The following is a 270,127-nucleotide window of genomic DNA, read 5'->3' as shown; positions in this document are numbered from 1 at the left end:
AAGTTCATAAATTGTATATATAAATATATATTTAATGGGAACACCCCACAAGAGCTGCAGTTTTGAAGATGCTCTGACCCAGTCATCTAGCCATCACAATTTGGCCCTTGTCAAAGTCGCTCAGATCCTTACGCTTGCCCATTTTTCCTGAATCACTGAAAGCTATTAATCTCCAATCATCCAAAATGTCATACTGTATAACTGTCCACACCTAAAATGAAAATTCAAAAATGATAAAAAAAACATACATAAAAAACTATAAAACCTTAGATCTAACAGTTGGGCATAATTGTGTGAATGTTTACATTAATGTATACAAATATTGCAAAGATTCTTAATTTAATTTAATTTTTACACGAAAAAAACCTTTGTCCCTATATTGGGATTTCTTCCAATGTCATTCCAGACAACAGACATTCAGGAGCATTTTTACATCAGATTGCATTTTGCTAGCCATGTGACAGGACATTGCATCGTTCAGAAGGTCATGAAGGACCCCCAGGCTGTGCAGAAAGTTTAGTAAGTCTATCCTAAAATGTTGATAATTTGACCTTTTCGATCACTGGTGCACTTGGGTACATAATTCTGTGTCATACTGGACAACACTTAAAAAGCATTAAAATCATTTTAAAAACAAAATAGATTTCATGTGAAAGATGACATTGAATACCTGTAGGTCAAATTAATAAATTTACATAAGTAGTCAAGTAATTGCCTGATTCATAAATTAATACTTGTATTTTGTCATACTGGAAAACGATTTTGTCATACCAGAAAACGATTACTTTCTGTTTTCCAACAATGTGACTTGTTATCCGGAGTGACTTGCTAATCATTTTATTAGGAGTTTTTAGGAGTATTTATAATTAGGAGTATTTCGATTTCACTTCTGATTATTTACTGTTAATTCAAAACAATTGACACATTTAGTGTCTCTCACTCTCGGTTAAATACAGAATGAGTGTTTCTGTACATATTTGTTGCGGAGATAATCTTTAGATAACATTCCATACGAAACCTCACAGTATGTCATTCCGAGTAACAATATCATTCAAGTAGAATATCACATATTTTTCTTCTAAAAATACATGTCAGTGTCCTTGAGTTAAGGATACAATAATAATTATATATTTTTTTACTAGATAGCATTTTCAGACTTTTCCCAGCATATGTTTTGGGTAACTAACTTCAAAAAATGTGCCAATAGATGTGTCAATAGAAAAGCCCAAATTTGTGAGATTAATTGTGTTTTTTTTTTCCTGAGCTACTTATAACCCCCAACTTTATGCTGACAAAAAACTAAAGTCAAATAATTTGCAAATCTATCATTGTTATCCGGTATAACATTTTTGTCACAGTATTACAGTTTTGATACTAGAAATTGATACAAAAAAGTATAAATTATTATTTTCAGAAATAAAACTTTTTTAAATATATACATAACATTCTAATGAAGGTAGAGAGAGCTTTGATTTGTATTTTAAACCAATACTTTTTGTTTACCACATTAAAATCCTTATTCGTCACTGACCCATATACAGCTCTGGAACAAATTAAGAGACCACTGCAATCTTTTCTTAAATCAGCATCTCTACATGTATGGCAATCATTCCATTCCATTCATATTTTTATTTGGAATTTGGGAGAAATGTTGTCAGTAATTTATAAAATAAAAAAAAAGTTAATTTTACCCAAACACATACCTCTAAATAGTAAAACCAGAGAAACTGATCATTTTGCAGTGGTCTCTTATTTTTTCACGATGAATATAGAAATGTGTATTAGTATAAATTATATACACTCACCTAAAGGATTATTAGGAACACCATACTAATACTGTGTTTGACCCCCTTTCGCCTTCAGAACTGCCTTAATTCTACGTGGCATTGATTCAACAAGGTGCTGAAAGCATTCTTTAGAAATGTTGGCCCATATTGATAGGATAGCATCTTGCAGTTGATGGAGATTTGTGGGATGCACATCCAGGGCACGAAGCTCCCGTTCCACCACATCCCAAAGATGCTCTATTGGGTTGAGATCTGGTGGCTGTGGGGGCCAGTTTAGTACAGTGAACTCACTGTCATGTTCAAGAAACCAATTTGAAATGATTCGACCTTTGTGACATGGTGCATTATCCTGCTGGAAGTAGCCATCAGAGGATGGGTACATGGTGGTCATAAAGGGATGGACATGGTCAGAAACAATGCTCAGGTAGGCCGTGGCATTTAAACAATGCCCAATTGGCACTAAGGGGCCTAAAGTGTGCCAAGAAAACATCCCCCACACCATTACAACACCACGACCAGCCTGCACAGTAGTAACAAGGCATGATGGATCCATGTTCTCATTCTGTTTACGCCAAATTCTGACTCTACCATCTGAATGTCTCAACAGAAATCGAGACTCATCAGACCAGGCAACATTTTTCCAGTCTTCAACTGTCCAATTTTGGTGAGCTTGTGCAAATTGTAGCCTCTTTTTCCTATTTGTAGTGGAGATGAGTGGTACCCGGTGGGGTCTTCTGCTGTTGTAGCCCATCCGCCTCAAGGTTGTACGTGTTGTGGCTTCACAAATGCTTTGCTGCATACCTCGGTTGTAACGAGTGGTTATTTCAGTCAAAGTTGCTCTTCTATCAGCTTGAATCAGTCGGCCCATTCTCCTCTGACCTCTAGCATCAACAAGGCATTTTCGCCCACAGGACTGCCGCATACTGGATGTTTTTCCCTTTTCACACCATTCTTTGTAAACCCTAGAAATGGTTGTGCGTGAAAATCCCAGTAACTGAGCAGATTGTGAAATACTCAGACCGGCCCGTCTGGCACCAACAACCATGCCACGCTCAAAATTGCTTAAATCACCTTTCTTTCCCATTCAGACATTCAGTTTGGAGTTCAGGAGATTGTCTTGACCAGGACCACACCCCTAAATGCATTGAAGCAACTGCCATGCGATTGGTTGGTTAGATAATTGCATTAATGAGAAATTGAACAGGTGTTCCTAATAATCCTTTAGGTGAGTGTGTATATATATATAATACATAATACACACACAAAAATATATATGACCTCGTATCTATATATTATATATATACACACACACACACACACGTCTAAAATAATATATATGTAAACATTTGATTATGCATATTTGTAAGCATGTTATATATAAACACACTTAAATACAAATATAAATCAATCAATGTATATATGCAAAGATATATATTTTTGAATATATTACACTTGTTACTATACATGTATATACACATTTACAGATGCATATATACATACATATACATTGCATCTGGAAAGTATTCACAGCACTTCACTTTTTCCACATTTTGTTATGTTATTCCAAAATTGATTAAAATTAATTTTCTTCAGAATTCTACAAACAATACAATACCCCATAATGACAACGTGAAAGAAGTTTGTTTGAAATCTTTGCAAATTTATTAAAAATAAAAAACAAAAAAAGCACATGTACATAAGTATTCACAGCCTTTGCTCAATACTTTGTTGAAGCACCTTTGGCACCAATTACAGCCTCAAGTCTTTTTGAGTATGATGCTACAAGCTTGGCACACCTATTTTTGGGCAGTTTCTCCCATTCTTCTTTGCAGGACCTCTCAAGCTCCATCAGGTTGGATGGGGAGTGTCAGTGCACAGCCATTTTCAGATCTCTCCAGAGATGTTCAATCGGGTTCAAGTCTGGGCTCTGGCTGGGCCACTCAAGGACATTCACAGAGTTGTCTTGTAGCCACTACTTTGTCATCTTGGCTGTGTGCTTAGGGTCGTTGTCCTGTTGGAAGATGAACCTTGGCCCCAGTCTGAGGTCCAGAGCACTCTGGAGCAGGTTTTCATCAAGAAAACCTCATCACAGAGACATGCTGGAGCTCTGTCAGAGTGACCATCGGGTTCTTGGTCACCTCCCTGACTAAGGCCCTTCTCCCCGATCACTCAGTTTGGCCGGGCGGCCAGCTCTAGGAAGAGTCCTGGTGGTTCCAAACTTCTTCCATTTACGGATGATGGAGGCCACTGTGCTCATTGGCACCTTCAATGCTGCAGACATTTTTCTGTACCCTTCCCCAGATCTGTGCATCAATACAATCCTGTCTCAGAGGTCTACAGACAATTCTTTGGACTTCATGGCTTGGTTTGTGCTCTGACATGCACTGTTAACTGTGGGACCTTATATAGACAGGTGTGTGCCTTTCCAAATCATGTCCAATCAACTGAATTTACCACAGGTGGACTCCAATCAAGTTGTAGAAACATCTCAAGGATGATCAGTGGAAACAGGATGCACCTGAGCTCAATTTTGAGTGTCATGGCAAAGGCTGTGAATACTTATGTTTTTTTTTTTTTTTAATAAATTTGCAAAGATTTCAAACAAACTTCTTTCACGTTGTCATTATGGGGTATTGTTTGTAGAATTTTGAGGAAAATAATTAATTTAATCCATTTTGGATTAAGGCTGTAACATAACAAAATGTGGAAAAAGTGAAGCGCTGTGAATACTTTCCGGATGCACTGTATACACATTGAAATATTTACATATATTTATATTATTATTATTTATTTCTTAGCAGACACCCTTATCCAGAGCAACTTACAAAACATAAGAGCATTATAAAAGTGCAATACAGTCTGGAATTACAGATTCACATTTTATGTATTATTGTAAATATACATAAATAAAAGTGTTTATATGTGTGTGTATGTGTACACCTGGTTTATATTATTAATAATTTTTCATGTGTGTGTGTATAAAAACATCTGTGCATGTAATGGTTAAATGTGTGTCTACAGGTTGATAAAGGAACTGCAAGTCATTATTTCAGCCAACATGATGCAAGTCCATATTGTGCACCTTTCAATATATAGATTTAGCACATTTATTAAGGAAGAAGACAACAAAGTTTAAAGCATTTATTAAAAAGGATGCAATTGTTAAATTCTAAAACTACTATCCTTTACACTTAAATATGGACATGCTATATTGATACCCTGTATTTCAATAAATGGTATAATAACTTAAAGAGCAAAGATCTCAAATAATATACATAACATAGTTATCATGTTTATTTACCTGGATGCATCATATCTGATGAAGAAATTGAAGCATCTTGTTTATTGAAAAGCAAGTCTGTTCATCTTTAAGAAGATAGCAAGAACAGCCAGCAGATATTACTGCTACATGCATGTATATGGGCATTTTTGTTTTGTCTTCCAAGAATGGTTTAAATGAGAATTGGACTTCTGTCTCTCTGAGTATATGTTTCAACTGTGGAGTAGAAGATGGGACCAGTGCATGTTTTCCTATAGGACTGGTTTAGTGCTTTAGTGTCTGTCTCAGCACAATAATATGGGAAGCCCTGTTGAATCAGTGACAGTTATAATAACAATACGTAACAATAATGTGCTTAAATTTGGCATGCCTTTCAAGCACCTTGTGTTTGGAAGTTTTAAATGAATGTGACACAATACCCTCCCTCCCTTCCCATCCTCTGGGTGTGTCAGTTCTCTGTGTCAGAGGAGTCAGTGACATCCATAAGTCTTGTCTGCTTCTTGCGAATGTTCCAGTGCAGACACTCGGCTAGACTCTCGAACCAGTCATACACCAGGTCATGGCAACAAATGGAGGGGACGGGATAGCAGGATGTTGTGATTTTAATGCTAGAATGTTTGAGGGAAGAAAAACAGAAAAACAGAAGTTAATTAACCACCATTTTCTGCATGATCATGCTACTTGACTGCAGTTTACAAACTCACTGAGTATACCTGTCACCATGCTGAATCTCCTGTCTCTTTCTCCCATCGAATGACACCCAAGCTGTGTTTCTGGCCCCGGGAGACAACATTATCTGGAGGTAAAAACAGAACTTTCAATTACTACTAAAAAATAATAGTAATATGAGGTGTATGGAAACTTGACTCAAACTAGAAAATTATATTACAAATATGCATTGCATTGCATTCTAATTACATAGACAGCAGGGTTCAGTATTAATTCTGCAATACATCTTGAATTCATGTAAGTAATGTGGCTTGAAACAGGTTAAATGGAGTCAAAGGGTCTTCTGAATAACTCTCAATCTTTTTCAGTGCCTCTCTCGTTCTTTTTGTACCCTCCACTTTTCTGCATCTCCCTCCGTCCCCCTCTCCCTCTCGCTCGCTCTTTGTCAGTCGGTCAGTCATGTTCCCCTCACTTATGCCTCGGTTCCACTGGCTTAAGCGTCCGTGTCGTGCCATGCCATGGTCCCAGAGCTTTTTTTGTAAAACCAGGCCATTGTGAAGTCCATCCCCTCTTATGGGAGGAGCAGAGCGATTGTGAGTTTGGTTTGTGTTTAGTTTTAAAAACAAAGACAGAAACAACACTACGAGCTATACAGCCAGCCGTGGAGAGGACTTTTGTGTCTATTTTATTCTTTCTGCTTTACATGATTGTAAACAGCATAATAAATGCACGTTTCTGTTAAGAGAGATTAGGAAGAGCTAAACGTGTATAGACAACATTATACTCAGACAAGCACGTCCCCATAAGAATACGTTTCCATGTGCAACAATAACAATACATATTTGCTATTTAGTATTATTATCATCATCATCATCATTTGTGATAGTATATATGTATTTTAAATGGCACAACATGGCTCCCTTAACTTATTACTCTTTCTGCAGATTTATAACTGCAAACAATACTTTTTGCCATATTATTTATAATTTACTTAACAGACATCCTTAAGCAGGGCAAATTACATTTGAAACAAAATACACACGTTTCACGATTAATCATTCAGCTACAATATAGCAGGTTATAATTTAACTAAAGTGTGCACGTTCCAGTCATGGCGTTTATGGATGCATTTATTAAACCAGTCCTTAATGTTTTAGAGGGAAACCCAGATCTGCTGTATTTATTTATTCCTGCACACCATTCACAAAACACAGCCTGAAACACCATCCAGTTGTTCATAAAATATTTAAAAAATCGTCTGCTACCGTTTTGATTATTATCCTTCAATTTATTTTTAACTAGTCAGTGCACTGCACCGGTCCTGTGAAATCCAAGTTTTTACTACACTGATATTAACTGTAAGCAGTCATTGTTTCTGTACGTGGATTTCACTCCATGCTGCTAATAAAACTGTAATTTCTTCGTGATCTCATAGGGCACTTGAGATTATATCTTCCGTCACAATGTATCTGATCTCTTCCCTGTCTGTCTACAAGTCTAGCACACACCTCCGCTTCTGAAAGCGAAGTATTTCCTCAGTGGGTGTGATGGACGCTTACAGCCACGTCTGACACCAGATAGTTAACCGTCCACAAAACATGGACGCGTCAGTGGAAACACTCGTTTAAGCGTCAGGGGCCGGACGCGTCCGCCAGTGGAAACGGGACATTATTCAGTCAAATTCTCCCTCCCTTCCTCCTCTCTTTCTCTCTCTCACCATGAGCTCCACCCCAGCTGGCACCACAATGGGTCTGAAGGAGAGTGAGTGAGGGCAGATGGGGGTGACCATTATTGCCGGAACGTTGGGGTGGATCATGGAGGCTCCAGCTGCCGCCGCATATGCAGTACTGCCTGTGGGCGTGGACACGATCACCCCTGGACCAAGGAGACAGAATTCAGAAAGCTGAATTAGGTAGTTATTAAGCACTCAAGTGGCATGAAAATCTGAAGCATACAAATAGGTGAAACAATGGACCTTGTGAGCCTGAATCCAGTTGGTTTTCTGATTCACCCCTTAGTCATCAGTTTCTGAAGACTGGCCACTGGATGTTAGTTATCGATCCATTTAAATGTCACTAAAATCAAGGGATCTACAGTCCTTGAGGGCTGAATGGTAATCAGATGAATATCCAGGATGAAAACGATAGCCTAGACATCACATTAAATACAAGGTCTGCTCTCCCAGTAGGCACTCACCGTCTCCCTGCACAGACGTGATCAGCCTGCCATCTAGATACAAATCCACGTTGGACAGGTATGAAGAAGGGCCTCTGTCAACAACCACCTCATTGAGCACCTGAGGGAATTATTCAAGGCCTATTATCACTTAACTGTAGAAACTGAAGATGCATTATAAGAGAGAGAGTGGGTGTACAATTCCTTTTTCCTTTGATTGGATTTTCTAAAACTAAAACAGAAAGAATGTTTATATGATTATCTATAACAGTTCTCAAAATTAATGTTTGAATGCTATCCAAGTATCACAGACGGCATGGATGCAAAGTGTCAGAGAATACATTTCAGGACCTTGTGATACATTTCACCTTGCCTTACACACCTGTAAAGCCAAGACATTTCTTTGGACTTTATGGAGGGGGGGAAGGATACAACTAGTTTTTTTTTTTCCCACCCAAACACACAATATATACACAGGATGGGCCAATAAAATCTTAACTTAGAGTAGGTTGTGAGGTTTTCATTGTGAGAGAATTATTATTAATAATAATAATAATAATAATAATAATAATAATAATAATATTGAGTAGAAGAAGAAGAAACTGATGATGATAATAATAATAATAATAATAATAATATCATCATCAGTTTCTTCTTCTTCTACTCAATATTATTATTATTATTATTATTATTATTATTATTATTATTATTATTATGTGTTAAGGCCTCTTTCAGTGAAGAATCCAGAACTACCTGTAACTGTAAAGTGATCTTCCCAGCTTCACTGTCCATGTGGCTATGTGGCACCAGCCCATTCTCCTCTGCCTTGTAGTGCTGGGCAGCCTCCTGCACGTGCGATATATCCTTCACAACCTTGACTTTCAAACGGCTGCGCAGGATAATTGCTGCATTCCCTGCAAAATAACACAAACAAACAAAAAGACACTCAGCACAGTGCATGTATAGCCTTTTACATCAGGGGTAGGTAATTCCAGTCCTCGAGGGCTTAAATCCTGAAGGCTTTATAGTCACATAAAACCTGTGATTTGACCTGTTACACTAAAAACCCTCAAGATCTGCAGTTGTGCTGGTTTATATTCTTTTCCTCAGCAGGAGTGTTGTTCACAAACTGGGATATAAGCACCAAGATGCCTCCTCAAACCTAGAGGTAAATACACTGGATCAAACTTACTGCTACTGATAGTGGGTTAACTCTACTCGTTTGAATGTATTTAAAGTAATTGTTTGTAAATTGTACATGGCAGTTTATCCTCCATTAATTCAGCCTAAGGCTGTAGATCAGAGGTCCGGGTCCGGACCCAGAAGCTGTCCCATACGGACCCGGACCTACAGCCAAAACAGAAGGTTATGTTTTAATACCTGACGGGGCGCTTCTTGTTTTACCCAGCGCAGCTTTTGTAGTCTTTACGGTAGTGGTTTAGTGGATGAGGAAACGCATAGACCAATTGCATGTGAATTAAGCCATCCCACGTGATACCACTCAGCCAATCAAGTCTGTACCTTGCAGGCGGTAAACATTGAACTCTACAGTGCAGACAGATGAGAGAGTTAGAGGCAAGTTACACATGAAAAGATGGTAGAAAGAAAAATAGAGATAGCAATACATGTAGAGAAAACAAAGGGAGAGATACAGACGACTGCGCCGGAAAAAGTTGAGAAAAAGATGGGTGAGACGGAGAAAGGGAGAGAAAAATAAGGAACAAATGGCGCTCTCCAAAAAAAGAAAAGTGGACAGTGAAAACAGAGCATTTAATCCAGAATGGACAGACTTATTTCTGTTCATACTTCCCACAGGGAGCACTAAACCAGTGTGTCTCATATGTTCAGAAACCGTGGCACTTATTAAAAGTGCCAATGTGAAACACCATTATGAGACAAAACATTGTCAGAGCTCCCTGCCCCCCAGTCCCTAATTTAAAAGATTCTCAATTACTCTACACATACTCTCTCCCAATGCATTAGCCCCCCTTCTGTTTTGATGTAGACCATCCAGTTTGTACTGGTCCCAACTATCTCAGAAGAAAGACCAATGCTCCATAAACCTAAAACCCTCTTCCCTACACCAAGATTTCAACCACATGTTAAACTTTCTAATCTCTGCCTGTCTCCCTGGCCATGCACGTGGTACCGGAGGATTTAGAGGAGTATTTCAGAGGAAACTACAGTGGAGGTTCTGCTCTTTAGTTTCTTTCCTAACTCTTTACATTTGTCTTGCAGAACCTCTGCCCTTCCTTTTCCTATGTTATTGGTTCCAAATTGGACCAGTGGATTCCCCCTGGCTTTGGCCAGTAGTTCGTCTACACCAGCACCAGGCAGGCAAGATACCATGCGGGTCTCCTTATCACTAGAACACAATGTGTGATCTACACCTCTAAGAATCGAGTCTTCTACTATAACTACCTCCCTGTTCTGGGGGGGAGTGGACACTCTGGTGCTCAACTGCCCTCCCATCACCCATCGGAGCTGTCACTGTCCAACTCTGTGTCCACCATTTGGAACCTGTTGGGCATTTCTAGCTCTTGGGATGTCTCTTAAGGGTTGTGTGCACCCTTTTCTGCGGTTACAACCTACTGTAACCCAGCAGTTCTGTACTCTTTCCTGCTCTAAGGTCTCAGCTCTCCTAGGTTTTGGTGTGCATACCATCTCTCTAATGCTGATTGACTAATTCTTCCATATCACTAATAGAGCGCAGATAAACAAGCTGAGCCTCAACATGACAGGCCTTGATCTCTAGGATTTCAAAATGCTGACAACGTTCACAAATGAAATCTTGGATGAGTTCATCCAGGAAGGCAATCATTCGGTAAACATGACATGTAGTGGCCACATGCTTCTAAATTTTGCAAGTTTTTTTATTTGTTTATTTATTGGGCAATTGGTTTCTGTCCCCTGGTCATCTGCTTTACTTTTTTGTCACAGAGAAACAGTGCAGCTCTTTCTTAACAGCAGCTGTGTCTGTCTACGGCAACTTGTAAATCCTTCTGTATGGGTATTTTACACTGAAACATCGATTTTCAATGTAAAAATGACCACATCAGACTACAACAAGCAACCATTAACATTTAAGCACAGCAGGTAAGAAAATCGTGCAGTATAGCAGTTTTAAATTGATAGTTTTTTACACATAACATACATATAAAACACATACCTGCCAACGTTAGAAAACAATACATTTGTTTATAGCTGGTTTCAACTGTGCTAAGGGCTGACCAATTCCTTCAGATGCATTTTTGAAAGGTGTGGAGCAAAGAAAAACTTTATTTTTTGGTTTTGCCAAGATTGTAATTAAAAGAAAATATATCTGCACAAGAATTCTACCAAAACATAGGCTACTTTAAAAAATATGTGGACTTGTAAGTATGGTACCACTAAATGTATTGCTTATTGTAGACTATAATGCAGCATTTGTTTCCATTAAATTAACAATTGTTTATCTGTAAACATGTACTGTAACCTATTTTTATAAAGAAAAGAAAAAGGGTTAAGTGTAACTGCTGAGAACACTCCTTGTTAATTGTGAAGAAGATGCAATGTGATAAATAATCCACCCCAATAAGGATCTCACAGGAAGAAAAGAAAAACAGTATCAATACAATGCATCAAAACTAACAAATCAAAGTCTGCAACTGTCTTCCAAACCAGTATAGTCCTCATCCTTGTTCCACAGAACCATGCAGTCCACTGAGGCCAGAGAAGAAAGTGTAGAATTTGCCACCGGAATGCAATAATTGTTTTGGCTGCTTGAGGTCAGCCAATTATATCAATTATTGTTGAAGAAAAAACACATTATTCCATAATAATATCCTAGGAGAAGAAGGAATGTCTTTGTCAAGAATAGTAGATACTGTTGAGAAGACCTGATTCCAGAATACCACATCAGGGCATTCCCACAACATGTGCAACATGATCCCAGTGGTAGCCTGGGGACAGAGTTCAACATTGCAGTAGGGACAAGTTTCATTATAGGTTTTACTTTGTTAATCTTAAAAAACAGGTGAAACACATTCTCTATTCATTGTTTAAGTTCATTTAATTAATGCATTTTCTTCAGCAATCCTAAAACAGTCCATGTACTCAAGGTTTGGCTTTTGTACTCCCCCGCAATGTCCAGCAGGTGGGAGTACAGATCTCATCCCCCTTCAACTGGTAGTGAAACTGATTATTATTGCCAAAAACAGCATGACTTGCGTACATGACTGCTATCTAATCGTCACAAACGTGATCACAAAAGGTCACAAAAAGATAGCAAGAGTACTACTACTACTGTTGATTTTATTTATCTCAACAACCACAACTATAAAATATAATGAAGATTCAATTTGTAAATTGCAAGGTGCCGGAGCGCTATGGCAAGCCAAATTATAATTTAGAGATATCTCTAAATGCATTTCAAGATATCTTTAAATATTTTGAGATATCTCTAAGTCATTTAAAGATATCTTTAAATCATTTACAGATATCTGCAAACCATTTAGAGATATCTAAATCAGGTGCTTTGTAAAGATATCTAAATGATTTGCAGATATCTCTAAATGATTTGAAGATATCTTTAAATGACTTAGAGATACCTGCAAATCATTTAGAGATATCTGCAAATGACTTCCTGTTCATTTAGATATAGTGTCAAAAATAGACATGTTAATAGATTATATTTATCAATTAACTAAATGCAAAGTGAGTGAACAGAAGAATAATCTAAATCAAATCCATATTTGGTGTGACCACCCTTTGCCTTCAAAACAGCATCAATTCTTCTAGATACACTTGCAAAAAGTCAGGGAATTTGTAAGCATATAGTCATGTGTATGATTAAACTATTTTACCAAACAGGTGCTAATGATCATCAATTCAATATGTAGGTTTGTCACCCTCCACTTCTTTGCCGAGCTCTGGAAGGGCGGCAATAATTAAACTTGGCCCACAGATTCCACTCGGAACTTTGGTGAAAAAATAAATGGCTTTATTTCAAGGTGTGAAATTAAAAAAGCCTTGGCCTTAAAAGGGTAAACTTCAGGTATAAAACAAGCAAATAAACAAAGCAAAACAAAACAAAACACTCACTGGGTTTGTAACCCAATGTACATTTTTTCATGTTACAGGGGGGGGGTGCCAGAGCTGTGAGCTAAGAGGTCCTAGAGCGCAGACAGTCTCAAATTGAGAGGCATGATCTGGCACAAATTAAGCCCTGGATTTTCACTGTTCATGCAGTCTTTGCATGTGTAATGTTCACAACCTCCGTGAAGTTGATTGCATTCTTTATTTTTCACAAAATAAGTAATGGTTACTTATTACTTATTTCAGATTTTTCTCAAAATAAGTAATTATAATAATTGTTATATTTTTCACTGTTTCTCAATAAATGAATAATGGATACTTATTTCTTGTTACTGTTTTAGTTATTTTCTGCAAAATAAGTAATGTTTACTTATCTTTTTATTTCTGATTCATGGTTATCAAAAACTAAGTAATGGTTACTCATTCCTTATTTCCCTTTCTTTTGAAAAATAAGTAATGAGTACTTATTTTTATATTCTTCTTTATTTTTCAATTATTAATAATGGTTACTCATTCCTTAATGCTTACTTATTTCTGTTTACTGGTTTTCAAAATATAAGTAATGGTTACTTATTTTTAAGTTTCCCTGTTGGTTACTTTTTCTGTTTGCCTGTTTTTTATTAAAGTATTTTTTTCAGTTACATTTTTTCAATAAATAAGTAATGGTTACTCATTCCTTTTTTCTATAACCCTGTTTTACACTAAATAAGTAATGGTTACTTATTTCACAGAATTTCTGAATATAAGGATTTACAGGAGAACACCATTACATACACATCGATACAATAACATATGACAATAGTTCTCATTACTTATTCTTTATACGAGGATAAAAGGTAATTGACAAAATGAAGCAGGAGGGCTCAAAAATCTGCTATGGATTTGTGCAGGGAAGTCAGTCACTGAACGAAGATAGGCTATATGGCAGTTTTTCAAAACATTAGTGATGCTTACGTTATCTTTATTTTAATTTCACAGTTTAATGACACTTATGTTTACTTATGTTTATATATCAATAAAAAGTACATACAGAACATCTCATCATGCACTGTTTACTTCAGTAGGCTAGTTCAGGCAACCCCCCTATAGAAGTCAGTGGAAGACTTAGATTAAAGTAATAGAGGTATTTTGGCCTTAAGCCACTTGGCAGAGGGAAGGACATCCTGGCCATGGACCCCCCCCACCCCCAGCTCTCTCTCCAATTTTAGCAAGAGGGAGCGGGGCTGCAGCGATATAGAGCATTGCAGTGCAGGGGAAGGAACTTATTGAATCTAATGGTGTGCTTGTATGTTTTTAAAGGTTGTTCTATAATGTACTTTTTTAATTGTCATAGACACTTCGCACTTTTTGCAACTGTTACTCTGTATTGTTTTTATTTGTAATATTATTAATGCAATGCATATTAAAAATCTCTGATAGTGTTCATCCTGTTGGTTGTGCTTGTACTAGGAGTGAAGCGTGATTGGGTTGTATGTTAGTTTTAAACTCAGTACATCGATAATAGATAATAGGCAACAGTTCCCATTACTTGTTTTTCATATATCGATAAAATAGCAATTGGCAATACTATGAAAAGTAAAAGGTTGTTAAAAAAATAAGTAATGATTACATATTTCTGTTCCTGGCATTCTAAAAAAGTAAGTAATCATTAGCCTACTTACTTATGTTTCATAACATATGTTTGCAACAAATAAGTATGGATAAAATAGCAATTGCACTAACACTTCTCATAAAACAATATTTCAAGAGCATCACTAAAAATAAAACACCTTTACATTGCAGTGTTAAATTAAGGTATAAAATATACAGGTCTAATCTAAATGGATGTGTCAAAAGGCGATAGGACACGGTGTAGGTATAATAATGCTCTTGGGCAGTTCATTCCACAAATGTGGTGCAAGAGAGGAGAACTGGATGGATACCTGAGGGAATCAGGACTATTCGACATGTAGCATGGGATCTCACCATACCTTCAAAAACTTTGGCGACTTCTGTCTTGTAAGATTCAAATTTAAATGGCGTGAGAAACCCCAGAGAGCCCAGATGGAATGCCATGACGGGGGGGACACTGCCCTGCAGACAGACAATTGTTAGACAATTCTAATCTCTACTCAAAAAACATTAAAAAAGCTCTAGAGCTGTATTTCAAATGATTAAATACTGTAAACAAAAACAAAACAAACATTATTCACTTCTTAGTATTCAATATTTTTAACATAAAAAAGGTTTAGTGAAGTGGAAATGGTTCAGACAGACTTCTATTTATTTATTTATCTAACAACTAAAATTAGATAATATGATCAAGCATACAAAACAGTACATCATCTTAATGTTTATAATGAAACAATAATACATTGTTATGCATAACATAGTGATCTTTTCATTGCCTTTCATTGAAACTGGAAAGTGTAAGGCCTACAGTGCCTTGCAAAAGTATTCACCCCCCTTGGCATTTTTCCTATTTTGTTGCATTACAACCTGTAATTTAAATGGATTTTTATTTGGATTTCATGTAATGGACATACACAAAATAGTCCAAACTGGTGAAGTGAAATGAAAAAAATAAAAAACAGAAAAGTGGTGCGTGCATATGTATTCACCCCCTTTGCTATGAAGCCTCTAAATAAGATCTGGTGCAACCAATTACCTTCAGAAGTCACATAATTAGTTAAATAAAGTTAATCTGTGTGCAATCTAAGTGTCACATGATCTGTCAAATGATCTCAGCATATATACACCTATTCTGAAAGGCCCCAGAGTCTGCAACACCACTGAGCAAGAGGCACCACCAAGCAAGCGGCACCATGAAGACCAAGGAGCTCTCCAAACAGGTCAGGGACAAAGTTGTGGAGAAGTACAGATCAGGGTTGGGTTATAAAAAAATATCCAAAACTTTGAACATCCCACCATTAGTACCATTAAATCCATTATTCAAAAATGGAAAGAATATGTCACCACAAAAAACCTGGCAAGAGAGGGCCGCCCACCAAAACTCACAGACCAAGCAAGGAGGGCATTAATCAGAGGCAACAAAAAGGCCAACAATAACCCTCAAGGAGCTGCAAAGCTCCAAAGTGGAGATTGGAGTATCTGTCCATAGAACCACTTTAAGCTGTACACTCCACAGAGCTGGGCTTTACGGAAGAGTGGCCAGAAAAAAGCCATTGCTTGAAGAAAAAAATAAGCAAACACGTTTGCTGTTCGCCAAAAGGCATGTGGGAGACTCCCCAAACATATGGAAGAAGGTTCTCTGGTCAGATAAGACTAAAATTGAGCTTTTTGGCCAGAAAGAAAACGCTATGTCTGGTGCAAACCCAATACCTCTCATCACCCCGAGAACACCATGTTTTTCATCGGCAGGGACTGGGAAACTGGTCAGAATTGAAGGAATGATGGATGGCACTAAATACAGGGCAATTCTTGAGGGAAACCTGTTTCAGTCTTCCAGAGATTTGAGTTTTGAGGTTCACCTTCCAGCAGGACAATGACCCTAAGCATACTGCTAAAGCAATACTCGAGTGGTTTAAGGGGAAACATTTAAATGTCTTGGAATGGCCTAGTCAAAGCCCAGACCTCAATCCAATTGAGAATCTGTGGTATGACTATGCCGTACACCAGCAGAACCCGTCCAACTTGAAGGAGCTGGAGCAGTTTTGCCTTGAAGAATGGGCAAAAATCCCAGTGGCTAGATGTGCCAAGCTTATAGAGACGTACCACAAGAGACTTGCAGCTGTAATTGCTGCAAAAGGTGGCTCTACAAAGTATTGACTTTGGGGGGGTGAATAGTTATGCATGCTCAAGTTTTCTGTTTTATTGTCTTATTTCTTGTTTGTTTCACAATAAAATATTTTGCAACTTCAAAGTGGTAGGCATGTTATGTAAATCAAATGATACAAACCCCCCAAAAAAATCAATTTTAATTCCAGGTTGTAAGGCAACAAAATAGGAAAAATGCCAAGGGGGGTGAATACTTTCGCAAGGCACTGTAAATCAAACAGTAATGTTGACAGTACAAATAAAGCCTAAAACACTCCTCTTACCAGGAGAGGTTGAGGTTGATAACAAATTTTTTCAATGCCATTATCAGTGCCTACTTTATAAATGAACCACTGGCTAAATGAAATAGATGAGTCTAAATGGCAAGAGGACGTTTTATATATTGTTTTATTGTTCTTCCAAACCTCTGAAATATTGTAAGCAATGTTTGTTCTGAAAATATATATTTCTTGGTAGCTCCAAAATAAATGAAAGCTTACAACTGATCACAAGAATGTCAATTTACCAGGCATGGCTTAGACCAGTAAATGAGCATAGACAAATTACATTGGGAGATCTTAAAAAATGATCAATCCTTGAATTTATTAAAAGAGTTTGACAGTTAATCTACATTAAAGTCCTCTTTTGGGATCTTTAAGTTTTAGATAAGAAAGGCATATGTAACTACAGTTTTATTAAAGATCATTGTGCTACTCTCTTTTTACCTGGAATAAAGAGGAAGCATACAGCAGAGTCCCATCCCCTCCTAGACAGATAATCAGGTCTATACAATCCGAAATGTCATCATAACCTTTACAAAAAAAAAGAAAGAAAAAGAAAAAACAGTGTTAGTACAGAACCGAATATTTGGAAGAGGACGCACATCCAAAATTAGAAGCCAACAGAACTGAATCTCAATTGAAAAGGAAAAAGAAAGCCACACACACTTCAAACACTCAAATGAAAAACAATTAATTTTATTAGGCAAAACGAAACCAGGTAATGTTTTTAATTTTGGAGTGCTTGGAGGGCGTGCGGCTTTCTTTTTTCGTTTTCAAAGCTGAAGGGAAACAATGCGTTGCAAGCTATTTATTTAATTTAATTGTATTATTTTATTAAGGTCATAAATGGCACTTTATTCTGCTTGGTGGTTAACTGCCAGAATTCCCACTACCACTCCTCTTCTCTGATTGTCTCTTTTAGCTATCAGCCTTGTTAATTGGAAATACAAAACTAATGTCTATGAAATGAAACGTTAATATGCAAGGATCGCTTTAAGAACGGGGTGAGTGGGCCTGTTTAGGAAAACAAGTAAAACTCTGTTAAAAGATAAAATGCTTTAAACATGTATTTTTTTTTTTTTTTCGAGAATGAAATGAATTACTTCCTTGGTAGGCAAGGGTCTCCAACCTTGAGTCTTGTATGCCCGAGGTTTCTAGTTTTCTGTCCAACTAAGCTCTCAATTACATAACTGAATCATTTACCATCCTAATTATCCTTAAATTCTGATTAAAGACACATACAAAATATGAAAGACTGGGTATGTCCAGAATCAGGACTGAAGATAACTACTGTATAATGCCCAGCCAGTCACATGATCACTTATTTATTTTCCCACACAATCTATTTTTATTTTTACAGTTGATAACATAACTCTACTTCAGCTTGCCGATGATGATAGCAGCTTGGTCTATTGAAATTTTTGCCCTGGCTTGTGGCAAACATTTCATTAGATTATTTTAACATCCTCCTTGAACTTGTGAGGTTATTGCTGTTAAATATATTTCAGTTTTGGATTTGGAATGATCTGGAATTCTAAGTGAGACACACATTTGGGCTATGGCATTTGTGTTCTGACTTCAGAGCTGGGAATCTAAAAACACAACCACAGAAACTTACACAACATGGGGAGCCACAGCCCTCATTACTAATTGTCCCATTAGCCCAGATAAGCAAATCAACCAGTGCCATGCATGAATGAGATTGCTGCTAGGTTGAATGTAAATAGTGTGAAAGGCAAAACACGTCGACTGCCTTGGCTCACACTGGGCTGCACTACCTTCTCTGAAAGTGCACAGCTGGTTTCGGATGGAGCCAAATGCCTCGTCCTTAGAGAGGGTGGCATCCTCTTCCACTTTCTTCTCCACATAAACCACAAGCTGCTTTTCCTGCAAGGAGAGGGAGGGTGAGGGGTGTATTGGGGGAATGGAATGCTAGCTTTGAGAGAGAGGTGTGGGTCAGCTGCTCTATCTTTTAAACTCTGAAGGTAAATCCCATTACTTCTCTGGCAAGACTGTGAACTGATTGAATCAGTGGGTTAAGGCAGAACCTGCTTTACTAAGGAAGGAAATACCACAACCATCCGCTTAATAGTTAGCCATCTGATAAATTTGCCATTTGTGTCAAATCCAAAAGATAATGGTCTCCAAACAGTCCTACAAATGCTCATGCCAAACTAACTTGTAGTCTTCATCAAATTCTTCACTTTAGGGAATTCCCACCCACTTTGGTTTAGACCATTCAGCAACTGAATCAGTCTTTTTTTTTTCAAAATTATCATTGTAAACTAGCATTTATAAAAGGCCCCAAGATCAGTTCCTGATTAAAAGCACTATATAAAATAAATGTATAATGTGTTGTTCTGAATGATACTTTACAGAGTTATAGGTGCCACAGGCAGGGAGGGTTACCTCTATCAGGAACCTGCAGAGTTGTTTGAATGGCTCCAGCAGACTCTCATCGCGGATCTTCTTAATGACCAGCACATTGACGGGAGGCTTACTCCAAGTCAGTCGCTGACTGGCTGGATCCTGGATGTGCCTGCAGTCAGAATAGTAGCTCTATAGCATCTGCACACAGTGACAACCGCATTGTAGCCGTGGGACACCCCTATGCTTTTCTAAGTCTTTCTTTAAAACACACACATTTATCACACATTTATTTTTCTCTTCCGATTTACATCTATTCAAGTAAGGGTTGCAATCCCTACAAAACAATACATTAAGTGTGTGTCTTTAGGGGGTGTCAAACTCAGTTCCCAGAGGGCCATGTTGTCTTCTGATTTTGGGTCCAACTGGAGTAATCAAGCTACTAAATGAATGTCATTATTTTCTCAGCCAGGCTTATTTAAGATGCATGTTTCTTTATTATATTTAATTACTCAAAATATGCTGCAGGCTCCCATATATAGATATAGAACCCACAGAATATTTAGAGCCTGGAGAGAAGTATTAAATGTAGCTCATTAACTTTGTAATCAGACTAATTAAGTAAACTGGAACTGGAGTTTAAAACCTTTTCCTTACATAAAGTAAAGATTGACACTGCAAAGTATTGACACTACTCCTGTTTAACTGCTGCAATGTATGATTACAAAATCAATGTGATTATTTTCTTTACATATCAACTTAGTATTGCTCTAGATACACATTGACTCACTGTTTGTTTTACTTCTGCTTCTGACACCTATTTTATACTGTTATAACTGTCCATGTCCATGGAATACTGAGCTCTCAGTCTAAACAGAGTACATTAATCTTATTGAATTATTATTTTACTTATACTTATACTTATTTTCAACTTTTGCTTTATAATGATCTCATTACCCTTTGTACTATGTGTAACAGTGTTCAGCGAGTCTCTGGTAAAAGTCTGGTTTATACAAATATATTTGTATAACTTTCTCTTTCAGGGTCCAAATTCCAGCCAACCATTTTTTTCTCATTATTCCAGTAAAATGCATTTCAAAACATAGAAGAACATGATGAGAGATTGCATTTCTATGTCTGTTTTAAACATTTCACTGATTTGATAGACTGAGAGCCACAAAATACATTACCTCTCTTCTGTGTCCTGGTTTGGAGGATGGATACATGGCATTTTTAGTGCCAGGTCAGCTATGGTAAGTTGCTATCTCTGCAGGTGTATGGATTTGGTGCTGGGCAGGAAGGATTTCTGTGGACTGTGCACACACACAAGCACATCAGAACCTTTGGAATACCCAGCACCATTGTCCATAGTTCCTACACGAACCAATCACAGGTTTGTATTGTAACTTTGCCCTTACCTTATCTGTGAAACTGGTGTATGTAATCAAGGTTCTAGAATGTGTAATTAATGTGTGTTCTGGGATTTTTCAAATTCCTAATTGTATGTTTATTTTCTATTTTGTAATGCTTTACCCTCAATATATATATATATATATATATATATATATATATATACACAGTGCTCTGATAGTTTCCCTTTTGAAACTTACAAACCAAAAAGGTATAATCTATTTCGGGGCTTGTTCTCTTCAATTATTCACACACAAAAATGTAATGTTTGTATCTAGTGGTTGTTTCTTGGTTTGAGTTTTTGTTGTTGACCATGTTGTAACATAATGAACGGCTTCTACTGTAAAAGTGATTGCAATTACATATACATAGTTACTTTCTAAGCTTTGTTGCCCCTCTTTTTAATGTATCTGTCTGCAGTCTAGGAACTGTGGTACATTAAAGGTGCAAATGTAGCAAGAGGCAATAACAGAGGTCAGCAAATGTGGAAAAGATTTTGCAGTGCAGCAAAAAGTTTGGTCAGTTGCCCTAATAATGTGTTTCAAAACTGTTAGCAAATTCATGTATAAACATACTGTGTGCTATAGCAGGAACATTGCCACAATGAACGTACAATATTTTTTTCTGTATAACTGTATCTGGATGAACGTATCACGTCAGCTGGTAGAATTTGCATGGTTTATGAATTGCAAATTTAGCCAAGATGACAATCTTTTCATAACTGATCTTTTCTGCTTTCTTGAAGCTTATCTTAAAAGGTACATCATTGCTGTGTTGTTTTTTTTCTCCCCCAAGAGAAAAAATTACTTCAATCTTCAAACATGAATATATCAAAGAAACCGTGTTACCCATCTATTGAGCATTAGTGGTTTGTGGTAAAAGGTATTTCCACTTTCAATCCTAAAAATAAAAAAATTGCAACATAATCTGTGGTAATGCAACTGTTCTTGTAAAACAAGTAAATGGCTCAGGATCACACACAAAGGTTAAACACACACACACACACACATATACACATATATTACACTGTACTGTTTACTTTTGCAGAAACTATGGTTTGAATACAGCCTTTGATTCATTTTGTAAGTGCTATTTTCAGTATAAAATTTCTGTTCTGTTCATTTTTTATATGTTTTTGTATCAAAAAATAGAGTCTCTTACATAACTGAAGTCGGGTTAGGTAATATGCAGGCTTTGGGTCCAAAGTGTGTTGCTGGATATGGTCCATGTAGAAAATGAGGTCTTCTGCACAACAAAATAAAATAAATGACACAAAGAAAGAGAAAAAGAAAAGAAAACACCAATCAATTCAGTCATTGTATGGATTAAGAGTAAACCAAACTGCAATACACAGGATGCACCTCTTGTTAGAAAGAAAAATAATACATGTAGTCAATACACCTCCTGTATAAACCATGTAATATAATACTTTGGTCTTTGTCTCCTTAGTCAAATGGTTCTAAAGATGTATATTTAATTGCCCATCAATCCCAAAATGAAAATGTGTTTTCTACCACATACAAATATATATTTTTTTAAACTAATGTAATTTTTAATTTGTGATTTGCAGTTCTATCAAAGTTTTTATTTGGTCAAGACCCTCTTGACCTTCCAAACACACATTACTTGTTTCAGGCGTAAAAGATACAACAGAATATTTGCATGTATATTTGAAATTCAGTCCCTAACCTTGATCCTGGAAATACCTAGTCAATCAGATTATATCACTAAGGTTCACATTCATATTGATGTATTAAATCAACATGGTTTCGATTAATTAAATGTTATAGCAGCTGGAATGAAACCTAAAGACCTGTATCTCTTCAGGTACTGGAGACACTTGCTGTAGATAATGTGTGTATGTTTTTGTGTTTTACATAATAGCTGACAAAAATGTATTCATCTGGAAATACTTTTTTTTGTAGCATACATGACTCTTAAAATTGAGAGAGAGGGCTGATTTTGAAATGGTAAAATAGCAAAAGAAACTTAACAGACCCAGACACACCTGGGTGTATAGGCTAAACAGGGCAAAGTCCCAGTCAATTTAGTTCTGTATTTAATGTACCTGCACCCATCCCTTCTTTTCGCAGAAGAGTCTGAAGACTCCGAGTTGTGGGTTGAGGGCTCAGAGATCACTGGCTGCCTGGGTAACAATGGGCGTTCTCTTTCCTCCTTTTCCTCCTGCTGCCGCTGTGGCCTCTTCACATCTCGCCGCCTCCTAGGAGACTTGCCCTGCCGCTCCCTCCTCCGCTGGGGCCCACCAGAGCTATGCTGCTCCCTGTCGTTCTCCCCCACTCCCTCCATGCTGCACTACACTGTCCAAACAAACAAAGATCTCAAACAGATCTCCTTAGATCATGGTGAGGAAAAACTACAAAGAAGAGGCACACTCACAAAGTGACAAAAATAAGCATGTTCCACATTCCTACACAAACACACATTACATGTTTACATGTTTAGACTAATTTTGTTGGAGTGTTCTGTAGTATTTAGTCCTAACATGTAGGTATTATAAGATAAAATATACATAGATGGTAGTCTTAGAAAATAGAACATTATTGCCATTTGAATACACTGTTGCATTAAATCTTAAAACACAGGAGATAGCAAATATGGCCTAAGAAGAACAGGAATAAGTAGTACAATTGGTGGCTTTTATGGTCTGCTTTTTAAAAAATAACAGTAAAAGTGCTTCCTGATCAAGTGGGTTTCTTTTCTTGTAAACAAACATTTCTGAGAAAGGACGCTCTGGTTCAGCGAAGCTACAGACAATGCAATGTTGTAATTAATACTCCTGGGAGGACAATGATGATTGTAGGCTGCCTTCAATTCTGAAAGCAATAAGCACTTGAGAAACCAAAGCTGCTGTTTCTGTGCCTCAGTGCTATAACATTAGCAACATAATAAATATGCAATAGACATGACAGTTGGACCAGAACTTGTCTTTGTAATCTTGATTTTTTTTATATTTTCCATTTTAAAATATTATAACGTCTATTATAGATGTTATAGAGGAAAGGGATTAACAATATGGTTGGAAAGAAAAATGTATGACTAATCAATATTGATCACAACATATACATAGTCCATGCACCCAATTTAATCAAGAGTGCATGGTGAACACCTACGAACATACGCAAGCGTCCCGACATGAACCAAATCATACATTTTACAGTAAACAACAAAGGGACAATGTTAGGGCAGCTGGAAATCATTGTAGCTTCACAATTGCTACGGTTTGTGATACCGAGTATTATTTTTATTATTGTGGCCACTTCTTGCCATCATCAAATGTATAAAATAAATCATTAACTGGTAGTATCTTTACAATTTGTTACGGTAGCACTTACAGGTGAAATGTAGAGCGGTGTTGCAGGAAGTGTCAAGGGTATGTATATTAGCGTGGAAAATAAAACGGATGTCCAAACAAACACGTTTTACGGTCGAACGAAAGGGTTTCTGAACAAGAAACAAATCACGACAGAAAAACAAAAGCTTAATAATAGGTGCACTAGCTAGAACCGCTGGTATAGTTGCAGCTCCGTAAGACAGATACTAGCTTTGCCTTTTTCTAGCTACCAATATCTCAGATCTGACATTATTGTAAACCTTGACTTGAGATGTTTTCCGGTTTAGGCTTTCATATTAGGATAATACTATAGAAGTACCGATTTCATAATAAATGTGCTTTTAAATTAAAGTGCATCCAAAAATAGCAATAAACAAACAGTAACACAGTTATCATGTACCTTTAAAAATAACAGACGCAGCCGTTGCCTTTACGAGTAGGCTGTCATTGGGCCTTGAACAGGAACACTAGTCACGTTATTGTTGCGCAGATTTCCACTGCTCTGCGCAGATCTGATGAAGTTCGCAGATCCCATTGGTGAAGCTGCGCAGATCCGCGCAGGACTGCGGACATCTGCGCAGCACGAACACGACCAGTCATCTGCACCAATCGTAGCAGGTTCAAACAGTGACGGGCCATGGGTGGGCGTACTGTTACGTTTATGTTGTCTAAGGTTCCCCTGTCAGTTAATTTATAAACTTCAATTTATAAACATTTATTTATACAATACATACTAATAGTGTAGTTTGCTATATATGCTGGATGTTCATTCTCTAGTTCACCCTATGGTTATCGATTAAGCGCTACGTGCATGTATCACCTGGTTAATTTAAATAAAGATTAATCAATTTTACAGTATTGTAAGAACTTCTAGTATTGATCAGTAACTATATTGGACTATTCGAAATTAATTAATTTGGCTGTGTGTATCTGCCTTTCTGTCTGTGTCTTGAGAAGTCTGTAGCAGACAGAGACACTCAGTTCTCATAACATTTGATTTCCCTTGCCTTGACCCTTTGAGAGAATGAGGTAAACATGGATATATTGATAACAAAAATTCCTTTTGTTTCTGACAGCCGTCCACAAGGTTACAGAAGTGGTGCAGTGAAATGTACTAGAGGGTTTGACCTATCTACTAATTAGCTATATTGTTTATTATTCAGTAGCCAGTATAATCTGTTAGATTATTAATCAGTATTTAATGCATATTCAATGATTCTTCAATTATTCCCACATATTCCCATTCAATTCCTTACAACTTCCAATTGAAAAATATATATATTCTAGACATTTGTAGAAAATATATTAAAAATCAAAACTGCAATAGCTTGGTTGGATAAACTGGCCACCCCCTTGTAATAGCCTTCCTAACTTAGCTTTAAGCAATTGCCTTCAAGATCACAAACCAATTAAGTGGCCTCCACCTGTGTTAAATGTGAATTTCACTATAAAATCATCAGTTTCCGTAGATTGCCTCTGCTGGGTGATGCATTTCAAAGCAAAGACTCATGAGCACCAAGGAGCTTTCAAATTAACTCTGGTACAAAGTTGTTTAAAGGCACAGATCAGGGGGAGGGAATACACAAACAAAGGCCTTGAATATCCCTTGGAGCATGGTCAAGATTATTATTAAAAAGTGGAAGGTGAATGACACCACTAAGACCCTGACTAGATCAAACCATCCCTTCAAACTGGATGACCAAGCAAGAAGTGGCAAGAAGTTTCTTTGTCTAACTAAACAAAAATAGTATTTTGTTCTTCAATTTAAAGTATTATCTTTTGCGCAAACCCAACACAGCATCTAAACCAAAGCATCATCCCTGGTGTGAAGTATGGAGGTGCCAGCATCATGTTATGGGGATGTTTCTCAACAGCAAGGACTGGGACATTTGACAGGATAGAAAGGAAAATGAATGGAGCAAAGAATAGAAAAGTCCTCAGGGAAAACCTGTTGTCCTCTGCAAGAAACTGAAACTGAAACAAAAGTTTACCTTTCAGCATGACAACCCAAAACATACAGCCAAAACTATTAGGAAGTGGCTAAGTAAAAAAATAGGTAAATGTCCATGAGTGGCCCAGTCAGAGCCTCAACCTAAATCCATGTGAACATTTGTGGCATGACTTGAAGATTGCTGTCCATCAATGCTCCCCAAGGAACTTGACAGAGCTTGAACAGTTTGGTAAAGAAGAATGGACAAATATTGCCAGCTCTCTTTGCAAAGTTAGTAGAGACCTATCCCAGCTGTAATTGCTGCCAAATGGGCTTCCACCAAGTATGAACTCAAGCGGGTGGAGACCTAACCAATTATTGTTGTTTTGTATGTAACTTAAGTGCATGAAACTATGAAACAGACAAATGTGAAGGGTGTGTAAAGTTTCTATAGGCACTGTACAGGTCCACTTAAGTACTCTAAGGGACCATGGAAATCAGTACGTTAGAAACTACATAAGTTGAAATATTATAATAATGTAAATACTGCAGCCATAATAACTTTAAATATAATTAAAACTTAACTGCCAAACATTATTCAAGTCTACATGACGTCATTTTCGCGACATTCATATTAGGAACAGTACTTTAAACTCATCAACAGGGTACGGTTTCAATTGTTGTGTAATAAATCTGTATTATCATACTCGGTAAAGTGCATATGAAAGATGTTCGGATTGGTTTGGTGATTTAGACTTGTTCATACTTCCTGACAAAAATGTACCAGCAATACAACTGTAAGTTTTCAAAGGAACATATGCTACAAACGAGTCCGTTTTAACCAGAATAATTCAACCTTGAAACCCGGGTTATTATCGGGATCTGCCTATTCAGTATGTAAACAGGTTCGGGTTACTGGAACAATGCACCTGTGAATAGTACTGAGCCCACCCCAGGAATAAGAAGGCTGTGTGGCATTATCCATAACACTTCTGAATAAACCGATACAATAGGAAACTACTTAATATTGTCCTCTGAGCAAAGTCTCAGTGTCTTTTTTTGTGTTATGCTGCATTTCAGGTTTTACCGTTTTACCGATGAACAACCTCCTCCACCCGGAGGCTCCTCCTTATGAATACCTCTTCCTTTAAAAGTAGTCTCCAGTTGAAGCTGCTACCATCAGAGGGTTTGAGTTTCTGTATCAAAACATTCACAAGTCTATAATAATAATAATTATTATTATACCATACGGAGAACTAGTTGCGTTACAGGTTGAAGACTGCAAATCAGCCTGTGGTCGTACACATGCCTACGGTCGGATCCATGGTAAACCAGGTGATGTGTTTCATTATATACGTGTGGGAAATACACGGTCTTTGATATATTTGTATATATTTCAGTGTGCTTTTGTTGGTTGGTTGGTTTTAGTAGGGTGGGTGAAAGGGTTTGTGTTTTCTGTATGTTAACCTGTAAGGGTTAAGTGTTTTTATGCATATCCTTCCCCCTACCAACTTATATACATAAATTGGTATAAGTGCTAGAGGAGGGTGCTGTTCCCTTGAGTGCTTTACCTGCATTGCCTGTAAATAATAAGCACGGGTACAAATGGGTAATTGTGTGCATGGATAATGTGATATATTGTGACAACTGTAAGTCACCCTGGATAAGGGCGTCTGCTAAGAAAAATTAAAACAATAATTGATAACGAGAAAGGGCGTTTTATTTATTATGTAAACCTAACGACACCCACATTTCATTTCTCTCTTCCCAATTTACATTTTTGTGTTTATGTGGACATTCCAGTATGAACGCATTAAACTGGTCAATAGTTCAGTATACATGTAGCCGACCTATTGTATTTTCATACACCGTCTTATCTCTCCATCGTTCCACCTTTTTGTGGAAGTCAGCTAACCCATATGAAAGTTTAGCATGGTGTACTACTAATAATAAAAGCAGTATACCAGACTGAAAACTGAAAATCTTCATAAAATACCACAATATAGTGTAAATAAAATAATATAATTGTTACCATGGTACAATATAACCTACTGTTCAACCTACAATTTGACTTTCTATACAGAGTGGTTGACAAGGCTATATATAATTAATTAAATCCTGCTAAATATCTTATAACTTTTAAATATGTGTAGTTTGTAAAGTCTTGGACCACATTTGTTTTATAAATATGAAAACCTTACATTGATCAAAAATCTGTTTATTTTTCAAATACATTTGTTTCCAGAAATGGTTACTAGAAAGACCGTTTAGAAAGACGCGCATTAAATTGTTACAGATTGTTTTTATCCGAGGTCAAAAGACCACTTAAAAAATAAAATGTTAAAATAGTAATAAACGGTTTTTAAAGTGCTCGACTTTGTACTATATATTTTTTCTCGCCATTTTACGTTTTAAAATGGTTGTTGTTTGTTGATTTAAGGGTTTATCAAAGCAATTGAGACAAAACAAAACAAAAAATCTTAAATAAGGTTAAGTTGTAATTTTACATTTTTATATGAAATTAATAATTTTGAAAATGTTAAATATTTTATTCATTTTACCTTGTGTTGGAGCCTTTCATAATGTCTCTGAAATTGTTACAACCATGACATTTAAATTAACAAGCAATGAATGTTTTGGTAATATATACATGGTGGGAATAATGAAATAATGGTGATACAAGTTAAATCGAATAGCATAGTATCACAGTAGCTTACAGAAAGCATCTGCTCGATTTGTTTAGTATGCAATATTGTATAGTACTATAGACAGTTTCACTAACCTAGGATAATATTTACCATATGAGCCATCATACCATGGTATTTGTATAAACTATAGTACACAGTGTATTGTCAATAATATCATGGTACATGGTGCATCATGGGATTATTAACAATACATTGTGTAGCATAGGCAAACTTTCTTATGGGCTGGTCCACCTTTCCTGAAATACTAGCAAAAGCCAAAGCACCAGAAATAAACTATTGATTTGTATCTAAAGCTTTTATAATCATCTCAAAAGAAAATGCAGCAGCAGATGTTTTGCCTTCAGACCATTCTTACCATAATTCCCCATTAGAGAGCAATCATAGCAGCACTTACTCTTGGCATACTGCTCCAAAATATAAGCAGTATATTACAATATATTTTTGTTCATTGAGTCTGAATCCTCTCCTAGAACATTGATATGCTGACGTCCTCACTTTATGGACGCTTTATGAGTGTAGTACATGCATAACACAAAATAGTCGAATAATTGTTTTCCCTTTTAAAATGTAGCCTTAACCTTTGTGTCTGTTTCACTGGCAAAAGAACCACAATCTTACCATTATTTTCTATTATTTTACTGTATGCATTATATACAATGTTTCTGGCTTGCTTAACTTCAAACATACTGTTACTTCTTGGGGGACCTACTATTAGGGTCTTTCGTATTCACACTGGATGCATTGCGTGCAAGTCGGGTGTAAATAATTGATCTAACCAATCAAATTCCAGTCCTTAGTTGCTCCGCCTTGACAACGCTCATCAACAAGTTGGCTGCCTAACGTCTAATTGCAGAGGTGTCAGTGTATAATGATCATTACGACAAAAGGAGTAAAAGCTATAAGTTTACATTAAAACAAGACAGTAAACATTTGTTAAATCAAATTTATCCTTACTTCAGTAAAACCTCCCCCGATTAGCAGCTCCAGTAATATAAACCTCTTAAGAAAATAGCCTAAGAATAATTTTAATTATGACTTTCTTATCTATATTTGTCTTAAACAAATACAAATTGTGTATGCTTAGAAATATTCCAGCTTCCTTTGACAAGAAAAAAACAAAAAAGAGGGATTTTTGTTCACAATATTAGTAAACAATAGGGTATTTTGACCATTAAATTGTATTTTTGTTAGAGTTTATTTTACATCATAAAGGTCGCCATATATTATAAACATACTTTAAAAAGGCAACACATTTTCAGAATAATCCTTTAGTCTAGTAGAAAGAGTTACATTACAGTTAAAAAAAATGTTAAATATACAAGTCTTGAAGGCATTATAAATGATTAGGAAACAGGCAACTCCCACTTTCCCATCTAGGTTAATACACACACCAAATCCATACAATCCCCAAATTAAAAAATAGTGTATTTGATTATTTTTTAAAGTCCTAATCGCTTTTGCCTAATTTGTTTGTATTGCTGCTGTTTCATCCAACCCTTTCAGAGAGACACACCTGTGAGGATTATTACCTTTCACCAGTACTTAGCATTACTGTGCACCTTAGAGATTATAATTATTCTGAGGGTCCATAAGGAAGCCTCTGCAGGCATCTGACAATAGGCAGCATTTAAAATCATAGGAAATATTTAAAATCAAGAGGGAGCAAGTCTACTTATCTTGCAGGGCTTGTTTTTCCTGTCGAACTTTGATCTTTGAATCTTAGGCAAGTTGTTTCTTGAAGGATTCCAGGGAATAATTTTCACCACAATTGTATATATAAATTGAGAACAAACAAGGCCTGTGGCCAGTTGCTTAAAACCCTTAAGTATTGTAACTGCAGTTTTAATTGCAGCAGCTTGTCCTTAAATAAGCATATTCATGTAATTAATGCAGACTCAAGGAAAATTAAGTGGGAAATTTAGGGGATCCTTAAATGGCCCCTCATTGTTTTCTGTTTAGTTCACCTGGCCTTTAAGCAATATCCTTAAACTAAAACTTTTTATTGTTTCAGGTGACTGGACCAGTGAGCATGACTTAACTACACAGACTGAGACAAACTTTCACATTTGGGGAATTGATGGCGACTGTGGTCTAGACCAAAGCACAAGGTTTGACCTACCTGTTAATTCCAAATTACAAACTTGTATGCTATTGTTTTTATTTTTAAGTAGTAGAAATAAACTTCTTACAATAAATTAAATGGTAATCGAGTACAAATTATTTATATTTTGTGGGCAGGCTTAAGTTTTGATCTGGTCAAGGCCTATGACAAAGGTTTTGACAGACAAAATGAACAAAGCTTGAACCTAACACCTCATGTCTGTAGCTCTACTAAATACAAGCCCTACTACATTAAACCCGTTACCTAGAAAATGGCTCATTAACCATTAACAGACCCTTTTGTCTGTGTGTATTCTCTTTGGCTAACATAATAAGATTGTAGGAGGGTCTGGGGCCATTTGAAAGTGATTATGTTCTTATATTTCACTGAACCTTGAACCTTACCAGCACAAAGCAATACAAGAGGTGGGGTCACACTGTAAGAGACCTGGAGTCTTCTGGGATTTTTGCAGAGGTGTTAGAAGCATCTGAAACATCTACAGTTGAGCACTTTTACTGAGAGAAAAAGAAAACCAGCTAATCAAGATGTGGCTGCATTAGGTGACTTGTTTGCATTACATTATCTTATCATTAAAGGCGAGGAAGAAAAACACACAGGAAACCAGTGATAGGGGTTTTGTGCATGCTGAGTCCTGTTTGGCTATAGTACTCATAGAGCAGTTGATTTTGGACTCTTAAAAGTTGCTTATCGCCTTATTTCATTGCCTTCTAATTGAATGGTACACCATTTTGCCTTGGCAGGTGACACAAAGGGTACCTGCTGCAGTCTTACTCCTGTGATGCCTCAGATGGCTGTCTCTGCATGTCAGAACTGTTCTGAGGGGCTGCAGTCACAGCAGGAGACTGCTGACCCACTGGCCAACACCATTTCCTCCTTACTACTGGTCCTGGCTGGAAAAGGCCTGCTGAACTGGGCCCTCGTGCTCCTGAAGAGAGGCCAAGTGAACAAAAGCTTCCTTGGCTACTTCTGCATTTCCCTGACGCTGATCGATACCCTGCTAATTCTCATCTTCTCCCTCATTTACTTCCTGGAGGACTTCTGCCTTTTGGGTTTCCGTTTCACAAAATATCACATCTGCACCCTGGTACAGGTGGCCTGCTTCACTTATGAGATCCTGCACTGGCCCGTGTTCCTCCTCACGGGCCTTGATTACTACTGCACCCTGTCCTCTCGTCATCGGCCTTTGCACTGGGCCTGGAAGCTGACCTACATACTGTCTGTGGCCATAGTTTGGATCCTCGCCCTGCTCTATGTCTTCTTGGCTTCTAACTTCTATCCTGAAGTGTGGCCGAGTTTCCACCTCCTCTTATTTGAGTGCTTTATCTCCACTAGCTTCCAGAGTTTCTGTCTCTCCCTGGGCCTCCTCATGGTTCTGAGCTGTGCTCTCCTCTACTGTATCCCTGAAATTGTACTCTACTGCTTCATTGATCATGGAAAGTCCATCTCTGGGGAGCCCATGTGGACATTAACGCAATCCAAAGCAAATCCTGAGTCAAAGCAACAAGTGTTGTTTAGGGTAACAGTGTGTTTCCTCAGCACCTGGTTTCCCTTTGTGTGTCTACAGTTGGCGATCTTGCTGCTGAGAGCTGAGATCCCTGCCTACCTGGACATGAACGTTCCTTGGCTCTGCTTCTTGAACAGTTTTCTGATTGGAGCAGTTTACTGGCTCCAATACCAGGTGTTTAAAGTTGAAAAGGGCATCTTATTTCCAGATGGTTTCTGCAACTGGAATTGCAGCACAGATCCCAGAGACACTATGTTTGCTCCTGATTATAAAGCCCTTTCAAGCTCAGGAACTGAGGATCCTTGAAGTTCTCCTGCTATCTTGGTCCTCTAATTGGTAGCTTCCCTGGGGGAGACCCTGCACACAAAAGCACTCGACTGACAACTTTCGTATTGTTGTTGAGGTGTTACTTTGTTACTGTCTGTCTCAAATGTGAGCTTATTTTTCTATCATTCCAGGATACAGACAATTTTCAGGATCCTGAACATTCCTGAAAAAACCTGCAAAGAGTGTTGCAGAAATTGATTTTTAAAAGCAAATCATTGACTTTTGGTGTGTAGTGAAACCTCGCAAGAGCTTTACGAAATGGAGATGCAGGGAGAAAATCAGTTCTGCTTCTTCCACTTCAAACCAAACAGCAAAGAGACATCTTGGAGAAGATGGCTTAATACAGCTCCAAAGTGTTTGTTGGAATGAAGAGAACATCAAAAAACATTCCATTGCAATGAAAACTGTCCACTGTGAATGACTGACTGACAGGTTACATGACCTGAACCACCTGAGAGCTGCATAGTAACTCTCCACTGTTTTTTCTTGTTAAATGTATGTGCTTCTGTAATTACTAATACATAGCAAACACATTTTAATCCAGCCTGCAATATTTGTACTGAATTATATTAAAGATTACACTTTAGTCAAAGTGAGAGTGCTGGTTGTTATTCCTGCACTTTCTGTAAAAAACAATTCTTTATATATATATACACACACTCACCTAAAGGATTATTAGGAACACCTGTTCAATTTCTCATTAATGCAATTATCTAACCAACCAATCACATGGCAGTTGCTTCAATGCATTTAGGGGTGTGGTCCTGGTCAAGACAATCTCCTGAACTCCAAACTGAATGTCTGAATGGGAAAGAAAGGTGATTTAAGCAATTTTGAGCGTGGCATGGTTGTTGGTGCCAGACGGGCCGGTCTGAGTATTTCACAATCTGCTCAGTTACTGGGATTTTCACGCACAACCATTTCTAGGGTTTACAAAGAATGGTGTGAAAAGGGAAAAACATTCAGTATGCGGCAGTCCTGTGGGCGAAAATGCCTTGTTGATGCTAGAGGTCAGAGGAGAATGGGCCGACTGATTCAAGCTGATAGAAGAGCAACTTTGACTGAAATAACCACTCGTTACAACCGAGGTATGCAGCAAAGCATTTGTGAAGCCACAACACGTACAACCTTGAGGCGGATGGGCTACAACAGCAGAAGACCCCACCGGGTACCAATCATCTCCACTACAAATAGGAAAAAGAGGCTACAATTTGCACAAGCTCACCAAAATTGGACAGTTGAAGACTGGAAAAATGTTGCCTGGTCTGATGAGTCTCGATTTCTGTTGAGACATTCAGATGGTAGAGTCAGAATTTGGCGTAAACAGAATGAGAACATGGATCCATCATGCCTTGTTACCACTGTGCAGGCTGGTGGTGGTGGTGTAAAGGTGTTTGGGATGTTTTCTTGGCACACTTTAGGCCCCTTAGTGCCAATTGGGCATCGTTTAAATGCCACGGCCTACCTGAGCATTGTTTCTGACCATGTCCATCCCTTTATGACCACCATGTACCCATCCTCTGATGGCTACTTCCAGCAGGATAATGCACCATGTCACAAAGGTCGAATACTTTCAAATTGGTTTCTTGAACATGACAATGAGTTCACTGTACTAAACTGGCCCCCACAGTCACCAGATCTCAACCCAATAGAGCATCTTTGGGATGTGGTGGAACGGGAGCTTCGTGCCCTGGATGTGCATCCCACAAATCTCCATCAACTGCAAGATGCTATCCTATCAATATAGGCCAACATTTCTAAAGAATGCTTTCAGCACCTTGTTGAATCAATGCCACGTAGAATTAAGGCAGTTCTGAAGGCGAAAGGGGGTCAAACACAGTATTAGTATGGTGTTCCTAATAATCCTTTAGGTGAGTGTATATATATATATACGTACACACTACCAGTCAAAAGTTTTACAACACCTCAGTTTTTTGGGGGGGTGCGGTAATACTTGGTCTGAGTAGAGATACAAAATCTCAGAAAATATTCCGGAACTAGACAGTCTACTGATCAAAACAAGACCATCCACGTTTTGGTAGAAGCAACCCGTAGAGAGCTCAAAAGGTTAAGATGGAAATCTCTTTTACATAATTGGATCTTCTCTGTGTTTGATTGTTAGGTTGTTCTGAACAAAAAAAGCCTATTTGCAAAGAAATCAGATCAAAACTGAGTGATCTGTGACCGTCTGAATGCCCCCCCCCCCCCGGAGAAGACTTCTGTAACACGGAAACTAATTTGGATGTGTTTGAGAATTAAATGCGCTGGTAGCCAAGAGAATAAGCTTTCAAACGATGTACACATTGTAGGAATACAGTGTAACTTCTATGCACAGGAGCTGTGTGTAACACTGCCAGATAATGCTTAAGAGGGTGTAGTAACAGAGTATACACAGCTCTGGAAAAAATTAAGAGACCACTCCAAGTTCAGAAATCAATGTTAAGTGGTCTCATTTTCCAGAGCTGTATGTAGTAACTCTGAAATGTACATTTATTTTGAGTTTTTGGTTACCTAAACTTTGATTTAACCTCTGGCAGTTTACCGCTTACCTTTGTACCATTTCAGGTTATTATCTGGACTTGACCTGCTTAAATTAAAAACAAAACTGGAAAAACTGGGGTGTTCTAAAACATTTGACCGGTATATATATATATATATATATATATATATATGACGCTGGGCTGTTGAAACAGATGAGGCCTCAGGAATAGGACAGACAAACAGGGTGTTATGGTGCAATGGTGAATATGTATTTGAAGAGACAAAGGTGAATGAAAATTAGAAAACAAAACAAAAGCTTAGTTCCTTGTTGAGCCTAACCATACAGTCCAAACAGGTCCTTCTCTAAACAATTAATCAAAAGACAGCAAACAGTCCAAATCAAGATGCAAATTAGTAAAAAGTTTGTTGCCAGCATTCTTGCAGTTCTCTCTCCCTCCCCTACTCCCCACAACAAAGGTGTGCTGGCTTCATATTAGCTTCTAAATAAAGCAATATTACTAATGAGTAAATATTTTATTATGCCCATTGGTACAATTCCATCTCACCACTTCTGTGACCTCTTTACAATTCTCATCTGTTATCAATTTAACCATGTTTACTTCATCCCCTGAAAGTTTCAAGGCAAGGAACATGACATGCTATGGAAACCAAGCGTCTCTGTCTGCTACAGACTTCTCATGACACCGAGAAAAAGGCAGCTACACACAGGCCCCGTTTAAACCAAACTGAATTACACTGAACAAAAGTATCAATGCAACATGCTACGATTTCAAAGATTTTACCAAGTTACAGTTCATATAAGGAAATAAGTCATTTAAATAAATTCATTAGACCCTAATCTATGGATTTCTAGTCTCAAGTTTTGCATGAGCATGCGATTGCAGGAATATCCACCAGAGCTGCAGGCAGGTCATGACCTTGGTGAGGATGAAGAGCACACAGATGAGCTTCCCTGAGACGGTTTCTGACAGTTTGTTCAGAGATTCTTTGGTTGTGCAATCCCACAGTTTCATCAGCTATGCGGGTGACTGGTAGACGATCTCATAGGCTAGCATGGTTACACTTGGTCTCCAAATTCTCTAAAACGATGTTGGGGGTGGCTTATGGTAGAAACATGAACATTCAATTCTCTAGCAACAGCTCTGGTGGACATTCCTTCAGTCAGCATGCAAATTGCACGTGTTGCATCTGTGTTGATCATGCTGTTTAATCAGCTTTGATAACCACACCTGTCAGGTGGATGGATTATCTTGGCAAATGAGAAGTGCTCACTAATAAAAAAATGTGTGCACATGTTTTGTGAGAAATAAGCTTTTTGTGCATATAGGTAATTTCTGGCATCTTTCATTTCAGCTCATGAAATGGGACCAACACTTTAGATGTTGCATTTAAATTTTTGTTGAGTATATTTGGGTAAGTTTACTGAGCAATACAAGAAATTCTCACAATATAATTTTGAAAGGTAACACTGCAAACATGTGTTATTCCTTTTGTCTAACAGTGGAATGCATAAGGATTCACCCCCCAAGGACTTCAGGACAATTTGTAGTGTTACAAACTGGAACTAAAATGGATTTGAGATTTTCTGCCACTGATATAAACAAAATATTACATAATGTTGATCTAGTCTCTATTTTAATGAACTAAAAAAGTCTTGATTGCATAGGTATTCACCCCCCTTTGCTATGACACACGCTGTGGTGCAGTCAGTTTTCTTCAGAAGTTACATAATTAGTAGAGTAGAGACCACCTGTGTGCAATTAAAGTGTCATATAATCTCTGATTATATACACCTGTTTCTGGAAGGCACCAGAATATGTCAGAGAGCATATCCTTAAACAACCACACCATGAAGGCCAAGGTGCTTTCAGAACAAGTCAGAGAGAAAGTTCTGGAAAAGCACCAGTCAGGGTTGGGCTATGAAATCCCCCTGAGCACAGTTAAATCCATAATTTAAACGATGGAAAGAAATGTGACACAACCATGACTCTGCCTAAAGCTGGATATCCACCAAACCAAAGACTGAGACCTTGGAGTGGGGTGAAGGTTCACTTTTCACCAAGACAATGATCCTAAATACACAGCCAAGGTTACACTGGAGTGGTTTTAAAACAAGAAGCTGAGTGTCCCAAAATGGCCCAGTCAAAGCCCAGACGTCAATCCCATTGAGAATCTGTAGCAAGACTTGAACTTTGCTCTTAACCAAGGTGCCAATCCAACTTGAGAGAGCTTGAGCAATTTTGGCAAGAAGAATTTGCATAAAATACAGGAACCAGATGTCAGTGCAAAGCTGGTAGAAACTTACCCTATCTTTCCGATAGTCCTGGTATGCCTTTACTTGATCATACCCATTTCTCAGCAATTGACCCTGCATTATATTTGTAACTCTGATTAGCAATAAGTATAGGAGTACACAACTTATGTTGTAAGTCACCCTGGATAAGGGCATCTGCCAAGAAATAAAATAAAAAATAAAAAATAAAAATAATAATAATAATATATCAATAAACTCATGTTCAATTTTCAATGTTCCTAAAATAAGTAATCTCTACCTTTATTTTCATATGCTACGTTTCCAGTGGGAGGCAATAAAGTGATGCTAACATGTTAAGAAGACTAAAACAAGTAAACATGTTTTACAATACTAATGAAATGGGAGAGTTTGAAAGTAATTCTCAAAATATTAAAGAGTCAAAGTATGTGGGAAGTATGGGCCTGCTACACTTATAGAAACAACTTATCAACATTTCTGTTATCCAGCGGGAGAAGTTTAATCTGCTTAAATCACCTACAGAAGCTACCGATTAAGGTAAATCGAAAGAATGAAAAGATGACAGCAGCAACAGCAAGGCTTGACACTACAGAACTTTACTTGAATTTGATCCAAGTTCATTGTCTATACAGGGTATTTACAAGAGAGTTGAAGTTGAACAAAAAAACCAAACAAAAAGATAAACAAAAATACACAAAACACAACTGAGGTATTAGCTAAAAGCATATGTACTTCTAGTAAATATCCATTATGATAAACGCATAGAGATGCAGTGTCATTTGCTTAAAAAATCGTTTTATCACAACATGAGGTAGGAGGACAGTGTCTCTTTTCATGCAATGCAAGAACAATTGTTTCATCACACTGTATATTATTGGCAACATAGTAACATCGTATGCAATGGTCATATATAGACACTGTTTTTGCTTTGTGTTTTAACAGCAATTAAAAAAAAATATATTTCAAATGATTACAAAGCCATAATGAGTCATATAGCTATTTTATACTTTTTTTTTTTTTTTTTTTAATAACGCCAACCAGTCCATTAAAGTGTAAGCAGAATTTTATGTATCAAATTGAACCATTCTTTTAAAAAGCCAGATAAGGAAACCACCACCCCAGAATCTGTAGGTTTGTGACTAACCATGTCAGTCAGAACTAAAAGAATTGTACAGCTTAAAATCAATACAAAAATGTCTGAAACAGGCGAGTCATATTCCTACGAGGTCATTCAAAACAGGGAGACAGGTTTTTCTCGACAATCTGCAGATAATTTGCAAACATGTCAATATGCAATTAGAAAGAAAAACAAATAGCTAGTATTGGTGAGGAGACAGTTGTATTAGCATATTTTGTGGTAGTTCTTTTAAATAGTTTTACTTTCAGGATTTGACCTTGAAAAAAATCCATGCCTATAGTTAGAACTGTTTATATTTACAAAGGGTAAAAGTCTGCTTACCACGACAGGCCTATATTGGAGCAGTTAAACAACATAGACATGTACTGAACATCTTTAAAATATATACATCTGTATTTTCTTAACACTGCAGGTGCTACTGACCTGTGCTTTACTCGGTAGACAGGAGTTAATTCTAAAGTAAAAAGAGCTCCTTTCCAAATCTGGGCACACTGGAAAGATCCACTATAAAGCAGACCAAGGGCGCCCTCGGGTGGACAACAGGCAATTTACACACTCACCCAGAATATTTAACAGTAAAAGAAGGCTGCAGAGAGAAGAAATACAGAGTCCAGAGACTATACATTAAATTAAATTAAATGAAGTACAAAAATGGCATTATGTTAGATTCTGATGTTAGAGGTATTTATAACCAGGTTAAACATAATACTGATTATCATTTGTAGTTCACATTGTAAACTTAACAAATACAGTTTGTTATAATCCTATTCTCAAGACCTTTTCTTCACATCTGATTAGATTATAAATAAGCTTGCTACATTTGTACATTTTGTAAGAGCAGAAAATAATTAGTTAAAAGTTAATTGTTTCGTTAAAGCAGTTTTAATATAATGGAATACATGGAATAAATTATCTATTTTCTAATATATTCTATAGGGGCAATTATATATATAACACAATAGGGGAGAAGGACCTATCCCTTTTCTCTCATTACAAATGGTTACAAAGTAGCAAGCCCATTTATAAATGAAGTTTATGTAACCTATGGCAGTTTGATTTGTGGAGAAGGACAAAAATGAATTACTGAGATTACCTTTAAATAAAATTTGCTTCAGATAATGAAAAAACAATTATTTTGATAAATAGATGAAACAGGAACACCAAGTGATTTGAGAATATCTCCTGTGCACATTGCTTTGAAAACATAAGCCCAGTGCTTTATTACTGAAGCTGGGGGAACCTGGGGTGAGTTAAGTGAGTTACTTAGGCTTTGTGGTCCAATCATTGTTTGCATTTTCTTAACTCTCTGAATTAGATAATATTTTGAATTTTCTTCAATGGGATTAAAAAATACCCGGCTTTAGCCATATACCTATATGAAATGTACGAATCAGAATTTTAATTTGCCTCCCCTACAGCTGTCTACATAACGATTAATGGGTTACCGTTAAAATATGTACTGAGTGACACAGATTGGGATTGCACACTAACTGCCTGGACTTAACCGTTCAAAGTGCACACATTTGGATACTGAAATAACAGACGTCAGTAAGCGGCATTCTTGAGACTTGAGACAACGCTTTGCTTCAAGAGACTCTCTCAGGACAATTTGTGTCTTTTATTTAAAAACATTTTTGTTTTGTTTTTTTCTCTACAGCATTTAATTTCATTATTAATTCTGAATAATCACTTGTGTGCAACAGTGTTTAAGGATTGTGTAACACACTGGAGTAAAATGGTTACTTTTAAATAGATGTATAAATAAGGGTAAAATACAAAATAAAAACTTGAGAAATCTGACTTCACATGCTTCTTGCATCATCTCACACATTTAAACAACAGTCTTAATAACCACTGAGCAAAGGGACCCTCTTTACAATCTAGTAATGGGTTACAGGGAAGTAACAAAACACAACAATATTCTGTCAGCTTCAAACTATGGGCTTTAGCTTGTCCACACTCCCGAAACAAATGTTTACACCCGTTACAGGTTTGAAAAAACAAGTATACAAAAACCTTTTTATTTTTTGTTGTTTTGTTGCATTTCTTTATGAAAATTTGTAAATTTGGGGGGTCCATCCCCCCCCCTGCACCTACCCATCTTTGCTGGTTCTATCTATATAACCTTTTCAAGATTATTTGTACCAACATATCTCATATATACTACTATATATACAAAGAGAATATAAATCTTTATTAGTTAATACATTAAATATTTCTTAATATAATTTAGAAAAAAAGTATATATATATATATATATATATATATATATATATATATATAGCAACTATAGTGGAACATAGTAAATTATGCTAACTACTGAATCTATTGAAATATGTTCATTTTGTAATTTCTTTCACCCCCTCATAACAAGTTTCTAGTGTTTGTGATGGAAGATGAAATACATCATGGCCAAGAAAAGGAAGAAGGCTTCATACTGTGTATTTTTTCTTAAATCGAATTTACCAGTTGCGTATTAAGGAATGTACATATAATTTACCACTTATTGCAGATGCATACCCAAGGTCAGGTTGGGCTGAGGCATATATATATTTTTTAATAATTTATTTCTTGAAACAATTATTTACATAGGGTTCTTCTGCTTGGGAGATAAAAAAAAAGATCACTAGGTTGGCAACACAACACAAACAAGGAAGAAGGTTATGTGCCCCCTTATTCCATGAAAATATTCCCATCCCCAGGACCAGTTCATCATTTAAAAAACAAGATTACAAATTAATTCAATCAAATTGTTGGTGAAAGCAGCTGGGTGGGTAGAGACTAGCCTCTGAAACCTGTCTCTATAGCAGGCAGGCTGTGGGGGGGGAAAAATAAAAATAAAACAAAAATGGCAGCCCCTCCCTCTTTTCTGCTCCAACAAAGGGACTCAGTGCTGCTCCACACAGGCCACCCACTCAGTGAGGGGCGGCAGTGGGGTCAGTCAGCCTCCTCTCCCGGCTGCCGCGCTGTTTGTTTACTCATGTGGAATAACGGTGACCAGGGCCTGCACCGAGGACGCAGCAATTCGTTTCACCTGCACCCTACATTTTAATAACAAGATAAAGGCTTTCAAACTGAAAAAATACAAGATATGGAATAGCTTTGATCAGGCTTTAAAAAGAAAGTATTTATTTATACATTGTAGCCATCAGTCTGATACAATTTGAATAGTTCCAATTGATGTATCGATGTGTATAAATATATATATAAATATAAATATTTGTGTTTGTGCTTTGGTGTGTATGTAAATGTATACACATACACACATGTATATACTTGATTCAACAGGCTTCTTATAGTAAGTGGAATCATATTGGAATTTTACCAACCAATTAGTATCTTATCTTACTGTATTACCATTTACAGACAGCGTTCTGACTTCACAACTGCTAGTTACAATTAAAAACATAAACTTAAATATATACTGGACAATAATGCTGGTTTCTATGCTTGGGCTCTGCATTTAAGGAAATCAGAAACCCATGTCCATCGCCCTGTTTGCCTGACCAAACACCGCCCTCCTCCTTCACTTTTTCAGTCGCACACCTGTTCACCTGCACAGTATGAAAATAAGCAATTTCACACTTGAAACACTTGGGGAGCTTCAGTGTTGCCAAAAGAACCATACATCTGTCTCTCTGACACAAGAAGGAGGGATGGGAGGAGTGTAACATTATAGAATAGAGAATATATATTATTGGTTTTGTTGTTGTGTCTCTCAGGATTCTACAATCTGCGTCAGCACTGCAGTCCTGTTACAAGGACTTCAATGTTTGGCTTTTGATTGAAATGTGAGCTTTATTAAATGATAACTGATGCTGTCATGACCCCATTTTTTGAGGAACACAAATTCCACATGATAAACAAGGGGATAAAACTACTGAGATACCCCAGCCCTATAACCGGCTAATGTTATAATCCACACTGGCGGTAAAATTGTGCTAGCTGTGGAAGAAATGATACCAACTTTCTTGCGGTGGACTTAACGAAGTATCTTGGATAATGCGAGCATCAGGAATCATCTATCTGAAGAAGCCAAGGTTGTCTTCAATGGGATCACTGTTACAATATGAAAGATACTTTGAGGTGTGTGGGTGGATTTGATTCTTAAGGTTTACAATAACAAGGTTTCGATATACTTTCTCATCTATATATACAGTTGTTTTTTTTAAATATCTATAATAAAAAAATGTGTTCATGCTTCACAGTTTCTGATAAGTTTAAAAAAAAAAAAATAGCCTTGATGGTATATAGAGAGGATAACCCCCCCTCCCTGCACCACGGTTTAATATTGGGCTCAGTGTGCTAACATTGATAAAAATGCATCTTTGTATTTTTCTTCTCTGTCCTCATCTGCCCATTTTGGGTTAAGCATAAAGAAGATTAAGAAACAAACTAGTTTGAGTCAGTTGGTCTTTTTTTATGTGCCTTTATGCACATTCACAGTATAGATTGAACAGCCTCTCAGTAGTTTCAAAAACAGCAGGCTTTGCTGTCAAAGTGGGGAGAGGCAACCCTCAAACAAAAAAAAACTGCCATTCATCTGAAGAATGAATAACCAGTCTGTGCTGTTTTAAAGATCCCTAAGCAGCCTTTTGAGTAAAACTTTAAATTAAAAATATTCATATTAAAACAAACCAGCCAATAAACAACAACAACAAAATAAAAATAAAAAGTTTAAATACTGTTACTGGGGGAGGATAACAAATCCTGTCCAGTTGTGTCTTGGAAAACTGATGCTCCTTTCTTTAGATGAAAGAAAAAAAAGTGTTCTGAAGAAGAAAAAAAAACTAACACCATACATCTATTATTTTTTTCCCCCAAGTTTGTTCCTGTGTCCTTTTTTTCTGTCTCCTGGGGGAGGAGCTGTCTAGTACTCTGCGGGGGCTACCTCGCTGGGCTCTGGGTTTGTGTCAGTGTGGCTGGAGGCGGGGGATGGTGGGCTCCCTGTGGCACTGGACTCCGAAATCTGCTGCTTCAGCTCAGAGATCACGCGCTCCAGTTTCTCCCTGGCCTCCCTCTCCCGGAGCAGCTCCTCCTGCAGCTCCAGTCGGTCTGCTTCCGCCTGATCCAGCCTCTGCCGCAGCTCCGACAGCTACCCAGACACAACAACAAGGGAGGACAGGAGAGGGGAGGGGGTGGAGAGGGACGGGGGTTGGGAGGGTAGGAGGGTTTGGAGGAGGGAAGGAAGGAGGACGAGAGGGGTGGTTGGGGGAGGGAAGAGTTAGGTTAGTCACAGGCAGCACAGCACTCAGACAAAAATGCACTCCCAGACAGTCTGAGCCAGCTGTCAAAAAAAAAAAAAAAAAAAAAACTGAATCCGTCGACAGCAATTTCTTTTATGCTGCAGAATAGGGACTAGGTGTATCTCAAAGTAAAAAAAAAAAAAAAAAAAAAAAAAAAAAAGTGGTAGGCTGACAGGACTTGTTCCAGCCAAACTTTTCCTCCTGCTGTTCACAGCCAGACGGCAACAGCAGAGTGTTTTTACATTCAACACATTTGTTCAGCTTTCGGGGGTCATGTTGTCTATTGATGCGGTTCTGTGTTTAGGTCTACACAAGCATTTACTACGCATGCAAGGAAAGGCTGAGGTATTGCCATATTCTTATTTAGAGGAGAGTACAGTGCAATGGTCTACACAGGTGGACATCTGTACTCGTAAGGGAATGCTCTATTTTTAAATAGTGCAACACCAACTGCAGTCAACTGATATAACGTATAGATTTATATTCTTACTACCAGAGCCAAAATACAAAAATAATTCTCCAAGAATTTTCATTGATATCTCAATCGGTTGACTGAAACCTTAACTAAACTATTAACACGCTTAGTCCTCTTTGAATTGTTTAATCAAAACTGCAGATTTCAAGGTGCCTGTGAATCCACATTTTGGGGGGAGCAGAAACTAATAAAACAATTGAATTCGGCCAATGAATAGCTGAATTAATGTTGTGATTAATTAAAAAGGTTAAAAAAATCAATGCAACAGGGGTATTGGTCAGGACTGATCAAACTCAGCTTGGTTTTATCACTGTCATTTAATTTTGTTCACGGGTGTTTTTGATTGCATCTGAGCAGACCCCATGCATCCCCAGCTTTGGTTAGACTGCAGCTCCCTCTCACCTGTGCTGCATAGTGGGCCTCCTGGTCACGATCAGAGCTGGGTTCGCAGGCGCAGTTCTGCTGCCTCAGTTGCTCCAGCCTCCTCTCCAGTTCCTTCTGCTCCTGTCTCACCTCCCCCAGCCTCTGGGCATGCTCGGTGTGCACTGCCTCCAGCTCGCTCTGCAGCTCACTGTGCTCGGCCGACAGCTCCCTGAGCCGGGCCGCCTCGCCCCCCCGCAAGGCCTGCAGTTCCTGTCAAACACAGTGGGCCAAGATCAGCCTCCCTCTGATACACACTCTTGCTCTCCCAACAAACAGCCCCCTCACTGTGGGTATAGCACCTACCCCTCGCTGCACAGACTCCAACCCCTCAGCTATTCTGGCTTAATCAGAGACTATGAGGAATATGAACTACCTACACAGATAATTAGATCATTTTCTCATCTTCTTCAGAAATTTTGCAAAAGCAGTAGAGGCAAAGAGAAATATACATGAGAACATGTATACTTATTTAGTTAAATATCTATCTAGCTATATAAATACACATATACATTTATCTATTTATGTATATAACCTATCAGTGATTTCTACACTTTTTGTGAAACAACAATACTTAAAATAGTGAGATATACACAGTATTAGGTTAGATTTGGGTAAAAATTCCCTTAAAGCTTAAAGAAAAAAAAAATCTGGCCAAACTAGAGAGGGAAAGTTACCATTTGCAACTGCATTTGTTTGTGCAGAGTGGTGTTGAGCTTCTCCTGCTGCTTATTGTACATCTGCACAATTTCCACCACAATTCTGTCCTTGTCATCCTCCCTGCTCATGTCCTCAACGAAAGGCGTGTAGGCGTTCTCACTCTGGTCTGTTTCTATGGCAACAGCCAAGGGGCCATGCTCACTGACATGCCTGGATTTCACTTCATCTGCAGAACAGCTTGTAGTGTGAAGCTCTTTGTTGGGGGAAGAAGACAGGGGAAAGAGAGAGAGACAGAAAGAGAGTTAAAACGAGAAAAACACAAATCAGAAATAAAGAAATGATACATACAGGAATATGCCTATGTCTGTGACTAACAGTTATGACTCTGTGGGTGTCCTTCAAACTGGAAATGTTATTTGAACCGACACAAAAAACCTCACGCCTCCCTTAAAGGTACTCTACATCCCCAGTTTTGAGTTGTTACGAGAAATCACGCAGGAAAAAAAAAATAGAAGAATAACAGCATGGAAGTCAAAGTTCTTAAAAAAAAAAAAAAAATACACATGGGTATTTTTCAAGTAGTGTTTTCATCTTTGAACTTTCTGGTGAGCTTGCTATTTAAGGTAGGTCAAAAGAATGCAGTTGTACCATCTGCACTGTGATGGTGAATAATAGATATAAAAATAAAATGGAGATGATTAAATCCAGAAATAAAATAAAAAAGTATATCTGAGTTTCATAAAATACATTTCACAGTAAATCCTGAAAAAAAAAGAAATAAGATAAATGCATACCACTACTAAAACAATTGAATGTGTCTGTGTGCTACATTCTTATATATCAGAAATGAAATAATTCCACTTCAGTGAAATGGACACAGTCACTGTACTGCTGTGTATAAAAGACTCTGTAAAGAGAATAGGCATGTTTGGCCCGTTTGAAGACACTTAGAAGGATAAGGGGAATCTCATGAAATTATAAGGGTCTTGAGGATTTATTTTATCACAAAGGATAATAAGTTTAAGTACAAACAACATGCTGTAAACAGGCACTGTTTTAAGACTTTCAAATGTAAATTCTGTTAATATGCCTGTAATAATATTGGTTAGCAGTGACATATTTTTTCTCTTTGATATGGCTTCTATGGATGTTCAAAGCCAGTACAGTAGATAGTGTTAATATTTCTCATTTGATTAATCTAAGTTGATCTAATATTAAGATACCAGAACCAATCAAATGGTCAAAATCAGTTTAGATTTTTCTAATGTGATAAGAAATTAACCAAAACCCTAATTTCCCTCTGCATCATCCACTATTATATGCTTCAGAGATGCGTAAGAGACCAGCAAAATCCATAAAAGCATAAAAGGAGCAGTTCTGTTTCAGCAACCATTGAAACCCTATGTCTTCTCCCCACGGTCAAACATTTGTTTGGACCTGAGGTGTTCCGGTATTCTAGTCAGGCAAAAGGGCCTGTGTACGTGAAAGTGACAGTGAGTCACTTCCCCTTTCTATGAGAGAGAGAGAGAGAGAGAGAGAGAGAGAGAGAGAGAGAGAGAGAGGCAGAGGGGGGGGGGGAAGAGACCGTGACAAAGCTGCTCACGTAGGAGGAGCAGACATGCTGAGTGCTGCAGTCTGTCTGCGCTGAGCCACCCCCGCCGGAGAGAGAGAAAGAGAGAGAGAGAGAGACAGAGAGAGCGGACACGTACAGACAGATCCTGGAGAGCTCTCCACAGTCAAACCACACCACATAGAAAACATCCCACTCGCTCAGCCACCCACCCCTCTCCTCCGTCTCACACTCTCTTCATTTTTTTTTACTAGCTCAGAAACCAACCCCCATCGGATATCTAGCTTCTTTTGGGTAGAAATGTGCAAATGAGTCAGACAGCTTCCTGTGGCCAGTCGAGGCCCGCAATATATATTAGTTTAGTACATTTTCAAACAGATATCACACAGTATCATTGTAAGTACATGTATATATACTTACATGCATACATTTATACCATTATAATATTCATCACATATACAATATCTGTATACAGTGTCTGTTGGACTGACCTGTGCTGCTGGGTGATGGCCTGTCAGTCTGGCTGTGCGGGTCATCGTGATGTGGGAGTGCCCCCCTCCGCGTCTCTATGTAGTGCTGCTTCAACAGGGCCCCCAGCATCTCGGAGCTCACGTCCCCCTCCCTCCCACCCGCCTTGCCCAGCTCTCGGGCCTGGCTCAGGGAGTGAGGCAGGGACACATTGGGGGCCACCACTTTGTCATACATGTACAGGTAGTAGCTGGAAAGTGAATATGAAAATATGTCTATAATGAGGCAGTAAGATCAATGGTGTTGCGTTACACTACACAACAAATGATGTGAAGATATAGATAGATAGAATGGTAGTAAATTCAATGATGTCAGGCTAATGCTTGACAGAATTGACTTTGATCCTGATTCAGATTTCAAATATCTGTTGACACAGAATAGACTGCATCTTGATGTAACTCAGTAAAATATGCATGCACATAAATATCATATCAGATTAAACGGTAAGGTGATTGATTGATTTTATTCCTCAATGTTTATGCCTTACTTTATATTATTTCAATAAGCCTTAGCACTGAGAAGCACATAATGGCACATGACAATACAAAACAAGGTTGCATCTGCAGACATTTCCAAAAAGCACTGCAATTTGTAATGATTTGACCTAATTAGTACACTGAAATTCTTAGAACAGAAATAAACAAATAAAGGACAATGGGAGAATGGCAATACTGTCCAAAACGTCTGCAGCCTGCCGGTAAGTACATGTGTCATGGTCAAACAAGTATTACTTGATCCAGCCAAATCCAGCAGTCTAGCCATTGTTGTGTGTCAGTAAGCGATGAATGTCCTTACTTTTAAACTGCATTATCAATATAATCCAGCTAATTCCAGCCTAATCTGTATTTGCCAAGATTACCCTCCCATTCCAATATCAGACACACTGCGACATGTTTGCAGTTCAGGAAAGCAAAAGCAAAAGCAAAACATTAAACTGGTTAAAAAAGAAAGAAATGAAGAAATGCAGCTGGAATGACTAAAGGAAAAGGTGCACTAGGAAGCAAACCTACCTTGGGTGGATGAGATCTGCATGGTCAGGATCCTCTTTAATCTCTGGATACAACTGATTGAAAACAATGGATTGGGATTTAACCTGTAGAAACAGATATACAGTAATTTATTTATAACTTGTTAGCTCCTATTTTGCAAAGAGGCTACAATAATAGTAATAATAATACAATTATTTTTATGCTTATTCTTATTATTCATTAGTGTCACATCTTCCCTGTTACAATAGAGCAATTGTTTTTGAATGCTAACCTTGGATATAAGCATTGGCCATATGTTATTATTATTATTATTAATAATAATATTATTGTTATTATTATTATTATTATTATTATTATTATTCATAATAACAACAATAATAACAATTACTTTTTTTTATCATGTGCTTAGAACATAAATCTAGCTACAATATAAGTCCTTTCAGTACACAGAAATACAATGTCATGAATTAAATATGCTAAGAATTCCAGTGTGACTGCATTGCATTCTTTCATACTAAGATACTACACATGAATTGAGATGTGAGGGCAGGGGGAGTGTGTCCTATATTGGGAGGTGGGGGAGGTAAGAGGGGGTGGGGTGGGTTGACGACATGACAGAGCAGTGAGACAGGATGGTGACCTTTTTGTTAGGCTCGGTCTCGGCCAGCTTTCCGGGGGGAGCGCAGAGATCTGAGCCTGTCTTCTTCACTAGAGCCTCCTCGCTGGGGTCCTTCTGGGAGGAAGAATGAAAAAGAAAAAAAAAAAAAAACTGTGATCCACACATCCTGTTTTATGCCTTTGCACAGCATGAGTAAACAATATATTTAAGGCTCGTCTGTAGTGCGTCTTTAAATGAAGAAGGGTAGGGGATGGGGCAAACAAACATAACAGAAACATACAAACTCCAAAAGTAAACAACCACAGGAGTAGGAGAAAGATGTGACTGGCTAACCTTCAGAGGATTTGCAATGTGTGTGCGTGTGCGTGTGCGTGTGCGCGTGCACCAGCATCTCCTTCATTCCAGCTCAGCTGCCCAGTGGAGTGAGAGGTCTCAAGCTAATCTCTGCTGCACATTAATCACTGGAGCATGATCCCCCTCCATAGTGCCTCACAGCTGGGCTGCCTGTCCCAGGAGACACCCAGGACTGAAAGGCCGGCTGTTCATGTCAACACTGGGGTGCATTCGCAGGGCAGGGAGCAGAGCACAAATTGGCACTTCTGCTTCTATTTCATATCTATCAAAATACACGCATGTAAACAGCTAGAAATGTAAATGCTCACTCTAAATTGCACTGTCCATTGACTCTTCCATTGATTCGTGTTACTATAGAATACTTACAAAATTATATATATAATCTCAATGTCTGGACTTAGTTTACAGAGTTACAGATGTATTACATGAGTCAGATGACCCATCTTAACAGAGTATGTAAACAGCACATTCAGAGACTAATGGCCTTTTGTCAGCTGTTATGAAGAGAGTATAGTTCTGGCACAGTTGGGTGACCACTCTTTCGCCTAGCAGACTGGATAGTGGGCCTAGTTGTTCTCGGAGTCAGACTCAGTAATATCCTTGAACATACAGCCTCCATAGGTACATGTGGGTGCACAGATGCTAACTTCAGATAAGTCTTTGATCCTGCCCAAGACAGCAGCAGAAAAAAAGGGTCAACATTATTCCCTTGAAGCAGTTCTCTGGAGTTCTAATGACGCAGTGACTCTTATTTATATACATCCATGTATACGTCTAAATTGTTTGCAATTTTTCCCCCCATAAACAAAATTCTGGTTGCTGATTAGCATGCGAGTCACACTCAAGTCAGCCAGCAAACAAATCACTCTTGTCCCCTTTTATCCCCCCTGCCCTGCAAATATCTATGCTAATCCCAGGGTTCCTCTCAGAGAGGCCGGGAGCTGATGGTTATCTCTTGCAGACAGCCCTCCTGTCATTGTGAATGGCGGAACGTAATCCGTGCTCGGGGAAAAGGAGATTTGAATGCATACCTTCCTCTGAACTGTGCCTCAGTAATCACCTGCTACACATTCTGTAGCCCCTACACTATTTCACACAACCATTTAAACTTTAGGGGTTCCAAACTCTCCTGTTTGTTAAAGTGGCATTTTGGGGGAAACAAAGAAGGCCTTGCTTATCTCACACAATAAAAACAAGTGAAATGGGAACCACTGCAGTCTTCATATCTATTTCACAAAACAGCAGAAACAAGATTTTCCTGTTAATGCAGACTTTTATTTATTTATTTATTTATTTATTTATAAAAAAGTAGAGGGGTTTGCCCCCCTCTCACATAGAATACAAATTCCTGACAAAAAGCTTGTTTATGGTTAACTTTTTTAGGTTGTATTTTTATATATATATATAGTAACAGAGACCTGGAAACAATTGGCCTGTTTACATAACTTTAATTTAACCAAGACGTCCCACTGTGGTTAAAATATCTGTAACGAGGGTGTGTTGGGTGGGGGCAGGAAACAGACTTTAACCCAGTTAAGGAGGAGGTGTTGGGGGGTGTGGACAGGCCACATACTGTAACCTGTTTTTAGAATGTTGCCATGGCACTGGGGTTAACAACCTTGGCTGTGTGAAAAGTGTCATGGCATCTTTAAGGTTAACCTGTGATCTACTGTTGCCTATATTTCAAATCATGGTCCGATGTTTATTTTCTCCCTCTGTCACAGATGTTTGCCTTTCCCAGTAAGCTGCTGTTGCCTGTCCATAGCAGAACAGGAGTGCCAGACGAGACAGACAGGAAACATTTAATGTGTTTGACCCAGTCGATCCCGAACTTAAACTGCATTCTCCGTCAGCATTGAACACACACACCCCTCTTTCACACTACACAGGGAACAGTTCCTGATTGTATCTCACTGCAGACTGCCTTATATCAGCACAATACGTATCAGAACATTCTGTGGCATAAGTGATTAATATATTAAGCAAGAAATAATTGAACACATTAATAAACTAATTAATTAATTAATATCCATCTCAGATGTTAAGACTGCAATATTGATACAAATCGCTTTGACTAGAGGAAGAGGCAATAATATATAGGCTATATATTTGTTCATGCTTGCCTTGAAAACACAAACCAAAGGTACAACCATGCATGCTGAGTAGGATAACAGTAGGTTCATTTAACTCCAGAGACTAAGAATAATGGGAAAAGTGTAAGTGACACTTCTACTCGAAAATGCAGCACCCCCACCTCCTTGTAGCCAGCAGATCTCATTTAGCATGGAAGAGGTTGCTGTAGCAGATAACATACTTGCTTGTAATATGCATTTACATAGAAGAGGTGTACAGCTTTGTTTGTATTAAAAATGTTTGTATAGTCCCACCCTGACCCACAAAAGCCAGCTTATGATGAGTAATGGAATACTGTAAATTTTAGGTTAGGAAGTCTAAATGGCATATTCTAATTATCCAACTATCAAAGGAAACACGTTCTATTCAAGGTTGCTGGAATGGGGAAATTCATCCATACACCACAGTGGCAAAGGGAAAGAGACACAAACTAGGTAATTAATGGTGTGTTTGCTATTTAACTTGAGGGGGGAAAAAAACAAGTACTAACATACTGAATGGACCATGAACAAGATACAGACAGACTCTACCTGCTCCAAAGACAAATGTGTTCAATAACGGCAAGACAGGCAGAAAAACACACAAAAGGGATAACTGTTTTCATTTTGTTTTCTCATGTGTGAGAAGTACAACTGAGCAAAAAAAGAGTAGAAGTATGCAGAAGAGAAGGAGCTGTGGGGTGGGCTGTTGGGAGGTGTTTTTGGTTTGTGCCCCCCAAAAATAAACCACACCCCCCACCACCACCAAAGTCTGAATTTTTCAGTGTGTAGCCACAGCTGGGTGTCTCGCTCATTAACACATGAGCGAATTCTAGAGGGGCCTCCTGATAGTCAGAGGCTCATCTGATTCAAGCCCATTCACGGGGTTATTGAAAATGATTCATAATCTCGCTGCTGGATTTGCTGCGCCTGTGTCACGGGTAGGCTTCAGAGCAGAAAAAAAAAAAAGGCGGGGGTTGGGAAAAAAAAGGTTCTGTTCGTCAGGGTGAAACAGACATCTGCTGTCCCCACAAAAAGTCTCTCTCAAAGCTACATCTGCTCCAGTTTCAGTCACTTCAAAAATATATTATTATTATTATATTTTTTTACTTGTTTATTAATTTTCAGTGCAAATAAGTAGAAAGGATAGAACAATTTAATAATAAATTGTGATTTTAATTGTTCATTTTCTTAAGGGAAGATTATTATTATGTTAACGTGCTCTTATCATCAAGATTGGATATAATACCTGTCACAGAAAGCTCTGTCATAATTTCTGTGGAAAATATCTTTAGTTTTAATTTTTTTTTTTTTTTTTTTTCCCCATTGAAGCATTTTTCTTAATTATCAGACTATTCACGACGGGCACATTTCACTACACCTTTACACAACAATGTTACTGAAAGGTACCATCTAAAGGCAGGAACTAAAGTGCACGGTATGTAGGGCTTATCTCCTGCAGTGATCATCTGAGGGAAGACTGAGAAGCTTGTTTAACCACAATTAGAAAAGTGACCGCTCAGACGTGCGCGTAGTCAATACTCCGTCCAAACTGCCTAGGTTATCCAAACACTTTCATATTTTCTTCACCATGTGCCTTTGACAGCAGGGGTGGAATCTACAGCAGAACTTCCTTGGACTCTAGCTGTTTACACAGTTAGGCATTACAATGTGTACAACTCCACTCGTCGAGGTATAAAATGAACACACGACACACCAAGCCCCAGTCAAAGCCTAACCTTATGACAACGTGGATTAGCATTCCAGGCACTCAGTCAGCCTTGGCAGAATCTGAACTCTAGCCCCCCATACAGCACTGTTCTTAATCCATCAACAGTCTAGTCCATCTCCCATTTACTAGGACTGCATGAGGTCAATTGTATTCATGGCATGTACCCTCAGTGTTGTGATGGAAATGGTTACAGCTTGTAACTGCATTGCACTGGCTGGAGCAGGAGCAGGAGCAGGAAATTCATTAGACAGTTGTTTTTTTTTTTTTTTAATTAGTCAGAAGGGGTAGTTCCACCAGAATGCAAATCTGCAGCTGACATTAATTTTAATCTGCTGCTAAACTACACTCAGATGTATGTACATTATACAATTGACAACTGTAATGCTAAAGCCTTCGTGATAAAAGTCTCTGCAAATCTTCACAGGCAGCAACTACATATTTGTGGCCTTATATCAAAATACACTGGCTGATCAAGCCTAACTAAAACGAAGACTTATAAAAAGAGGAAGGCAAGCATTAACTACTATGTGCTTCTGACATTTATGCTTGGTTGAATGACAGTGTGATCTAGTGCTTAGTGTAATACCCCTGGTGGCCAGAGTCTGGCCCTTGCTATTCACTCTATGGAATCATGCCTTACAGTAAGCACAAACAGGCATGTTTAAAGTGTGGCTGATGGATAGAGCAATGCATGTATGACCTTTTAGGTGTGGGATGTCTAATTTAAAAAAGGGACAGAGAAACAACAACAAAAAAACATATTGCATGTGTTTCCAAAAAGAAAATCCAAATTGTCTGACATCCACAAGATCCATTTTATACCATCATTTGCCATCTGCCGTAGAGGCGCAGCAGCAACAGAAATAGCGCACAGCACTCCTTCATCCCCCTGCACAAGTCAGTGTCTGTGTGGCTGGAATGCCTGCTGCCATCAATGGGGAGGGCACACAAAGCTTGCATGTGCCCCTTGTGATCACATTGGCATTCAAGCAGTGTAACGGAGGGGTACCATCTTTGTGATGCAGATACAAAGAATGCTGCAGTAATGGAGGCAGGAAAGAAACTTGCAGTTAAAAAAAAAAAATTAGGTTAATTTAATCTCCCACTTAGCTATTCCTATTATGTCCTGTTTGAATGTCTTATACATTTGTTCCAGAATTAATTTTTTTCTCTACTACAGAACGCTGTGAATCTTTTAATTTGTATTTATTTTTTATAACCAAGATCTTATTTAAACCTGTATTCGCAGACATCTGCTACTCTAAAGTAAACATAACTAATGTGTTCAATTGTGTAGACTAACAAGCCTCCTAGGGATTCTGGAGATTTTTGTTTGTAACTGTGGGATGTTTTCTCTAACACAGACTTAGCTGTTAAGGGGAATTAAAACTAGATCCTGCTGTCAAAAAGCTCGGTGCAGATTTAGGTTTGTTCTAATTGCCAGGTCCAAAAGTCCCCTGAATGTGAAAATAGGAGGAAAAGTATTCACTTCCAATCCTCTGTTTCCTACAGGGACTGTAATGGTACAGTGTGGCCAAATTGCTGGTCCAAAACCACACTCAAAATATGTTTTTATGTCACGTTTCCCATTCTTTAATTTGATTTTAAGGGTAAAGCACAACTGGATGAGAAAACTGTCCTCTTTGTTGGTTTGTATACGCTAAAGATAATCTGTCTACAGTACTTTGTGTTCTATGTACTCTACGTGTCATTTTCATATTCAGCTTGACACTATGTTCTGAACAAACGGACATTTGAAGTGAATGTCATCTGCTTTCCTTGCTAGCCTCATAAGTCTTTCAGCTGTAAACTGTACAGCCCAGAGCAGACACAGAGTGCAGTGCACAGTAGGACTTGGAACTAGTTTAAACTGGGCCTCCTTGCCTGCAGGCACAATCAAACAAAGGATATACACTGTGTCTCCCTTATTAACAATTTGCTGTCAGAGTGGTTTTTCCGGTGATAGCCTGTCATACCTGTCAAGACAGGGCACTCGTATTTTCCATAGAGTGAGCTGTGTAGTACATTAGAGGTCAAATACTGGGCAACAGTCTTATTTGTCTGCCATGCCTGTATTTTATGTTATACAAAGAAAGTGTAATACACTAAAAATATGTGTATGCTTTATAACTAAATTTAAAATGTTTACTGGCACCTGCAGTAGTAACATTTTGAATAATCATAATAATTATCATCATAATAATAATCAGGCACTTTAATCCAAACCAACTTCCAGAGACTAGAATGATGATTAGTAAGTAGTAAGACAAGGAGCAGAATTAGCTGGCAACAGCTAGAACATTGTATGTAGGGCCTATATACGTATACATGTAGTAAACCTTCAGTAAACATTAAGAAAGAAAGAAAGAAAGAAAGAAAGAAAGAAAGAAAGAAAGAAAGAAAGAAAGAAAGAAAGAAGTACTTTCAGCTTGATAGCAAGTCTGCAGTATCATTGCGATCAACTGTTCAGGGGAAACCCGCTTGCAGTAGAAATGTCTGCTGTCTGTGACCAAACTTGGCTGGGGCCCAGCTTTTTTGGATTGTAAGGGTGTTCAGTCTAGACATGTGTCGTCAGCCTCACATGGACTGCAGCTTTCTGGCGCCATCTCCTCTGCAGAGCCAGACGTCTGACATCTGAAGTGCTGTCTTGTTTCTTCTCTTTCTCTCTCTCTTTTTTTTTTTTTTTTTTTTTTTTTAGACAAAATTAGACATCACAAGCCAGTTAGAAAGCAAATCCATCCCCATTTTGTGCTCGTTGCATGTAATGAATGACTCTGACAAGAATCCCTGCTTATAGATTTAAATACCGTATCTCTCAGGAAATGGGCAATCTGTTCGAATGAAAAAGTCTACCAGTATGAACATATAAAGGAACAGTCCTGGCTCACTTTAAAGCAATCTCCCTCTCATTTGTCTGGTGCCTCTTTCTCTCTCTCTCTCTGGGTTACCCTTGCACATCTGAAATGCTGATCCCCGTTTTATAACTTCCTGCACAGACTGTTGGGCAAAATAAAATTAATTAGCCAGCTGAGATAGATCAGCTGTCTGAGTCATAACTAGCAATGCATGTTCACATGATTGTGTGGGCCGTCTGGCTGACTGACGCATTTTACTGTAAAACAAACAGCACCACAGACTTCACCAAGATCTTGGTGTTAGGAGATAAGCGTTGCAGAGAGCATTCTAGTGAAACAATCTCCTGCAGCAGGGCACAAGTTACGTCTCAGAAAACCTTGCCACAGCTGTCATCAACACGGCAACACTATTCTGCAAGACACCTTCAAAACCAATATGCCAAGCACTACTATTATCATCCTCAGCAAGAAGTACAGTAAAGGTCCAGCAAAGGAACAGTATAATTCAAGACATATGCCAAAATAGGCACCTTACAATGATCCACAATAGATACACTACAAATATAATAAAAGAACAACTCAATGAGACATAAGTAAGTCAACCTGAAACAAAGTGTTCGGCTATTCAGCTGTATGGCTAAGCAAAGCCTCCGCAAAGAAGAATTCCACCCCCCACCGCCCCTCATTCTTTATAATTTGTACTATGCACAACTGCACAAGTCTGCCATCACAATACATGATTCTGTGATGAATCATGGAACTCGAGAAAAGATGTCAATGCCCACAAGCCATGTGGTATTCAGATTGACAACATCTGAGACCTAGAAACCCAAAAAGGGATATCTTGCACATATTCCATGTATGGTAAGAGCTTCTTTACTTTCAGTTCAAGCTTTCAATCTGATATGCAGAAACTATGAGCAAGATCATACATAGACATTTGTGTGTGTGTCAAAACCACTTGACCCTTAAACATCTTTTCTTTCGTGGTTGTTGCATGTATTCTTCAGCAGAACATGTATGAATGCACAAAACAAAATCTCTCAAAAACAAATAGCCTAACCTTCTACTAATGCAGAACTTCAGTAAAATATGCAAGGTTTGTCCTATAACCCCCTTGTTTACCTTTCTGGTGATTGTATCCTGAAAGAACCTGAATGTAGGACTCAGTCAACACAAACTTTGGTTATAATATTTTAATTGTTTTAAAATATGATTTACTACGCAGCCATTATGACAGCAAGTTCTCACAAAGATTGGCCATGCTCTATGGCCTCCAATGATAATGACTAATAATCACATAGTACTGTTCTATCGCACAGACAAATTGTATGTCAATTTATTATTTGGTTTTCATGTGGGCTACCACCGCCACAGTACCTGAAGTGATCTCTGTACTTTTTAACTAGCATTCTAATCGGCTGTCAGTTCCCCAAAACAATTTCATTCATTTATTTACTCATTGGCTATAAAAAAGACCCTCATTAAACACTGCACTGGTCGCATGAAATACCCCCCCTTATCCATCACAGAACCTTCCAGTGTATCAGATTTAAACAGCACATCACAGTACTTAAAAAGCACTTTTAATCCCTGGACTGCAGTTGAACTGTGCAGACCACAGAAAAAGATGCAGCCCTGCACTTTGTTTTTGTTTTTTGGGGGGGGGGGTCCAGACTGGACTGGTAAACAGATGCTGTAGCAGTTTGCAAGCATTCAAAATAAACACAAACATTTTTACAAATATCACACTGAGAGAGAGATAAAAAATGTTACTCTCCCTTTGAGCCTCATTTTGTTTTTAACAGTCTATAATTTTTAATGCATTAGCCCCCAGCAGGTCTTACTGTACAGATTGTACACAGGGGTGGCACAAAGGTCATTGCACAGAGAACAATCTAATGCAGTAATATGCTGTTGTCATAGCAGAGGGTTCCTTTAGTAGTCAGATCCCCTCTTCTCTCATATTAAACTCACAGGGTGATGCAATAGCAAGCAGAGGCCAAGAGCAAAACAGCTTAATAGTATATCATGGTTAGGACATGGCAGCTAGTACAACTCTCTTATTCCACACATAACCCACTGAATGTGGCTGTAAGCTGAAATGTCTTCAAAATACATTTTGAATAAGTTAACAGTGTTCATGCCTTAATTGCAGAGTTTTGTTTAGATAGAAAACATTCAATAGTTAATACCTGCTGCTGATTCTATCAGTATTACAGTAATCTTCTAAATCAACTGAAAATTACAAGGAATATCTAAAAACACACACAAACAGTGATGAGTAACTATAGCTGTGACTAAAACAATGGGATTGGGTGTCTAACACTAAGCTTGGCCGGCACATGGTAAATATGAAGAGAAACAGGCTACACTCTGACAAAGCCAGTGACAGGCAACAGGATTGATCTAGTACAGCATGCAGTGTGCCACAAGGCTGCTAACATTGATTAAGGAGAGTTAAGAATTAAGTGGTCTGGAAACATGACATCACTTTGATGTTTAACAGCGTTACTACAGTTCTGATCTCGGTGAAAGCGCAGCCTCCAAATATCTCAATTTATTTTTACATTAATCACACTGCCAACAGGGAATTGGAAGGTCTTTCAAATATCACCAGACTTTTTCCCCTTCAGAGCATTTTACGGTATCTTTTACAGTCACTAGGGACAATACACCTAATCTCCATGACACAAATAGTAAAACACTGTCAATTCATTATTATTGACATCAATTCCTTTAAAATATTTGTATCTCAACTGGGAAAAGGGTCTCATACGCTCTTTGGTAGAGCAGCATCCCAGTATCAAAAGAAACCAATGCAAAACCAATTTAAAATGTGGAAATGCATGCTGTTCTGTATCAATTGTAATTGTCAATGATGACGATTATTATTGATGTTAATATTATTATGATGATGACACAACATGCACATTCAACATGGTCAAACATTACTAATTCACTGTCTACAAGGCATGCACACATTTGTAGTCTAGTTACCCAGTGCATTAGATCTACAGGAAGCATAGCCTACATTATCAACATCCTGTTAAACAAAGCCTGTTGCTGATGTTTTACTTCAGTTTAGAACTGGGGACTTGTATCTGCTGAACAGCTTCTCTGGTTTATCAGTGCAATTTGTACAAGCCAGCTACCTGAGTTCAAACTGTGAGGAGAGAGGATTTCTGGAATTGACTATGGACAAAATCTGACTAAAGGTGATATTTTTTAATCTAGTTTAGTTTACAGTAACTAAACAAGATAAACAGAGGTTGTGCTTGTTACTTCGGAGCACCAAACACATAAGTGAGTAACAAGGCCTCAACAAGGTTGGAGGTCTCTGCTTAGGCCTTCAGTCAGGTACTTTGGAAAGGTCTTTGGCTTTTATTTGTATTCTGTGACAACAAGGAGTTCAGACTACCCTAAATGTCAGCCATTGTTTGTCTTTGTTGGTTTTATGGCTCTTATAAAAAGTCTGCAGTGACGCGGTGCTCTTTTATTGCCGTCTGACCTGTCCTGAACCTCCACTACAGCACAACTTCAGCCTGTCTCCCTCTCGCCACCCTTGTGATTCCAAATGTACAGCTGAAGAAAATATTGGGAATCTTTATATAACACGTTACAACACACTACACCAGTCAACCAATCTATTTCATAATGACCCCTGCAATTTAACACAAACCCCAATCAATACACATTTTTATTTTATTTTTCTTTCCTTTAAAAGATCTGTATTTTTGACCTTTGCTACTTTTTAATGATTGCTTATCTGGTCATTTGCTTACTACTTGTTACAAGCTGTTAATTGTAGCCCAGGGTATTGACCATTAACACACATTAAATGACATGTTTAGCAAACTGTGTGAATGCATTGGATCAAAGAATAATGTATTTGTGGTGTGACTTTGCTGTTAAATTACCCTTCAGCAGATTACAGAGGAGGTGGTGGAGGAGGAGGAGGAGGAGGAGGAGGAGGAGGAGGAGGAGAGGGAGAGGGAGAAAGAAGAGTAGGAGAAAGAGAAGGAAAAGGAGTAGGAGAAAGAGTAGGAGTAGGACCAATGAACAGTATGAAGATGAGACCTATTCCCCACTCCCTGGCAAACCACAAAAAAAGAAGATGTATCATCTTTTTATTTTTTCCATGTTATTCAGGTTTTCAAAGCAGAATGTGAAAGGACTAACTTATACCGGGAATTTGCCTTCCCCTCTGTAGCTAACGACTGTAGTGGAAATGCCAGTGATGTCATATGTGCAGCAGGGAGTGGGAGGTGGAGGAGAAGAGGGCCCGTGGTAATGAACTCACTTGTTTCCAAATAGGAACACAATTATGCGGCTGTCTCTGTCTGTACCGCAGCCTCTCAGACTAGGACTGTTTTTTTTGTGTGCGAGTGTGTTTTTTAAGCAAACCAAACCTGTTGCGACAGAGCCAGTAACCACAAGAACAAACTGCCCAGACGCATTTTTGTAATATCATTTGGCTCTAAAATACAAAACTTTCCTTTTTTCAGAAAACAAAGTCAGATTCTAAGAATTATGACGCACACAAACTAACACAAAAAAGGTGTAAGAACAGACCTCAAATGGAAGTCAATAATTCATATTTTTTATTACATTTTGCAACATCTGTCTAACTTGGATGTAGGTATCAAATATACAGTTCAGATATAGGATGGGGGAGTTATCTTCAGGCAACCACATTTGACAAGGATGTATGAGTGCCTGTCATTACTCTCTGCTCTAGAGAATGTGGAGAAGTGTCAAGAAAATGCTAGGATAGAGGGTATAAAGTGTAAAATGTTCAAATTATACAATTCAGTGGTAGAACAATTAGAATATGAATATTTTGGTCACTGTGTTACAAAAAATGACATGATGGCTGCCCAGAAGTCTCCAAGGAAAAGCAATTAGAATTAGTCTTGGCCTCCAAAGTATGAGCTACAGAGACAGTTGAAAAGAACTGCAGAAAAGACTCATTTTAGACTGGACATGAGTATTCAGTATTCAAAATTCTGAAAGGTATTAGCAAAGTAGACCCCGGAAACGAGGACCCAAGGACACATGGAAGATAAGGGAAAGCATCTGAGAGACATTAGAACACACTGCTTTAAATAAAGAGACATGGGTGTCTGAAGCCACCCAGCCACACTATTGAAGTTGATTCCTTGGAGTTCCCCAAACAAAATGGACAAGATCTTTAGTTCAATGAGCTACCAAGGCTGGGTATGTTCTGCATTATAACTTCCATTCGGTTTTTACATGCACATACTGCCACAGACTGCAAAACTGTCCCTGACAACTACAGGAGAACCTAAACAATCTTACGATAAATACAGAGCAAATTATTATTTCAATGTTAAACAATATCCGCTTAAACCAACTTAAAATAATAATACTGGAAACTGTGACTCACAGCTATTCACCATGAGTCAGGATGAAGTCAAAATGATAATTTCACATTAAGCAGTCAGTGAGCAGACAGTTCCCTTAGCCCTCTGTGGTCAAGTTCAGTGGCAGCCATTAGCCTTAATTTATCCTTGCTACTGAATTCCATAAAATGGGAAATGTGCACACTGCGCACAATTTTATCAAAATATAAGTAATACCTAGAAACTCAGTGTCAATGTGATTGAAATCAGACACCACCTCCATGGAGATCCACTATACAGAAGAGCATGTGTTTAATCAAGAGCCCTGTTGTCCATGCTATAATGTAGCTGATGGTTTGACAAAAAGAAAGGTAATTAACCTAAAGTACTGGAGAATCAGTGAGTGTGTAGGCATAGGTGGGAGTGGGAGGCGTAGGTGGAGGGGTGACAGGGACAAAATCACATCTGAATCTCACTTAAAAAAAAACAAAAAAAAAACGAAAGAAACATCTCAAAAGATAGAAAGATGCAGAAAGATCTTTCTGAAGGTGTGAGACACCGACAGACAGAAATGTGTCACTATGCAACAGTAAAGTTCTCATTATGCAGCGAGAGGGTAATTACTTCACAGACCAGTGTGGTTCACTTTTACACGATGCCACAAACTGAGGGTGATGGGGGGGTGGGGGGGATTGTTGAACACTCTTCCCTGGATGGGAACAGAAATAAGGTGACATTGCTTAGCGTATACTGTCTGTGGTGTACAGACTATTACACAAAAGTGCTCGCGTGTCTGAGCAGCGCCGAGAGAGTTTCAGCCGACCCAAGCAGAGCAGAAGGAATGTGGTTTCAGAGCTAGACGAGACACCCAGACAGTATTTCCGGTGCACATTTATAACCAGAAGTACAAAAGCTTTCCTGAACTGCCAGACTGCATAACAGGGGATCACAGTGCTGCTGCACCTGCACATCTAAATATAAACAGAGCACTCACAAGTCTTTTTGGCAAGCTTAAAAAAGAAAAATATGAACACACTTTTTTTAAATTTAAAAATAAATGTTTTAATATGAAAAGTTGTTGTTCTGAAACTCTTTCGAATTCTAGATAATCTGTTCCGTCATATCTCTCAGTTCCAGAAAATAAGTGCTTGTCACCGTAAGTGTAGCGTACATGCTATATCACTAGATTTAAACAATATATATCTATCAAAGAAATCATACAAGGGACTGTTTCACAAATCACACAGGGTGTAGGCTTCTCTCATTAGACATGTCAGTTATGAATGTGTACCCTTTCCCCTTGATTCTTTCAGTTCTGACATGCAAAACCTATATATATATTTTTGTCTTCATCATACTATCTGAAGACACAACACAGGTCAGCTAAACACAAGACAAACTACCCAAAATAATTCAGATCTCAAACTTTTTCCCCCAACACAGACAACATGAGGTTGAATGCTAGGCTTCAGTGCCTTTATATAACTCCTGTTTCCTGACCTTAAAAGGGTTTTCACCTCATAAACCCCAATTAGGGAAGTGAAGTAGGCTACACCCTAATTACTGTGGTAATAATGCTATACTGTACCTTTACCAAATGTGATCCACAGTTTAATGTTGTTAAATAAGTTACTTGAACAGCATTGAATCTGGCTATCTTTCAATGTAATATAGAGCTCTGGAAAAAATTAAGAGACCACTACAAGTTCAGAAATCAATGTTAAGTGGTCTCAATTTTTTTTCCAGAGCTGTATGTATGTATGTATATATATGTATGTTATATCTTAGGAGACATGATTCAACCCAACCTTACCTATAATCTACTGTACAAAGCAACCACCAACCTCTACGCCAAACAATGTACAGCTTCTTAAATAATCACTGTAGCCAACATCATCATCAATGTTAAACAAATAATGAGCTGGTGGAAGTTAACAAGGACCATGGTCTCCATACCCAGTGCAACATGCAGATTATCAGAAGTAATAATTTTACCCCAGAACCCCAGCTTGCAGGACTGACTAGGGCAGAGCCACTAAAGCAGATCACAACAGGGCGAGATATACCAGTGGGTCAGCAGAACAGACCAACAAATCCAAAAGAGCCAATACACCAACAGCAGGGTACAGGTGAGTGCTACTTACTTTTTCCAGTGGCCTTTTCTGCTGGAAGTGGAACTTCTCCTTCATCTCCTCTAGGAGCCTCTTGAGCCCGATCTCCTCAGGCTTCTCAAAGTACTTCCGACCCAGCTGCAGGTAGCAGGGCCACTTGGCAGAGTCAAAGCCCCAATGGCAGGTCCTCTTATCGGGGGACTTGTGGGAGTGCATGACGAATTTCTGGGGGGAGAACATAAGCTGGCACTCCCCACACTGGATGCAGGGGGCATCGGGTTGTGTGTAGAAGTGGGGTACAAAAAGACCCTGGCACTTCCCCAAGCACTCGTGTTCCACCTCAAAGACAGCTTCGCTCTCCTTGAGCTGGGCCTTTTCCGACAGCTTGCAGGGGGTGCCCTGGGGGAGAGTGCCCGGGCGCAACAGGGCATTGCATAGTCTTTGGGCGTCGGTGAGGGTAATCAGACCGCAGGAGGGGGCATTGAAGGGTAGGATGCCCAGCACTTTGAGGATGTGCAGCTGGTCGGCATTGCAGCGGGAGCAGTAGATGTAGAGCTCGTCACAGACTGTGTTGATCTGCTGCAGAGAGAAGTCACGCAGCACTGAATTGAGGACCTGGGGGAGACACAGCCGCTTCTCCCCACCGACCATGAAGCAAGAGATGGACTCCCCCTCCAAAAGAGAGTGGGTGAGCTCTGTGGAGCTGTCGCAGGGGATGAGCAGAGGACCCGGCAGCACAGGTGGGGAGGGAAGAGGTACAAAGACGTTTGGCGAGGAGGACTCCTGGGTGTTTCGGGCTGAAAACGCTGCGGGCCCACCCAGGGAGCTCTGGCTGCTGAGGTGGAACTGGGCCAGAGTGTGCTTGAGTCCTGGGCTGAGGTCTAAAGCCTTGGCCCCGGGGACAGGCAGCTGGTTCCCGATTCTCTCACCCTCGCTGGACTCCCCTTCCCCGCAGTCCTCTATGTATTCCTTCTTGACTTTGGGCGATTTGGGGACTCCCTCGAGCGATCTCCGCTTCAGGTTAATTTCAGCCACTACCCTTTTTTTAATAGGGGCGTCCTCCAGCCTCTCCCTACACAGCCTCTTCACGTTTCCTTTGAGTAAAGCCACCTCTTTAAAAGGGGGTTTCAGACCTGTCTGAGTGCTGGCCATCGTCGTTTCCGTGTCCCTTGTTTTATTTGCTGGTTTGTTGTTGGTTTGTTCGTTTTTTTCTGTTCCTGAAAAAGTTGGTGCTTTTCAATATGCAAAAGGATTCCAAATCATCAATGCTCCTTTTACATACATGTTTTTGATCAGGTGACTGTGTTGTCTATTGGTTTTCTATAAACAAAATATAGAATGAAAAAAAAAGTCAAAATTGGAAGTCTGTGGATTAGCTTACTACAATAAAATCTTTCCTTTATTTGTAAAAATAGTTAAATGTCAGACATCTTACAATAACTAATAATGCAAAGATCATGGTCAGTTCATCAGAATTCTGTCTTCCATCAGAATTATTCTGGAAACATTATCAAAATTAATCAAATAAATGATCCAATAGTTTTAACTGAAAAAAACAAACAAACAAAATAACACTTTTCTTAAACTAGATTATACTGTATGCTACCCAAATACACAAAGTTGTTCCAAGAAAGAACGATGTATATTCCACACGTAAAGCAGAGAGCCAGACAACTTACCTAGTCCGTACATCCTCGTCATTGCAGGCTGTAAACTCCAGTCGGCTATTTCCAGGCAGGTTGAACTAACCAACCCAACCAACGCTGTAGCCCACTGACACCCTCGGATCCGCACCAGACGGTTCCGCGCCACAATAAATGACAAAGCTGCAATCGAGATCCAATCCAGCACAACGCACCGAGAGCCACAGTCCTTCAGGTCCGCTCATCCGAATGAAGCAAGCTCAAGAGCAACCAGTATATAGTCTAGCACAGGCTGCGCAGAGCAGTGCGAGGATGCCTCCACGGTCTGGCCGATTAATGGCACCGGGCACTGCTTTACTTCAGATTTGTATGGTGTATCCCTGAATCGCACCCGTCCTCCTAGTGGATAGATGTTGTTCTGCTCGGTATCCCCGCTCTCTCTCTCTCTCTCTGATCTATTCTGCAGTGGGTTTTAAGCAGCCCTAGTACTACGCGTTGTTGTGGCTGCTGATGTATCTTGACATTTCGTCAGTCCGCTCAGAGTGGCCCCTCCAAGCAAGGACGCCGCGTACAAAACTGTGTCTCGCTTGCTCGCTTCTCCCCCCACCCTCCCTTTCTCTCTCTCTCTCTCTCTCTCACACACACACACTGTGCCGCTGGCTCGCCTATGTTGTGTTAATGACATTCACTACCATACCTTTCACGGGACTGTCTACTGCTGCTCCTCACCCCCCTTTACACTCTGTACACGGCTGTCCCCTAAACGCATGGATTCTCCAATCAGAAACGAGAATGAATCGACCTGCCCTTGCACTATCCGCGAAAAAGCGAGGCATTCATGATATACATATCCCCAGCTGTCTTCTAAATACAGTGCAATTGTAACTGAGCTGCACCCCTGAGGAGATTCCCCTAACAAAATAAGCTGTTTCGTTTACAACTCGATAACGTTTTTTTGTTTTTTGTTTTGTTTTCCACGCATGCACACGTACAACAATCGTATCGGCACCCCGTGAAAACTGACCAGTCCACTCGTTTATACACCCTCTGTGTTAAAAACCTCCCCTCAGAACAGCATGCTGTTTACTGTTCAAACCGGCGTAATTTGATTATTTTGCATAGAAGCCTTTGACACCGGGGACAGTGACTATGAGTCGTGTGTAAAGCCGCATCGTTTGTGGTTAAGCTTTTGCTGTAAAATAAATTAAAAATAACAAACACCTTGCCTTTCCTTTAAGAAACTGCTTCTCCTCCCTCTACCGATGTCCCTTCGCTCTGTGTCTGACCGTCAACAAGACGCAGCCAGACACGCCACTACACACAGAAGCGCTACGTCACTGCACAGCCGTGTAGGCTACGTCACCCGGCGCTGGGGTCGGGCATGGCGCGGAAGTGAGACGGGGGTGTCTGTCTAGCAGTCTGGGTCTGTGTTTATTTCTGTAGTCGGGGATCGGGCCGGCACAGTTTTGTCACCAGCTGTCTGTGACTATGTTGCTGCTGCCTTTACTGGAGCCGCGTCCGTGACGGTTATTGCGTGACCTCTCTCGCTCTCTCTCTCTTTTTTTTTTTGAAAGGAAAGATTCAAGTTACATTGAAATCAGGAAGGGAAGGAGTTTAAGAAAATAATTCCATCCGTTTTAAATGATATTGTATTAGGCTGATCTTGTATATTCTTCGTATGAATTAAAATATTCGCTGAATAAATTCATGCATGTTGTAAGAATGCTTTAATAGATGTGTATTAAATAATTAGTTTTTACTTGTATTTTTTTTTATTCAGTTGGTTTCAATAATTTGCCCTAAAAAGGATCGAGAGATAATTCCACTTGAAAGGTGACACGTTGCATTTTTGCGGGTGGAAAAAAAAGTTTATTGGAAGGAAAAACCTTATTGTAAAAGCATCAGCTCTACATTTTTTTTTACCTATGTCAAGTTTGTGTATGTGGACAGCCCACCTTTTTCCTACGGAATCTACTTAAAATACTTAAAATATAATGTTCAATGTAGTATCGGAATTGCGCGATTCACATAAGTCTGATTTTCAGATGTTTTTGGCAAAACAAACAAACCATTCTCCCGTTGAAATGTCTAGTGAGATACGATAAAATAAATATAATCATAAATAGTATGTGGAGACATCTGAAATTAATGCTATTAAATAGGAGGAAAAATAGTAGAGGTCTATGTAGATATTTATGGTATGGACTCTAGCCATGAGCCTGCATAGGGCATATTTACCACAATGTATTATTTATGGTCTGTGTCAATGCTCATCTGGTGCCTAGACAATTAAGGGATATTAAATTTCCCTCTGTCAAGGTCAGTGCTCAGATAGTGAATTGAGCCTGATCAGAAGAATTATTATTTACCTTGGTGGATGAAATGCCAATGAGCTGTGCAGTTCATTTTCATTAGTGAGCAGAGTACCAAGGAAAGGCCAAGATGGAGGCATTTTCCAACCTTACAGATTATTTACAAAATTAAGCAAAGAGTGTTTTTACAACTGACACCCATCAGCTTGTGGTTGTCATTATTGCTGCCTTGTGCCTTTCCTTACATTCAAGAGAAATCATAATGGCTGTTTGTTTCAAGGTCTTGCAGACATGTAAAATATATTAAATTGTCTGTTCCTCTGCCAGGGGACAAGTAACAGTTAATTGTTCAGTGTCATGGTCAATTTGGTTAAAACTATATAAGGATTGAATAGAAATGGGAAGATTCAGAGGGTTGTGTTCAAGAGAAAGTCAAAATATTGATTAGACAGAGAAAGAGATAGATTTATATATTTATGATATGGTCATATGACCAATCAAACAAAAGGTATAAAAAAAATGACAACTGAAACACAATCACAAGAATATTGTGAGACTTATTATGTTTTTACTTCTTGGGAAAAGGACCAAAGAATGCTATCTGCTTTTTCATTCAAAAATAGCTTATTAGGTAAACCCATAAACAAGTACCATCATATAAGACAAATGGTCTTTTGAATGGTAGGATTCAAAACACTGCTGAACCCACTGTAAATCGAGAGCAGCTGGTAATGGTTTCCTTCTAGTAATCAAATCTAGAGGTCAACTCTGGGATGCACTTTTATTGTTTATGGTAATCTAGCAAGCTTTTGGTCTCATCTATAGACCTCTTTTCAGATTCCCAGTTCCACAGGAAAACAAAACTGTAACAATAAAATAAATTCATAAATATGTACACATTCATTATTTTAATTGGAAAAGTGCAAGAGGTGAACGCTTTCAGGTTTTTGCTTTTACTTTTTTAAAGACTGGTACACATATGCAGGAAACACTTGCCAATTAGCTGCTGATTTATGACTATTTCTTTTGTCTTTGTGAAATATTTCAGATCTGAAAAAATGGGCAGGCCACTTTGCATAGACAGTGTGTCATTGTTTACAAGCAACCTCAAACCTCCCAGAGCAACACCAAGCACGACTGCTGGAGTAAAGCCATTAATTGCTTCTAAAAGCATAATCCAAAATAAATAAACATCTAGTGCTGTCTGCATCACTATCTCTTATATTCTGATCCGGGTGTACAAATTGCAATATCTAAACTGACTTGACTTAAATGTATGTGTGAGTCACAATCTAGCTATGAGGAATGTTCCTAAGTTCCGTGAGAAGGACAAAATTAAGGAATGCAGCTTTGCTTCCAGCCACAGTGATTCACGTGTAATGCCTCAGAATAGGACAACACAACACAGACAACACTCAGGGCTCTATTTTAACTGTCTTTAAAGTGCAGGGCACAATCTGGCCAAATGTTCTATTGAGGAATTCAAAAAAGAAAAGTACACACACGCATGTATATATATACATGTGTGTGTATATACACTCACCTAAAGGATTATTAGGAACACCATACTAATACTGTGTTTGACCCCCTTTCGCCTTCAGAACTGCCTTAATTCTACGTGGCATTGATTCAACAAGGTGCTGAAAGCATTCTTTAGAAATGTTGGCCCATATTGATAGGATAGCATCTTGCAGTTGATGGAGATTTGTGGGATGCACATCGAGGGCACGAAGCTCCCGTTCCACCACATCCCAAAGATGCTCTAATGCGTTGAGATCTGGTGACTGTGGGGGCCAGTTTAGTACAGTGAACTCATTGTCATGTTCAAGAAACCAATTTGAAATGATTCGACCTTTGTGACATGGTGCATTATCCTGCTGGAAGTAGCCATCAGAGGATGGGTACATGGTGGTCATAAAGGGATGGACATGGTCAGAAACAATGCTCAGGTAGGCCGTGGCATTTAAACGATGCCCAATTGGCACTAAGGGGCCTAAAGTGTGCCAAGAAAACATCCCCCACACCATTACACCACCACCACCAGCCTGCACAGTGGTAACAAGGCATGATGGATCCATGTTCTCATTCTGTTTACGCCAAATTCTGTCTCTACCATCTGAATGTCTCAACAGAAATCGAGACTCATCAGACCAGGCAACATTTTTCCAGTCTTCAACTGTCCAATTTTAGAGAGCTTGTGCAAATTGTAGCCTCTTTTTCCTATTTGTAGTGGAGATGAGTGGTACCCGGTGGGGTCTTCTGCTGTTGTAGCCCATCCGCCTCAAGGTTGTACGTGTTGTGGCTTCACAAATGCTTTGCTGCATACCTCGGTTGTAACGAGTGGGTATTTCAGTCAAAGTTGGTCTTCTATCAGCTTGAATCAGTCGGCCCATTCTCCTCTGACCTCTAGCATCAACAAGGCATTTTCGCCCACAGGACTGCTGCATACTGGGTGTTTTTCCCTTTTCACACCATTCTTTGTAAACCCTAGAAATGGTTGTGCGTGAAAATCCCAGTAACTGAGCAGATTGTGAAATACTCAGACCGGCCCGTCTGGCACCAACAACCATGCCACGCTCAAAATTGCTTAAATCACCTTTCTTTCCCATTCAGACATTCAGTTTGGAGTTCAGGAGATTGTCTTGACCAGGACCACACCCCTAAATGCATTGAAGCAACTGCCATGTGATTGGTTGGTTAGATAATTGCATTAATGAGAAATTGAACAGGTGTTCCTAATAATCCTTTAGGTGAGTGTATATATATATATATATATATATATATATATATATCCACCGATCAATCATAACATTATGACCACGAGCCTAATATTGTGTAGGTCCCAAAGACTCCACTAGACCTCTGAAGGTGTGCTGTGGTATCTGGCACCAAGACATTAGCAGCAGATCCTTTAAGTCCTGTAAGTTGCGAGGTGGGGCCTCCATGGATCGGACTTGTTTGTCCAGCACATCCCACAGATGCTCGATTGGATTGAGATCTGGGGAATTTGGAGGCCAAGTCAACACCTCGAACTTGTGATTCATCAGACCAGGCCACCTTCTTCCATTGCTCCGCGGTCCAGTTCTGATGCTCACGTGCCCATTGTAGGCAATTTCGGGAGTGGACAGGGGTCAGCATGGGCACCCTGACTGGTCTGCGGCTACGCAGCCCCATACACAACAAACTCTGATGCACTGTGTGTTCTGACACCTTTCTATCAGAACCAGCATGAACTTTTTCAGCAATTTGAGCTACAGTAGCTCATCTGTTGGATCGGACCACACGGGCCAGCCTTCCCTCCCCACGTGCATCAGTGAGCCTTGGCTGCCCATGACCCTGTTGCCGGTTCACCGCTTTTCCTTCCTTTTGATAGGTACTGTCCACTGCAGACCGGGAACACCCCACAAGAGCTGCAGTTTTGGAGATGCTCTGACAAAGTTGTCTAGACATCACAATTATATACAGTATATACATAGAGTTTGGTCCATAAAAATTTGGACAGTGACACAATTGTCATAATTTTTGCTCTGTATGCCACCACAATGGATTTGAAAGGGAACAATCAAGACGTGCTTTCAGTGTAGACTTTCATCTTTCATTTGAGGGTAGTTACATCCAAATTTGTTGAACGGTGTAGGAATTACACACATTTTAATTGAATTAAATTGTGAGTTTCAATAATTGGTTGCAAATCCTTTGCAGTCAATGACTGCCTGAAGTCTGGAACCCATAGACATCACCAGATGCTGGGTTTCTTCCCTGGTGATGCTCTGCCAGGCCTGCACTGCAGCTGTCTTTAGTTCCTGCTTGTTCTTGTGGCGTTTTGCCTTCAGTATTCCTTAGAAATCAAAACAAACCAATCAGAGAGATAGCAAAAACATTAGGTGTGGCCACATCAACTACTGGTACATTCTTAAAAAGAAAGAAAGCACTGGTGAGCTCAGGAACACCAAAAGGCCTGGATGACCACAGAAAATAACTGTGGTGGATGACAGAATAATTATTTATATTGTGAATTAAAAACCCTTCACAACAGTTGGCCATATCAAGAACACCATCCAGGAGGTAGGCGTATCTGTGTCAAAGTCAACAAGACTTCACCAGAGTAAATACAGAGGGTTTTCCACAATATGTAAACAGGAAACAGAAAGACCAGATTAGAGTTTGCCAAAAAACATCTAAAGAACCCTGTACAGTTCTGGAACAACAGAACATGGACAGATGAGACAAAGATCAACTTGTACCAGAATGATGGGAAGAGAAGAGTATGGAGAAGGGAAGGAACTACTCATGATCCAAAGCATACCACCTCATCTGTGAAGCATGTTATGGCATGGGCATGTATAGCTGCCAAGGGAACTGATTCCCTTGTATTTATTGATGATGTGACTGCTGACAAAAGCAGCAGGATGAATTCTGAAGTGTTTAGGGCTATATTATCTGCTCAGATTCAGCTAAATGCCTCAAAGCTCATTGGACAGCACTTCACAGTGCAGATGGACAATGACCCAAAGCATACTGCGAAAGCAACCCAATACTTTTTTAAGGCGAAGAAGTGGAATGTTCTGCAATGACCAAGTCAATCACCTGATCTGAATTCAATTGAGCATGCATTTCACTTTCTGAAGGCAAAACACCCCAAGAACAATCAAGAACTAAAGACAGCTACAGTACGGGCCTGGCAGAGCATCACCAGGGAGGAAACCCAACATCTGGTGATGTCTATGGGTTCCAGACTTCAGGCAATCTTTGACTGCAAAAGATGTGTAACCAAGTATTGAAACTCACAATTTAATTCATGACCATGTTAGTTTGTCCAAATACATTTGAGCCCCTAAAATTGGGGGGAACACAATTAAAAATGGGTGTAATTCCTACACCATTCACCCAATTTGGAGGTAACTACCCTTTTAAAGATGAAATTCTTAATTGTTTCCTTTCAAATCCATTGTGGCTAAAATGATAACAATTGTGTCACTGTCAAAATATGTATGGACCTAACTGTGTATATATGTGTGTGTGTATATATTTATATATATATATATATATATATATATATATTTCATACACCTTACACTTCTCAACAAGACCCTGCCTAGATCAAACTGGATGACCGAGCAAGAAGGAAATTGATCAGAAAGGCTAACAAGAGGCAACTTTGGAAGAGCTACAGGCTTTTATGGCCAAGATTGGTCAAAAAGTGCATGTGACAATGTCCCAAAGACTGCACTATTACTAAAAGAAAGCCCACCTTGATTCCCATTTGAAGTAAAAAAAAAGTTGTTTGATCTGCTGAACCTAAAATTGAATGTATTGGATTACATACAAAGCATTTTGTTTGGCGCAAATGCAACACAGCAGATCACCCAAAGAACACCAAAAGCATGGTGAAGCATGGTGGTGCCAGCATCATGTTATGGGGATGTGTGTCATCAACAGGGACTGGTTGTGCTTGTTCTTTTGGTTAGGCGAAGTCCAGTGTGTCTTGAAATTATTCTGATCTTGCTATATATACACTTTGAGTTATACAGTACTAAACAAACAAACAATGTGCATTTCCTTCTCTAAACACATTTATCATTGTGTAGGAATTGTAAACAAATATCTAATAAAAAGTAGCAAGCTTGTAACAGGTATGAAAAAAAAAAAAAACCTGCAGGCAATTCTTGGCAAAATCAATCTCAGTCCTGGTTGGTCACATTAGTCTGTGGCCGATTCCCATCAGCTTCTCTGAGACTCAACAATAAGTGCACCCTGGAGAGAAGGGCATTATCAAGTGCTAATGATAAATATATTATGCGACACTGAGATAAATCAGTGGCAACTGGAAAGCAAGTACTGATAAAAATAGGACACATGGGCTATTTGGGTTTCTAGATCTATTGTATTATTCTCATTCAATATAACAATTCCTTCTATGCAACTACTTGTCGATGCACATTCTAACATTATACATTTTAGGTGCGTCTTTAACAATATGAACATGTAACCAGATAACTTCCTAGGAATACTATTTCCCTTGCAATATACAGATCTGGAAAAAATTAAGAGACCACTGCAAAATTATTTACTATTTATAGGTATGTGTTTGGGTAAAATTAACATTTTTGTTTTATTCTATAAACTACTGACAACATTTCTCCCAAATTCCAAATAAAAATATGAATGGAATGGAATAGCTGCCATACATGTGGAGAAAAATTACAGTGGTCTCTTAATTTGTTCCAGAGCTGTATATACACACACACATACATACAGCTGTACATGAACTAAGCATTGCATGGTTTTATTTTTACAATAATATCATAGGTTCAGGACACATGACTGCCAAATCTCTTCACTGATACAGATGACATATTGATTAATGTGCAAGTGTAAATCAGCACTGTGCACTTCACATGCACACCTTACCATACATCCGATTTCACTACTGCTTTACTTTGCATCACAGGCTTTTGTTGGATGCTTAATTAATCCCCAAAGGGGCAAACCTCCAGCAGGACTCAAGTAATTAAATTGTGATGGTTATTTTCACATTTTCCACAGTTTTGATCATTAAAAGAGATCCTCAAGGTTATACAGCATTTTATTTATTTTAGGGACAGCATTTTGTGTGCGTATCCAACTAAAATTGCAGTTTGGACAGTACATGAAAGCCCAGCCATCTATCTACCATTCAGCATCCAAACCTCCAGGGTCCGACATCTCAATATACTGAGCCTTGCCTTGGATGTGGTTGGTAGTCCTTTTCTTGCTCACAGAGGCTCTTAAAAAGAATGCTGTGCTATGCAGATTTCTATTAAATGTTTCTTAACTAATTCCCTCTGGGTGCTAATTTGAGACCCCCATACTAATTTCACCCGTGTCCTTAGGTATCTAGAACCAAGTTGTACTATCTTGTATAATCCCCCAGGTTCCAATAATCTCCATTTCCAACAACATTCCTCAGCACGATGATAAATAGCCCATGGGATTATTATGTTAGTGCAGTTTGTCAGGGCAGGAATCAATAAGGAAATGTGTCCACATCAAACCAGAGGAGCTTTTCCAGATCAACAGGAACACACAGACCTGGGGACACAAATGGAAATTGGGCTTCAAGGCATTCAAAATGGAAAATGGGAGACACTTCTTCACACAAAGTTCTAATCTGGAACAAACTCCCCAGCAATGTGGTTGAAGCTGAAAATTTGTGAACATTTAAAAATAGACTGGATAGGATCCTTGGATCACTTAGTTATTAATGGACACCAAACGAGCACGATGGGTCAAATGGCCTCCTCTCGTTTGTAAACTTTCTAATGTTTCTGGAGAAGCAGGGAGAAGGGTGGGATACTGATGTTTGGAGAAGGTGGAGTTTTATTTTTATTAGACAGAACTGTGGGAATGGAGAAAAGATGGTAACAGGAAGAAATAGTGATATAGCAAAAGAAAGGTTGAAAAATAATATATTTTTATAAGTAAATTTGTTTCAGTTAAGCACTTGAAGATGATTTTGCAGATCTTTTCATGCTCTGTGTCTACGGCCAGCTTTGGGAGTTTGCCCTAACTGGTCATTAACTACTTTCCAATCACAATACCTTTTTTAATGATGACTAGACTTAGAAATAGTACATTGTTAACCGATTATATAGAGATTGCTATGCATTATTGATTATTGTAATGCATGTGATTTTATGCAATACACACCAGGTGGGGACTGATGAGCAAAACCACCCCTTCCTCCACAATACAAGAAAACTGAAAATACATTCAGAATCTGAAGTGGGAAAGGGATGTTGAATGGTACTCACCTCTGCCACCTACATAACTGACAATCCAAGGCACATTGATAAAGAAAACTAAACCAATTTAAGTACATTGAGAATAAAAGAACACGTATGTCACTGGAGACAGCCACTGTAAGCACAATTTTGATTAAGAGTGTCCAGACAGCAGAAAACAAACAGGCAATACTTTTAAGGAAAAACAAAGTGTATTTGGCATTTATGGTATTGTATAGCACCAATGTCCACAGTCTACTTTATAGATGTACAAACAAAAGACACAGTAATGATGCATTCTTACAGTACTCCCATCATCCAAGTTCTTTTGATATTCCTAGTTTTACTTCTCTTTCGAAAACTATTGTGCAACATGTACCCTCTTCCACACTCCACACAACTGTAGCTCCCCAGCTTAGTTTGCTTGCAGCAACTGTATGAACTCTTGTGCTGTTAAGAGACCACCAATCACATGGCTGTACTACAATTGGAAAAAGCCAGCTGGAAATAAAAAGAAATTCTCCTTTAAAAGCTACAGTAGAGCAGTAGCATAAATCCCATTGAAATTTTAAAAATGGAAGAAAATAGAATAATTTAAAGCAATGCATTGTTTATAAAGTAATTTACCACAGTATTTAAAAGTTTCAGCCTCCTTGTCCACCCAATTCTACCATTTTGTCATGTGGTCTTACCTATAATTGATCTGCAAATACTTTACAATAGACTCTTCACCCAATGAAATTAAAATATTAAAATGAGCTGCTTAAACTAGTGTTATGAAATATGTAACATCTTCTAAACAAAAACAAAAACTTATTTTTTTAGTTTTTAAATAGAAAACTAACAGTGTAGAAAAAAGATTTTGCTTTTCCTTTTACCATGAGCCCCCAAACCAACTGATTTGTTCTGAATGTGGGAAAATGAGAAACTGAAAGAAAGTCTATTATGACTTCAACAAAAATGGTAGGCCAAAAGAATTCCTATAGCTTGTATGCGGTTGCATACAATATTTGCGTTTATCCTTCAGATGTTGAGTTATAACTACACATCAAACACACATATATATATATATATATATATATATATATATATATATATATATATACACACACACACACACACACACATACACACACAGCTCTGGGAAAAAATAAGAGACCACTCCAAGTTCAGAAATCAATGTTAAATGGTCTTTTAATTTTTTCCAGAGTTGTTTGTGTGTGTGTGTGTGTGTGTGTGTGTGTGTGTGTGTGTGTGATTATATATAATTACTTAGATGAGTTTTTAACAAGAGCAGATCAACTGTATGAATTTGCACCCAATCAAAGTGAAAGATGTTTTCCAGTTCTAACAAATTTATCTTAGAAATTTGTTTTTATGTGATAGGTCCTACTCATTATTAATCAAATAACAGTGAAAAACTTTAAAAACAAACAAAACTAAAAAACAAAACATTAGCATCAAAAACATCATTGCAATATTCAAGCTACGGTTTCTCAACAGCAGTTTCCATTCACTACATGGATAAAAGGCTTAAACAGAGAGGTACAGACCCACAGGCCCGCCCTCCTTCCACTCCAAATACGGACACACAGCTGGGGGAGCCCCCGGATCAGATGCACAGGGGGAGATAGTGATCTGAGCTCTGTGACCATCTGACTTTCATTTGCAAGCTTCTACAAGGATAGGTTTGATATGAAACAGAAAAACATACACAGGTGCACTGTGCTATACTTTTCTTGTGTGCTGGGATCATCTGTTGCAGATTCATTCTCCAGCTCAAAGGGAAAGCTAGATGGACTCCTATACTGGTTAGTGGAAATGTAGTTGTGTATATTTTCCTTGGATAAAGATCCCTACTGATCAGATTAGGGGTGCCATTTCCAAGTCATGGAAGAACTAATATACAACCTGCCAACCTTCCTCGAATTGAATTGAATATGGATTGTACTGGCCAGTTGCTTATCTGACTATTTGAATATTTGCAACTACTGGAAGGGACACAGGTATGGAAAGAAACTGCAGACATTTATAAAAAAAAAAGAAAGAAAAAAGAAAAGAAAACAATGCATATCATCCCCTTGCTTCCAATAATCAGTTTCATGGCAAAGAAATAGTAGAAAAATAAAACACACTGAAAGTAACATTTGAAAGGCAATGGATTGTTTTAGAAATACAAAACATAAAAAATATATATTTAAAAAAAAAACAAAAAAAAAAATTTTCTCCTGAAAGTAACTAAACAGTGTGATCTCTTGCAACTAAACAATTTGTCCTACTAAAAACACCCATGGGACTATGGTACAACGTGTGATTTTTGTTTCGATTACTGTTTTTAAAATGCTGATATATACATGTATATATACATTATATATATATATATATATATATATATATATATATATATATATATATATACACACACATACACACATATACATATATATATACATATATATATATATATATATACATACATACATACATTATATATATATATAACAAATAATTGGTCCCTGTTTGAACACACAGGTTCTGCAGATCTGCAAAACTATTGTAACCTAATGATAGAAATCTCATGTACCATTCACAGTTCTTTAACACATATTTACAGTAATATTTATTGGCTCCGATGTCCCTTCATTCTTGGTGGCATTCTTCTAGAACTGCACCCCACAACGCAGCCCAAATTTTTGTATGTCTGTGTATGTATCTCCACAAAATCCAATCAAATGTTCTCCCATTAACACACAAGGCTCATTGAATATTTGTGTTACTACAGATGTTGAGTTTTTCCAATGAAAAGAAAACAAAGAAAAAATAAAACAGATTTCATTTTAAATTTTACACTTGGGGGGGCAATGCAAATATATAAACTACCGCAATTCTGTATACTTTTCATGTTGGTGGTTTAGATTGCAGTGGCGAGTCGCGCACTTTCCAGAGTGCAATTTCACTAGATTTCACTTTTGTGTTACATCTACTTTGCAAGTGCACAGTGAAACGTATGTCAAACACCATTTGCTAAAAAGATAAGCATTGATGAATCTCCTATTTTTATACTCCCTCCACCGCCCATCCATCTTCCTCCTCCTCCTTTCGTCAGTAACCCGGACATAAACTTTAAATCTCATTGGTCACTGAGACAGTCATTATAAGCAGGTGTGACAATAATAATAATAATAATAATAATATATATTGACCATCAGATTTATGTTGGTTACAGGATACAAAATAATACACTTAAGTAGTGGTTATAAATGGCCAAGTATGAGATCAGCTTGACATTAGCAGCTGGCATTAAAATGTTTTTAGATGCGTTTTAAAGAACGACAGCTTCCAAAACAGTAGGGTCTTTAACCATGCAGGATTTCTTTTTAAAAAGGCCATAGTGATGACTTAGTGTAGATCCTTTCAGACACACTCCTCTGCAGACATCAAAAGGGGGTTGATGTATTCAAAGCCTTCAAATTCTGATTGATCAATCTTCTTGACCGCATCACTGAAAATGGAGGGGAAGGGGGGAAAAAAGTGAAAAGGGACAGCTGAGATTAGATGGAAACACTGGGCACAATTGCCATTTAATATAGAAACCAAATGGCAGCACAGAAAAACAGTAAGATGAAACCTGGTAAAGGTATTTGCTATTTGTTCACATACATGCAGCTGTTGTTAATTCAAAGGATTAAACAGGTGAATCACATATAAAACAATCCCATTTCAAACAAAAATAAGTATGCCATAAAAGTCCTATGTCGACACTTCACAGAAAAATAATGTTTTTACCTCTCTGTATTTTACAGACTTAGATAGTTTACTCATTTGTGGCTCAGATGTGATTTTGTTGTTTTTTCAAAACAAATTAAATAAGACATTTGGAAACCAGGCAGAAAAAAAAAGATGGGCAGAAGATGTTATCAGATAATAATATAAGGTCATAAAAAAAAAGGTAAAATTAAGATGCCATTAAATGGACTCCATTTTAGGCTGTGTAATAAATTGTAATAAATTGTGGGGGGAGGGAACAACAACTGCTGGCTGAGTCCCCTTGCAAACTCACATAATAAACTTGCATAATGAGATGCAAATGAGCATTTTAATTTAATTATCGGTAGGATCAGATCTGCGATGCCTCAACCTTTTCAACAACATAAAGTGAGGAAAACACATCCTGTAATGTACTTATGCAACACAGGCACCCCCAACTACTTCTACGGATTATATAGAATGGTTAGTACAATTCCATCGAGAATTCTTTATGTCTCTTAATTTTACAGCATTGATTCATTTACTATTCTGGGCTTCCATGTAGAAAACAGTTTGCGTTGAGGGAAGGTGAAAGGGTTAAGAGATCAGGCTACTTACTCATCGTCGGGGGTGAGCTGAATAGGCTCGTTGGTAAACTGAGCATCAAAGTTATCTAGACCATATTCCCCGGAAATGTTGGGTTTGAAGGGTGGAACCACTTGTTTCTGCTCCATCTGCATGAGAACAAACAGGGTCAACCCAGAGCAGCAGTGGAGTGCAGGTCAGGTAAGGTAATTCAGACATGTCAATGGATTTCCTCATGGCAGACTCCATGTGGAATAACGGGTTTGTTTAGACTAGCTGCGATACATAATGAAGTTGTCTCCAGCCTGTATATGCCAAGTTATAATCTGCAGCTCTGTCCTGGGCAGCAGGGTTATGTTGCAACAAGAGCAGCTCCACCTGCAGGCCTGCTGGTGAATTTGGTATGGAAGAGTGAGAGCGAAGTGAGGCACAGAGGGAGGGAAGGAGCGATATCAGGACACATTTGATGTATTATGTTTTTTTTTTTTTTAAATCGCCCAGCGATGGACTGGCATCCCATCCTGGGTGTATTCCTGCCTTGCACCCTATGCCTGCCGGGATCGGCTCTGGCTTCCCCGTGACCCTCACCAGGATAAGCGGTTTCGAAAATGGATGGATGGATGGATGCATGTTTTTTTTTTCATCATAAATGGCCACTGGTTGTATGAAAAATAATAATAATAATAATAATAATACGATTTAACACTGCAGACAAGCAAAGTGTGTGACATCACATCAGGCCTCAAGAAAGTGAACCAAAAGAAAAACAAAAGCACAACAGAAATAGTCATTTGGATGGGAGCCTTCTACTCACAAGGTCCCAGTCGACATTGCGGAAGAAGGGATGGCCTGTGATGTCAGCAAAGCCCGTCTGAGGATGGCAACCAAGACGCTCCTTGGGGTCCTTGGGATGAAAAGAGATGTTTTAATTGTACTGTTATACAAGTATCAGTAACCTTTGGATGGATCAGTATTCATGTACAGTTTGTTATCCTACCTTGTTGAGGAATCCCTTCAGGACACTAGCAGCTTTGACGGACAAGGATCTTGGGATTCTAATTTGTTTTTCCAATATAACTAAAAACAAAAAAACAGAATTAACACTTACATGCATGAAATTGAGAGATTTGCTCTTGTTTCATGAAGGCCTCGGACTTCATGCAGTTTTAGGACACTGTACAAACATCTGCTACCATAGCACTTTACCTTGGAAGAGGTAGTCCTCTGTGTTCTGGTCAGGATTGTCCGAGCTGCCAACAATGTCGAAAGGTGATCGTCCCGCCATCATCTCAAACATGAGGACTCCCAGAGCCCACCAATCCACACTGAATCCTACAGAAATAAAACAAATATAGGCATAAAGGCATTACACAGATAACCCACTTTCAAACCTACACAACACGTCCTTGATTTCACTTTGCTACAGATTTGTAATCCTCCAGCTCGACAATTTGTTTCTGGTTTTAACAGTGACAGCCGATCTAAGCAATGCAAAACAGTTTGAACAATTTACACCTGGCTTTGTAAATGAAGGTATTTTTTACAGAGAACAGCTGTAAATAATTACCATAATCCTCTCCTCTCAGGATCTCCGGGGCGATGTAATTAGGAGTGCCGCAGAAAGTGCTGGTGGTGTCTCCAGGTCGTAGTCCTTCCTGAGAGAGAAATGTCCAATCAACACTCGTCCCCACAGGCAGCAATGCATCTTATCCCAGAGTCCTTTAATTGGATGTCTAGGAAACTGTGCCTCATCAGTCCTTTATTTGAATGATTGATTTTTCTTATAAGAATGGACTTAATATCAAAAGACATATTTTAAGAACAATAAGAGACACTATATGGCATGTGTTTTGGGTTTGTTTTTATACAGATATACGACCCTTCTTAAGGTCTTATAGACATTTTTCAAAAAATCTTTAAATATTTTAATTAGGCAGTTAGGAATCTAGTTTGTCATGCTCAATTAAGGTGATCAATGAAGATGTAAGAGAGAAAGGGCTTTGCCTCAATGGACTGCTCACACACCTTACACATGCCATAGTCTGTGAGTTTGATGTGTCCCTCGGATTCTAGTAAAACATTGTCCAGTTTCAGGTCTCTGTAGATGATGCCTCGCTCATGAAGGTAGTTTAATGCCAGGCTGATTTCTGCTGAATAAAACCTGAGAGGGAATATAAATACTTCTATTCACTGTTCACAATAACTGCAGTTATTCATAACACACAAATCCAGCTGTACACTTAAAGTAACAAAACAGATAAAGCCCATATCCCCTGAACTTAATCAGCAGATTCAGGCTTATGAAACCATATCGAGTCCAAGTAGGCTGGCTTGGGTGAATAATAAGCAGGGGAGAGTGCAGTAGGCCTAAGAAATCCACAATTCCCTAATAAAAAATAATGAACTCCTTCTACCTGGCATGCTCTTCAGGAAGCTTTCTTTGTCGCTGCATATGAAACATCAAATCCCCGCCGTTCACATACTCAATAACAAAGAACAGCCTGGGTGAGAACAAAGAGGAAAAATGTACTTTACAGAAAGGTCACTATAAAACTCACACAATCCACGATGGAAACAAACACTCAACCCCCTTAATTGAGGCTCACTTTTTTGTCTGAGGCTTCTTATTTCTAACCAATGAAAACCTGTTCTTTACAAAGTTTGTAGATTGCGACTGGTAATTGAGTTGAAGCTTTAGTTAATCTTGGACTAAAAATACACAAATACCAATAACGTGACTACATAATGAATGAAGAGCAAATAAAACAATATACATACGGATAAGCATATAGCTAGCATCAGTGTTTCTATAGAACAGGACAAAGCAATACAGCTCGTAAATCTAGATTATCTACTTTTTTTTATATTTGTATAAAATTGATTATATTGATTCATTGGTAAGAACAGCTTTGAAGATATTTCTCTATGAATTCAAGTACAGGATCACTGCACTGAACACTACATTCAATTTATGCTGAGGGGCCTTTGAGATGACAAAAGCAGAACTGGCACTGCCAACTTCCAAGAAATTCAATACCAGGTTTTTGAACCGCATCCTTTCCCACACTTGGTGAACACTGCATTGTGTAATTTGGGTGGGTTTTGGCAGAACGTGTATGATGCAGCATAAAAAGCCACACACTCACATATACACAGAGGTAGGGCTAAGTATCAAAGGTTCATTGAGATGAACAATAAGTTGACAGTGAGTCATCTGAATGTGCCAGGTGTGGTGCATTTCTATAAAACATTGCTCCAGCAGTGAAGTTTTGGGGGTTACCTGCTCTCTGTCTGGAAGCACGAATGCAGGCCCACAAGGAAGGGGTGGTTAGATGCTTGCTCGAACACGTGTTTCTCTGTCTGAACCCAATCAATGTCCTACAAACCAGGAGAGGGAAAGAAAAAAAATATATATGAAAAGGGGAAGGGGCATTTCTGAAGGGCATTACATGTAATCCACTTCAGCCACATAAGAGACTTCAGCCTTGCTTTTGGCATATCCTGTCTATGTCAATGGGGCTACCAAAATGATAAGTGACAGGACAGCGAACTCAGAACAAAGGACATGCATTTGAAGGGGATGAGGACTGACCACCTATCTCAGTCTGCAAGAGGGGAAGACAACTTCAAGGCTGGACAGATGCAAACTTGACAGGTGAGGGAATGACAGAGGATTCACAAAAAATGCAACTTGTATCGTACAAGTTCTGCACATGAACACCATCACTCATGAGTAATTAACAAGGCCGGTCATTGCAAGTGCTGTTAAAAAGATTGCATTCACCCTTTATTTATCCAGATGAGTCCTTCTAATCAGAGCTCTACCAATTCCTCTCCCTTCAAGTCAGTTCAGACTCAGTTCATGAGCTTTTCAATCACTTCCTCTCCACCTTTCAAAGTGACTGTGTGGATCGTGATCTGGTGATCTGAATTGAATTGAATTGGTTGAGGTGGGATTATAAGGTGTCAGCTTGATAAATGGGGAAAAATAAAATGGGAATCGAACCTTAGTTTTTTCACTCTTCCCTAGAATACATTAATACTAGCATGGGAGAGATGCAGACAACATACAGAAGCTAAAGCCATAAAGAAAGTACTCGTACAATCTGTGGAAGGAAGGGAAAGGATTTTGTTGGTTTTACCTCGTCGTCATTGACCAGCTCCTTCTTCACCACTTTCATGGCGTAGATGCGTTCGGTTTTCTTTAGTCGGACCAAGAGCACCTTGGCATAGCTTCCTCGGCCAATGACACGGATCAAATCAAAGTCGGCCAGGCCTAAACTGGACGGAACCTTCCCACTTTCTCTGCTGCTCATAGCCTATGATGGTGAAACACACAGAGGTTAGCCATCATGAATGTTCAGAATTAGCCTGTTAATCAATCAATTGCGTTAACAGTGATGTAAATGTTATTTTATTAGCTGCAGTAATGGAAATCAATAGCGCAAGGCTTTAATACACACAGTGCATCTCCAGCCCTATTACTGCAAAGCTTGACCTACCGTTTTAATTTGTCTGACATTTCGCTGGCTCTTTTTATGAAACGTTTCAGGACTTATGTTGGGAAACAGGTTTTTAATTGACAATTTAGGCTGCAGAATGGACAGCAGGCTTTTCCAATGTGGATTCACGTGCCAGAAAGCACTAATCTGCTAATTTCTCTGCCTGTCAGTGTTCCTTTATTGTAGCGATTGGCAAATCTCACTCTACATGGCAGGAAAAACGTTATTTCAAAGGAAATAAGTAGGGAAACAAACATCAATTGCTAGGACACCCAACCCTGGAGAGAATTAATAAAGATTGAGATGAATGTAATAAAGCTGACTGCTGTAATCTTTGACAGTCAGTATGTTTAAATGACATGATCTTCCAAAAAATAATACATTCTGAAAAGGTCAGTTTCCAAAAAATGTGTTCAAGAAATGCTGTTTTCAGAATATTATTTATTTTCTTCCCTCCATGTTTTTCAGTCAATTAAATAGTTTTTCAATACAATGCCATTAATATTCAATATAAAATGTTCCACAAAACCAGAAATCATTTATTGTTCCTGCTTCTACAGTCTTACTAATAATCTGTCTAAAGTCAGTATGCAGGAAAACATTTGCAAAATATAATATCCTTTTTTCCCCCCTTCACATTTCACTGTAGAAATATCAGCATCTCACCTCTTTTTCTTCTCCGACATGGTTTAGACTTTCATGGCTTGATTTGTATGGAATAACTGCAAATAAGCAGGAACCAAAGTCAATGGGATAAACTGAACAACTACTGCATTTCTTACACTGGTGCACCACAGTTAAATGCGTTACGTATCCCCATTATGTATTACACAATCTGAAAACGGTGTAAAAATACAAAAGCACCTTGTTTTAATGTTTGTAATTTGAGAACAAAACTATGGATAAACATGTTGTAACCTGTTTATGACAAGTCCTTAAAACATCATTCAGACAGCTCATTTATTTTACAGGTCATGGCTTTTTATTTCAGGTTTCTGGGGAGCCGTTTGACATGAGCAGGAGTTGCATATGACCGACTCGGATAGCGTGTTGTGTGACTTTAACCAATGACTGTGGATTGCTCCTAACCTCTGTGTCATGGCCATTTCCAATGTGGATCAATTAAGTCTGGAGTGCCTACACTACTCAATAACTATCAGGAAGAAGTCTGTATCCTCTCCTATTATATTTGAAGGTTTATCTCAGGGACAGGCTTTTGGCATGGTTCAGTGAAGTAGAACACTATCGTCCCATGCAGTTGTATCCGACCTTTGATTGCATTGTGGGATTGTTGTGAACTACTGGATCCCCACTTTTGCAAATCTTTGTCTTTTTACAGAAGTCAATAATTTCTGTGAAACAGTGTAGGCTTTGTGAGGTTGACTGCAAGATCAGATAAAAAGTGGTCAAAAAGATAGGCCACTGAGGTCAGCATATTTCAATTCACTTTCATGTGAGAGGTTGTATGCTTTCTTTAATTGTGCTTATCCCCTTTTAAGAGTCTTGAACCTCATTCCACAATCCCACAAAGAATTCTCAATGTCCTCTCAGACACTGGACTGCATGTTAACACAGGTGACAGGTATACAATGCTACTACATTAAATGCAGGATCAACCCCTATAGTTCATTCATGTTCATAGCACATCTAAAGAATCAGAAAACCCCTTGAAGAAACACCAGAAGAACTTGAGATTAAACTTTATATGCATTAAACTGACAGAAAAAGCTTTAAACTGACAGAAAAAACTATTTACATTTTAAAACTGTAAAAGCATGGGTGCAGAAAAGAGAATATACAGGATCATTCAGGTCTATAAAAGACTGTTAAAGGAAAAAAAATATTAAAATGGTACCTGGCTCTAAGTGATCAGATGGAGTAGAATGTGGTCCCATAGGCATAATAGGTTCCTAGACAAAGAGCATTAGAGATAGTGTTTTACAAAACAAAACAAATTTACCTCCTAGAAAAATAAGAACGGTTTCTGAATACAATGCAAGGATTTGGAACTGAACTGACAAAGCGCTCGTCTCTTGTTTTATAAAACAGGTTTCAATGCCTTACATTTTTTCTAAGTGATTCTTAGATCTATTTTCATACTTACAATGTATTATAATGTAAAATCGAACAACATGAACTACAACCATTTCTGCTTTGTGAGAATCCTTGAATCTTTATAAATTCAGCTTCTAAGTGCCAACACATTGAGATAGGACTTCAACATAAATGTAGGCTTTTAAAAAAGTATAAAAAGGCCCAATCACCAACATTTCAAAGGTGAACTTTGTCCGCATCTGTCAGAGATTGGAGAAGCATTCACATCCCAAAGAGGTACCGAATACATTAAGTTAAGAAGTACAATGAAAGACAAAATCAATTTCAAACGTTCATGCTCTCCTCCTATAGACCATCTGACTCAAAAATTCAAATTCAAAAATACTTGTGTTGTGTACACTCTTTGTATGGTGTGAAGCACAAGACGAAACACTGACCTGTATCATATGTCTTCCACACTCTATGGTGACAAGTTTGTGGCATTTCTTATGGACCAGAAGCTTGCAGTTAATGCACTTGTATCCCTGCCGCCCGAGGCCCCAGATCCGGTCTGTACAAATAGCACAGTGTGCTCGCTAAACAGCAGGGAAAAACAACCCCCATAACAAGTCAATACACTCATGAGCATGACAACAATAAGTCAACTCAATGGAATAGTGAAAACAAAGCTGGGGCTTGTGCAGCTACTCAAATCATCAAACGGAAGAATTCCAATAAAGCACAGTTCGCAGATGTACAGGGATAAAACACACAACCAGGAAGGTTGTATTTCCATTTAACTGTAAGGACAGCTGTATTATGATTATGGCTGTGAATGTACTTTGAAACCTTTGCAATTTCAATTACCTTTCAATTAACTGCATTCAGAAATAATTCCGAGATACACACTTCAAAGATAATAAATAAAAAATAACATGCATAAATGCATGAATTAATTAATAACTTCTGTACAGCTTGACAGACAAGACACTATATACGTTTTAAAGAACATGGGGAAAAAAATTAAACGATACATCCAGGGTTAGACATTCATTGATGACAAAGATTGACAATCAAAATGTCAGAAACTACACACTAGCCAACCAAACTCTGGAGAGGAAAAACAATGTTGTCCATTCAAGTGTAGAAAATGTATAACATATAATCACCCTGTTGAATCTCTTGGCCTGGAAGGTGTGTCCATTGGCACAGTATAGCTTCCTCCAACGACGTGCTCCTCTACGGTATATAGATTCTGTGCAGACAAGTCATTAGGTTACATTCTGGTCAATTTAAGTCCCAAATATAGAGTGGGCAATGCCCCATTTACCACCCCAATGCAGGACAAACACTTATTGCAGTGACTCTACTATTGTCTTCAAAGGAAAAAAATAGAATAAACATCCTACAGCTTTATTTAAAGCCCCCTCAAGCCATTTGTGTTGCCCATACAATGATAGCAGTTTGAACATTGCATGTGAACTCCAGAAACATGACTTCATGACATTCAATTTAAACCAAGTCAAAGATAGTCTTGCTTGAGGGCGTTTGCTGGTATAATACCAAATTAAAAAGACAAAATGAACTCTACAAGGCTTTTCCCTGAATGTACAGAAAGACACTTCAGGAAAATGAACGCAGATGGGTCTCCCACACTTATTCATGCAGCAAATTCATACTAAATTAGCATATTAGATTGGTGCGATTAAGTCCTACTCATTTACAGGCACAGTGTAAATGGGAGACAGGTCTGAAAAAAGGTTCTCTCATCCAGTTACAGGCAGACATTCTCACCTAAAAAATAGAGCTGGATTACAGAAGCCAGAAACTCCCAAAATGGGCAAACTTACCTCCAGGCATTTTAATTATGTAGTTGAATAAATTCAATCATAATTCAAGGGAATGGGGTTTCACCGAGTTAAACTTACAAGCTATGTACTTTTGCATTACAAAATCTTCTGTTAGTGTAAGAAATCAATGCATTGAACATTACAAACAAACCTAGAAGGAGCTCCATTTGCAGACAGGGGTATTAACACATTCAAATTGGCATTTTAAAGAAATGGGAAGCATTCACTGGGGGTGAACTTTCATCAGGGAATATGAAGCTGTGGCAGAACAGCAGCTGTACTTACTGTCTTCTCCAGCACAGGGCATCCCAGGCTTCTCAGGAACACATGGAAACACTAAAGAAATAAGAGTTATTGTTATTCCAACCTTAATGCTGTGTGGTGAATAGCTACAGACCTGACAATAATAGACAAGGCTATTTTTAGGTAGACCAACATCACATCTAGTGCTGCATTTTACTAATCAATTTGATGTTGATTAATGCTTTGTAATCAAACTTCTACTTCATCTAACCAGGACCAGGAATTCACTGTTACTCACTGAATTTATTTGATTCGTGAAGATTATCTTGGAATTCAATTAAGCTTTTCTTCCAAACCTCCTTCTATAATAAAATTATTACTATAAAATATGTCAAAGCACACAAATTAGCCCTCTCTCAATAAAAACCAAACAAGAGGTTACCACAAAATGCTTGGTTGAGGTTTGTTGGGTTCCTTTTGGAAAACCACATTGGGAAATTTCTGTTCCTTAGGCTGTGTCTACAAGCTTCTGTGCTGAATTGTGTTAGGATTTCTTCACAAACTCTTATTAGAGAGAGACTATATCGAGGTCACTCCATAATATCAGCAGTTTTGCCCAGGGGTCAGCTGTCTGTGTAGGAGTACAGGACTGAGGATTATCTGGCTTCTAATTAATGCTTCAACATGACCAACATTATTTTATTTAAACCTTCTAGTTCTTGACTTCTGTGACCTGCTATATTCTTTATCAATATTCCCATTATATTTAAGCGCACAGAAGTCCAGCATCTCTGAGGAATACCCATGAAAGAACTGTGCAACCTTACAAAGACAACTCAAAGCAAGATCCTGTACAGCGAGGAAAGATTTCACAACCCCATTCTCATCCAGCGTTTTATTATTATATGTATTTTATCAGATCCAGGGCATCTGCTAAGAAATTTATATTTTATTAATTGTATGCTGACACTTTATTATTGACTATTGAAGTTCCCAAATAAATTGACAGTTTCCTCTGAATTATAGTCCACAGATGATAGTTCCAACTGTATTTCTTCAAACACTAGCCTCCATTCCAACCTTGCTAACCTCATTCCTATTATTTCATTTCACCATTACAAATATGGCCAGTTGATAACATAACAGATGGAACATTTTCTCATTTAGCAAATATTGAGAGCTTTTGTAATGAACTCAAGGACAATGTAGCAATACAGATTGCCTAGACCTCTAAACTAATTACAAAACAGAGCACTCAAGAGGACTGAGGCTCGTAGGTGATTTTAAAGAAAAAAGGTCCTCAGACAATCATAACACTCTCACTTAAAACAATGCTACATAACTAATTAATGGAGGCATGACGGAGTGGGCCAGTTGTAACTCCGCATTACAGGATCCCTGAAAGATGGAGGCTGAGAGGGACTGCCATAGCAGATGAGGGCAAAGTGAGTGAAAAATCTCTTAGGATGCAAATATAGCTAAACTAGGTTACAACTTGGTGGAAATGTAAATTACACAATTATTATTAGACTATACTATACTACAGAATAAAAGATCCCAAGCACCTTTGGTCTAATTATTTGATCTCCGTGCTTGCTATTTATGTAAACAATCCTTCATTTTGTTTGCATCTGCTTTATCTTAGAATAGATTTTGGTTCACCATTGAAGTAAGTGCATTCTTGTGTTGTAGATTTTTTGCTAGAAGTTAGCTGATTGTAGTTTCTTATAATTAGTTGACTAGGTTAAAGGCAACAGACAAGAAAAAAGAAAAGAGCAATTTCCAAAAGAAAGAACACCACTACCTGAACATAAATAAAAAATAAAACAAAAAGTAAATCGGTAAATCTTATTGCTAGAATTTTTGGCCTTCACGGTTTGTGTGCCCAGTGACTGTGCCTCAACACAACATAAAACTACCATTGTTATATGATAAAACTGTTTAAGTGACAGTTAAAATTAAAAGTACACAGACCGCCATCTCAGATTCAATTGTGCTAATGTATCTTAATGCATCTTTGACATCTGTTAAAGTGAAATCCAGAAAACAATGATACAGAAATAATTGTATCAGTGTAAAACCAGTTGCCACCAATTTCTTAGAAGTAAACACTAGGCCCCAAATATGTATGTATGAAGTAAATATAAAATTGTATTTTACCCTTTAAAATTCCAAAAAATCTGTTTCAATGGAGACCTTATAAGCAGAACTGTACATGCCAATTTAGAGATGGTTTGTACATATGCAAAATGTATCCAAGTGTGCAGCAATGATTTACCATGAATGATCAGCTCGGAGTCTTTGTTCAGTTCATAGAGACGTAGCGCTTCCTCCAACTCCAGCTGAGAAGACACAGTGCAGGGGTCTCCTGCAATAACAAAATATGTATGGTTACTGTATTGCATTTAAAAGTCCTTCTCTCCTGTTGTTAAAGTTGTCTTTAAGCACTTGCACAACCAAATCAAGATAAACTTCAGCTCTCGTTTTTTGACATTGATTTTCAAGAAGCACATTTATTCTGGTAGGTGAACTCTGAACAGTTTCAGCTAATTAGACCTCAAGATTTCATTTTTTTCCTGACTTAAATGTTGTCCATCTTAAAACTATAACCTGTGCTTAATTTATTTTATTCAAATCAGGAGAGAGAGAAAGAGGCATCGGGAGACTCTTATTTAATCTAGGCTAACCCTCAGGTTTTCTAAATAAATTGCATGGAGTCTTAACCCATTGCAGTACTATTAGCAAGAGCAGATAAGGTAGATCGCTTGCAGGTTTAAACCTCCAATTTCAAAAAGACATGGTTTAATTTCAAACTGGTGTTATGGTAAATCCTGCATGTTAAACATTAATGTTGAAAAGGAGAAAGCTATAAACAACTTTAACAATTTCATATGTACAAAAAAAATAAGTCAATTACAGTGGCCTTACAGTACAATGCAATTTACTGCTGGTGTTGATGGTGAATGACTGACATATAATCCTGAATATTGCTCCCTGATGTCAAGTAAATATCATTTCCGGTTTTAAGTTAAGGGCACCAGGGACTCATTGCCATTAGACTCGAGGTACTAAAGCATCTCATTTTGATAAAACACATGAATTCATCGACTGGAACATAAACAAACCAAGAGTTTGGAGTGGACCTTGTTTCTTTTTCCCCTCTGTGGAAAGCTCAAGCAATAGCTTCCATGCATTTAAAATGAGTGAGCTGAAGACAGAATCCTAGATGATCCATGAAAACTGGCAAACAACTAATTTTCACTGATTACACCCATAGGCATGTCTTGTTAATCCCTGCATACAGGTCACTGTGGAGGCACTTGGAAAACAGCAATCACCTCCGATTCATACTCTCTCTCTCAAATGCTTTTCAAGATCTGTCTTTCAAAGCTGTCAGCGGAGTGGTTTGCTTAGCATGCTGGTTGTGCCTGGTTCTTGAAGAAGGTAAACATCCACTGAATCTGCTAACAAAAGCGCAGTCTTCCATAAGATCTGTGTCCTTCATCTTGAGATTCATCACAAACTTAACTTGTATTAGCCTAGGCATTTCCTGAATGAATTGCCATCAGCAATCATATTGTCACAGTAAATACACATATGATTAATTTGTTTTATTTGGTGACCTCTTTTCACATTGAATTTCAAGTTGCCCAAGCTGTTTAGATTCCAATCCTACAACTGTAGACTAAAAAACCTAAGAAAAGAAAATTACAGGTATACTTCCACTTTTAAAGATACAGTGGATTACATAAGGATTTATTTGAATCTGGAATGAAAATTGATATAATTGGGAATCACTCCATTAACATCACATATACAACACCTTGAAGGTGCAAAATGTTTTGATTGTGAAAAAAAAAAAAAGTTACTAAAAACTTAAACAAAAATTAGTTACGTAAGTATTCACACCCCTGAGTCATTATTTGGTAGAACCACCTTTGGCAGCAATTACAGCTGCAAGTCTTTTTGGATAAGTCTAACAGTTTTGCACTGACATCTGGTTCCTATAATTTTTGCCAATTTTTCTGCAACTTTCAAGTTTTGCCACAGGCAAATGGGCCATTTTGGGACACTCAGCTTCCTTTTTTTAAAACCACTCCAGTGTAGCCTTGGCTGTGTGTTTATGATCATTGTCTTGGTGAAAAGTGTCCAGTCATTAAACTTATTTTTATTTAAGAAAGGACTTAACTGTGTTCCGGGGGATGTTCAAAGTTTTGGATATTTTTGTTTATAGCCCCAATCACCCCTGATTGGTGATTTTCCAGAACTTTCTCTCCGATTTGTTTTGGTCTTATTGGTGTGGTTGTTTAAGGATATGCTTTCTGATATATTCTGGGGCCTTCCAGAAACAGGTGTATTTAAATCAGAGATCATGAGACACTATCTGGACACAGGTGGAATCTATTCAACTAATTATGTAACTTCTCAAGGCAATTGTCTGCAACAGCTTATTTAAGTGTGTCATAGCAAAGGGGGTGAATACTTATGCAATCCAGACGTTTCCATTTTTTATTTGGAGTTAATTAAAAAAAGATAATATTTATTTTCCAACATCAAAATTATGTAATACTTTGTGTAGATCAGTGAAAGAAAATCACATTTCATATCAATATTAGTTCAAGTTTCTAAAACAAACAAAACATCCAAAAGTCCTTGGGGGGTGAATACTTATGCAATCCACTGTATGCACTATTAGGAAACAATACTCAAATATAACCAACACTTTTTATGATATTGAGGATTTAACCAGTTCAAAGATAAGAAAAAACATTACAAGTTAATACTGTAGGTTTGGATATTGAAACACTTTACAGATGGAAGGATTTTTTTTCCAGACAATCTGAAACAGCTGCTATGATTTTAGTTTTTTCAATGTGTGGGCTGAAACGCTGGTAACTAAGGAATGACTACTGACAACTTATTAGAAGTTTCTGTACACAATCTAGAATTGGCTAGACCCTATGAGCTGAGTTTCACATTCTCTCTGCTAATTTACTGTAATTCATAACCATGTTTAAACACTGCCTGAGGGGAAATCTCAGAGATCTATGTTGATCAAAAACCACACAGCACCTAGTTAAAGAGAAGGCTCATATTGTCAACAGTGAAAAAGAAACACAAGAACATATTCATTTGTACAGAAATCAAATAAATGTATGATTCTACAATTCTGCATTTTATTATTTGATCTGCTGCCAGCACAAAATCAAATGAAATAAATAAAATGAAAAGGACATATAAAATGAAATATCTATTTAATAACAAAGATAGTCATTTTTTCTTAATTTAATTTTGAACTGAAAGTATGAAAAAAAAAAAGTGTAGGCTAAATGTTCCATTTCCCAAAATATGCAAGTAAAGCCTAAGGAGAAATGCTATTTGTCTGTATTTCTGGTTTTAATACTTATACGCCTACTTTAGGTTGGTTGTTTCCTTCACACTGGACATCTTCATATCTTTGCAGAAATATTGAACAAATGTTAACTGTGAGTCACAAAATGCATATTAACTTCCACATGTCAATCTGTATTTTACAAATATAAGCACTTACCTCCCCCTTTTAACCTACCATGTAGTTGAAAGTGGAAACAAAACCGATTGATGCTACTAGCACTCGAACAAGGAGGATGGGCCATATAGTCTCATCTTGTTTGCAACCTTATAAATATTAATAATGAAATTCTGAAATAAACTAGAATGCTAACCCTGGAAATTAGAGATGTTCCAGAACAATTCTACTTGTAAGTGGCAAACATAACACAGTCAGATACCTTCTTCATCAATCCACTTCATCGTGAAGAGCTGCTCATTATCCATGCAGCACATGTCCCTGACTTCAGTGTACAGCCCTTCGAAGGAGATGGACGGCTCAAAATGGGTTATCATGATGTCCCTGGAAAAGAACAAGCCGGCACAGTTCCTATTAACAGTTTATGAGCAGTATTGTTAATTTCTGGTGAATTCAACTCAAAATGGTTAATTATTGTATTGGTTAGTTTGATTGAGCTTATGTCTATTGTTCTTTAAAAGTAAAAAGACACAATCTGGGCTGTGGGTAATCCCAGAGGCAACTGTCTATACGAAGCAATTACGGAGTCTGATGGCAAATTGAGGGTGTTAACTCCAGTGGTGAAAGTGACAGCATGAACCTGGAGCACTGGATGTGGCAGCGAGTGCTCGGTTATTGTCAGATACACTGGGGCAAGGAGTTTAATGCAATCACAGAAGCTCACAACAACATGGCAATCTACTGTACATCAGCAGAGGCTCCTGAGCAGTAGTTTGCCTGATGAGAGGCAGATTTATTCACGATAGACAATCACCAAAGTTATTGGAAAATGTACATGATCGAAAAAGACAAAATGCAACAAATGTGGAACGACCAAGGGAAATTAAGTTGTGAATTTACAGATTTTCTGGATTTTTCATATCAAATCAAGTGTTAAGGGGGAGAATACAAAAGCAGCAAGAAAGAGAAGATTAAAACAAATTATATAACTTTTCAGTGAACAAGTCACTTCTTTATTTCATTTACAGGATACTGTACAAACAAGGGTAAGGAGAACTGTACAGTGTGTGCATTGTGCATTAGTAAAATTAGACAGTAGAAAGTTTCAAAGGGAGAACTGACACCTGTGATGCCGAGTAATCAGTGCCTTAAATACATATTTATTCATCTTCATGAAATTGGTAGGCTACATAGTACAGTAAAGCACAGCAGAGTTCCGACATTTCCGGTGATAGTCAATGCCTAAAATGACTCATTAACAAAACCTCTGGCCAGGCCTCCGGTCCTTAACTAACATTACTTACTCATGATAACCGAAACCATTATGTTTTTCACTGCATAGCCAATACTGTATGACTACAAACAAAGACATGAATGTTATTGCTTATAACACTACATCATGGTCTCAACAGCATGCATGCCATCTGGAAAACAATAACTCCCACAAACTCCCTGTAGTGGATAGGACATTTCTTCTACCATCTATTCTAATACACATAGGTCAGAACACAGTTTATGAAATAGCAAACACCTGCATTGGATTTTGAGTAAAGCAAATACAGCAGGTCATTAAACAAAAGGGCAGATCCCACGTGTGCTTTCATTGCTTTCATTACAGAACCCAAAGTTGCAGACACAGTGCTAGGCGTAATTAATGACAAAAATCCATAGTTCACAGAGGAGAAAAGCTGGTGTACAAACACAAAATAACAAAAATCAAATGAAAAATTCCAACACTATTAGGGTCTAGGTAATTAAGAAGAATAGTGAACTTTTAGAAGCCCTACTGACTACTACTATTGCTGGATAAGGCTGGGCGATATGGCCAACATACAGTATCAAGGTATTTTTCATATTTTTTATAGTATGACGATATTTTTAATAGCCATTTCATACTGTTCATATAGTAAAAATAATAGGACAACTGATATTGAATTACGTTTCCCTGTTCTGTGTCAGTTGTCTTGAAACCAAATCATGTCCACACTATCAACGACGCACCTTTCTTCAGGACCGATTCACTGGGGTCACTAAGTTTCACCGACACTACTCTCATCCATCTCGTCTTCATTCATTGTGCATTGATCACGTTTGTTTGTTTATGGAATTAATTTTCAATATTTGGCTGATGCACATTCACTTCAAAACAAGGGTCGCGCTGAGAATGCTTCTGCATGACGCCACTAAGCCCCGCCCACAGCAATCTGCGCAGAATCGCACAGCGAGGCGAGGCAAGCTGGGCTGTCAGACAGAAGATAATGCAGAAATCAAGAGGGACGTGCTTAAGCTGAATGAAAACTACTGCTGCCCCCATTGTTAGGGGAGGCGAATGTCAACTTCCATTACACAATTAATCTGTGAAAAGCACTGTCAAAATCATAGGTATAGAATTCTAGATCGACACTTTAGCATTGTCAATGCTTTATTAAATCATTTTTAAGAAAAACTAAAATAATATAAAAATAACAAATTAATCATCCAATTACATCAATTTCTGCATGGTTTGTGGAGAAAGGTGGTCCCGTTCTTGTAGCGAAGATTTGCGCAGTTCGGCGCAGATCTGCAGGATCCAACCGATGCCATTGGTGGCATTATTTATTGTGTAGTGTCTTCCAATTAGGTTAAGTGTACATATACCAGCCCTTGACAATCTACTCAATTTCACCTTCTTGGGGACTCTCCAAATCTACAGCAGTGTTGCACAATAGGAATGTACACAAACAGGTATGTCTAATGTGACACCATTTTGGGAACATAGTGCTTGAGAAAGATCCACAAAGTAGGGGAAATTATAATTTTACATTGTAGTGGAGTATTTAACCTGGGGCTCAACCAGGAACAATGGAAATTAGTGGTTAGAAAACAGTTTTGTTTTGATATTAGTATTTAAAATACAAACTCAATTGTAAAGATAATCAATCCATTATAGACCATTTGTCTTCCTAAGCGAGGTGAACTCAGCAATGTAGTACGCATACAATTGGTAGGTTAATTGGAGTGTGGAATGCTCATTAATAAACATAATAAAGAAAAAAAATAGTAGACTATAGTAGTGTGGCTCATGGCATACACATCCCATTATGAAACCAAGGAAATCAAGAAAATTTTAAATCCTTATTATTTAATGTTTAATGTTTTATAACTGCTATACATTACAAAAAATATATAATAATAATAAACATGCTAAAGCAACACTTCTGCAACAACTGTGAGGCATCTATTGTTACTTTGTCTGACTGACTGTGGCTGGCTTCAGGCCTATCTGTATCCCTTACTTGATATTTACTAGGATCATTAATCATTTACCATGGCCAACCCCCCACACTAATTTTAACCTAGCTCTGGTAAGGCCTGGTTTTCCAAACAACCAGGCCCAGCGGGGGCTTTACTGCCTAAATTCCATCTTATCTCTGCTTTACATCCTTGGCTGTTTGCTTTGTAAAAGCATACTCTCAAGGACTTATTTCCTTTCTTGCTCTTGTAATCTTGAATAAACCGAATTAAGGCACTGCATTGAAAAGCCACAAGTGGAAAAAGCCATAACATGCAATGACAGTTTAAAGCTGAGGTGCATCATATATTACTACATTTAAAAACAAAAAAATCATAAGGTGCTTCTAATCCATTCACAAGAAAGGTTTACAATAGAAACCCAGAACACTGAAGTAATTTATAAATTTATGCCAATGCTACATTTTAACCTTCTTCTGAAACCACAGGAATTGTACTAATTTACCTGAGACTCCTAGTTCTGTCATTTCAAAAAAAAAAAAAAAAAAAGCTTGAAATTACATTGAAAAGTAATTAAAATCGCATGAGAAGGTGGTAGAAGGTTGATTCTTTATTCTGGCAGCTGCAGGGGAGCCTGACAGGAGAAGTTTCCTCAAACAGTCACAGTTACATTTGGTATTTTATGGGTTGTGTACAAGAAAGAGAAGACAGTTCTTTCCTTCTTGATTAAGGCAAACAAGCTTACTAAGCAAATTGTAACTAATTAACAAGAGACATTTAAATTACTTACTACATAGACTTTATGAATGAATAACCTCTTGGTCAAGGATGCTAACACATCAAGATTTGTTAAACAAAAAGATGCAGGGCAACAACAAAATGCAGAGCCTCGGAAATAAGATAAAATAAGCTATATTTGAAATGATAGAAATAAGCTATACTGTTGAGAGAGGCTGTCAGCCCTTGCCAGGTCAAAGAGTAACAGAGAAACAGAGTGAGCTTTAAAACTCTAGGAATGTGAAATGTATCTCGAAATATTAAAATGTAGTTCAACTTTTTTCCAATTTAAAGCTGGAAATCTTCCCACCTGTTTCCAACACTTCAAATTAAAATTGTCAAGTATAAGAATCTTTTATTACTTAATACATGAGATATGTAGATGCACCTTCCTAAGCATGTACTGCCAAGCCATCTCCTTCTGTTTAGCTCAAACTGAACAGTTATAATATCAACTAATACAGCTCTGATAACACTTCCTCTAATAAGCCAAGTGGCAATGTGATGTAGCAGTACAAGGAAGCTCTGGCCAGCTTTGCACTCATGCAGCCTTGGCAGGGCTCAGTGAATTGTGCATGTGCATCCCTCTATGGGGAATCCTGGTCATAGTCAGCTACGGCTGAATTATTGGGCTCTTCCTGTGCTCTGAGTGTAGGCTTAGTCACACTGGCTTTATAAACAGGCTGAGGTGTTAGAGGTGTTTTTTTTTTAGTCACACAGCAATAAGAGAGTTATGATTCTCCATGGAGCCTCCAACATAACAGCTTACAAAAAGACACACGGGAACACTTGCTTCCAGTTATTACACCTTTGCAAATAACACAAATGAAACGCGATCTATTCACTGCCGGGTATACTCATACAGGTCTCTAAAGGAAGCTAAACATGACTTTCTCCTCTACTGTATCATTCTGCTTTATAGTAATTGTCCACCAGCCAAGTTTGATGTTAATTAATCAACGCATGTAGAGAGGGTTCTTGGAAAGTAAACCAACCATGTCTGGAAAAGCCCCTAACCTTGGGCTTTTGTTAAAGAAAAGCTGCCTTGACCACTACCGATGAGTAACAGCATTAAAATGGTCTTACTGAGATACTTCATCGGAATGATTGTGGGACCAATTAACAATCACATTTATGTGAATACAAGGTCAATGTTAACTTAGAACAATTTAGAATGTGACAGAGAGGATTACATGCTTTTCTGTTGAAGGCAGGGCAAAGACAAAGACTGTTTTCCATTTAAAGCCAAAGCTGACTGGCACCAATTCCTCATATTGTGACAGTGCAATGTAACCTCCAGTCTCTAGACTGTGCAAGATGTGTACAATATACTTTATTATATCATGCTGGTGGGGGGGGTTGTCCCTGGGCTGGCTGGATAAGCTTGTTAAATAAATTAAAAAGCCTGATATCTTGTCCCAAGTCGCTAAATCACCCTCCCAAGCACCATCAGCCCATCTGCCAGACAGAGGGCCATCTATCATTTCAAAACATGCTCCCCGCTTGTGACACTGGGATTAAATGAGAAAAGATAGCAAATCAGTGTCCGCGGATGTACACACACATACACACTTTTAAGAGACAGTCACATCTCGCTTCTGATGCGAATTCCTCCCCTTGTCAGTAGGGATGGCCCATGGAGCAAGAGTATAGTAAGCTCCAGGGGCAGTTCTAGACTTCAAGTTTTAGGGGGGCTTCGTGGGGCTGAATGGATGGGGGGGTGCTGACGTTTTTTTTTTTTTTTAGTTTCAGAGCAGGGGTGGGGGGGTGGGGCTTACAGGGTTTCTTTTTGGTGTAAGAATACACAGGTGTACAGTGATTCGATTGTAGAGTGATTAATTCCACCGCACCAGTAAAATACATTACATGTAGTGCAAAAATCTGATAAAAACAAAACTGTTTACAAGTGTATTTGCAGAATGGCAGAGTATTTGTTTACCCCCTGGTCTCATAATCAAAGAGCGGTTCATAGTTTGCCTACCAATGAAAAAGTGGTTGTTTGGCGTGTATGTTCAAAACCAGTAATGTGCAAATGAATAAAGACAAACACACACTCACTCTATATTTACTGATTTTGAAAGGGGGGGATGACAAAAAGTAATCTCAGGCATTCTTGTCTTCTATTTAATTAGAATTTCTGTCTGCCTATCTAAAATTATTCTCAACTATTTAACTTGGGTTGGGTGATGGATTAGTTTAACTATTACTGAAAACCAGTGGAAATCCAATCCATTGCATTCTCATTGGCATACTTTGCTCTTGCAGCTCAGAGCACGAGTTTCAGACAGTAAAGCTCTGTTTTTGTGCTGCTTGAGGCACAGAGAAAAAAGCATGGTCTCAGAGAGTGAACTTTCCCCGGTTCGTTATAAAACCAACCTTCTGTGCATTCATGCAAAGAGTTACCATTCATAGCTAATATGCATTTTCTCCTGACAAAGATACAGAGGATAAAGACCTCTGCTTTATTGGTACTGTACTGACGCTCTGAATAATAGTGTGGGGAAAAAAGGGAAAGTATGGCATTTTTCCATTAGGTTTCAACTTAAAGCACAATAAGCATTTATGTTGAATATTTGAAGTATTCAGTCAAGCATGTTCACCAATGCACACTGCAGCGACAGAACAGGACTGCGTCTCTCCCTTGTAGGAGCTGTTTTTTTTGTCCTGAATGCTCAAAACTATAACGTCTTCCACTGACCGGCACTTTCCATATATGACAAGGTTATGATTTACGTGACCCAAATGAGCCATACCAGAGCTTGTGGGAAATAAGCAAATCAGTAGCAGCAGGGCTATAACCTGCTAAAGCTAAATCTCCCATTTTTAAATCAGATTCACTAGTTTCATTTCATTTGGGTCTTGTATGAAACCACACAGCTAACTGCATCCAAAACATCACCAGTGTTGGTTTCCGGGCTGGCGCTGTACAGTTATAAATGGCTCGACCAAATGTTTGCAAACACCACAAGAAATTGATGGTTTGAAACCTACTCCCTCACCCTTTACTGCAATTCTGCCAAAATTGGACACTCTGGATGCACTGCATAAGGTGCCCTTTCTTAAATGGTTCTTCTTCATAACTTGGTTAAAATGTGATATATTTATTCTGCCTTTAAAAAGGAATGTGAAGTATTCTTATGTTACAGAATGGCCAGCTTTGACATCAACCCAGATTACATAACAAATTAATACAGTCACCCCTTAATGGCAGGATAGCATGGTGAGTTAGTGTTGTCAGTGATACTACTTATGAAAAGGCAAGGAGTTCAATCCTTTTTTCCCCTCCTGTACCTTTGGAAAAGTGATGGGTTTAAATTGAGTATTTGCAGAGGTTTCCCATATTCACCCCTTCAACATTATCTACCATCTACCATCTTAAACCATCCTAAACTCTTTAACTTGAGCGCAAATCCAACTGCAATTTTACCATGAAAAAAAATATTGTATAAGGTTTCCATTACTGTATTCTGTCTGCTCTCAACTCCTTACATGACTGCAATTCCTTGTTTACCTCAGGAGGAATGTGTTTTTGCTCCCCTAACTATCTGGACATCATCAAGGTTTCCAAATGAGATAAATTCTAAAGATTTCAGAAGTTAAGTCATCAGGTTGAAAGAGCTGCTTTATGAGACTTCTGCTAAACCCAGGATATATGTACTCGTGTAAAAATGTAGTGCTTACACACTGAATAAAAAATAAAATAAAATAGAGTGTGTGTGTGTCTGCGTCAGAGCATACACTTTTGTCTTCACGTGTTTTGGAAATTCTTAGGATTTTTTCCACAAATATTTGCGATTCTTTCTTTCAACTGAAATATTTCCATTAATTGAGATTTCAGTGTCTGCTGAAGGTAACCGGTATTACTAGTTCTCAAAGTCCCACTGTAGCGTCATGGCTGCTTATGAAAAACGTGCACGGTAGGCCTCATTTCCCACACAAATATATTTTTTCTACAAACACTCCATAAAAACTTCCTTCTCCTAATGCCTGTACACTTACTATGAAAAATAAAGAGATTCAGGTGAAGAAAAATAAAATTATTATTTAATTTTTATAACAAATTGTGTGTGGTGCTGATTATACATTGCAGACAGGTAAATCTATTTGCAGAGTTTAAAAATAAATGCATACAAACTATAAATGCTATAAGAAACATGAAACAGACACCATTTAATGAACGCAGAATTAAGTTACAATATGACATTAGACAAATGTCTTTGTTCTGTAGACAAGGTGAATAAAACAAATCATAGGCCTAATTAAAAAACTAAAAAGTATTGACCGTTAACCAAAAACTGTGATAAACAAAGACTTCTGTGCATCTCAAAAATAACTTGAGAAAGAAAGCACCATCACTAGTAAAAACTATTAACTCATTTAAATACACATAAGGCTTCAAGACAGCCCTAGTGTTGCAATGCATATATTTTTCCTCAGCACCCACCTTATCCAATGAATAGGTGTATATGCAAGTACAGACTGTTGATTGGGCTAATTGGTTTTCAGTAAGCAATCACAGACAGATCGTTGTCATACATACATTGGTTTTGTGTGCGAATTCCTTCCCGAATATTTCAGATAGTTCTTGAATTGACAATAAATATTTAAACTAGGTGTGCCAAGGCATGCAAGATCTAATGATGTCAGTTCCCTGCAGAGGTGTCAGTGAGGAAACAGTATAATACTCGTGTACTTCCTGGGCCAGTGCTGCCCAAACCCAGTCCTAGAGCTCCTACCCCACAGGTTTAATAGGTAACCTTTATTTCTTAACACCAGGAACAATTTAATTGTGATCAATGAAGCAGGCGATTTGTTAAATTAAGTTTAGAGATTTGGAATATCGAAAATGACCCCTTTCAGCCCTCAACAACCAGAGTTCCCCTAACTGAACAAGTTATTTGCTTAAGTCAATAACATCCATGTGTACTCAGACTCTTTCGAAATTAGCGATTTAGGGTGATTTACAACACTTACAGAACAGAGGCCCTCCGGGACAGTGTTTGCGCACCACTGTCCTAGGCAATGCATTGGATGGTCATCAGATCGCAACTCACACCTGAACTAAACAGTACTTTAGTTGCAGCAGCATCCACACTCTGTTCAGTACCATCTGATACAAATAACAGTCTGTAATGCAAGAATTCAGTTTCAATTATGTTCAATAACGACGATACGGCTGCCATTTCAGATGCCACATACATTGTTGTTACATTGATCTGTATAGTATGGTGTGTGCGTGGATTGGATACAGATTATATCGTTGAAAGGGGTAAATCAAATTAAACACGCATGCTTGCTAAACGTGTCTTACAAAACCACGTAAGTCTGGAACACATGTCACGTTAAAACTGTATATTATTTTGCTGCCAATTAGGCACAGTACCGTCCGTATATTCCAAGTAGAGATGCACTGAATACAAACGTGACCCTAAGCTTTAAACTGCATCGATACCTAGCTGTATGACTCAGGGAAGTACATCTTCGTCATTTCCAAACTTAGGTTCATGGAAAGTATGAGTGCGTGATCTAAACTCGCTAGGTGTTTTCACCTGCTCTTCGCCCATTTGGATGTGGTTAAATACAATCCCCCCTGCAGTAACACTACAGAGTAAAAAAACAATCTCACCCACGTCTCTTAAACACCCGATACACTCACCCCTTATAGTAGGCTTTAACCCGGACTTGGTGAGGATTCTCTCCGGGGTGGGACATCGTACTGTCCCGCAACGTCGGCATCATAAGCTCGGGGATTCAGATCTCCGCTTCAGCTGGAATAAAATCCCCTCTTTGAACTGACCGGAATCCTTGCTTGTGTATCTGGGTTATCTTGTGTAGGGGGAAAGTTAATAAAAAAACAATAAAAAGTTACCAAGCCCCCTTTCTAAAACCCAACTTTCGAGGTTCTTCCACCTACAAACACTCCCTACTGCAGAGGCCTCGCAACCGGCCGATCCCAACACGGAATGTGCGAGGGGGGGATACACTTCGTAGAAATACAGCTCCAAAACAAGTAGAAAGTAGTACACCGCAATTCAATAATTGAGATTTTAAAACACAGATGACATTACTTCATTTAAATATTTGAATGATTAGGAATATTGATTTAATGTCTAGACGTGCAACCCCGTTGGAAAAAGTGGACCATCGCCATGGCATTCCGATTATACCATGTGAAGTATAGGAGGGGCTTCGTGTATCAAACAATATCAAAAGAAAATACTTATCGCTCAGTGTGGGGGTTCCGCAGCTTTCAGTTTGTATTTCAATAACTAAAGAGAGTTGACCAAACCCTTTCAGGTTCTTCTACCTTACACGACTGATATGTTAATTATTTACATTTTTCCTGAAAGAAAGACCTAGAACCCAAAATTTCGCCTGCCATGTCGTAGACAAACACCAATAGACTGGGAAATGTAGTTTTCATTATAGAAGCGTATACTAATATTAGAATACAGTATATACAAATGTTATTGAAAATAATCAGTCGAATTAAAGGTATTTTTACTACTTAAAACATTTCAGGTGAAGTGTATATAGTATTAATGAAGAAATTCTAGCATCTCGTGTTACATTGTTAATAGTACTAACTACATTATGCGCAGATATTCTTTTATTATTATTTGTATTTGGCATATGTTTTTAATGCACTTGTTTTGACTTACATTCCTATTCATATGTTGGAACATTTATTTTACACATGTCATTTTACTACATTTTTCCATTTGAAACCTATTAACATAATGATTAGTTATGCAGAATACACCTCTATATCCTACATTTCATCTCTCTGCTTTGTAGCCTTTTATCATCAGATCTCTTTTTGTTCTCCACTCAGCACTGCCCAGCATGGAGATCACACCATTTGTATTGTTATTGTCATACTCCCAGACTTTGGAACTCTCTGCTTCAGAATATCAGGAGTATTTTGTCTTTCTCATTATTAAAAACAAAACTGAAGACTATCTGATTCGACCAGGACTACAATTAGATTATTCCCACCCCCTTGCTTTATAATGCACTGTGAGACATTTCATTATGTATATGAGGCACTAATGTTTGATTGATTGGTTGGTTGATTCATTATTGTTTTTACTACAGATATGATTATGGGGTGGGATTTGATTGCAGTATTCAAAATTCGAACATGAATGGATAATGTCAACCTCAAGGACAACTGGGACAATTGAAGTTGGCAAGGAAACAAGGACCAGACACAACAAGAAAATTAAGATCAGGTGTGTGAGCAATTAAAATAGGAGTACTTAATTACACGGAGAAGTCTGGGAGTCTTAAATATGCTTCCCAGCCAAGTTGTGGAAGCAAACGCTGGGTCTGTGTTACATCAAGGAACGGAAAAATAAATGTATGGCAATTGGTTATTAAAAAATATTATTGAGGATGATGATTCTAATCTGCTCTTCACATTTTTAAAGTTTATCTGAAGAGATTTTTCTTCCAGTCACATATACCCACCTCACAGTTAATGGTCAAGATTCAATTGTCAAAATGTCTTTTAACCTAGGCTACAGTCTGCACAAGAAAGTGAGGATACAGAAAATATTAGGCATTATGTACTAAACTTTTATTTAGTTGTACAGTGGTATCTTGTGATCACAATATAGCAGTTTGTAATATTGAAATCCTGAGCTAAATGATCACATTAAATACATTATTACATATATATATATATATATATATATATATATATATATATATATATATATATATATATTTTTGTGAGGGGTACAGAAAAGTGCAGTAACACTTCAGACTTAAAAAACAGTATACCTGTATATTAAAACTGACTTATGTTTATGTTTATTAATTAACTTGAATTTGTACAACATGCAACACAAATACTCCAGTATAGAAACTTCAATTAAAGGGTTAAGATTAATTATGTAGTCCCTTCTGTGAAGAATATGATGAATACAATATAATAGAAATGAACGCTGTTGCACATTCAGCCCTTAATTTACAATCAAATCACACCTGAAATGTATCATTCAGCACCCAGTGACTGGTAGAATTCAAGGTATACTTCTTCTCACCTAAACAAATAAAAGAGAAAACACATAAAAAATGTAATATCACATAAGCTTTGTCTGTGTTAATAGCATACAAATAAAATGTAGTTCAAATTAAACATAGATATGTAGCTTGGACCTAAAACATTGTAAATCAAAACTGATCATCACTGATATTCAACTATAAAAAAATCTAGTGGTCATTCTCGTACCTGCTTTCTTTTTTGTGTTGTGTTCAACTCTTCTTGCTGTCTTCTCCTTACTTCCTCCAGTGTTAAAATCCCCCCTGTATAAACACATAGATAAATAGTTTATTCACCAAAGAGAAACTGCATAAATAATAATAATAATAATAATAACAGATTAATATTTGTATGTCTTCTTCAGAGGAAATGCTTTTATAATAGTTAATGTGAACCTGTTTACTACATAAACATGTATTATTATACAGTGATTGAAAAAAGTATTTGATCCCCTGCTGATTTTGTACGTTTGCCCACTGACAAAGAAATGATCAGTCTATAATTTGAATGGTAGGTGTATTTTAACAGTGAGAGACAGAATAACAACAAACAAATCCAGAAAAATGCATTTAAAAAAAGTTATACATTGATTTGCATGTTAATGAGGGAAATAAGTATTTGATCCCCTATCAATCAGCAAGATTTCTGGCTCCCATGTGTCTTTTATACAGGTAACGAGCTGAGATTAGGAGCACTCTCTTAAAGGGAGTGCTCCTAATCTCCACTCGTTACCTGTATAAAAGACACCTGTCCACAGAAGCAATCAATCAATCAGATTCCAAACTCTTCACCATGGCCAAGACCAAAGAGCTGTCCCAAGGATGTCAGGGACAGGATTGTAGACCTACACAAGGCTGGAATGGGCTACAAGACCATCGCCAAGCAGCTTGGTGCGAAGGTGACAACAGTTGGTGCGATTATTAGCAAATGGAAGAAACACAAAATAACTGTCAGTCTCCCTCGATCTGGGGCTCCATGCAAGATCTCACCTTGTGGAGTTTCAATGATCATGAGAACGGTGAGGAATCAGCCCAGAACTACACGGGAGGATCTTGTTAATGATCTCAAGGTAGCTGGGATCATAGTCACCAAGAAAACAATTGGTAACACACTACGCCGTGAAGGACTGAAATCCTGTAGCGCCCGCAAGGTTCCCCTGCTCAAGAAAGCACATGTACAGGCCCGTCTGAAGTTTGCCAATGAACATCTGAATGATTCAGAGGAGAACTGGTTGAAAGTGTTGTGGTCAGATGAGACCAAAATCAAGCTCTTTGGCATCAACTCAACTCGCCTTGTTTGGAGGAGGAGGAATGACCCCAAGAACACCATCCCCACCGTCAAACATGGAGGTGGAAACATTATGCTTTGGGGGTGTTTTTCTGCTAAGGGGACAGGACAACTGCACCGCATCAAAGGGACGATGGACGGGGCCATGTACCGTCAAATCTTGGGTGAGACCCTCCTTCCCTCAGCCAGGGCATTGAAAATGGGTCGTGGATGGGTATTCCAGCATGACAATGACCCAAAACACACAGCCAAGGCAACAAAGGAGTGGCTCAAGAAGAAGCACATTAAGGTCCTGGAGTGGCCTAGCTAGTCTCCAGACCTTAATCCCATAGAAAATCTGTGAATGGAGCTGAAGGTTCGAGTTGCCAAACATCAGCCTCGAAACCTTAATGACTTGGAGAGGATCTGCAAAGAGGAGTGGGACAAAATCCCTCCTGAGATGTGTGCAAACCTGGTGGCCAACTACATGAAACGTCTGACCTCTGTGATTTGCCAACAAGGGTTTTGCCACCAACTACTAAGTCGAAGGGGTCAAATACTTATTTCCCTCATTAACATGCAAATCAATGTATACCTTTTTTGAAATGCATTTTTCTGGATTTTTTTGTTGTTATTCTGTCTCTCACTGTTAAAATACATCTACCATTACAATTATAGACTGATCATTTCTTTGTCAGTGGGCAAATGTACAAAATCAGCAGGGGATCAAATACTTTTTTCCCCTCACTGTATATATTATATTCCCATAGAATATAGAGATTGGATAGGATCCTTGGATTACTTAGTTATTATGTAACACCAAACGAGCATGATGGGTTGAATGGCCTCCTCTGTTTGTAAACTTTCTTATGTTCTTATGGTATACAAGTAAAAACATCCCAGATAACTTATCAGATGGGTTGGCTAGCTTCTGACTGGACTGGCACTTCTATGCCCCACAGTGGCCAATTACAGTTCTGCACATTCATTTTTAATCTGTTTGGTATTCACCATATAGTACTTACCTACAGTGCTAGGGACAATGGATACATGGCCCACTAACTGCCTCCGTCTGAAGTCCTCCAGTGCTGCCAGTTCGGCTTCTGCTTCTGTGACATTCAGAACAAACTGAATAGTTCATATTTTGCTAATCGAATCCTAAAACTATATATATATATATATATATATATAATTTACAATAAGTGTGTTATTGTGCATCTTAATTTGGATTATTCATGATTAAAAAAAAAACTTAGCTCAATCATTTAAAAAACAAAAATGGACAGGAATAAATACACACTAACAAAAACACATACTTTTCTTTAGCTCATTCCTCTTCTTTGGGTTGGGAGGGATGACTGTAAAAGCTGCGTAACTGCAAAAAACAACCATGAATGTTGAATATCAGAATCAGCAGTGTGATTTTACCAGCACAACAGTTTCAGCACACACACAAATACAGTCTACATTTTTCAAACACTTCATTTGAAACAATGTTATTTGATGAGTCAGTTGGTTTAATACAAATGTTAATGAGCAGGCATTTGTATCATATTTTTCATACTAAAAATGTTATTCCTTAATTTATTTTATTTAATAAATATTGTTCATTAAAACAACATTTACTTACCAATTATGTTTTGTAAGATTGTTTTCTATAATGAAATCAATGTTAAACTACAAAGATTCATATTGATCTATTGATTTCCGAGGTAATAAAGTTGAAACATCTCTTAACCAAGTTCAATCAACCCCATTGCATGCATCCAGCTACTGACTTTTACTTAAGCATACACGTCCTATGTAATATTTGTAGTCAATGACATTATGAATTATATATATATATATATATATATATATACACACACACACAAGTACTTATTCATGACACTCTAAATTGTTACCATTAATTAAACTAGATTAAAATGAAGAATGTAAATGCATGCATTAAAATAGGAAGGAGCTACTACTACCTTTGAGTTGTTGACCCATTTTCAGTTTTCTGGACACGTTGTTCTTTTTTTTGACTTGTCGTTGCCCCTTCTGGTTTTGCTTTGGCGTTGGCGTGAGCGGTCTTTGCGCTTGTCTTTGCGTTTCTCCCGCTCCCGCAAATGGAACTTCCAGCTCGCACGTTGCTATGGTTACCTCTCGTACTGGCAAATGCTCTGTTTCTGGGACCCGTCTGCGGTTTCGGATCATCCGCAGTCCTCGTCTGCTTCACAGCCCTGGAGTGCGACATGATGTGTCGGGGAGAGAAAACTCACGCACATATAATAGTTACCTGGAACCTGTGTGGATCAAATTAGGGAGAAGCAATGCTTAAGCTTTAAAACACTGAAACTATCCACCTGCCATACCGCGGCTAACTTTAATGCTACTCCAGCTTTTGTAATAAATAAGCGCTGTTGTTTTTCCAGTTTTCCCAGGCTTAATGCGGTCATACGGAACAATAAGTAGGTTACTATGTTAGGGTAATTTGGATAAACTGCGCAGTCGATCTACAATTCAGCTGACCAAAGGTGATCCGATAAGCAAAATCCGTGGTTTAAATGCGCAAAGGATGCTGGGTGCTGTAGTCTCTACACTCAATATTATTTCCCCCCCCCCATTCATAGCCGAAATGAAAACAAACATTAGTTTACAAGCATTCGTTTAAAGTTAGTTCACATGAGTTTAATACAATTATTTAATTTAGTTGAAAGGGTATTCATGCTTACTTTGTTAAGTAATTGTCCATCACATCACTGATTGACTCTCATGGGTTTGTATTCAAGATGACCAATAAGTTGTCAATTATTCGGATTATTATCATTACTAATTATTACTAAATATGAATAATACAAAATATTACTAAGTATCTACTATACTAAAAATTACAATATGTATTTGAGCTTTATCTAAGGCTATATTTTGCATTCTTTGTGGTCCTTGTATGACTTTATTTAATATTACAACAACAAAATAGTTCAATGATTATTACAATAGACATACACATTATACAAAATAATGCAGGTCACATTTGGTGGATGTAAGAATAAAGGTCTTAAGGGCCACGGTATGTGTTCTTCTGCCAGTCTGTTCATTAGTAAATGTTTAGTAAAAAGTTCAGTTTTTACTTGGCATTTTTGATACTTTCAGTGCAGTCTCAGAGATATGTAATTTCATCTATCTGATGATATAGCAAGTACAGTTGCTTTAAATGAATCATTTTCATCATTTTCTGCATTTCCAATTACATTGGAAATTTTAACAATATATACAGTATTATAAAAATAAACAAATTAAGGATTTGAGGAGTTGGCTGAGTACAAAGCCAAAAGTTAAAGTTTAACCAGCAGTACCAAATGTATTTTATTAATCCCAGCAGAAATTGTAACAGAATGTGTAATATGTTGCTATTTAGTGTCTCTAAATTCTTATCCGTTAAAGACCTAAATAAATCACTGTAATGTTATAAAACCTAACCATTGATCAGTTTGTTTTTGTTTATTTGCTTTCTTATAATATTCTAATGAACTTCAGAACAAATGTCCACTTTGTATATTACAGTGCAAATTCATACACAATAAACACTCTGCACCCCACAGAAGAGTATGAAATGACATAACAACTAGTTTTAACCCGTTGCTGAAATCATATATCCTTACTAAGGTATTAATCAACAAAAGCGTTATATTCGTTCTCCTTCATAGGCTTTCGAGATGGATGTACAGTCTTGTCAGTATGTTATTTTTAATTTATTTTTATTTACGTGCTTCATATTGTCCTTTTATTATTGAAGGGGTCACATCATATTGGCATCACAGCAGCATTTGCATTTCGATAGGCAACATTATAAAACACCACCACCACCAAAAAAAGCCACAGAAGTTTACTATTTTAAGGGGCGTTTCATAACATACCGCACATGTTTAAAACTGTGAAACTAGCATGATCAAAAGCTAGAGGATAACAAGAAGGACCATCCATTATCAATTCATTGTCGAAATGGAGAGAGGGAAAAAGAAAGAACGGGAGAGAGATCAAGCAACCCTTTCATGTAGCTTTCATATACAAGGGGGAAAAAAAGAACTAGAAAGTGTCTGCTTGTGTAAGGTCCTCCTACACTCCGAGTGGTGCTGTATCTATTTTTTTCTTTCAGACTGTACGTAGCTTTTTTGTTGTTATCTCCATTTTAGAGAGCATTGACGCATTAGGACATGACTGGGACTGTGACAGTCTGAATCTGTGGTACGGTCACTTCGAGACGGGTTATGTCTTATGTTAATTCCAGGCAGGTAAACAGAATAACAGGACAACTTATCTTTCTGCATGGCTATACATATCAGACGCATAATTCTTCCATTAGAAGGAACCGATGTGAGATAATATTGTCATGATTTGTTCAGGAGCCTATCACATCAGAGTGTAAAATGTATGTGAGAGAGGGGAATATCCTTTTTACGGGGTACCTGCGCATTTCTTTGGGGAGCTGTATAGCGAGTAGCGAGCGGCACGACGGTAGTGCGAATTAAGGAAGAGAGCGGATGAGATGCATCCCAGTAAAAAGCCATCCTTGTCACTTACGCCCTTTTAGTACAAAAACAGAGAGAAATAAACGCATAATACTTTAACAAATGGTTAATTCTGCTTCGAAAGCAACGTTGCGCGTTATGGGCTTTTTTTTAAGTAGGCTTTTTAAACATGTTAGCAATGATTATTTACTATGTTGCAGCTCTATCAGAAGCAAAGCTGGTGCCTTTCGTGTATTTCCCATCAGTTCATTAAACAACATTCAAACTGTTATCTTATTTCTGGTTTATGGAAATATATTTCGCTTTTCTTTTTTCTATACTGGCACCTACTAGGCTAAGTCAGTATTTCTGTTGCTTTTGGGAGATGTATTTATATTTGTTTTTGCTGTTTTGTAAGATATTTCATGAATTTGATATTATTGTATTTATTAATGTTTTTTTATGTAAGTGATGCGGTAAAAATAACCCATACGATGCTTAAAAAACTACACAGGAGTTGCTCTGTCTTTTGAACTGCTTTAGCCCTATTGCTGCTTATTGCTGCTTTTTACACCTTTACCTTTAATTCGACATTTATTTTGCAAACTTAAGTCTGGTAGAATAAACCATTCAGTTTAAAATGTCTACGTCTATACATTCTCTATCACTATCATCAATGTTTTTTTTGTTAGAATAGCTGTCCTACCAAATGTGGTTGAGTTCAATCTGTTTCGTTTGTGTGTGAAAGCTTGTAGTTGTCTACATTTAATTCAGTTCTTACTCTTAAACTTAAACTAGTTCATTTTTGATTGTGTATTTGAGTGTATTTGAGTGTCAAACTGCTCGAACTGCATTGATTAAGACTTAATTGTTATTATAGTTCATGACAACGCATGGCGTCTATTGCAGTATAGCCTGCCTATCAAATATCCATGCTATTTAAAGATGACTATGTTAGGTCTCTACACATCTAAAACAAGTTAATCCAACCCCAGATCTATTACGTTCCTGAAACCCTTTCTAAACCAAACCGAAATAAAAACATTTCCATTTACCGTGTGTCCATAGTTGTAATCATCAAGTTAACATCATTAAGTTTATGAAGTGCAACGAATGATATCAATTTTCTACACAACCATGAGTAGGCCAGTATAAATAAATAAATACAAATAAAAACGGTGAATACGACTATGCAAGTAAATGGGAAAGTAGTAAAATGCGAAACAGGGCTGTGGGAAATATTTTCAATTAAAAAAAAGATTAGATCAGTGGACTACGTGCACCCTATTTGGATTTAAGAGTCTTGAATCCCTGCATAAATAACAACACATGGTAAAAAAAATAAAATAATAATAATTAAAAAAAAAAATAATAATAAAAAAAAATATATATATATATATATATATACCACAAAAACAATACAGAATTAGAACACAATACCTGGTTCATACAGCTCAATTGGTGTAAATCAAAATAATATTTTTAAATCAAGTATCAATAGTTTTATTTGTGTTACTCTGATATGGGAATTGGATGAATACATGGGTTTGTGTGATCATACAAAGGCCTAGTTTTCAATTACCTTCACCAGAACTAAACTATAAAGTTATATGAGGTTATGTATTTGTTAGTTTAATATAAAGCAAACTACCCAAGTATCTAAGGTCTATAAAAATAAGTATAAAGAATAATTAAGCTGTTTTTCATGTATGTATTTTATACAATCATGAAAAGGTTTCATATACACAGGTTATTAAACTAGGTTGTTAAACTACTCAATTTATGAGTTTTTTATTTTTTATTTATAGATTACTAAGTGTGATAGGGCATCACATTTTATGTTCATTTTAACCATAGACCATATCCTACAAAAACTATACATAAATATGAAAAAGTTATTAATTTATGTAGAATTTAAACTAATTGCTTTTAAGAGTGGGTAGAAGCACTTTATCTGCCATTAGTTCCGAAAATATACTAAAGAAAATTAAAAAATTCAACGACTGGTAAATGAACTCGTTTATAGAATATTTAAACATTAAAACACGTTATTGCATTTTAATTTAATTCATTAAGCTCGCCATTTTAATGTTTCCAAATGAAATATTAATTTACTCTTACTTAAGTGTTATGATGTTTTATACATTAAAATGTAACACATCTTGAAGTGGATATTTAACATGCATAGACTACTCTGCAAGCGTTACACGTATTAACTTGTTAAAAGTTGCTAGTTTGAGACTTTTCTTAGTCATGATTTATATTACTAAATACAATAAAATACAAACTTTTAAAATATAGAGAGGCAAAATTACAATTACCAAAATGGCAGTGGATGCATAATGTGAAATATTGAATCTTTACAAAGACCTTCATACTGATAACGGGTATCCATGCATTGCATTGTAGTGTATATTTGAACAATCAAAATACTTTGTTTTCGTTTTGTTCAACTTTTGTAAAGTAATAAATGTTAAAGTCTTGAAAAAAATATTCCTGAGATAATAAACGAGTTGTTCTACATAGTCCACACACTTTTGTTAAGGTCTAGGTTAAGATGCGGCCTGTAGATTTTAAGGCTGCATCGAAGGGAAAAACAGCAGTACTTCAGCTAATTTTACTACGACTATAGCAAGTAAATGCAGTGGTTTATGAACACATGACAAAATTAAGTCTTAATTAAAATGTAACGGTAAAGATTTTTTTTTTTTTAAGTTTCAAAGTAGGCAAAAGGATACATCAAGGATTCAGTACTGCTTCTAAATCTGCGCATCTGTACAGAACTTGTGTTAATAATACATTCTTCGCTTTCATATTTTTATATTTGTATTATAGCGTCCCACGAATTGCAAGTCTTTTATTATTATAATATATTTTTAAAAATGAGAATTTTTACTTCAGTAGCCGACCTTCTTTTGTAAGTTTGTAGTCATGCTCAAGTTTTGATAAAAGCAATGATTGTGTCTTAAGAGTTTGTGATGAACTATATTTTACATGGTGCGAATTTGATTATTAGATGTAGCCTATTTAATTTTTTAATTTAAAAAACAACACATTTTTCAAATCCACGAACACAGCAATCTAAGTCAGAAAACAGTAAACTATAGGATAATATTTTATGTGCAAATCCCCGAAGCACAAATCTATGTATGAATATATGCATGCTTGTGTATGCATGTATGTTTGTAGTTATTGTTTGTTCTTAATTGTTATTTGCTTTCTGTGAGAGATGTTGAGAATAACACAATATTCGTGTGAAAACCGAAGGACATCAACCAATCTTATTTTTCTCCCCTTACAATGCTTTAAAAAAACATCTGAAAACTAACAATACAAAAAAAACGTTATTTCTGGATTTTAACACAAACATGCGTTGAACGTTCACTTCCATATTAGGAAATACAATAATTCCATTTTAAATTTCAGCAATACCCTTACATATTTATTACATTTAAAAATACATAAATAACGAAGTCTAACTTACCATATCTGCCATACAAAATTGATGGACATATGCATCGTCATGGTAAGCTGCCTATATATAGAAATAACATAAAAAAACTATATTATTTTGTCATATTTTATATCTGAATTAGGCCTACATTAGTAATGCATCGAGTTCAACTCACTGAAACGTCTGTTGGAAATAACGTTATAACGGGCCATCACAACAGCAATACAAAACCTTATTGTATACTAAATGATATTTGGAGGCTGTAATACTATATGAAAACAGATCCACATTCTGATTTGTCTAAGAATAGTCTACACTTGAAATACGAGGAAACTCTCTAAAGAATACAATTAATTGGAGTATTCAGCTGTTGTACATCCCCACAACCTTTAGCTGGAATTGAAGATGTATCATCTCTTGTCAGAATTTATTGTATCTGCTGAAGTCTGTAGTACATTTTATCTACTCTCAGAGGCACCAGATACCATTTATCACGTCCTCTGAGGGGTTATTATATACAAGCCATAGAAGAAAAATGTCAGATAATGTTTACTATTCTCATTACTCTCCTGCCACTATTTTTACACCATGCTATTAATCTGGCATTTGAATAAATATTATTTTAAAAACATTATCTAAATGAAGACGTTTGTATTAACTGGAAGGCCATTATAATGGAACTTAAAAGCTACATCCTTCACAAATGGTTGTGGAATGTTAGTTCTGCATAATTCTCTTTTGCCACACAAGCGTTTTCAGTTATATTTTAAATAACAGTGTCTGTCTGCACTTTAATGGCTATGCAAATGTCTTAGGCTATTGTATATTTTCCACCTATCAGCCTCGGTTTTGTAGAAAATGCCCCTTACTGAAGATAGGGAGCTGGAACTGAGGCAACAGACCCGTGTTGAACAGTCATGACCCACTGCAGCACAGTGACACAGAACAGTTTAGGCCACAGTGGGGTTTGGTGTCTGGCTGATGTTGCTGTGTCACACTGACATGCATTGACAGCACTGACGGCTCCTCTGCTCAGTAAGCTTTAAGGAAAGCAGTTGAAATGTCTGAAACATTAGTATGTGGGAAACGGGACAAATATAGAGCAGAATGGGGTGAGATATGCTTTACAAATCAAGTACAGAACATGGAGCTTAACATCTCTCCCAGTCGCATATCATCTCTCCCAGTAATGCCGTTCCTAACTGTTTTGGAGTGTTTTATGAACACCGTCGTTACACCCCGTTTAAAGTTTTACAAATGTTATTATTGCATGGTAGTATGTGATAACTGAGATCGATAATGTTTCATAGATATAATCCAATGTGGGTCAAGTTAAACCATATGACCAATTAATAGCAAAACAAAGAACACATACAAATTAACAAATTGTTTAAAAGTAAATAATTAACAACTTAGTTCCAACATAGCAATAACATCTTGCTAAGATATTATCTAAATGAAAGTTTGCAAGAAAAAGAAAATGTATGAATCATAAAATAATTTCAGGGATAGATTTAAGGTTTAGGCAACCTGATCTCGTTTCGTTTGTACCTCTGGCAAAATCTTTTTTCTTTTCTTGACAAAGGCCTCTGACAAAATCTTTTATAGTTTTTTTGTGTTAGATTTCTGAAGATAGCTGAACACCGTACAGTACAACAGTTTCCCCTCTCCCAAGTCTTCTTGTTGAGGGGGCTGTTGTGTGCAGCATTGCCTGGAGGGGGCTGAGGCCAGTCACACTGCATCAGTCTGAAACCCAAACAGCAGTGCAAATCACATCCAGTGACTGCGTGTTACCTTCTCTGTGGTCTGCCTGGCACACAGTCTGCTGCAGGCACAGGGGAAAATAGGAATGTCTGGCCTGCTGAAGACAGGAGCCCAAATGTTTGTTACTAAGTAGATTATTTTATTTTGATGTGGAAAGAAGAATTTGCCTTGACACTGCCCTACACTCTTTGTAGGCACGTCTGCATGATCAATCACTGAGTGCCTCTAACAAACTGTCATTGTGACCAATTAACCTTAGTAATTGAGATTAATTACTTTTACTGAGCACCTGAGTAGAATGAAAACCAGGAGAGCCCATGTTTTAGCTCACCCATGCACTACACTGACTTACTGTCTCTATACAGCCAGCTGCCTGAGATCATTCACCTGAAAGAAACGGAAGGTGCTGAAGAGAGATGGACAATGAGACGAGCACTACCACGTCAGCCCCTGCCACCGCCACTACTAGCCCGCCCTCCCGCACCCAGGCCCCTTCGGCCCCCCTGTACAGCGCCCCCACCGATAGACAGGCAGTGCAGGTAAAATTCTGCCTCGTTACTCTCCCACAGCATCAGATCAAGCCGTCAACCCAATTCCATCAAGAAACAGTTACAGGGGAAGAGGGCAGAAGTCAAAAAGGTCTGATTTGTCTGCTGTATTTGAGTAACAGGATATATCAATTTTTAAACAGCATGGGATGGACCTGTGGCAGTTCCTTAATTTGCTTAAGTGAAGGCCAGAATTTTCATTTTGTGAATTGGCAGACACATAGCTATGTTCTTCCCACCTCCAATACCAGGGTACCACACTGTTCCAGCTCCCCCAAATACCAGGGTACCACACCACTAGGTGACAGAAAAAGAGAGTGGCTAAAGATAGATATGTATTGCTATACTCAAAGATGTATGACTTCAGGACATGATAGCTGCCCATAATCAAGACAGTGAGTGATGCTTGCATTGCCTAGAGCCTGAGTTTCCACTTTGCACACAAACAGGGGAATCTGGGAATACAGAAGAAAACAAAAACCGACATGCTCAAATAATGAGAGTAGGCCACAATTAACTTTGCTTGTTTTACTTGTTAGTAATCATTATCTGCTCCTTAAGTTGGTTGTTCCCAGCAGGAAACACAGATAATGTTATTTTCTCAGCACGTGGTTAGCTGTGGTTGGGATTTCCTTGTGGAAGGGGCTTCTCTGTTGCTTGCCTGGGGGAGGATGTCTTATCAGTACTGCTCTCTCTCCTGCAGGTGATCCAACAGGCCATCCACAGGCCGCAGAGCATGGCTGCTCAGTACCTGCAGCAGATGTACGCCGCTCAGCAGCAGCACCTCATGTTTCAGACGGCCGCCCTGCAGCAGCAGCAGCACCTCAGCAGTACCCAGCTTCAGAGTCTGGCCACAGTTCAGCAGGTCGGGGAAGCCTTCACTGACAGTGTTCTTCAAACCAGCTCCTTCGGGGTCAAAGCACTTTTTGTGGTTTATACCACCTGTCCATAACCTTAATCCACTAATTGAACTATCTTCTTGGCCCGAAACCGATTTACCTCCCCTTTCCCCCGGTCCAATGCTGGTGGTGATGTAAAGAGAATCGTGAAACTTGCTGGATTATGGGTCTCCAGGACTAGATTTGAAGAACACTGTGCTATTGTTTGCCGAGGGAAACTCTGGTTCTTGTGGGCAGCAAAGAAACAGGAATTGCCACCCTCCAGGACCAGAGTTGGATTTGTTTTATTTGACCTGTGCCCATAAAAACAGCAACAATTAAAGCTTTTGTTGCAGATCAGCCAGCTTCACAAATTCAAGACTGATCTTTTTTTGTGTATTTATTTATTTTTGGTGTTAATTAGACCACTGCTTTGAAAATGGGACCATGTACACAATTAATCTAACTTCCTAACTATAGACATTGTATATCATAGGCAGTGCTCTCCCTCATGGCTTATGCCTTTATCAGGCCTTGCTTTCATGCTTTACTCAGTTTCATTTTTAATTTTTTGAATAAAAAGGCAAAATATGCATAACGGGAAAGTAAAGTGGTTTCAACTTGTAAAGTTCCCTTGATTATCAAGTGTGGGTGGCATCAGTTGGCCATGTCATGGAGAATAAAATTATCAAAGATAAGGGTAAACCCAAATGCACAGTTGGATGTGTCACAATCTGTAGAAGCATCAAACACCTGCTGCATGCCACATAAAAGCTGTGCGTTCTCTTTAAGCAGAGTGCATGTATTTTTTTTTTTCCTTTTTAATCGCACCTTCAATGTAGCAAATTCTGAAATGGTGGGGTGTGTGGTTATGTGTGTGTGTGTTTTGCTTTTTTGCTCTGACTGGTTTGTTTCACTTTCAGGCCAGGCAGTCCTCTTCCCCCAATGGGAGCCTCACACAGCAGGGGAGCGTGTCACAGACATCGGTAGGTAGCCGCCCTATCGTCCATGGTCTCTGTCATCACACTATAGATACAAGACTCTCTGAACCTCTCATCCTCCTCCCCACAGCAACTGACAGCTGAAGCCCTCTTGCCCAGTACACACACACGCACATACACGCACACACACACAACCTCCTGGACTTATACTGTCATATTAACTCTGTTCATTGCCAAGAAATGGATGATCTGAGGGTAAGTTATCATAATTAAAAGTAAGAGTGTGTGAAGAAGATCGTAGTTTAGTTTTTCTCATTCTTGTTTTTGCTGTGGTTGAAACATAGTCTTGGTTGACTCTCATCAAGCCCAGGTTAGCTATTTCTCTAGCCTTAAAAAATACTGTAACTTTTTATTAGGATTGAGAGAAAAATATAGTTGAATCTTAGTTTCATGCAAAACCTGAAATTAACATTTTCAATTTTTACGGAGGAATATGAAACACAGAGGAAAGCAGAAATGCAGACAATGTGCTTTGTGGTTTTGGGTGTTTGTCTTTTGCATGTGTCAATTCCGTTCGTGTTTCTATACTTGTGTTGGAAGAGCATTAGCACGTTGTTTAAATCATGTGACTTCAACCGTTTCCCGGAAGACCGGTACAATCTGATCTGATCATAAATGTTGAGAGAGCCTTGTGAGAATAACACTGCTGAGTTAGAATTCAAGTAAAAACAGTTATACAGCAGTTATACAAAAATACATAACCAGTGCTAGGTTAGTTAGTATAGCATAATTACATAATTAAAGTGAAATGAGAAATCAAATATTTAAACAGAAACCTCTAAAAAAAAATTAAAATGCTTTAAATTAGCTTTAAGTATCATTAATGTTTTATTACAGTAGATTGTTAGTATAGACAGGACATGTGAAGTATTAATCATGTATTATATAGTTATAACTATTTAATTATGTTGGAATTACCTATGTGATATAGTCCCACGATTAAACTAACTGAATTGTGATGATTATTGGCAGAGCAATGTTTTATAAATGTCTGGGTTTCTCAATTTGGAGTGTTTTGGCCACAGTCTGTGCTATTCATCTTGCTATTTTATTCAAAACAGTATCACAGAAACATTCCCCATAGATTTAGAAATGACAAATGATGTCAAAGTCAGCCACCTTCTATAGATAATGATAATGATAATGATAATGATAATGTGTTAGGGATGTACTGAGCTGAAGAGAAAGGGTGCTGCCAAATCATTCATGACTATTTAGCTACTTGACAGCCTTAAGAAACCACTAACAAAAGCAATCAGTGCAATTAATCAGTAATTTGCTTTCTGCAAATGTAAATGATCAGAGACATTAAAGCTATTGATTAAACATTTTTTTATAATTAGTGTTCTAATTTTTGTATTTTGCCATGTACAGACAAATAATATCAGTAGTAAGTAGTAATGCTACATGTAAGCATCCTGAGTTTTATATATTACTTACACATTTAAACACATTTAAAGGGAAAAAAAGACAAAAAAGTTAACTGAAAATGTGTTACTTGTTTTGCTGTTCATACCTTTATTAAAACAATAAATAAACAAAATGTTAAAAACCCACCCTCTTACTCCTCCAACTTCCACTAACATCCTACATTTCTTGCACTGAATAAATAGTTTCTGGTGTGAAATAATGTCTTAGTTTGCTCCATCTCTCTATATACTGATATCTGAAACAAGTGATTCTTAGCACATCTAGTGTTAATCTTTGAATTAAATCTTATAACAGCTTTTCAACGGATGCCCCAGAGAAAAAGCCCATCATTCAGTCAAGACCATTTTCTATAAACCAACTGCCTCCCCCCACCTGCATTTGCCCAGATGTGACCTCACGTCTCTCCCTCCCTCTTTTGTCTCCTGTCTCCCTGCAGATCAATCTGCCCTCTTCCCCAGTCACAGCCCAGCTGATTGGACGCACTCAGAGCTCCAGCTCCACAGCCAGCGGGGGTGCCATTTCCCAGCAGGCCATGCTCCTGGGGAACAGCTCACCCACCCTGTCCACCAGCCAAGCACAGATGTACCTTCGGGCTCAGATGGTAAGGAGATATCTGAGACAGAGTCTGTTTGCAGTGTATAAATGTAACCCCCCCTGCTCCCTATGGCCATTTAAATGTCTGTTTTATTTATCAGTTTTTTTTTGTAAATTAAAAATTAACCATGCTCTTGTATTTAAATACAACACCTAGTCAAAATAAAATCCTGTAACTTCTCTTGTTGGTTTTAATACCTTACTCCACTTTCAAAGTTAGAACTATAGGTATACATGTTTTTTTAAAGATCTGCCTCTGTCTCGTTATTACACTGAGTGTGGCTTGTGTTTCTCAAAGTGAAACTGACTCACAGTTCAACTGAAATACTGCTAGTGCGTTACAGAAACTCACCAAATATGAACATGGGGGAATTATAGTTTGTTAATGTGAACTTGCTGTGAAGGCTGTTGTGTTGTTGTGTTGTGTTATTTAGAGTACTAAATAACAGTGAATGCATACGTTTGAAACCAGTAGACAAGTTTAAGAATTTATATAATCTACATCCCTACCATCTGCTTATAAATAAAGAGACAATATATTGATCCCCTAGGCTGTACAGAAAAAGTTAGTCACTTAGATTCACAATATTATTTTACCAGATATAGCAATTGCCTTTTGTTACCCCAATAAAATATGTAATTCCATGAAAATTTTGAATCAATATGGCCGTATATTTTAAAAGTCCTCCAGTTCATTGATTTGTATTCCAAATGGTCTGGGTCCTTTCTCCCCTTGAGGTTTATTAATCTTCTCAAATCGGAATCCTGGTATTCTGAAACTGCACAACACAACGGGACTGTCCCAGCAGAAAGGGATTTTAATGACGGTGTGCGTCAGTGGCAGGGAAACTCACAAAGGGTTTGGAAGGATAAGTTCTTTGATATGTGGTAGCCTTCTGCAGATGACATTCTTGAGAGGCTGGCAGCATACAGTGCTTCTCACATACTTTATCTTTCAGAAAAACATAATACAAAGGAAATATGGATGACAACATTCTTGTTGTTGTCTTTTCTGTGATATTCTCTTCTTTAAGAGGAATAATTGAAAAAAAAGCGACATAGCACGGCCTCTACGGTCTCTGTTTATACCACCAACCTCGCTTAAAGCCAGTTATCTCTCTTGAATGATTTTGCCCCCATTGTCTCTCTCTATATCACCCCTTGTCAACACCAATGCCAAGCCCAGATTTGGTGGTATAATGAGGAAGGAATGTTGAAACATGTTGAAATATTCATACCAATAGTGTAAACATGAACAGGCTCTTCGCTTACCAGAAGACTGCCTTTATTCCACTGCCACCCCCCCACCTCCTATCTCTCCTTTTCTCTCCCTTTCTTGGTCTGTGGTTGTATCTCTCACAGCTCATTCTCACTCCCACTGCCACTGTTGCCGCTGTACAGTCTGAGCTGCCTGTTGTTTCCTCAGCGTCTTCTCAGTCTGCTTCTACCCAGGTGAGCTGCTCCCAGGCAGGAGAATAAGGGGTGGGATAGGGTGGAGGGGTGGTTGAAGAGACAGAGGAGAAGGCACACAATAATCCGAATTTTCTTTATGGTGTTTATTTCCACTCAGATTCAACTGATGTAATCATGAATACATTTGTACTACTGTTCCGGGGGTTAAATTGGTAGTTGTTGCTCCTTCCTGGGTGTAAATCTGTAACCATTTTCGAATTATGTGCTGGTTCAGATCTTTCCAGATTTCCCAGATAAACACAACTGTAGCCTTTTTCTGTGGGAAATAGCACTAATGTTCTAGCACTAAAGTGCTAAAAATAAAGAGAACAAGATTAATAAGAGGAGTGTAAAATAGATTTCTGTTTAGAGTAGACTTCTATAAGATTTGTACTCATTTGATACGGTGCACTATGGAGCCAGTTACAGCCTGTTATAAATGCAAAAGGAGCTCACAAATTACACACTGAAACCTCTCTGGGTGAGACCTTGTCTTGTGGTACAATAAATTATGCTGTGTTCTCTCCCAGGTTCAGAGCTTGGCCCTGAGAGCCCATGTGCCCAGTGCCCTATCCTCTGCACAGAGTGTGCCACTCAAGGCTACAGCCCAGGGGCAGCCCCTGATTACTACGCACCCCAAGATGTCCATTTGTCCCGTGAAGTCCAATCAGCAAGCTGAAACTCCAGGGGATGCAGGCAAAAAAGGAGACAGCCCTGGCACTGAGTCCCGCACCAATACAGTGACCCGCTTGCCCAGTGGCCATCAACTCATAGCGCCAGGTAAGTCACCACTATCTGGGACATCAGTAGAATGTTGGCAACCTTGAAGAAACAGTACCCCAACCCATAATCCCTGGGGAAGTGTTTCAGAATTGAAAGATATCTTAAGGCCTCAATTGACGCTGTCCTCAATATAATTCATGCTATCCTTGACTTCAGACTATACTATCCTAGGACAATTATTAAACAGGATTCTGTATTGATACCCATTGGGATGTTAATTGAATTAAACAGTTAAAATACCACCCAAGAAAAGACAACTTTGGTCCATTTTAGTCCTTTAATTTTCCCACAGTTTGTTAGTGGCTGGGGTTTACACTAACAAGAAATGTGATCTGTGATCTGTAAACTGAACAATAGTGAAAACAGCAAAGCAAAGATTCCTACCATGGTGCCAATATTAGGTGGAGGGACTAATTTACACTAATTTGATACAATCTGCAGGCCTGAACATTTCTGAATTGTTGCTTGGTGGTTATATTGACTCTTATGGTCCTTGTTACTTAATTGTAATGGTCTTTGTTTTAAATATGGGAAATCACTCAACTTGTTGTGGAGTGCACTGTACTAAATTAAAATATTGATTGATTGATTGGTTGATTGACTGATGTTGTCTTGGGGCCCCTTGCAGCTCCCTACCCTCCAGTACAGACTCACCCCCTGATGAAGCACCAGCTACATTGTCCCTCGGGCCCAAAGGGGGCCCATCACCAGCTCATCATACAGCAGCAGCCAACCGCCACTCACAGGCATGTCCAGCCAATTGCACTCCAGGTCACCACTCAAGAGACTCCTCCCCCTTCCCGGCACTGCCTGTCCATTCAGACACAAATGACCCAGACGCCCACTCTGGTCTCTGTCCAATCTCAGCACTGTACCTCCATCTCCTCCTCAGCCCTCTCCTTGACGTCCTCCGCTGCAGACCCATCGCACCCTGCCCAGCAGCAAACGGTGGTTGTTTCCCCTCCGCCCACACAGTCGCCCACCAGCCAATCCCCGACCATCATTATCCAGCCCCAAGCCCTCATCCAATCACAGCCACAAGATTTGGTCTCCACCCCTCTGCAGTTAAGCACTGCTCCAACTCTCAGCTCGGTCCAGGTGCCCTCCAGTCTGACCTCCAACCTCACTCCTGTCTCTTCTCCCATCTCCCAAATTGAATCTATGCCTCTCACCAGCCTCATGTCCACAGCTCCCACCTCCACCCTTCAGGCCCCTCAGCACTCCCCTCCACCCCAATCTGGGTCCGCATCTCTGCCATCACCCCCTCCTCCACCTCTTCCTCCACCTCCTCCTCCTCCACCTCCTCCGCCAGCCCCTCTACAGCTGCCTCACTCCCCACCCACCTCTCTGCAGTCTCTGCCCCTGCAGTCGGCGCAGGCTCTGCCAGTGCAGTCAGACATGCTCTCCTCAGGACAGTTGGTGGTGTCTGAGGAGGAGTTGCCTGTTGCTGAGGCACTGGTCCAGATGCCCTTCCGGACTCTTCCCCCTCCACAGACTGTTGCTGTGGACCTCCAGGTGCAGTCTGCCATGGCTATGGAGCCCCCAGTGGTAAGAACATAAGGAAAGTTATTATTTAACCTTAATTGTAAGAAAACATCATTGCCCTAGTACTCTAGTCTGAAGTGCTTTAAATCCCTGAGATACCACAAAGATAGCTAAAGTCTCATTGCTACAGAGTTATATGTTGTGGGCATGTGTGTGCTGGAGATGTTAATGTGTCCTGTACACGTGTGTGTGTGGGGGGAGCAGGTGCAGCAGGTCTATGAGATGGAGGGAATGTGCACAGAGGAGATGCGTGAAGATGGTTTATCGTGTCCACAGAGGAACCAGACTCCAACACCCCCTACTCTTTCACCCCCTGCTGCTCTGGAGAAGCACTGCGAGGATATAACCATTAATTCGGAGAACATCACAGGTACTCCTAACACAGAAAACCATTTGTCTTTAAAGCCTGTGTGCTGCACGACCTAACTGTTTTTAATGTTTACATCATATGTCCAAAAAATGCTAGAACTCAGAAGGTGCTCCTTCCCAGTGCTAAAGAGCATGGCAATGATGTTGACCTCTGTTCTATCTCCTAGCTGTTTCCAGCCTGTCCTGTGTATCGTCGACCGGCAACGCCTCAGTGATCCGATCCTCAGCGGACCCCCCTTATGTCAACAGCTCCCCCCCTCCCCTCCTGCCAGCTGTGGTAAGAAGTACCAGCAAGCCCCCCCCAGCCAGCCTCCCGGGGGGTCCCGACAACAAGCCCCCGCAGGCGATCGTAAAACCCCACATCCTCACACACCTCATTGAGGGCTTCGTCATCCAGGAGGGGCTGGAGCCGTTCCCGGTATGTCCACAAGAGGGAGCTGTTGAAATACCGAGTACCCGGGATGTTAGTGCAGCCCAGGCCAAAACCACAAAAAGATCAACTACCTGCTGACAACAGTCCCTGCATTTCAAAGTGCTCGGGTTTGGGTTAGACCTAGGCAGGCTTAGATTTCCATTATCCATTATCACACCCACAGGCTCTTAAAAATGTTTAATTGGGGGTTTTCGATTTCCATTTTACATGAGTTACCTAAGCTCTCCTAAAGTATGTAGTTAGGAGTTTGCTTCTGCAACATATATATGATATCTTTACTGACAGGTGATCAGTTTTAGCAGGGCAAACAACTTTCTCGAAGCATTGAACAAAACTGGGAAAGAGATTGCTTTTCTGTTTTAATTCAGTCAGAAAGTACAGTGAAACATCACAAAAATCCCAAATATATGCAAAAAAGGTTCATTGTGCATATGAGCTTGTTATGCAGACGTCACTCCTCTAGACCGGGAAAAGTGTTCAAAACCCCCACGTGAAAGGACTTGACTTTTGGCATAGTTTAGAGGTGTGTGTCTGTGATGGGTCCAATTCGAGATCTGACTGCAACACATATATAACCAGATTTTTACGCTAATGCAAGTCTGATTTACCGTTAGTTTGCACATACTGTGACCTGAATTTCAAGCTGTGTTAACTGTGTCCTCTTGCAGGTAAGCCGGTCCTCCCTGATGGTCCAGCAACAAGCCAAGCAGCCTGAGGTCCAGGGCCTAAAGTCTAATGGGGATCAGCCAGAACCTCTGCTGGACACAGAGCAACCTGAGAACTCCACAGACACTGATATGGACGACTTGACAGCTGAGGGTGAGCACCAAATCACTAATGATGCCCCAGAAAACACTGGAATTTTTGACGAACAATATTATCAAGATCTCAATCAAGGATGTACTCTTTTGATTTTGCTCTTCATAACATAATTGAAACAGTAAAACCTTTTCCCCCCAGTTCTTAAGAAAATTGATGGTTTGAAGAGAACTATAAACTCTAATGAATTTGTGTAATTGTATTATTTATCACCAGACAAGCAATAACTGTCACTGCGTGGCTTTTTAGATGGTGTGGAGGAAGCTGTGGCAGAGGTGTTGAAGTGCGAGTTCTGTGGGAAGAGGGGCTACGCTCATAAATTTCTGAGGTCGAAGCGGTTCTGCTCTATGTCTTGTGCCAAAAGGTAAGTCTGTACCTGACTCAAATAATGAATTAAAATGTATTGCATAGACAGATTATTAGGGAGCTACCTTTCACTGGGTCAGATGCACCTGAAATCGTCAGAAACACAAACTCATACAAGTTCATAGAAACTTTGGATGACCATATGACTCCAGAGCCACCGGGACACTTTGAGACAGGAACATTAACCTTAAAATTAAATAAATGACTGTGATTTAATCATACCTTTACAGAGTTGAATAGTATTTTCCATGTTTTTAATTAAGCTTCTAATGTTCTTTTTTTATACATAAGATAAATGCTCTTAGATTCCCTTAGGATGCAGTGCCATTTAGGGATTGTTGACTGACTACAATGGACAGCAGCCAGGAAGAATTACATCGTGGTACACAAATGCCTAGTTTTGATTACTTAAAATGGAATAGATTTTTTTTTTTAATATAAAACCTTGATTTGTTCCAGCCTATAATGCAGATTCAGACATAGTCTAGTAGTGTTTTGCTTTTGTCTTTGCAAATTATCAACTAATTTGTTTGCACCTGGAACCTATTTTGAATGCAAGTTCAATAAATTAAATTCTCTCATAGCGAACCGAGAGCCTGAAATAATTATTTACAGATTTTACTCTTATTACCCTCCCAGCGAACTTTGAGTTAACCCCAAACCAGAATGTTGGTCTTTTTATCTGTTTGGGGTGGTGCTTGTAAGCATTATCTGTATATGCCTGACCAAGCTTCAGTTGGATATGGCTCAGATGTTAAGGTCACTGCACTGTGGTACAGGAGACCCAGCTTTGAGTTCTGCCATTGCCAGAACTGAAAAGTATGTTAAACATGATATATCCCTACAGATATGTATATGCCTGACCAGTTTGTGTGATTGATTGGGTCTGGGTATTTATTTACTGAAAAGTAAAAGGTAAAATAAAATTTTAACTCTGAGGCAGTATAAAAATGCCAACTCTGTTGAAAGTGTTAATTTTACTCCGGTGAGTAAATAATATAATATAATAAAAAAAAAAAAGAGTTAAAATGAACACTTTTGGAGTTAATTCAACAGTGGTGAATTTACGGTGTATATTTTACCTATACTACATTGAACCACAAGGGGTTAGCAGATATTTTAATGATTGTTTTAATTTCACTTGCAAATAATCTTTAAACCAGTCAACTAAACACTGTGAGCTGTTATCAGAAGTCTTAGATGAGGCTGAATAAAAAGCTTTCCAGCATCTAAAGACATTTACAATAATTTCTTATTTAATCTTGATTTGTCTTTCTTTTATAGCAAGGCCAAATAATTCACTGAATAATTCACAGGCTTTAAAAGAAAATTATTTCTAAATGAGTACTCAACGCTTAAAGAATTCACTGATCTGCATCCACTTTCACATAATTATTTCAGTTGTATCTAAGGTCAGTTTAATTGAGTGAATCCAAGGAGCAAAAGTATTTTGTAGAAGAATTCTATTAACTATCAGATGGTTTCAAAGTCCAAAACTAGCACTAACCAAGGCCTGTAAAATCACACATGTAATTGAATTACAGGAAAAGATCGAACACTTTAGAACACTGCAACAAGGAAACTGCACATGTTTCACTTGTGACGACTAATAACCACAATGTACATGGAGGTATTTATAGAACATTGAACAGTAAAGGGGTGAGCCCATGTTGCAGTTTTTGAGAGATGTAAGATGTTCTTTAGGTGCTTCCTTCCTGTTGTGGGAGTGGCTTGGCTAACCACAGGACAAACTGCATGTCTGTCAGCTACCTAGACAGACACCAACTGTGTTAAGATACATTTCCATATAACCACCTGGGACCACCTTACTTTAGAAAGCATACAAACAAGCAGACAGGCTGGCATGCATTGTTTTTTTTTTAACATATATTAAACGCAACAAAATGGTAGTTAACTGCAAATAAAAACAAACAAATAGAGATTGAGTTGACTGCATATTAATTTGAGACCTGTTTAAATAGGTTGAGTGTATTTGGGTACAACCTTGAAATATTTCCTCTGGGACAAGATTTTAGTTGCTAGAGAGTTGAAGCTGAATGGTTCAAACCCAGACACGGCTTTGTAACAAAAATAATGAGGATCCCTCTATTGCCTTTTCTTCCACTCTCTCAGGTTCAATGTCAGTTGCACGAAGCGGATCAGCATGTTGAAGGCAGACAAAGTTGGCCGCTGGACTCGCAAGCCAGACGGGAGACGGGGTCGGCGCCCTGGGGGTGTGGAGGGGGGGTCCCGGGAACACTTCCTCAGACAGGTCAGACAGCCAGGGGGAGTGGTTACTGGGGTGCGTATGTGGGAGACTAAATGTACTGGCTCCTTTAATTTGAAACAATGCCACTCATGAGTTATATTATTTAACCAACATTGTTTACAGAAAGGCTGGGTAGAAATTCTGTGATCCATTATCCATTATTAATGAGCAAAAGACTTCAAGTCTCTCCTGAGCTAATCAATCTCGCTGCGCTGGAATCCCCTTCTAGCTGCCAGTGTCGTACAACAACACAGAGGAGGTCCAACGAGGGGCTAACCAAGCCCCCCATGAAGATGAGGCCCCTGTTCCCATGACGACCAGGCTGCGGCGACAGTGCGAGAGGGAGAGGGAGAGGGAAATAAGGGTGAGGGGGCCCTTGGACAGCACAGAGAGCCTGCCTGCGGTGCAGACAGACCCCACACTCTGGAGTGTCGATGAAGTCTGTGCTTTCATATACACTTTACCAGGTGACACGTCCGTTTCTTTCCTCTTTGTTTAACATGCAGGGCGAAGGCAGCAACACTCACTCCTGGTCCTGATGAGCAACAAACCTACAGGTTTTCAAGGCAAATGTGTAAAGACTTGAAAACCAGTGATAATTTAAGCTTTTCAGCTATGCTCTCTGTGATACCAACTTTCCTCCTCTCCTCAGGGTGTCAGGACATTGCGGAGGAGTTCCGGTCCCAGGAGATAGATGGCCAGGCACTGCTGCTGCTTACAGAGGACCACCTCATGAGCGCCATGAACATTAAGCTTGGGCCAGCTCTGAAGATCTGCGCCCGTATCAACTCACTGAAGGAGCCCTAATTGTAGGGGGGCCTTGTGTGACCTCCTGCGGCCCCCTATCTATAGCCAAACTACACCAGAGACCGCCCCCTCTCCCCACAGGTCCCCAGAAATGGTGTAAAGTCTTGGGCTTGTTTCTGAGCTCTACTCCCCAGCACCACAAGTCTCCCTGAAGGGCAAAGACTCGCAATGGATGTGTTCAGTGTTTGCAGCCCACCTTAACTCTTTCAGATGTGTGGGCCACAGCCGAGCAGGCCATCTATCTGCAGCACGCAAGTAGTGAACAGATATTTTTGGAGAGGATCCAACCAGAATATTCCAATGTACGTCGCAGTGCTAAGTATGCACAGTAATCCAGAACAGAAGCCAGCTGGTCCTTAATTCTACCATGTGGCCCTCGATGCGCATGATTTTTTTTTCCCGTTCTAATTTAAATGGACAGCAATCAGTGGGTTAGGATCTCAAATAGTTTACAGTCATGCAGGAAGCAATACGAACAGCAGTTAGGATGTAATGGTCCCTAACCTATTCAAAACATAATTTTCTCATCTTAAGTAGCCTACATTTTCATTTCTGGTTTCATTGCAATATCATTCAACACATGATTTGAGTCTAGAATAAGGACCATTCTTTATTGAGGTGAAGTTATTTTGCTTTTATTAGGTATAGGGATCATTTAAATTTGAAGCTCTGGCCTTAGTAAAAGCTATTTTTTATTTGCAAAGTATAATAGCTTACTTGCTTAATTTTTATGATCAAGTTACAACTGCTTTATAAGGAATTAAATTTAACTTAGGCACTAATTATATCCCACCAGGGGTTAAATATTACAAATTTAAAGTGATCTGCATGTACACACACAGATATATATGTATATATAAACACACACATTTAATGTTAGTGAATTTTAGTGAAGGATTTCAAATATATATATATATATATATATATATATATATATATATATATATATATATATATTTTCTTGACAATGAGACAAATTAATTTAGAAAAATATACATTTTATATAGTACTTCCTAAAATAAAATGAAATATACAGAAATACAGAAAGAGAACTAAATTGAAAGTGACATGAATAATATCACATTCCACCCTTACAAATACTGCCTTCGTGGCACATTAAACTACAATTAAATACATAATTGTAAATATAATTTGCTTTATATGAGCATTATCCCATCCCCATGAAACGAAGTGTATTTTACCACTGACCCTGTAGCTTGACACAGGCCTCTGTACCGGGGAAATGCAATACAGTAGTGTATCTGGGAGGTGCTTACCGATCTGATAAATATCCTGTACAACCACAACCCAATGCTCTGTAGCTAATGGGAGCACATGCAACAAAAGCAACAAGAAGGTTAAAACAAGAAATACAGAATAGAAAGTGTTAAACAAGATACAACAACATACAACTAGTACAACAAGATGCTGTGAAATGATTGAATATGAAGGAAAACATCAAAAACGCTAAACAGAAAAACAGTACTTGAGCAGTTTTGACATAACGTTAAACCATTTGTAATACTTTTGTTAATGGCCATTTTCAGAACAATGTTTTGTTTCACTCTACGTGAACTTCATCACTTCAAAAGAAAACACAATTTTTTAAACACAATGGACTAAACCTTTACAAATTTAAGACAGGAAATAGAGGAACAGTATTCTCACAAGTAAATGCATCTGCTCAATACATCATTTACATATTTTATAATTTCAGTATTAAAAAATATATATATTATCAAAAACAATTCAGCCTTTTCGAAATAAAACAAACAATTGGTGCTTGTGGTAGACCAATACCAATTGTATTGTTAAGAAAGACAACTATTGAGATTAAATGTTTTTGTTTTATATTGCACTATAAAGTAAAAAGTTGAAACAAGCATCATCTATACAGGTTTTTTCGCTTCATAGATTTGTGCCAAAGATATTCTGAAAACCACAATCTTTCAAGGCACAAGCCAAGCTCATATAAATTTTCACATTAAAGACCAATAACTTTAACAAAGCAGATACCAACATTCAATATTGCTGGAGAATGACTTTAATTATATCTTTAATGATGAAGTCTAATCATAGGTGTCTAGGTGTAGGAGTGACTCACTACGATACATTTCAGTTGATTACAAAGGACTTGTGTGTGGCAGGATGTGTGGCAGTAAGTATGCGCCTGATGTCACACACAGAGTGGAAAGTGTGGTCTGTAAGTCCAGTCAAAGATAGCGGAATATGTTTTACATTAATATAGTGTTACTTTGGTGTAAGAAAACCTGACATTACTGTATTATCTGCAACAGGTCTTGCTTTGTTTCAAAGTTTTCACGTACTGACATAAATATTATAATCATAAATAAAAAATAGCCAAAGAATTACAGTACAGCATACAAATTGTAAAAAAAAAAGAATCTTGTTATGATAAAGTATTGTAATACTACAGTATTTTGGCAGTAAGTAATCATAGCAATTTCAGACACTTCATGAGTAAGTAAGAATTATTTTGGAATCTGGAATTTCTCAGAGGTAGGAAAAACATTTTGACATGATGTTCAAAAACTTACCATAACTCCAAGTGTTTCTACTACAGATGATAATTTTGGTTAAATTGTTTTATTTTGATTTAGGATTGTGTGATTTCCTTTCTTTGAATCGTTTAGATCATAGCCACCATGGACAATAGAAGGAAGATAAATACTATAGCCCTATGAAAACAGACTAGGAAGACTGAAGGACTTAAAAAATATATATTATTGTATAGTAATACCAAGTGCTCCTCAATGTTATACTGTAGTAGTCAGGTGCTGTACTGCTTAGTTGTCATCTTGTGATGACATCCATTCCATTACATTGTAAAGATTCTAAAACATTTTGTCATTGTGTATAGGCAGAATGGCATGATATTACTTAAAATAGACTACTTGAGCTCCAAAATGGCTCCTGTCTAGTCTCTATCATGTATTATCTTTACCTTCAGTCAGATTCCATTCATAGCAGGAATTACAGTAAAGCTGGAGTAGCCCCTGGCCTGTTTGCAAAATCAAAAGTGGACCTATGAAGGCTGGCTAAACAAAACCTGGAATTTATTTGTGGATGTGTGAATCATTATGGTGGTTACCTTGGTTACCTTGTCACTGAGAGAAATATGGCGATTTCACATTTTTCTAATAACTTTGTTTTAAAGTAGACTAGCCCTGTTTTGAATCTGAGAAAGACAGAGGATGCTCGATTCATCTGAATCTCAGACTCTCATCCTGAATATAATGAAGAGAATGAAAAGTATTATACAATGTAAATATATAGGCCATTGAGCATGCCATATAAGATGGGCTCTGTACTCTGTACTGTTCCAAATATCCACTCCTGGATATTTACTGAACTCCACTCCTGAACTCATATACAGTGGGAAAGAAAATATGTCCAAGTATCATTCATTTCAATCTTCTTGACTAGGGGAAAAGCTTCTGAGTTTGAAGGAACCTTTGTTCTCTGTGCTTAGCTTCTGTACTAAATACATGTTGCTGTCTGAACTGTTTTTCCTCCTGATCTTAAAGGGAAAATGAACAGCTCTCCCAATTTCACAAAATAGTTCTCAATAGTTCAGTTTGTCAATATAATAATCATGTTACTGTACTTTTGTTTCTTAACAAAAACAAAAATCCTTTATATTTATTAGCAAAAGTGTTTCATTAATAAATAAAAAGCTTTGATTAAACATGTCAATTTAAAAAAAACATGAAAATGAACCTGACAAGTAAAAGCTGGGCAGTTTCCCTTTCAGTAAGACACCTTATTGTTCAATTAACCTGCTTGTAAGTTTGCACCTCTGTAATTTGCACAATTTTATTATAACTGAACATTTTGTTGTGTGGTACATTAATCGTCCCACTGGGGTTTTGAATGTAGAAAAAAAAGTTTTAAATGGTATTTATACTGCAGTTTATAAAACATTAGTGCTCTCCGAAGTAACTGTGAGCTTCAAACAATAAAGTAGATCATTGATACACTTTCTGAATTCTGTGCATTCTTTGTACCTTGATATTCAGAGTGCATTACATTTCTTTATCGGCTGTTGAATGGCAAAACATGCTTTGTGTAATTGGAGAACATTCGATCTGGAGATATTTTGGGAAAAAAATACTAAACAGAAATGTAGATTTTATTTACAAAACTGGAAATTAACACAAACAGCAGATTTGATTTGAACATTGCCCTATCCAGGGGTTCCCAACCCTATTATTTGAGTGCTCCAGTCCAATTATTTAAATAGGTAATTCTTAATCACCTATTTGTAAGACACACTTAAGTTATTGACTAATTAAGCAGATCAATTAATTAAGGGACCTGGTCCTACCTGAAGTATATTCAGTGGTTTGTTCCAATTTCCAGATGAACTCTCAATGTATGAAAACACTGGCATATTTGATCAAAATTAAATGTTTCCAAGACTTTATAAATTGATTGTTTAATGATGACCTATAAAGTATAAAACCTACTAGATTGAGGCTGTCCAAATGTCGCCCCTGCCCTTACTAACAATTAAAAAAAAGAGAGAAACAAAAAGATGCACAGATCATCCGTGATCGCTAGATGGCGTCGTAGTCCCCCAAACTAAAGCTCTTCACCGATTTGCAAAACAGGAAGAGCTGCACATATCAGCATCAAAATGACTGTTTTTCAAAAGCAAAAAGATACAACAAATCAAACATTTAGAAAGGTTAATTTAAGTGGCATTTGCAAAGGATATTTGTTAAAGTTATAGAAAGAGAGACATGCAAATAAAGGGAAAATAAATGATATAAAACGTCATTAGAAATAGAAAGTGTGAGAAAGAAAATGTTTGGTATAGTGTTAAATATATGACATGGCATCCACGCATGCCATTTTTAAAAAGTATATTTTCACAATAAGATGCTTAACAAGAAAACTCCAAATGAGGGTGTGTTTACTTTGACACACAGGTGGTCTAATACAGTAGTAATATTGCTGATGATTTCATTAAAATAAATGATGTAAACCGTGTGTGTATGAGAGTCTGAGACAGTGTATATCCTAGTACCATATACCATACCATATATAATATACAAATAGCATGTACCCCATATTTAATCAGTTCAGTGTAGAGAACAATCCACAAAAAAAGTTTCCACTCACATTTTTAATTTCAGACAAAACAAAATAAACATATGTGTTAAGGAACATGAAGAACCGTTAACTTGTCCTCCCATTCACCTGATTGGCTGAAAGTTTCCGGGAGTTTTCTATGACTTGCGATTGGCTATAAAAGCCATGCTGGAATTTTATTCCTAACAGATGCTTACATGGACTTCAATGGTTTGCACATGATGGGATTATTTCTACACAGCACTCCAAAGATCGTCTAGAAGTTCTGGATTATTTATTTTTTAGCATATTGTGTATACATTTGGTATTTGCCAGTTATCATCAGTCCTATTATTGTTCCATATTTCGGTCTTTTTTCTGTTTTGCTTGTCGTACCTCTTGCTGTGCCATGGCCAACTCCTGCCTGCAGCTCTGTGGCTTTATGATGAGTTGCTTTGGCTGGATCGGGATCATCGTTGCTACAGCCACCAACGAGTGGGTTTTCACCTGCAAGTATGGCATGGCTACCTGTAAGAAGATGGATGAATTGGGTGCCAAAGGCCTGTGGGCGGATTGTGTCGTTTCTACTGTGCTTTACCATTGTATTGCCCTGAATCAGATCCTGTCTTTACCAGGTAAGAATCACAACAGTGTGCTTCACAGTTTGCGCCATCCACCTCCTACCTACAATAAAATGGCACGAAACAACAACATATTAAAGTTTCTATTGTTTCAATTTCACAAATTAAACTGTATTAGCAAAATTAAAAAAATATGTATGTATATAAAGTTTATTGGGGAAATTGTAAACGTTCTAACAGTTATACCCAATTATAAATCCATAGCCTATATCTAATTATAAAGTAGGGGTGTTTTATAATACCCAAAACGATTTATTTATTTTTTGTTTCTTTCTGTATGTAAACGAATAACAAAAATATCTACTTAATCAAATCTATCCAATAGAAGTTAAAATGTGACCACTGAACATTTAAACTACTTTTTTTATATACATTTCTATAGAATGTGCTTATTTTGTGAGCTTTTCATTGAATTGCGTTTTTTAATAGACGTTGTGTTCTCTTCAGATATGTTTTTATAATTTTACAATAGAAAAAAGTAGATTATGGTCACTGAATACACTCTAAAAGAGTTAAATAATTATTCTCTTTGGATTATTTGATGTATACATAAAGGATATACATTTAAACTGTAAATGGCTGAAGAGTGAAAGACTGGTAATAATGTATTTTCATGCAGATGTATTGGTTTATTCAGATCCTTGAAATAAAAAAAACTGAAACTGAAAACTGAAACATACGAATATAATATTTTTTGTACTTATTATTATTATTATTATTATTATTATTATTATTATTATTATTATTGTTTTATTATTATTATTTATGATGTGTTGCTTGGTTTTACTATTTATACAATTAAACAAATACATACTGTTTTTAAAATAAAACCCAATTTACCGCTGTTTTAAACACTGGTTGGTTTCTAGTCTAACTTTGGACTACCCAGTGTTATTTTAGGTAGTGTAGTCCAGGATTTTTGTCAATCAAAGTCTGTGAAACCAGATGTTATTTAGTTTTTGTAACTGAATATGAATGTGTTGTTTGCAGCCTACATCCAGACTACCCGTGCCCTGATGATCACAGCCTCCATCCTTGGGCTGCCTGCGGTGGCACTCGTGCTGATGGCCATGCCATGTATCAACCTGGGGAATGAGCCCGAGTCAGCCAAGCACAAGCGCGCCGTGCTGGGAGGGGTCCTCATCTTGCTGATGGGTAAGCCGCCAAACCTCCGTCACCCCATCCAGCCACTGGGAACATGATTATCATGCACAGCCAGCCATACATCCATGTTCAATACTCACTTCATCCAGTTCAGGGTCGTGGTACCATTCACAGCTGCATTCTTCAAGTCCGGTCCACAAAGGCCAGAGTGCTTCTGGTGTTCATTCCTCTAGTGCTGCTAATTAGTAAACAAGACTAATTGTTATTCAAGCAAGTGAAACAAATGTACTTCATTTCTAGGCCCAAAATCTGCTGGATTATTGAGGTTGAAAAACACTACAGATTTATGTTTTCTTTATGGAGATCCATGTTCTTTGAACTGGTACATAAGAATATGGTGTTTAGTACAACAACTTATTATTTTTATTATTGACAACCAGAAGAAGAATGAGAGTAAGAATTCAATTTTAGCTTGCAGTTGTACTTTGGGGTTTAAAACATCCTTGAAAATAAAAGCATTCCATAGATATCATATAAATACAGTTAACTTACGCTGTGCAACACTGCTTTTTTTTATCCCCATCAGTGGGGTTGTTCCCTTATTTCTAGTTTGCACTGCAATATTGGTTATAATTTCATATAATGGAGTTGCTTTTTTGATGAGGAAAAAATAACATTATACATGTGTTTTAAAACATCAATATGTATTAATGTCGTATTTGTTGTTTTTATCTGTCACCAGCACTGTGTGGAATAGTGTCAACGGTGTGGTTCCCAATCGGAGCGCACCATGAGACAGGGCTGATGTCTTTTGGCTTCTCTCTGTACGTGGGCTGGGTGGGCTCGGCCTTCTGTCTTCTCGGCGGATCAATGATCAGCTGTTGTTCGGGCGATTCCACACAGTACACCGAGAACCGCTTCTATTACTCTAAACAGGGATCAACCAACCCCGCCCCTTCTGCCAACCATGCCAAAAGTGCTCACGTGTGAGACTGGATTACAACAATCGGACTAACACAACCAAAAGAGGACCTTCCACCGGGCAGTTTCACTCCAGCTTCAATTATGAGGGCATCCCACTGTGGAATAATGGATTTCATTGTTTTACATATAACCTGTGCAGTAAGTCATTTGATGTTTTCCCCTTCAAAGATCGATGGAATGCAACAGGCCAGCTGCCAGGTCTCTGAGTGACAGAAGATTCATCCAGATGTTTTGCAAGCACAAACCCCAACGTACAGGTCATTAAAAGCAGGCACATCTGTTGTATGAAGTGATAAAGGGATTCAATAATCCAAGGACTCTTCCTAAGAAATGTGCTTTAGAACTTCTTCCATAAAGACAAAGGTTCATAATACTAAATAGCTTATTATGTTTTGTCTTTGTTGTAATTGTCAATGGTCATTAATGTGTTGCAGTATAATGTGAATTCCTGTAAACCTCAAAAAGGTATCAAAGGTACCAAGACATGAAACTTTAATTTCTGATCGTCTGCAGAAAATGGTGGTTCCTGTACATAAAAACTGATTGATCATTTACGGTAATGTATAAATAGTCTAGGCATGTACAGTGTTTAAAGCAACACAATGTGATGGGTAGCAATACATGACACAAGAATAGTAGACTAATTTACCACTGCAAATCCCACATACTTACAGAGCTATTTCCATTAAAAGAACAAACTAATCTTTATAACATTCCACGAGACTTTTCTAATAATAACACATGAAACACTGCCTTGATTATTTATTACAGCATTGGTATCTTTTATTGTCTGAATTTCTATTAATAAAAGTTTTTTTTTTCTCTAAACTGCTCTTTGCATTAATTTTGTGAATCTAATGGGTGTTTAACTTTAAAACCTCTATTCCATCCTCTATACTTTGTTTACATATTGTGCCAAATAAGAGAATATTGGTGCAAATAATGTGTAAATAACATATATATATATGTTATGCTATATATATCAACATCATCATCAGCAGCTTATATCAAGATGTTTCCACTTGCTTGGATCTACAGCTTTTCCATGTAATATATATATATATATATATATATATATATATATATATATATATATATATATATATATATTACATGGAAAAGCTGTAGATCCAAGCAAGTGGAAACATTTCATATATATATATATAAATATATATATATATATATATATATATGAAAGTCAAACACTGAGACTGGTTATTGCCCAATTATGTCATCATTGTATTTTTTAGTATATATTTTATTGTAGTGGTATTGTAGTGGTATCACCTTGTATAAATGGCTCATCATTAAATCATAAAAAATACTGTTTGTCTATTGTAGTATTACAGCATTAAAGTACAATAAAGCATTATTCAGGCATTTTAAATTAATATTTTCTTAAGCAACAAGACTGAATTACTGCAGTGGTCGATGCCTTGGGAAAAAAACAAAACTGATGTCTCTGCTGCAATAACATTAGACTTGGAACCATCATTCACTTGTTTTAATGAGCACAGAATGAGCACATTAGTGAGCAAAGACGGGAACCATCTGGGTATTGATTATTTTGAGTTGATTCACTGACAAATTTTATTATGGTTTATCTAGCACTCAGTGAATGTCTACAGTCATTGATTTAGAGCAAGCCATCACTGAAGAGCCATAAAAAAGATGTATGCTTTTTTATTCCTTTCAGGGCATTTTCAATGCAAGTGCCTTGAATTTCACTGAACACAATCCAACATATACATGGGAAGCAGTGTTCCACTTGACCCAAGATGTACATGTGTGGGCACACCCAAAGCAGCATGGGAAAATTACAGCGTGCAATACCATGAAGAGACAGAAAATGCAATGGAGCTGAAGCTTAGAATACATTCAGGATACGTCAAGCTTACAATCAAGAAATAATGGTGACAAAACATCTAGATACAACACCCTCACCTGTTTCAGATGCAAGGTGTCCATTTCAAGGTCTTGTTTGGTTTGGCCAGTAATCTTAGCAGGAACAATGTTGACTTGTTATTCTAAGATGTGTTTTCCTGTTGATGAGCTGTTGTTGCCAGGTGTCCAGCTGACCCCTGACCTTTCAACCACAGATTCAGCACTAAGACACATATTGGCCTTCTGTTTCAGTCATGCAGAAGCAAGTTTATCGGGCATTTCAAATACAGGGAGGAAAGGAGAATGACATGAAAGCGCTTTAGAGCAAGTATGTCTAATAATAATAGATTAAATATATCAAGGTATGTGTGAGAAACTTAATATCTAAGGCAAATTCAAGTGTTCTGAACAACATGCAAGATTTTTGAGTGGGGAAGGAGCACATTCAGGTGGGATAGCTGTTCGTTACACAGTGCACACAGCTATGCAGCAGCATCTTGGATCTCTTAGATGATTCATGGACTTAAATGTGAAGGATCGGTTCATTAAACCTCAGACTATACTCAGGCAAAGGAGGAAAAAAAAGCTGAGAAATGAGGTTTGCATTGTATTTTTGCATTGCATCGAATGCAAATAATTATTTTGGTTTGGGTTTCTTTAGCTATGTGCTAATTTTGTTGGAGTCCTATGAATCCTTATGTGTTAACTAGAGCTGCAGTTGTGCAAGGATAATGGCTGTTTTAATTGCAACATTCTGCTCCCTGAGTGAATTTAATTGGTTTTTGAAAGAAATGATAAATATCTCCTTCACATTCATTACAAATCAGGATTCTCCAGGGAGATGCAGGCTATGCACTATTACTGGAATCCACCATGAGAGCAAATTGGATTGTGTCTAATTATAGTGACTAAGTTCTTGATTATTGTAAAAAAGGAAAAGCAAAAAAGAGGCAGATAATGACATTAATTCATTTGAATAAATATACATCTGTCAGCTAAAAAGCAAATGCAAAAGGAATCGTTTAAATTAATGATTCATATGGTGTATTATGTAATGTGTTACTGCAAACTTGGGGAAGTGGCAAAAACCTGGTATCAAACTCAACTGCATTTGTGTAGACCTTTGTTCTCATCTAGTGCCAGATATCAACAGTCCTGTTCAGTGGACCCATTTATTATTATTAATTATCATCATCATCATGATTTAGGCCTGGATCATATCTTCATCAAACCCGCCATATCTAAATGTTCAAACCAGTAATTGATGGCGGCTTTATTGCTGCCAGAACCTTCATTCTTCCTATGGAAACTTGCCATCATGTCGTGGGTCTTTTTAAATTTTGATTGGTGGATGAGTCAAAATATTGATGTAATCCTGACCTAAAGTGGAATTAAACATACTTTCTTTATCAGGGCATTTGAAACTTAAATTTAGTCCAGATTTTATATTTATATTTCTTAGAAGATGTTGGACATAATATGGGAAATGTGGCTTTTTGTTGACTTGAGACACTTGAATTATGTGTAAAGAAATATTCTAATTGGAAGAACCTGAAAACAAAACTCTGTTCTGAATTCTGAAAAACTTGTTCCATGCAGAATGGGAGTCATAGTGTACGAGCTCATTACAGTGAAGTAATCCCTCTGTGAACTTAGTAAAGTTTACAAATCCCCCATTTCAGGGGTCCCGTCTTTTGGCGTAGTGGGTTTGTTGCTCTGTTGGTCGTGACTCTCACAGGGATGTTCCTACGTGAATAATTTCCCAATTTCCTTCTTTCACAGGATCTAGTGTTCACTCAATTCAAAAACAGGGAAGTTCTGCACTAGTTCTACACTGTGATATTAACATACATTTTATTTGCATGTGTTTTAAGCAAATCACACTTTCACAATAGAGAGTGTATGTGAGATGGCCTAATGTATTAATTTAGTAAAATCTACATATTTTGTGAAATATTTATTTAATGTGTCTTTAGTCATGATATATACTTGTAGCATCAAAACAACAACAGTAAAATAAGAGTCACTCTATAATAGAATTGCAATAAATAACTTTCATTGTTGCATGAGGCAATATCAATATCTCATTATACAGTGTACCACCAAGGGGCAAAAACCACACACAGAAAATAACAAACAAACCATAATACAGCAACTCCATACCAGAATTTGCAAAATATACAGCAGAAACCCCAAAATATTAAGCAAAAATTAGCCACTCAACATTTTCCAAACAAAGACCAAATAAACCAGAATGTCAGAAATACAGTTTAACAAGTCAAACGTGATATGTTTCTCCATTTTAACAAATAGTAGCTGACTTTAAAAGCAATAGTGGCAACATTTGTTTTTACTTTTTTAAAGATTTGTAATAAAATAGTCTTTACACTTTTACAAGTTTACTTATCGAGTTGTACATTAATTTCATATATTTTTCTAGACCTATGTTTTGTAATTTCAAAGAAGAAGAAAAAAAAAGTCATTAACTGAGCCTTATAATTCTAGAAAGACCATTAAAAATATATTTATTTATTTTTTCTCACTGCTTTGCAGAAGTCAGTCTCAGAGGTCTGTGTGTGCAGACTGAGTGAATCTTTGGGAATTACTCACTCACACCTGACAAAAAACGTCAACCCTACTGAGAACGCAGCATCTCCATGGTTATGAAACACCTGTAAAAAAATACTTCATTAACTTTCTTTATGTGTGTGTGTGTGTGTGTGTGTGTGTGCGTGTGCGTGTGTGTGTCCATACTGTCATTCTAGTGGAATCTAAATGGTTGGCTAGTTCAAGTAAGTAAACAAAAACTTTGCAAACTTTGGCTTGACTTGTAAACAGAAAAAAAAAAAGAAAAAAACGCAATAGGGGCTCCGAACTCTTTCAGGAAGCCCGAATTTTGCTACATTGTTACATTTAAAACATCTTGTGTGGTAGCCAGACATGCAAAGACTTAAGGAAGATACTCCACTCTGGGTTCTGGATTTCTGAACATGCTGCTATAATAAAATGCCAGGCTGAAATGCATCTTCCAATTGAGGCCCTATATCTCTCTTTTTAAAAGTGGAACTAGACTGAAGTGTCTTAGACTGTAGATGGGAATACAACTAAGGCATAAAAAGGCATAAGTACGAACACAATGAGGTTAAATGACAAAACCCTATGGGCGACCCTTCTCACTATTCTCCTATTCAGTACAAGATGTCTACTGCCTTTTCCATTCAAGCTAACAAGAATGAGATTTTGATATTTGCCTATTTTATTCAGACTATCACGGATACAGTCATGCATGTCATTTGTTTGTATTTTATTTTCATAAACGTCACAAAGATGGCTGGTTTCAGGACAAGAAGCTAAAATAAACAAAACAACTAATGGATAAATAAATAGGCAGTGGAAATGCATTAAAATGATTTCAATACTAAGCATACACGAGGAGGTGCAGCTATAACAACAAGAATGTCACCAATTAAACTGTATAATTTAAAAAGCATAAAGAAATGCATCCATAAATAATGAATGTACTGCACTTCACAGATCCCATACCCTTAAGGCTTCCATTAATGGGACACAGTTGAGTTACTTTTGCAGGTCAATTTAGGGCCTCAATTGGTCTTGCACTGAACCATACAGGATGTGAGAGTCGTGAGTGGTGAAACTGATAGAAAACACCTGAGCCACTGTGATGAAAGAACATCAGGACATTACACTCCACAAAGCATTCAGCGCAAGCAAAGAATTCCCATTCATGCTTTCATTTAGTTCGGTTTGTCTCTTTTTTTCTTCTTTTTTTTTCTCTATGAGGAAACATTAACAAGCTAAACAGTGGGGTTGAGTATATACATGGAATTTCCTGCTTGCAATGGTGTGACTGATTCACTGTAACACATGAAGAACTAGAGAAGTGAGGTACCACATAACTGACAACTGCATCAAGAAAACAGACAACAGTAGAAAAATAACACCTGAAAGATGCCCCTGCCCTTCCCCCTGACAGAGTAGTAGAAATTTATAATGGTTACTGGGGGAAAAAGTTAAAGCACACATTGACAGATGAAGGCACTATTGCAAGCAAAGTCCAATTACCATTTGTTTTCACATTTACAATGCCCTTGGGCTAGATGTCACATAAAGGCAGGCGGAATCAAAGCAGAAGCCTTGAAATTTAAACTTCTCTTGCGTTGTGTGGGAAAAGAAACACGCAGGGTCTTTCTCAAGTAGCACAAAGTGCCAACAAAATAAATAATACATAGATCTCAACTTCCCCACATTTTACATGTTTCAAAAGCCTCTTATACAATGTGCAACAGTGAAACACTGGAAGTCAGATGGCTCAACAAAATCTTTCTGAATCTACTGATAGTGGGGGAAAAAAGACCCTGGAACTGTCTGACAGAACTGATTTTAAAAGATGGGCTGATATGTATTTATGTAAATAAACAAATAAATAAATAAATGTATTTCACACCAAGAAAAGTGTTTAACATCACAAAGGGTTCTTGCTCCATATTTCATATGCATAATGCTCTACAAGCAATGATAAAATCTGTAGAAAAGAACACCAGTTTAAAACTGGGATCAGACAATTTTCGCTCTCCCCCTCAGTACTGCTCACCTCACACAGATGAACAGTTTTCTACCAGCTCCTTCTCTTTGATTGCTCTATCAGCACCTCCACAATGTGAGAGTATCTTGCCAATCTCTGTCACAGGGACATGGATGATTCCCCCTGTGAATCACTGAAACCCGTGGAACTCTACAGCTGATCACACCTCTCTCAGCAATTAAGATTCCTAGCAATGTCATACCTGTTTAAGTCTGCTGAGAAGCACAGGAACACGTCAGAACCTAGGACCAGTACCAGTGAAAATGAGATTCAGAAATTTTGAAATTATACATATGTGTCACATTGTGATGTGTTGGTTTAATAGTTGGGAGCCTGACTGCAGAGCAAGACTATGTTCTGTGCAATCAGATCACTTCAGGTTTCAGTATTTTAAGAATGTAGGGAACTTTGAAAAAATACAGCAAATTAGTGTTTCTTGCAGGCCTCCGTTAGGGGCTCTCTTGTCTCTTAGATAAAGTGTACCTTCCTGTTGTTATAGGTTTAATGCAAATATTTGTGTTTTGTTGGGTTTGGAATATAACGCATACCTCCCAATATGGCTCTTTAAAATCAGAATCATATTTGCTGTTCAAGTGTATAATGTTCCTGCACCTCATTTGCTAAATCTAAATATCAGTATGTTGTGGTGTATTTGCCTCCACTGTTTAACTGTTGTATTATTATATATTTGTTGATAATATAACTCTGCAGTTTGTGAGTTGCCATATTTCTTTCCCACAACACACTTTTCATGCAGAGAAACAAATAAGGTGTGCATTAGCTTAAGGGTCTGAACATTATCTATATACTCCTGATTCAGAGGTGTCCCAATACTACTGAGCCATATTAAGAGGTATGTAAATATGATGAATTGTGAAGAAGTTTTAGGCAAATCCCAGAAGATCTCCTTGGCAATTAATCTTTCAACGCACAGGAGTTTATCTGGGACTCCACCAAACATTAAGGAAAGAAACACAATATTGTATGTGTGATTGTGTGTGTTCGCTAGAAAATGCAATGGCAAACGTTTTGATAAAAGTACAAGTTATTTACCCGATTCTCTTTACACTTTCAGTTTAGACTTTTAATATCTACCGTTACAGATTTTAAAATCAATGCAGTGGATTTAATGTAATTTCAAATGGTTTTTTTTTTCCAGGAAGGGACAAAAGAGGAGGCCTGTTCAAACACAAACAAGCAATTAAACAAAACAAACCAACAAAAATAACCCAACATACAAAGCCCTAACTGAGATGAATAAAACCAAATACAAATAGAAGATAGAATACAATTTTTAAAATAAATAAATTGCAAGTTTAACATTCTAGCCCAAGGGGGGACACAGACATTCAGATACATTCTCATTCAGGTGAGTAATCTAGCTCATCGTCCGCGATCAATGCCTCAAAGCCTTTACTGGACTTCCCTTTGCTTTTGGGTTTACTGCATTGCGAGGTCCTGTTGTTGTCTACAGCATCAGGCACGGCCTTCTGCTGGTGCTGGTAACTGCTGTCCTTGGGGGCGGCCCAGTCCTGGTACTGCTCTCCACCCTCCTGAGGGTAGGGAATGTCATCGTCCACTGTGAAGGTGTCGTCCACATCCATGTCGTAGCGCTGGTACGTGCTCTGGTGTAAGATCTCCTCTCGGGCGTTGATTTCCAGGGTGCTGTTCCACATGCCGTAGCCAAAGTATATCAGCACGCCTGGGGAGACACAAAGCCAGACGCACACGGACAACACACACACCCATCCACAGACACACACAACACACACAACACACACAGGAAAATTGTTAACAAAAAGCTTTTAGATATTTATTACTGTGCGCACTGGAATTAGCAGCGCCTGTGTGGAGTATTTTTAATTAAAAGAGTGATGGCCGCGTTAGTGCCTGGAAGCTGTCTAAGACATTAACCAAGAGGTGTGACACTCCACCTGTGGAAGTGGGGGTTGGAGTCGTGTCACTTCAACACAGATGTTTCCTAAAGCTTCAGACAAGGGATTACACACATCCTATTGACACAGATTTGGTGTGGCATCCATTCCTTACTGTTTAGCTCACAGAATAACTGGGCTGTCTATCCTGAAGCCCAGAAATGGTTTGATTTTAGTGGCGAAGTTCTAACTCCAGCCTTGAAAACATTCTACTGTGCAAAATGTGTGGGCTTTATGTTAATTGGAAAATGAAACAAAAACAAAGATGCTTCTGGAAAACATTAATCAAAAAAATGTTAAGCTATAATTCAACCCAATGAATCTGATGACTGTAAAGAAACTAGTGTGAGAAGACAATTTATTTTTTGTATATACATCATATTTTTTATGGACCATTTTTATAGTAAATTTGCACCCACAACTAAGTAATCAAAGTCAAACATTATTGTGGAAACCAATGCATTTCTTGAAAATGGCAACAACAAATATTTGTTGACTTCAAGTACCTGATCCTTTAAGAATCTAGAGTTCAGCATGAAATTCTGCTTCTCTTCAGACTAAGAAGAATATGAAGGCCAAGCTACCTCTTGTCCTCTAAATTAATCTTACTCCTGTTTTGATAAAGGCTTTTCATAATTCCAGATCCCAAGCAGCAGTGACTGTTTTTGAGATGCTGTGACTCAACTCAGTCTGAAAGCAGTGTTACTAGGCAACGTAGGAGGCAATAATGCAAAAGAGGAGCCTGTCTTATTGTGGCCTAAGGATTTATGAGTTACTTGAGAAGGAGAAAAAAGTCTGTCCAATTGATGAAAACAGGAAACAATCAGAATGAATAATACAGAGCCAAGAGTAAAATAACTTCTTAGCTTGTTTTAATGAATAATGAAGAAATGTTGGGAAATGTCTTTTGGGATGAGTATTGAAGAGAAGAAATGAAAACACTGCTTTATTCCTAAGAAGCACACTTAAAGATTCGTCACATCCTCAAGTAACTGGTACATCAAATGCTTTTTCTTTGGCAATCAATATTCTGCACTTTCTACCAACTTGTCTTACAAACTTTCCACCATCCTCAGGGTTTCACGTTTAAACTCAAACACTAACAGGATTGGAAGAGGCTAACAGCTTGCTTACCCACAAAGCACCAGACTGCGAACCGGATCCAGGTGATGCTGGAGAGCTTGAGCATGAGGTAAATGTTGACGAGCATAGCGAAGGCTGGCACAAAGGGTACACAGGGAGCCATGTAGGGGAGCTTCTTGGGGTTCTCGGGCTGCTGGAGGATGACGAAGACCAGTGCACAGATGAGGAGGACCATTAGGACCACCAGGAGCATAGCCCACCAGCTGTGGTCGGAGATGTAGTCTGCGCCGAAGATGATGAAGGAGCAGAAGATGAAGATGAGGATGAAGAGCAGCAGGACACAGGTGGTGACGGTGCGGCCCGTGGCGACAGTGGGGCGGTCCATTTTGCTCGGCAGGCCCAGGCGGATCCTCAGCGTGTAGTAGCGGGGGCCGATGAGTTTCTTGAGTTTGATGAGATAGATGTTCTCAGATTCGTCGGCCTCTATTCCAGAAGTCATGTCCACTGTGCCGTAGTTGGGGTGGTTGGCAGTATAAGTGGACTTGTCAGATTTGCCGATCAGCATCTCGTTGTCACCCAGCGAGGGCAGGTTCTTCGCCCCACAGGTGTTGGTGGGCGGCCCGCCGTACTCCTCGCCCTCACTAATGGGCGAGCACACCTCCTTCTCACACTCAGCCAGGATCCCTTCCTTCTTCTTGGTGTGCTCCTCTGAAAGGAACTTGACAAAGCCGTCAATGTCGCTCTCTGGCTGGTAGCGCAGCAGCAGCACACACACCGACACCAGAGTGTAGGCCAGGAGAGTGCCGATGGACATCATCTCGATCAGGTCTCGCAGGCTGACAAGGAGAGCCAGCAGAGCTGCCAGGAAGCCGGACACCACACAAGCCACCGCAGGTGTCTCTGTGTAGGTGCTGACATGAGCGAGGAACCTGGAAAGTGTCAGATCAATAGTGAGTGGTGCAGGTAAGGAACCATAGTATCCCAATTGGAAGGTCTCATTTGAAAGTTTAAAAGCTACTACTTGCTTCTCAGAATCTTCATTAACTATCTCAGCTTTGAATAACTTCTATAATATGCAAACACAAGTGAATCTTTTCAGACATATGACACATTGTCAGCTTGGACTGGACTTGTTTCACAGTTGTTTAAGCAGCTGTGCTACTCCAAAAGCACATACTGAAATCATTCACAACTGAGCTCCAGAATGTGAAACACTGACCTAAAGAGCAGTCCATCTCCTGCCATGGCATAGATGACCCTGGGCATGGGGAACAGAGAGCCCAGCAGACTGACTGTGAGCCCGGCGATGGAGCCAATGGCCACGATGTATTTGGCAGCCTGGAAGCCGTGGAGCACAAACATTTCCATGAGGGGGGACTCCGCGTCGATGTCATTGTAAGGCACCATCAGGGTCAGAATCACACTCACCTACAGAACAAGAGCAGGCAGACAACTGACAGTGTGCCACTGAGTCCTGGCTTTTTTGCATATACATGCATATACACCCAGAGTAGGTTTATTTTCAAACAAAATGCTCTAATACAGTCCAGCCTCACTACACTGTCAAGATGGAGACAAGCACTGAAATAGGTCAGATTGGTGTTATATGAAGAGATGACAATACATTGGTGCAAACCTGTTCAAGAGAGAAAAGCACTATGCAAGGGAGGGCTTGTAAAGGGGGACTGTATCAAGAGGTAATACAAGAAACAGTCTTCAGACACATATTTCACATACGAGGCGACTACTTCAACATACACTTCATGACCAAATGTACAGTACTGTGCAAAAGTTGTAGGCAGGTGTGAAAAAATGCTGTAAAGTAAGAATGCTTTCAAAAATTGACAAAAATGTTAATAGATTATATTTATCAATTAACTAAATGCAAAGTTAGTGAACAGAAGAAAAATCTACATCAAATCCATATTTGGTGTGACCACCCTTTGCCTTCTAAACAGCATCAATTCTTCTAGATACACTTGTACACAGTCTGGGATTTTGTAGTCATATAGTCCGGTGTATGATTAAACAATTATACCAAACAGGTGCTAATGATCATCAATGCAATATGTAGGTCGAAACACAATCATTAACTGAAACAGAAACAGCTGTGTAGGAGGAATAAAACTGGGTGAGGAACAGCCAAACTCAGCTAACAAGGTGAGGTTGCTGAAGACAGTTTACTGTCAAAAGTCATACACCATGGCAAGACTGAGCACAGCAACAACACACAAGGTAGTTATACTGCATCAGCAAGGTCTCTCCCAGGCAGAAATTTCAAGGCAGACAGGGGTTTTCAGATGTGCTGTCCAAGCTCTTTTGAAGAAGCGCAAAGAAACGGGCAACGTTGAGGACTGTAGACGCAGTGGTCAGCCAAGGAAACTTACTACAGCAGATGAAAGACACATCATGCTTACTTCTCTTCCCAATTGGAAGATGTCCAGCAGTGCCATCAGCTCAGAATTGGCAGAATACCCTGGTACACCCATCTACTGTCCGGAGAAGTCTGGTCAGAAGTTGCCGTCATGGAAGACTTGCGGCCAGAAAGCCATACCTCCAATGTGGAAATAAGGCCAAGTGACTCAACTATGCACGGAAGCACAGGAACTGGGGTGTAGAAAAATGGCAGCAGGTGCTCTGGACTCATGAGTCAAAATTTGAAATATTTGGCTGTAGCAGAAGGCAGTTTGCAGAGTGTCTGCAGGCAACAGTGAAGCATGGTTGAGGTTCCTTGCAAGTTTGGGGCTGCATTTCTGCAAATGGATTTGGTCAGAATTAATGGTCTCCTCAATGCTGAGAAGTACAGGCAGATACTTATCCATCATGCAATACCACCAGGGAGGCATCTGATTGGCCCCAAATTTATTCTGCAGCATGACAATGACCCCAAACATACAGTGACAGTAATTAAGAACTATCTTAATTAGAGAGAAGAACAAGGAGTCCTAGAAGTGATGGTATGGCCCCCACAGAGCCCTGATCTCAACATCATCAAGTCTGTCTGGGATTACATGAAGAGAGAGAAGCAACTGAGGCTGCCTAAATCCACAGAAGAACTGTGGTTAGTTTTTCAAGATGTTTGGGCCAACCTACCTGCCAAGTTCCTTCAAAAACTGTGCAAAATCCCAGACTGTGTACAAGTGTACAAGTGTACCTAGTACCTGCATCTATGGTTTTGTTTCAGTTAATGATTGTGTTTCAACCTACATATTGCCTTGATGATCATTAGCATCTCTTTGGTATAATTGTTTTATCGTTTCCATAGCTGAGCAGCCGCACACAAGCCTAAGATCACCATGCACAATGCCAGTGTTGTAGTTGGAGTGTTGTAAAGCTCGCTTTGGACTCTGGAGCAGTGGAATGCATTCTGTGGAGTGATGAATCATGCTTCACCATCTGGCAGTCCAACGGACTAATCTAGGTTTGGCAGATACCAGGAGAATGCTACCTGCCCGAAATCATAGTGCCAACTATAAAGTTTGGTGGAGGAGGAATAATGGTATAGGGCTGTTTTTCATGGTTCGGCCTAGGCCCCTTAGTTCCAACTGAAATCTTAATGCTACAGTGTACAATGACATTCTAGATGATTTTGCACTTCCAACTTTGTGGCAAGAGTTAGGTAAAGGGCCTTTCCTGTTTCAGCATGACAATGCCCCCACGCACAAAGCGAGGTCCATACAGAAATGGTTTGTTGAGATTGTTGTGGAAGAACTTGGCTGGCCTGCACAGAGCCCTGACCTCAACCATATTGAATGCCTTTGAGATGAAATGGAGTGCAGACTGCGAGCCAGGCCTAACTGCCCAACATCAGTGCCCGACCTCACTTATGTTCTTGTGGCTGAATGGAAGCAAACACTGGCAGCAATGTTCCAACATATAGTGGAAAGCCTTCCCAGAAGAGTGGAGGCAGCAAAGGGGAACCAACTCCATATTAATGCCCATGATTTTGAAATGAGATGTTCGTCGAGGAGGTGTCCATATACGTATGTATTGTACAACTGTGAAACCGATTTTGTTCCCTCTTTATTAATTCATATAGGTCAGTATAGTTTCCATGTCCTAAGAAATTACCTTGAATCTGTAATGTGGCACGTTAAATCATGCATGTTATTAAAGTGAAAAAGGTGATCTGAAGAGGACAAGCAGTTTGTGCCCAGGTTACATTTGGTATTTCTTCTTTCCGTGGCACTTATAAATGAGCAGGAAAATGAAATGTCCTGTGCCAAATGCCACAGCATGTCAGCGAGGTCACAGATGGTGCTGTGTGGGTTTGACTGTTGCTAAGAGTTGTAAGTCCAGTTGAATTTAGAGTGCAGGCCCTTCAAACTGAGCCTCTGGACTGTTCAGCAGAAATGAGTAAATGCAAGTCCTGCATATCAGTGATCATAGGCAAGCACACAAACCTTCATGGCGATACCCTCACCCTGGAAACGATACTCTGTGCACTTGTGTGGTGTGATATGATTTGCTCACCATGCCATTGCTAAGGAAACAGGCACTTCCTCATATCTGTGGTTCATATTGAGTGCTGTTTCAAGACAGGCTTGTTAATTGCTGTGCAAGGCAGGAATATTCCATCTGTTCACAGGCTCTTGTGGGCAACAGGATTAGGATTGAAAGATTATGGAATTTAAAGCAGAGCTAGCATAAAAGACAAGGTTCCAGGAAGCCAGTGGGGTTGTTTTCATGCAAGGACAATTCTTTGGCAGCAGAGACAAAATTCTTAACATATCCCAAAAGATAGCACTGGCTGCTTTTCAGTCTGATTAAATGTAATTAAAATGTACCCAAGAAGCCAGAGCATGCATTTAATAAAAAGTGGACTAAATGACTAACTGTTGATATGATATGGATGACTTCATGTTCAGTTTTAGAGTTTACAGCCGGCCTTCCAAATGTATTGGAAGATAAGGACATTTTAGGCCATCAATTAGAGACTGTACCCATCATTAAGCCAAAGGAGGAGCTTACACCTATTAAATACATTGCTGTCATGTTGAATTTGCCTGTTGTTCATGTACATTCTGAAATATAGTATAAACCAACAGGAATAAGATCAGGGTAATGCATACTTTCTAGGTTGCTTTGAAATAACTCAATTGACTTGAATCTTGAGGTGTGCAAATGCCTGAGAACAGTGTCCGGTACTCACAGAGACGTAGGCCGTGAGGCAGGTGACAAGAGATGCTGTGATGGCGTAGGGGATGGAGGTGTTGGGACTCTTGGCCTCCTCTCCTGTGGTGGCGATGATGTCAAACCCAATGAACGCGTAGAAACAGGTGGCCGCCCCCTGCAGAACCTGGAAAACCAAAACGGCCCTAGGTATTCCTACACAGAAGCTTTCACTACATACTGTATACCTGGTGCTGGAGGAAATGATTACGCTGATGAACAAAAGAGGGATGCATGCACAAATGATCATCCTGGTTCTACAAAAAAAGTGTGAGAAGTGCAAGGGGAAACATTTTACTTTCCAAATTTGCGGATTTCAGACCAGAATTAATTAGTGTAAGCAATATCACTGAAAGCTTTTAGTTTTTTTCATTATAATACAACCAAATTAGCAGGATAACCTACAATTCTCCAAAGACAATTGGTATGCAGTAACAGTAAGGTTATGCCATAATCATCTTCTAATGATGGCCTTGAAAGAAACCCTATAAGAATACTACATTGTTTGGAAGACATTGAAACTTATTTTAAAAGTTCAAAGATACCACTGGCACACACTGCAGAATCTTTAAATTCCATTCGTGGCAGTGACATTCAATGAACCTCAGTTGTTTAATTGAATTGCCAGAGGAATGTAAGAAGGAGAGATTGTGAAACAGAACAGATTTGAGCAGAATGGGCCCAACTGGGGGAGCTCTCCCATCTCCCATTTGTACAGAGTTGTGGTGTTTGACTCATCGTTGCATTGTGGACACCTCTCAAACTCACCCCTGACCAGCCAAAGGGCAGGAACCGACCATCATCCCAGTTGCTGCCACTGACGAAGAAAAGCCCAGCAATCATCATGAACACCCACACCACCAGGTTGATGACATTGAGGATGTTGTTGAAGCCCACTGAGTTCTTCACTCCCAGGGCCACGATCACCGTCACCAGGATGGCAATGACTAGGGCCAGGAGGTCGGGGTATGACTCCTCCCCTTTGCCTGTGGGTCAGGGGTCAGGGTCAACACAAACTCATCATCGTGGAACACAATCTCTGTACAGTTAGGGTAGGAGACTCTTGTGGCATAGCAGTTTAATCCAATTCAATTATATTGAGTCACTTGATATGGTAAAAATTTGTAGATGAAGCAGATAGGTACGTCATTTTGAGACTCCTCAGAGTAAGGTAGCACATAATACCCAGTGCCTCCTATATTTCACACTGCTATGCCAAAGGAATCTTTTTCCACTTCTTCACTCTTATAACAGGACACCAGCTCAGAGACCATCAACCTAAAGGACACGAATTCGGCCATAGACACAAAAGAACACAGAATGGAGAACACAAGCTGACTTACACAAAGCACACTGAGTCCCTGCGAACACAAAATCATCTATCTTCCTTGGCAGATAACAAAATGACACATTATTAATTGGCTGTAAAATCATCTCACAATCCAAGGTATAATATTATTAAGAACATAATCATGGAAATGCAGCTTTTGTGTTTAAGATAACTGGAAGTATAATTAAACCATTGCCTAATTTAAGACATATTCCAAATGTTCCTGGGGGATATAGGATGGACCACTTCTTTCAATGAACCTTTTTGTTTTATTTATTTAAATGTTCAAAATTACCTTCAAGGAAATGAAGCCTGAATTGCTGCAGGCAGAGATAAATTCAAAGTGACATTTTCAGTTATTTTCTTTTTGGTACAAGACAATGAAAAAGAACTGCATTCTTCCAATGCATAAGGACTGCAGTCACAGTATATTGTACTCCATGTGAGCATGAAATCTCTTTCTTACAAGTTATATCAAGATATTTAAAAAGTCAATAATCCTGAGTTGATACATCAGCCAACATACACTTTCAACACAAGTTGAACAGTTTGGACTGCCATGCTTTTGAGAAACACAGTTCAGTAATATCTGTAGCTTATATTTAAGGAGGAGTCAATCTACTGGGGCATAGAAAGTATCCGGGCAGAGAAGAACAGAAAATTAAATTTGTGCTTTGGCCTGTGTTTCATGGTTGGCTTTCAAACTTTTGGCCTTTACAGCAGTTCACAAACTTTATTAACTAAAGGAAACCAGTCCCATGTCCAGACGAGCTCAGCTTATGCACTTAGTTCTGGCTAGCCACTCTCCCTTGGGATAGGTAATATCCATCTTGTTGACTGAAGATCCCCATGCCAACCAGACAGTATAAATAACATTAGCGGTATTAGCCCAATGAATGCGGCACACAGTGGAGGCCACAAATAGAATCTGCTGCCTTTATAGCAAATTATACATTCTGACTGCAGGTCAACTCTGCAGGTTGAAATTCTTCCTAATTTCCAGTTTCCACTGAAAATCAGTAATACACATTGAGAGTCAGTCTTACAGTAATTTGATTTGCAAAATCTCAAAATGGCTTTCATGCAGAGAGGTCACAACCCACGCAATATTTGTCATAATAAGATTCTAGCATGACTGGACACAAAACTTCTTTGAATAAGTTTGCAAATGCTCCTGCTGCCTATTCAAAATGCACCGTACTCCAAATTTTGGAATGCACATGCTCAGCCTCTAAAAGCTAAAGATATATCATGTGCTATGATATTATTTAAATGAATACCTATATACCCATCACCACAGAAAACAATAACATGTGACAAAGTTTTTTTTTTTATGCAATACAAAATCAATCATTTGTCATTAGTCTTTGTATATAAACAAGGCCAGTGTTTATTACATTTTTTTTTCTTCTAATTCCTCTGAGTCTGAAGGCATTTTATATATGTAGAGAAGAATGGATTATCAAAGATTCTTTGAATTTCAGATAATAAAAATCTCCCGGTTGCATTTTCTTGGGGAAAGGAGAGGACTAGCAAAGACTTGTGGGATTGTTCATTTACATTTCTTGGCAGCTTTGTTCAATAGGGGCAAACCACACAGGAGAAGTGGCAGCATTAGCAGTGGAGCTTTAAAGACATTTAACAGAATAATTTGAATTTCACCTAGATGGAGTATGATGACCCTGGAATCACTGCAATATATTCCATGTTTTTGCTTTTGTCATTTGTTGGACTTACTGCAATCCTGCAAGCTGTAATACAGGTGCATTGTGGAAAAAATTTCTCATCTAAAAAATGATCAGACAAAGGGATTTAACTTGAGAGACTTTGTACCGTTCCCTTTGCCATATATGACTGTGAATTGGATTTTCATTAACCAGAAACTAATGGCATTCTTATTCATACACCCTAGTCAAATCTACAATTGATTAGACCCCACAACCTATACATTAATAAAGATATTACAAATTGCTGGCATGGACTCTCTGAATGAACCTTTAGATGAATGTGAAGTGATACACTTCTTGTTTGGGTTGTTTTCTCTCCCAGAAGGTCAGTGCATAATTTAAAGTCTGGAACATGTAACAATGTATTTCACCCACCAAATACTACTGTGTATTCACCAAATACCACACACCTTTGTAAAGCAAGTAGTATGCTGGTCATAAGCAGGAACATGAAACTGAGATAAGCAATGCCAATCCTTTTATAAATGCTTTGATTGAAAATTGGTTTAAGTAGCTCTTAATACAATACTTATCCAGAATAAAATGCCCCCAGAATAAAATGCAATTTAAATAATCTCTCAAATTACAGGAGAGGACATCTGAACTCAGCTGAAGCCATCTATTCACCTGTGTTTTAATCAAGTGCACATCGCTGAGAGTGCATGCAGCTTTTAAAACAGTTAATCAATCTCTTTTGCTGCTAAAATAACTCTTGAATAGAGGGAATTGCTTGGAGGATCAAAAACCATGAAAACCCAAAGGACCAAACAAGAGAGACTGTGAATTCCATTCAAACACAAATAAAAACAAAAGAGAGATTTCTCATCTGCTGTTGATAAACTGTATAAATTATGAACAGAAAGAAAAACAATATAAACAAACAACCATTTTGATTCATGGGTTTTGGAAAGTTTTGATGGCCTATTCAAAATTATATTATGGATCCAACAGATACTTATTTTAAACAGCTTTGTGCTGCTATAGACTGATTTTGCTCCTTTGATGGTCTTTCTTGACATCACAGAGCTAGATAAATAAAGGGGATATTTTTAAGGGAAATTAAAAAAAGAGGTTGGTGTATTTTTAAATATATTGTGTTCGTGTTAAACCTGGCCATGGATAAAGTTGTCTGCACAATGAATAAACAAGTATAACAAACAATAATGCTAGGATCTAGAGTAGTGCAAGGACCAATGAATTTATGTGTATATATTATATATACAGTACTGTGCAAAAGTCTTAGGCAGGTGTGAAAAAATGCTGTAAAGTAAGAATGCTTTCAAAAAAAGACATGTTAATAGATTATATTTATCAGTTAACAAAATGCAAAGTGAGTGAACAGAAGAAAAAATCTACATCAAATCAATATTTGGTGTGACCACCCTTTGCCTTCAAAACAGCATACATTTTTCTAGGTAAACTTGCACACAGTTTTTGAAGGAACTTGGCAGGTAGGTTGGCCCAAACATCTTAGAGAACTAACCACAATTCTTCTGTGGATTTAGGCAGCCTCAGTTGCTTCTCTCTCTTCATGTAATCCCAGACAGACTCAATGATGTTGAGATCAGGGCTCTGTGGGGGCCATACCATCACTTCCAGGACTCCTTCTTCTTTACGCTGAAGATAGTTCTTAATGACTGTCGCTGTATGTTTGGGGTTGTTGTCATGCTGCAGAATACATTTGGGGCCAATCAGATGCCTCCCTGGTGGTATTGCATGATGGATAAGTATTTGCCTGTACTTCTCAGCATTGAGGAGACCATTAATTCATACCAAATCCCCAACTCCAAATGCAGCCCCAAACGTGCAAGGAACCTCCACCATGCTTCACTGTTGCCTGCAGACACTCATTTGTGTACCGCTCTCCAGCCCTACTGCCAAATATTTCAAAGCATGATGTGTCTTTCATCTGCTGCAGTAAGTTTCCTTGGCCGACCACTGCGTCTACAGTCCTCAACGTTGCCCGTTTCTTTGTGCTTCTTCAAAAGAGTTTGGACAGCACATCTGAAAACCCCTGTCTGCCTTGAAATTTCTGCCTGGGAGAGACCTTGCTGATGCAGTATAACTACCTTGTGTCTTGTTGCTGTGCTCAGTCTTGCCATGGTGTATGACTTTTGACAGTAAACTGTCTTCAGCAACCTCACCTTGTTAGCTGAGTCTGGCTGTTCCTCACCCAGTTTTATTCCTCCTACACAGCTGTTTCTGTTTCAGTTAATGATTGTGTTTCAACCTACATATTGCATTGATGATCATTAGCACCTGTTTGGTATAATTGTTTAATCATACACCTGATTATATGCCTACAAAATCCCTGACTTTGTGCAAGTGTACCTAGAAGAATTGATGCTGTTTTGAAGGCAAAGGGTGGTCACACCAAATATGGATTTGATGTAGATTTTTCTTCTGTTCACTCACTTTGCATTTAGTTAATTGATAAATATTAACGTCTATTTTTGAAAGCATTCTCACTTTATAGCATTTTTTCACACCTGTCTAAAACTTTTGCACAGTACTGTATATATACAGTATATATACAGTTGAATAACATAATGTTGCCAAATGGAAACGATACAGAGATGTGATGTTTCTCTTACCCAGGCCATTCAGAGTGCCGATGTTATGGATCATGAAGCGACTGATTGTGTGATTGGCCAGTGAGTCGAACATACTGCTCAGAGCACTGGCCCCAGCAGCTGTGCCAATCAGGTACTCCAGGATGAGGTTCCAGCCAATGAAGAACGCCACAAACTCCCCGACAGTGACGTAACTGTAGGTGTAGGCCGACCCTGTGGTCTTTGGTACACGGACGCCAAACTCTGCGTAGCACACTCCTGAAGAACAACACACATGGCAAACCACAAGCAGGAAAAAAGGAAAGATTACAGTCATGAATCAAGGCAGTCAAAAGCTTTATCATGCATGGATGTTCTTTACAAGTTACAGGGAAACTTAGACCATTGGTAATAGATGACTAACGAGAAGTATCGATCTAGCATGAGCTTGAGATCAATATTCAAATGTCAAGCACAAAAAAAAAACCAAGTACACTAACTACATCTATCTACTTCAAACCAGTTTAACAGTTTAACGGCAATGAGACGATCTGGCATATTGTAAAGGTGGAAGGGACTGCTGTCAGTCGTGGGAATCAACCCCTGATCTCCCACACCGCTTTGCTAAAAGGTCCAGACCCACTGGCAATGGCAAGAATCATGGGCTGTGTGCTCCTTGAAACTACTGCCAAGGCTGAGGACACTACATTGTTGTGGAATTTGGTGTTGACAAACAATACATGGTATTCAAGCTTGATTCATCCTCAGCCTCTTTGTTGCAATGTATCGCATGTTTACAGCTTCCCCTTTTTTATTTGGTGCTTCATAAATTATTTTCAATGTCACCTTATCCTTAATAGCAAATATTGAAAGAGACAGGAGCCTTCCAGTTAAAACATCTAAACAAGCGCTTGATCAATAGCAACTTTTCTCATATATATATATACACACACACACACATATACCTTTTTCACTAAAGCAAATTGAAGTCCCCCTGAAAAATTACCCACAATGAAATTGATATCTGGCTCTGGGTTGCTGTAGGGCACTAGCAGTTAAACAGTGATGATATTGCAAAGGAGTTTCCAGGGAGAGAGTGGAGTGCTCTATAGCAGCTATACCCAGCTGCCATTAAGGAGACTCTGCCTAGGTACTTTATGGTAAATGGGGCATGTTATAGTGATTGCAGCATAATTGGTCAGCACTGAAAGTCACATACCTAAAAGCATTCTTATTTACATGGAGCATCATTCTTTTTTTCCTCAACAGGGAGACATTTGAAACCTCTGCCACACTTCTCTAGACTAGGCTGGATTACTAATCACTAAAACTGAGAAGAAACACCAGTCAAATGTCAAATGAAAACAAAAAGGGGGATCAGTGGAACTCCACACTAGGTAACATTTTTTAGAATCCTTGTATCTCTCTAATAAGTTTTGATTTTGAATGCAAGTAATATAAAACATACAGAAATCAGATGAATAAGTTGTAGATTATTTAGTATTAGAACAAAACATCATAGACTATAGATCTTTAAAACAAAATGTCTGAGCCTATGTGAATCTCATTTGCACACAAATACATCAGCAATTCTCAAAACTTTTTTGAAATATTTCCAGGGTCAATTAGTGAACTTTTTATTCATGTTATGCTCCACTTTTCCTCTTCCTTCCCTTCCTGTTTTTCACATCGTCTGTTTGAGAGTCACATGATGCTCCCCCATGCTCTCTTATCCTCTCGCATTGCTCTTTATTATAGTAATAGCAATTCCTGGTTTGTGGTGTGTAAGAGCTCAGGAAATAAAATCATAAAAACTTTTGTCAGTGTTACCTGACAGAATGGAAGCCACCGCAGCAATGATGAAGGACACAATGACTCCAGGTCCAGCCATTTCCTTAGCCACCAGTCCAGACACCACGTACATTCCTGTGCCCACACAGCTGCCCACACCCAGAGACACCAGATCCACAGTGGTCAGCACTCGTGCCAACTTGGTACTGTGGGCGCCAGTGGGGCCCGCGCCATCCAGCATGGACTCCACGGGCTTGGTCCTCAGGATCCGGGAGTGGAAGGCATACCAAGTGGCGCCCCATTGGATCCTCCTGGGGTCCAGCTTGGCAAAAGCTCCGCTCATTTTCAACTCGAATCACAGGAAATATACAGGGGGTCAGCTGCAGCGAAACGGAGGGTGGGCGGGAGAGAGACAAACTAATGCACAGTGGGTTTCTCAGCGCTGACGTAAAGAAACTACAAAAAAACACCCTCTCCCAAAAGGCTGTGATTTTGTGATGGTTGAGGCGAATGACAGCAACAACAATCAATAAAAAAGAGCTGTGTCACTGTCTCAGTTTTCACAGCAGGTCCATATCGGCTTTGATCCACATGGTGCAATGGGTCAGACTTCTCTTAAATGACTGGTTTCTGGAAAAAAAAATATATATATATTAAATGTTGTAGCTGGCAAGCTTGTAATACTCTCTCTGATTGTTGTGGTCTTTACTGGTTTGGACTTGCTGTTCTTAAAGTGCTGTGTTGATAAATTTATTTAATAAGTATGTTGCATTGCTCCACTTGTATGAGTCCAAAATTTACTCTATAACCTAGAAATATTACCTATGGGCTGGAGTTTGTGTACAACTAAAACAATTCAAGATAAAAGGAACAATATTAACTAGATTATTTCTCTCTCTCTCTCTCTCTCTCTCTCTCTCTCTCTCTCTCTCTCTCTCGCTCTCCGTTTTATATATATATATATATATATATAAACAATCTCACTGCATTAGGTGCCTTATTTAGTTTGTGCATCATAGCCACTGGGTAGCAATTCCTAATACAGCTGTCTCATCATCACTACAGCTCACCTCCAGAGAATTACGGGGCAGAAAAGCCGTTTACCACTAAATGAATGGTTGTGATGAAATCACACCCCTAATGATTGGGTGGTAATTTTTGCAAATATTGGACTAGAGCACTGAAGCCTGGACAAATTTCCGAATACGTCAGGGAAATCATAGGCTCAATGGATACTTGCCTTTATTTAGGAAATGAAAAAATCACAACTTGAAAAGCCTTGAAGGCCATGGCGTCTGAAATCCGATCAATACTTGATTTCAGATTCTTTTAAGATAAAGTGAGAGTAAATTACACAGTGGTTCATATATCAGTCCATTACTGCTTTCAGATTTTATGATATGGAGATTATTTGAAATGTACTTTGTAGTTCTTTTTCTCCTATTTGTACAGAACTGTATGCAGGGTGTACAAGAACCAATGCCCCTCAGGAAATGCTGATATTTGTCTTCGCATTCAAAACTATGATGTAGTTGATGTATGCATGTAGGAAGGGAAAAGTACAACTGTTAATTAAACCATGTGAATGGTATTACAATACAGAACATGCTGCAGCAAAACAGAGATAGAATATCATTAAATCATTAACTGTATACATGTTACATCTCTTACTTATTTCACACTTTTTCCTATTTTTGTGTTTATTCTTGTCTACTTTATCTGTTTTAGCCTTTCAATGTCTCTTAATAATGGACACAAATCAGAAAATACTGCATTTGATTTAACTTAGGGTGTGTGCAATATAGCACTGCTAAGTGATACTTTAAATGTCTAATGTTGTACTATACGTTGTATTGCTCTGATATTTTGTATGTCGCCCTGGACAAGGGCATCTGCTAATAAATAAATAAATAAATACTACTACTACTACTACTACTACTAATAATAATAATAATAATAATAATAATAATAATAATAATAATAATAATAATAATATGCTTCATAACTTATAATAAGTGAGTAGCTCTTCTCCTTAATAGCCAACATGTCTAGCTAAAAAAGGGAATAGGAAACCGTATTTAAAACACCCTATTTATGATCACCCCCCTCCTTTATGACCAAACTTATATCAAATCTGAATATTTTAAAACATATGCCCTAATTAAAGTGCAATGCATTAAAATGCTTATTGTATTTTGTATTGATTGTACTACTGAACGCTATGAATGCTTAAAAATATTTATTGTGTTAATTGTAGGTTTCCCTTTATAATAACCTAATTATTATTATTAATAATAATAATTAGAATTACATTGTTTTTTCTTTAGTTAAACCAGATATACATACGTACAGCTTAGAAAAGTGAAGTGGTTCTCATGAAATGTCCCCTTTTCTTCCATATTACATAAAGTTTGGCATGTGTTTATTATTATTATTATTATTATTATTATTATTATTATTATTATTATTATTATTATTATTATTATTATTCTCTTTCACAGCCTCTCTTTTGTGGAAAAGTTAAAAAAAACTGGATGTAAATAATCTTTTTACTGTGTCTTGTAACAGGAAATACTAAAATTAATATCATAATCAAAACAATGTTCTGTTTGACTTAGGAATCCAAAATAGCTCAGTAGCTGATGACATCCTGTTTCTCCTATGTGCTAATTAGGCATGTGACAGTCCTTCACCTAATTTACTGTAGTTGCTGTATCTTGCACTTTTTTTTTCTTCATTGTATAACAGATTGCAATATAAAGAATTCTGCCTCTTTCCTCATCCACTAAGATTTTTATAAACAAAGTAACCATTTTACATTTTACACAAGTTTATAAACACACATTTACTGACTTTAAAAGTGAAATAAATATAAACATATAATTCACCTATCCATCCATACCTACATCAAATACATATTTTCTTTCTGACAGCAGAGTAAGGAACTCATGGAATACACAAAAAAAGGAAACTAATCTCAACTCCAGTATTGATCCAAAACATAACTAACATTATAAAACCAAACAGAAATAAATAAATAAATAAATAAATAAATAAATAAATAAATAAATCTAATTATAACTGTGCTTCACCACTCTCAGTTGCTATAGTAACCTGCCTCATTAGTCTTAGACACTGAAGTTACTGGAGAAAGCATGGCGCTTTTGAAAACACCACAACAAAAGCTGGTATCATAAAAACTGGGACAAAAGGTCAATATTTCCTCAGTACCATCCTGGTGTTTTTCACCATGGAATAAAATAAATAAAGTAAACCTGTGAATGAAACAGAAATAGATGGAAGAACTGGAGTTTGCTGCTTTGCGGCTCTGATGGAAATTATTAACATTATTGTTGACTGATTTATACAAGAGGAATAGGGAGCAACAAAAGGAAAAAAGTCTGTAGTTGGGAAATGTTTTTCAAGCCGCCGAGTGATGAGATAAACCAGAGAGTACACTCTGTGTGCCAACTGACACAGCCCACACATCTAATTACAGACAAGGGTTGATTAGAGCTACTGTCAACCCAGGGAAAGAGGAAAACCCAGACTCTGAATTACAGTGTTGTACATAATTAGTAGTATTCTGAATCTGTCAGTGTAAATAAACCTGCAGAGGACAGCTTATGTTTTCTACTGTATTGAAGCTGATGCAAATAGAAATACATAACATGCTAAGAAACTGCTTAACCTTCAGGAAGTATCATAGCTTGGGATCACCAAAAGGGTAATTTCTTTCGGTATATCCCAGGGGCTCTGTGCCATCCTTTTACAAGATCTATTAATCACACCAGTTTCTCCTCCTCTAGTTCTCATTTTTTATTACCAGACTGATCAGCCCAGCTATTATAATGAGAATGGGGGATCGCTGTTTTAGAAGATTAAAATAAATCTCAGTGTGGTTTACTGTAATTTATCCTCATTATCAGCAGCTAGGGATGCAGCTTTAATTGGGCTTCCGAGGGTTCCCAATTTCCAAAAGCTCCAATTTCTTCAAATGCTAGAAAATATCAACATGACGTGGCAAATCACAGAGCATTCAGTAAGGGGATGCATGACAATGTGCATCTCGCGAACATGCAAGGTGTCTGAAAGGTGTGAAGCTCCATTTCTCAGAAGTCGAACATGATGACTGAGGTTGGTTTTTTCAATCCCATTGTGTGCTTCCAGTTGCATAAGCTGAAGCCCACACATCTCCTGATGTTGGGGCAATTGTTCCATCTTTAAGAAGACAGTGAATGCAGATATCAGCACAAAATAAATCAGACTTATGCAAGCTGTAGCATCAGTGGCATATGTTACACATAACCTTTCTGCAGCAATGACAAATAATAATCAGAAATACAAATAATAAAGCAAGCCTTTTTCATATTAGATTCAGAATTTTGCTAGGTTCAGAAAATTGTTATTGTCGTTGGAAGTGATGGACTATCAGAATAATATCTGTTGTTTTCCCATTTTAATCAAGAAGGGTCAGCCTACAGCACATATCTTGATCACGTATTCAAGGCATTCTGGAATATAAACCGCATGATAACCAACATAGCAAGGAAAATCTGCCCACAAACAGCAAATCACACTATTAATAGAAATAAAAGCAGATGGTCTTCTTTAGCCTTTGGAAATGCATCAAGATTAGATGATCAAACAAAGGATGAATTAAATAAACTATTAAATTAGGATTCATTTTATGGCAGTTGTAGGGGTGAACAAAGGCAGGTTGTAATTCTCTATTCAAACATTTCTGCATTTATTATTGGGCTTCATTAGCTGTCCTTGTGATGGAGAAGGACATTAGGTTAAGCTTAAGTCAAGCAAAGGTCAGGGCACCACTGAGCTAGAAAAACACCTGAGACAGAGTGCAAAACATCCTGAGAGACACCACTTGCCCAGAAAAGCCCTTTTGCTAAAGGAGGAAAAAGCAATAACAAGCAGAAAAAAATTGTCTGAAGATATATTAATCTTCTGCAGATCCAGACCATTCACTGTCTCCTGAAAGTGTTGTGTTTGGATTAGTCTTTAATTAGGAAAAACAACAAAATATAACCCCAAACATAACCCTTACAGACTGGTTTAATGTCATGCCTAATGTTTCCTAACCATTTATGCCATAAAGCAATTAAGCTAAATTCTGAGATGCCAAGGTTGATTTACCTTTAAACCCCTTTAGAACATTTTCAAATGAAATTGCATTAAAGTGTAACTGAGAGTGGAGTAGCAATGCACAAATAAGACATGGATACCTTGAATATTGTTTTCCTTTGAAGGTATCTAAAGACACTATTGAACTTAAAACCTCCTATATGTAGACTCCTCTTATTATGTTTGAGATTTTCAAACATCAACCTAAGAGGCAAATACATGTTAGCAAGTTTTTTATTATAATTTCTGTGCAAAGGCAAAACAAAGTAACAAAGTCTTAAATTTGCAGTGCTCCAATAAATTTGAATAGTCATACATTTCAAAGCCACAGTTTTAAGAGACCTTAGTGACAGCAGTGCCTTAGTACAGGACCAGCTGTTCCCATGTACAGATAACAAAAGTATAGTTTACAACAAAGTCTGATACTAGTGATACTGAAATTAGAAAATAAGGTTTCAATAACTAGTTATCTTAGAAAAAACAAAATACTTCCTGGGAAAAGAGCTGAAATGCATTTCCCAAAAAACATGTTGTTGAGATCCGTTTCTGAAGTCTGCTGCTAATATCTACAGATGCTCTTGGAAGCTATAAAGTAATTAAAGCCAGTGTCATGTCATGACTTATCAAGAAGCCATGGATGTCAGGTGATATAGTGGGTGATTTATCATCCAGGGCTTTTATGCTAAGTAGGGGCATTTTCCTCTATCTTCAGTTAACCACAAATATTTGCAATACATTTCTGCTTGACACTGCTGTTTCTTCACCACAACTTGGATTACCAACCCACTCATTATGAATGTATATTATATTATAGTATATTATATATATATATATACACCGATCAGCCATAACATTATGACCACCTGCCTAATATTGTGTAGGTCCCCTTTTGCCGCCAAAACAGCCCTGACCCGTCGAGGCATGGACTCCACTAGACCTCTGAAGGTGTGCTGTGGTATCTGGCACCAAGACGTTAGCAGCAGATCCTTTAAGTCCTGTAAGTTGTGAGTTGGGGCCTCCATGGATCGGACTTGTTTGTCCAGCACATCCCACAGATGCTCGATTGGATTGAGATCTGGGGAATTTGGAGGCCAAGTTAACACCTTGAACTCATGATTCATCAAACCAGGCCACCTTCTTCCATTGCTCCGTGGTCCAGTTCTGATGCTCACGTGCCCATTGTAGGTGCTTTTGGCAGTGGACAGGGGTCAGCATGGGCACCCTGACTGGTCTGCGGTTACGCAGCCCCATACTAAATAAGCTAAATAAGACAGCTGTTAACAATGCATATGACAGGACATAGGTAGACCCACCCTTGGCCTTAATGACAGCTGAAATGCTTTTGAGAGATGGATAGAAAAATACTGTGACATTCCTCCTGTGGCGCAGCTTGCAATACAACAAGAGATGGAGTTTTCTGCTGTCTTGTAGAAGCATTCTTTAATAGAAGTAGTGCTCTCTTTAATGACTGGGTATATTAAAGTGTCAGTAGAGGTACTTAACGTCAGCCTAAAATGCAGTCAAAGTAGGTAAAACAGTATTGTCCGAAATATGACCATGAAAATGAAGTGTTGAACACAATCTTCCACCTGGATTTGCAATAAAAACTTCACCAGGGACTGTCAACCTTGTAAATGGGAAACATTGTTTTTATTAAGGTATTTATAAATACAAAATAACAAGAGGGTGGTGCTCTCTTCTGTTACGGGCCACCCCTTTGTTATAGCAGGTACATATGCAGCTCTAGCACTGCACAGTGAGGAAGCATATTGTGGTGATTAAGAGACAGCACGGAAGCACTGCATTGCATTACAGAACCTCCCCCCGTACTGGAATGAAATTATTCTCATTACCAGCAAAGTGCAACAGGCTGGCTGGAATATTTCATCTCATCCCTTTTACACCTCCTCTCAGAGCAGATTCCCAGTATTCTCTCTGGTACACAACATCAGAATGCTAAGCAGGAAAGGGACTGACAAACTGAATTCCCAGGGGATTCAATCCTTCCCCAGTTGCCTCCTCCTTTAGTTTTATTTCCACTTATTTCCGAAATTCCCATATGATTATGTGATTGTGTTTAGATGAAAAATATATGTAAGGTATGCTGTACCTGAAAGGACTTTGTTTCTCTTGCGACACCTCTGTATTGTTAATACAGACAGTTTTAAGACATTTGTTTTTGTTTCGCATAAGAAACAAGCATCTTAGCATGGCTCTCCCCCCAGACATTCAATTAAGACACGGAAAGACAGTGCCACTTTGAAAAACATACTAAATGAGCTTGGTCTCATTCTACAGCATGCTTAGGATAGACTGTCTTTTCATTAAAGTGAAAAATACGCTGGGTGCATGAACCATGCATCAAAACAGAAAACAGGGACTGTCAAATTTTAAGCACAGCCTTGGGGACTAGAAGCAAGCTGGTCTATTTTCTGAAAGAACAGAGGATGCTAAACTATTGAAGAATTACAGGAGAGTCTTCAATGTGGTATATCACAGTGTAAAAAATAAAAAATAAAAGGAAAAGCACAGGAATTGTTGTCAAATAAACCCATTAGAAACGGCAGCAAAATATATGGTATCATTCAGCTCTAAAATGGAACTCAGCCATTAGAGGTTTGAGAACTCTATTGCATGTAGAAATATTCTTGTCTGTTTTAAGGTGCCTATTGGCATGGTATGTGAGGGAAGATGCCAGAAAAATGTCATATGATACCACAAAATGCACTACTCTATAACATTACCACTTGAAACAAAGCATAGAGAAACAAGAGCTTTCTTTAGCAAGGGTTTAATATATCCCAAAATTAATTCCGTCGCTTAGCCTACACATACATCAGCTATATTATTTAGTAACAGTAATTACCTCTCCTAAGAAATTAAGGATCACTTTTTCTTTCTCCAGGACCAGGAGCCCCAAGACTTTCAAGAACAGTGAAGTGAAAATTAAAAATGTGACAGACCTAGATTACCTTTTTTTATTTTCTCAAGAGAGAGAAACACTTAAATAAAATGAATTGCATGAATCTCATCCAGTCTGGAAGAGAGCCCTATGCCTTTTAGAACACTATGCATGAACAGAGTGGTGTACGCATTTCCAGGCAAACCTTACACAGGTTTTTTTTTTTTTTTCATTGGCATGGTATTTCAGAGATTAGGTATATATGTCATATACTTTTTACGTGTGGATAATGTATAATGTAGCCAGATACTACCTACTACACCCCATCTTGTGTAGAGATGCATTTAAAATACCACATACACTTTTTAATATCTACTTGAGAATCACACATGTTGGTTTTGGATCTGAAGGGACTGTTTATTTATGATAAGGTAGTGTATATTAAAGGCAACCAAAAATGGTAAATTATTGGCAAACATGAAACTCATAATGGTTCAGGGCAGCAGGTTGCAGCTTGACAGTTAGCTCTTGTGCACATCCTTTCTCAAATAATCAGCAGCATTGCAGGCTTTGAAATAGGGCCACAGATCCATTCAACAATGCACTGTCTGGAAAAGTATAGTTACATAAACTGTCTTTCTTTGCTCTACAGGGTGCTGGTTATTAACATGTGGCCTCCCTTTTAGACCATGCACTTTGCTTTCAGGAAAAGCTGCCATAGACTCATTGTGATCCTTTCCTTTTGTCAACAAAATGCATGGACAAACAGAGCCTTTTTTCATGCCACATTATTAATTTAACAGCTGCAAGATAAAAGCCTCGGTGAGTAATATGTGAGATTTATTTATGGTAAAAAGGTGTAGTCTTTGCTTCAGGCTTTGGGATATATCCTTGTCTTTGATGGTTTCAATGAGGTTTTTAAATATTATTTTTTGCCTGTCAGGTATCCATGGGATTAAATATATCTATGGTATATTGGCTGCCAGAGGTGAAAGTCACATGTGATATCTTAAGTGCATTAAGCTATCACACCCACATGGTTTGCTTTGTCCTTGCTTTATGACTTTAATATGCATGAAATGAGGGTCAGATTTGACAGTATAAGGAATTATAATTCTGTGGAATTAAAAATAAAATTGCCATACAAAACTATTACGTTCAGTTATTTGAACTTGCAGGAAAAATATTAATTTATTCTTCAAGAGAGGTTATTGCAGATCAACACTATAAACATAGATACTATTAATGAAGACTGAGTAAAACTTCAAATAATGGACAAGCCAACTTCAATCTGCATGCTGTAATGACACCACTTTCACATTAACCTGAGAAGAATTAGTACCATGTTTGTCCTGGTTAAGATTATAGGATTTAATTATTTGATTTATTTTAGGATTCACCTGATAGTTTTTGGAGTGCTGTACAATTTGACGTAAATCATAAACATAAATAAAATATATAGTATAGAAAAGTACATACTGATTCTAATAATATCTGTTACCTTTTATAACAATTTGCATCATTTAAGACTACAGACCTTAAAAGTCAAAAGCATTAACAAAGAAAACTATTTATGAAAGATTTGGGAGTTTTATTAACCTTATACAACCTTTTACCAATAACAATAAATTCAATTAATTGATCACATAATATTAAAACTCCTAATCTAACCACAATGCACTTTTAATAGATTACTTTTATTCTCAAATCGAATTTGACATAAAATAAACCAGACTTATTAACAGACAACAAAGTTGCAGGAGTCTGCTCATCTGGTCTGTTTATTTAATGGGCTGCTGATAGAAATGCAGATGGTCTTGATTGATGAAGAGCCGTTGATTGCATTAGACCTTTATGTGCAGACAAGGTAGCCTATTGACGTCATTGCTGGGGTTTTATATTTCAGTCATAGCAATAAGTGAGTGAGTCAGCCACTCTCATCCAACAGAATCAGGGTTAAAAGATCAGCAATTTAATATATATGTTTTTAAAATGCAAAACTTTGGACATTTGGTGTACAGACTACATTACTAACAGGCGTTATTCACAATGTATTGATCAGGGTGTTGGTCCAACCAGTCACTTAATGGCAGTACAATGAACACTTTCCTCACAGCATAATATCTATCTAGTGCTTCGAGAACATGTCAGGTCTTGGCTAACTTTTCCAGATTCCTTATTCCAGTTCTTTTCAGAGATATTTCACACAATTAAGGTCAGGACTCTGAGCAGACCATGACATGTTTACAATACTCTCTAGTTGACCAATGGTATTAAACTGCAAACTGTGTGACAAGGTGTCTTATCGTGCTGGCAGATGTAATGAGTATAAAATTCCTTCAGTGATGGCAGAAAACGTTGTCCAAAATATTACAGTATGCTCCTAGTGCCCTTCAGACAAACAAACAAAGAAAACAACAACAGACTCTACCATTGTCATGATTACAAATCCATTACTCATGGAGGAGAGGCTTGTGCTAACTCTTTGGTAAGATAATGAATATAGTATTTAACATAGCAAACAATGACAAACTATCTTCAATGCCTTTCATATCATATTACCCTCCAAGTGAACTGCAGTGTAGTGTGAGATTTTAATAAGCAGGTATGGACCCAGCTTTGACATCTGTGCCACGACTGTTAAAAAATATGTAATCTGCATGAAATATTTGGTCTAATCAGTTATAAACTTTGTCATAGTCACACTTTACAGCATGTGTAGTTTCATTTGACTGTTGGGGTGTGTAGGCCTCCATTTAGGATGAGAGATACAGGATGTTCCCTCAGAATGAAAAATTATCCTCAGTAATATAAGGAAGCTAAAAAGAGGTGCATAGGTGCAACTCTAAAAATGTGCAGGTTTTCTTTTGTAAATATGTAGAAGAAAGGCAGTACATTCTATGTCTATACATTTGGTCGTATGGGGACAGCTTTTTTAATTTCATTATAGGTTATACTTAATGGAAGGGCTGGAGAAAATCCAAGGACATGCCAGGCATTTATGTATTACCATGGACACTAAAGCACCACCTTGGTTGGCAAGAAACTGCGAATATTAAACCCAGTGCATCTAACTGGCCTATATAAGTCACCTTGGGTTAGATATACCTAGTTATATTAATATAAAACAATTCTGTAACACCAGTACTTCCAATAAAATAAAATCTGATCTACAAATAACAGCATTAATACCAAGAGATCTGGGCTATGGTTAAGAAACCATTATCTTATTCAATAATTAACTCTACAATATCAAAAGATTATATTTAAGATTAAATACAGACAATTATTCAGTTCTAGGCTGCATTGGGAACCCACTGTCCTTTACTTGATTTAACTGGTCTGCTGTTTAATATATCTGCAAGAAAATCCTGTTAGATCAGGGGGAATGACAGCAAGCTTCTCCTCCCCGCTCCAGTCAAGAAGTACAGAAAAATCCGCTGCTGTACTGATCAGTCAATAATTGTATTCAAAAGGCAAAAGGACTAAAATAACCATAACTGGAAAAAGAAGAGTAATTGCACTCGCTTAATTAAACAAAGTAAAACAGAAGAATGCTCATTATTCCGTGCAGCGGATAAAAAATACATATCAAGACAACTGTATTAACAAGCATATCTGAAGACATTTATAAGATGAGAAAAAAATACAATGTTACAGTTATACGTACATATTTTTGCAAGGTGTTTATTAGGTGAGTGACTGATTAAAATGTATTACTAAAACACTGTTTGCATTGTCTTAGTTTTTTCTTCTTCTCTGTTATTAAAAGCTGGAAGAACGAAGTAACTTTCCCTAGCTCTTTAGAAGTTTACCAAAACAAAACCTAAACTAGTACAACGGGAAAAAAAATTACATAATTCTATTTTCACACGTTTGTTTTCTCACTATGACAAATTAGTTCACGTCTACGCCTCAAAATAATAGCAACGCGGTGTAGAAAATGTGTAAAAAAAACTTGCGCCACGAAAAGGTAGAGCGCGTTTCAGCACCACGGACAGTTCCATGAATAAGGAGCTATAGGAAATCTAGAGCACATCCACAAAAAGCTGGGTTAGATCTGGCAAATTCAAATTGACGCTACGTTTCCTGCTTTATTGTGTTAGTTTTGTATTGTTCTTGTAATTAATACATCCAAATCACTGCTATCTGTCCCTAAGCTAAGTCCCCGCATTCCTACTAAGTCACAGTTGATTAACCCCTATCTAACCCGGTCACCTTTCGATAGAGACACCGATCTGCGTTAAGGATATTCTACTGTGAAAAAAAAAAACATCACAAGGAGCTCTTTTGTCAGAAAGGATAGTATCTGCCTCCGCAGATATCGTGATCCGAGTAGGTGGATATACATTGTCTTACAAACTACAAAAAAGAAAAGGGTACTGAAAGACAAATCCCATTAAAATATTGTATCCGCCACCTCTCGTGATAAAATACTGTGTATTTGATAATAGTATATATTTGATAAATGATTAAAACAATGTTGCGTTATAGCAATTATTTGTTTCTGTTTTGTATTTTAATCACAACATGTAACAATATAATACTGTTTTTATTTATAAGAGCTACTCCCCCTTGGTGCAATATTTATAAGCGAGACGCCGGATCATATTTCGTCCCCTTGGGAGTTTTAACACCCCGAGCTTGAGTTGAAATGATTGACTTTCTCCTAGCAGTGGAATTGTTTATCACACCATAGGGTTAGAGGAGGAATATACTATAAAATAACATAAGAAGTAATGTTTTAAATGCCACAAGATTATAGTCTAGGCTTGGCTGCATTTTACATGTATTGCGTATTAAAATGTGTTCACAGCAACATTGCATCACTCTCAAATATCAAGTATCACATGCATGCATGCATATATATATATATTTATACCGCACATATATTGAATATAAGTAGAACAGCAGAAATACAACAGCTGTAAATACCTTCATCAATTTGTTCAATCCAGTCTTACACTCCGAGAACTACTGCAGTTCATAACAAGCATCACCCGATGAGGTGACATAGCCAAACCCATACGAGTCTCATTGCAGGTGCTCTTTCAGAAGAGATCCTGTGTATTTCCGTTTTTGTGGATGCACACAAACAGCACACGGGTCATGCAACCGTCCGCCTGCGCCATTTTCATAGCAAAAGATCAAATCCTAAATATAAAGAGAAAATCACTCACGCTTTCCCCCCCCCCCCCGCGGATTAATGGATTACGATGGTGTTGTCAAGCTCCATTTTCAAAGCAGTATTTGCTCGCATCCGGGCTGGGCAACTACAGCCAGGCGAGAGCGGTGATGTAAAAATATCTTGAATTATTCAGAGGGTTTTCCACGTGACCACCGCCAAATGTATTATTTAACAAGATGCCCCCATTCAACAGCTGCCGACGTCAATGACGCTGTGATGTCAGCTACGCCGGTTATTATATCTGCTTTATGGTTTTGCGACTGAGTACCAAGCATCGTGTTCGGAGGAAACAAACGACGAAACTGGGGTTTTAAATCGCAAGCCATATCGCTCAGATCAATTGCACTGTTAAGTGTAGGATCCGGATCGAAATGGGCGGTGAGAGACTGTGAAATGTAAAGAAAATCATATATATATATATATATATATATATATATATATATATATATATGAAAACAGAATCTGATCTGAAACAGTTGCTTTACCATTATCACATTAAGGAATATAGTCTACATGTTACATTTTGAGGTTCATGCCTTGTGCATAATATGAATATGAAGAGAAATGAATTAAGCTGGTGAAAGATTAAAGTATACAGTAAATGACTATATAACTGCTAACTCGTTTTTCTTTCACCTGCACGGTTCACGGGGAGGGTGTAGTAATTAAATTTAGCGAAAGGATGCACCGCAGCTGGTGGAAATTGCGCTCATCTCGCTAGGAGGCTGCTTGACTATTACTTTATCGCCCTGACATCTGAAGCACAGTCATTTTCCAAGGCAAGTGTACTTTCCACTGGGAGAAAGCAGTGAAGAATAGCCGAAACTCGTTGCACTTTATAGAACAGGCATGCTGTCACGAAAAGACTGGCATTAAAGGTGTCTAAACTGAGTTACTACCCAATATTGATTATGTATGTAAGGTGTGTGTAAGGATGCAACTTGAATATCAATAATGCAGAGTGAAAGTGTGTACGTGTATAGCAACTCTAGGCATTACAATAACAGAATATTCAAGAACCTTCAGGTATCACGTTTCACATAACTGGGTGTTTAATATGCTGATATTTCTATTATGTATTACATGTGTCAAGGCTAGTTGACAATGTTGTCAACATATTTCATATGAGGGGGGAAATATGACTACATGACAGTGCAGACAACAACAACAACAACAACAACAACAACAACAACAACAACAAATCTATTCCAGTTTAGCTTCAAGCAAATCCCCTTAGGTTGTTTCTGCTGAAGGCTGGGGATATTAAATAGATATTAAATAGACCAACAGTTGCAACATGTCAACTGATACCAGAGTCTGGGGGAGGTAGAGGTGTTGTCATTTAACTATTGGCCAATTACATTTCTAACCCAGAACATTTTAGCTTCCATTCCATATCTAAACTCTAACTTCAAAGTTATACTCTTTATATACAGTGTTCTCCTGACAACGGGAAAAGGGTGAATTTATATGTGTTGTTAAGTTGTTATTGGATCTAGGTATCTAAGTATCCTTAAAAATAAAAGCAGCTGTAGACAGTTTACTTCAGGGTTTCAGCAGTTCAGGTAACACATTTCCATGTTACAATTTGTTCAATAATTCATCTAGGTTTGCTAAAACAGATTCTCCTGTCTGCCTGGGCAATAATTTTGTATTGTTGTGCATTAAATGACATTACGATTTTAATACTTTGCTCACAGATATGCAATTCAAACTATTATGGTCTTTCTCAGAGCACTGTGCCTTTCTCTCCTGCCATGCACATCATTTAGGATACAAAATGCAGCCAGCTAAATGACCACCTGCCCACACAAGCCTCACAATATCACTACCAGTGATGGATGCAGTCCCAAATGAATAATTCATCCTATCCTGTTTTCCAATAAAATATTCAGCATTCTTTTCTCATTAGCACCAGCTAGAAATGCCAATTTCAGTTGCAGTCAGGATGGAGAATTGTGTAATGTTATTAGCCTTCACTTCTGAGTAATAAAAATACATTTAAAATGTATTTGCTGCCGTGTAGGCTTATAAATACATTTCTGAAATGGCAATAGGCAGAGTCCTATTTAAACACACAATTTAAAACAGTGTCCCAGATACTGGTGCTGTGTAGCCTACAGATGGTAAATGTCAAGTTTCTTCTGTTGTTTGTGACCTGTGCGTGCATGATTCATGCTTAGTGCTTCCGTCAGAGACGGCGAAGGACAGAGCAATATCACAGCATTAGGAATGATCCTCACAGACATTTCTTGATGGGAGCAGTACCCCAGGGAGCTTCTGCGAGTCATGGCAGAGCTCCTGGACTGCATTCATGCATCCAAAACAAGTGTGGACAAGTAAGCTGTGGTGTAATGTAGCCCCAGGTTCATATCCTCCTCATGTGTGAGGCTAGTGACTCTCCACCTCCATTCCCATCACCTCCTTTAAGCTACACGGAGGAATTCACCCTGTTGGAGTGTGCTGAGGGAACGTTCTGACCTCCCATAGATCCATCATCATAAGGAAGCAGTTTATCAGATAGCCAAATGCTAGTTTCATTTGTTTTTCAGTTTGCACATCTGTGTCTTCCAACAGTCAGTCACCATGTACATTTTGAATTGAAGACAGGTGTGGGAAAGGTTTTGGAGTATAGGCACTTTACATACAATGTGTAGGTCAAACCTATTAGATTTACCTCATAAGTGCCTCCTTGCATCCTCTACAGATTATATGACTGGCAGTTCGAGGTCTTCAAGGCCAAGAGAAATCACAGCAAATTGATTATAATTCTTTGGATTTATTTTTCCCTCGCACTCTCCAATTCTGGTTTTATTAGGTTTTAAGATTTAAGAATATGGTTAGGTTTTATGTGTTAAGAATACACAATCTTTTTGCTCTTTAAAATGAAAACAGCTTACTTACTAAAGAAAATAAAGCATCGGGCATGTTATTGGGTTTGGGATTGTAAAGCATATTGCTGATGGATGTTAGCTACATGCTGCTGTATTAAACATTTATTGTGGATTTATCTGCTTTCTCCTACAGAGATTATCTCTATAAAACCAGCATGCATACTACACTGTTTTAGTTGGGACATTAATATGAAGTGATTTAATCCTCTGTTGTGCCACACCATCATTAGCAGGTGTAAGTATGATATGAAAAAGCAGTACTAAGCAGGAGTGGAACATTCACCTGTCAATTTAAAACTATATTCCAATACATACAAGTCAAAAAAACAAATTGGACTACAATTGGGGGGGGTTAGCAACAAAATGTATTAATTACTGTTTATCAAGATGTAAACAAAAAGGGTAAAAATACTGTTTCCATAACCAAACAAATGCAGAACACTTGCAGAAATTAGATGTTTTTCACACAATTACAACATAATTAGCTGACACTTCGTTTCAAGCAATGTGTGTGAAAATGAATTATTCAGGCAGAATATGTACCAGAGATGCTAAGCTCAGTATCATTCCAGCTCTGACTGGTATTTTTAAAAATCTATTTCAAAACTTTAAATGCTGCTAATTGGAACTATTCAGCTGGCACCGTCTCAGCCCAGACTCTTGGATGCATTCACTACCTTTTAGGTGTCCTGTCTCACCTGCCGCTCATTAGCAGGCTACACTGCTGAAAACAAAAAAAAAGGAGTCATATTCTCGATAAGCACCTGATTCTGCATGTAGGATTTCCTTCTGGCGTGTGTTTGCAGGGATATGAAAGAAGGGGTATACTAATGACCTTTAACAAAAGGTGACTACACAGAGATAAAAAGGGTCTCTGATGTCTTTCAGAAGGGGGTGGGGGGGAGTTGTTTGGCAGACACAACCGCAAACCACTTTACCAGCAATGTACTTTCACTGTTGGGAAGCAGAGGCAGGGGAGAGAGGGGTGAACCAGAGTGCACTGGGGAGAAGTGATGAAAAGATGCTTGTGAGATTACAGAATAGGCTCAGGTGGTGTTTGGGAGTGGAACCACATCTTGAATTGAAAGATTCCCACTGGTCTTCACCTTTCATAAACACTTATATCTCCTACTGTTAAAAAACAACACCACCACAAACTTTACCTTCACATACACAGTCTAATATTTTCTGTGTTTCCTAATAACAACATGCTGCAGACCACACAAGTAAGAGACAGGAGGTTGTCCAGAAGATTTACAAAGGATTAATCTAATGGAAGCCAGGTGATGTGGGACTACATAAAACTCTACTACTATAATATGGCAGATGTTTCAGCTTGAAAGATCACATTCATCTTGAACTGCAGTTTTTTTTTTGTATTTGTCAGTGCCTGAAAAGGTGAAATCCTTAACACATTAAATACTTTAAGTAGCCTCTAGAGGGTGGGCCAAGAATCTTTACCTGTTGATATACTGCCCCTTAATCAGTGCAGATGGTTTAATCTTTCAAAGAGTTGCAATCACACAAGCCCACAGGGAAAGATCTTGTACGATGCTCTCTCCAGAAACATATCCCATTACGTTTATTTAAACAAGAAGAATTTAGAGTAAAGACAGTACTGGTTTTATAGCAGAAGAAGCAGCAATCTTTGCTACTAAATGACCCAACATTTGTCAATTTAATCATGAGGTCCCAGAGATAGTCTTTATGTATTTTTTTTTCATTCAGGCTGCAATTACAGACTTATTCTCAGTCATCTCTTAATGAAATGATGATGGGTTTTATTTTGGCCGCCTGAGAAGCAGACAGACATCAAGCTTCAGCTGTAATGGAGATGAAGAGGATCACGTTGTCAGCTCGTTAGTTTATCCTAAGTCTAAAAGCCATAAGTGTTCAAAATATGTACTGCACAAAGAAAAGAAGTCAGTCATAAAATTACTTCAATGGAAACTTAAGCCAAAGGCGAAGGTTAATGGTTAATTCAATTACATGGCATGGCAACACGCACTGCATAGTTTTGGAGAATCCCGACAATGACATTCCTATAAGCTCTCTCATCTCTACTGAGAATTTTGTCCTTTTTATGATCTGAATACACAAAAGAAGGGCAGATTATGCATTTTTCACAGGAATAGGAATACAATTTGACAGTCTATGGGTGTTAAAGCTTATTTCAGTTCATTTTTAGCTTTGCAATTTAAGTAGATTAAAGTTAAACTTTAATTATTATTGATTGCTAACTAAATATGTTTTACAGAGGCAATTGAAGGTAGACATTTATTTTACTTCTCCACCATGAATGGAAAGAATAATGAAATATACTTAGTGCATGTCTTTCATGGGCTTCTTTTATTCTGAATGATCAGGATTCATAAATACCTGAAAGGTAAAAGCAATTTAATTAGTTAGCAAACACGTTTAGTGAAAAACTGAATGTCTTCCTCTCAGAATTATTATTTAGACACTGTCATTAGCTGTAAATGTTTTACTGAAGCTACTCTCTGTGGATAATGCATTTGTAAAGGTATTTTGCTCATTTTATCAATGATTTCAAAGCACAATGTATGGGAAATGCAATTAGAAAGTGTGTTGACTAACTAAGTGCATTGCCACTGGACATTTGTATAGATACCTAAACAACACATCAGAAAATTATCCTTTTAGGACTGGATCCAAGCTAAGGCATTAGGATATACTAAGTATAAGTGACAGTGTTTGACTATACTTGTGTCAAGTGATATTATACTTTGATTAACACACACACACGCACTGACACTCACACTCACAGATGGATTACTCATACAGCTGGCATAGCCTGCTTTCATAGTCATATGTCCACATACATGTTCTGAAAAAAGAAGGGCTAATTGTTTTCTCTGGTTCCTGGGCATTACTATAGGGACTAAAGAGACCTTATATTGTTTTTCTTAGATAAACAATAGCTATTGACATTTGCCTTTCTGATGATCGAAATTGCTTTTTGTGAAGGGAGTGACTGCTGTCCAGTTTATCAGCTCTGTAGGAAACTGAGAGTAACTAAACTCCAATTGAGCTTTGTATTTAGGGACAGAATATAGGACAGAGTTAAATAATTGCTATTTGTGAATAATGTACATTGGGGAAAAAACAACAACTAATAAACTTAAAAGGTTTAGATAGAAAATGTAGCTCTTCCCAAAACTGGAGGTATAAGCTTTATTCATTACAATGGCTCATTTCTACGAAAAGCAAATATCCCACTGTTATCCTAATGTCACACTGACATATTTACACAATGCAGCTTCACAAATTGAGTTGAATATATTCCTGTTGAGACTGAAGCCATAGCTTCTTAATACCAAAGGAAAGAGAAAGTGTGCTCAGCTAAAAAATACAAAAAAACAATCAGTGTTCCGACTTCATTTACAGAGACGAAAAGATCCCTCTTAACAAAATGTACGTCTGTGATCATAGATTCAGTGGCTTCCCCCTTCTTAGATCTCCTGTAAATAATGAAGCACAAGCAATCTCTGACTTCTGCCAGCTCTCCCACTAAAGATAAAGACATCCCAATAAAAACACCATCATTTACACTACAAAGGCATTCGTTATATTAAGCATGGCTTTCATTTAGAAGATGGTAGCACAAAAAGGTAATTATCTCTCCCCAGTCGCCAACAGTTGGAAATGTCTTGTTTTCCATGTGTGACTTTCATGTGCCTGCTCAACCAGGCAAATGGGACACCTTTGCAAAACAGAGTCGCAAATTCACTTGGAAAAAAAAAAGAACCCATCTTTTGCAACCTATTGCAACCACCTTCAGATATCTCTGTCACTTAAAGAAACAATGCAAATGTAATTGCTTCAACAAAACATTAATGCGATAGAAATATACATCGAACTGTTCATGACCCAATTGTCACTTATCACAAGAAAGTTTACTATAAAATGACTGTTTCTAAATAGACACTGAATTCAACACATTTGGCTATATACACTCACCTAAAGGATTATTAGGAACACCTGTTCAATTTCTCATTAATGCAATTATCTAACCAACCAATCACATGGCAGTTGCTTTAATGCATTTAGGGGTGTGGTCCTGGTCAAGACAATCTCCCGAACTCCAAACTGAATGGCTGAATGGGAAAGAAAGGTGATTTAAGCAATTTTGAGCGTGGCATGGTTGTTGGTGCCAGACGGGCCGGTCTGAGTATTTCACAATCTGCTCAGTTACTGGGCTTTTCACGCACAACCATTTCTAGGGTTTACAAAGAATGGTGTGAAAAGGGAAAAACATCCAGTATGCGGCAGTCCTGTGGGCGAAAATGCCTTGTTGATGCTAGAGGTCAGAGGAGAATGGGCCGACTGATTCAAGCTGATAGAAGAGCAATTTTGACTGAAATAACCACTCGTTACAACCGAGGTATGCAGCAAAGCATTTGTGAAGCCACAACACGTACAACCTTGAGGCGGATGGGCTACAACAGCAGAAGACCCCACCGGGTACCACTCATCTCCACTACAAATAGGAAAAAGAGGCTACAATTTGCACAAGCTCACCAAAATTGGACAGTTGAAGACTGGAAAAATGTTGCCTGGTCTGATGAGTCTCGATTTCTGTTGAGACATTCAGATGGTAGAGTCAGAATTTGGCGTAAACAGAATGAGAACATGGATCCATCATGCCTTGTTACCACTGTGCAGGCTGGTGGTGGTGGTGTAATGGTGTGGGGGATGTTTTCTTGGCACACTTTAGGCCCCTTAGTGCCAATTGGGCATCGTTTAAATGCCACGGCCTACCTGAGCATTGTTTCTGACCATGTCCATCCCTTTATGACCACCATGTACCCATCCTCTGATGGCTACTTCCAGCAGGATAATGCACCATGTCACAAAGGTCGAATCATTTCAAATTGGTTTCTTGAACATGACAATGAGTTCACTGTACTAAACTGGCCCCCACAGTCACCAGATCTCAACCCAATAGAGCATCTTTGGGATGTGGTGGAACGGGAGCTTCGTGCCCTGGATGTACATCCCACAAATCTCCATCAACTGCAAGATGCTATCCTATCAATATGGGCCAACATTTCTAAAGAATGCTTTCAGCACCTTGTTGAATCAATGCCACGTACAATTAAGGCAGTTCTGAAGGCGAAAGGGGGTCAAACACAGTATTAGTATGGTGTTCCTAATAATCCTTTAGGTGAGTGTATACTCAATTTAAGTGAGCCGAGTACAGTTCCATATTATTATGGAAGTTTTTAATTGACTTCCTTCAACTGAAGTTTGCCAAGCAGACGTTTTCTTTTTTAATTGTCTGTTATAGACACTCCACTGGGAGGCCATCTGGAGAAGGAAGGCACGCTGAAAGAAATTAAAAATTTAACTATGGTAATCAGTAACTGCATTTTTGAATCTTCATTCTGTAAATAGCTTTGCTGAAGGGCAGACCTGCATCCATCCATTTTGATCCACACATGTAGTGCAAATAGGCCAGAATGTAACAATTAGATCTATCAGATGAGTTGACACTGTTGATTATATTCACTATGAATACAGCTGGAGTGCTATCCCACTGAGACTTATGCCACCAGTATGAGCTGGTCCAGGGCAGTAGACTGGGTTATTTTACTGCAGGATCACCTGTGGTAGTGCTCTGTAAACAGTTAGATTTCTTTGAATTTTGCAGCTGGAACTTGTGGGCAAGAACAGAGTTAAACAGATCATAAGGACAACCTGTTTTCTCTACTGTGGTTTTCTTATCTTTACCAGGCTTACAACACATACAGAAAACAAGTATAGTATTTACTTAAAAGAGAATCACAAGGATCAGCAAAACCTCTCTGCTTTCCTATTGCTATAGATCTGGAGGACTTGCATGGGAGATTTATTTTATTTCCATTATTTTTGTTTCTAATGCCAGGAAGTACATTTGATGTAGAGAAATTCCCTCCTGAGATAAATATAGAAAAAGCCAACCTGACAGCATCTGAAGCTCAATCAGATCTTTCCACTTTGTTGTATCGAAGGGTTAGGATTGGGGGGGGGGGGGGGAAACAGCAGTAATGTTGTACTTGCAATCAATACAATTCAATCATGGCTAAGTGTGTTTGTTTTTTTAATTCTCATTTTGTCTGCAATGCAGAATATTTAGGGTATAATAATAATAACAATACTAATTAAAACCATTTACATGTTCTGAAGCTTGTTTTAATAGCTGGATTAGAACAAATGTGTGGTAGGTAGCATGGAGATTGAGAGTTGTAATCTAATGAGACTTCAGCCTTCCCAGATTTATAACCTTGCACTCCAAACACAGACAGATTAAGTCTATTGTGCAGAGCTTTCATGTAGTAGAAATTAAAATCTTGTTCAATCATTTTAACTCAGATTACTGCATTTACGCAACAGGTGATTATTATTATTACAATTGTGTTTAAATATTTGTCTTGCATATAGCTTATAACTAAATATTTAATGTTGAACCAGGTTTTACATTTCAAATATAAAGAGGAAAAAGAAAATGCACAGGAAACTCAGTTTTAATTACCCTCAGCACCAGAAATAAGGGCAGATTTCAGGTTATAATGAAACACAAGAGTTGCTATGGAAACAGTCTAACTGCCTGCACAATGCAGCAAGTGTTTGTGGATTAAAAGGGAATTCACTGAATTAAGCTATCCCTTCGTGGTGCAATGACAATAATAATTTCAGACGCTCAAACAGGAGGGCTTTAATAGTAATAGCGATATTAGAAAAGCCCGGAAACAAACACTTTTGTATCTGTCAGGAAATAAGCCTAGCTGTAGAGAAAGACTACATAATTTAGGTTCCATGTTAAATTCACCGTGTCAAAAATACTGTATAACAAAAAAATATACAGGTGAACATGTATATTGAACATATGTAACGTATTATATTTGGAATGTTTCAAATAAAGGAAATTCTATACTGAGTAGACTTCAGTTGTGTGTACTGTACTGCTCCATTGTTCTGGTGCCCTGCCTTATGTTTTCCATAATGACATTCATCTGCCAGTTGTTTAACTTCATTATGTGTCTGCAATATAAGACTGTGAGCAGCACTGAAACCAGATAACCTGAGTTTGAAGACATCAGATAGCACACACCGCTTCAAGGTTTGGGACAAAGGAAATATTATGAACTGGTAAGTTAATTTAAAGAGATGAATAGATTTCTGGTTTTGAGACACATGGGGATCTAAAAACATTGTATATCATGTCTAACATGGGCAAGATTATTGACTGGTAGAGATAGTTTGGCTCATTGTGTGACATGATTCCAGACTGAGATATTCCTGCTACACTAAATATGCCAGTAAATCTGTGGGGACACAAGGTAATTAAAAACAAAGGGAAGAGTGCACTTTGTTTTTTTCCCCCCTGTGATCTGGGAGAGTCTATTGACATGCAACTCCAGTTTGCTGTGCTACAAATACAAGCACTGTCTATACAGAATACAAGCCCAGGTCCTTCAGAACAGGGGCTGTAATTTGATAAGCCAGGCAGTATCAGGCTGTAGCTTCAGACAACAGCGCAAACTGCTCTCTAGAGAAACATGGCAGTTTGATTTACATCCTCTGCCTCCATCTCTGCATGTTCCTATTACTTCTCAGACGAGCATCCCCCACTTTCCCTCAAGCTGTGTAAATATTGATGCAATTTCTTCTTCGTCTTCCTCAATAAGCCAGTGTCATTCTTTATTATTATTTTCTTCTTTTTTACTTTAAAACAGTCTAGTATTTGAAAATAAAAATTGTTAGTTGCTGTTTCTGAACTGTGATTCTTCTGTTGTAGGGCTATAATTTTGATTACATATCATTCTCTATCAGTGATCCATTGGTGGGATGAAATTCTCTATAGCAGGGTGGCTTAGTGGTCATTAATCACTGTGTTGGCCATTCAGGTAGATGAGTATGCAAGAGAAGGAGGAGTGTTATTATCACTATGCTCAAAATAACGGAGCCACTCAGTCCCATTATATTATAAGAAAGCTAAAGTTTTGTTTTGTTTTGTTAGATTATTGTAGAGAAACATGAAGAATACCAGAGCATGGTAAACTGCCAATAAATTGCCAGAGCTTACACATCGTTGTATGAAAAACATCTCTAGGCAAGCCTGAGTCTCAGGCAGAGTTAACGAGTTGCTGTCCTCTTTGGTAACGAGCAGAGGCAGGGAGAATGCAGGGCTCAGTCTTATTTATAGAAAGGGCAACACATTCACTTATTATGGTCTGTGTAAAGAAAACAATACAAAACATGTGTTCCCAGGTCAGATTACAGCATGAAAAGAAACAAACAAAAAGAAATTGTGAACACTGTGTGCAGCATGTTGCTTTGCTTTCACTAAATTTGTTTTCAAACTAAACCCCTCAAAAGGAAATGTTGTATTACATTCTTAATTCCAAATTAGTTTTTATGGTCCACTTAAAAATAAATAAATAAATAAATTCTCAATGTCCTTGTTTGGTTTCATATACCATGTCACTTGCAATGTCTCTTGCTCTAGATCTCCATTTTGAATGATTTATGAGGCGTCACTCCCAAAAGACATGTCACATGACTAGTCAAACACAGATCAATAAAACTTTCACAGGTCACTTCCAACCACGGACCAAGATCTACCTTTACTGTATCATGGTCAAGTGAGGAATAAGTAACACATGTTAGGAGAACACAATCTTTGCTACACTGGAGCTTTCTACAAATAATTTATATCGGGAGAAACTCTAGATTTGTAAATCCCTCATAATGCCTAATTTTGTTGTGAATTACTATGTTATATTGTTATTTTAGGCTGTGAAGCACTCTGTGGCAACCTAGCAAAGGATGCTATAACTAATACAAATGTAACTGATTTGCTGATTGAAAAACAAACTGCAAGAGAGAATAAAAAAGGAACCCATATAAATAAGACAACCGACAATATGCAAATCAAAATCTGGAAACTGACATTTAGTTATTTACTTATTATTATTCCTAGGCAATTACACATTTTAAAGGAACTGAAATATACGTAGTAGGGAATTATATAACAGTCCCAAAATCGCTCAAGAGACTGAGGATTATCTTGTCACTTCTTCAAAGTCAAAAGCCTTAATATTGCCAGTTTGATAACAGTAATTCTGAGCCCCTCTGATCTGTTTCATAAAGACATGTTATTATGGTAAATGAAGCTATCCAACCTGTCTGTGTCCTCCTCTGAGAATATAAATAGAACCAGGACAAACACCTGACATTTTTCAATCTGTGGTGTGAAGTTACTTCTTAAACTAAAACAAATAGATAGATATAATTTAATTCAGAAGTCTTCCATTGTCAGCGAGAAGTTTCCCAGAACCCTGCATTCCTTTTCTGAATTAATCTCAAATTGTTACTTCTACAAGATGACATATTAAATAATATATCAGCTTTACAAGCATTAATACTTTATGCTATCTCCTAAAACCAACGTTACTCAGAAATGTCTAGATATTTAAACAGTTTTTAAAGCCATTTGTTCATGTACACATGATGGATCCAGGCAGTCCTGCACAGGTTCAGTTAATAGACATGATAAATCAACTCTCCCTCTATATAAACAATTAATGCAAAAAAGATGCACAACAATGCAAAATTACATTGAAATATAACACTGTATGAATGCTACTTGTATGAATGCTACACACAGGATTGCGTAAGATAATTAAGGACTGCAGTATTCTGAATCAAGTAGTTCAAAAAACCATATACTATTTTCCTTCCCGATAATTCTTAAACAACAAAAAGTGTCAGATTGCTGCTCTCTCCAAAGGAATTCCTGTCTTCTAATGATTCAGTTGCCCAATTGGTGATTCTAATGGGATGACTTCCAAAAGCACCTTATAAAAGCACATTAGAAAACGCAGCTCAATCCTACTGAACCAAGCAATTACCGGCAGTCAAAATCCAAAGAAAGGCAAATGAAAAAATCATGTTTTATTTCCAAAGCTAAATCTTGGTTGCTTAGACAATTCTTTGGTGAGACAACTACATTCCCTTTCCACAGTTCATAATTAGCCGATTAAAACTAAACAAAGTATCATGGGATGTCATTGCATAATAAAGGCTTCAAGAAAGAAAAGATAATTCTTTTGAAGTGGAAATGTCTTCCATGTTTAGCAATACTTTGAAGAACAGCACAGAGACAATGACTGGATGGGAATTAAAAGTTGGTGAAGGGGAATTTGTCTTGCAATACAATTATTACCATGTCACCTCATTCCCACATTACAAGTACTTCAAAATTAAATGTGATATTGTTCTGAAGCACATGCTAGTGACCTTCTCAGGAAAGAATGCTCACTAGAATATTAATCAAATTCTTATCAGTCCTACGGTAGTAGATTTAGTCATTTTCCAATTGTAACAATAATATTACATCAAATATGAGGAATGCATGTTGTACAGACAAATATACTATAATACTTAGGGCTCTTCTTTGTAATAAAAAATCATAATGAATAAATAAAGGGATTTCCTAAATATCAATGTGTATTGATAGTCCATCACTGGTGACAGTTGAAGGAAATGAGTGAACAATCAATAAACAAACAGTATAGGAGTGTAAAAACCAGAAGTATTACTCTCACTATTATGAATGTTGGGGAAAGAGTGTGATACATAACAATTACATTTCTTGCAGCAAGTGTGATGATTCATCTCTTTGCTACAGATTCAGCAGAAACACATGGAAATGCTTGCCCGAAGTATGAGAACAACAGAAGTTTTCAAAGATAACTCAGATGACTCCTTTGTCTTCCAAGTCAGGTTTTGAAAATGGATCCCCTGGTGTTCTAGGATTAAAAATTATTCAACCCAATTTAGGTATATTTAACATAATTATAATACAATAAAAAATATATCTGATACCAAATTATTTTAGTTTATTTTTATGCTTATACACAGAATCATTTCCTTATCATTGGTAATGGTGCTGCTATACCAACAGTTAAAGTTCACATAACAAAACTAAATATATTCATGAAATACACAGTGTATATATATAAATTTAACATCACAGACATATGGATTCATTAATAGATTATCCAGAGGCTATTTGTATTGATGGTTTTCACATAGATACAGCCGTTAGGATTTGAACAGATGTGGGTTTGGAGGGGTTGTGTCAGAAGTCACCAGATATTCAGTGAAGCGATGGGCTGAGCACACTAGCAAGGGGGCCCCACTACCATCTCTGATTCCAGTCCTAAACTCTAAGCAGCTGACAAAAACATCTTTAACTTCCCATTTCAGTCTGGTATCTTGCTTCACGGCACCTGTATCAATACAGATGTGATCTGTGTCTTCTCCATGTCTTTTCCTCTAGCATTCATTTGTGTCAGAAACCAAACATGATCATCTATACATATAGAATACTTGAATGTGCTTTTTTGGTAATTAAATTTAATTTTTGAGTGTATTTACAAATATGTACAGTACTGTGCAAAAATTTTAGGCGGGTGTGAAAAAATGCTGTGAAGTAAGAATGCTTTCAAAAATAGACATGTTAATAGATTATAATGTATCAATTAACTAAATGCAAAGTGAGTGAACAGAAGAAAAATCTACATCAAATCAATATTTGGTGTGACCACCCTTTGCCTTCAAAACAGAATACATTTTTCTAGGTAAACTTGCACACTGTTTTTGAAGGAACTCGGCAGGTAGGTTGGCCCAAACATCTTGGAGAACTAACCACAGTTCTTCTGTGGATTTAGGCAGCCTCAGCTGCTTCTCTCTTCATGTAATGTCAGATAGACTCGATGATGTTGAGATCAGGGCTCTGTGGGGGCCATACCATCACTTCCAGGACTCCTTGTTCTTCTTTACACTGAAGATAGTTCTTAATGACTCTCGCTGTATGTTTGGGGTCATTCTCATGCTGCAGAATAAATTTGTGGGCCAATCAGATGCCGCCCTGATGGTATTGCATGATGGATAAGTATCTGCCTGTACTTCTCAACATTGAGGAGACCATTAATTCTGACCAAATCCCCAACTCCATTTGCAGAAATGCAGCCCCAGACTTGCAAGAAACCTCCACCATGCTTCACTGTTGCCTGCAGACACTCATTCGTGTACCGCTCTCTAGCCCTTCGGCGAACAAACTGCCTTCTGCTACAGCCAAATATTTCAAATTTTGACTCATCAATCCAGAGCACCTGCTGCCATTTTTCTGAACCCCAGTTCCTGTGTTTTCGTGCATAGTTGAGACGCTTGGCCTTGTTTCCACGTCGGAGGTATGTCTTTTTGGCCGCAAGTCTTCCATGAAGGCCATTTCTGACCAGACTTCTCCGGACAGTTAGATGGGTGTACCAGGGTACCACTGTTTTCTGCCAATTCTGAGCTGATGGCACTGCTGGACATCTTCCAATTGTGAAGGGAAGTAAGCATGATGTGTCTTTCATCTGCTGCAGTAAGTTTCCTTGGCCGACCACTGCGTCTACGGTCCTCAACATTGCCCGTTTCTTTGTGCTTCTTCAAAAGAGCTTGGACAGCACATCTGGAAACCCCTGTCTGCCTTGAAATGTCTGCCTGGGAGAGACCTTGCTGATGCAGTATAACTACCTTGTGTGTTGTTGCTGTGCTCAGTCTTGCCATGGTGTATGACTTTTGACAGTAAACTGTCTTCAGCAACCTCACCTTGTTAGCTGAGTTTGGCTGTTCCTCACCCAGTTTTATTCATCCTACACAGCTGTTTCTGTTTCAGTTAATGATTGTGTTTCAACCTACATATTGAATTGATGATCATTAGCACCTGTTTGGTATAATTGTTTAATCATACACCGGACTATATGCCTACAAAATCCTAGGCTGTGTACAAGTGTACCTAGAAGAATTGATGCTGTTTTGAAGGCAAAGGGTGGTCACAGCAAATATGGATTTGATTTAGATATTTCTTGTGTTCACTGACTTTGCATTTAGTTACTTAATGAATATAATCTATTAACATGTCTATTTTAGAAAGCATTCTTACTTTACAACATTTTTTGCACAGTACTGTATATATAAAATACATATATCAGCATGAAAATTAAGATTGTTGATTTTCCCCAAGAATATATTTGCTGGCAATACAGAACAAATAAGCTGCATTTGATCATTGCTATTCTTTGCAACAGATATTACAACATACACTCAGAAATGGCTCACATCTTGTTGAAATTAAAGTGCAGTTGCTAGAGGTGCCTGAAGTCTGATGTTTGGTTACATTACTCCAGCATCCCTGCAAAGTCAGATGATCAATGTATGGCCAAAATCAACTGTCCACACAATTCAGTTATACAGTTTCCATTTGTTTTAAGAAAGCATAAGCTAAAAGGATCCCTAGTGTGTCTATTTATATTGGAATGCTACCACAGTGAGATTAAAACACATCCCTCAATGCCATAGGCCACAATGCAACAATTTAATGCAACGGAGAAGCAGATAACAAAGGGAACAGATTTTTATTTTCCCTTTTTGTCTTTCCAACTTTACTTGGACTATTTGAAATCCCCTGGCTTGGTGGGTGGATTCGAGACAGGAATGTTAGAAGCCATGAGCCTGGGGAGTTCGCTCCCCACTAAATTGGGAACTTGCTCAACACATGTGGGCTTTTCCTGTCCAGGGGAGCATATTTACAGGAACTGAAGGGAGAGACGAGGGTGATGAGGAACTGCTAATGAAAGGTGTGGAGCTGGAAGCCTTGACCCTATGGGGAGGATTTCCAGGGAAATAAAGAAAGTTCGCTGTCATAAGAGCCATAGGTGATATGTGCCTCCCCCGGTTTGCTCAGTGTCTGAATTAAATTTCCGCCGTATACAGGATAATGCTCTGGTGTCCATCAGAAAACAAGCCCCAAAAACAGGAAATGTATTTCAACATATAGTTTTACACTGTAAAACAGCTGGTAAAAGACAAGCGCAATATATATGAAAGCCTACTTAGCGCATTGTGTTTCCTGTCACAGCATAAACCTGAATGTAGACTGACAGAAAGCAGAAATGCACCATTGAGAAGTGCATTATTCTGTCAAGCTAACAATTATTAGTGTTCAGACAGAGGATTATAGACTGGAAAAAGAGCAGTGACAAGGGGAGGCCTACAGTTTTGTTTTCAAACATGAAAAGTAACATTTCAATAAATTACATATGAAAATATGGCTGTATAATGTTATAGAAGCACAAATGTAATTGATGAGTGAGAAAATCAAATTATGTTATAGAAAGAATACAGAGGAGGTATGTACCAGATTTACTGCATTACTTTCAAAGACATATTTAGCTGCATATTCTATGAAACCAGTTTGATTCTCCAAGCCTTATCAACCACTAATATTATCTCAGGGGAGAACAAAACCCACAAGGTCTAAGACACAAAATGCGTGGAAGGTATGCATAGTGAATCTAAGACATTCATTGGAAGGGGGAATAAAGGACAAAACCTATTTTCTTTACAATTTAACTAGAAAGTGGGAAAAAAATCATATGTATGATATTTATATATCCACTGGCACTAAAAACTTTAAAGCCATCTGGAAATTTGTACTGTAGGCCTACTGCGAAGGGTAAATTATACCTATAAAGTTTACTTAACCAAAGTAAACCAAATGTACTTAATCCTTTTGAGAACATTATGGACAGATGAAACAATGTTTGAACTTTTTTAGCTCAAAGAGGAAATGTGACAAGAAAGCCAAGCGAGAAACTGACAAAATATTGTGAACTGTCTCCTGTGTTTTCTAGACAGGAGGGTGAGGAAAATAAACACTGCAATCAGCAAAAATATACTCTGCAAGAAGATTCATCCTGAATAAAGAAAAAAAGACAGAAATACGCATTCAGGGTCAGTTCAACCAGTGGATGGATGCTCAACAATTAGTAAAGAATATAACAGAATTGACGTGCATACCGTACAGACTACACAGCAATAGTAACAGTTAATAAGTGACAATTTTAGTTGTGCAGGCTAGAGGATCAGATTATGTCAACAAACTGGCATTAAACTTTTTTCCCAAACTATTAATACACTATCTTACATTTCAAAAACAAAACAGCAAAATATGGCACTTAAGTAGATTAGAGTGGAATATACAGAATGTGCCTCATTACATCTTAGTGATTTACCTTATGTAAAGCAATTCAAAAGCAGATGATTTTCAGTCAACCATCTACTGCTTCTCCGAAACAATTAAAGCTGAGTCCCCCCTGCCCCCTTCTCAATGCTCTCAGAACTGGCTCAGTCCTGTTTTTTTTTTATTTAATAAAGCGTGTACACTCCTTGACCTCATGTTAGTCTTTTTTTTGTTTTAATGTACATTGCTTTTGAGACGCTCAATAGAATATTGTCTTCAAAGACGGCAGTACAGTCCTTAAATGGATCTGTCCACCAAAGCACAGTGTCAGTTGCACCATCCTCCATCACCACCCTCAATTTGTATCCTTTCCTAGTCATGGAGACGCCTATTGATAAAAGTTTAAGGGAAACCAAACCCCAGATGATTCTCGTGTAAAACATGCAGAAACACTATCACAATTCCCTGTGGAGTGGGTGGGTTATGTGGGTGAATTTGGAATGACTTGTTTTCCTCAATAATAATAATAATAATAATAATAATAATAATAATAATAATAATAATAATAATAAATGACCCATTCTTTCCCCATAAAGGTTTGAGGATGCCCTGGATTCCATGAAGCCCCTTTATGAACTTAATTTCAGATCTAAAACTAAAATGTGCCCTTGGCTTCCTTTTCTTTTTTACTTCTACATTAACACAGACAATCCACTGACTATGACAGTTTGTATTATATGGCTGATTCTCTGATGCACAAATAACATGGGGCCCCCATGAAAGTAAAAGCGCAAGTTATTTCTCAGAGAATCTCAGAACATGAAAATAAGACTGCTTGTGTGCTTTAATAGGTAGTACAAATATATTCAACCACTGTGCTGTAAAAAAATAAATACATCATAAACCGGTATATACAGTGTAGTGAACTGGAAAATATAACTAATCTTGTGTATCCAGGCTGTGACCAAAGAGTTTTATTACTTTTCAATTTGCTGACAGGAAATTATGCCCTAGCTCTGCGTACATGGGAAATGAAATCACAAACAATGACTCCTCACAGCTATCAAGAGATAAAAGCTGGTAAGTGAATACTGTTTTTTTTTTTTATAAGCATTGCCAGGTCTTTATTTCCTGTTTTATTAATACTATCTGAATGTTCAGCCATTACATATAGGATGAAATACAATAAACTTGAAACATACACATAGCTTGGAGATATTTCAGTGGTGCTGGTGCCAAATTTAATGTAGAGATGTAATGTAGGGTTTGAGAAACAAATAGGCAAACCAGGTTTATAAGCCTTTAACAAAACTAAAATGTCTTAAATCATCAATTTTTTTATATAATAATTAATCCTCAAAATAGGAAAACAAATTAAAAACTAGCTGTTGTCTCTCCTCTCCACACATATACATCAAAAGCTACAGTTCCATGGAATGTTGCTGCATAATTAAAAAAGAGTGCAGAGATAAGCACTGGTATAATATGCCTAATGAATTCCCCATTCAGAATTACTGGTGTAAATTTCACTGTCTGACAGGCCTTGATTAACTGGCATCACTCCTAATGAAGAAACCCCACTATTCATGTTCTTATTGCCACCAGAGGGCAACGTCCCTTTGCGAGTTCTCACATAATTAAAGGAATTGACCAAGCTGACACTTTTAATTGAACTGAAATTCTTTGTTAAAGGCCTGGGGCTGAGTGCTGGATTTTTTTCTTCTTCCCTGAAACCAGATATATCAGGACAGTGTTCCCTTTTTGTATAATTGTGTACATTTGTTTAACTGGAATTCAGTAAAAACGGTTACCATTATATGACACCACTGTGTCTTTTCTTTTCTGTTTAAAAGACTTTAATCAAAGTACTTTTCAACTGAAAAGTCTAATCAGATCATTCCAAATTGGAGTTAGTAAACATCCAGTATGAAAAGACAATTTGCATTCCAATTTGATCAGACTACTGTTTGGTGCAAAACATAACACAAGCCTACCATTCAAGACTTCCTAGTCTTCAGCGTTCTACTTCCAGTCTATTTTTCATGTATTGAATGTCCATCTACCACAATAATCAAATTTGGACATTCAAAATAATAATTATACAATTTAAATCAATTGTTGGAACTGGAAACCAATGAATAAGTGAAAACAGCTTATTTTTCAAATTATAAGTCTGAGATGGCGGGATAGGAGCATATGCCAAGATATAATTATCCAGGAGGCTGCTTTATAGAAAGACTTATGCTTCATTGTGACAAATAACCAAGATATAAGCAAGTAAACTAATCAATAGGCACCTGCTGCAGAGACACAAGGATCCGTGTTAGCTTTGGTGCTCAGATATATAGTAGACTTAATGATAACCAGGCTAACACAGTTAAGAGGATGCTTGTGAAATAAAATGAGGGTGTCCTAGAATAGAATCCATCCCTAACCCTCCTTATAAAACTCCATCCAAAGCTACAGATTGTCAAAATAAATATATTTTCAAAACAGCAAGGTCTATACTTTACTCTTTTGTAACCTTTTCCGTGTTACTGGCAAGTCATCCCCAGACAACTTTGGATCATGATTAGGAGTGAGCAGGAACATTCATGTCAACACCATTTCATTAAAATGGTTATAAGCTGCAACATTTTATTTGAAAAGAGCTCTGCAAACAAACACAGAGATCTCAAATGCTTACATTGAAAGCAATCTGAAGCTTTTAATCAACACAATGGCAACTTTCATATTAGTTAGGGAATATTAAAAAATAAGTGATGTCTACTACTTTTACTCCAGCCAATGGAGAGCTGTAAAAGGCGTCATGTGATATGATTACAGCGACGCTCTGATACAGAGCTTGATTGCTTAGCAGGGAGCTAATATTACCCTCATCATAATGGCAGCTGCTGCAGGGCATTTTAGACCGACTCATTTACAGCATCTACACATTTCCTACAGCAGGCGATATCTCTGAGCTCTTAGTTCTGAATTTGCTTAGTGTACTGGAATGGCGCTTCATGAACACATAGGAGAAAAGGACCAAAAAACAAGCAGAAGATACATTTACAAACTTCTCCTAATTGTAAACAGTGAGATGATCTGCATAGAAACCTGGGCTCCATCCAAAGCTGTGTGTGTGTGTTTGTGTGTACTCTCTGAGTGCTTTATAAATAATTATGAGTCTTTGAATTGCATCTTTATTAAATACATTGTAAAGAGACCCAGTGCTGCACTGAACAATTTGATTCATCTGTTTCACAGGCTCAGTGCATTTCCATTATTCATTCTAGGCCATCAAGTAAATGATCCACTGGCTAAGCACACAGCTGAATAATTTAGGTAGCTAGTATGAATCTTTTTTTTTTCCCTTGCCCATGCCAGTATAACAGCAGTAGAAAAACATTATCATTCCCCTCAGCAAACCGGAATCTAATTACCACAGTAACATTTTATAATCAGTAGCTGTTCATGATTAATTCATGCTGAATTAGGGAAGTACAATGAATAAACGTGAAGCATGTCAGGGGGACAGGTTTCCCCTTTATTAATCTGATATCAATCCAATATGAGACTGTGTCTTAAGTTTAGGTATAATTGTAATTGAGTGTATTCAGAGTTACAGCTTTTAATGCTCAACTCGGTTCAATTTAGTGGAATCTTTAGTTTTCCTTAGGCTGAAACAGTGCTCAGCAACCTCTGAAAAGATGTCATTGAGAGTTTAATTCACAGTATTAAACATAATCTGAAGCTGACATGTACACCGAGTAAGAATAGTACACTAGTGAGAAGCCTCAGGTCTAAAACTGACAAATGGTCAAACTAAATGGCAACTAAATTGCAAAAATGACTGACAAGAAGTAAAACCAACAACAACGACAGCAAAACTTCCCAGTGTTTTCTGTTGAGAAAAGCAATTTTGATAGATTTGATGGATCTAATGACTTTCACCGGCAATAAAGTAATAAATATACACTCACCTAAAGGATTATTAGGAACACCTGTTCAATTTCTCATTAATGCAATTATCTAACCAACCAATCACATGGCAGTTGCTTCAATGCATTTAGGGGTGTGGTCCTGGTCAAGACAATCTCCTGAACTCCAAACTGAATGGCTGAATGGGAAAGAAAGGTGATTTAAGCAATTTTGAGCGTGGCATGGTTGTTGGTGCCAGACAGGCCGGTCTGAGTATTTCACAATCTGCTCACTTACTGGGATTTTCACGCACAACCATTTCTAGGGTTTACAAAGAATGGTGTGAAAAGGGAAAAACATCCAGTATGCGGCAGTCCTGTGGGCGAAAATGCCTTGTTGATGCTAGAGGTCAGAGGAGAATGGGCCGACTGATTCAAGCTGATAGAAGAGCAACTTTGACTGAAATAACCACTCGTTACAACCGAGGTATGCAGCAAAGCATTTGTGAAGCCACAACACGTACAACCTTGAGGCGGATGGGCTACAACAGCAGAAGACCCCACCGGGTACCACTCATCTCCACTACAAATAGGAAAAAGAGGCTACAATTTGCACAAGCTCACCAAAATTGGACAGTTGAAGACTGGAAAAATGTTGCCTGGTCTGATGAGTCTCGATTTCTGTTGAGACATTCAGATGGTAGAGTCAGAATTTGGCGTAAACAGAATGAGAACATGGATCCATCATGCCTTGTTACTACTGTGCAGGCTGGTCGTGGTGTTGTAATGGTGTGGGGGATGTTTTCTTGGCACACTTTAGGCCCCTTAGTGCCAATTGGGCATTGTTTAAATGCCACGGCCTACCTGAGCATTGTTTCTGACCATGTCCATCCCTTTATGACCACCATGTACCCATCCTCTGATGGCTACTTCCAGCAGGATAATGCACCATGTCACAAAGGTCGAATCATTTCAAATTGGTTTCTTGAACATGACAATGAGTTCACTGTACTAAACTGGCCCCCACAGTCACCAGATCTCAACCCAATAGAGCATCTTTGGGATGTGGTGGAACGGGAGCTTCGTGCCCTGGATGTGCATCCCACAAATCTCCATCAACTGCAAGATGCTATCCTATCAATATGGGCCAACATTTCTAAAGAATGCTTTCAGCACCTTGTTGAATCAATGCCACGTACAATTAAGGCAGTTCTGAAGGCGAAAGGGGGTCAAACACAGTATTAGTATGGTGTTCCTAATAATCCTTTAGGTGAGTGTACATGGCTTCTCTCCTATTTTCAGTACTTAATGGGCGCACAGTTATTCTCTAAATGAAAGTGCAAAGATGGGTGAAAACTGCAATCAATATAAACTTTCTATTTGACAGAAGTGTGTACATTCCAAGTTCAGCACAGAGCTCCCCTGTGCTTCGGTAGTTAATATGTCAGCTGAAGGTCTCCTGTGACTCATCTGACATCAAGAGGATCCTTGCAGGAGGTCGCTCTACGATGTGAAACTGCGCACATGATCAAGTCTGGGTCTTCAGGAAATATAAGAAAAGCAGCCCGTTTCCTCTGGGATTTAGTGGCCCTGCTTTGGTTTCAGCTCATTGGCTGTGTTATGAGGTGTCCCAGCCCCTCTTTACAGATGGAGTGCTGTTTGCGTTCTTCATAGAGACTGAGAGGAATGAAAACACTGCTCTGCAACGATAAAGAATAAATTATCGGCCACTGGGGTGCGTAAGCCTTATGGTGGCAAAGCATTCTGGGACCTGTTTCCACACGGATTAGCAGCTAATTGACTTTTTAAAGAATAGATAAAGCTGCCAGAGGGTTGAGTGTTAAGTATGCAAGGAGTTAGTATTACTCATATAACCACTAGCTTCTAGTCTGTTTGTTTGTGAAGGAGATCTAACTTGTAAATGCAAGTATCACAGTGCATAGATGCCCAAGCCTGAAAAGAATATATGTTTATTGCGGCAGACCAGGCAGACCAGTGTCTAAATGCATCATTTGAGATTGAGATTGGTTTGTGGTCTATTCTTGGCAGAGAAGGACGTGGGTATACTTTTCTCTTCTGCTGGGATCCATTGAGGATAGCCCACTCTTGTTCAAAGGGTTTAGCTTTTCTTATGCTGGGGTCGGTATTTATTTGATGTCATTTGTTGTTGTTTTTTTACACTTTCCACAGGTGTCAACCCCACCCCTGCAGTTGTCAGTGATATTTATCAGAATATGCATTCAATTTTTGGTAGGTGGCCAAATGGCTTCCTGCCCAGTGTCTGAGCAATTCCAGTCAAATACACTTCTATCACTGCATACACCATGCAGTTCAAAGCTCTGCTCCGTGGCCAGTGAGTGTGTTTGAAACTGCATCAGAGTAGTCACGAGAAAGGAATATATTCAGTCAGACTGCACCCACATAGCATACAAAACTAAAGCCTACATTTTTTTATGCAGGAACGCATGTGTAGTAATGTTAGATAAACACTTAATGCAAAATGAGTCTGTTTAAGTGCATCTATGGGGAGATTGCATTAAAGTATCATCCCTTAGGATTAGTTCCTGAAATACCCTATATAGACACTGAAAGCAATGTTCATACTGAACTAAAGCTTATTATGTCATTTGATGTACCATACCCACAAGATATACTGTAGTGGTGTGACTCCTAATTCTACCACAGCTTATTCACCCAGGATTCTCTACCAGTATAGATTCTGTTAGTCTTGGCAGCTAATCAGTTTGTGGAGTTTGAGCCTTGTCACCACCATGCCACTGCCTGCCTCCAGAGAGCATCAATCTCACTCAGAAACGGACAGTGCAAACACAGCAAGAGGGTTGTGGCACAGAGTCACAGAAAAGAAAGAACAAGAAGGGGGGAAAAAAACACATTTCCCAAATTGTGCAAACAGTTCAAAGCAGGATAGGATCTGAACCTTTTGTTTAAAGTATTTGTTTTTGGTCTGCAGCTTGAAATATAGTTTATATTAACATAAGGGGAGGAAAACAAAGAAATTAACATCAACCCCACCTGTATGCCATTAGCTTTGTTATTATAACCACTCATAAGTGATGAGAGCGAGAGCAGGCATACAAATTGTGTATTTTTTTTCTTTTTCAAAACACAAAACAGACCAAATCAGCAGAGACTCAGAACTGAGAATCTGCAAAGTAAGTTTGGCAGATGGTAATGAATTGTTGGCTTCCTTCCTGTTTTGCCATCACAATTCAAGACAATAACTAAAGAACTGGCGAAAAAAACTAAAAACATGTGGATCAAATTGGGGGAAAAAAAAGATTATAAAACTCTATTGTTTACTTCTAGATAAGTCTGTTTTCATCCCCTGGACAGAGTAAAAAGCAACTTTCTCCAATGAGAAAGCCTCTCCTTACATAAGCTAAACAAAGGGCTACTTTGTCAACAGAGCCTGAAAGATTATGGGAACAGACCTTGGAACATTACAGGAAGGTTGAGAAAGAAAGAGAAAGAAACAGAATGACATGCTAGGAAAAGGGAGAATACCGAGATTTAAAAAGCAAAATGTTTGAATATTACTGTGGCCTTGATGGGGGAAGATAAAATAGGATCCCTTCCCACATGAAAATAAGGTCTCAGATTACAATACAAGAACACATTACTGTACTGCTCAGTAAACACTGGGTTACTATTATAGACACTATGGTGAGAGAAGGAATGCATGCATTGTATAGGTTGTCACAGATCTGGCCTACAATGTAAGATAATTAAGTAGATTAAGGTATCTAGCAGAAATCAAGACATTCTCAAGTATTAATTACAACAAATGCCTTTCTAGTTGCAATTGTGACTGCTTTGGATTGATTGGATTAGTTAAAAGTATTCAATTTACCATGGGCTTCTTGCATTTTTATTTGAATGGAAAAGAAAGTTGATCAACACTTTGTGAAATGATGCACACTGATAATGATAATGAACAGATTAAATATGGAATAGGATCTTTAACACACATACACACAGTGGCCACCTTATTAGGTACACCAATCTAGGACCCCCTTTTGTCTCCAGAACAGCCTGAATTCTTCAGGGCTTGGATTAAACAAGGTGCTGGAAACATGCACACACACACACACACACAAAGTATGTGCACACATTCTCACCCTAATAAAGCATTGTATTAAGCAAAACACCAACACCTGTTTAGTTACATCAGGGACTTAGTATTATCTGGTGCAACATTTATACAAGCACAAAATGTCCTATATGCAAGTCATAAACACCCATCCCTTTTCTCTTCTGGTGGTCAACTACATTTTTGTGGAAAAAATATTTTCGAAGCCATGTGATCAATAGAGACCTTAATCCCACATTACTGAGTGTAAACATGTTTTCATGCTGACTGTACAAAAACAATATGGAGACAATTTAAAGAACGTGAAGATAAAAACCTTAATTTACCACCCATCTACGAATTACTAACCTTAAATAAACAGACACACAGACAAGTATTGTGTCCTTCATATGAAGTATAAACCGATTGGAATTTCCTTATTAATACACCCTACTGTTAATAAATGCTGAAAGCTGAACAACCTACATACATCCTGTTGCAAAAACATATTTGTTTGCATACAAAAATGAAAACAGTATCAAATGTACACTACACGAAAGAAAAAACTTTAAAGCAAAGAATGACTTTGCAAACTTAGATGCATGTTCGTCTTATTTTCAAGCTCTCTTACTGTTATTGCATCTCTCAGCATACCACAGGTCCAACACCCATAACCAAAATTAAAAACATTCAGCAACTAGCACACACTGAGCTGCAGTGAGTATATATTCTGTTGCTATTTTTTATTGGCCACTGTTCACCAATTTGACTGAGAATTCTGGTGCAAAGTGAAGCAAGATTAACAAATAAAACAGTCTGCATACTGGAAAACTAAAAAGGTCAAATCTGTGGAGAAGGATAAATTATTAAAAAAGACATGGTCATTTCTGAAGCGTTCTTACATGTGGTGTCATCAATTCATATTAAATTCTGAAGTATTTATAGGCATCTTCCTAAAATGCTACAATTGTGTCGCTAATAAGGGATCACAGGATAGCATCTCAAAAGGTAAAGGCCATCTTTTAACAGACTACAGGGTGTGTCCAAGTGCCTATATTGAGCTGGACTCCAATCCTGGCAATGCTGTTGGCAGCTTTAGCCTGAAATTCACAGGGGGTGGCCCACAATTGGCTGAGCATTGCTTAGGGTAGGGTGGACAGATGTCTGCTAGGGACTTCTCAGATCATTGCACACCAGGGGCTCTCTGTCACTTCTCAGGGGGTCTGCAGGTTCAGATTGTTTGCAGTTGCAGCTGCATCAAATCCTCAGATCGGTGTAATAGCTGGACTGGGTGGGGGGGGGTAACCTGAGTTTGAAGTGTGATAAGTAACAGGTGGTTTTGATAATTGATAATGTGTGTTTTTCATGCATCCTAAAGTAGCACAGCACATGATCTGAGTTCGGTAGCTGGCGATTTCAATTTAGAGTGAAGGGAATGCATAATCAGAGAATCCAAATAAAATAAAATAATACACAGTACTGCGACTTTGCAACACGATATATCACAGAAGCAACACAGGATATAAAGATACATGGAAATAGAAAAAACATTACAACTGCTTATAACTACTCCTGTATTCCCGGGGTTTGGCTGACAGCATTAAATCTTCCAAAGGAATGGCCATGTATATTTGCAGCAAACACTCAATATATTGATTGGAAAGACTCCTTTGGAAATGTTAATTCTCCACCATAGATTCTCTTTTAAATGATTTTGTCTCTCTCCCCAGCCCTGGGGCAGCGCTTCGTGAAGATGGAGCAATCCCACAGAGTTTCCTAGAGCTCTGATATCACCATAGGCCTTTTTTCCCCTCAGAAGTGCAGCAGGTGATTGAGACATTAATTCTTCCACAATAGCAGTGGAAGCGGGTTTGGCCAGGGCTGAGAAGATATGTACAGCTGCACTGCTTGACAGAGGTGGGACCCTGCAGGGTGGAGGCAGGCACACTACCAGGAAACAGAGTGAGGCGGGGATGGGGGTGGGGGGTAGGTCTGTGAACCTCTTAAGAGATTGTTGAAGCGTTTCATGCCTTCACTGTCCCAGCTCATCTTTGTCTCAATATGCGAGCAGCTAGTGCAATCGGTTGGCCCTATGTATGGGCATGGTTTAAAGCCAGAGACCACAAGGTAGTAAAGCAAACCTGTCAATACCCAGCAGAACATCAAGAAGATTGATTAAAAGCCTTTTTTCTTTATCCTCCGTCTCTCACTGCTCATGCTTCTCAGAGGACAGTTATGTATCAACACTACAGATCGCAGGCAGTAAATCAATATAAGTCACAAACACTTTCAAAAGCAAAATCTCCATTTGATTTATGAGTTGGGAGGGTGTTTTAATAATAAATAAATTCCTGGCAACAAATCAAATCACGTCAAGACAACACGTCATCTCATACACATACAAGCAAGCAACATGGTAATTACATTTAGACATTTTTTTTTAAATAAGAAATTTGAAAGTTAAAATCTCATTTATATTCAGACAGCCCACAGCACCTATATATCGATTTATACAAAATCTGTGTCAAATAATGAGCCAATACACCTGCTGTTGAAAGTACTGGCTTGTCATATTGAAATACTATTAAAGTCCATATACCCATGCTGTAGACCAGTGGTTTTCAAACCGGTCCAACTGAAGTCTTAATTGCTTAATTGATTCCTTAATTGACCTAACAAAGCATTATACCATTCAATTAAGTAATTAAGACCTAGGTTGGAACAAAAACCAGTAGGGCAGGGGGTACTCCAGGACCGGTTTGAAAACCCCTGCTGTAGACTTATACAAAATATTTGAAACAATCCTGAAAATGTAATTAAAAAAGGAAATTAAATTTTTAATTTAATATTACTTGCATATACCTCCAGTCATCCCCTAGGCAAAGCTGATTAATAAATGGATGTCTGTGGTCACAGTTCCCTAAAACGTGGATATTTAAAATGACAGCTGCAATTTTTCATTTCCACCAACTTATGCAGTGGGTGTCATTGCTCTTAGCTAAAGTTATGATCTGTGACCGTAGGTATCCCCCGGAATTCCTTTATATTTTACGTTGACATGCAGACTGGACCGAGACGGCCTGAATCAATACTGACTGAGAGATGGAAACCCATTCCACTTGCACAGCATGTGACAAACAAAATGTGTACAAATCAATATTAATAAATAAAAAATTAATAATAAAAAATACATAAAAATAGTTTTCCTGCCTTGGCTCTATACATGTGTTCCAATAAACATTAAATACTACTGTAAATAAACAGCTGTGTCCAATGTATCATTAATATTGTAATGCATCAGCAAAGACCAGACAATTTACAATCACTATGAATTAGTAATTTCCACTTGCATTGGTTAAATGATTGTTTTGAGGGTGTAGGTGTGAGTCTGTATTTAATACATCTTCATTATGCCTTATGCTTTATTTATAGCAGATTCTGGCAAGGTAAAACACTAAGGAGGTGCTTTGCAGGATGACATCACAGGCACTGGTATCATCACCCATTTTGAGATAACATAAGCTTTAAATGTAGAGGTACAGAAGGTACTTGTGCTTTTCCCAAGTTAAAAGAGTAACACCTTGTATGAGAACATAACACAATAATATAATGAAATCTGAAAAAGACACTATTGCATACAGCAGTGGTGCCCAGCTATGGTCCCTCAAGGCTGCAGTCCTATAGGTCTCTTTAGATCCCAGTGGTACACAGATTCACCCAAATTAAACAATGGTGCTTTTTAATATGATTCAATCTCTATGTTTCAAGCATGTTGGACATGCTACCATACAATGCATAGAGCAGTATTTATATTACTTTTACTGTGACACAAGATTCAATCTACTGAAAAAATCTGACTTTCAGGTCAAAGCTTGGAATGGTGATTCCTCTTACAACAAGGTTGAACAGGATGCATAAATAAATTAATAGTGGAACACGTACACCGATCAGCCATAACATTATGACCACTGACAGGTGAAGTGAATAACACTGATAATCTCGTTATCATGGCACCTGTCAGTGGGTGGGATATCTTAGGCAGCAAGTGAGCATTTTGTCCTCAAAGTTGATGTGTTAGAACCAGGAAAAATGGGCAAGCGGGCAAGCGGATCTGAGAGACTTTTGGCCAAATTGTGACTGGGTCAGAGCATCTCCAAAACTGCAGCTCTTGTGGGGTGTTCCCAGTCTGCAGTGGTCAGTACCTATCTTAAGTGGTCCAAGGAAGGAAACACGGTGAACTGGCGACAGGGTCATGGGCGGCCAAGGCTCATTGATGCACGTGGGGGCCCGTGTGGTCCGATCCAACAGACAAGCTACTGTAGCTCAAATTACTGAAAAAGTTCATGCTGGTTCAGGCTGGGGCTGCGTAGCCGCAGACCAGTCAGGGTGCCCATGCTGACCCCTGTCCACTGCTGAAAGCGTCTACAATGGCCATGTGAGTATCAGAACTGGACCACAGAGCAATGGAAGAAGGTGGCCTGGTCTGATGAATCATGAGTTCAAGGTGTTGACTTGGCCTCCAAATTCCCCAGATCTCAATCCAATCAAGCACCTGTGAGATGTGCTGAACAAACAAGTCCGATCCATGGAGGCCCCACCTCACAACTTACAGGACTTAAAGGATCTGCTGCTAATGTCTTGGTGGCAGATACCACAGCACACCTTCAGAGGTCTAGTGGAGTCCATGCCTCAATGGGTCAGGGCTGTTTTGGCAGCAAAAGGGGGGCCTACACAATATTAGGCAGGTGGTCATAATGTTATGGCTGATCGGTGTATAAGTATATACATATAAGCCACCTGGTGGAGATATGTGGCACTGAAAATCTTTATCCTTACATTTTCATCCTTTGAAACAGGTCTGAAAATATCCCTTATTTGAAACCTCCTACCAAATATTTTTTGTTGCAGATGCAGATAAAACTGAAGTCTTAATTCCAATTTGTAGCCAATTCTTTGCAGTGAACTGCAGCAGAGGAAATAAGAACAAAAAAAGCCCCTGCTTAGCAGACAGGTTGTAATGCCAACAAGCTGCATTTTTATTATACTCAACATTTGAAATTATTTAAATATATGAACAGATTTAACATTAAGATATGCAATAACAAACCAAGATGGACATTTCCTTTATTTTTTACAAAGGTGTGGCTTCTTGTTAAACAGAAATCGATAGGTTATTATCATAACCACGGTTCCCTGATAAAGAAAGACAGCCATTACTGAATGGGAAGAGCCTTTTGGCCTGCCAATCTGTGAAAACATGTACTAAAGCTGCCCCAATAGGGGCCCTGCTGGCAGGATGAAGACCCCGCCCCCGGCGTCTGTGAAAAGTCTCCTCCTGACCGCAGCTGCCTGTCATTTCTACGTCAGGAAGGTTGTCTGGCTGAGTGACCACTGAAGGGTAATGGCTGTCTTTCTTTTTCAGGGAACCGTGGTTATGATAATAACATATCGTTCCCTTTCAAATCGAAAGGCAGCCATAACCTAATGGGAAGACTATACCAGAGCTGTCGCGAGTCCTGACAACTGATTTAAGCCCCAATCCCATCATGGCAAGCACAGCAGAGCTTCATGGCACCTGAGTACAAGCTGCTTGTAGTACCTGAGTGCCCAGTATGGGACGCAGCTGGTCTGCCATGTTGAGACGGTAGAACCTCGTGAAGGTCTGTTGACCGGACCAGGTTGCAGCATTACACAAGTCTTCAAGTGAGGTGCCATTAAAGAGTCTCCAGCCGTAGATCCTGTTCTTTCTCATTTGTTGCATCTGGCCCCTGCATCTGAAGCTGCCTTGGGCACTACTGGTCTGTGGCTGTTGTTGTTGCAGGGGGATTTTGCACCTAACCCACTGCCTTCCCTGATGCTGTGGGTAGGGCCAATGGTGTGACTGAGACTGGCATAACTGCTGCATGTCAGCATATTTAGAAGCCGTTTCCTAGGCTTTTGCCGAGGGCTCAATGCTGAGGTCTATGGTCTCGCAGAACATCTGCCCCGATGTAAAAGGAACGTTGAGTGGCACAAGCTTCTCGGCATCCTGCAGCTTAGCTTGTGTCAACCAGAGATGTTGCCTCGACACAACCATTGCCACCAGAGACCTGCCCATTGCTTTCCCTCCTTCTCTGAGGAGGTCTGTCATATAGGCAACTGTCAGTTCTATTTCCCCTGCGTCTGCCGCTGAGGGGCACTCTCGTTGCCAACGGGCCAGGTGTCCCATGTAGAGCATGAGAATGGACTGAGCATTTGCCACCTTGACCGCCAGTGTCTCCACCGTTTAAGCTTCAGCATTAGGTCTGTGGTGCATCACTGATTGTTGGGGCACAGGGGCTCCTTCCCAAGCAGCATGTTGGCCTGGACCAGGCGTGAGACAGTGTCCCTGATGAGAGGGAATGGTCCCAGGCCCATCTATTCTGCCCCCTCCGTGGTGCACATCAGCTCCACCTGACCACAGGTGCGGACTGAACCACCTCCACGAGTCCTGGAAAAACAGGAGTGTCTCCGTGGACTTCACAGGCTTCTCCCTCATGAGGCAATTCTTGGGCACCTCTGTATTTGGATCCCAGGGAACGTCCACTGCCTCTGTTGTCCTACACATCAGTGCCGATTCCCAGATGAAGGGGCGGCTCCAAAATTTCGAACCTGGAAGCTGTAAAGCAGAACCCCTCCTCCTCCTGGAGGACTGATAGGGGCAGGGCACGGGGTGATGGTGGGGCCTCGCGTTGTCTTCTGGACGGCTGCCTTTCTGCCCAGATTGTGTCCAACATCTGCTTCATAGTAGCCAGTGTGTCAGAAGGGAGGACCTGAACTCTTGGTCGCCTTCCTGCTGGGGGGAAGTCTCTCTCCCCCTTCTGGGGGGGGACCGCCATGGGGGTGTCCTCCGTGTAGGCATGTGTTGAGGTGAGGCATGGCACGGGGAGGTGTGCCGAGAGCTTGAGCGCCTGCTCTCTGTGGAGCAGTGCCGCGGAGGGGGGTGGGGGTGGCTGACCTCTCTCTAGCTTGGGAGCCCTTTGGGCAAGAATGTGAAGAAGCAGAAGAGGGGCTTCTTCTCGGTGGCGAGGGTTGATAGATTGGTTGGGGTCACCCCCACCGCCGGAGCCAGCTGATCTCCCTTGGCCGCTCGTCGAAGCCCTGGAGGAAGCTAGGGAGTGACCAGCTCTCCTACGCCTGGTGGTCTTGGTGAAATCCACACAGTGGGTGCAGCCCCCCTCTCCCCTGAGTGCCTGAAGTGCATGCTCACTGCCCAGGCACCGCACACAAAGATCATGCCCATCATCTGAGGGCAGTTTTGCTTCACAGCGGGAGCAGCGGTGAAATGCTCCTTTTGGCTTCATCTTGGTGAGAATTTTCAGCTGCAAATCCTCCTCCCTCAGCCCTTCAATGTAGGTTGCAATGTCAGGCAATGCAAACTCTCCCAGCTCCCAATAAAGCCTGTCTCCTCCCACACCTGTAGGCATCACAGGCTCGACTTCGAGAGTGACGATGTCTAGGGTAGCGTCGACGTTGAGAGCATCAATGTCAATGGAAAGGGGGTGTCGATGTCGAGGGCTCGGCCTCGAGAAATCACTTTGAGAAGGAACAGGGAGGAGCGGTCTGCATTCCGAGTCTCAAGAGAGATGCACTGCCTTCCGGATTTCAATGGGGGTAAGAGGCACGATCCGAAGATCGAATTTCGGTAGAGATGCTCTCTCTTCCCAACAACACACTCCTGTTTTGTTGTTTTTTAATAATCTGTAAAGGGACAAGAAAAGGTAATCCGGCACACAGCAGATCTCTGTAGAAGGGCAGAAGCTGGCTCTGAGCGAGAATGCCGCTGTACACTTACCTCGTCCGAGAAGCAGACTCTTTTAAGCAACCACATTGCAGAATATGCTGAAGAGCGCAATAGATATTCCGATTAAGGAATAAGGAAATAACCAAACTCTGAAGAGTTGGGGAGCACACTTCTCCAGCTTTTAGCATGACCACAAAGCAAAACTAAAACTAAAACTTATCACGTATCACAGGCAAAATGAAAGAAGAAATGGCAGGCAGCTGCAGTCAGGAGGAGACTTTTCACAGACGCCGGGGGCGGGTCTTCCTCCTGCCAGCAGGGCCCCTATTGGGCAGCTTTAGTACATGTTTTCACAGATTGGCAGGCCAGAAGGCTCTTCCCATTCGGTAATGGCTGTCTTTTTCGATTTGAAAGGGAACAGGAAAAGGTAGCAGATAAGGATTGATCGGTTTCAGAAGCAACTGTGGTGTTTATTTGTCCTTTGAAATAAGTGTTTACTACCTCAGCAGCCTGACAATGGAAATTGTTCCCCCTGGAGCGCTGCTCTTTACAATGGCTAACAACCTACATCATACTTTATTCCATGAATAATATACTACATAGAAAGCAAACTTAATAACAACTAACTCTTGTAACCACGCCTGACAAAGCATGACATTCCAATGAATCCCATCTGGACAAATAACAGCTAAAGCTGTATAAGTGAATATATATATATATATTATTCTATTTTATTTGCCAAATAAATAAACAGACAAACAGAGAGATAGATAAAAGTTGTTTTTAGCTCTGCATATTTAACACAAAACAATACACAGGAACAGGTGTCAAGTGACTAGATGAGAAAAGGAAAAAGAAAATCAATTGACACTTGTCATCTCAGCTCTGTACTCTGTCATTAACACTTGCTTTCTATGACACTTTTCTTGAGCATTGTCAGTACAGAGAGCTTATCAGTCAGATAATCGAGGCCCACACTATAATATATTTCCAACACTGTATTATATTTTAGAGTGTATGGGATATAAAATCCACTATCAAATAACATTTTCTAGATGTCAGTTTCCATTCAGTGCAGGGAACTACCTTAACTTTCTGCCATCATTGACAAATACAAGGTAAATGGCATTTGTAGACACTGCCAACACATCAGTGTGTGTAGTATCCTTTGGGGGGGGGGAGGGTCAAGTAACATCAAACAGACAGTTTAAGAAAAACAAATGTATCTAGAAATAATCTTGTAAACGAGTGTAGTGGAACTGTATGAGTAATGAAAAGTAAAGAAGGAACATTACTTAAGTTGTGATAAGAGTGTATAGTATTGTAATTATTAAAACTCCTGTAACCAGCTCTTAAAACTAGTTCACTCCACAGTATTGAGTAATTACCAACCTATGTAGACCAAAGGGTAAACACACAGACTGTGTCTTTACAATGACATTTGGTTACATCATCTTAATACAGTTAATTCACTATTTAACCAATTCAAATGTTAGCATTGTTTCTGAATTTGATGCCAGTGTCTTTAATCTCACTAGTGTCACCTACTTTAAACCACAGCACATTCACATTTCCCAATGAGGAAGAAAGGGAAACAACTCTGTAAGTCACAATGTTTTTAAAACTATGGAAACCAAAGTCAAAACAGTACAATTTCAAACCCCAGTCTGCTCGCAAATTAGATAAAACAAGAAACCCAGAAACCTAAAATCAATAGAGGAACTCTTAATTAAAACAAGACTTTGAAATATAAATAAACTTCACATAAGGGGAAGACATACTCGACACACACAGCACTACTTGAATGAGGAGCTGCAGTGTTTATTGACCTAACCACTGACTCCATGGAGCAGCATCTTTACTGAGCCTTCCAGAGGTTACTCAATTAGAGCCTGAATCAGAAAAAGATATTCAGGGTTATCTATTCATCCATTTTCAATAACCTCTTCATCCAGTACAGGGTCACGTTGAGCCAAAGCCTAACCAGGTAGTCACAGGGTAGAAGGCAGTGTACAATACAGATCCCTTGATGGGTCACCAGTCCATCGCAGTACTCCAGAACTGTACAAAAGCACTGAGATAGCACATTTGTTCAATGTCACCATTATTTAACCAATAGATTGTCATCGGTTTGTGCTGACAATGGTGAATTGAAGGACTGTCTTTACTTTAGGTCAGGCCTTTGCAAAGGTAATTGTGTTGCTAAAGCTCTAACCCTAAATCTAATGTATTGCTCCTAAAGGCATCTAATCACTTATTAATTTTCTGTTCAATGCTTCACAATCTCCTATGTATTACCAGAAATGTATTATTTTTGCACAATGTAATGTAACACCCACAGAACAAAATCTGATCAGAATTACAGATGGTGAGGGTAACAAAAAAAGCACCTACAAAAGAATCTGTTGTAAAATTAAAGTCACTTAATGTCAAGTACACTTGTGTAGAGAAATGTGAGAATGTGTTCCAAAGAGGGATTTGGAATGTTTCTCCTGTACCCAGAATCCTCTCTTCAGTCCTGCGGTGACCTCAATGGTTAAAGAAATGGTAGCCCTGTTGGTGCTTAACTGTGTGTGGCATCAACACTGTTTTCTTTGGAAACAGAAGAGGACTATCATAAAACAAGACAGAGATTCAATATAAACAATGACAGGGATTTTACAGTTCTGCTTGGCTGCAATGCTCTTTATATTCTACTCTGAAGTGCCCCAGCCTTGCACAAGAGAATATATTGATCAGGGTGCTAAATTCTAGTTATGGCCAAAATTGCTGACATTCTACCTTTAAAACTACTGCAGGAAATATTGCTTTCCCGTCCTGAAATATCTCAATACAAATTGTGGATGCTAAACTTTGAATAGAGCTGAGTTACATTATAAATTCTCCAGTGCTTTTATTGCAGCAACTATTTCCATTTAATCAGTATTTAATTATGAAGCCCCATCTGTTCCACTGTTCCATGTATTCCAACTAATCCCTGTATATTGAAATGAAAGTATGGTTTTATTTTTAATATACAGAGTGATTATCCAGTCAGCTGGCTACTATGAGTTTCTAATAGGGAACACATCTCACCAAAGGGTATCACCCTGCAGTTGTGTGTACTTGGTTTCATGAATCTATTACATTTTGTATCCCCCTGTTCTATGGTGAACCCTAAACAACTTCTAGAAAACAAAATATTGCTGAAATATCATATGCACATTTACCGCCTCAGTTCCTTTGTATACTACCATTTAGCCATTTAGTTCCTTGATTTGTTCATGGGGAAATAAAGATAATGGGTAAAATTAACAAACACGTTGAATTCCCCTTTTCATTCAATGTCCTTATTCAAAAGTAGCATTAAACGAAGCTGTATCTGACAGTGCAGCTGTAATGTTAACTGTAATTGATGCCAGGGCCAGGATTCAACAACACTTTGCCTCCCCCACCAATCACAAATTACAAACCCAGTACTTAATAGCTGGCTTCCACTGCACAGCACTTCTGGAAAACAAAAGCTCACCATCAATTAATCAGTCAGTGATTTATAATTTACAATGGGTATTCCTTCATCTGAGCTTTCTGCACCATTCCCAAGTATGGCAAGCCAAATTATCATTTAGAGATATCTCTAAATCATTTAAAGATATCTGCAAATATTTCAAGATATCTTAAAATAATTCCAGATATCTTCAAATATGTAAAGATATCTCTAAATGATTTGAAGATATCTCTAAATCTATTAGAGATATCTGCAAATCATTTAAAGATATCTCATTTAAAACTACATTTAGAGATATCTCTAAATGATTTGCAGATATCGCTAAATCATTTAGAGATATCTTCAAATCATTTAGAGATATCTGCAAATCATTTAGAGATATCTTCAAGTAACTTCCTGTTCATTTAGAGATATCTGCAAATCATTTAGATATATCTTCAAATGACTTCCTGTATGTAGCCCAAGATTATCACTTCCTGTTAACTTGTTCATTCATTTCTATGTAACTGAATAAGGAAACAGGAAGTGATAATCTCAGCCCAAATACAAGAAGTAATTTGAAGATATCTTGAAATGATTTGCAGATATCTCTAAATGAACAGGATGTTATTTGAAGATATCTCTAAATGATTTGCAGATATCTCTAAATGATTTGCAGATATCTTTAAATGGTTTAGAGATATCTGCAAATCATTTAGAGATATCTTTAAAAAAGCACCTTATTTAGATATCTCTAAACCGTTTGCAGATATCTCTAAATCATTTATAGATATCTTTAAATGATTTAGAGATATCATTAAATATTTGAAGATATCTTTAAATGCATTTAGAGATATCTCTAAATGATAATTTGGCTTGCCATATCCCAGGTGAAGAGTGCACACACACATTTCAAATATGAGAGAGAGAGAGAGAGAGAGAGAGACACACACACACACACAATGGGAGTGCATGTGACACTTGTTGCATTACACATAGTAGGATTGTATGTTCAGTTGTTGTTACTCTATAATTACTCTCTAACTGCAAACACTATAGGGAATTTAGTGTCTTTTTGACAGAGAAAGTTTGGGGTCCTTGTGGTTAAGTACACTTGTTTTACACATGCAGTGGGGTAGGTGATGCAATTATGTCCTGTTTTTTCAGGTGTATTAAGCTGCAGGGTTGTTTTATTGTTTGTTTGTTTGTACTTTTCAATCATACAGGGTTTTTCCACCGTAACTGGGCCACACGATCACACCACACCTACTTTGTTTCCATGTACGTTTCTATTCTGAGATCTCCACAGGAACCAAAATGGAATGGAATTCTCCACCCCAAATTTCCAGGGCTTTGTTGAAATTCTCCCTTTGTGACAGTAAATAAATAAATACATGAGAAAGATGCCTTTTCAGAGGAATCTTGGAGATCCCTATGGATTAATTGGCAGGTAATGTACACTAATGATAATAAAGAAAATACAATACGATTGCCATTTACATTCAAAAGATCAGTGCTAAAACTGTGCTACGATGTATCCTACTTGTTAATATCACTTAGTAGTATTGTCTAACTATTGAGGATATAATACAACAAAAGCTCCCTTTGCTCCTTACAGTTTGTGAGAGTATAGCTTAAAGCTAGTGGTTATGATACAATAGATAACTTTAAAAAAACAGAGGATCAAGGCCTTGTCATTTACAAAGATTAAGAATATTTTTCACCTTGACTTCATGTTTTTTATGGACCAAATCTCCGGAAATTAATTTCCTTTGAAAAACAAAGCACTGTTTTCTTAGAGTCAATTACATTTTCCTGCTTGACAGCTAGCTTAACGATTTAGTTAACGAATGCACAAGCGCAGACACACACACACACACACACACACACACACACAATGAAGTCTATGGACATTAGAAAAAAATACTGATTCACATATTTCATAGCAAGTTTAACAACATAGTGAAGGAGACAGGTTATTCAAAGCACATTTTTACTATTGTTTATTTTTAATTCTGAAAAGAATGCATACTAAAAAAGACTTTCAAAGGTTTGAATTATGTTTTCTCTAAAATTAGTTACATTCTGTTCTGACTGTTCACTAATATGTAAAGTTAATCTTGTGTAAATCCAAAAACAGAAATGTGATCCCCAAATGTGCCGATCCCCACAATAAACCACAGTTCACAACAATATGAACAGAATACATATCTCTCCAGTATTATGTTATTTATGTATTTATTTATTTATTTATACAGGCCTATATATATATAACAGATAGACTGTAAATATCTTTTTTTAATTGTGATTTGAGAGGCATTATGTTTTATTCATTTTTATTGTTATTTTAAGTCACTAAAGACATATGAACTGATATCATTTAGACTACTATTTGAGCACATATCACTTTAAAGCTCCTATCTCTAACTAACATCTGTTTCCTGGAGCTCCCCTCCATACACAGTATACCTCAGCCACATGTTCCCAACATCCCACTGGGTGAGCTGCAGAACAGTTTAGAACAGTCATTATTAACTAGAATACTAATCACACACAGAACGTCTGCATGCTTCCTGGAAACGATCGTTGAGAGCAACACAATTCTTGTATTTGCTGAATCAATATGTGATTCAGAGGCATTAGAAGGAAATCTTAGCATTCAAAGCACTAAATAAAAGGATTAAAATCTTCCTCAGCAATGAGAATATGCACGTACCCAGGGTGATTTTACAGTAAATTCACATATTCTGTTGTTTGGGAGCCCCACCACGTAAGAAACTAGAAATATTAGTTCACATGCCTTGAACTCTGTGACATTATAGCAAAGAGGACTTGACAATTCTGCCCTTTAAATGGATGTGCAGTTATTTTAACACATTTTCATATTAAACTATTAAGAACGGGGCTCTGGACTGATCACACATTCTGCTCATGTTATGGCTGTATGATTCTTTTAGACATTGCAGAACTGGTTTACAGCCTTCCACCATTTTTGCTCACAATTATCATCTCTTTCTCATCCTCAATGAAATATGAAGCCAGTTATTATTATAATTCCTCTGTAAATTAGCCAATTATGACTTACGTTCTGTCTTAATTTGTGAAAATGGACTTTAAATATTTGAAAAAACAATAATAATAACAATAATAATTATATAGACACGCACAAACTTAATTGAACCCATATGCCACTTATTTTGCTGAATACTAAAACCTTGGAAGCCTTAAGTCTTAATGATAATCAAACCTGGCTTCTGATTTTGCCAAAAGGATTTCTCCATCTTAATAAGTGCAGTTACACCCAAATGAATGATGTCACTGTGGGACAGATGAGAACGGTATTCATTCTGTGCTTCTGGGGCCAGACAGGGGTTGCCTCTTCTTGGTTTCATTTGAGTTTCTAGAACTTTTACAAAGTACATTTTCTTCTGCATTGTACAATGAAACACATTTTTTCTCAACCCAGAGAAAACTTAAGATTACAGTTGATTACAGTAAGTTAAGTGTGGGGGGGGGGGGGGGTGGTTGTAAATGTTGGACTGCCTCCCTGATATTTAATTCATTTGGATATTTTACTGATATTGATTTATAGACATTTCAATGTGCCAGTTCTCAAATGGTTTTGGAGGAACTTGAATCAAAACTCCAGCCAACATGAGGCCCCTTTTACTTGCATCTAAAGATAGATGAGAGCTAGTAAGCAGGAGAGATGCCCAAAATCCCACCCTACAATGGCATACCTTCAAATGAACATGATACCCATTTTGTTCTAAACGTAAAGGTCAACAGAGAGGCAAGATTCATAAAAGGGAAGGCAGGTAAATCTTTTACACTGAGAGTTGTTACCTCATGAAAAAATGCTGTACATTAGCCAAACAAAAGGGCTCTCCAAAAAATGTGCTTCATAACACATGGCTCTGCAACATTTTTAGGACTTGGACTTTATAAAACAAGGAGGGCGGCAATTGTCTTAAAAAGATAGGTGACCGCCTTGCCAAAAACAATCACTGTTCACATTGTTGGAATTATCATTTCTCAATAAAAATTATTAAAAAATAAAAAAATCCGGTCTGAATTTTTCTAATGATATGGCTCTAGAACATAAGTAGTAACAGGCATGTTGACTTTTGAATAGAATCCTACTCCTAAAAAATAGCCTGGCTGGAACACAAAAGGCCATAAAAGTTTATAATTTGCCCGCAATAAAAGTGCTGATCATTTCATGCTCTTCCAACCAGAGAATATAATATCTTACAATAACAAGCAGTATTTCACGGACAGTAACACGAGTGCTTTCACCTTGTTTTTTTTTTATCAGCAATACAATGGCATTTTTGGGTAAATGGGGTTAAAAACAGGCTTGCACTTCTATAGCAGCTTGCATTTGTCTATGTAGATCTACCTCTCAATGATGTGGATGAGAGGTCACGAATATTCTTTTTTCATGTTACCATTTTTAAATTCTGTTAAAAAAACAGCTGTCTATGTTGTCATCTCACCGCAGTAACTCCCACTATTGGGAGATGGAATCTCATTATGGGTGTGGAGATTGTGTTTTTCTACTGTTGTGCAAGTTAAATTTAGCAGATGCTTTTTTTTGGAGCACATCAGACAGAGGGAGCAAACAATTATGAATGTATGGTTCTTGCCAACAAGTGTTCCTGAACTTACATTCCTGCTAATAAGGGGAAGGGAATGGGACTTCATCCAATAAAGGTCTCTGAAGTTCAGCTACAGAGTGATCAACACGTATCCAGAAGTATCCACTGTCATGGTCCTTATTTACATTGAGTAATGTATGTATTCCTGCACAATCAAATATGAGATGCAATACTAAAACAACTCTCTCTTCATGGAAAATAAAATTAAAATATGCCACTCATAAAAGGCAATGTTTCATGAATGAATTAATATAATTTTCAATCAAAACTCCCCAAAGCATTTTTGTGACATTCATTTGAAATCACCACCTGTCATCCTGACTACGGACACAAACGTATTAAAGATAATGTGAAATAAACACATGAATACATTTCCCATCACGTTGCTCCCTCCTGAAATCCTGATATAGAATCCATTTTAATCAAGCCTGTCAAGGAGGGATTCAATCTCAACAGACACTTATCTTGACAAGAATTGCAAACACTTTATAATAATATAACAAAGTGGAAGTCGACCAGGGTAAGCACGCTCAGCTGCAGACAGGCACTGATCTCAGCAGCGGATTGTAACTTAAATGTGAGGTGATCTGGAGTGCTACATTATAGGTCTCATTTTTGCTGTACTGAGTTCATATTGCTACGCCCTTCGGGTTCAAAACTAGTTTGTGAAATCAGGACCCCCGTTAAACAATCTAATTTAACAACAGTGCTTCTCTCTTGAAATTCTGCTGCTTTGGCCGAGGCCTTGAAGTGTGAAGAGTTACAGAATGCCTGGCAGTGTACTATTCAGATGGCACATGTATGTTAAAGAAACTGTGTCTTTTATGTCACTAACATTTGGCATATTATCCCAATTTAGCAGGCCTCTGTTTGTGACATATACATCACCCTGGGTTCCTAAAGGTTAGCTACAATAATCTGGGGTATAGATGTTTTAAAGTTAAAAACAAACAACCCAGTACAAATACAGTGGGGGGGAAAAAGTATTTGATCCCCTGCTGATTTTGTACATTTGCCCACTGACAAAGAAATGATCAGTCTATAATAATGGTAGGTGTATTTTAACAGTGAGAGACAGAATAACAACAAAACAATCCAGAAAAACGCATTTCAAAAAAGTTATACATTGATTTGCATGTTAATGAGGGAAATAAGTATTTGACCCCTTCGACTTAGTACTTGGTGGCAAAACCCTTGTTGGCAATCACAGAGCTCAGACCAGGTTTGCACACATCTCAGGAGGGATTTTGTTCCACTCCTCTTTGCAGATCCTCTCCAAGTCATTAAGGTTTCGAGGCTGACGTATGGCAACTCGAACCTTCAGCTCCCTCCACAGATTTTCTATGGGATTAAGGTCTGGAGACTGGCTAGGCCACTCCAGGACCTTAATGTGCTTCTTCTTGAGCCACTCCTTTGTTGCCTTGGCTGTGTGTTTTGGGTCATTGTCATGCTGGAATACCCATCCACGACCCATTTTCAATGCCCTGGCTAAGGGAAGGAGGTTCTCACCCAAGATTTGACGGTACATGGCCCCGTCCATCGTCCCGTTTGATGCGGTGCAGTTGTCCTGTCCCCTTAGCAGAAAAACACCCCCAAAGCATAATGTTTCCATGTTTGACGGTGGGGATGGTGTTCTTGGGGTCATTCCTCCTCCTCCAAACATGGCGAGTTGAGTTGATGCCAAAGAGCTTGATTTTGGTCTCATCTGACCACAACACTTTCACCAAGTTCTCCTCTGAATCATTCAGATGTTCATTGGCAAACTTCAGACGGGCCTGTACATGTGCTTTCTTGAGCAGGGGGACCTTGCGGGCGCTGCAGGATTTCAGTCCTTCACGGCATAGTGTGTTACCAATTGTTTTCTTGGTGACTATGGTCCCTGCTGCCTTGAGATCATTAACAAGATCCTCCCGTGTAGTTCTGGGCTGATTCCTCACCGTTCTCATGATCATTGTAACTCCACGAGGTGAGATCTTGCATGGAGCCCCAGACCGAGGGAGACTGACAGTTATTTTGTGTTTCTTCCATTTGCGAATAATCGCACCAGCTGTTGTCACCTTCTCACAAGCTGCTTGGCGATGGTCTTGTAGCCCATTCCAGCCTTGTGTAGGTCTACAATCTTGTCCCTGACATCCTTGGACAGCTCTTTGCTCTTGGCCATGGTGGAGAGTTTGGAATCTGACTGATTGATTGCTTCTGTGGACAGGTGTCTTTTATACAGGTAACGAGCTGAGATTAGGAGCACTGCCTTTAAGAGAGTGCTCCTAATCTCAGCTCGTTAGCTGTATAAAAGACACCTGGGAGCCAGAAATCTTGCTGATTGATAGGGGATCAAATACTTATTTCCCTCATTAACATGCAAATTAATTTATAACTTTTTTGAAATGCGTTTTTCTGGATTTTTTTGCTGTTATTCTGTCTCTCACTGTTAAAATACACCTACCATTAAAATTATAGACTGATCATTTCTTTGTCAGTGGGCAAACGTACAAAATCAGCAGGGGATCAAATACTTTTTTCCCTCACTGTAAGTCTGCTAATATAATTTGTCCTTAATCCTGTAGGACCTATAGCAGCAAGTATGGGGAATTATTTCAACATTTTTGGTCATGAGGTAGCAACGGTTTCCAAAGCACAGAATTGATGGGCACAATCCTCGAAGGTTTTATTTGCCACAATGAAAGGGAAATCACAGACCATGCTCAAAAGTATTCCATAAAATACATTGTTCTCCAACTATTATAATTATACAAATTATTTAGTGCAGTTCTTTGTTTGTAATAGTTATTTAAAGTTTAGAGTTAGTAATAACCATTTTTAAATAAATCACAATCATTTGGAAAATTACAACTAAAAGTGTACCTTATTGTGTAGAAATGCCATTACATTCAATATTTATTTACAATTAGTAATATGGAACACTTACAAGTTGTCAGCAAAATGTATGAAACTTTTTTACATGTTTCACAAACTAAAAAAAAACAACAGTGCCACTGTACCTTCCAAAACCTATTCAGGGATAGAATTATTTAACAGTATTGTAAGACAGAAATAGGGAGATGAAGTAGATGGTATAGAAATGGACTCTTCAGATACATTTGTTTTCAACTCCCTGCTGACAGGGAGATGTAACTGACGAGTCTGGCTGATGGCAAACTCACCGTTAGTAAAATCATATATAAATGTGATCTATTGCTCCCTTAACTGCCTTGCCTCAACAACATATTCAGAGAGAACTGGCAGACCCATTTGTTCCCCTGAAAATATAGAGAAGAGTTATTTCCTACTGCTTTTCCTCTCTGCAAGGTTATTAAAACTCTTTTTTCATTTGCACTGTTCTGTATTACAAATAATGATCTATGTATTTGTTTATTAAATGTGGTGTGGACCATAATAATTCAAATCACATTGTAAAACTGCAATGCTCATAGAAGAACCAAGAATTAAAAAACAAGTAAAATGGTTGTGAGTGTTTAAATAATGTCATACCAGCGTAACTAATTATTTACTTCTCTTTGAGGGAGGAGGCTTGCGGTTCGTGTTAATATTCAAACAAGGTTTCTCTCATGTGTCAGTGTTCCAGCTTTGTTTATTGTTTATAGCCGAGATGCAGTATGAACAAACACAATAAAGAACATACAGACAAAATGGCTAGGCCACTGTTTCATTCTTCTCTCTCAGTGTCACAAAACTCTACCTAAATATCCAGGGAAAAGTTAAAAATATATGTACATGTAGTCACACTACAAACTGCAATACAGTTGCATTGCATTTAGCTGAGTTTTCTGTAGACTGTGAGCTAAGTCATACATAGCACAAAACACAACAAAACATTGCTGGTTTGCTTAGTACCTGAATTATTCAATCATCTCATTATATTAAGATCCCACATATTCTTTCTGTTCAACACTGAAGATAATTAGCTCTTTTAGTCTCTACATGTAGGACATTGCTTTCAGACCTGGAATGAACTTGGTTGTTCTCCTTTGTACTTTTCCTAAACAGCAATATTTATTTTGTAGGGTAGTCACCTAAACACAAATACAGTACAACATTCCAGATGAGATCCAACTTATGCAGTGTATAATTTTAACACGGTTAAAAACATTAGCACTAAGGATCCACAGAATCCAAAGTGTTCCCTATTGAATACTAAATTGTATTGTATTATTAGAAGTCACGACGGACACTACTGTTTACAGGTCAGAGCAAACCGCACATTTAATTCCCTCCTCACGACAATATTCTCGGCACCTCGTCCACGACTCCCTTGATTAAATAATTCTAGGGGAAAGAAGCCCTTCATTTTTGTCAAGCCCCACAGGTTACTTTATCAAGCTTTTAGAGTTATAAGAGATAACTGTTTTAAACAATGGCCATTCAAAGCCTCAGGCTGATAATTGTTACACTTCTTCCAAACTCTCTTAGTCACTGACACACAAAGCAGCAGCAAAATATTTCTCCATAGCCCATAACCCAAATAAATCCAGCAACTTTCTATGTAAATGTGAGTCTACAAATGAAAAACTAATTTATTTTGCACAGTGAAATAATTTAAAAAAGCAGGCCTTCTGTGGTAAACTAAACATTGGCATTTTGAAACTTGAACTGAAAAAATGACATAAGATGTTGGGGGAGGCCGAGCATAGGACAAGAGACACTGCCAATGAATTAATAGCTAGTTCACAGGAGAGTTTAAAAATATGTCGGCTGCCATTCAAAAAGTCATTTCACCAAACCCCTTGCTTTTGGAAGCCTTTCGAAATCTGCCAAAATGACATACTGCCTCTCTCAAATCCGCCTGTAATAAGAGGAGCAAAAGCAAAACAATAAAATGCCTGTCAACAGATAGTCTCATCCAACACAGCTGTAATGCTACTGGAATTTCCAGGTCCTGGTTACAGAAAAATTAAATAATGGATTAGAGGAACCCAAGCTGGATGAGTGACCTAAAGCTATGACGGAATATTGTGTCTTTGTCGTCTGCCATTATGCAGAAAACAGCAATGACAAAACAAAGTTCATTTCAAGTATGGCATTCCTAAAACTGTAAATCATAGAATTACACCCAATTCATTCTCAGACATGGTATAGTTTAATATAGCACCCTGACGTGCAAACATATAGGGCGTAAATAATTAAAAAAAAAAAATATATATATATATATATATATATATATATATATATATATATATATATATATATATGAGTATATATATATATATTTCTTTTTTTTTTCTTTTTTTCCAAAAGGTGAGCTCAGAAAACTATACCATTTTCTCAGGTCTCATTTTACCACAGGGATGGTAAACATAATACTCAATATCTGGTCCCTACATGTTACTATAAGTGCTCTCCAAATTGACCCCAATGAATCCATTGAAGGGCATGTGGCAAATCCTTTGGTTGCGCTTCCACCATGACACTTGTGGGAAAATACGTTTCTATACAGATCTGAGCTTGGCTTTTGCTATGGTACGAGTGATAGATTTTTGAAGATAAGGATCTGACGCCAGTGTGCCCCAACTGTCTTATTGATCAGCTTTTGTAATGAGAAGCTACAGGGTAAAACAATAAGGAGTGATTTTAATCTGCCTGAGAATGAATGATGAAAGGTTTATTTTTCTTCAAACGGTGAAAACAATGTTTAAATGAGGTAAGAGCATAGTCTGAACTAAGAGTATTTTTATCCACCTGAGGAGAATTGGATTAAGCAGAATGTATTCTAGTAAGAAGAAAATGTTCCTGAACACAGGATACATTAAACTTTGTAAAGCAGTTAAGAAGTTACTGAATATGAGCATTCAATAAAATGCACATTTTGAACGTGTAAAATTGCCTGCTCAAAGTGGGACAGTAGATGAAATGCTGCATGCAAAAAAACGATATATATATATACACTCACCTAAAGGATTATTAGGAACACCATACTAATACTGTTTGACCCCCTTTCGCCTTCAGAACTGCCTTAATTCTACGTGGCATTGATTCAACAAGGTGCTGAAAGCATTCTTTAGAAATGTTGGCCCATATTGATAGGATAGCATCTTGCAGTTGATGGAGATTTGTGGGATGCACATCCAGGGCACGAAGCTCCCGTTCCACCACATCCCAAAGATGCTCTATTGGGTTGAGATCTGGTGACTGTGGGGGCCAGTTTAGTACAGTGAACTCATTGTCATGTTCAAGAAACCAATTTGAAATGATTCGACCTTTGTGACATGGTGCATTATCCTGCTGGAAGTAGCCATCAGAGGATGGGTACATGGTGGTCATAAAGGGATGGACATGGTCAGAAACAATGCTCAGGTAGGCCGTGGCATTTAAACGATGCCCAATTGGCACTAAGGGGCCTAAAGTGTGCCAAGAAAACATCCCCCACACCATTACACCACCTCCACCAGCCTGCACAGTGGTAACAAGGCATGATGGATCCATGTTCTCATTCTGTTTACGCCAAATTCTGACTCTACCATCTGAATGTCTCAACAGAAATCGAGACTCATCAGACCAGGCAACATTTTTCCAGTCTTCAACTGTCCAATTTTGGTGAGCTTGTGCAAATTGTAGCCTCTTTTTCCTATTTGTAGTGGAGATGAGTGGTACCCGGTGGGGTCTTCTGCTGTTGTAGCCCATCCGCCTCAAGGTTGTACGTGTTGTGGCTTCACAAATGCTTTGCTGCATACCTCGGTTGTAACGAGTGGTTATTTCAGTCAAAGTTGCTCTTCTATCAGCTTGAATCAGTCGGCCCATTCTCCTCTGACCTCTAGCATCAACAAGGCATTTTCACCCACAGGACTGCCGCATACTGGATGTTTTTCCCTTTTCACACCATTCTTTGTAAACCCTAGAAATGGTTGTGCATGAAAATCCCAGTAACTGAGCAGATTGTGAAATACTCAGACCGGCCCGTCTGGCACCAACAACCATGCCACGCTCAAAATTGCTTAAATCACCTTTCTTTCCCATTCAGACATTCAGTTTGGAGTTCAGGAGATTGTCTTGACCAGGACCACACCCCTAAATGCATTGAAGCAACTGCCATTGCATTAATGAGAAATTGAACAGGTGTTCCTAATAATCCTTTAGGTGAGTGTATATATATATATATATATATATATATATATATATATATATACATATATATATACACCGATCAGCCATAACATTATGACCACTGACAGGTGAAGTGAATAACACTGATAATCTCGTTATCATGGCACCTGTCAGTGGGTGGGATATATTAGGCAGCAAGTGAACATTTTGTCCTCAAAGTTGATGTGTTAGAAGCAGGAAAAATGGGCAAGCGTAAGGATCTGAGCGACTTTGACAAGGGCCAAATTGTGATGGCTAGACAACTGGGTCAGAGCATCTCCAAAACTGCAGCTCTTGTGGGGTGTTCCCGGTCTGCAATGGTCAGTACCTATCAAAAGTGGTCCAAGGAAGGAAAAGTGGTGAACCGGCAACAGGGTCATGGGCGGCTATGGCTCATTGATGCACGTGGGGAGCGAAGGCTGGCCCGTGTGGTCTCATCCAACAGACGAGCTACTGTAGCTCAAATTGCTGAAAAAGTTTATGCTGGCTCTGATAGAAAGGTGTCAGAACACACAGTGCATCGCAGTTTGTTGCGTATGGGGCTGCATAGCCGTAGACCAGTCAGGGTGCCCATGCTGACCCCTGTCCACTGCCGAAAGAGCCTACAATGGGCACTTGAGCATCAGAACTGGACCACGGAGCAATGGAGGAAGGTGGCCTGGTCTGATGAATCACGAGTTCAAGGTGTTGACTCTCAATCGAGCATCTGTGGGATGTGCTGGACAAACAAGTCCGATCCATTGAGGCCCCACCTCGCAACTTACAGGACTTAAAGGATCTGCTGCTAACGTCTTGGTGCCAGATACCACAGCACACCTTCAGAGGTCTAGTGGAGTCCATGCCTTGATGGGTCAGGGCTGTTTTGGCGGCAAAAGGGTGTATATACCCTCGGTGTATATATATATATATATATATATATATATATATATATATATATATATATATACACACATATATACACCAATCAGCCATAACATTATGAGCACCTGCCTAATATTGTGTAGGTCCCAAAACAGCCCTGACCCATCGAGGCATGGACTCTACTAGACCTCTGAAGATGTGCTTTTTATTAACCTCTGGCAGTTTACCGCTTACCTTTGTACCATTTCAGGTTATTCACTGGACTTGAACTGCTTAATTTTCAAGAAAACTGGAAAAATGGGACTGTAGTGTATATAGCAATCAGCTCTAAAGAGTCTAAATAATATGTGGAAAATATTAGTATGACAACTAATATACTCAGTAACAACCACATAGAAGCATGCACAAAGTTAGAACAGGAATCAAATGAGATCTGAAACAACATCTGAAATAAGTTTAATATTAACATCTAGATCTTCCCAAGCTGAAGAAATGGAAGGGTGACTGTGAACTGAGATTGCAAATTACACTGAACAAAAATATAAACGCAACATGCAAACAATTTAAAAGATTTTACTTAATTACAGTTCATATAAGGAAATCAGTCAATTTAAATACATGAATTAGGCTCTAATCTATGGATTTCAAGTCTGAAGTTTTGAGGGAGCGTTCAATTGGCATGCTGACTGCAGGAATGTCCACCAGAGCTGCAGGCAGGTCAAGACTCTGGTGAGGATGACAAGCATGCAGATGAGCTTCCCTGAGACTGTTTCTGAAAGTGTGTGCAGAAATTAAATTCTTCGGTTGTACAAACCAACAGTTTCATCGGCTGTCCGGGTGGCCAGTCTCAGACGATCCCGCAGGTGAAGAAGCCAGATGTGGAGGTCCTGGACTGGCGTGGTTACACGTGGTTTGCAGTTGTGAGGCCAAATTCTCTAAAACGATGTTGGGGGCGGCTTATGGTAGAGAAATTAACATTCAATTATCTGGCAACAGCTCTGGTGGACATTCTTGGAGTCAGCATGCCAATTGCACACTCCCTCAAAACTTGAGACATCTGTGGCATTGTATTGTGAGACAAAACTGTGCATTTCAGAGAGGCTTTTTATAGTCTCCAGCACAAGGTGCACCTGTGTTGATCATGCTGTTTAAATCAGCTTCTTGATGTGCCACACCTGTCAGGTGGATAGTTTATCTTGGCAAAGAAGAAATGCTCAGTAACAGGGATGCACACAACTGTGTGCACATGATTTGAGAGAAAAAAGCTTTTTGAGCGTATAGAACATTTCTGGGATCTTTCATTTCAACTCATGAAACATCGGACTAACACTTTACATGGTGTGATTACATTTTTGTTCAGTATAATTATAATAGCATCAGAGGTTTTACTTGAATGTTCTGAGCAAATGTCAGATTTTAAGCCTTTCTTCTGCACAAAAACCAGTCACACTGTCTTGTAACAACAGACCCTGAACCTTACACGATGGACATTCCCACAATTGTTAATAAAAAGGAAGTACAATTAAATTGTTTTGACACTTGACTGTTTGTTATTCCACACAAACAGAAATGAGACAAGACTATGGAGGTGCTGAGGTTTAATCTTTGAGCCCATTTTATGGAATATTTTGTCGAGCCAAACTTTTCCTCTCAAAATATTATGATGGCTTTTGTGGTATCTATAGAGCTCAACTGCTATGCTGTAGGGATGTACACCCAATGATTTTCAAATTATCCATCTGAATGTCATCAGAACAATGGCTTGTCTGCAAAAGAAAACAGATAATTTTTTGTTTGTTTTTAACTGTCAAGGCCACAAAGTAGTGAATCCTGAATTACTGTAAAGCATTTCAGCAAGATAAAATAAACAGAAGAGGCCTTGAAAGCACGAAGCTCTAGACACGTGCCACAGAGACAATGCAAAGATTGGAGCTACATTTTCAGAGTATTGTTTGACCTTTAAAAGACAATGTTCAGTAGTGAGGCTTTTCATTTCCCAAAAGAACAGAACATCCATAGCCCTTTTTTACAAGGTTGTAGTGTAGGATTTTCAAGGTTCATAGACTGGTACAAATCAAGGCACACTCGTTCGTGTGCTATAGCAACAATGGGATAGAAGAAAGTCAAAGCACTCAGTGCCTAATCACTGAAAGGAACTATACACGGCAGTGATGTCATCGCGTCTTCTCCAGCAATTAATCCAAGGCTGAACATATCTTCCAAAAGATACTTCAATCATATTGAATTGCGAAAAAGGTTTCTCAGCCAAAACATTAGCTTACATGCGACTTTGAAGCTTTGAATCTACATACACACATTTCAACCTACAACAAACACGTGCTTCAATCCTTGTCAATCCTTCAATCCTTAATCAAGTGTTACCACAACAAAACTATAGTGCAACTATACTGACACATAATGGTAATTTAACTTTCTTCTTTTCAAAATGTTCTTGTGCTCCATCTTTCTTGCCTATCTTTTCTTCTTTCCTTTATTATTCCCTTTTTAAAGATACATTTCTTAAGCTCTTTGAATACTAATAAAACACAAATAATAACACTTACTACTCTTATATCCCAGAGTGACTTATTCTTAACTGATTCATAAATAGGAGATAACAAGAAACAAGATGAATCTATTAACTATTCAGCACAAGCTATGTTAGAGGCTGGTAGTGCATATGTCTGATGCAATACACAGTGTTCACGATCACCTGTGTAACTGCTAAAACCTGTACAGTTACCCTAGGCCATCATAAGTACAAAGCTTATGCATTTATATTCAGCACAAATAAATGCATAATGGGGGGGATGAATGGGGAACTGGCAGCTGTTCACACTTCTAACAGATATGAATAATGATAACACAAAGAGAAATGAAATCACGATCACTATCTATAAATCCTGCTCTGCTATGCATTTAAGAGCCATGTGTTACTGGAGTTGATCCTGCTCCGAATTTTCCTCTCATGGTCCCAGGCAGAGTTGTGAGTGGAATATGCCAACACCTTTGCACTAAAATAGTGCTGTTTAATTCTCAGTGTGCCAAGTACAGCCTGTTTTATGGTGGTGATTGCAGGAGCCTTGTTGTTTCTATGGAAAATATGTGAATACACTACACATGCCACACAGCCATAAAAAACTAAGTTTGATGTAGGTAATACAAATAAAAAATAGCTTTGAAGTACAGATTTATAAATCATTATTTTGTGAAATACCCTTGCCTTCAAGGAAATAGACTTCAGTGGGCAAAAAAGTTTTCTATCAAGTCTAAAGTACTATATTCATTTAAAACTAAATTTGCACACTACTGAGGTAATTGTCACCTTTACAAAAGTAATGTCCTTCCCTAGGTTGATGGCATTATAAACTAGAAACTTGAGAATTAGGGAACTATTTTCAAGGCAAAGATGGACCTAATGGGTTTAAAAAATCCCAAGAACAGACAAATAAATCACATGAGAGTTGAAGGAAAGCTAAGACACACAGAACCTCTTCACAATGTTAACCTTATTAATCTTGAGTTACACCTAGATAATGGCACGTTTGACAAAATAAATCACACTACTACAGAGCAAGAGGGAGAAACTACATTTAACCCCAAAAACTCCAACTAAAAAGGTGTTTCTATCAACACTGAAACTATTTTGATATAAATGAGGTATGGAGTCTGAATGCTAGTTAAAGAATTAGGATGGTACTAGGAGGCAGGGGTGTATTAATATAAATGAGTGTTTAATGTGAAGGTCCCACTAGTTCTAAAATCATGGTGGTATGTGACTTTGTGTTGTTATAGTGTATAAATACGATACATAACTGTCATTATTTGGTAAGTTTTAAAAGTTTTAAAAGTTACTTATATGATGGACTCAATCTGGAACAGTTGTATGTATCTTACTTATGCACTATAAAAACACATAAAGATGCATAAGACCATGATTTTAGAACTAGTGGGACCTTCACACTGGTTTGCTCCTGGTTTCACAAATCAACCAGCTTAAATCTTAACTTAATTAAAAGATATAATAGCAACTTCTGAGAAGAATCAATTGAAATCTTTACATTTCTAAATAATCAGGATTTTCCCTTTGGCTATTTAATAAAAAATAAATAATGTAACACTACCCTGGATTAATTCTATATTTCTAGTGAGAAATTAGTTTGTAGGCACCATTCAAAAATCCCCTCATTAGACGTGCTCTACTTTGGACTTGATGACCAGGATAGGTGTTTTATGTGCTCTAGGAGTGATGTCATCTGTAGGTCTTGGAATAGTGAAATGGAAACCATTCTCTCGGGCACTGGTGGCAGGCCTGTTTTTCCAATTAGCCTTTAGCCAAGCAGGTTAGCAGAGAAAAAGCACAGGAAAGACTGCCATTGATAGCAGTCAAAACCAAAACCTATTTCTTTAGTAATGATTAAAGGCAGTTGAATGCAGTTGAAGCCTATTTCCACAACGATGCTATGTGCTGCATATTATTTGTGATAATCTGAGGTCTAGTTTGCAGGCCTCAGTAGCCAAAATCATAGGGCAATTATCTTTATTTATCTGTCTGATACATTTATATTATATTTGCTGACATCCCCACAATTAAACTGCACTGTGAAAGGGTGAGGGAATTGGTGTTGTCACTATAATCTGTGTTCTGTGATGTCTGTGTACATATTTTTGAGGGCTTCAAATAAATTGTTGATATTGCAATGCAGAGTTGGGTGCACTGTTCAATGTGATTTCCTTCTAATGGGGGGAAAAAATCTAAAAGAATCCAAATGCATTTTATGTATAATACAGTATACCATGCAAACACATAGTGCAGTATTACGCATTGCAGAATACTACTACTTGCTTTTCCAGTGCTTGCCAAGATTCCTGAACACAGCCTTAATTAACATTTAGATGTTCAATATTCACCCACCATTATAAAAGATATATATCTTTCTGGGCAAATTTCCAGGAAAGACCATGGATGTCAGCATTGTGCAGTGAGCACAGAACGCGCTCCTTTGACTAGTTATTGGTTCTTCAGACTCTAGGCAGAGAGCAAATTCTGTTGCTGCCTCAAGTCACAACAATCAGCTCCAGCTTGGTTGTTTGTGGGAATTCAGAACTCCCACTACTTCTTTTCTCGTAAGAGGAGGCCACAAAAACACACCACAGGGGGAGATTAAAAGTCTAGGCTTCTGCATTTTGGAGTTATAGGGATACTGGGCTACAAAAATAGGTTATTGGCTTATTTTTCCAAACACAATCCTTGTGCATCAGGTGTGTGAAACTCCTTTGCTGGTCTAATTACATGATTAACTGGAAATATTTAGCACTTTTCTCCAGACTGTAATTATTTTTACTATTTATATATAACTGCCTGTATCATCACTTAAATAAGTAATTATTGACATTTCAAAGACAGAATATATTTGTTGAAATGTACACTGAACTTTACACTAAAAAACTGGGTTTAAAAAAAAAAAAATTAAAGTTATTATTTAAATTCCTCACATTACTGGTTGAATTTTAGAAGTACCAAAGAAAAAAAAGTCTGGGATCAATTTATAAACTACAAAAGGGCTCTTCATACAGAAAAGTATCCAGATAAAGTCAGTTAGCACTTAAGATGATATTAAACTACTGCCATACTTAATTAAAACAGTATGCTAAGCGAGGTCTATAATGGGACATTTTCATGTTGTGGGTGGAATCAACTACAAATACATGTTTGTGATTTATGAAGGTCATCCATGGAGAAAAAATAAAAGCCAGAACAAATTATCAGGAAAGGTGAACTTCAACCTCTGCATAGTGTATTCTGGAACAATGGTGTTGTTTTCTTAACTTTACTTTGACTTGTAAAAACATGAGTGATACACATGTGGTGCATTTAAAAAGAAAAAAAAACATTCATAGTTCAAACTAGACTGGACAAAAAGACTATTCAGAATACCACCCACAGCATGTTATGAAAGTGAAAACTGATGAGGTTCTAATAAAACAATATATAAAAATTACTAAACAATGTTCCATAATATTTTCTTGTTAGTCTTGAATTTGTTAAATGAACACTGGCCTGTCTTCAAACCTTATATTTATTTTATTTTATTTTATTTTGTTAAGGGAATAAAATGCTGTGTCGAGCTTCTAACAAAAAAGTATTTGTGCTGATCAAAAAGTATTCCCTTTTTTCAAAAGAATGCTTGTTCTGCAGCTAGCTTTTCTTAAAAAAAAAACCGAAATGAAATATTATTAAATAAAATAAGAAACATTTGCAAATGGGGTAATTACTCTCTTCAATTTGCTGGCTCACCAAGACTGCTTGCCAAGATGATTTCCTTAATCTGAGGCCACCACAGGCTAAAAGCTTATGTGTCCGTTTACTTGTCTCTAATTGGTTTACTTTTCATGGAATCAATCAAGATCCATATGGCCATCCGTAGCAGTGGTATACAATTACAAAATATATAAATAAATACTGATAAGTGCTAGAATTATAAGCAAGCTGAAGGATTATGAATTTTTTTTTTGCTTCAGCTGTGTAAGGAAGGGGGTGTCCTTAGTCTGAGCCTGTGCATTTAAAATCATGATTAAAAATGGCAAGTAGTTGGATTCTGAGAACTTTAGCATCATTGTCACCACAATGATTTAATTACAATCCCTCCTATTATTCATTTCACTGTTCACAGCCATAGTCCTGGAAAGCATCAATACAGTGAATTTAAAACTTACCAAGACTCAGTTATGTAAATAGCTATTCTTTAATTGTGAAAGCTTAAATTCTGTTGTAAAACTCGGCTAAATAACAGTGGGTGCAAGAAAGATGCTTTCTTACCCACAATCCTACAATATATTTAGATCCAATAAGGTCTGAGCTAAATGTAAGTTAAATATGTTGGATAATTACCACTGAGGCGTTAATTTAATTCACTAAGCTACAGGATATTAATTGTTCTGTTGAGCGTAAAATTCAAACACCACAATGCTGAACCTAGCCCCAAACATTGTACACCTTAGAATTTCTATTGGATACTATTATGCAATATCAAAATGCTTAGTCAAAGTCATTCAAGTAATAAGGAATCAAAAATTAGAAATCAGAAGTTTAATTCTAGATATTTTCGAGCAGTAAAGGCCTTTTTAGCTCTGGGTTAAACATTAACATTTTCAATCACCAAATTAACCTTGTCATTTGTCATTTGAACTGTCAGTCAGTGGGAATGTATTCTCCAGTTTCCATCAGCTGGAAACAGTAGCGAAAATTACAAAGCAAAATGCACTGATATTTAGGAAGGAAGTGTCTCACTACTGGCAGACCATTAGTGTGGGTGGATCGCTTATAAAGGTTAAGGAGTAGTACTCTTAGGACAGATTTGTACCAATGGCAAAAGGAAGAGGGTCCTGGCATGCTTTTTATGAGTGCATTGCTGCCCCGAGCCGCAACAACAACTCACTCTCTCATCTGTTTTCAATCAGAATGTTTTTCCACCGCGCTAGCTCATTACAGAATCTCTGGTCCTCACTGGAAGACTCCCTATCCTCCTGTTGATTTATGAGAAAAAGGCAAAACCCCAGATGTTATCCTTGGCCTCTACCAAAAAAAAGAAAAAAAAAAGACAATGACTGTCAGGGAGGGTTTAAAGAGAATTTCAAAATGTAAAAGTCTCCTCTACATGGTTGTAAATTTGCTCATACCTAAAGCAGAAAAGCAGGTGCTGAAAACCTGATGTGCAAAGACCCTTGTCCCCAGGGAACAAGTGAGCATGTTTCAGGTCTCATATCTGTAGTTTTGCTTGTTTTGTGGGTATTACTTTCCCCCATGTGTATAAACTTGTTCAGGTGATGTTGAACCCTCAGAAATTTACATATATCCCAAACACTGAAGACCCATCGGTCTTCCAAGCTGTGTGGCTCAGGCTCTCAGTGTGTGTGTGAGGGTGGTTTGAATTCACAGTTGGTCTACAGACGCTATTTAAACATAACCATTCCTAGCCAATTATCATGTTTTGCTGTGTGCAGTTCTTACAAACTGTATGCTGTCATTTTGTTTCCCAGAAATGGAGAGAGATGCAATCAATGACCTGAAGGAAAAGCCAAGAGCGTAGATTCCAGGAATAACAAGATCCTTCCTTCCAGTTTAAATATTGTTCAGTTCCAATTTATACCTCTACCCAAGGTCTGAATAACATGCACCAGCAGGGCTTTCCTTGGAAAAACGATAGGATGCAGATGCAATCTATGGTTATCTGAAAGAGAGAATAACAGCCAAAGGGCACTATGGGAAGTGTGCCAACAAGTCACATTTCGTGAATATATTTCACCAAAGCTGCGGAAAGGCCCTGTGTGCTGTAGCCAGGCTACCTCTACTGCCGCCTGCTTAACTCAGTACACAGACACACAGCCTGTTTTGCTCTTCTCCAAATACATGAGAAACCAACACATTTTTGGTTCTGTCCAGTTGAGGCCTTAAAACGTTGTAGGTGAATGGCTTGTGAGTCCTGTTGATAGTCTCCCTCGCAAAGGTTTAGGTATCCCACAGTCCCCTTTGGGAGTTACTCTCGACTTGAAAGATAACAATAGGTTGTGAATGCAACCCCAGTTATCTGAAAGAGAGAATAACACCCAAAGAATGCAAGGTCACTCGTGGACTTTTCAGTTCAGGCAAAGTGTCTGCGTGCTGGGATAAATAAAGCAGTCGGCGGGCGGGGGGGTTGTCTGGCTACAGCACAAAGGGCGTATCCGCAGCTTTGGTACAATATATTCTCGATATCTGACATGCTGGTGCACTTTCCATAGTCCCCTTTGCGTGTTATTCCCAACTTGAAAGATAACTCAATTAGTAAAAAAGTAGCACAATCAGCTGCAGTGTAGGCCTGACAAAGTCTGTCAGCCTTGGGGAATCTTGGTCACACTTGTTGAGCTAGTGCTTTCAGTTCTGTTGCACAGGCAGGAGAGCTACAGAGCTACAGTGAGGGAAAAAAGTATTTGATCCCCTGTTGATTTTGTACGTTTTCCCACTGACAAAGAAATGATCAGTCTATAATTTTAATGGTAGGTGTATTTTAACAGTGAGAGACAGAGTAACAACAAAACAATCCAGAAAAACGCATTTCAAAAAAGTTATACATTGATTTGCATGTTAATGAGGGAAATAAGTATTTGACCCCTTCGACTTAGTACTTGGTGGCAAAACCCTTGTTGGCAATCACAGAGGTCAGACTTTCTTGTAGTTGGCCACCAGGTTTGCACACTTCTCAGGAGGGATTGTGTCCCACTCCTCTTTGCAGATCCTCTCCAAGTCATTAAGGTTTTGAGGCTGACGTTTGGCAACTCGAACCTTCAGCTCCCTCCACATATTTTCTATGGGATGAAGATCTGGAGACTGGCTAGGCCACTCCAGGACCTTAATGTGCTTCTTCTTGAGCCACTCCTTTGTTGCCTTGGCTGTGTGTTTTGGGTCATTGTCATGCTGGAATACCCATCCACGACCCATTTTCAATGCCCTGGCTGAGGGAAGGAGGTTTTCACCCAAGAGTTGACAGTACATGGCCCCGTCCATCGTCCCTTTGATGTGGTGCAGTTGTCCTGTCCCCTTAGCAGAAAAACACCCCCAAAGCATAATGTTTCCACCTCCATGTTTGACGGTGGGGATGGTGTTCTTGGGGTCATTCCTCCTCCTCCAAACACGGCGAGTTGAGTTGATGCCAAAGAGCTCGATTTTGGTCTCATCTGACCACAACACTTTCAACCAGTTCTCCTCTGAATCATTCAGATGTTCATTGGCAAACTTCAGACAGGCCTGTACATGTGCTTTCTTGAGCAGGGGGACCTTGCGGGCGCTGCAGGATTTCAGTCCTTCACAGCATAGTGTGTTACCAATTGTTTTCTTGGTGACTATGATCCCAGCTGCCTTGAGATCATTAACAAGATCCTCCCGTGTAGTTCTGGGCTGATTCCTCACTGTTCTCATGATCATTGAAACTCCACGAGGTGAGATCTTGCATGGAGCCCCAGACCAAGGGAGACTGACAGTTATTTTGTGTTTCTTCCATTTGCGAATAATTGCACCAACTGTTGTCACCTTCTCACCAAGCTGCTTGGTGATGGTCTTGTAGCCCATTCCAGCCTTGTGTAGGTCTACAATCTTGTCCCTGACATCCTTGGACAGCTCTTTGGTCTTGGCCATGGTGGAGAGTTTGGAATCTGATTGATTGATTGCTTCTGTGGACAGGTGTCTTTTATACAGGTAACGAGCTGAGATTAGGAGCACTCCCTTTAAGAGAGTGCTCCTAATCTCAGCTCGTTAGCTGTATAAAAGACACCTGGGAGCCAGAAATCTTGCTGATTGATAAGGGATAAAATACTTATTTCCCTCATTAACATGCAAATCAATTTATAACTTTTTTGAAATGCGTTTTTCTGGATTTTTTTATAGACTGATCATTTCTTTGTCAGTGGGCAAATGTACAAAATCAGCAGGGGATCAAATACTTTTTTCCCTCACTGTATGAACAGGTTGTTCCAGGCATAAACACAGACAAGCACAAGTGCCTTTGATAAAAGGGAATATTCAATTCATATAGGAGAGAATGGTTTGGGTAGCTGTAGTGCTAGCTTGCCAAAAGACTCTGATGTGGTTAAAGCCCTTCGTATTGAGGTTTAAAAAATAAGCAACTGCTTCTCACAACATGCTAAAAATGGGCGGAAAATTAAAGAGCCAATGTTTTTAATAAAACCTGCTGCTGTTGAGAACGGAAAAAAAACAATGAAAAACACACAGTCAGATAAGGGTACGGCATCAGTCAGGAGGGTAAGAAGAACAAACAGAGTCTATGAAAATACACACTGAAACAGGAAAATAAGCTTAATAGAAAATAAAAATTTTAATTTAATTTTTAAGCTCTCTCCAGGAAATGCCTGTATGGATTGGGAATGGAATGTTTTCAGAGCAGACCGCTGGAATGGTCATGCAATTTTGGAGAAACAGCCAGTGCAGGCTTAGATTTGGGCCTAGGAGTCTATGAGGTACCCCTCATGAAAATGGAACGCAGAATTTCATTGAACTGTGAAAGACAGTTATCTTTCGAGATAGATGCACTGCCCAAGGGGGAGGTGAGGGGTTTTCAGCGGGCATGGCTGGAACTAATCGAAGAAATTTGTTTATCAAAGTGCCCGTCACTCACACAGGACCTTTCCGCTTCCTGTTTGTATGAAAGGTGACGTCTGCACAAAGACTTCCTCTTTTTGCCCTTCGCCTTGGTTCGTCAAGACAGATGAGAGCTTCTGTGTTTGTGAATACAAACCAGAAATTGCGTTTTTCGGCTGACTGGTATTACAAATATTACCATCCATCCACCGATTCGCTACAGTTGTGTGTTGTTGTGCTATTTTAATTGTATTTAAATTAGTCACGCTGTTTTGTTCCGTCCGCGCCACGGAAGTCCGTCCGCGCCTCGTTCATTTCGGCTTCCATACGACTACTAATTAATATTATTATTATTATTATTATTATTATTATTATTCAAGATAGTTCGCGGTGTTGGTTTTTGTCGACAGGACTTTTTCCCCCACAGCGGGAGTGCACGCAGCGGCAGTAATAACCTGTAGTAAGAGACCTCGCCGCCGCGAGAGGGACTCCTCCTCCGGCTTGCGCACACACTACAGTCCGCAGCTGCGGCAGTTTACTGGGTGGCGCCCAGTGTCGCCGGTACCCCCCCGGCACACGTGCTGTGTTGTGCAGTGATTTGTTCGGCGCACTTCAGAGGTGTTTGGTGTTACACCTCGGGACCTCCCATGTTGTTGCCATAAAAGAAAAGACACAACTTGATAGAAGTGTTCCCTGGTTTTTCAACCCAGTGCCCCAGTGCAGTAACGTGTGTAGTGCCCACTGTGTTGTGTTGCGTTGCCAGTGGAGATGTCGCGAGAGCGCCTCGGCAGATGGTGTACCTTCGGTACCTGCGCTGACCGGAGCGCTCGCTGTGCGCTCACCTCGCAGTGCATGTACGAGCGCAGCACTGTTCCTTCTCCTCCCACCCCCGACGCTGTGCCACGTGTGGACACCGCACCTTACCTGCTTGGAGCAGTGACGTGGTCTGCCCACTCTGTCTGGGATCGCGGTTCCGTGCACGCAGGGTCTGAGGTACATCCTGGAAGACAGTGTTGCTGCCGCGTCGTCAGGCTTTCCTCCTTTCCAGCCGAGGGCGGGGCTTCTGTGGATTCTGCTTACCACCTAGCCCTTACCCCATCTGTCTCCTCTGTCAGGCCAGTGACTGCTGGGGCTTCTGTCCCACCCCTGACAATTAGGGGACAGAGAGGGAGCCCCCTCCTCCTCCTCTTCCTCACCGTCAGTCTCATCTCCAATTGTTGTGCAGGTGGCCCGAGCGCCCCTAAGGTGAAATCCACCATCTCGGCATTGGTGTCCTTGCCCCACCTCAGCGATGCCAAGGGATCTGTCTTGTCCTAAAAGGCAGTGCAGGGTGACAGAGGCGATGCTCCGCCGAGCATATGAGGCTGGAGCCCAGGCGGGCAACCGCAATACGGAGTCCCTGCTGGTCCTCTACATCGCCCAGCTAGTGGAGGCCCTGGATGCAAGGCCCTCAGGGGCCGCACAGCCTACTGGGGAGATGGCTGCAGCGGCAGACCTCCTAGTAATGGTGATGTACCATAGGGCACATGCAATTGGCCGTTCCCTGGCAGCCATTGTGGCGGCACGCTGCCAACTCTGGCTGTCCCAGGTGAGGCGAGTCCTGGACGCAGACGCCCCTGGATGCCCCCATCTTGCCCGGGTTCATGTTTGGACCGTCCATGGAGGGCATGCTGGCACGCTCCCTCCAGGAGAGAGAGCAGTCACTACAGCTCGCCCAAGTGTACCCCCAAGCAGCACCTCTGGGCCAGGCCCGCAGACAACCTGCAGGGCCTAGAAGGCCAGCCCGCTGGCAGCAGCAGCCCCGCCCTCCTGCTGACCTGCACCAGCGACTCACTGCCAGGCAGGCACCTACCCAGGCCTGCCGTGGTAGAGCCAGGCCAAATGCCAGGAGTCGCGGCAAGAAGACAGGCAGCGGACTCCCTCCCCCCCCCCTACTGTGCCGTGGCCCTGAAGTGTTCCAGCAGCCTCTGGCCCACCCATACACCCCCCACACCGGTGTGGTGTGGACATGAGTGAGGGACCCGTTGCAGTGTGTGGCTCTTTGTGTCGAAATCACTTTGTGGAGAAATGCATGATCCGCAAAGTGCCCCCTCTGGGGCAGCATGAGGGATTCTATTCCCCTTACTTCCTTGTGCCCAAGAAAGAAGGCAGTTTCTGCCCCATCTTGGATCTGAGGTACCTGAATTGCTGCCTCAAGGTGTTACGTTTCAAGATGCTCACTCTAAGCGTCATGTTTTAGGCTATCAAAGCCTGGAGACTGGTTCACCTTGGTGGATTTGAAAGATGCCTACTTTCATTGTGCAGGCGCACAGGAAGTTTCTCCACTTCGCCTTCGAAGGCCAAGCGTTCGAGTTCACTGTTCTCCCATTCGGCTTGTCTCTAGCTCCTCACACTTTCTACAAGTGCATGGATGCAATGTTGGCCCCCTCAATTATCTAGACAACTGGCTGGTCTGTTCGAACTCCAGGGAGCAGTTTCAGAGCCACACAAGCCTGATCCTCGACCGCCTCTCCGAGTTGGGCCTTCCTTCGGGTCAACAGATAGAAGAACTCTCTTGTGCCAACTCAGCAGGCACAGTTGGCCTTGATTACATAGCCAGAGAGAGCTGCCTTCATAAACGTGTGTCTCTCCCTTTTCCGGTTGAGAGCCCGTGTCAGGGTGTCCCTTTGCCAGAGGCTGCTGGGCCTTCTAGTGGCTGCGTCCAAAACCCTCTCCCTCAGCCTCGTTCATCTAAGGCCTCTGCAGTGGTGGTTCGGGTCCCATGGGATGCATCCTTGCCGCGACAGAGCACGTCGAGTGGCAGTCACTCAAGCATGCTGGAAGGTGCTCTATTGGTGGCGGAGCCCTTCAAATTTAACCCTCGGTGTGCCCTTGGGGCCAATCTGCCACCGAGCGGTTTTGACAACAGATGCTACCAAGCAGAGTTGGGGAGCTGTCTGCAAATTGACAGGGAGTCCGGGGCAGTTGGACGGTGCCCATCAGGGCCCCCCAATTCAACGCCCTGGAATTACAAGCTGTGCTCCTTGGTCTCCGTCACTTCATGCTGGCCCTTCAGGGGAGTCATGTTTTAGTGCGGACAGACAACATAGCAGTGGTTGCCTACATCAACAGGCAGGGAGGTCTCCGGTCGCACACACTATATCGGCTAGTGCGTCATCTGCTTCTATGAATGCAGACTCAGCTGCGCTCCATCAGAGCAGCCCACCTCCCGGGCAGCTCCAACACGGCGGCAGACCTCCTCTCTCGGGGAGGCCCCCCAGTGTCAGAATGGCACCTCCACACGCTGGTAATTCAGCAGCTTTGGAGCCGTTACGGCAGGGCAGAGGTGGACCTCTTCGCTTTGGCGGAGTCCATACATTGTCCCCTATGGTTCTCCGTTCGGGATCAGTCAGGGACCCCGGGGATCAATGCGCTAGACAGCACATGGCCGCGCTGTCTCCTCTACGCATTCCTACTGTTCCCTCTTTTCCCAGTGGTTCTGGAGACGATCAGGCAGGAACAAGTGACAGTTCTGCTGGTAGCACCTCGCTGGCCCCGCAGACTGTGGTTTCCGGACCTGGTTTCCCTCTTGGTCGGAGAGCCTTGGCAGCTTCCCCTGTGGGCGGACTTGCTGCCTCAGGTGCAGGGCACACTGTGGCATCGCAGCCCGGTCCTGCTCCAGCTCTGGGCCTGGCCCCTGAGCGTTATCGCCTGATGGCTTGGGGTCGGTCAGACACGGTAGTGGCTACTATACAGGTGGGGGGAGCTCCCTCTACGATGTCACAGTACTCCTACCACTGGCAGACTTTTCAAACTTCGTGTCAGGAGAAGTCTCATGACCCAGTTAATAGCCATATAGGTGTCATTCTGCAATTCCTGCAGAAGCTGTTGGACCAGGGCATGTCCCCGTCCACGCTCAAGGTTTATTTGGCCGACTTCTCCTCATGTCATGTCAGGATTGATGGCAAGCCTCTGGGCTCATTTTTTGGCGGCACAGTTTCTGAAAGGTGCGTGCAGGCTGAGGCCTTCTCTGTCCGTGTAGCACTGTTTGAGCCCTTGCAGTCAGTTGACCTCAGATTAGTGTCACTGAAGATGGCGTTTTTGTTGGCAATCACGTCAGGAAAATGCGTGAGTGAGTTACACGCCCTGTCCGTTCACCCTGCGTGTGTCCGTTTTGCGGGAGATGGGTCCAGGGTTACACTTCAGCCTAATCCTGCGTTCCTCCTGAAGTGCTGTCTCCTTTCTATAACAACAGGCCTATTGAGTTGATGGCTTTCCATCCCCCTCTCTTCTCTTCGGAAGAGCAGAGCAGGCTACACCTGTTGTGCCCGGTGCGGGCTCTCAGGTGCTATTTGGAGCACACCAAGGACATTCAGTGCTCAGACAAATTGTTTGTGTCCTATGGAGCATGGACACGGGGCCAAAGCAGTGCCTCTTGCACTGGATTGTGGACACCATTACCACGGCTTACGAGTCGGCTGGAGTCCCGGTGCCCGAACACCTGATGGCCTACTCGACCCAAGGTGTGGTCACGTCATGGGCTCTTTTTCAAGGCGCCCCACTGGCAGGCATCTGTGCGGCTGCGAGTTGGGTCTTGCCGCACACCTTTGTTCGATTCTACAGGCTGGAAGTGATGTGCCCGGTTCCTTCTTTTTGGAATCCAGTGTTGGCTTCAGTTGAGCCTCAGTAGCCTATCGGGCACTGGCTCCTGGCTTTTCTATCGCTGTCTGCCCCTGTTGAGCATGCTTGGGAAAGCAACGCAGAACCGTTTTCCCTTCCTACCGGACTATGACTTGTATATAGCTCATTCTGTAGGCGGGAGTGCATGTGTTTTTACACCTGTACCCTGCCATTTGTACATAGTTCATTTGTCAGCAGGCCTGTGGCCCCGCCCTAGCTATAGTAGCTGTGCTGAGGGCCGCTGCTGCTGTATTCAGCGGGAGGTTTTGAGTTTACTCTTGTGCCCCACTGTGTATATAGGTCATTTATTGAATGTAGAGCGTCTATTGCCGCTAGCTGCTGGTCGGCCGTGTGTAGCTTGCTCCTGCGTCCTGCGTGTGGGGCATGAGCTGGCTCCTGCACCCCGCAGTGTATATAAGTTGAACGTGGATGACTGCTCCTGTTAGCGAGGGCATGTTGTTTCTATCATAGAGTTGGTACGGCTCCTAGTAGGTACGCCTCGGGGCAAGCTCTCTTACCAGCTCGCTGCCTCCTCCCTTGCGACGGTTTGGTTATACTGTAACCCATCCCCCGTGGGCAGTGCTTCTAACTTGAAAGATAACGATAGGTTGTGTATGCAACCATGGTTATCTGAAAAAAGAAGCACTGCCTAAGGGTTGCAAGGTCACGCGGGAGTACTAGCTCCCGGCAAAAAGAGGAAGTCTTTGTGCAGATGTCACCTTTAATACAAACAGGTGGAAGGGTCCCGTTTGAATGACGGGCCAAAGAGCCAATGGCAGCTTTGATAGACAAATGTCTTCAGTACGTTCCAGCGACGCTCTGAAAACCCCTCCCCAACCCCTTGGGCAGTGCTTGCTTCCTTTCTCAGATAACCACGATTGCATACACAACCTATGGGTTTATATCCAATCTAATGTGCAAAGCCCCTGCGATGTGGGAACATAGACAAAAGTGAGTTAAGTTCAATATAAACAAGCACAAGCAGAAAAAAAGTTGACTTGAGAGGCCAGGCTTTAAATGTTGATCACATCTTGGTGGGGACAGGGATGGCCAAGAAAAATCATACGAGTGAGAGTGTGACAGAGAGAGAGTGAGAGAGACTAAAAACATCCCACACTTACCAAGACAAACAGGTTGCTTTTGTAAATGTATTTATTGTACTCTGTTTATGCCAAAACACATCTGTAATAAACAATGACACAAGCGCAAAATGCAAGCTAAGAGTACCAACTGCTAGACCAAATCAAAACTTTGACCTAGACATAAATCACTCAGTACTGCTTATAAATCAAATGGATAGGTTTGATTTGGTCTAAATATGAGATTTTGTTAACTCCAGACTTGGTGACTACTGGACTATAAGAGGATATACAGTACATAGTTATATATTAATTCCTTTCTTATCAGGAGAACTAGGTTCATAATAACATGACACCATGTAGTTTAGATAATAGAACTTTGAAGTGACATATAACATTCTTTTCTAGTGCTTTCAATTTGCACAGTCTACATAATACACAATGCCAAGTATAACTGTGCTCTGTCCTCCACTTATTAAAACAACAAAGCTGCTGCTGTGGAAATTGGAACCTTATGAACCAAACCTGAATGCTCAGTTCAGATACAAAAACATGCCATCCTTAGAAGGGTAAATTTCCACTAGAAAACAACCACCGTCTTGTTAAATATCTTTTGAGGAAACTGTCAATAAAGAAGGAATTAATTTGAACACTATTTTCTAATTTCACTGTGAAGAACCCATCATCAGCTACTTTGTTTAACGTCTCGTTTAACCTTTGTGGAGCAGAGACGTCCAGGGATGGAGGAGATTAAACCTGCCACAGAATGATATCCTTCCTACCATTTTATCTTTTAGCATGCTGGCTAGTCTCAACTCAGCATGTTCAAAACCAAGAAGACGGGGAATCTAAGCAGTATTTCTGTCTTTGTTTCTATAGAAAACAGAGATCCATCCATAAGTAATCCATCCTGGGCAACATCTGAACTAATTACTCACCTATCGAGCATCGAAACCCAAGCATCACAGCAGAATACAAAATTCAATACCTTCTCTTCTCTGCCTTTTGAATTTTCCATTTGGTGACATTTCCTCTTGATCAAAAGCCCCATGCCATGAGGGCTCAGTGAGAGTCCATGATTCATCTTACAAATAACATCACTGACAGATCTGTAGGACAGCGTGTACGAAAAGGCTGCAGTGACAATTGCTTTCAAGTGTTAAAATCCTTTTCTTCTTATTATTATTTTTTGATCTGTACATTTTCCTCAGAAATTATGAAATTATGTTTTTCCTAACAATGGTCTGATTGAGATTCTTTACTTAGAGTGTACACAATTTTCTGGGGCCCCTATTGAAGAGAGGTTTGCTTTTCATTGCAAATTAATTATGAGACTTGTCAATACATCTGTGTTACCAGGAATAAAGCATACTTGTCCACTTGGTCCTATTCATTGGGTTCCTGCAGCAAGTCTACAACTCAATTGTTTACAATGAAATACATGTTTATCTTACCACAGCCTTCATGCTTTCTAATCACCCTTAAACCCAAGACAACCCCAAAACCCACCACACCAGCAAATCCCCCCCCAGTCCTTTTCCCCCATTTATAAGGTGAAATTACCAGATTGAAACTTTTAGAAGCCATATTTTATTTTCCTTCACTCACAAATCTGGATTTAATAACCCGTAACTATGAAAAAAGAAAACATCTTCCATAAACACCTTTGGAAGGCAGTGAGGGTTCTTTGGATCGCATCTGGTTCACAACCTTTAGCGGTTTCCTTATAAAACACATCAAAGGTGTGTGTGTATGTGTATGGAGAAAGGGAGAGAGGGAAGGAGGAGGGATCGTTTGATAAATCCTGCTGCCTAAATAGGCACCAGAACATGCTGTGTGCCTTCAGAGCACAGAATGTTCAGATAAAAAAACACATGCCAGTGGACAGGAACAAGTGAACTGACATTAAACTTCTCAACAATGTGCCTCTTTGGTTCTCAATCTTTCGCAATATAATACGATACTTTTTGAAACATTAGGACTCCAAATGACCTTCAAGACATGGAAGCTGGGTGTCAATATTAGTCTTTCTAAGTAATGCCAATCAAAAGAAAGTTGAAGAGTTTGAAGACTGACCCAAGTTCAGACCTCTCAATTAAAGACAAAAGAAAAAAGGGAGGGTTGAAGGATGACTTTTTCCACTGAAATCAGAGACCATCTCTAGCACATCTCTGACCCTTTCAGGCTAGGTAACACTTTTTATTTTGTTTGCATTTGAGTGCTTACCAATGGGAATGGAACAATTAAATTAAATACATCTGACCATTGTTTAAGTGGATGTGCAACTGTAAATAATAATTTTATTTTCAGAAAACTTAATGCAGGGGTTAACTTTAAAGAAGAACTAGACCATGGGTGGGGTCATATTTTTTTAAGCTAGAGCAGGAAAGGGGACAAGATATTATTACAGTTTAAGAAGAAAAGGTAGTTCATAAAAATGTGAGTGAACTATATGAAGACAAAACCTCCAAGACAAGGTTAAGTTGTACGGATAAAATATTGCTGTTGCTTGGTGGACATGTCACAAAGCAGGAACACTGAAGTGTGAAATGCATCCAGTTTACAGTACAGATTACTACCAACACCTTTTTCAAAACGATACATTACAACTGGGGGGTGGGCGTGTTTCTAGTTAACTCACTAGTAAAGTCACTATTCCTCAAACCATAGACACAGAAAGATCAGTGTTTGGTTTAGCATGCGATAGGACTCAAACTTTGTAAGGTCATTTGTAAATGCTACTTGCACTTGCACTGATATTATTTTGTCACCCAGGCAGTGTAGCTTACAATTAAAACAACAACAAAACTAAAAGTTGCTTCTAGAATACTGCATATAGACATGACACAAGCACAACGCGGACAAAAACTCACCGGAAACTTAGAACATTGAACAGTTCCATAAGGAAAAAATATAATCACTTCATTTTGTTTACTTGTTGAATAAGCTGACCTGGGCTTCATTAACTATAGCAATATTACTACTTAAAATGTCTTTATCCTTAGGCTAGAGCAAAAGAAAGAAAAATCCCTTTGGAATTACTTTAATGTTGTGCTATCATGAAGGCCACAGGAGGTTAGAGTTTACAACAGGATAAACAGTACTGTTCCTGAAACAACTGCTCTCCATTCTCCACACGTCAACACAAATCTATTATTCCTGCGCAAGTGATGCACAGAAATTGGTGTTGCCATGGCAGCTGTGTCTCCATAGCACCATAAAGACCTGTTCCATTACAGAAGAAAGCAATACCTTCCACAAACCAGAAAACTATCTGCACTCTTAAAAAAGTTGCCATCTGTTACTCTTTACTACAAATCCCTGTCCCACAGCAAATTAAACCAGCTCCACACTCCATCTTTAATTTATGTGGCCAAACAGAAAACTTATGGCAAGGAATGTATACAAGGAAGTTGCTTCAAAGAATAAGATAACTACAGCTTCACATTTGCTTTTTAACAGCTAATGGATGCTAAAAGTGAATACATTTATTGAAGGAATCCAGAAAGTACAATATTGCTTGGTAGCTTGTTCCAGACCCCCACTGCTCTTTGTGTACAGACACGCTTCTATTCAGTGCTAAACAAGCATCTTGGCACTTGTGGTCTCTGGTCCTTGTTTGAAAAATTAGAAATGGGATTGCTTGAAGAGAACTATAAAATCCATGTCAAACTAGGTTCAAACTTTTATAAATCACAGAATAAGAAGAACACACTTTTCCATCAGATCTTTTAATTTGCATATCAGCATTTTTGTGCTTATAATGTAGCGTGAACTCCAATTTACACCAGTCATGTTTTCATATACAGAAGTACTGTTTACAGCAAGATTTCCAAGACAGCTAAAACCTCCACAATCAGACTAGTTTAACTTTAATAATGTACTGTGATGTTGTTTTCTCCAAATTACCTCAACAAATGTAAGATTCATATTCACATGGACTGTGTATCATGCCCTGATACACTGATACAGAAAATTGTGCCATGAGATTGTTAAATAAATTAGCAAGATAAGTTTTCTTTATTGATTGAAACAAGGTGATACAGTTCACTACATGTGTGCACATTCTGTTTAAATTATATAACTGTCTTCATAGTACATTTAATATCATACTTGAAGTCTTACAATGCAGTATTATAATATTCATGCAACTCTTGGCTGTGAATTTCCAACAACCACACTTTAAATCACATGACCATTTTCAGGACTACTGCCAATAAGTAACCTGGTTCTGCCCAGCAATACAGCTTTCCAAGTAGATCCAGAGCAGATGGAAGCAACTATTCATGGTGAAAATACATGTGCAATAGTCTCACAACAGTGTTGGAAGGAGTATGCACAGTCGTTATATAAGCTTTCTTATTCTTACATAATGTTCTGAAGCTGTTAAAATAATAAGCCTTTTTGTAAACCTAGCAAGTTTGAAAAGAAAAGAAGGATTCTGCAAGATACCCAGTCTGGAAAAGAAATGGCAAGCAGCCTGCAAATATAAATCATGCAATTATTTTCCTTTCCCCAAAAGACTACATACTAATCCCGTCAGATGTGCTTCAGGCTATATTACCCCTACAAAACAGCATCTCAGACATCCTACAAATGTTTCATGAGAACCCAAAATAAAACGGGAAAAAAAGATACAATTGGGGATCTATGCGTGCATGCAAAGGAATGCTTGGGATATGCATTTAATCCATCAGTAAGTTACATTTTATTAAACACAGGGATTGCATGGATTGGACCTGTGTGTTGTATTTTTCCCTCATATGAAATGCCACAAACTTCAAAGAAGCAAGATTTACAGTCATGATAAGTCTGTGTATTCATACCATGCATTAAAGCCAGAACTAACAAATATCACATGCACCCATCCGCCCAGCCTTCCCTTTTCCTGCTTTTTTTATGCATGAAACATTCAGCACACATCACATTAAGGACATCAATTTGTCTTCAATGGAGCTGCAACTTTCTACAACACAGGCATACATTTTTGCTGACAGTCAAACAAAATATGCCAAACTGACTCCAAACATGATATCTACTCTCACCAAAAGAAATTCAAGAGCCTTTCTGCTGTGTGTCAACTGGTTCAAACTATTTGAGATCTATTCCCTCTAAGTGTGAGGCAAAAGAGCATCATGGTGATTGAATACTTTTCCTGTCGTGTGCATGTCAGTTCAACGCACTCTAAATAAAAAAAATGAATGGATAAGGGATAGAAAGTTTCAATTTTAATTTGACAGTGGGTGTTCTTTGAAAACTTGTTCACAGGCAGCATTGATTTCCCTTGCGACTCACCTTAGTATCCAACAGGAGGGTAACTGGATTCAAGGTCATAGGTCAAAGGTCATTCCTCCTGCAGCCCCAGACTGCTGGTGGCCCTGTGCTGTGTCAGCATCAACCCACTGACCTCAGCCAACACAGCTGCAAATCATACAAGATTTAATTTTCATGGGAAGGCTATCACCAAGAAAATGAATTGTGAAGATAGATTTATTTGTAGAATCTCCAATTTGCCTACACCATTTTACAAAACTTAACCTATTATTGACCAGCAGAAATTATCAAACATTTAAAACATTGTGGCGCAGTGGGAATAAGGATTGTGGAGACATCACACAAATGCACAGCCACAATTCCAGTCACTCTCATTGTCCAGTCTTTTGGAATGCTAAGGCGTTACAAGGTTATGGTTACATTTTCTGTCTGAAAAGGAATATTGTCTGGTATTGTTCTGTTTTCTATGTAAATGCAGTGGGTTATTCTGATTATAAAGTTAACATCAACAGACAAAATGGTGATACTAGTCAACCTGAGAGAGACCATGACTAAAATACAAAACAGTACTATGTGTTTGAATATCGTCTTTCTCAATGTTGAATGACTTTGCAATTTAGTTTTACAAGAGCTTGTGCAAAGTCTTTGGCAAAAAAAAAAAATCATAATGAAAATAAACTAAGAGGGGCCAAATTTACCCTGGTTGCTTTTTAATAGCACATGCTATAGAAACATATTAAAATGAATGTCATTTTCTTTGCAGTTTAAGAATCTGTCTTAAGGCTACCTTCGGTAATAAAACAGGGATTAAGGAGTCAAGCTCCACAAATCCCAAATACTGTCCATGCTTTCTCCCTTCTAATAACCATACAAATATATGCTTTGCCCTGCAGACTCCATTCATTCCATCTAAACTGACACAATTTAACATTAAATTTACTTAGTAATAAATTAATGCTGGGGAAAAAATCATTTAGTTTACTGTATATATATATTTGACAGTCTGATTAGTTACATATGATTTAAGGTTCTAGTTTCTGATAAGTCATTCAGAATTCTAAAATCTGTTCTAAAAAATATGTTTTATTAATCAGACTAGGACATGCCATTAATCAATCAATACATTTAGTCAAAACATCTTACATAGAGAGGATTGGATCTCAAATTGTGAGTAACCTTTCTACAGACTCCTTGGCTGAAACACAAAAATACCATCTAATTTCAGAAAAATTAACACAACTAGATTGCAACAGACTGGATTAAAGATTGGTTTCTTCGCTTGCTTAAAGTCATGTACCTTTCAGTAATCATGTCAGTCCTGCAGCAAGGCCTTACCCGCCTTTTCCTTGATCTATCTTGCAGTCTAAAGAACAAAAGAGAAAAGTAGCATGAAGCCAAACAACCCTGTTCCAGATTTATCCACTCTTGGCCTCCCTCCTCTCATTCCCTTTCTGGCGTAACTAGTTTCATATGAGACAGAGCCCAGATGTGAGCTTTTGTTGCTCACATTTTCTCACCTGCAGGCATGAAGCCCTAAATCTAAGGCTTTGACATTGAAGCGTACCACATGGGGCACCTGTTGTTTCAGAGAATACTAAGCCCTCCCTGTCAGGAACCAGAATCTGCCTGCTAGAGCTATGCCTTCTGCTACTGGGCTACACCACATGCAAGCCTCTTTTAACATCAACCCTGTCGTCATTTCATTCAAATTAGCTTTCTAAACCGTTTGGAAAATGGAAGACATTCGTTGAAATTCTACTTGTCCCATTGTCTTTGTTCTGTCCATTTTGACCCACTTTTCTCCTCAATCAATGTCAAAATCAGCTATTATTTTTTCTTTGAATGCCCTCTCTATCTGCAATCAGCAATTTTGTGACTCCTGTGCATAAGGTGCAAACAGCAGAATTATAGCATTAGAACATAAGAAAGGTTACATACGAGAGCAGGCCATGTGACCCATAGTGCTCATTTGGTGTCCATTAATAACTGAGTGATCCAAGGATCCTATCCTATCCATTGTAAGGAGGATGAATGAAGATCTCACTGTTAACACTGCAGTCTTAAAGCCACCCATTAAGCTACAGTGAATGCAGTTATGCATCAAGCCAAGGCAAACCTGGGAAACTCAAGTCTACTAAACCACAGCATCATTAAACCATTTGGTCCAGACTAGTAGAATAGATTTAAGTTGGTAGCACACCAGCACTGAGCAATTAAATATCAACCACACTCAGTACAAACTAAAGAACTACAATTATATAAATTATCCAGGAGAGTAACTGTACGAAACATTTGCTTTGCACATCTGCAACATAGCCCCATCTCTATTTTTAGGTATTTGATTTAGGAGCATTACAAATGGAATGCACATTTTCCCTCTTACTGCACCTTTTTTTTTTACCACAGGTGAGGAATAACGTTGAGAAAGTCAACAAAAATCTAGGAAAAAGTGGATGCCAAAAAACTTGCAGCAAAAACACACAATATCCCCTTTCAAAGCTGTAGCATAAGTGAGTAATGTTTTAAATTACTTCAACTACAAAAAAGTTTAGATATTAGAAGTTAAGATAATATTAGGAGGGGAAAAAAATGTAAAATTGAATGAACTGCTGAACCTTAGGTTGTGAAAGAGTAATTCTGTGGGAGGTTAAATCACGCAGATAGAAAACAAGTGTGTCTGACTAAGATATCTTATTATAACATATGTTAGCTATCAGAAGGCAAATATGCTGACTTCTACACTGTGGGATGGAGAACAATACATTTCCCACACACCAAGGCCATAACGATCACTGGGGTTCAATTTCTATTCCCTTGCCCAGCCTTCTTGTGTGTATAGATGGCAGTCCAGGAAATAATTAAGATATGAAGAGACAGAAGCAGAAAAAGTGTATAAATATTCATTGTTTTTTCAAATCTGCAGCACACACTTTGGCACAACTACACTCTCCCCACTGCTTAACCACAAAGTAGGGGGGGAACACTATATTAGTACAATACTTTTCTACAGTAATATTCACAGCAGTTCCTTTGTATTCTGCCACACATTATTATGACTGATATCAAGATTATATTTAAGCTGTGGCCCTTGCATTCTGAAAAAGACAAAAGCTGAAGCTCAGTAGGAATCAGTGAGGTCTAGCTTTAAGTTTATAATGGAAAATGGAAAAATCTGAAACTTTAAGAGGATGTGCTCTGATAAATTATCCCACATTACACACAGATTCTTGACATTTTGGAGCTCACCAAGCATGGTTTTGTTTTCTTCGGCGTTCTCCTGCAGTTATCTAGAGAGAAAAACTCACAGTTGCTGATAGGTAGAATGCAGAGCAAATAAAGGCTATATTTCAAAACCAGATGAGAAAACAGAAAAATAGACAGCTGTTCAAAAGTATTTAACAGGCTGTAGATCCACCCTTCTTAACGGCCAATGCTGTCATTCTGATAGATGGCCAAAGGAATACTGTTTCCCCTCCCCCATAAGGATTCTCTTCCAGATTCACCCTTCACTTCATCAAAATGTGAATGTGTGGATTTGGGTTTAGGATACTGGGCAGCTTCAGAAATGTTACAATATGGTTTACAAATGTGTTGTATGGGCCCTTACGATGAAAATAATACTTCCAAATATGGTGTCCTTCACAAAAACAACCCCTGAATAGCATGACATTTTGTACAATCTATTATTAATAACAGAAGGCTTGTTATTATTAGTATATTTTTGTAACATTGTGCAAAACTTAAAAAAACAAATATAAGATATGGTTCACTAAAACTCCCAATTCAGTCTTGACAATTCAAAATTACTTATCTGTGAAGTCTGTATCTTCAACTCAATGACACATTGTAAAATCTCTTCCCAGTGCAACCTGTCTTTTTGCCTATCCGTGCATTTGCAACTCCTAATCAAGATCTTATTAATGTCAGCAAGTTTCAGTTTTTTTCCCCCTCACTACACAGTGACATTGAAATCAACAACAACAAATGCTTTTGTGTTTAGCTTATTCGCAGTTGTTTCTTTCTGTAGAGTCAGTACATGCAGATTCACTTAATTTTTTTAAATACAAAACAACTAAATAATCTTTGAATCTCAGCTGTGGTAGCAATGAGTCAACACTTACAAGAAGTCATTACACAAACATTTACATTATTAACACCTGCTGCTTAACTTAAGAAAACTTTAAAATTGCATAGGCCTATTGGACGGTTGTAAAATAATGAAAATTCAAGGACAACTGTCAACTTAATGCATACGATGTATTTTGGAAATGAGCAATAATATGTTTATAACCATAGCATATTGAGATTTACCTTGAAAATGCACTATTGTTGTTAGATTTTATGTGAAATTATAATAAGAATTAAACATTTCAAGTTTCATTTGCTGAAGCATGTTCCACAACTTCAGCTGTATTTAAGTTTAAATACAAATAATTAATTACCAAACTACATACAAATTGTTGGTTCCTTTGTAAACATAAGACTTATACTAGTGTTAATAAAGCACATGTAACAAAATGATATGGGAAACTTATCGTGCTTGACTTTAACAAAATGTTCAACTGACCAAACACGTGTTGGTCTACTAATTAGCAAAGCCAAGGCAACAAGCATGCGCATACACCTAAAAACATGACACTAAATAAATCAATAAGACGAGATCACGGTATTACACAATTTTAATGTTTTTTTTTTTTTTTTTTTAAACAACAGTGCATACATAGTTAAATAATTTAATGTGAAATAATGACTTAACGACTTATCAAATGTGCTGCGACTGTTAATGCAGCTGACCGCTTCTCTGTAATTACTATTATTTTTTCTTGGCACACAATAGTAGAACTAAACTGATTTCTGATACCTGGTCAATTTTAAGTCTACACTGACATCTGGTGGTACACCCGACATCCATACTCTACTACTGTAATTATATAATTATGTAGAGGAAAAAAAACAACAACAATGCAAATTAAGCATCCAAAATAAGTTTAAAATGCTTGAATGGTTGTCTGTAGGTATTATTCTGTTTTAACAAGGCTTGTTCGTTTATCAGTTTTCTTTTGTTCCTGCCACCTCACTGATGTAATTCTATCTTGATGCAATCAACATTATACAATGAAGTTGCGACAGGTATCAGTTATTAATTGACGTAATTAATTTGTCTTCTGTGGCTCGTCAGGAAATACAATGCAATCGGATGAAAAATCATTTGGGTTCATATTATCAAATGTGGGAACACCATTTGCATTTAATAATATTTTGAGACTTTCCTTTCTTAAAATAACCCCCCCTGAACTGAACCTTTTGGTTATTTTTATGCAGCTAATTTTAATTGCTAGTATGTTGGTTTTATGCCCACATTATTTAGTACAATTGTGAATTAGCTGTAATAATTTCACATTAATAAAAAAGAAACATGGGACAGAACTGATGTAAAACAAGTACAGGAGTCATTTAGTTTACAGTGTGTACATAATTCATTCATTCAAAGCCCATTCAGTTACTATAATAGACATCAAAATATAATAATGAACTACTATAATGGACTACACAGAGTTTTACTTTAATCCTTGACAACACATCTACCTTTTCATCGGTACTGATTAAACAGTAAAGGGCTTATTTTACAGACCACAAACCTCCTCTTCCAATAAGAATAGAGGGAGTTTCCTTACCATCAGAGAAAAGGAGACAAACCAGTCTCTGTGAAATGACTATCCTTCAAAGGATCAGTGAGATGAAATGAACTTCCTTCTAATTTATAAAATAGGTCCTATTCGATAAATTAGCCATTCTTCAATACCTTCCAAGATATTTAATTATTTCTTAATGTCTTAATTATTAAGGAACCAGGAAAATGGAAAAACAATTAACAGACCCAGAAAAAGAGAGCCTGCCTGTCTGGGATTAGGTAGATAAAAACAGAGGGAGAACAGAAAGACTTTGTTGTCCTTTATAGGAGGAAAATAATTTGCTGCTTGATGTCCACTTCCATGCTGTCCTGGCAGGAATAATAAAGTTAGAGCTGCTGAAATCCATACAGCTGGAGAGTGTGGAAGCTGCTCTGGGAAGAAGAGACAAGCAGCATCAAAATAGTCCAGCCAAAAACTCTAGGGAGGCACCATACTCCGGCCACTTGGGGTCCACATTGAAGCTGAGCCACAGCCACGCTGACAGTCCTCTGAGTGACTCTGGTAGGCCCTAGACAGAGCTGCCTGATGGCCTCACAGCAGCAGTGGCATAATCTGGTGGATTTGGTTGGCTTTACCTCCCTAATGGCTATCGTTCTCACTTGGACTGCTCTATTTTCTGAGAGTGTGGAATAATACACTGGAACATGGAGAAGGCAGGCCAAATGCAGCAACACCCCCTCTTGCAGGGGAATGGAGGATGTACTGCAATTAACTACCCTGATGGAGTCACCAAGAATCAGTTTTCTACAGGAGAAGTTCATTCCAGGATCTCCTGCTCACAGGGATATTTTCCCCACAGTCTTCTGGGTCCTGACATCTCAGGTGGGCCCGAGAGCACAGTACCAATCAGTTCTAATTTCACAGGAACCAAAGAAGTCTTCCACTACCCCAGCCCTCTGCATGCAGTGGCACTGATGACACAGCACAGTCAACTATACACCGCCATTAAGAGTATTCTGGTTTCTGTTTATGGCTCTGATACAGAGGACCACTGTGAACACAGCTGGGGAGACAACTTTTTGCTGTGTACTGTTCTTGCTTAGAAAATACAGTCTACATCTAAGCTAAGTGCAGAAGTTACATCTGTGAGTTTCACTATCAGGTCAAAATGGAAAGATCATTCCTTCCAGCAAGTATACTGAACAAATATAACACTCCCGTTTTGAGACACAGGTACATTGTTTTCTTAGATAATTATTTTTAAATTAGAGGATTGTAGCCAGAGTTATGTTTAAAGAGGCAGAATTGTCGTAAAATCAGAACCTGCAAAAGTAATGCTATGCTTGTTGCTTGTTTCAATTAATCATTTCTAACAGTAGCTGTTTCAAATTGCTGTTCAGATAAATTTGCAGAGCCATCAAAATTTGAATTCATAACATTATCCTTTAAAAAATAGCCATATCTTATTAATTAAGGTGGGATGGTAACTAGTTAACTACTGATTATGATGTCAGCTGTTTAAGTTTGAATTGAGTGTATCAAATGCTATGTTAAAAGGATTATAAAACTGATGAAAGGGCATAAAACATTTTTAAAGCAATCACAATAGGTTTCAGAGGGGACGGTAGTCATAGCAACACAGGGTTATTTTTATATAACTTTTCTTCTGGCTAGTTAAAGTTTTTAACTATGAAGCTTTTAAAAACTTGTATGAAGGTATAACTTTAAACTTATACAAAGGTAAAAACTTTATAGTCTTGATTTTTTTTTTTTTTAAGGCTTTATTAATGATAATAGAAGCAATACAAATACAAACAATCCACACAAGAAAACATTGGACAGAAACATAATTAGAGAACTGAGAATGAACTAGAGAATGAAAATACATGCCACCATAATCCTGTATTGCTGATACTTTAAAGGGAAAAAATGTATTTTTTTAATTAAATATTACATATTATTACATTAAATATGAAATACTACATTATATTAACATTAAACATATGTAATAGAAATTTAGATATACATTTCATGTCACCAAAATATTTCAAAAAGCATATATTGAAATACCAAGTTCATCACTATGATGTTGCACTATGAACTTAGTTTGACACGATCATAACTCTTTAGGTTAACTGACATTTTCTTTCCGATTAGTCTGTCCAATTCACTTTTTGATTTTCTGATTACAAAAACTCTTGGGGTTCTGAAACCTCCTCTTCAGCTCTCTGGGGAAGGAAGACCTCTGTTCCATTGACTCTGGTTCCTCCATTCCCAGATGTTTGTATGGGTGAGAGCTATCCCAGTGTGCACTTCCAAAGATGCTTCTCTCATATTCTTCCCTTCTGCCATAGAGGTTGTCAGCCTCCAGATGTCTTTGATTCAGTGCAGACGGCATGATGTCTGAAGTGAAAGCGCAACCACACTGGATTGAGGCACACTTTGTTTTGCCTTGTGCCTTCTGAGGGTGTTGATTGCTTCCATGTTGTCCTGACTTATCTGTGCTTATCTGTGGTTGAAAGAGGAAATATCTGAAACAGACAACCACTTTTGCTTCAAATCTCTCCTGGAACTGTGGGTATCCAAAATGTGTCGAGATTTCCTATGAAAGACATGTTCAGGTCTACAATGTTCCACAGAACTGAGGAAGATTTCAGAGGCAGAATTCCAGAGACCATCAGGCCTGGGATGCTCTTTAGAATTGACTTGACTGTTGGGAGCACAAGGAATTATACTCAAACTTTGATTGTGGTCTAAAGCTGAGTGTCTTCTGTTTTCCACATGGAGAGCGTGAATCCCACACATGTTGTATGTAGAACTTGTAACCACAGAGGCCCTGTCTCCCCAGCTAATTGGAAAACCATTGCCACTGCACACTGACAGAGATGTGGCCACTTTAGAGGTGGAAATGGTTCTGGGCATCTTCCTACCTGCTGTAACATTAGACTCCAACAACCTCTTCTCAACATCTGCAATCAGATGGGCCGCTGCAGAAAGGTGACTGTGTCTCAGGGCCACTTCAGAGATGAACTTCTCCAAACGGCACCTATTTGAGAAAGAAATCAACTTCTGGCCAAAGCATCTGGAGGCTGAAGCATCTGCATGCAGAGAGCAGAGTTCTAGGCTGGGCCTGAAATGAGCTACAGTGTTCAGCTGTAATTCAGAAACAGGCTCCACTTCTAATTCAGAATTGGCCTCAGCTGAAGTATTGTTCTCAGTGGTCTCTTCCCTAGATTGTTCTGCTGAAGAGCCCTGCACTGGAGGTTGGCTTCTCAGTGCCGGGGTGTACAGAGAGCTCTGCAAGGCCACAGCATGGAGAGGACTGGGATATTGGTAGACATCACTTGTTTTGAATGAGATCAGATCCAGTCGATACTTCCGATCTAAGACCATCTGAGGCTGCAATATGGAGGAGACGGCCTGCCAGTGAGACTGGGGGCAGAGGTCAGCAATGGACAAGAATCCACTGATGGGGGTAATATCCCCTCGTGACAAAGGCCTCTGGGGATCTAAGGGATTCTCTCTACCTCTGCTCCTGTGCTGAAGAGACTGTTGCTGCATGTTGTGGTCCATCCTGCCAGCTTTGTTTTCTTCCCAATCCTCTGAGCCATATGAAGTCACACTATAAATGGAGTCACAGGAAGTTGACAGAGAGGTACTGTTGTCATAGAAACCAGCACTGGCTCCCGACTCCAGGTTTCCCCTCCAGCTTGGGTCAGACGGTGTCCTTTGCAGCAGGTTTTGTGAGGAGATACTTGAACGGATCGGCTGCAGTCTGTCACCCTCTGACCCACTTAATGTGTCCTGTGAAAAGCTTCGTGTAAGCATCAAAGAGGAACCCCTGTCCAGCAGACCATACTGATAGAACTGGTCTGAGCTAATGAAAGACGTCCTAACTTCTGACTGCTTCCCAGAGGAGTCCTTCTCCATGTATTGACTCTGCCCTTTGACACCGAACTCCAGAGCTGCCTCGATTATCTCTTGGTGTTTTGTTTTCAGCAAATCCAGCTCCATTAGCCCGGCCAGAGTGGCTTGGAAGCGTTCCCTGATGCGAGCTCTGTCCATCTCTGCGTCATTCCTCACACAAAAAGTGAGCATTTTACCCCATTTATATGGAGGCCCAGTACTGCAAGTCTCAGCACTCAAAAACAGGAGACAGTGAGGCTAATCTCCTCCCCTGGTTCTATCTCCCCAGGCCCGGCACTGACGGGTTACGTCAATCCCATTCTGTGCTCTAAATGGCTAATGAGGTTTCACACAATTGTTCCACAAAATATACAACTTTGATGATATCTCAGGAATACATGATACTTGATTGGATTAAGATAACACCATAGGTTTAAGGAATGAATGGTGGAATATTATAAATACCTACCAATAAATTAATGTTTTTATTTGTAAGGTAAAACAAACATACACTAGCTAAACCTTAATGTATTTTTTTTTCTATTTTTGTTTTAACTTATCTTCAACTCAGCTACAGCTGTAAAGCCTTATTATTTTGATGTTCAACATAACATGTATTTATATATAGCCTACATATCACACTGCTACATGAAAGCCTGACAAAGTGTTTCCACTTGCGTCGATATATAGCTGGCCTTTTACATGTCCAATATATATATATATATATATATATATATATATATATATATATATTAATAATAATATGTAATATTAATCCGAAATTTTGTGAAATATGAATTAAATTACAATTGATTGCAATCTTATATATTTACGTACTGGATAACATTTTGGTTTTCATGCTCAAAAAGTACAAAGTTTTCTATTAAATACAATTTATCATGACAAAAAATAAGCTTCGTTTATTGGCACCAATCGCTCTACAAAAGCAATGTCACTCGCACCTTTAGAGTTAGATTTCCTTTGATTCGGTTTTGGATCCCCTGCTTTCACTCCAGACGAATCATTAATGACAAAATAACTGGATGCATTTACACATAAAAATGCGGCCGAGACGTTTAGCAGCGGCGACAGGCTGTAATTAATTGTACATAAATGTTTAAATGTGTTTGTCGGTATTTAATTAGTGTGTGCAAATGATCTTTTAATCAATCAAAACTACTTGAGAATAAATGTTTTCACCAGAATGTAGAATGTAACAGCTGCTCATGGAATATTTCAGATTCTAAGCAAATACGGTTGTGTATTGCTACATTTACAAAAACATCGTGATATTTAATTTGAAAAAGCACAACATATCGAGGGTTGCTTTCTTTTTCTTTTTTTTTGAATGGGAATTAATGAATAACATGCTTATTGAAATTGACTCTTTGATCATAATGACAATAGTATTGCGATAAAGTATTAGGACGCCTAAATACCGTTAATCCCCTTCACTAATCTAAGGGTTTGTTTTTCCTATTATTTCGATTTATCATGGATAAACTTAGTGCCTGACTTGCAGGATTCAAAACCTGAATTAGAAACAAATTCAGTGATTCATTTTAGTTTGATTATGTTCCACAATACTGTGAATTATATATAGTGTCAGGGTTGCCAACCATACATTTGTGATTTTACTGACATGACAGACTAATTTGTATTTTTTTTACTGACATGCCATATTTCTTTTTACTAACACCCATCTTTTGGTCTTAAAAAGTGTGAAAATAATATTGAGACCACTCCAAGTTCAGAAATCAATGTTAAGTGGTCTCAGTTTTTTCCAGAGCAGTATGTATATATTCACCCTATGGTGTAGAGCTGCCCTATTGGCTTTTGTGTTCATATATGGTAATACTGCATTATATAAAGTTGGGGTCTTTTGTCCAAGCTGATTGAAAGGAGCAGTTTCTTATGTTTTTTGGAGGATTTTGGTTCACCTTGTCAGACTCAATTTTTTTGGTGACATTAGCTATCATTAGCTAGATCAGTGGTTCCCAAACTTTTAGGCTGGCGCCCCCTCTATACATTTGGGTCACAGCCTGAAGTCTGAAATATTCAACAAACTGCAAAAAATATATTACTACTTATGAATTTACAAATTAAAAATCACAAGACATTTATATTTATGGGTCTGCTTCTATTAATTTAAAAATGTCTGTAGATGTTACACCTACATCATTTGGTCTGAAATGTGATTAAGTGTATTCAATGAGAACCACCATAAGAAAGTAGATTGGTGAAGGGTTTTTAATCTTAGTTTATTTTTTAGTTTCTGGTTTGTATATATTTAATATGTTGGACCTTCTCCTATATGTTCATTGTTTTTGAATCTCTATTAACAGCTTTGAAATTATTTATCATTAAGTATGTGATGTAAACTGTGCAAGGCTCTCCATTCTGACATCAGAAAAACACCCAGGTGAAACACATACAACCTTTAGGGTTTTCATTTCTGATTAATTTAAAGATAGTTAAAAAAAAAATGAAATCAGGCATGTTGTGTACAAACATTTATTCTTCAATAAATTACTCGGGGATCATATAAGCAGAGATGGCACAATCATTGTACACACAAGAGGCAGCTCAACAGCAGCAGCAGTTACTCGTCTACCTCCGATTCCTCCTCATCCTGGCTGATCTGGAAGTACCGCAGCTCGTAACTCTCCTTGTCTGAGGCCACCACACGCAGCCAGTCTCTGAGGTTGTTTTTCTTCAAATATTTTTTGGTTAGGTATTTCAGGTACCTAAAAAACATTAGGCACACATTACATTTTGATCGATGGACATTTTAGACTAGGGACCTTTAAACCTTTCATAAAACATTGTGGCTTTAGTTTGGGAAAGGTGTGTTACATTCAATCTGTAAAGAAAAATGCAGAGTGGATCCTGCTGGTTCAAATCACTTTTGTTTTGTCGTTTGTGTATTATAGATTCATTTACATACGGTCCATTTAAAGAAAACAATTCTGCAATTAAGCACGTTTAAAACAGTATCTGACCATGGTTTACCAGTCTGTTTACAGTAAGGGGATACAAACTGCAAAACAATCGTAGTCCACAGAGGTACCCATGCAAGCATACCTCTTTGAGAACTGTTTTTCGGACGTGACGGTGATCTTGTTCTTCAGACGAGCTATTTGGACAACACTGCCCAGGTTTCCAGTCTTGCCGTTTACCTTGACCTTCTCCTTCAGAAAAGTCTCCTATTTAAATAAAGCAGAATCATAGCACACTAGGGAAGGGAGCCCTAGGCTGCAACTAGGGAAGAGAACCCTAGTCAGGATACAAAATTAGGCATGAAGGAAAAACCCTGCCAACTGCAAAATTATTGCAATACAATTGTATTTAGAAAGGAACACACACAGATCCCTCTTTTCTAAGAATCCCCTTTAAGGATCTTTTTTATAAGCATACAAAATCCATTTAAAAGCACTTATGTAATTCGTATAGGTAAGTATTATGTTTTTTTTTTGTAAAGCCTGTTACCTTGGATGAAGGCGTCAGCTCAATTAAGTAACAAACAATAAAAACAAAAATATAAAATTAAAAATACAAATCTTATGTCTGGCAATCTCAAAATTCCACTCACAAAGTTTCCGGAATCGAGGATCCCATCTTCCACAGGGTGGGTGAGGTCGAGAGTGAACTTCCAAGAGGGCTTGTTCTTTCTGTCCTTCCTGACAGCCGTTTGTTTTTTCTAAGAAGCACAAACCACCTTAAAATGATCTACTTGACAACCAAACACATTTTCATGTACAACATAATTTCAGAGCCATTTTAAAAGAAGCAGTGCTAGACGATTTATTTTCAAGTGGCTTAAAAGTACGGCCAGTTTATGCAGAACATGTCTGAAAACTGCTTTATTGTAAGCATGAAAGGCAAAGAACGGCGGTGTATGGAGGGTTTATGGTTTTAAATATTATTTTCTTTATTAACGGAAGATGAGTAGGAAGCCTACAGTGACTTAAAAGTTAACTTTAATTATACAATGTGTACTATGATTACATATAAAATAACACTAATAACAATACGGGTTATGCATGTATAAGAAAAGTATAAATATACAAAAATAAATGGCAGCTGCTTTAAAGAATTGCTTTTACTATCTGCACCACGTGTCACTGGAGCACTATTTACCGGCACATTCATTCATGTAACTTTGAACAAAATCAGATGGAATTCAAATCGTATGTTACTAACACATACACATCAAAAACATAATAGAATACAATCGATTTTGATGATGTAATATCAAAAATATAGGTAATTTGGTGAAATTCGAGGGAGCACTTCATACATACCGGCGCCATATTGAGCCAGCTGGACTTAAAAGGGAAGTGACGTAGATTACGCACGCTCCTTGTAGACGTGATGACGCAGTCTCACATGTCCCTCTGCCGGGGAGAGAGGCGTAGCGGCGCTGGCTGGGGGCTGAGTCTATTGTTAGATTAACCTCTTTTTTTTTCTTCGTATTGCCATGTTATGGGACACACAAAAACAGTGCTTTAATAATAATAAAACTTGCTGTGTGTATATTTTGAAGCAGTCGAACGTACATAACCACAAACAGGGTCAGACTTTGTAAACAGTTACAGTACTGTTTATAAAACATGTGAATTGTAACTTTATTAATCAGTTTTCGTTTATATTTCCCAGGCAATTAAAATGTGTTTGTTTATTTACAGATCTATTATTAGTTCAGATTGTTAGTTATTTCTTTGAATTGAATATGATATATGTTTTGCTGTGTTGGGCACAGAGTTCAGTATTGTATCTGTGTGGCTGTTATTCCCGGAATATTACACAGATGGCAAGGATTAGTTAGGTCAATATATACACAACAAAAACAGGTATATTTTGGTTTGCTTTCAGGTTTTGTGTCATGTTTATTTTTATGCAATTTGTTTCCACATACTTGAAAAGCTCTACATCAAAAACAAAGCCCCTTATTTTAGATATTGACATCCAATATTGTGTTTGGTGGTGTGCATTACGGACAATAGCTCCATGAAAGTAACAAAGTGGCACCAAGGTATAACCATTGTTACATTTTCTTTTGAAATGCTTTTGCATAAGGTTTATATATTGTTTTACCATCTTAATAAGACTTGAGACCCCACTATGTGAAGTGTCTTGATGTGCGTGTCATGTTTTCTAAAACATATATTCTCATATGTTATATTATTACTATTTGTATTATTATAAGTATTATTATATATAGTTATATCAAATATACTATATATAGATATATAAACAAATAAAAGTTATCTAAAAAATTAAGGATTGGAGCTAGGCAGGTGCTCATTGTAACTTGTAGTTATACAGGTAACGAGATGAGATTAGGAGCACTCCCTTTAAGAGAGTGCTCCTAATCTCAGCTCGTTACCTGTATAAAAGACACCTGGGAGCCAGAAATCTTGCTGATTGATAGGGGATCAAATACTTATTTCCCTCATTAACATGCAACTCAATGTATAACTTTTTTGAAATGCGTTTTTCTTGATTTTTTTGTTGTTATTCTGTCTCTCACAGTTAAAATACACCTACCATTAAAATTATAGACTGATCATTTCTTTGTCAGTGGGCAAATGTAGAAAATCAGCAGGGGATCAAATACTTTTTTCCCCCACTGTATGAGGACTCTCCTAACAGATACATCTGAAGTAAGAAGATTTAAAGGGCAATGTAACAGCTCAGTCAGGGATTTGCAAAGTGAATTACAACTGTAAAACATTGTTGAGTCTGTTCATTATTGTGCCACCAGACTTAAATGTCAGTATTTAGCATTTGCCCTTATCATGTGTTTTCATACCCACAGCAGCACTTCAAGCTGGGCATATAATCACTATAGCAGAACATTAAGTTACATTTGTAATTCCAGTTTGAAAAGTAGTAGAATGTCATGGTATTGGGTATGTGTAAACTTTGGACTGTCATTGCATAGAAATTAATGTGTCATATTTAATTTTGTTAGAACTGGATTCAGCCAAGAGAAAATGAGATTCCAATTGACTGAACTGAGTTTAGACAGAGGGTCTTAATTTAGTACAGTGGATTAGAATCTTTAGCTTTAGCAAATGTAGCACTTCTAATTATTTATTGTGAAAAAAGTTTTAGTCAGGTGTGAAAAAATGCTGTCAAGTCAGAATGCTTTCAAAAATAGACCTGCTAATAGATTATATTTATCAATTAACTAAATACAAAGTGAGTGAACAGAAGAAAAATCTAAATAAAACAATATTTGGCGTGACCATCCTTTGCCTTCAAAACAGCATCAATTCTTCTAGGTACACTTGCACACAGTTTTTGAAGGATCTCGGCAGGTAGGTTGGCCCAAACATTTTGGAGAACTAACCACAGTTCTTCTGTGGATTTAGGCAGCCTCAGTTGCTTCTGTCTTCATGTCATCCCAGACAGACTTGATATTGAGATCAGGGCTCTGTGGGGGCCATACCATCACGTCCAGGACTCCTTGTTCTCCACTGTTGCCTGCAGACACTCATTCATGTACCGCTCTCTAGCCCTTTGGCAAACAAACTGCCTTCTGCTACAACCAAATATATCAGATTTGACTCATCAGTCCAGAGCACCTGCTGCCATTTTTCTGCACCCCAGTTCCTGTGTTTTCGTGCATAGTTGAGTCACTTGGCCTTGTTTCCACATCGGAGGTATGGCTTTTTGGCTGCAAGTCTTCCATGAAAGCCACTTCTGACCAGACTTCTCCGGACAGTAGATGGGTGTACCAGGGACCCACTGTTTTCTGCCAATTCTGAGCTGATGGCACTGCTGGGCATCTTCCGATTGCGAAGGGAAGTAAGCGTGATGTGCCTTTCACCTGCTGCAGTAAGTTTCCTTGGCCAACCACAGCGTCTACGGTCCTCAATGTTGCCCGTTTCTTTGTGCCTCTTCAAAAGAGCTTGGACAGCACATCTGGAAACCACTGTCTGCCTTGAAATTTCTGCCTGGGAGAGACTTTGCTGATGCAGTATAACTACCTTGTGTCTTGTTGCTGTGCTCAGTCTTGCCATGGTGTATGACTTTTGACAGTAAACTGTTTTCAGCAACCTCACCTTGTTAGCTGAGTTTGGCTGTTCCTCACCCAGGTTTATTCCTCCTACACAGCTGTTTCTGTTTCAGTTAATGATTGTGTTTCAACATACATATTGCATTGATGATCATTAGCACCTGTTTGGTATAATTGTTTAATCATACACCTGATTATATGCCTACAAAATCCCTGACTTTGTGCAAGTGTACCTAGAAGAATTGATGCTGTTTTGAATGCAAAGGGTGGTCACACAAAATATGGATTTGATGTAATTTTTCTTCTGTTCACTCACTCTGCATTTAGTTAATTGATAAATATTATCTAGTAAGATGTCTATTTTTGAAAGCATTCTTACTTTACAGCATTTTTTCACACCTGCATAACACTTTTGCACAGTACTGTATATAATATTGTTTTTCCACAATAAATAATTAGAAGTGCTACATTTGCTAAAGCTAAAGATTCTAATCCACTGTACTAAATTAAGACCCTCTGTCTAAACTCTGTCTATATATAATTCAACTATGAACTGTGTAAAATGTTCTCAATTTTGATACATTTGTCTTGAATGTAATTTGCTATTAAAAAACATTTAATATTTTTTTTCCTCTTACCCAAGCCAGATTATTTTCCAATGATTCACAGCTGAGATTAGTAATGAGCAGAACCACCCTAAACACACAAAAGCCATCCCACCCACACACCACACTTCCCCAGAGAACTAAAACTGTTATTGGGGTTGTGCAGTATACTGCTTTACCAATGTGTAATTCTCCTGAACTTAATAATTCCTGTTCACTCATCTTCTTGACACTATAGTGGCTTGACATTAAAGTATTCTTACACTTACGAGTATGGAAGGTGATCTGTGCCCATATTAAGATGCATGAGAGTTTGTTTTCTATGTATGTATTTTTTTTACTTTCTATGTGCATCATACAATTTTTGTGTGTTTGCTTTGCAGGGAACAATACATTTTACGTTTTTTCTCAGAATGAAGATTTACATGTATGTTCTCATTTATAAAGGGTAGTATCCATGTAAACCAGTACCCACCACTCTCCCAGTAAGACATCAGTAATTCTAGAAAAGAGATTAATATCCTCATTGCTTTTTGAAAAGTAAAAAGCACAATTTTAAATTCAACAACAAAGCCACACACACACATAAAAAGGATTGAGAGTTCAATGCCTGTGTTGGTTGAGCCACTCTGACTAGTGTATATCTCTTCAAAGTATTCCTGAAGAATCTGCCATACTAAGATGTTTTCTTTTCAGCAACTGCCCCAGACCAAGTGAAGCATAAATCAGAGGAATGTTGGAAAGGCAAATCTGAAACTCGGCTAAAGCCACCATTTCTAGCGGAAGAGGCCTCAAGCATAACCTATAACAGTAGATACTGCGTTGCTGTGTGGTTTAAACTGTGACAGTAGATACCAGACATTTTAGGACTGAAGCAATAGTGGCTCTGTGCCAAAAGAGGCCTCACCCTGACTCACAAACTATAGTAGCAGTCAGATGCCCTAGCTAGGTGAATTCAGACAGATCTCACTATCTGTTTTGCTATATTTGTTGACTGAAATCTCAAAGAACAGCGGCAAATCCATACATTAAGTACAAATATGTTTTCCGAAAGTCCTGGAATTTTGTTAATGCACTCAATCACTCATTCCACGTCCTGGGCTGATTGCCAGCGGTTGGCCGTGAGTCTAATGAGTGGAATGAGGCTCTGGCCCAGGCCTGCATATTATACCTCCGCCTCCATTCGCTTCACCCTGCCACATCCTTTTTTGGTATGGCAGCACAGTGGTGGCTGCCAACCTAGTTTCAGCCCTGTTTTGTTTTAACCCATTTCTTCACCGTGATCAGATATCACTGAGGATATTCCCCCAGGTTTCCATCACACCTCAAATCTCCCTACCTGTAGAATCTAAAACCTTTTCCTTCTGTTGCATTACCACATAGGCCCCTTATTTCACCAAAAATAAGACTGGGTGTCATAGTGGATACACTGGCAGCAGACATATTTGCCAAAATGCTTGTTGATTGGTTTGCAGTGGCCATTTCTTCACAAAATGCACATTATAACTGTGCAAAGAATAGTTACTGAAATTGTAGGTGCAATACCTTCGAGATATCAAATACAATCAAACACAATACTTGTTGCATGTGCAGCTTTTCAAGGATATGTCTTAGGGTTAGAAAAGGAAATATTCATTTATTTAAATCTTGGCTCTACATCACTGTTTCCGAACCAGGGTGCTGTAGCACATTGAGGTATGAACAGGTGTGACATGAAACATGAAAAGCCACACGAGAAATATAACGTAATACATTGATCAGAATAAACGTATTTAATTGAAATGCATTTCTGACAGGATTAATCAAAGATTGTATTACATTAATAGGTTATGTACCTTAAACTTGGTCATTTTGAGTGGGCCACTTAACTGTGGAAAATACGCAACAAAAATAAAATATGAAGTAAATAAATTATTCCTACAATACCACAACACTAAACATCAGGACATGGTCAGGTTTCTCACTGAAATTAAGTTTGGAATCTGGTGAGTAGCAGGGGTTGGTATAGTGCACAAATTTTAAAGTTTAAAGTGATTTTAAAGTTAAGCCTTCAAAAGGTTGGGAAACAATACTCTATATCAGTGGATTGTCTCTCAACTCATTGCAGCTAACCTCTGAAAAGTGACTTTATGCAGTCCTTTTTAATTAAGGAATTAAAGCTCAGTATAAGCCAAATTCAGAGGGTGCGGTGATCTAAAAGTCAGTCTATAAGAGCTGTGTATTCAGGAATGAAAACAAATTTAAAAAGTAACTGAAATGAGTCAAGAGACTAAAATAGTTCATTTTTATTGCTGCTTCACATTCCAGCAAATGTTTAAAAAGTAAATCCTACATCTCTGAAGTGTCATTCAGTCCTATTTATTGTCATACAAGTATTTAATATTTTATTTTCTACCACAGGAAACATTTGTATGAACAGAAAGACATTTAAATATATTCAGTGCTAGAATGTGCTGATTGTTTAGCTTTAAATTTAGCAGTAAATATAACTTAATCCTGAACATTAATCCATGACTGGTAAACATATCCACAGATGTTCTGGAACAGGCAAAAAGCTACTACTCCTTCTGACATTCCATTGGGGCATGATTATACTTTACTTTATAGAATATTTTAACAAGAGTTTAACATCTCTCAATTCTTTGCATGATGAAGAACACTGAAAACTGGTATCTAAGAATTTAAAATGTAAGAATCATTTTTCATTTTTCCTATCAAACTACTGATCAAATTTCAGGGCACATATAACCTAGAAGATGGACAATAATAAAAAAAAGTATACTTTATAGAGTTCAGTGGATACAGTCCATTTTAACATGGCATACAGATTTATGGATTTATTGTAATTGTTTTTAAAACTATATGTTGCCCTACAAATGTTACTTGCCACAGTAAGTTCAAGTTGGGACTTATGCATTTATACCTCCCGTTATAGAAAACTATTACTAATAAATATCAAGAGGCTTACACTATAGGTTGATTTCCACATTTCTGTGCATATAATCAGTTGGTGATCCGATTCCATTATGTTGCCAATGTACCATTAGAAATATCATGACCATAAGAGAATTTCAAATACACCGCACCTACACATACTTCTCAAGATATTAATAAAACAGAACAGCATATGCTATTTTTTTCCATTAACTTTATTGCTAAATATTAGTCTCTATTTATAGTTACCCCATCAGAGGTGTTTAATATAATGGGCGATGAGCACTTGTTATAAAACTGCAACCAGAACACCACAATTCAAGACATGCCCCAACCCTCCCCAAGAAATCAACAGCAGGCAATCTGAACCTGGATTTCCACTTGGAAATACTGCCGAGTGCTGGATAAACCCACGTTGCTATTGAACTGTCTGGGATTTAGGTTTTGTGTAATCGATTAATTTACAAAACTTTACCTTGAACAAGTCCTTATTTAGCAATAGAAATCTGTGTAACAGTAAAAAAAAAAATGCCCTTAACAAAATGTGTCAAATTAGGTTTTCTGATGTACAAACTAAACATTAGTTTTTTGCCTTATTGACAGCAGCTCCCAGATAGCTCAATACAACTTAATTAAGGAGACCCATACTGTAAGTACATCTTGTACATCACATTTCTATTAAAACAAAATGTATTACGGAACTCCATTTTGAGCAATTTCAAAACAAACTGTTAACCCGAGACAACTTGCACATTCAAAATGAAAACAGCCTTATCCAGAAAATGATTCACCTTCTTTAACGGTTTAATAAGACATTTTGCATTATGCAGTTAGTCTGGTTAAGTATCAACAATCAGCAAATCAGTCTGTTTGATATACTATGATGTGTCCAACATCCTATAACTTAGTTGCTGCTCATTTATCCACTCCTTTCCTTAACATTTTAACTAGTTTTAAAATAAATGATAAAAAAACCACAAACATATGTAACTATAATTACATTTAAGAAGATAAGGCAGGTTGTTTAAACTTTTTAACAAATCTGGCTTATATCACTAATTACCATATACAGTGGCATCACCAAGTCTCTGAAAGACAAAAAGACTTGAACACAAAATCAAGATGAACAAGTGATAGATAGATGAAAAACATTGTCCCCCATTAGTCCAAATGTTATGTTTATTTGATGTATTAGCAAATTGTATTCACCAAAAGGTGGGATTTTCCTTTATTCAGAAAATAAACAGACCTAGAGGAGACTGAGATTTCATCAGTTTATAATGACATGCCAATGATGACCAAGTTCACAATCAAGGGTGTACAACTCAAATCCAAAGAGGTCACAAGTAGGAAAACCAAAATTGGAAAATAATGTTTAATTAAGCAAATGCTGAGAATTAATGAGATGGAATGCAAACCAGAGCCATTGGCCCTCAATGACCAGAAACAAACAACTATTCCAGCATGTAAAACAGGCAGTTTGTAACTTATAAAAGCATAAATGCTAACAAAAGGCCAACTTCCCTTAGTATTATATGCAGAATTTGAATAAATTATGTAACCAAAACAAGAAAAGTTGCTACTCTCAAGAGGATACAAAAAGACTTCAAGAGCTGTACTTTGCGATATATAATGCTACTCGGCTCTTGTAGGAGCAGTTTTTAAAACTAAATAGGACCGTGTAGAATATTTCCAGTACTGGTTTTGCAATGTAGAGAAGATTTATGGGACCTTAAAAGTTGTTAATACCTGTGGTTCTATTTTGTGTTTTGCACTTTGAAAACCAATAACCTCAGTTCAGTGGTTTCCCCAAATCAAGGAACATATAGAAGTATTTTAAGCTACCAACATCAGCATTTGATACCAACACACTGATCAGTGCTTAAATGATGCACGTTTTTCTAAGGTAGGATGAGAAATAACACTTTTAAATACATAAACAAAATCAGACCTCAATATATACTTTTCCCCCTCACATTGGAAAATATACATCAGAGTGTATAGGGAGGAGAAAAGCTTAATAGTATTGTAAAAGTTACAGAAACTTTACATGGTCAGTTGGTTGTAACACCTTTGAGAAGAGCTTCTGATGTACACATATGCAATGGAATGGTTGTGGGAACAAGGAATTACAATTAACAAATTCTATGCGACATTGACAGTCTCCCATGATGTGATAAATTACATACTGAAAACATGGTTGAATACTGTATCAAATAGAAAAATCTTTTGAAGAAAAAAATAAAAATAAAAATGCAGCGTATAATTCACCTGGATTCCTCTGTACAGACTAAAAGGGAAATTCACATATTACATAACCATTCAGTATTGAGACCAAATCAAGTATTTGTCAAAGTTTTACCAGAAGACAACTCCTTTAAACACATTCCAGAATAAATCTGTAAGTGCCTACAAATACAAAATGAGGGACTTGAAAGAAAACCCTTATTTAAATGTTCCCTCCAAAGCAACATTTTGGGGAGGTTGTCCCCCCAGAATATTAACAAAGCTAGAAATTGAGGTCATGTGAAGGAGTGAAATTAGAAAAATAAAAACAAACCAAAATCAAAACTAGGCAATAGATTTCTAAGAAACCTTGGTACCTCTGAACACAACAAAAAAAAAAAAAAAAAAAGTTTAAATTGAGATTGAGCTTCTTTACAGAAGCTTGATCTTATGGACTACTTGAGCTTGATTAACCAAGCAGTTCAGAGACCTCTTAATCTTGCGATTCATACAATGCAGTAAACAAATGGGGCTGGCCTAAAGCAAGCTCAAGACATTAAGTGGCTATATCAGTTAAAAAGGAAATGAGTTAAAGAAGCATTTTGCTACAGGGCCACAGGTCACTGGGATTTTGTTAAAAAGGCCAAAGACAGAGCCATTCATTTCTCACCAGGATGGAAGTTAAAACAAAGGACAAGAGCATTCAAATTCAAATAAGAGCATGTCCGATAGCCATTAAGCTGAATCTGATGAGAAAACAAAAAAACACCCAACTTGATTCACAAGTAAAACCTGGCTCACAAAAAGCATTTCAAAGTTGCGGTGCCTCAAAAGCCATCCTGCTGCACAATAACAATTGACATCTGTGGGAAATGGCAGGACATCACAGCCAACAGTAGATAGTGACAATAATTCTCAGCCTTGATATAGATTTTAACTCTTAATGGGAGGGCTCCAAATGATCAAATACCTTGAGAGATCCCCCCCCCACACAAGTTTTTTCCAAACAGCTTGGCTGATGCACTTTGATTACACTGGAGAGGGAAAAATAGCTGCAATTACATTAGCATTTTTCACCTCAACTAACACTCTTGGGTCACATGCACCTCAGGAGTTTTCTTTAATGATTAAAGTCCTGATTCTGACATGCGATTAATGTACAGACTTGGTCTTGATAATGCATGCAAATCAAAAATGGAATGAGAGCCAACATGCTTACTAGAGGAAAGAAAGAAAATAAAAAAGAACACAAGCTGCAGGGGGGAAGAGTTCTTGACTCATTTTAATTTCACTGCATGATAAATACAATAAAAGAAATAAGCAACTGAAAAGTTTTTCTATTTTTTTTTATTTTTTATTTTTTACTCCAGTCTGGTGACAAAGGCCTCGAGTGAAAATTTCTGTAACTTTAAATGCCCCTCCCCCAGGTTGAGTCCCTCTTAAGCACGCCACATGGCGTCAGCACAACATTCAGAAAGCCTATCTAGCTGAGACATGTACAGGCTTTGACACGGTTTTATTAAGGATGCCAATGACAGCCAACAAAGTTGGCTTTTTGTACAGAGGTAATAATTGCACATGGCCACCAGGTCTTACTTGGCTGCAAGTTTTTAAGGCAGACTGGCATTTAGGAAAACAAAACAAAAAAAAAACAAAACAAAAAAAAAATCACTGAAGTTTGTTTTCTAGGGTGTAAAAATGTTTGGTTGTACCCAAGGCCTGCTCTTAAGTGCTAACTACCGATAATCAGCAATTCCAGCTGCATCAGTTCCAGGGCATTAACATCTCTGCACCAACAGGAGGTGGCATCAACACTCAATATGTTGATTACCATATGGCCTCCAGGGGAAGAAAAATAAATCTGGGCACCTTGTCAGTTAAAATAAAATATATAAACCAAAATGCATATCTCCTGGGGGGTGGGGAGGGATGAACACCAAATAATAAAAAAAAATACTGTTTAGGTTTCAAAATTGGATCCCATCAATTTAAACATTTAGGAATGTAAGTGGTAAGACTGACATCTTGAAGGCAAGAACTCAATTAAAAAGGCAAAAAACAAAACCTCAGTGATTTGGCAGAATGCCAATCAGCCTACAAGACAGTTGTAAAAGTCCAGCACGGTTTTGGGAAAAAAAAAAAAAAAAGAAAAAAGAAATTGAGGTTGTTTGTGAAGGCCATAGCTTTGGTGACAATTAGAACCAAAATTTAAGATTTGTGGTAGGTCTCAGCCTGAGCAGCCAGTCTCTTCCTATTTACTTGGTCATGGGCTTGATGGCAACTGCAGACTCCTCTCCCATGGCTGAAAGCACTGAGATCTGGTGGTGTGGGGGAGAAAAACATGAATGTTTAATGCTTTTCATCATCTATTTATCAATTACAAGCTGAACAAAAGCAATAGACATACTAAAACAAGCAGTTTAAATTAACAATTGCATAAAACCATTTCAAGATTACAGCATAAACTGAGCAAGGAGTAACTATAATGACTGGTATATT

General features: G+C 38.5%; 11 protein-coding genes across 18 annotated transcripts in view; 3 read left to right on the top strand and 8 right to left on the bottom strand.

Annotated features, from left to right (window-relative positions):
• Window positions 1–4,599: 4,599 nt before the first annotated feature.
• Window positions 4,600–24,610, bottom strand: nadkb (NAD kinase b). 4 transcript variants are annotated; one of them, XM_066708941.1, is made up of 12 exons: window positions 24,554–24,610; window positions 22,870–23,119; window positions 21,963–22,046; window positions 19,434–19,563; window positions 18,803–18,911; window positions 17,469–17,554; window positions 14,958–15,060; window positions 8,665–8,825; window positions 7,933–8,032; window positions 7,454–7,611; window positions 5,772–5,863; window positions 4,600–5,675 (listed from the first exon to the last, which is right to left on the bottom strand). In XM_066708941.1, the coding sequence occupies exons 2-12, from the start codon at window positions 23,106–23,108 to the stop codon at window positions 5,516–5,518; spliced, it is 1,422 nt and encodes a 473-aa protein (XP_066565038.1). In that variant the 5' UTR covers window positions 23,109–23,119; window positions 24,554–24,610; the 3' UTR covers window positions 4,600–5,515. The 4 variants fall into 4 exon arrangements, with proteins under 4 accessions (XP_066565038.1, XP_066565040.1, XP_066565039.1 ...); XM_066708943.1 differs by having other exon boundaries at window positions 5,781–5,863; XM_066708942.1 differs by lacking the exon at window positions 24,554–24,610 and adding an exon at window positions 24,155–24,538.
• A 2,457-nt stretch (window positions 24,611–27,067) lies between these two features.
• gpr160 (G protein-coupled receptor 160) lies at window positions 27,068–33,336 on the top strand. The gene is made up of 3 exons (XM_066708940.1): window positions 27,068–27,418; window positions 30,803–30,899; window positions 31,654–33,336. Exon 3 carries the CDS (start codon window positions 31,692–31,694, stop codon window positions 32,721–32,723), a length of 1,032 nt encoding a protein of 343 aa, XP_066565037.1. The 5' UTR covers window positions 27,068–27,418; window positions 30,803–30,899; window positions 31,654–31,691; the 3' UTR covers window positions 32,724–33,336.
• Window positions 33,337–41,762: 8,426 nt separating this feature from the next.
• Window positions 41,763–66,607, bottom strand: skila (SKI-like proto-oncogene a). Of its 3 annotated transcripts, none has more exons than XM_066708938.1 (8): window positions 65,372–66,607; window positions 63,726–65,012; window positions 49,185–49,277; window positions 48,566–48,648; window positions 47,519–47,745; window positions 45,475–45,710; window positions 44,780–45,010; window positions 41,763–43,751 (listed from the first exon to the last, which is right to left on the bottom strand). In XM_066708938.1, the coding sequence occupies exons 2-8, from the start codon at window positions 64,842–64,844 to the stop codon at window positions 43,527–43,529; spliced, it is 2,214 nt and encodes a 737-aa protein (XP_066565035.1). In that variant the 5' UTR covers window positions 64,845–65,012; window positions 65,372–66,607; the 3' UTR covers window positions 41,763–43,526. The 3 variants fall into 3 exon arrangements, with proteins under 3 accessions (XP_066565035.1, XP_066565033.1, XP_066565034.1); XM_066708936.1 differs by having other exon boundaries at window positions 63,726–64,909; XM_066708937.1 differs by having other exon boundaries at window positions 49,185–49,274; window positions 63,726–64,909.
• Window positions 66,608–75,603: 8,996 nt separating this feature from the next.
• Window positions 75,604–104,204, bottom strand: prkci (protein kinase C, iota). The gene is made up of 18 exons (XM_066708935.1): window positions 103,545–104,204; window positions 94,143–94,264; window positions 90,650–90,739; window positions 88,414–88,464; window positions 87,448–87,533; window positions 86,737–86,874; window positions 86,100–86,154; window positions 84,911–84,966; window positions 83,885–84,061; window positions 83,023–83,120; window positions 82,157–82,243; window positions 81,768–81,903; window positions 81,310–81,397; window positions 80,949–81,074; window positions 80,740–80,819; window positions 80,557–80,646; window positions 79,776–79,891; window positions 75,604–78,912 (listed from the first exon to the last, which is right to left on the bottom strand). Exons 1-18 carry the CDS (start codon window positions 103,625–103,627, stop codon window positions 78,825–78,827), a joined length of 1,767 nt encoding a protein of 588 aa, XP_066565032.1. The 5' UTR covers window positions 103,628–104,204; the 3' UTR covers window positions 75,604–78,824.
• Window positions 104,205–105,619: 1,415 nt separating this feature from the next.
• LOC136754063 (epithelial-stromal interaction protein 1) lies at window positions 105,620–109,735 on the bottom strand. 2 transcript variants are annotated; one of them, XR_010817518.1, is made up of 5 exons: window positions 109,178–109,735; window positions 108,521–108,579; window positions 108,234–108,313; window positions 106,128–106,201; window positions 105,620–105,939 (listed from the first exon to the last, which is right to left on the bottom strand). XR_010817518.1 is itself a non-coding variant. In XM_066710403.1 (5 exons), the coding sequence occupies exons 1-5, from the start codon at window positions 109,441–109,443 to the stop codon at window positions 105,919–105,921; spliced, it is 504 nt and encodes a 167-aa protein (XP_066566500.1). In that variant the 5' UTR covers window positions 109,444–109,735; the 3' UTR covers window positions 105,620–105,918. The 2 variants fall into 2 exon arrangements, 1 of the variants encoding a protein (XP_066566500.1); XM_066710403.1 differs by having other exon boundaries at window positions 108,230–108,313.
• Window positions 109,736–111,392: 1,657 nt separating this feature from the next.
• Window positions 111,393–131,113, top strand: phc3 (polyhomeotic homolog 3 (Drosophila)). The gene is made up of 15 exons (XM_066708934.1): window positions 111,393–111,481; window positions 117,281–117,454; window positions 118,167–118,328; window positions 119,265–119,327; window positions 121,210–121,374; window positions 122,730–122,819; window positions 123,350–123,599; window positions 124,231–125,150; window positions 125,352–125,517; window positions 125,684–125,934; window positions 126,618–126,768; window positions 127,018–127,132; window positions 129,268–129,406; window positions 129,633–129,870; window positions 130,056–131,113. Exons 2-15 carry the CDS (start codon window positions 117,332–117,334, stop codon window positions 130,208–130,210), a joined length of 2,988 nt encoding a protein of 995 aa, XP_066565031.1. The 5' UTR covers window positions 111,393–111,481; window positions 117,281–117,331; the 3' UTR covers window positions 130,211–131,113.
• Window positions 131,114–135,516: 4,403 nt separating this feature from the next.
• On the top strand, window positions 135,517–138,864 carry LOC136753096 (claudin-11). The gene is made up of 3 exons (XM_066708933.1): window positions 135,517–135,942; window positions 136,939–137,103; window positions 137,795–138,864. Exons 1-3 carry the CDS (start codon window positions 135,717–135,719, stop codon window positions 138,040–138,042), a joined length of 639 nt encoding a protein of 212 aa, XP_066565030.1. The 5' UTR covers window positions 135,517–135,716; the 3' UTR covers window positions 138,043–138,864.
• A 3,090-nt stretch (window positions 138,865–141,954) lies between these two features.
• LOC136753095 (solute carrier family 7 member 14) lies at window positions 141,955–246,666 on the bottom strand. 2 transcript variants are annotated; one of them, XM_066708932.1, is made up of 9 exons: window positions 246,595–246,666; window positions 245,319–245,444; window positions 160,152–160,742; window positions 158,364–158,600; window positions 153,481–153,698; window positions 152,693–152,839; window positions 148,760–148,968; window positions 147,592–148,469; window positions 141,955–146,225 (listed from the first exon to the last, which is right to left on the bottom strand). In XM_066708932.1, exons 3-9 carry the CDS (start codon window positions 160,453–160,455, stop codon window positions 145,885–145,887), a joined length of 2,334 nt encoding a protein of 777 aa, XP_066565029.1. In that variant the 5' UTR covers window positions 160,456–160,742; window positions 245,319–245,444; window positions 246,595–246,666; the 3' UTR covers window positions 141,955–145,884. The 2 variants fall into 2 exon arrangements, with proteins under 2 accessions (XP_066565029.1, XP_066565028.1); XM_066708931.1 differs by lacking the exons at window positions 245,319–245,444; window positions 246,595–246,666 and adding an exon at window positions 173,092–173,450.
• A 6,431-nt stretch (window positions 246,667–253,097) lies between these two features.
• Window positions 253,098–255,209, bottom strand: LOC136753850 (dapper 1-A-like). Its single transcript, XM_066710235.1, has 2 exons — window positions 253,861–255,209; window positions 253,098–253,333 (listed from the first exon to the last, which is right to left on the bottom strand). The coding sequence occupies exons 1-2, from the start codon at window positions 255,026–255,028 to the stop codon at window positions 253,098–253,100; spliced, it is 1,404 nt and encodes a 467-aa protein (XP_066566332.1). The 5' UTR covers window positions 255,029–255,209.
• A 2,127-nt stretch (window positions 255,210–257,336) lies between these two features.
• On the bottom strand, window positions 257,337–259,242 carry rpl22l1 (ribosomal protein L22-like 1). Its single transcript, XM_066708929.1, has 4 exons — window positions 259,141–259,242; window positions 258,429–258,536; window positions 257,921–258,042; window positions 257,337–257,583 (listed from the first exon to the last, which is right to left on the bottom strand). Exons 1-4 carry the CDS (start codon window positions 259,147–259,149, stop codon window positions 257,439–257,441), a joined length of 384 nt encoding a protein of 127 aa, XP_066565026.1. The 5' UTR covers window positions 259,150–259,242; the 3' UTR covers window positions 257,337–257,438.
• Window positions 259,243–268,957: 9,715 nt separating this feature from the next.
• Window positions 268,958–270,127, bottom strand: part of eif5a (eukaryotic translation initiation factor 5A) — a 4,915-nt gene continuing 3,745 nt past the window's right edge. Inside the window, exon 5 of the mRNA XM_066708928.1 lies at window positions 268,958–269,946. Coding sequence (XP_066565025.1) covers window positions 269,884–269,946 — 63 coding nt within the window. The 3' untranslated portion in view covers window positions 268,958–269,883. The remainder of the gene's footprint in view (window positions 269,947–270,127) is intronic.

Source organism: Amia ocellicauda, chromosome 7 (assembly GCF_036373705.1).
Source record: "Amia ocellicauda isolate fAmiCal2 chromosome 7, fAmiCal2.hap1, whole genome shotgun sequence".
Lineage (NCBI taxonomy): Eukaryota > Metazoa > Chordata > Actinopteri > Amiiformes > Amiidae > Amia > Amia ocellicauda.
Note: the sequence above shows the minus strand (reverse complement) of the source record. Positions and strands in the feature narration are given on the sequence as shown.

Coding starts and splice junctions, on each gene's coding strand:
- prkci (XM_066708935.1), bottom strand. CDS start 103,627: ATGATGCCGACGTTGCGGGACAGTACGATGTCCCACCCCGGAGAGAAT. Junction 81,904..82,156: donor CTTCCTGAAGAGCATGCCAG/GTAGAAGGAGTT, acceptor ATTCCCTCTCAG/GTTTTATTCAGCAGAAATCA. Junction 80,647..80,739: donor TGAAGGGATTCCTCAACAAG/GTAGGATAACAA, acceptor TTTCATCCCAAG/GACCCCAAGGAGCGTCTTGG.
- skila (XM_066708936.1), bottom strand. CDS start 65,393: ATGACGAGGATGTACGGACTAG. Junction 49,278..63,725: donor AGAAAAGGCCACTGGAAAAA/GTAAGTAGCACT, acceptor TCTTCCTCCCAG/AAGGACCCCAGCGAGGAGGC. Junction 45,011..45,474: donor AACAAATGCAGTTGCAAATG/GTAACTTTCCCT, acceptor TGTGTTTGACAG/GAACTGCAGGCCTTGCGGGG.
- phc3 (XM_066708934.1), top strand. CDS start 117,332: ATGGACAATGAGACGAGCACTACCACGTCAGCCCCTGCCACCGCCACT. Junction 117,455..118,166: donor CCGATAGACAGGCAGTGCAG/GTAAAATTCTGC, acceptor TCTCTCCTGCAG/GTGATCCAACAGGCCATCCA. Junction 121,375..122,729: donor TGTACCTTCGGGCTCAGATG/GTAAGGAGATAT, acceptor TATCTCTCACAG/CTCATTCTCACTCCCACTGC.
- LOC136753850 (XM_066710235.1), bottom strand. CDS start 255,028: ATGCTCACTTTTTGTGTGAGGAATGACGCAGAGATGGACAGAGCTCGC. Junction 253,334..253,860: donor GGAGTCTAATGTTACAGCAG/GTAGGAAGATGC, acceptor CTTTCACTTCAG/ACATCATGCCGTCTGCACTG.
- gpr160 (XM_066708940.1), top strand. CDS start 31,692: ATGCCTCAGATGGCTGTCTCTGCATGTCAGAACTGTTCTGAGGGGCTG.
- nadkb (XM_066708941.1), bottom strand. CDS start 23,108: ATGGAGGGAGTGGGGGAGAACGACAGGGAGCAGCATAGCTCTGGTGGG. Junction 8,033..8,664: donor AGATCACTTTACAGTTACAG/GTAGTTCTGGAT, acceptor TAATTCCCTCAG/GTGCTCAATGAGGTGGTTGT. Junction 7,612..7,932: donor CACGTCTGTGCAGGGAGACG/GTGAGTGCCTAC, acceptor TCCTTGGTCCAG/GGGTGATCGTGTCCACGCCC.
- LOC136754063 (XM_066710403.1), bottom strand. CDS start 109,443: ATGTCGCACTCCAGGGCTGTGAAGCAGACGAGGACTGCGGATGATCCG. Junction 108,314..108,520: donor GAGGAATGAGCTAAAGAAAA/GTATGTGTTTTT, acceptor TGAATGTCACAG/AAGCAGAAGCCGAACTGGCA. Junction 106,202..108,229: donor CATTGTCCCTAGCACTGTAG/GTAAGTACTATA, acceptor GTGTTTATACAG/GGGGGATTTTAACACTGGAG.
- rpl22l1 (XM_066708929.1), bottom strand. Junction 258,043..258,428: donor TCCTCGATTCCGGAAACTTT/GTGAGTGGAATT, acceptor TTATTTAAATAG/GAGACTTTTCTGAAGGAGAA. Junction 257,584..257,920: donor GAAAAACAGTTCTCAAAGAG/GTATGCTTGCAT, acceptor AATGTTTTTTAG/GTACCTGAAATACCTAACCA.
- LOC136753096 (XM_066708933.1), top strand. CDS start 135,717: ATGGCCAACTCCTGCCTGCAGCTCTGTGGCTTTATGATGAGTTGCTTT. Junction 135,943..136,938: donor TCAGATCCTGTCTTTACCAG/GTAAGAATCACA, acceptor TGTTGTTTGCAG/CCTACATCCAGACTACCCGT. Junction 137,104..137,794: donor GGTCCTCATCTTGCTGATGG/GTAAGCCGCCAA, acceptor ATCTGTCACCAG/CACTGTGTGGAATAGTGTCA.
- LOC136753095 (XM_066708932.1), bottom strand. CDS start 160,455: ATGAGCGGAGCTTTTGCCAAGCTGGACCCCAGGAGGATCCAATGGGGC. Junction 158,601..160,151: donor GGTGGCTTCCATTCTGTCAG/GTAACACTGACA, acceptor GTTGTTCTTCAG/GAGTGTGCTACGCAGAGTTT. Junction 153,699..158,363: donor CGGCACTCTGAATGGCCTGG/GTAAGAGAAACA, acceptor CCTGACCCACAG/GCAAAGGGGAGGAGTCATAC.